A 288358-nucleotide genomic window follows, 5' to 3' on the forward strand; every position below is an offset into this window, starting at 1 on the left:
TTCTGGAGGCATTTTCTCCCTGGCATTCCCAGGCCGAGTGCTCTCGCATGACTGGAGAACACCCTTAGGCCGAGCCACGGGAGGCCTTCGGTGTATACAGGAACGGGCTGCAGGGGAGATTCCCCAGAAATTCTGAATAATGGGCAACCACCTTGAAAAGAAAAGATAACACTGACAGGATTTTTATTTCCAGGTTTGAAATGATTCTCATTGAAAAGTCACAACTATAAAAATGACATCAGATCAGAACAGGACCATCTACTTCAAGCTCCTTGCTGCACAGACAGGCAGTTGTGGCCCAGCAAGGTTACCTGACAGACCTGAAGTTGACAAAATGGAGGAAAGAAATAGGAAGGGGACCCCCCCCTAATCATCAAACTCCCAGGCCAGCACTCTCCCCACGCCAACAGGCTGCTTCCTCGTGTTCCTTTCTTTCTCACTGAGCAAGAGCAGCTTGGATTTAATGGTCCCTTTGCTGGCTAATAAACTCTCAGCTCACCAGAAAATGCAAATGAACAACACAGAAAATCTAAGAAAGGTCAGCGGTCATTCCCTTCCCGACACATACCGTTTCCGCCTGCAAAGCAGCCAGATGGAGACCCCAGGAGCTCAGCAGAAAAGAGAGGCCACTCTTCAGTCACACAAGGCTGCATGTCGAGCCACACCCGGGCCCCAAATGTGTGCAGAGGAGGCTTTTGTGAACTGTAGGACCTTGCCAGAAAGGCACCAAATTCTTCTAGGGCCCCAAAAATGTTCCCCATCCTACCGAGTAGCAGGCTTTCCCTAGGGAGTCTGTCCCACCAGGAACAATAAAACCAGACACTTTTATAGATTTCCCAATTTATGTTGCTCATTTATTCCCACACAATGACCATGCGAGGTCAATGTTACCAACTCCATTCTGTGGATGTGAAAACTGAGCACCCTAGCTCAGTGAATGCCATCTAGGACCATACCTTCAGGTAAATTAGTACTTCATCTTATAATTGCAATGCTCACTCAGTGAGGCAAGTTCCCTCTAAGGCAGCCTGCAAGGGCTGATGGGAAAATGAGGCTCTGTCGTTTTCATCTCTAAGGGGCTCCAAGGACTGCTGGCACCAACAGTGCAGTTAAAGCTCCTGCATCTCTCACTAGGGCCCATGAGGTTTCTAGAACTTTCTGAGAGCAATATCCCGGCAGTTAGTCATGTAGAACCACTGCCGGTTATGAGCTATAGCAGAGCAAAGAGAAAGCCACCAATGCTCACTTGCAGACTGAGGAAAAGGAAGATGACAGATGGTTACTCTACTGTCCCCTCAGGAGCATCTGAAGTTGGCTGGGGAGGAAGACATCGAATTCCAGGACTAGTGACCACGGAGGTTTTGGAGTTTGTTCACTCCCAGATCTAGGAATGGTGAGCAAGTCTCCCACTGGGGCCCAACCAGCATCCTTGGTCTTCAGATGTTCCCTTTAGACAGAAGTCAATAGAACATTTATGTAACTGCCACTTCATCCATCCATTCAGTCATAGTTCCTCCAACAAATATTAAATGCCTACTTTGTGCCAGGCATCATTCTAGGAACTAAGGACACAGCAGTGAACCAAACAAATGAAATCTCTGCTCTAATGGAGGTTTACATTCCGACAGGGAAAGAATAGGCAATAATCAAGATCAATAAGAATGATGCATAATATAATCTCTTCGGTAGTAAGTGCTAGGGAGGAAAATAAAACAGGGGGAGCTAGGGAAAGAGAGTTCAGTTCTTAACAGGGCAGTGGGAGAAGGTGTCACTGATCAGGAGATGGGAAGGACGAGATGGAGGCAGCCCTGCATATGACTAGGGGAAAAGCATTCCAGGCAGAGGGAACAGCAAGTGCAAAGTGCCTGAGCCTGAGTATGTCCAGAGAATGGGAGGGACGGTAAGGAGGAGAGTTGACTGGGGTGGAGTGAGTGAGGGAGAAGTGGCAGGGGATGAGGTCAGAGATGTGACGGGGACCATTCTGTAGATAGATGTAGGCAAGTAGGACTTGAGGCCACCTTGAACATGGTGCAAAGCCACTGGAGGGTTCGGAGCACGGAGTGCCATGATCTAACTTAAGTTTCAACAAGATCACCTAGCTGTTGTGTTGAGAGTAGAATGAAGAAGTACTGAAAGGAGAAGCAGGGAGATCAGTGCAGGGCCACTGCCATAACCCAGGTGAGAGAATAGAGATTGCACTAGGGTGGCAGCAGTGGGGGCCAGGGCGGGGAAGGTACGGAGATCCTAGGCTTATCCTAAAAGCTCGATCTATGAATTTGTTGAAGGATTGGACGTGGGTGTGAGAGATAGGACTCCAGGATGACACTAGGCCTTTGGACTGCACCGCGCAAGGACGGCTGGGGCTGGACAGGGCTGCAGGAAGAACAAGTATGGAGGGTTGGTAAGTTTCTGATGTCTACTAGACATCTACATGGAGAGGCGAAGGGGACAGTTGGGTAAATAAGTCAGGGGTTTCAGGGGAGAGGCCCAAGCTGGTGTTATACATTTAGGAGTCTTCAGCTTATGGGGGCATTTACAGCCATGAGACTGAGATGAGATGAGAAAACAGAATGAGAAAAAAAAGGAGGGGAGAGAAGGTGAGGGAAGAAGAGAGAAGCGGAGAGACCCAAGAGTCTGAGAAAGGCCTGCTGCAAGCCACACTGTAGCAGGTGACCACAGGCTTCAAGAAAGTCCCATTTTGAGACCTCTCAGCCTCACTCAAGAAACCACAGACCCCAAGAGTAGACAGACTTCATGGTCTAGGAGGCCAAGGCTAAAGGAAAAGACCACAGGTCAGAGAGTGCCTCTGCTCACGGGGAAGTGCAGTCTTTGGCACTTCTGGGAAACAAGCCGCAGACTTAGCTCTTAGCAGACAAGACACCTTATACTGGGATGAGGGGAACAAGGGGACAAAGAATCTGGTGGTGTGCATAGAACAGGACGCTGAGGGATGGGCTGAGCCCCTGGCACAAAGGACCCCTTCTGGTTTCGCAATTGGCTGGCTTAAGGCGAGGCATGAGCACTAAGACAGGCTGTTCAAGGCTGATCCGGAGTGGTAATTGCTAGTTACATAGGTCTCTGATTGACTAAAAAAAACAATAAAATGGATGAATTTATGGCTTAGCAATTTAGAGACAGACTCAGGAGGTGACACCCGAGCTGCCTCTTGACAGTAGAACAGGGGTGATCCAGGAGGGCTAGAGAGAATTATTCTAGACAGAGAGAAAACAAAGTCCTGAGGGCTGCGGCGTGATGCATGCTGGGCACACAGTAGCTTGGGGCTGTGGAGATGCAGAGGGCGAGGAGAACTGAAGCTGGAGCAGTGGATGTGAGAGGAGGGATAAACTACCGAAAGAAACTTGGCCTTCATCTCCAGGAGCTGGAAGCTCTGCAAAAGGTTTTCAGGAGGGAATAACAGAGTCCAATGTGCATTTTAAAGAGATCATTCAGGCAGTTCTATGGAGAGCATAGTTGAAAAGGATGGGGCAGACAATACAGAGGCCTGGAAGGGGGGGTGACTTGACTCCAACTGGATCAGTGACTTCCCCTCTTCACCCCCTCTTGTGGAATCCAATGGGTCGGAAATCTCTGGCCTTCTCCCACATAGCCACTGTCAACCTGGGAGCCCCAGGAGAGACGTCATAAAACGGGACCTAGGGGAGAAGGGGTGGGGACCAACTGTGGAGAAGCCTTATCCGTCAGCCTTCCCAGCAGCTGCTGACAGTGGGCCCCTTGGGAATGTTGGTGACAAGGGGTCCCAAGGCCATCAGCCCTCCCAGAAGCTGCTGACAGTGGGCCCCTTGGGAATACTGGTGACAAGGGGTCCCAAGGCCGAGCAGGAGGCTGAAAGTTGAGGCAGGAAGTTTCCCTGGTTCTCAATTCTGCCTCTGACTAGCCCAACAATCATGGAAGCCATTGGGAAGGGAGGTTAGTTAGTGACAGGAGTGGTTCACTGCGGAGGGAGAGAGTACCCTGATTCCAGACTAAAACCTTGGTCCCCAAAGGGAAGAAGGACTATCCAGAGCCCGCTGGGTATGCACTCCTTTCCCCCCCCCCCACCTCCTGGTTCTGTGTGCTGGGAAGATGAACAATACATTCCCACATCAATATATTGGCACCTTACTGAGTGAGAGAAGGCAGACCAGGGAAACCAAGGCCTGAGTTCACCTCAGCAGAACTCAATGCTGAGAATTTTCATCTAGACCCTGGCCCAGAGCAGAACCACCTCCTCCCACCAAGCACACCCCCTTCTCAGGGCCCCCTTCACTCCTTTCTCACTATTATTCTTTGTTCCCCTCTAGGACTCCTCATCTTGGTTCTGCCAAGGTCCCCATGCCAGTGTTAGCTCTGGTCTCCACTGTGAGCCTGGGAGATTAAAGACCTTTCCCCAAATCCCCCAGCAAATCAGAGCAGTGCTGGGGTAGCTGTGATTCCCAAGCAGGGAGCAGAGAGCAAATCCCATCCAGGCACCAGGGAGCCCTGTCTCTGGTCTCACAAGACCTCCAAAAGCCACACCGGCTAGCCTGAGACTTCATTAAAACTGTTCGGCGGCCTGTATTTGCTGCAAACCCATTAAACAGTCGACATAATCCATTCATACATAAAAATAAGGGAAGGGGAAGGAGCGAGGTCCCACAGGATGTGTGTCTGGGAGAAACAGTTTCCATAAAAATCTAAACAGAAACGAAGTTCACAGGGAGGTTTTGGCTGCAATCACTTTTTGGCTTCTGGAAATTCTAGCCAGGGAAAGAATTCCCTTTGTGGCCCGTTTGGAAGTGCTCTGACTTGGATTCACAGAAACAAGGGAGGGGAGAAGAACTCCCCACTCTTTTTGCTGACCACCCTGCTGCTGAGTAATTGTCCTAGAAACCTGGGGTACTTGTTCAAGGTGGCCAGCTGGGGTTCTGATGGCAGCTCAAAGGGCTGGACTGAGGAGAGAGAGTAAATGACAGGTTAACACAGGCCTACCTCAGCCACCCCAAAGCCAGGTCACTGGGCTGAGTGTCCACAACAGCTGTGGCCATGGAGACACTCCCAGAGCTTTGGAAAAGGGAGGATGACTCCAAGATTTAAATAACTCAGGCAGCAGGATCCCTGTTCCTTCCCATGGGAAACTGGTCCACAGGCCAAGAAACCCCACCAAAGGGACCTCTGTCTACAGGCCTGGCTGGGGCTAGTAGACCCCCACTGTATGCATACACGCATAGACCCACGTCGTCTTGCAGAAGAGAAAGTTAGGAGTCGTTGCATTATTGTTTTAATAAGCTGGTAAACCAGTATTTTTATTCTCTGTCATCTTTAAAAGGAAAAAAAAAACACGGAAGAATGCAGCTAGTTTCTTAAATTAGAGATCTGTTGTGTAATTAGTCCATTTTATCTTCTGCAAGTTGTTGCTGTTTTCCCTCTGTGGTTTCCAGAAATGTCATTGGCTAGGCTTAAAAGTAGGGGCTTTTTTCCTTCCAGAGAAAAATTCTATAAATATTTTCTCCCTTTTAGCATGTTTTAAATTTGAACGACATATTGTAAAGATAGCAAGAGTTATGAAAGTCTCTCTTGGCCGCCAAAGCAATGCAGTGGGAAAACTGATTAGAAAGGGAACTTCTGTCCACATAGAATACCACTGGGCCACTCCCCTCAGGAGTTCGGGAGCCAGGGCACCACAGCTGCCTCTGCTCCCTGGCACTCGGGCTTCGGAGCTGGAAAGAGGGGAGGGCCACTCTCAAGATGAGCAGGTCGACTCTGTTCGGGGAAATGGTGTCCCTTGCCGAATTCTACCCTTAGTGATTCATTTCTTTGAATGACATTTTAGGCATGGATTTTACATAGTTAAGTATGCCTTAATGGTATTCCACGTTGAAATGCATACCCTTTTCTCCAGCAAAGGTATACAGATATACCACATGTGAGAAAAACCTATGCAAAAGGATATTCATAGCTAGTTTATTTGTAGCTGTAAAGGACCAGAAGCAACCTGAATGAATATCCATTGATAAGAGAGTGGTTAAATAAAGTCTGGCACATCCTCATAATAGAATGTTATGCTGCCATTAAAAAGAACGCAATAGAGCTATAGGTATTGATGCAGAATGCTCTGTGAGACACACTGTTAAGTGAAAAAAAACAAGATGTATGGAACTTTATTGTCTGTTAATAGGATGTCATCATTTGTCTTTTTAAAAAGGATAAATATGTGCAACCTTGTGTCAGAAGCTGGCCTTCAGGAGCAGGAACAGAATCAGGAGGGTGACTTGCTTTTATATATAGATAGAGGGATAGCCTGTGATGCTGTTTGCTTATACTGTGCCATCATTCGCAGTTTTTGAAAGGAATATATTTATCTACAGTCATATACATCTATCCTCCTCTATGCCTTGACTTTCTCTGGAAGGATATGGAAGAAGTTGGGGGCAGCACCGGGGAGCCTCTCTTGATTCCAACATTAGCCCTGGAAGTCATTTGACATTTTAAAGAGGCTGTTCTCTCTGGCTGGAGTGGGTTGATCCCAGGCAGGTGGGCTGGGCCCTCAGGAGGTGGAAGAATCAACTTCATGCTGTTTTGTGTAGCTTCGAATCCACACAGGACAGCATTAACATGGGTTAATGCGCCCAACCCATGCTCCCAAATGTCCCCAGGGGTCCTTACTCTGTGCCCCACGAGACCTTGTGCCTACAGCCATTGCTACATGCTGGTGATTTGATGTCTTTACCGGTCTCCAACCCTGCACAGGCTCTCCTTGCAGTTGAGTATGCGTTTTATTGCTCTTTACAGCCCCAGAGCCTAGCACAGTCCCTGCGCCTAAGAAGTAGATGCTAGAGCCAGTTAAGCTTGGACACAGCTGTGGGACCTTGGGCAAGTGACTTAACCCTTCAGAACCTGTTTCCTCATTTATAAAATGGGAATGGTACTAATCGCTTCTTCATAATGCTGGTACAAAGATGGAGTTAGATAACACATGTGCCTGGTCAGTGTAGTACAGGCTAGCTAGTATCTCAATAAATACTTATTGAATGAATTCATGCTGTGAGACTGAGATGGGTTAAAATGCAAAAATGTCCTAAAGCTAACACTTTCAGGCTATATCGCCAGGTAGGAATGGGTTTATGAGATAACTTCTTGTCGGGGCCCCTTTAGCTGCCTGAGAATACCTAGCACCTGAAGAAAGAGGTTGGGCACCCGAGGAAGGAGGGAGACATGGACTAAAGAATAATAATGGCACCTACATCACTGAGCACCTGCTGTGCGACAAGAATTGCACCCAGCTCTTACAAGTCTTACCTGATTGAACGCTCTCAATAACCCCGGAAGGAATCTATTATCGTCCCCAATTTACAGACTAGGAAACTAGGGCTCAGGGAAAGAAAATAACTCACTCCAGTGCCCATCATGGAGCCAGCATTTGAACTCACTTCTATCTGACTCCAAGACTCATGCTGTTGACCAGCCTGCTGGCTCACCTGCTGGGGGGCCCTCCAGGTGGTTCTGTGTAGCCCCTGCCTGGTGTATGCCAGATCTCTATGTCTGTCACACCCCAGAGCACCGATTCAGCAAACGCCAGGGAAATCTTCATCTCAAAGGGGCCTAAAGCCTCTTGGTCACAGATAGAAAATAAATCTGTCTGGACCAGTGCACTTGGTGGTGACCAGGCCCTGGGGAGCTCTCCTCCTCTGAGCCATCACCTGAAGGTAGGTGGCCTCTTCCACAGCTCTCTCGCTCATTCTCCCAGCAGCCTGGATGCCGCTGGCCATTTGGAAATCACTGAGCTCTAATAGGAAATCAATCTTGGTGCATGGGGAGTGTGCGGGGGTGGGAGGAAGAGAATCCAGGCTGTGTTTCCTCTCCCCCTGTAGCCCTGCTCAAGAACATTCCAGAAGTCCTGGAAGAAAACTCATAACTCCCCAGGGAGGAATGGACTAAACTTCAGGGTGTCCAGCAACTTGTCCTCAGCCAGGCCCTCCCAAAAAGGACCTGTAGCTGTGCCACCCCACCCCCAACCCCCGCCATCCTGCCAAGGTTTCGCTCCATGTGGACCTGGGATACGGAGAGCAGCAGGTGAATGGGGAAAAGGAGACACCAAATCAGCAGTCCCTGCCTGCACCATACACACACACACACACACACACACACACACACAGAGGACCTGGCTGGGCCCACGGGAAAGTGTGCTGATCCTCTGTTGAGGGGCCCACATGGCTGGGGAATTGCCTTCTCAGGTGGCCAGGGAGCCTGACAGCGGTGCCAGGTCTCCTCCAGTCTGCCAGGAGCTGGTGGCCCAGCACTGGCAGGAGACTCTCTTGGACTGCCCCAGGAAGCCCATGGGGGAAAGCTCAAGCTGTTAAAACAGCACTAGCAGAAGGGAAGTAAAGGACATTGGAATTCTAGACAACATTTCGATTTTGGCTGGTTTTTTGTTTGCCTCAAGCTAAAGTTGCGCAGTTTCCAGCACCTGAGTTCTTACGGGAAAGAGAAATGTCTCTGTTCAGTGCCTGCCTTCAGAGGAAGGGATAGGACACACAGGAGTCAACTGGGGGTGGGTGGCAGGATGGCCACCCAGGGACAGAAGAACCATCTGCCTGTTCACTCTTAGCCCAACAAATGGTCAAACAAAGATGAGCTTCTAAGCGACCCCAACAGCTGAGAGCAGCCAGGGCCAAAATCCATGGTGGGAAGCCAGTACATTGACACCCACTAGCTTACAGGTCAATGTTGTTCTCTCTCTCAATTTCTGCAGTCAGCAATAGCACTGGACGCCTTGAAGCCAGATGCAGTTAGTCCAGAAATCAAACTTTCAGAAAGAAAAACTTCTCATTCCTCAAGGTGTGTATACAGATTGCCTAATAGCAAAAGATTCAGAGGCCCTAGTGGACCTCAGACTTCACAGACTTTAGAAACAGTTTGCTGCTAGAAAGTGGTCTCGGTTCACTCTGGAGGGCTTCTGGGGGCCTGGCTCCCGTGCCCTCTTTGGGGTACCCTGGGCTTGCCCCTCAGCAAACTCACCCCTTAAGCACCCCTTTAAGCATGGAAGTAGGCTAGAGTTCCTTGGTTCTGAAGATGGGCTACTAGCTGTGGTCTTTGAGTAAGTTATTTGAGCTCTCTGAGCTTCACTTTCCTCTTCTGCAAAATGAAGCTAATACCGTGTTTCCCTGAAAATAAGACCGGGTCTTATATTAAGGTTTGCTCCAAAAGACACATGAGGGCTTATGTTCAGGGGATGTCATCCTGAAAAGTCATGCTAGGGCTTATTTTCCGGTTAGGTCCTATTTTCGGGGAAACATGGTAATAATATTGATGTCAGGGTGGCATCGTGAAGTTTAAAGAACATAAATGAAACATTGGCAATTTAGCCCAGTGCCTGGCACACAGTAGGCCCTCAAGAAATGTTAGTACCTCCAGTTCCCCAGAATCCTGGCCTAGAACAGTCAGGGCAGGCTAGCTAAAGCTCAAAGCAGCAAGACAGCTGCCAAAGCGAATTCTATTTACTGGCTGATTTTCCAAAAGGCCCTCTGAGTCTATGCATCCCAGGCTCTGTCCCAAAGGGGAAGCCCAAGCCCTGCTCATCAACTCGTCCCCTCCCCTCCTCCCCTGCACCTTCCTTATTGCAGCACATTCCAGGTCTTGCTGGCACACCTCCCTGCTGCCCTTAAGACTAGGAAATGGGGGTTGGGAGTTGTCCCTGGGCCCCCAGCGAGGAAGGGCACCCATCACCAGGGTGTAGAGGAGCTGGGCTCCTGAGCTCAGACAGGCTGTGGCCGTCGCCACAGCACACACAGGTGATGCTCCAAGGGGGCTGCACTCAGACACATCTTGAGGGGAAACTGCAAGACTGAACCATTGTGCTTATTGGCGCCATAAATCACCAACTGTTCGCATCCTGCTACACCTCCCTGCCCCCACGCCCTTCCAGCCAAGCTGTCCCCAGCCCCACCCCACCCCCATTGCCATCGGTCCTGGTCCTGCGAGACTCCCCTCTTCAGGGGCCAGAGCCAACCACTCACTTACAAGAAAGATGAGTTCGGCTGAGTTTATTTTTTCTCCTTTTTCACAAATCTGAACTGCCTTTGTTCCTGAACAATGAGGAGTGTGCAGCTGTGGAAGGTGGGAGAGGCCGAGGGCCAGGGCTGGGGTGGGGTGGGGTGGGGTGAGGGCTTGGTTGCTCTGCGTGCCTTGGACCAACGCTCTGCTGAACCTGACTCCTGGCCAGCCCTCCTCAAAGCTGGCTTCTGTATCCAGAACATTTTCTCTATTACACTGTCCACAGCCCTTTCTAAAAATCGGTTACAGGGTTCAACTCAGCCCAAGCAGACGCAGGCCCTGTTTCTGCAGGCATTTGGGAAGCTAGGGTTGAGTCTGTGGCCACATCACTCACTGAGCTCCACAGCCTGCCAACCTGCCTTCTCCCCACGTACAGAGCAAGTGCCACCCCTGTGGGTCTCTTTCCAAGGCCGCTGCCACCAGAGGTCTTTCTGATTTCCTCTGCTTTGGCACGCAAAACCAGGCATGCAGAGGCCTTCTCTTTTACTCAAGAGTCTTTGGTTTCATGACCTGGGCAGAGGAGAGTCTCCAGATGTGGCCTGGAAAGTCCCCCAAAAGTAGAGGAAAAGTCCCAAATCAGAGCCAAAGCAAGGAAGAGGAGAAAGGATGAAGAAGGAAATTGTCAGAACACAAGTTTCCATCACATATCTGGAATTTGAAGGCTCTCCCGTGTGCATACACACAAACACACACACCCACACCCACCCACCCACCCACACACACACACATACACACACACACAAACACACACATAACAAAATTAGGGAATATCTAAGATCTTCACAGTGGTCAAATATAGGTAAAATGGGGTTATAGGGAACTTCAATTTGCCTCTGTATCCCAGCTTCCCTGGACAAACTGTGTGATTTAGGGGAAGTTATCTAGTCTCTCAATGCTCCCTTTACTCATCTTTAAAATGGGGTCACAGTAGTACATATCTCAGTGTGTTGTTGTGAAGAGTCAATGAGATTACCCATATCAAGATCTTAGAGAAGGGCCAAGCATATATAGTCACAGAATCAATATAGTAATTATTTTCCCTGTTTCCTTAGCTTTTCACAAGGGGTGTATGCCTTGTTTTTTAAAATTTGCAAAAAAAAAAATGTTTTGTTCAAATTCAAAAAGTAATTACGTGCTTATGAAAATTCAACCAATTTTTAGGAAAAAAGGTGCAACCCTCCTTCCTGATACTGCTCTCCTCCGTTCCGTCGAAGAACCCGTCACCTCCAGCCTGGCTACACAGCTGAAAACCCTCTTCAATATCCTTCTTTCGTTGCTGCCACCATGACAGGTGAAAACACCATCTCCTTGCTGCTCTGATTTGCATTTCTTTGATTATAAGTGAGCATATAAGCATCTTCTCATGTGTTGTTGGCTATTTTATTGGGGTGGGGGCCTTCCTACCCCACCATTATTAAATAGTCCACTATGAGATTTCACTTCGAGTTTTTATCGTTTTTTTGGAATGTTTACATTTTTAATCTGCCTGGTATTTATTTTTGTGTATGGTGTGAGATTGGGTCCTAATTTTTTGCTAGCATTGCTTACAAATAATTTTTTAAGTAGCTATTTTTAAAACAAAAAGGCCATGCACATAGACACATACCAGTTATGTATGTGAAGCAGAAAACCAGCTTAGTCATTATCTGGAGAGCAAAGTGCAGCGGGTCCCAGGGTGGTATGTCCAGGCCAAGAAACCTGTGGCCCCCAAGTCAGAGCTCAGCCCATGCGGCTTCTGCAAGTTGGGGCAGCCCCAGCAAGCAGGTGTCAGCTAGAAAAGGAGCCAAAGCCTTCTTTCGGACCCAGGCTTCCACCTTCTGCCCTGCAGGGCAGGATGGGTTTTCTGACCCGAGGGATTGATTCAGGAAATCTGAGCTGTAGTTCTGGCTCCTCACCTACCCGCCAGCGTGCTGCCAGGGGACCCCATAGCTAGGCCCGGGCTTGGCTGGAGGACCTTTCCATACACCAGCATTTCAGGGCACCGACAGAGAGGGAAGGTAAACCCAGACACCAGGAATGCAGTCCGCCCCTGCGAAATAATGCTGCTAGCAGCCCAGATCTCCATCATAAAAGCTTAATGTAATTACGCAGGAACGAGGAACTTCCGGTGGGAGTCAGGATGAAGAAGGCATTCTAATAAGGCCAGGCCCCCTGCCGAGGCAAGGCAGCCCTACTAGAGGAACAACTTGCCTTCCAGACCCCCACCCCCACCCTTACCAGCCCACCCACAGCCTGCAGGAGCTCAGGGCTAGAATTTCCAAAACAAAGGTCCCATCCGTCCCAGAGCATGAGACCTACCGGGTAGTGTGGCCCATCACCCATTATTTATGGATCCCCATGAGTCCAGGCCTTGTCTTCATGAAGCCCTCAGGCTGCTGTGGGTGTGGAGGAAGATGGTCAAAGACCCGGTAGTGAGAAGTACAAAAACATAGGGCTTAGGAGCCCAGAAACTGGAATGAGACTGCCTGAGTTCAAATCTTGGCTCAGTCACTTCTTAGCTGTGTGACCTTGCACAAGTTACTTAACCTCTCTGTGTCTCCATTTTCTCATTTATAAAATGAGATTAATAATAGTAATTACTTCATAGGTTTCTATGAAAAGTAAACATACTTGGAACAGTGGTTGACATATGGTAAATGATGTATAACTGTTTGCTGCTATTACCATTATTATAATACTAATCCTAAAGAGAGGTGGCATGCCCTACTCCTTTTCTTTCCACCTTCTTACTGACTGGAATGCAGTCATGATGGCTGGAGCTGGAGCTGGTGGCATATTGGTCCATGAAGTGGCTTTGGGAACTAAGGCTATACACAGTGGGCCGGGCTACCAGGAGCTTGGCTGAGGAGGTGGAATAGAAAGTCGTGTCTCCTAAAATCTATAGGCTAAGAGGAGCAGAGAGAGAACTAGGTCACACTAGCTGACACAACCCCAGCTCAGAGTCCCAGCTGTTCATAAAGGGAGGCAGCATCTGCCTGAGAGTAGTGGCATCGTAGGAAAGGGAAGTCAAATGGCTCATTCTGTGGAGCTTCTTAAATGGCAGGAGAGGAATGCTGACTTGAGCAGGCAGTGGGGAGCCACAGAAGGTTTGTGAGCAGAGGAGTAGCAGGAGAAGAGCAGACCCTGGAAGCTCAGCTGCCCGAAGTAAGCTGATGAATGGGAGGAGGGGAGGCTTTGCCTGGGGCAGCTGGTCAGAGGCCACCACAGGAATCCAAGGAGAGGAAAGGGCTGCCCTGTGCTGGAAGTCACCAGACCTCAGTGACGTTTCTCTTGTGCCGCCAAATGCATGTTTGCAAATCGCAACTTATTATTTCTGAGCCCCACCCCACATCTGGGGCTGCTCCAGGTTCCTCCTGCATCCCAAAGAGTCAGTGAGGTTTCCAACCTGAGGTTCCTGGCCCTGCAGCCTGGAATAAATGGCGAACCTGATGCCTGAGGCTGCATTGGCCCTTTGGCAGAATCAGCAGGCCACGGTTGGGAGCGAAGATGCCCACAGGGAATGCCACCTCCCAGACTGCGGATGGGGGCAAAACTGGATCTGCAAGCTGCTGCCTTTACACTTCTGCAGAGTAAGGAATCAAATAAAACAAAACATCAACAAAAAAACAGAGGGGGACCGCTGCTACACACAGCACAGCTAACACTCATAGACATGATGTTGGGTAAAAGAAGCCAGACACAGAAGAGGACAATGCTGGACGATTCTATTTTACAGTTGAAAAGCAGTCAATCAATCTTTGGTGATAAAGGCCAGGAGAGTGGTTGCCTCTGTGGGTAGGTAGGTACTAACTTGGAGGAGTACTACAGAACCTTCTGGAGTGATGGGGAAGTTCTGTATCTTCATCTGGATGCTGGTGGCAGGGTACAGACATATGTAAAAATCTATCTAGCTTCACAATTAGTGCACCAGACGCTCTTTATCTATTTTATACATCAAGGAAAAAGTAAAACTACAAAAAGAAGAAGGATCTGCTATGAGGGGAGAAAGGCATTGGTATCCAAAATGAACCTTTTTATTTCTTTTTATCAAAGTCCTATGCAGAAGCAGCAGCCCCTTTGCCAAGCCCTGCCAAGCCTCTCTCCTGTAGTCCCTCTATTAGTGTGCCTTTCCTCGGCTGAAATGCAATTAGGGGAAAACAATGTCTGTGGCCCAGATGCCACTTCGGAAGTGACCAGGAAGAACAGCGGGAGAACTGGCAGGCCCGCTGGGAGGGAGAAGAGAAAGCAGACACAAGTAGAGCTGCACCAGCCAAATATTTCGACATCCACAGATGTATCTTTTTCCTGGAGACTGGGAAAACTGTCATGGAGCTGAGGAGCCAGAGGCCTCGCAAGGGAAGACAAGGTGGAATCCAGGCGGTTGTCGACTCTCCAGCCACTCAGCTGAGGTGGCGACATAGGACGTGTTTAAACATAAATAAACGGGAGCAGCTAAAGGAAAGAGAGAACAAAGGCAGAGGGGAAGGCAAACAAGACCAAAGGCTGGAAACAGAGCCCTCCTTTCTGTGATCTGAAGTGCTCCTGTCTGTCCAAAGACACTTCTGGGCTCTGGGCTCCAGGGAGAATACAGGGACACAGCAAAGGGACAAATTGAGGCCACCCTGAATTGCCCAAATGCTCTAATCCCATTTGTCCCATCAACTTCCATTGCAAAATGGCTGCTGCAATTTCTTGGCATCTCGGAATTCTGTCATTCCTGTCCTGCTGTCTTCGCCCCGCTGGCCCAGTCCTCATGCAGTTCTCACATATTCAACGTGGGGAATATTTAATTCACAAAATTGCTAAGGCTGGGAACCTTGTAGTTTCAGTCTTTACAATTATGCTTAGTATCTCCAGATCTGTCAACTTTCAGAAAATCAAAATCCCATACATTGTCCTAGTTTCAGATATTTAGTTCCCCCAAAGTAGACCCTGAAACAAGGATTTGGGTACAGGTAGTTTCTCTGGGAGCTGAGCCCAGGAATGACGAGTGAGAAAGTGGGGAAGGAGGCAGGGCAGGGAGGAAAGCCAGGGAAGGCTGCTTTACTGAGCAGGTTCCCACTGTGGACGATTGGGGTTCAGTCCTGTTGGGGCCCCGCAGAGAAACTGTGTGGAAGACACCTCTAGATTGTCCTCTCTAAGGGCAAGGGAGCCAGCGTATGTCTCTATCCACCTCTATACCTCTTTGGAAGACGGTCACTCCTGAGCCATTAATTCTTTGGCATTTTAGAATTGTTTCCCCCTTCCCATCCATGCACACGCATGTGTGCATGCACACACACAAACACACACAGGTCAAGCATGGTCCTCAAGCCACCTCAGGCAGGAGATGCAGGAAGCCACTGGCCTGTAAGGAAACAGTCTGCCATGACCTCCAGCATGAGCCAGCAGGGCACCATCACCACCTGCTACATTTAGTCGCCATACAGAGGAGCTACACTCTACTGCTCCAAGATGCTAGAACAACTCCCAAGTTCACTCACTGCACTGCAAGCAACGCAGACCCAAGTCAAATGATAATAGCTGAGACCAAAAATGGGAATTGACTGACTTTTTGTAAGTGGGGAGCCCAGGGAGAGGAATCGCTTCAGGCATAGCTGAATCCAGGAGCTGAAGTAGATCCAGAGCTCTGCCCGCCTTCGTGTCATGACTCGACCTGACTCTGTAGATAGGCAGGCCTGCCAATCCCGCTGGCAGAGCACTAGATCCACAGCTTTCTGGCTTAGCAACCCTAGCAGAAAGAAAGAGCTGCCCTCCCCAGTGGCTCTGGCAGAGATGCCCTGAGGAAGACTTTGATTGGCCTGGCTAGAATCACGTGCCCATTTTTTTACTAATCACTGTGGTAAAGGGAATAGGACACTCTGATTGGCTAGGCCAGGACACATGCTCCATTCCTATTACCACAGGAGAGTGGGCCACCATGATTGACAGTCCCTCGTGCTACAAGGAATGGGACATGGGCCATTTTGCAAAGAAAAAAGGCCCCCACAGAGGAGTGACTTGCCAAAGGTGATGTAATTAGTCAGAAGCAAGGCCAGGACCTTGACCTAGCTGCTTTATTTCCAAGCAGAGGCAGCCTGTTATTGATGAAGAAACACAGATTTGGTACCCCAACAACCAAGCTTCTTGTGTAATCTTGAGCAAAGGTCTTAGCCTCTCTGAGCCTCAGTGTTCTCGTTTATAAAATGGGACTAATAATACTTTCCCATAGGATGGTTGAGATGATTCCATGACATAGCCAATGGAAAACACTCAGCACATATGCCCACAGTAGTATTGCCCTACTCCAAAACCACACATCTTTTCCCATCTTCCAACATCCTCACAAGCCAGGGAACAAAGAAAGGTACCCATGAAGTCGTGATATTTTTCAAATGATGTTTTGAAGGACAAAGAGACGTGTCTGGGTAAAGTTATCTATTGCCACATAACCAATTACCTCAAAACTTATTGGCTTCAAACAACACACATTTATTCTCTCCGAGTTTTGTGGGTCAGGAATTTGGGAGCAGCTAGACTCAATGGTTCTGACCCAGGGTCTCTTGTGAGATTGCAGTCAAGGTGTCGGCTGGGACTGCCGTCATCCAAAGACTCAACCCAGGCTGGAGGATCCGCTTCCAAAATGGCTGTTGGCAGGAGGCCTCAGTCCTCACCACACTGGGCTCTCCGTAAGTCAGCTGAGTGTCCTCACCACATGGCAGCTGGCCTCCCTCCTGAGAGGAAGAGTGTCAAAGAATGTGTGGACATATCTTTCAAAGCACCAGTGTCCAGTGCAGGATGGAGTTTCTACCAACTGTTTCCTCTCAGCCCTTCACGCCTATCCAGCTGGGTTCCTGACCTCTCTCTCACTGTGCGTGGGTCACATGACCCATGAAAACACGTTTCAGAAGCAGACATGGCTTGTCTCAGGAGTGGCCAGATAGGTCACGCAGCAGAACTGGGAAGAGCAGAGTGCTGCAGACTGTGGGTGGTGGCCCAGGGTTACCTGAGGCGTTGGTACTGCTGGGCCTCAGATGTCTAATAACCCAGGGCATGCTGTGACTGCCTTTTTGCACTGCATATCTGGGTGTCCTCCATGCTTTCAGCACCCACGATTGTACTCTCACAGGAGAAAGGCTGTTAAACTGTCTGGTGGCTACAGTGGGCCCTGCCAGCGACTGGGCTCAGACTGAATGGGTTCTATGCCAGGGGCAGCCCCCACGGGGATGTCAGTTCGGAGTTGGGGCACGTGAATCTCAGGGGTTCCCAAGAATAGGTAAGCCTGGTCCTATAAGGAAGGGGCTGGTATCAGTCTCATTTTACAGAAGAAACTAAAGCTCAGAGAGGTTCAAGAACTCGTCCAAAATCACACAACCAGTAAGTAGCAGAGCCAGGCCTTGAAGCCCAGCCATGACTCTTGCACTAAACCATTTCTACATTGCATTTAGCATATTACTCAGGGCAGGGCTTCTTAAACTTTGACACCGAAGGGCCCTAACAGCCTCCTGAGGGTCTCAAGTTAAAGCTCAAAGTGGCACCTCAGCAAGCTGGTCATTTGTCTGGTGTTCCATGTGTAGCTTTGACATTGATACCCATCTGCATTCTATTCCATCAGACAGCCCTGTGCTTGTTTTAATATAAAAGCAACATTGACAGTCACTCAAAATCAAATACAATTGATCCTCCAGGAAGCACCACCACCTTGACCTTGCAGTGTCAAGTGCCCCCACACCCCTGCAGAGACTGGAGTGCAGGGACAGCAGACTAAAATCACAAAGGAAAGCCCCCAATGGGTGGCTACTCCTCCTGCCCCCACGGCCTGAGTCCTGTCCAATGCTTTCACAGCTTCCTTCTCTTTTTGTCACCCCCATCCCTGGGGGATTCCCAGCAGCTCTAAACTGAGGCAGGAAGGGGGAGGCAAAGATTGGGGTGGAGGCTTCTCCCACCTTGCTGCTTCATTCACGCACACCCCTTCTCTCTCTCCCAGCCCCACACGAGCCCAGAACAGAACTTTGCACATTCTGGAACTGAGCTGTTGCAGTTACCACGCAAGCATGAGAGGAAGGGGTTAAAAACATCTTTCATCTCTCAGCAGCGCCTTTATATAGTCTACGTGTGACTCTGAATGGTTATGGCTTTATATAGAGCGTGCTCTGTGCAGAGGGAGAAACCGCCGTAGTTAAGGGAACAAAGACGGTTCTAGTCTAACGACCTGCTTTTATTTGTAGGGACCTCGTCTCCAAAGGGCGGCCTTCAGGTGACATCTGCCATGTTGACTGTGTGCCTGAAGAATTACACCAATAAACACTGGAGATGCAAATACAAGGGGGGTAAGAACGCCCACAAATAAACTAAAGCCACTCCTGTTTATTGTTTCTGGAAAAAAGGAAAAATCACACGTTTCTCTTTGGATGTTTTCACACATAGCCCAACCTTCAAATGTCAACTTCTGCAGGGTGTTTGACCTAAAAATAGTATAATTTCTGTGTCATTTGAAAAACTGTTTAAAAGGACAGACTTAAGCCTGGTTTTTCAAACATACATCTAGGATAAGAAACTGAAGTTTCATTATTTGGGGCACAGTCTCTGAAAGAAGCAACTAGGCCTTCATTTTACTAAAATGGGCCTGTTCCTGTGGTTTCTCTTAGTTTAAATCTGCTTGAATTTGGGTTTGTTTTGTTTTGTTTTGTTTTGTTTTTGTGCCTCCGGGTCTCTTTGTCCCTTAGTGATGAAGAGAAACTGGGGAAAAAGAAAGGAGCAGCTTGGGGGAGGTGGAGGGAGCTGGGGCCCCACCCACCTTTGCATCTTAGATTAGAGCCAGTCTCTGCTCACTCTGGGGTACGAAAGATTGCAGACCTGAAGTCATGCTGCCAAGCTCTCAAAATGAGCAAAGCCAGGAGTTCCAACCGGGCCCACCTCACCAGAGGACGTCACACGCACCCTGGCAAACAAGCCGCTAGAAGCTCGGGGTTTATTTAGACAGTGCAGGTCATTTCTGTCCACACCCCAAGCTGACGCGGCTTTATAAACACACAGCATGGAATGCAGTCTGTGAAGTAACCAGGTCAGAGATCCACGCTGCAGACGGGGTGGGGCGCTGGGGACAGGTTCAAGTGTGAGGGGTCTGACCAGTTCTGCTCAGAGAGAGACACTTCTCCACCAGTTGGAAGGACCCTCCACTTGATGCAAAGTGTGCCAGGCAAAGCTGTCCCTCCCAGTGCCAGGAGAGGTAGGCACCATCCTTGAGAACTACTCCACATATGACCCTTAGTCCTGATGTCCACAAGACTGGAACATCTCTGAAGACAGGGGTGGACTGGGTGCCTCTCAGCAGCCCCCACAAGCCCTGGGAGCACCAGACTGGGAAGCAGGAGGCCAAGGTTCAAATCTTACACTGCTGGTTAACTGGCTGTGTGACTTTGAGCAAATCACTTAACCTTTCTGAACCTTCATTTTCCAAGTATGGGGCTTAAACTAGCTCCAAAATCTGATCATTCTGTTGGATCCTTGATTCATATTCATGAAATGTATGAATGAACAAATGCATTAATGAATAAGCAGCCTACAAGAGAAGCCCCAAGCCCAAGCCACCTCTGCATTGCACCTAGCTTCACACCCACATCAATTCTCTCTGTCTGCAACTCCCAGAGGGCCTCTCATCCCGGAAAAGGTAAGCACTTGAAAAATGCTTCCTACAAACATGAATTCACCGACACATTTTCAATGCTCCAGCACCCAAGCCTCCCCCCATCCCACCTGGATTTACCCAAGTCAGTGTTCCCACGGCTGTCTCACACTCAGCAGTCTGCCCTCGGGTTCCTGTGCTGGAGCCCCAGGGAGCCCCGGAGAGCCCCTAGGAGCCCCATCCCATGAGCTGCTGCACTGAACCCCAGTGAAGAAACAAACCCGCTGCCCTCCCCCTCCTTGCACTTCACCAGTGGGTTCGTTTCAAAGCCTGTGGGTGTATTTCAATAAGAACAACATGAAAACATGGGCGGATTCTTTTCTCTCTAAGAGAAAAAACCTGGAACAATAGCTGAAGTAATAAGGCAAAATGTGGCCATCTGCTCCCCGCCCTGAACGACTCTCCAGCTCACTTCTCCCTGGCCTTGTCACATCCCCTCCCCCAAGGCATGCATTGCCAAAAAGTCCAAATTAATTCACCTGCATTGACTAAGCATTGCTACCTGCTGGTGTGTTGCTTGCTACTTATTTGTTCACTCATTAAACTAAAATACAGTGTGCCCTTCCTAGGTGCAGGGCGCTGCATGGTAGGGGCTGTGTAGGCTTCATTTTGAACAAGGCTTTAAGGAAGCCTGCAGTCTAATGGGGGAGCTGAGACAAGCCCATTAATAACTATGATACACGGAGAAACGAGGCGAGGCATAAATGCAGGAAGTGCTGCAGAAGAAAAAAAGAACATTTATTTGTGTGTGTTTGGGGCTGGAAGTGATGGACAGGGAGGCTTCATGGAGGAGGTGGCATTTCAACTGAGTGTTAAAGTCTAGGTGAGGCTACACAAGCATTGCTGGAAGGGAAAGCCTTCTAGGCAGAGGACACGGAGTGAGGAAGAGTACAGAGATGGCAGATGCTAGCAGCAGGGGTCCAAACATCATCCACATTCAGGGTGAGTATGCAGGGGCAATAGCAGATAAGGCTAGCAAAGGGAACAGAAGAGGACCCAAAGCATATAGGAAAACCAAGGAATTTGGAGTTTTTTCAGTGGGAAGAGGGGAACTACAGAAGGCTTCTTTGCCAGACTGTGTATAGTCATTTGTCTGTCTCCTCTCAGATCCATTCCTTGCCCCTGTCTTATTCTGCTCGGTACAGCCAGGAACTACATTTCCCAGGCTGCTTTGCAACTGGCCTCTATCTAGATTCACCCAATGAAAGATACCAGTAGGAGATTGGAAGGCAGGAAGAAGGAGAAACCAGGGTATTTCTTTCCACTCTCTTTGCCTTGGGCAGCATCTCCTGCATCAGTTGCTTCTCCTGTATCTTCTCTGTGGTTCCAGCTCCTGTTGGCTGACTCTGGCTTACAGGTTCTCATAACACTCCCTCTCCTTTTGTCCCTCCAGCACTAGGGACACTAGCAACTTCCTGCTGTTACTAATCTCTGAGTCACTAACCTCTGCGTTATCTCACTGTGCCGTTTGGCTTTTTGGCTCCTCCAGCTTCTGTGAAGCCAGTTCCCTGGGTTAAATTCCCTGTGTTTAAGTACCTAGAGTAGTTTCTGTTTTCTTGGCTAAACCCTCACTAATACAGGGTAATTGGATCCAGTATGGCTTCAGAACACTCACGTTGGCTGCAGAGGGCCCCCGTAACAGTTTTTGCAATCTCCGAGGAGAAGGGTGAGGAAGGATAAGGAAGGCCTGAAGCAAGGCAGTGGCATGAGAATTGGCAAGGGAAGATGTTCAAAGAGCCCCCAAAGAGATGATGCAGCAGGACCCCACAGAGATATGGGATACATGCACCGAAGATGGAGCTGATCTTCAACTGGAGCTCCCAGGGGAATGGCTGGGCCACCAACGGAGATAGGAAGAGCAGAAGAGAAGTTGATACGGAAAGGAGATGATAAGCTCTATTTTTCTTTTCTTTTTTTTTTTTTCCGCTTTTTTTTTCCTTTAATTAATCCATGCACTTGGCTGTTGGGCTTTTCGTCATTGATTTTGGATTGAGGAGATTGATGGAGGAGACTTCTAAAGGGAGAGAGCACCCAGAGAAAAGAGTAGGCGACAGAGGACACCTTCGGGCCAGTAGGAGGTCTGAGCCATAGGAGGCGGCATGAAGGGAAGTGAAGAGGGGCCACACAGGAGTGTGGACAAGAACCACGAGAGACGGAGGGCCTGAGAACTGAGCAGGAGCCAAGAGGACGTGGTGGGGAGAACAGCGGTACTGGGCACAGGGGCTGTCAGAGCCTGCAGGCGGCAACGTCAGGAGCACATTGGCGGTCACAATATGGCATCAGGGAGCAGAGAGAAATGAGGACAGCAGGGGAAGGCTTTCTCAGGGACAAAGTAGATTTGAACCTATGGGAAGGGGCACAATGAAGAGCAAGGGCCCAAATGTACCAGAATGAGTCTATTCATTAATTCATTCATTCATTCACTCAACAAGTATTTACCAGGTGCCTGTATGTGCCAAGCACTGTTTTGAGCTCTGGGATTGGAACAGTAAATAAAAGAGGTAAAATGTCCCTACCTGCTTAGACCTTCTGTTTGAATGAGGGAAGATAGGCAAGAAATAAAAATATATTGACTACGTTGCACTGCAGATGATGGTAATAGCTGTGGAGGCGAAAGTGCAGGAAACAGGAATGCGGGGAGGGGGTGTTGTGACTTCAGTAGGGTGGTTGGGGAAGGCCTTGCTGGCAAGGAGACAGGCGGAGCTGAGGAAGCAAGCCCTGAGGACATCTGGAGGAAGAGCCTGCCAGGTAAAGGGAATACTCAGTACAAAGGTTCTAAGGTAGAAGCGTGCCTGGGATGTTCCAGGATGACACTCAGGCCATTGTGGCTGGAATGGGGTCAGGGAGGGGCATGGATAGGACGTGAGGTCAGGGAAACAGGGAGGGCCTTGTCAGTCAGACTAAGGACTTGAGCTTTTATCTAAAGGAAATGGGGAGCCACAGGAGGGCTTTGAGCTGTAAGGTGATGTGATCCTACTAAGAATAGTGACTGAGGAAGGGAGGTGAGTAATCTGAAGATTGGAAAGCTGCAGTACCGTGTTCCCCCGAAAATGAGACTAGGTCTTATATTAAGGTTTGCTCCAAAAGACGCATTAGAGCTTATGTTTAGGGGATGTCATCCTGAAAAATCATGCTAGGGCTTATTTTCCGGTTAGGCCTTATTTTCGGGGAAACACGGTAGTGAGCTGCCTTCCTGTGGGAACCACTGTTGCTGAGGCCCAACTGGGGTATACATACTGGGAGAGGGATGGCTTCCCTGACAGCAATTGGGCCAGGGACAGGGCCAAGGAGTACCTTGGGTCTTTTCCATGACAGCGGCCAGGGTACGCAAGTGCAGTGGGATTTGCCAGCACACAGTAGGAGCCTCCCAGTCCATAAACGACCCTTGAGTCCCACACTCACAATTCCATGGTACAAAGTATGAGCCTCCTGAAGACCTTTCCTTTCCCAGAAGACTTGAACAGGGGTCTTTACTCTGGGAAGGCCCAGGCTGTGGCTTCCACAAACCTCCAACCAGCTATGGAACCCACAGAGCCAGGGCATTCAACCTTGTCACCTTGGCTGGCTGCATTTCATTCTCGAGCTTCAGCCTAACCTCTTCCCCACAGTCTCTGGGCCTCCACACAATATCTGTGTCCCTGTACACATACCTACTGGACCACTCTTTTAGAAGACTGGCTCCTCACAGCCTGGGACAACAATTTCCCCTCAGAACTCTGAGTACAACACAATTCCTGGTAAGTGCTCAGCACTAATTGGCAGCCATGTTGGAACTGGCAGCCATCTTGGACCTGGCAGCCCTTTTAGAACTAGTGGCCCTGTTGGAAAGGGTACATTCAAAAACAGGCATTGAAGTCTTATCACTGTAGACCTGGAGCTCTTTGTAGAAAAGCTGCTGCCACTCTCTGTCCTCACAATTCCAAACTCTCGGTCTCAGGGAGCCCATGTGTACTTAGCTGAGTATGAAATGTGCTGCCTTCGACTTTAGAGTCTGTTCCTAAATCCTCGGAAATAATGAAGTTCAGTCTCCCTGCTTGCTTTATGAAAGTCAACACTTTTGTACTCTACATAAAGTTGAACATTAAAAATAATAGCTTCTGTGTTGGGGTATACACTTTCAATATTCATTTTCCATACTTCAGGATAAAAAATATGACCATTAAGTCACTACAATAAGTTGAAAAACAAGATTACTGCTTTCACATCCTGTGCAAGTTGCTAATAACTTTGCTGTTACCCTAACAATATGGTCAAAAGATATTGCTTTTAAAGTTATTGGGACGAAATGTGCCCAACAAGATGGTTTTTTGAAAGGGAAGATGGAGGAGAGGAGATTAAGATTTTATTGGGGTGGGTGTGATGTCTCTTTAAACTTTTTATTATGGAGAATTTCAAACATATGCAAAATCTTGAGAAGTATCTTAGGAACTGCTGGGGCCCACACCTCCTTCAACAACCCACAACCCAGAACCAGTCCTGCCCCACTCTCACCCCAATCCCAGGATGCTTTGAAGCAAGTCCCAGACACCACAGACTTCACTGCACGATACTGGATTTTGTTAATAATGTAGAGGATTATTGTCAACGGGTAAGACCTCTGTCCGTAGCCTTCCCTCTCCACTTCGATGAAACCAAGAGATGAACTTCAGCCCAGCCAATCCCCAGGAGGCCTGAGACGTGGGTTTCTAGACCTGGGCAGCCTGGACCTTTGCTGCAAGAACAGAAGGCGTATCTGCAACTTAATGAGGGCCCGAGAGGGGAGCAGGGATGGAAGGCTGCATGCAAGGCCTTGCTGCAAGTGCCCCCCTGGATCCCTGCTGCCGGTGGGAAAAACACTCCATCTGTAAGAAATGACCTTTCGAAAAAAGCTCATCTGATCTTGTCATTTAATATCAGCTTAAAATTATTCCTGGGGCTTTTCACGGCCCTCAGGAGCGAGCCCAGACTTGTCTTGTGTGCTCCAGCTCTGTCGGTCTACCCTCCACCTTCATCTCTCCCCAGCGCCTCCACACACACACTGAACAGGTCCCTCCAGGCACCAACAGAGGAGCCCTGGCTGGGTCCCATGTGCCAGGTCTGGTCCCTTTCACACCCACTGACCTCTCCGTCTGGAATACACAAATCCCTTCCCACCAACTATACACCTGGTCCTTCGAAGCTCAACTTTTGTCACCTCCTCCAAGAAGCTTTTACTGGACTCCCCCAAAAGAGCCATCCCCTGTGCTCACAGAGCATCCTATACTGCTTGTCACCGAATCATTTTTTTCAACAAAGATTTACTGAGCTCCTGTTATCTTTCAGGTACTGTTCTAGCCACCAGTGATATAAAAGTGTAAAGCAAAAAAATAGAAATAACTATGTGCCCCCTCAGAACTTCTATTCCGGTGGGGGAAGACAGAAAATAAGCTTGTCATAAATTATTAGGTTGGTGCAAAAGTAATTGTGGTTTAAAAGGTTAAAAATCGTTGCAAAAACCGCAATTACTTTTGCACCAACCTAATAAATAAGGTAACTTCAGGTTCTGATAAGTGCGACAAAGAAGATAAAATGGAGTAATGTGGTAAAGATGGAACAGGAACCACTCATTTAGGTCGTGTGGCCAGGGAAGGACATTTAATTTGTGTAGTCTTTGTTTTAATGGCCGCAGAATTCTATAACATTCTTCCCTTGAATTGAGAAGTAGGGTCCATGTCTCCTCCCCTTTAATCTGGCGTGCTTGTAACTACTTCAGCCAAGAGAATATGGCATAAGTCACAACAAGAGAATTCCAAAGCAAGGTGACAAAAGGCCATGGGGCTTCTTCTTGGTTCTTAAGAACACTCACACTGGAGCCCTGAGCTGCCATGTGAGAAGTGTGACTAGCATAAGGCTGCCATGCTGTGAGGAAGCCCAAGCAACAAGACAGGCCATAAGTAGGTGCTCTGTTCAGCTGTCCCAGATGAACTGAGGGTTTGAGTATTCCCAGCACAGGTGCCAGGAGCCTCCAGAAAAGTCCAGTGCCCAGCTGCAGGCCACCCCCAGCCTTTGTCTTCTCAGCCTCAGCTCCAAGCACGCCATCTGCTATACCCTGTCTAAACTCCTGACTCCCAGGCCCATGAGCATAATAAAACTCTTGTTTTATGCCCCTAAGTTTTGGAGTGGCTTGTTGTGCAGCAACAGTAACCAAAACACACTGAGTCTTGAATGATGAGAAAAGGCAGACATGCAAAGAGTTGGGCATGAAGAGCAGAGAGAGTGCAAATGTCCTGAGGCAGGACCAAGCTTGGCCTCTTGAGATATAGCTAGGGCCTTACAGGCCATGTAAAGAGTTAGGTATTTTATTCTAAGTGTTACAGGAAACCAGTGCAGGGTTTTGAGCAAGGCAGAGACATGACCTGATTTACGCTTTAAAAAGATCCTTCAGGGGCGGCCGGATGGCTCAGTTGGTTAGAGGGCGAGTTCTTAACAACAAGGTTGCCGGTTCAATTCCCGCATGGGATGGTGGGCTGCGCCCCCTGCAACTACAAATTAAAAATGGTGGCTGGACTTGGAGTTGAGCTGCGCCCTCCACAACTAGATTGAAGACAACTTGGAGCTGATGGGCCCTGGAGAAACACACTGTTCCCCAATAAAATTGAAACAAAAACAAACAAACAAAAAGATCCTTCAACAATAGCAAGTACTGACAGGATAGGAGCAAGTAGAACTTTCACCCACTGTTGATAAGGGGCATAAATTCCCTAAGAAATGCCATTCCGGGTCAGTTAAATAGCCCAGTGTCGTCTCTCTCACAAGGTTCCCAAAGGACATGAGGGGCAGGCCACCATCCATGGCTTCTCCCTCAGCTCTTTCCTAGTGCTCATGAGGCTTCTTCCACTCCCCTCGGAACCTCTGAACACCCCCGCCAACTCATCAGTGGGGCTAAGCAGTCTGCTTTTAACTCACCTTCCTGCGTCCCCTCACTCCCTCTGCCCTTCTTTTCTCACCTGTAGCCCGGATGAGCAGCTACTGCCTTCACCTTACTGTTTTGTTGCTTACCTGGACTATGGCATCAGCCTCCTCACGAGGCTGCCGGCCTCTACCCTTACCCCACACCCATTCTCCATACAGCTGCCTGAGGGATTTTTGTAAATAAACTTGCACTTGAAGCAAAATGTACAAGAACAGTGCACATGTCATAAGTGTACAACTTGGTGACATTTTACAAAGTAGACTTACACCCATGTCACCCGTGTCCAGATCAAGAAGCCAAGGAGCATGACTAACACTCCAGAAGCCCCCTGGGGCACCTTCCCATGACTACCTTGCGTCCTCAAGGTTAACCATTGTCCTAGCTTCCAACAGCATAAATTAGTTCTTCCTGGCTTTGAACTTTTTATCAATGAAATCTGCAACTTATGTTCTTTTGTCTCTGGCTTCTTTTGCTCAGCACTATGTTTCTGAAAGTTTCTGTGTTGTTTTGGAGCAGAGTATGCTCATTTTCCTTGTTGGCTACTATTATATTATGTGAATATGCAACGATTTATTGATCCATTCTACTGCTGATAACCACTGGTACAGTTTTCAAGTTATTTTGTTTGTTTCTTTGTTTTAAAAGTAGTGCTGTAGTCATATATTGACCCTGAGGGAAGCTTTCTTGAGAAGCAAGTTAACATATAGAGCAGAAAAGAGCCAAGAGATTGGCAGATAAATGGAGTTGGAGCCCTGATCGCACCACACCTGAAGCTCACCCAATGGGTGGATTTTTTTCAATTTACTTAAGCCATTATATCCCTTTATTGTTTAAGCCAGGTTGAGCTGGATTTTGTCACATGCAGTTGAAATCATTCTAACTGGTACAGAAGGCTGGGAGGAAAAGAGCCTTGAGGAGCTAGGAGGAATGCCACAAAAGCATATATAGGATGAGAAGAAGTGAGAAGGCGTAGGTTAAGTCAAATAGGAAAGAGAATATGTGAGTTCATTCCAAGGCCAAAGCACCTTTAAAGAAGGGGGATAATTTGAGCTATAGTGTAGTAAATGTTCACCCCTTCTTCTTCTGTCTATGGGTCAGAGTATCCTGCTGCCTACCCACCCCCACCCCCACCACACTGTTGTGCTGGACCATGGGACCTAGTTTGACCAACAAGATGTTAGCAGACTCTAGTTCGAGCAAAGGCTTAAAATGTTCTGGTGTGGCTGAGCTTGGCCCCATGTCCTTCTGCCATCACCGTAAAAAGAAAGTGCCTCAGGTGACCTGATGGTCCGGTGAGGATGAAAAGCACATGGAGCAGGCCTGAATCCAAGCCGCAGCCTAGAGCCAAACCCCGCTGACCAGCAGATGCATGAGTATAAGTAAATACTTGTGGTTATATGTCACGGATGCTGGTAGTGGCTTCTTACACATCATGATGGAAACAAGAGCTGACTGATACACAAGGCAAGAGGGAGGATCAATAAGAACAGAAGTTCACTTAGGAGGGCAGATTAGTTTCCTCAGGCCGCCATAACAAGGTACCACAGATTGCGTGCCTTAAATAACAGAAATGTATTGTCTCACAGTCTATAGGCTGCAAGGAAGTCCAAGATCAACATGTCAGCAGGGTTGGTTCTTTCTGAGGGCAGTGAGGGACGATCTGTCCAGGCCTCTCCTTGGCTCGTAGATGACCTTCTTCTCCCTGTGTCTCTTCACTTTGTCTGCCTTCTGTGAGTGTCTGGGTCCAAATTTCCCATTTTATAAGGACATCAGTCATATTGGATTAGGGCCCACCCTAATGACCTCACTTTAACTTGATTATCTCTGTAAAGACCTCATCTCCAAATAAGATCACATTCGGAGGTCTTGGGGGCTAGGACTTTAAAATATGCATTTGGGGAGGCACAATTCAACCAGTAACTGAGAGTATGTTTGTGATCATGGCAAAAACACCAATCACAATAATAGAGAAAATTCTCACTGCTATTCATGAGCCTCATACCAAACATCTGTGTCCCATTTCATACCCTTGGTGGGTTTCCACCACTGGGCTGATGTGATGAGTTCTCTATGCATGGAAACAGGCAGTATAGAAAAAATATGAAAAGGTTTTGAAGTCACACAGTCCTGCATTCAAACCTTAACTCAGCAACTAACTAGGTATCTGACCTTGATTATTTGAACCCTCTGAGCCTCAGTTTCCTTATATGTAAAATAGGCATCAATTCTATCCCATTGAGCTGTTCTGAGGATAAAATCATGTGTGTCATTTAGATTAACGTTTGGTAAGTTACAGAAAACCCAACAAGCCATGACTTAAATGAGCAAGGGATTTGTTTGCTTCAGACAAAAAAGGAATGAAGCGTATGGCTATCTAGGACTAGTATGGCAGCCCAACAATATCTCTGAAGACCAGGTTTCTTCTGTCTTCTTCTCCAGCATCCTCAGCATGCGGTTTTTGTTCTCATGATCACAATATAGCTGCTGTACCTCTAGGCATAAAGTCTGCATTCCAGATAGGAAAATGGGGCGGGGGGAAGCAGGGAGAGGACAAAGGACCAAACAGGCATGCCAGCTGAGATGGCACTTTATCAAATGCTTCCCCTTATGTCCAATTGGCTAGATCTGGGTTACATGGGCACCACCAGCAGAGCCTGGGAGACCACATGTTTGTGCCTTCCAGCCTCTATAATAAAGGAAAGCAAGGGAGAAGGCAGTGTGTATACATAGTCCATAAGGGCTGCTGTGTCAGATAGGCCAAAAACTTCGAGCACAGTACCAACAGGTATTTGATGTTTGTCCAAGTTTATTTTGTGGAAGAAAATATTTCAGACAATCATGGGATCCCATGTGTATCCCCACCCACCTGAGTCACTGTCATTGCTCTAAGCCCTATACCAGAATTTCCCCACCACTGGTTAGATTGGAGAGTGGGAGAAATAAGTATGAGCATCCTTGAATCTGATTCCAGCCGCTCCTCTCCTTCATGCCTGGGGTCACCAGCAGAGATTCTGGATCCTACAGGGGCATTGTGAAACCCATGCCAACACCCTGGGACAGCATCCAAAATCCGCAAATGCCAATCAAGAGCTGGGGACATATGAAGGTGCTGGGCTGTAGCAGAAGTGGCCCCAGCCCCAGAGAACCAGCTGGCATCTCTGAACACCCTCCCAGACCACAGCTGTTGGCTAACCTGACACACATGCCCACAGAAATGTCATGGTCCCCAACCCAAAGGGATCAGCTCTCAGAATACTGCTTCCCAACCTGCGCACACACGATGCCTCCTTCTTATAAGGTCCAAAAAGTTCTCCTTGCAGCACGTTTAGTATCAGTTAAAAACAACACATAATGGCATAAAGCAACTAGGAATTCAGTAAGGCTCAGTAATACCATATTTTACTTCTCACAGTGGCACTGTAGATATTTGAAAAATGGTATTACTACGTGCAAGACAGAATATTTATTCAGCCTACAACGTGCAGACTTCCTGGCCCAGATATGGATCAGAGGACCACTTGCTCTACCCAGACAGCCTAGACATTGAGGAACAGAAGTCAGATGGCACAGAATCCCGGGAGCTGAGGGAGGGAGAAGGCTCAGAGGGCAATAGCTGAGAAAGATAGATTGGCTCTCAGAGAGAAGCCAACGTTGTATCAGGAGGAGGCTGCAAGTGAGGCGTCATGTTGGAGAAAATGTCCTCCAAAAGCCCTCTCAGGAGAGGTGTGAGACTGCACTTAATATGTCAAAAAAGGTCAGAAACCAAATAATGAGGCTGTGGCATGCAGCATTTTGTATCCACTTGATTAATAAACATCCCCTTCTCAAAAATGTTCTGTTCTTTCCCCACCCTCCTTCCCCATGCCTTTAACTTTCCCAGATCAGTGGGATTGCTGGGGCAAGTCAGCCCTTCCAAACTGTGCAATTTGAGGCATCGACTCTGGGCAGGACAGCCACCTTGTCTCTTTGTGCTTCGCAAGCCAGGCTGTCTTGGTTTCCCTCCTCTCTAGATTTGGTCATTCTCAAGGCCTACGGCTTAGACAAGCTTCCATGCTACAGAGGGCTTCTTCCTCTTCTGCTCAGATCAGCTGATGCTGAGTTGCGCCTAGCCATTGAGTCAGCAAGAGAGAACCAGGCAACCACTCAAGCTACAAGAAACCCCAGGCACACCCCCACCAGCCACCCAGAAACCCCTTTGCATATTGAAATGCACCTGGGTCTCTAGACTCCAGAGCTTCCCTCTGCCTCCCCTCCCCACCCTGGTCCGGGCCTCCTAACAGACCTGTCTGCTTTCTGTCTTCTTTTCCCCAACTGTTTTCCTGCAATTCCTTTTAAATGTACAATTGATCACCTCACCTCCTCGCTTAAAAACTTTTTGGTGGCATCTCACTGATAAAGCCCTAAACTGAGAAGGGCCCTGAGACCCCCTCAGGATAGGCTGCACCTCCTCCAGTGTTTTTCTCTAGGCCTTTGCATCCTGCCTCAGGGCATTTGCACCACCCCTCCAGCCTGGAAAACCCTTCACGTAGTGCTCATCTAGTTAAGCCCATCTTATCCATCTTACTCTTCTGATTTCAACTCAAATGTGGCTTCTGCAGACTTCTCAGAGGCCTCAGACCAAGTCAGGGCCCTTATACCCTCTCAGATGATCCCAGTGTTACAATCTCATGACAGACAGCAAATATACAGACAGCAAGTTTATATACTCGTAGGTCACCTGGTAACTGTGTCTCCCTTAGGCTGTCAGTTCCAAGAGCCCAAGCACTTGTTTTATCTGTGTAGCCCCAGTGCCAATCACTGTCTCTTACCTGATAGGTATCCAATACATATTTATTGAGGGATTAAAGGTAGAAATAAATCCATTTTCAATTCCTTTTTTTCCTAATTAAAAAAATAATAATATTCTTTTAGAAAATATAAAAAAAAGAAAGAAAGTTAAATCAACCATGTTTCTAGGGAGAAGTACTGATAACAATTTGATCTCTTTCCTTTCCATCTTTTATACTTTTTGTTTTACTAAACTGAGAGTCTATTGAATATACAGTACAAAGCATTACAGAACAATTATCTCTCAAAAAACGTAAGTACCATTCCCTCTATTTTCTCTGTCACATTTTTTCGGATTAAACAATACCATGTAGCCACTGTAGAAAATTTGGAAATTACCAAAAGAGGATTAAAAAGAAATGTAAATTACCTATAATTGCAAACTAAGGATTTCCCCCCTGGTAACACAGCCGTGTGTTTCCTTTCAGTATTTTTTATGCATAAATTTCACTGCATTAATTTCTGATAAAATCACAACAATAACACATTTCCAGGTGCTCTCCACCCAGAGGCAAAAGGGATGTTTCCGGTGGGATTTTACCTGGATCCCTGCCCTACCAAGCTGCTTCAAGTACAGGGTTCCTGGGGTGGGTGGGCCCGTTAGGGTCTCACTAGAGGTGGCTTGCTCGGCCTCAGCCCCACCTTCACCCCCACCCGCCCCAGGCCCCAGGGTCTTTTGTGTGCCCCGGGCCTCCAGTGAAGCCCTGGGGGCCTGGTGTGCTTTTGTAACCTGATCGCCTTCGTTCCCCCATCCCTGCAGTTTTCCATAACAAGGCCAAATTTATGTGCCCTAAAGGGAGCCGGAGCTGCTAGCCTCCCCAGCCTGGAGCCCACCCACTACCCTCCCCAAAGCCACAGGACGTTTACAAGGGGGTCGGATGAGCTTTAATGAAACTGAAGCAGTCCCTGGTGTCAGGTCGGAAACTCCACCTCTGAGTTCTGGGGACACAAGACAGGGAGTCATAAACAGGAAGCATTTCCACCGCGCCTAGTGGAAGGCTGGCTGGGGCTGCTGGATGGATTAGAGTCTGAAAAATAAAGAGGCACTGGGTGAGTGCTCAGGGCCACCTCAGTCATGGCACTCTCACCCTGAGGGAGTTCCGGTTGTCATTGCTACTGTCCTTGGCAGTCTGATGAAGTCAGGTGGATTATGATGCTCACATCAGCTGGTGGGCAGAGTGGGAGCAGGCAGACAGCTCCCCCAACTCAGGAGATAGGTGGACAGCACAGGCATCCATATATGTTGGGAACAAGAGTAACCTCAACCCCCAAAGCCCTGTCTTCAATGACAGGAAACTGGCCCCCAGCCTAGAGCCAAAGGAAAGGCCAGAGGCACCACAGCCATGCCAAGGAAGGCTGTCCCACACTCCAGCCTCCGGAAAATGCCTTCCTGGAGTAACAGAACACAGGAAAAATGAATTTCCGGGCCAGGTCATACAGTTCCTAGAACTACACCTCTCTGGGAAGTTTTGCTTCCGGGAGAGTTCTGCCCACCCCCAACCATGGCTGGACAAAAGACTGGTGATGAGAGGATGCGGGGGTGAAGAAGAGGGCCATCATGGGAACAGCTGGTAGGGAATCCTTCTCAATGGGACTTCCCCAATGGACTGTGGTACGCAACTATCTGCCTCCAGTTACGCCTACTGCGGCCTCTAGTCAAATCCCATCCCATCTGCTTAATCCAGATTTGCTATCAACTCCTTCCTGAAGCCAGAGTACCAGAACTTCAAAAGACATTAAGCATTGCTAGTATTTCCCAAACTATATGTTGTGAGAGCCAGTCAGGTATACAAAGGAGTTCCTAGCCAGGTGACTTTGGGAAATACTGTGGTCAAGTACCTTGATGACCCCAATTCTTGATGACCCTCCAGGAATCCACACCCTTTGTCATGGAGCTTTACAGTGCCCTCTCATCACAGGCAGGGTGACCTGTCTGGCCGTTGGCCAGTTGGCCAATAAGATGCTAGCAGACCTGAGGGAAGCAGAGGCTTGCAGTGGCTGGGACTTTGGGGATTTCATTCTTGAGCCACAGCCATCACCATGGAAACATACCCAGGTAGCCTGCTGAAGGATGAGATTCAGGTGGAACAGAGCAGACCTGCTGTAGTCAGCCCAACTAAGACCAGCTTAGATGGACCTCCAGTCAACCACGGTCAGATATATAAGCAAGAGCATGCCCAGCCAACCCTCACGTGATTCTAGATACAGGAGTGATAAATTTGTAATGTTGTAGGCCCTTGAAGTTTTGCGGCATTGTTGAAGCAAAAGACAACTGATAAAACACTGCATATTAGAACTCTCCAGAGGAGAATCACAATGCACATTAGCATATTAAAGGCCCTGGGAAGTTCTGTAGTAGAGTACTTATTTAACTTTGCTGAACCCAACTTTTCCCAAACTCATTTGCTCATAGATCACTGGTCTCTCACGTAACATCTTAAGGAAGTAATCTTCAGAGGAATGCACAGCAGTAAACACTAATGAAGTCCCACCCCTCATTTTATAATGAGGAAACCAGACCCAGAAAGGTTCTATTTCTGGTCTATTTCTCATTTGACTATTTACCATAAGTTGTTTTCTAATCCAACAAGAACGTGTGTGGAGTACCTACTATGTGCAAGGAACTATGCTAGGTACCAAGAAGACACAGTCTTTACCTTCAAGCAGCTCACGGTTTAGTGGAGGAGGAAGGCAAAGAAAAAGATGGTGACTAATATGAGACCCATACAATGTAAGAAGTGCTGTAAAGGGGAGAACTGGGTGCTATGAAGCACAAAGGACAGGGAGGTGACATAGGAGATCTGACAATTAAGTTCGCGAACTTGTTGCAATGATGTTGCTAACCTTTTTTGATCTCAGAGGGATTAGTCATTATGAATTTGTACCAACTGAACAAACAGTTAACCAGGTTTACTATTTGTAAGTACTGAAAAGGCTGCATGAAAAAGTTAGATGACCTGAACTTTTCACCAACAATTCACGGCTCTTGTATCACGACAATGCACCAGCTCACACGGCACTGTCCGTGAGGGAGATTTTAGCCAGTAATGGAGCACTCTCCCTTCCCTACTCACCTGATCTGGCCCACAATTACTTCTTTTTTTTCTTTTTTTAAATTTTTATTGGGTAACAGTGTGTTTTTTCCAGGACCCATCAGTTCCAAATCAAGTTGTTCTCCTTCAATCTAGTTGTGGAGGGTACAGCTCAGCTCCAAGTCCAGTTGCCATTTTCAATCTAGTTGCGGGGGTGTGGGGGGTGGGGGAGAATTCAACCCACCATCCCATGCAGGAATCGAACCGGCAACCTTGTTGTTAAGAGCATGTGCTCTAACCAACTGAGCTAACCGGCTGCCCCATGACTTCTTTCTTTTCCTGAAGATAAAGGAAATACCGAAAGGAAGACATTTTGATGACATTTAGGACATCAAGGGTAATATGATGACAGCTCTGATGGCCATTCCAGAAAAAGAGTTCCAAAAGTGCTTTGAAGGGTGGACTAGGAGCTGGCATTGGTACATAGCTTCCCAAGGGGAGTACTTCGAGGGTGACTGTAGTGATATTCAGCAATGAGGTAAGTAGCACTTTTTCTAGAATGAGTTCGCGAACTTAATTGTCTGACCTCGTACATATCAGGGTAACCTTCATAGAGGAGATGACATCTGAACTGAGTCTTGAAGAATGAGTAGGAGTTACCTATATAAGAAAGATAAGATGGGGCCGGCCCAGTAGATCAGGTGGTTGGAGCACCGTGCTTCTAATGCCAAAGGCTGCCGGTTCGATTCCCACATGGGCCAGTGAGCTGCGCCCTCTACAGCTAAGATTGTGAACAATAGCTCTTCCTGGAGCTGGGCTGCCATGAACAACCGGAGATCTACGTGAGCTGCCGTGGGCTGCCAGCGTGAGTGGCTGGCAGCCAGAGTGAGCGCAGCTGGCGAGAGCTGCCATGAGGTGCCATGAGCTGCCATGAGCTGCTGTGAGCGGCCTACCAACAACTGATGACCAACTGCCTCAGTCGGGGGAGAGCGCAAGGCTCATAATACCAGCATGGGCCAGGGAGCTGTGTCCTACACAACTAGGCTGAGAAACAACGGCTTGGACCGGAGTGGGGTGGTGAGGAGGTGGAAGAAAGGGAAAAAAATGAGATCAGATGGGATGGGGTAGGGTAGAGGCATGGGGGAGAAACTGGAGGCAGCAGGAGTGGAAATGAGTGGACAGAGCTATATTGGTCAGGGGTCAGTTACAGAGAATAGAATTCACTCCAGCTAGTTTAAACAGAAAAGGATTCCTTATAGGGAGGGTATTAAGAGGCTAATAAAATTATTTGGATGGTTGAAGAGACCCACTCAATGCTGAGCTTCCAGGAAAATCCCGGAAGGCCACACCACAGAACTGAGCTGTCATGATCAGAAAACCATTACATAATCGAAAGCCACCACCACCAGCTTGAGAACCATACTGCCTCAGCCATGATCCACATCAGCAAAATGCATGCCTCTTTCCCTCTTTAACTAGATCCAAAGTCAAGTTTCACACAAGAACATCTGATTGGTTGAATCTCATCATACCTGGAAACTTAGCTGCAAGAGAGTCTGAGAAATGTACTATTTAGCTGACTAGCAGAGGTTAAAATGGGTGCTGAATGTCAATCCACCATATCTTTCTCAAAAATGCACTCAAGGAAAGTAAGTTCAGCATGTATTTAGGGCTTACCTTCCCAGAAATAGTCTCAGCTCTTACAGCTTCTTTTTTATATCTCCCTCACGGCAACTCCCCCCACTTACAGGCATACTATAGGTGCTCATCAAAGACCTCCAAAAAAGCTTGAGCTTATTAATTGGCCTCCTTATTGCTTGATAGGGTGGGCAGGCACCAAGATGAATAAAGGCAACCTTTTTTTCTTCTTTGGTGTTGGACTAAATTGCTACTTTCTTGATCACACAGAAGGATGTATTATTATGGTGTTCTGTATTATTACTGAGAACAATTATTCAGAAGCCGGAAGCCTAGAGCTGACGAGGCTATATTCTCTGAGGAGAAATTCCAGAAACCATTACTCATTACCTTTTTTGCTTGTGAAAATAACGTTTTCCTTCTCCTGCCTGGCTTTCTACCCAAGGAAGGACTCAACCCTCCATGTTCTCTCTGTATTGGTGAGTAGATGACCAAGAAGACATTAGTCTCCATTCTGATGCCAAAGCCAGAGGGTGGTTACTAGATGGGGCCTAGTTGTAGCACTTCACAGAGAAGGAATCTGGGAATGGAGCTTCGGCTTGGGAATACTGAACAAGTGTGTTTCCATAGAAATCCCACGAGCTCACCTAACGAGTGAATCCCCATCTCCCCAGCCTTCCCTGGCAGTGACAGGTCAGGTGGGATGGTGCTTTCCTCCCTGTCCAACCAAACCCCTCATGCTCTGCTCTGATATAGGGAAGATAGGGCCTCTGGAATCAGACATCTATCCAAACCCCACAGGAGGTGCAGGAGGCCTAATTAACTAATGTCTGTGAAGCATTTATATAGCCTCAAATGAGAGGTGTGAGGTGACCACAAACCCAATTACCACCATTGATGGAGCCTTCTGGCCCCCACCCCATCTTTCATTTCAGCAGCCTTGGCCTATCGGAGGGCAAAGTCAGGTAAATGCTGACGGGGCTACTGAGAGGCAAGAAGCAAGCAGGAGATCCTGAAAGGGCCTCGGCTCCCCATGGCTGAGAGCCTTGAGCTCTCAGTCACTGGAGGTTTTCTGGAAATGACCTTTTTCCTCAGAGAAAATGGCTGTATTCCTCAGAGTGTCTGAGTTTATTCCTCAGATTATATGACTTTTCCCTCAGAGCAAGGTACTAATGCCAAGCAGAGACACTTACCTAAAACTCTGGACTCTGCTTCAAAGTGGACTAGATCCCTCGAGAATGTCTGCAAGGGCCAACTACTCCAAGGGCCATATTTAAACTCACCACAATTACATGCAGATTCTGACATCTATCTAGTTTTGTGCTCCTATCTTCTATTTTTCTCCTCCACTCTCCACCATCACTCTTTGGGGAGAGGGAGGGAGGAAAAGGAGAAATTGTACATACAGAAGGACATGGTTTTATCAAAGCGAAGTGAAAGCACGATCATCCATAAATGGAGTGTGGAAAATGGGGGACTGTTTCACATTTGAGTCCTTGTACATTTTATCACATAAGACATGACTGGGTGTTTAATTTTCCAGCTCCAAGCACAGGCTTCGGCCAGCCCAGCTGTCTGGACATAAGTTCAAGGCTGCCTTAGCGTTCCTTTGTCCACAGGTCACCAGAGCTAAGCAGGCCTGGCGGCTGGCACGGCTGAGACGCTGGAGCATGCAGGGAAGCTGGCCTGTGTGGCCAGGTTTTACATGGCCGAGGTCTGCATGATCAGGGCCTGCATGGCCTGGGTCTGCGTAACATTGATACTCCCTCAAGCCACCCCCTCAACCAGTCCGAGGCCTCCTGACCCTGAAGAGGGAGATGCTGCTCAGTTTATAACAAAGCTGTAAGGCGGCAGGAGTGGGGGCCACGCTGGGGAAGTGTTGGGTTGTATCTGAGCACTCCCAGGGGATATGTCCACCTGGGAGGACTCCCAGCCCCCCTTCTCTTTAGGCCAGAAGCCTCCCCCACCTACCCCGCCACTTCTGTCCAGAGGCAGTTTCTCTTCTCCAGCCCCTGCGGTCCATTCCACTTCCGGCATCCACCTCCTGCTTTCCCTTTCACCGCCACCAGTGCTTTCCTGTCTCAAGGGAGGACATGAGCCCCGAAGCTGTGCACAGCGGGCCAGGCAGCCAATCCTGCCTCTGGGTGACGACAGAGGGTTGTTTTTCTTACCTCCCCTGACCTCAGAGAGCAGGGGGCTCTGGCCATATTGCTCAGGCAGGGGAAGGGCCCAAGCCTGCTGGCCTTGCAGGCTGAGGAGAGAGAGAGATGCTCAAAAACACGGCGAAAGGAACTGTCAGCCTTCATTATTAATACCCAGTGTTAATATTTAATGTCAGAAAACTGTAGCTCCCTTCTCTGCACCGTCACCAGACCTGCATGGGTCATGCCAACCAGAACCCTTCCATCTCAGCACTGCTGTAGCCACATGCCAAGACCGGCAGAGCAGTTTAGGTTTACCAAAAATACTAGGTGCAAAATGAATTCGAAAAAAAAAAGAAAATTCAAATTAAATAAGATTAAGAAATGATTCCATTATTTTTTAAATCAACCCTGCTCTTTAAACGTCTCTAATACTCTGTGATCGAATGCCAGAAAGTTTAGAAATGAGGCAAGGCATAAGTGTCACCTTTAAGATAGGGCAGATTTTTGCTCTGCAGAGTGTTTGCTGTGTTGTTGATATTCCAGATGTATTTCTTAATTAGCACCAGCACTGTGGCATGAATGCAACCAACAAAATCTGAAGGATCTGATGAACACCCCAAGATGAATTCGATATATTGAAAGAACAGGAATATCTACCACTTAAGCAATCAACTAATTCTTACCTATCAAAACCAACTTGTTTCTCAACCTGGGGCACACTGGTAGCATTTGGGGAGGGGCAGTCCTTCATTGCACAGGGCTGTCCCACACACTGTCCCTGCCCACTCACCTCAGGTGGCCCCCTGACACGACCATCAACAACACGCTGACTCATTTCCAAACACCCCTGGGTGGTGGACAATGCACCAATCCAGGTGCACTGGGTCACTGGCATGGGTTTTTGGTAGGCGTAGAGGAATAAAGGCCAACTCAGAAACGACCAAGGCGCCAGGCCAGGCCAGAAAAGCCCGACCATCCTCCCGCTGAGAGCGGAGACCTTCGGGAAGGCAGGCGGCAGGGTCTGGGGCTTGCCTCCACAGACTAGAACGAGGATTCTGTCCTCACACCCACCCCACCCATACCTCGCCCCTGCCCCAGGGCAGCACCTCCACCCTCCTAGCTGAAAATGGGCTGTCATCTCCAACTGTGGCAGGGAGTGGCCACAGCTTGCAAGCTTTCATCTTTGCGACTTCAAAGAATAACCTGGCAAAAAAGCCCAAGGCACAATTTTCCAGGATCCGGGAACCTGGGTGACTCACCTGTGCTGGCAGCAGCCTAGGGTCCCAGCTTACCTACCTCAACTTGAAGCATACCTCCCAGACCCGAACCTCACCTGCCACCAACAACTCACAAGCATTCTTAAAGGGCCTGTTACCAGAGCTGGGTCTCTGACTTGGTTGGGAAAGCCATTTGGAGGGATATAAATAGCAGATGATTTAATTTCAAGGGAATCTTCTCCTTATAAAGGTTTTATAGGATTTTATTGAGAAATAATTTCCGTCCAGTAACATGCAAAAATCTTAAGTGTACAAGTTGACGGATAAAAAAAATTTTTAATTAAAACACCCACATACTAGCTGGAATAGCTAAAATGCAAAAGAATGACAACACCCAATGTTGGCCAGTGGTAGAGTGACAGGAACTCCCATACATCTCTCAGGGGTGTAGAAAATGGTACACCACTTTAGAAAATGGTTTGGCAGTTTCTTATAAAGTTAAACAGATACCTACCATGCAACCTAGCCATTCCACTCCTGGGTATTTACCCAACAGAAACAAAAGTATATGTACACGAACATTCACAGTAGCTTTATTTGCAAGGGCCCTAAGCTGGAAACAACCCAAACATCCACCAACAGATGAATGGATAAACAATTTGTGGTATATCGTACAATGGAATACTAAGCAATAAAGGGAAGAAACCCCCTGATACATGCACCATGGATGTATCTTGAAATAATCATGCTGTGTGAAAGAAGCCAGGGAGTACATACTGCATGATTCCATTTATAGGAAACTCTAGAAAACACCGACTATTCTACAATGACAGAAAGCAGATCAGTTGTTGACTGGGGATGGGGGTAGGGAGACACAGGTGAGAAGGATTATAAGGGTACCCGAGGAAACCTTGGGGGGCAATGGATATATTCACAATCTTGATTACGGTGATGATTCCACAGGAGTATGCATATGTCAAAACAGATCAAATTGTATAATGTAAATATGCGCAGTTTATTGTATGTCAATTATAAGTCAATAAAGCTGTTTTTTTTAAAAAAAAAAATACATGTTTCACTATATGAAAATTGAATTACACTTTTTTTTTTAAATGCTGGAATTCTCCACCACTCTCCCCTCCAAACAAACAAACACATACAACAAATCAGGGATCTGGAATTCCACATATCCTCCCATCTTTGGATTCAAGCAAGAGAAATCCTACTTTAAGCCCAAGCTAGTGTGACATGAGGGTGGCCACCACAGTACAGAAGTGGCAGGAAGGCAAGTCAAAGTGACCGAGCTTGGACCTGCCTTCCCGCAACGTAGGGCCAGCTCTTGCTTGCATGGTAAAACCAAGCCATTATTCCCCGAGTGAACCACGTGTAATGCATACATTTCTACCTTTTCTGCTCTCCGTTTCTTCCTGTTCCTTTTCTTTCTCGGGTGACTATTCATGGCTGAAGCATGGCAGGAACTCCATACCAACCACCAAAACACTGCACCGTGACAACTTCATCTCTTAATTACAGTAAACATTTACATAATGCTCGGGCCCAGCCAGTGCAGAAAGATTCGTTAATGCAGAAACATGCCCTTTAACCATCCCATTTTATTACACAAACCCCCCAGGGACCTGAGCAGCCCGAGATTTGCAAAAGATGATGGAGAAATTGGCTGAGATATTAAGCTTCTTTCCAGGTACAATTAAAAGCAGGATGGAGAAGCTCCTGATCTCACAGATATATATATATTTTTTTCATTCTGAATTCACAATACATGAATTCCAGGTACCTAGCTGCCATCAGAATTCTGATATTTGCTGGAAATGGGGTTTTGTTTTAACTCTCGTATTCCCCTCTCTGCTTCTGAATTGACAAACGTGCAGGTTTTGCTAGGAGGTCTAATACTTCCACGGCCACCCAAGCACAAGGCCAGTTAGAAATAAACCCAGCAGGAAAGACCCCCCCCCCCCCGAACACTATGTACATTCTTGCTTCAAGCCTTTGATTCTTTAAAACAGACCTTCTCTGGAGAGACCAACTTTAATCACATTTCCTCGAGCAAAACCCAGATGGCATAGCGAGGGACAGCCCAGGCCAGGCTTACAGTGTGGGTGAGGAGAGTCTGGAATGCCATGGCAGGCTCCCACTTTCCAGAGGATTCAGACCGGTGGACAAGAAAAGTCACTGTCCACTTAAGGGAGGGGGAGGAAAATCAGTGGGCTTTGGGAAAAGTCAAACCTGAGTGTCCTCCCAGCCTTTCCAGCTTCTTCTCTAGTCCCAGCCTCTTCCTGGCTGTGTGATCTTGGAAAAGTGACTCTGTGCTTCAGTTCTGCCATCTTTAAAGCCGGGGTAATGATCCCACCTTTGCCAGGATTTTGTGCAGTTTTGGTGAGGGAGCTGTGTACAGAGCCTCCAGCCAGGGCTACCAGGTCGGCGTCACACATGCCGTACTTGGTGGCTACCCATGGGTACCATTATCATTTTCTTCCTAGCACTAGTATTACCACCATATTTCTCAAACCTTAAGCAGCCAGAAGAATCCCTCATGCCACCTTCTTAGCAATAAAATGGGACTCAAGTGCTCTTGTAGGCCCTTTTCTCCCCTTATGGCTCAAAACATGAGGCCTACACCAAAGCAGCTTGTGCAAGCCATCTCCGGGGTTCCCACCCAGGTTGGCAAGAAGGGCACCTGGGTTGAGGCTGGGGGTGGAAGGGGCAGCTTTGGCCAGTGAGCAGCCAGATTGGAGAGGGCCGGGTAGGCAGGCTGAGGATAAGACCAGCCAGGAACCTAAAGGCAAGCTCAAGATCCAGGAACAGGAGACCCAAGGCCAACCCTGGGGAGAGGCAAGAGCCCCGGCGTGGGCTCTGCTTCATGTGCAGACACATGCAATAGCAAATGCCCTACCCAATGACAACTTTCAATTACGTCATCTATTTCACAGACATTTATAAAGTACTTTGTCTGTACTGGGCACTTTACAAATATTACTTCATTTAATCTCCTAACTACCCTCTGCGACAGATACTGATATGTTCCCTATTTTACAGATGAAGCAACGGAGGCTCAGAGAGATTGATTAGCTTGTCCAAGGTCACAGCTAGTAGGTAGCAGAATCAGAATTCGAATCCACACACCACACTCAACCACTGCAGATAATACGTGCTGTGGGGTTCACAAAAGGTAGGGACCTAGTCAGGCTTGAGCTAGGACTTGAAGGATCAGATAGGGCGGGTGGGGAGAGGGGAGAGAGGCAAAGGGCTTTGCAGGTGGAGGCAGGAATGTGAAAGATGACTTAAGGCAGAAACAAAGGTTACATGGTTGATTGGGAAGGACAGGAAGAAAAGATTTTGTGTCATCGAGTAGGAGATGGAAAGAGAAGGTGCTATAGATATTTTTGACTACAAGTTACAGAAAGAAAAACCTCAATTTGAACTGGCCTCAACCAGTAGCTTTAGAACTCTTTGACCACGATCCACAGTAAGAAATGCTCTTTCCGCTTTGGCTCTGTAAATGCATATCCATGTCACTAGACCAGCGTTTCACAAAGCACCACTGCATGTAATGTACCCTGATATTTTTTATTCTGTTCTTCCTTATTCAAACTCATTCTTTCATTGTTGGTTATGACCCACTCAATTGATTTCATGGCCCTCTAATGGGTTCTGATCCACAGTTGGAAAAATCCTGGCTTAAACACAAAGGGAATGCATGACGTCAGTCACAAAGAATGCAGAGGTGGGGCTGGCTCTGGGTAGGGGAGACTAAGCAGCTCAGTGATATCCACAGGACGTGGGTGCCCTCATCTACTTACTCAGGTGGGTTCACGTCAGCCACCTGCTAAGCCACATGCTAAGACTAGTTTCTCCAGAGCCTGTGAAGGGCTCCAGCCATCCCAGATGACACATCTAGGCAGACACAAGTCCATTGGAAGAAAAAAGACTAGACTCTGAGCACCTTTTTAAAGAGCAAGTCAGTATTCCCCAGAAGCCCCCAGTAGACCTCCCCTCATGCCTCATGGGCCAGGACTGAGCCACAGGTCCATTCCTGACCCAATCCTTAGCCAGAGAAATAGCTCGACCCCCAAGTGAAGTGAGAGCTGTCAGGGAGCACGCCACCATAACCTCCATAAACCTACAAGGGCAGGCCATCATCATGGATGTCAGCCAAGAAATGCAAATTTGATCCCGTGGGGGTTTCAGCAGAGGTGACAGGGTTAGATGTGGCAAAAAAGAGGGATCCAGAATGGCCAGCCAGTGAGAATGCAGTGCTGTGGGGATGAGGCATGCTGAGAAGGGCTGTAAACCAGGAAGGGGCAGGATGGTGGCCCCCTGGAAGGCTAAGGATGGTACACATCGGGGGAGGGAGGCAGGAGCCCTGGGTCCCACTGCTACCTCTGGAAAAGACCTGCAGGGGACACCCAGGGGAGGCGATGGAGCCAGGTGTCAGTATGTCAGCCCTTGAGGGAAGGAGCACTGTCCAGAAGAGCCAGGCCTGGAAAAGCAGGTAATAAGAACCAGACTGAGTTTGAAGTGGGCCTCACTCTGCAAGAAGGAACCTAGTAGATAGTTTGAGTGGTTCCCCCAGAGGTAGACTTTAAGACAAAGATTCCAGGGCCAGTAGTTCATGTGTATTTCAGCTATCTATTGCTAGTCAATGAACCACTCCCATACTTGGCAGCTTAAAATAACAATCATTGATTTGCTCACAATTTTACAATTTCAACATTGGCTGGGGGCAGCTCCACTGAGGCTGGAAGACCCATTTCCTAAAGAGCCAGCAAGTTGATGCAGGCTATTGTCTGCCAGCTTGGAAATTCATTCTCTCACAGGTCTGGAGGCCAGAAGTCCAAAATCAACGTGTAGGCAGGGTTGGTTACTTCTTGGGGGCTGAGAGGGAGAATCTATTCCAGGCCTCTCTCCTAGCTTCTGGGGGTTGCCAGCAATCCTTGGCATTCATTGACTTCTGCTGCAGCACCCTGATCTCTGCCTCTGCTGTGACATAGCATATCTGTGTGTCTGTTTCTGTGTCTTCATCTCTTTTTCTTAAAAGGACTCCTGTCATTGGATTTGGAGCCCACCTAATCCACTATGACCTCATCTTAACGTGATTATATCTGTAATCACCCTATTTCTAAACAAGGCCACATTCATAGGTACTGGGAGTTGGGACTTCAACATATCTTTGGGGAGAGGGGGACACAATTCAATCCATAACAACACTGTACCTCTGGGTAGGGGAAATGACAAAGAATTTGCAGCCATCTTTAATCCACCACATTCTCGGTGATGATAACAGGAAGGGAAATGAGGAAGTGAGCAGGGAAGGGAAAGAAGTCATACAGTTTATGCTATCAAAGCATTTGTTACTGTGGACAACTGCGTAGGGCTCAGTCCCACTGGGGACCTCTGGGGGAAGTGCAGAACATGCCTCAGTTTCCCCAACCGAGGGATGAGGTGTTGGGGTATTTATCCGCTGATCCCCCCCTTGTTGGTGCAGCACTTCCAGCCAGCCCTGTGCCCTGCCACAGGAAGAGTGTGCAGCCAGAAAAACTCCCTCAGGCAGAGAGTCATAAGTGTCTGCAGTAAGCAGTCTTCTGAGTGTATAGGTGAGGGTTACAGGCAGGTGGGTGGGGCACCCTAAGTGTGTGCTACAAAAGGCAGGTCAAAGCAAGCCAGCAGGAGGAGCAGAGCTGTTCCATGACAAAATTCCAACCCCACACTAAAATTTTAGCCACTAAAGAACTGAGGGGTACACGGAACTATATAGATGAACCCCAGGGTTCGCCCCTAACCACTTGAATCAGACCCAGGGAGCCAGCAAGGGCATGGCCTCCTCACTGTGTGCCACTGGAAGCGAGGTTAGGGAAAGATCTAACCCTGGCACTGGGCAGAAGAGGGGCCCAGGCTGTGGCGTCGGCCAGGAGCTGGGACAGGCCCAAGGCGCCAGGCTGAGCCTCAGGGGAGCAGCTTCCAAGCCTGGGGAGCGGGCCCACCACAACCACGCCAGCTGCTGAGATGCCTGAAGTGCAGTACACTTCAGATCTAAGCGTGTCTGGTCCTCAGTGGTCACCCAAGCAGCTTTCCCTGCCCAGAACAGCAGCTCTTTGACCTAGGACTCAGGAAAAACTGGGAGGAGAGAGGAGACTGGAACGTGGGCAGAATGGTTTTCCCTCTCTGCTTCTTACCTCCCCTACCAGGTGCTTGTGGCCTGCAAAGCTACCTGCAGAAAACACAGTCATGAGTTTCTCATGAATGATTTTAAATGATTCTTATTCTGTCCACGCGGGGAAATCACGTATTGAAAATCCAGCAAAAGCATAGCCAACTGAGGGCTGCTCCGGATGGCTGCTAAAAAGCAGACAGCGTGGCCACTGGCGTTCAAACCACAAGGGGTCCTGGGAAAGAAACAGGCTCCCCAGGCCAAGGCAGACATGAGCCTGAGGTGATACCCTCTAAAAATCAGGCCACTCCGTGCCTCACACACATGGTCCCATTTAATCCTTCCATCCTTTGCTGCTCGCTCATTCATTCATTATGCAACGAATAATCACTAAGTACTTGCTATATGTCACTCGCTGTTCTAGGCCCTAGGAAACTGTTGTGAACAAAACAGATTTTTTTAAATCCCTGTAGTCATGGAGCTTACATTCTTGTGGGAGAGAAAGGTAGAAAACAAATAAGCAAAACATGCAGTGTGTTTTATGGTGAGAAGAGGGAAGGATTAAAATAGGGCAGGGAAAGGAATAGGGAATATAGGTACCAGGGGTAGGGGGAAGTTTGCAGGTTTCAAGAGTGATCAGGGATGTACTTGCTGAGCAGTTGACACTTCACCAAAGACCCTGAGGAAATAAGGGAGAGAGCCCTGTGGATGACGGAGAAAGAGCAGGCCAGGGGAACAGCCAGTGCAAAAGCCCTGAGGTACGAATGGCCCACTATATTCCAGGAACTGCAAAGTGGCCAGGGTGGCTAAAGTGGAGGAAGGGGAGGTAACAGGCCATGAGCTCAAAGAAGTGAGGGAAGTGGGCACCAGATCAGGCAGGGCCTTCTTGACATGCTCAGCTTTCACTCAGACAACATAGGAAGGCTCTGGAAGATTCTGTGCCAAAAAGGACAGGAACTGACTTGTGTCTTAGGGGACCCCTCGGCTGTTTCTACAGCAGACAGTAGAGGGGTGAGAGCAGAAGGGAGGACACCAGGGAAGAGACTACACATGCAATGATTCTCCATATTCAGATACTGAGAACCACAAAGGTAACAAATATAACTTTAGTAGGAATTGTTTTTAACTTCGTCACCAGCATTCTGCAAAACCCACCTTTTTCATTATTCCTATTTCAAAGATGACAAAAACACAGAAGTTAAGTAACTTACTCAAATTATCCAGTTTGTAAGCACTTTGACCAGGAAAATTCGGGGCTAGATTTCCCATGAGGCCTAACCGTATTAAAACCCAAATTTACCTAACTCCCTCTTTCTGCTGTTTCCTCCTTCTTTTGAGTAAAACAAAAGTGGACAAAAAGCCTTGTTTTGTCCCCTGGTCTTTGGGTTGATGCCTGATTCCTTCTGGGACTTCTCACGCTTCTGGTCTTTTCCTTGGGAGGTAAAGTGGCATGAGCCGGGGCTGAGGAGTGGGATGGGCTGGGCTGAGCGTGGGTTCTGACAACCCACCCATGGGCAGGGCAATTTCCAGAAGTACAAACCTAGTCTTTATCTCTTCTTGCCATAGGCTCCTTTCCTCTCCATTGTCCAGACACTAGTAGCCATGCCTTGGCGTCCCCAGCTTTTGGATTTTTGTGGGCAGGGCCACGGCTGAAGTTGCCAGGCACCCAGGAGCAAACCCCCTCCCAGGCTTTTGTTTTCAACTGAAGGCAAAGTAGTGAAAGGATTATATGGGATCAGCCGTTCCCAGAGCCTGTTTTGTATACCACTGGAGGTATACAGACTCGTATTTTTTAATAACTATGGTTATGTATTTTGATGTACTAGGAAAACAAAGAACCAAAACAGCCAACCCATGACTTCACGAATATTATTGCTCAGGAGGAGGCTAAAGTACTTAGGGTTTCTTTTTCTTTTTTTTTTCCAGAAAAAAAATGATTTAAATAAAAAATATTATGTTAATAATAACATAAGTGGTACAAAATACAGCAAATATCATGGAGGAGGTATAGAATAATGCTATGGTGGGTTGTCTCGGAGGGGAGAAAATGAAGGGGAGGGCTTTCTCCCCAGTAATCTAAAAGGTTTTAAAATATATCCTTTTAATATAATGGAAGAACAGGCATACTGTAGAACATTAGAAAATACAGATCACCAAAAATGTTAAAATACAAATTTTGCACTGTCACCTGCCAGATATGACCACCATTAACACCTAAGTGCACATCTGTCTTGGTTTTCTACTGCTGTATAGCAAATTACCACAAATTTTTTAGCAGCTTAAAACACCACCCATTTATTTCCTGCCACTTCTGCAGGTCAGAGGTCCAGGTTCTGCACTTGGTTCTGCACTCTGGGTCTCACAAGGCCAAAGTCATAGTTTCAGCCAGGCTGGGTTTTTATCTGGAGGGTCGGAGGGAACATCCACTTCCAAGCTCGCTCAGGTCATTGCCGGAATTCAGGTCCTTATGGCCGTAGGATGGAGGTCCCCATTCCCTTATTGGCCGTTCTCTGGGTCGTGCACATCTTCATGCCAGGAACAACACACCTAACTTTCTCATGCTTCAAATCTCTCTGAGTTCACCTTCTGCTTTCCTCTTTTGCCACCAACCAGAGAAAACGCTCTGCTTGTAAAGGGTTCGTGTGATTAGATTAGGTCCACCATAATAATCCCTACTTTATGGTTCACAAGACCATATCACATGATAGTTATAGGAGTAAAATGTCATCACATTCACAAGTTCCAGCATGAGGGTGTGGAATCTTGAGGGGCCATGTGTTTAGAATTCTGCCTACCACAATATCTTTCTGGATCTTTCTCTGTACACACACACACACACACACGTACATATTTATATTGTAGATATAATAAGCAACCTACTTTTTCCAATCAAGGATCTCCACCTTTCCATTTCAGTAAATATTCATTTCATTGAATACCCGGAACATATTCAGATTTCCTCAGTGGACCCAGAAATGTCTTTACAAACCAGTATCCAGTCCAGGCCCGACATTGCACCTGATTATGTCACCTAAGTCCTTTTCTGGCTAGTCAAGTCCTTTTTAAAAAAAAAAATGATCCTGATGTATTGAAAAGAGCAGAATGGTTGTTCTGCAAAAATGTCCCATCTTCTGGATTTATCAGGTGGCTTCCTCGTGATGTCATTTAGCTTGTTTCTCCAGCCCCTGTATTTCCTCTAAATTGGAAGTTATACACTGGTGTGGTGGCACATGTTTAACACCTGGCTCTCCAGGGGGAAAGCCTTGATTTGGGGAATTGGCCGATTTCTGTGGTGTAAATACTTCCACCCTGGCCGATTTCAGCTACCAGTGTGATATCCCTGAATTCAGAGTTGGAAAGAGATGAACACCATCCACCAATTCAAACCAGGACAAACCAGTTCCAGCACACATTACCTGAAGGAGGAGGCTATAAGGAGAAAGACATGAAGAGCCTCTCCACTCTCGCCCCAAAAAGACTGTAGAGGAGACAGTATGATATGTGCTCCAGAAGTGGAAGCGACTGGCACCCTTTTGCCTCCAAGAAGAGTGTCCAAGGTGAAGTGAGCTATGCAAGCTGTGGTCTCAGGCGCCACGGCAATGATCCCCATCATGGAGCCCAGCCAGGAAGCAAGCATGGCAGCTAGATCCCACAGCGCTCTGGCTCCTTGGGTGAGTCACCTCCACTGACTCCCAACGCCCCCAGCAGGACTGAGCTTCAGCGGCCCACAGTAATAACTTGCTTGATAACCATGTCTTTATTGGTTTCCTTTCCTTCCTTCCTCTGGCCCATCTGTGTACTCCTCTACTGGGGCTTCCTGGGGCCACCTCCCCAATAAAGGACTGGACCTCAGATCCTTGTGTCAGGCCTGCTTCCGGGAACCAAGCCGAGACAGAAAGCCACAGGGGACTGGCATCAGCGTGAGGTTGTTTCAAGGTTTTACATTTTTTAACAAAGGGATGTATTCATTTATTATTAATGCAATTGAAAACCAATTTTAAATAGTAAATTTTTAAGAGGTAAAACGATGGCTAGGAGACCCAGAAGACTTACTGAAAGAGACCACAGCCTACCTCCCTATCTCCTTGCCCTGAGCACCCACTGTCCCCCTGCCCCCATACCTCTCTCCACATACCCCAAGACACGACAACAACGGCAGGTGATAATTTTAAGAGGAGCTGACATTTGTTGAACAGATACTGTGCAGAATTCTTTGTGTAGATTATCTATTTTACATACTCAGAGCACACGTACTTATCTCCCCTTCCTCCCAAGTTCCCTTTAATATGATCCTGAAGGAACAAAAAAGGTATAAACCCACAATAAGGAAGGGGGGGGCGGGTGTCAGCAGATGAGGGATTTCAACACATTTCTGGAAGACAGAGAGCAGAAGGAAGGGTGGTGACAGGTGACGCAGAGCAGAGTGAGCCACAGCTGGAATCTTCCCCGTAGGGGAGGTGTGAGGAAGAGGCTCCCCCACTCCATGAGGCTGGGGGGAGGGAAGGTCCCTGAAGGCAGGAGTGGGAAATGCGGCTGGAAGTGGGGTTGACTGAGGATCTGCAGCCAGACTTGCTGGCCCCCCTCCATCATCCCCACTGCCGGGGATAGGAGGGCTAGGAGCAAACTTCTTGGTTTCTTAGAGTTGACGCTGGAGTTCCTGCCTACTTCCCACAACTATGTCAACAAAAGTGGGCAAGACCCTTTTCTGAAGAAATGAAACACGTTTTCTGAGGAGAACTGGAGCAGCTTGTGTGTATATTAGAGACTTGGAAGAAAGACCCCATGATCCATCATTTGGGAGACCCCAGCTCCCCACCTGCTCCCCTAAAATGGAGTGCACCTACCACCAATCCCCACCCGTGCACACAACACTTATGGTCCATGTTCCCCAGAAATGCAGAAAGAGAAGCCCTCCACGGTTGCTCATCTAAAGAAAGCATGCAACATCCAAGAGAAAGAAAAAGAACAGGAAAATTGATCCTGGAGGAAACAGAGATAATTTAGCAAACAGAGGAAAATTTAAAGGAAGAGGAAGAGGTGGAAGCTTTACATGGCACCCTCAGAACAATGCAAGAAGCTATTACATCCATAAAGTAAGAAGGGGGCACTGACAATTAGAGAAAGTAAGAGCACTTGGAAATTTAAAATATGGGAACAGAGTGAAAGAAATTAACTAAAGATCTGAAAGAAAAAATCAAGAGACTCTTCCAGAACATAGAGCATAACGAAAGACACAGAAAACACAAGAGAAAAGATAAGCGACATGTAGAATCAGTCCGGGAGGTCCAACAGGTGAGGAATAACAGGATTCTCAGAAAGAAAGACTAGAAAGGGCAGAGGGAAAGAGCCTGCAAACCATTCCAACCCCTTTGGCTTAGGACTGTGCTGGAAGAGGTAGGTTCTGTGTGACCCTACACTCTGTAAGCAGGTTGCTTTATGTTTTGTGTATTCTGTGTCCTCCCTTAGTGTTTAGAGGTCTCAGCAGAGCCAAGAGGAGTCAAGTGGGAGAAGAGTGTGTCTATGCAGGAGACTCACGGGTAAAATGGAGCGGGGGCAACACTGGGGACTAGTGTGGTGGTATCAGTGGACCTCAAATGACAGTCTCCCAAGAGAAGGGGGTTCTGGGGGGCACAAGGTCAGAGCTACTCACTTCTCAGCCTACTAAGGGATTGTCTCTCCAGAGCTAGATCCTATAGGCCCTAGGTTTTGTTTGAAAAAAGGCATAAGGTTTTCTCTTACAGTTTATCTTATATATGGGGAAGTCAACTTGTCAGAGATGTATTCTATCCAGAGGGCAGTACTAAGGTCAGTAGATGGGCCTGATGGGAACTGATTGGGGCGGAAGCTATAAGACTTCTCAATAGATGTTTTTGATACTGAAATGAGATGCTTGACAAAGGAGTGAACCCTCTGTCACTGGAGGTATTTAAGCGGAATCCAGACAAACATGTGTCAGGAAAACTGTAAAAGGAAGTGGAACCAGAGAACAGGTAAATTCATGGAGATATGGTGACGGAAGGAGAACTGACTCTGGGTGGTGAACACACAATGTGATATATAAATGATGTAATACAGAATTGTACACCTGAAACCTTTGTAATTTTACTAACCTTTGTCAACCCAATAAATTTAATTTAAAAAATAAAAATAGGGGTGTCCGGTTAGCTCAGTTAGTTAGAGTATGGTGCTAATAACACCAAGGTTGCTGGTTCGATCCCCACATGGGCCACTGTGAGCTGTGCCCTCCTTAATAAATACATACATACATACATACATACATACATACATACATAAATAAATAAATAAATAAATACACAAAAATTCATAGAGATAGAAAGTAAAATAAAGGTCACCAGGGACTAGGCTAGAGAAGAATGAGGAGTTAGTGTTTAAAGGGTACAGTTTCTGTTTGAGAAGATGAAAAATATCTGGAAATAGTGGTGATGGTTATACGACATTGTCATTGTTCTTAGTACCACGGAATGGTTTAAATGGTAAATTTATGTTATGTATACTTCACCACAACTTATAGAATCAAAAAAACAAAAAGGGAATTAGAACCCACATACACTGCTAGTGGGATATAAAATGGTGTAACCACTGTGGAAAACAATCTGGCAGTTTCTTAATAAAGTTATCATATGACCCAGCAATTCCACTCATAGGTATATACACAAGAGAAATGAAAACATTTGTCCACAAATGTTCGTAGCAGCATAATTCATAGTAGCCAAAAGGTTGAAACAACCCAAATGTCCACCAACAGATGAGTGGATAAACAAAATGTGGTATATCCACACAGTGGAATATCATTCAGCAATAAAAAGGAACGAAGTGCTGACACATGCTACAACATGGATGGACCTTGGAAATATTATGCTGAGTGAAAGGAGGCAGACACAAAAGACTACATATTGCATGATTCCCTTTATATGAAATGCTCCACAATAGGCACATCTATAGAAACAGAAAGCAGATTAGTGGTTGGCATGGGCTGGGGGTGGTTGGAGGGAAATGGCAGGTGACCACTAATGGGTATGGGGTTTCTTTTGGGGATGATATAAAGTGGTGACGGTTGCATTTCTCTGTGAATGTACTAAAAGCCATTGAATTGTATGGTATGTGAATTATATCTCAATAAAGCTGTATATGTATTAAAAAAAAAAAAAAAGGAATAGAAGCTTCCCACCAAGATGGGACCCAGGGCCAGATGACCTCTTTCCATTCCAAGGCTTGGAGACCTTCCAACACCTCCCTCCTCAAGGTTCAGCCGCAGAGGCCTTTCTCAGCAGCCCCCAGACACACTCTCCCATCGTGGTGCCTGCTCCTGGCTGAGTCAGAAGCTTCGGGCAGCGCAGAGAAGGCACCCCCTGCATCACTCTGTCAGTCTGGCCCCCTGGGTTGGTTTGTTTTTCCAGGGCATAAACGTATTTTATGGAGAAATAAAATGCACAATAATAAAAAGGGGGAGGGGAGTGTTTCCACAGGCTCACATTTTATCCAAAGGGGCGGTGATTTGGCATCCTTGGCTCGAATATGAAATTATTACACAAGAATTGACTCTCGGTGTCGCCGATGCTCCCTGGGATGATTGCTTCTATAACTTATGGAGACAGCTGAGCGTTTGTATTCAAGTGATCACATAAATTAATACCCATATGTGGAAATGGTGTGCTGGGAACAGGCCTGGTTTAAGAATGCATTCCTTGTAATGATCCTTGCACCTGAAGAAAAATGCCCATTGTGGGCTCTGAGTGCAGGTCTGGAATGCTCTAGTCATGGTTCATAAGGGTTTGAAGTAAAATACAGCGCACAGAACGTTCTGCCTTTAAAGTGGCGAAAAACTGTGTGCTGTGTTCAGTCATGATATCATCAGAGGGAATGAAGGGAACTGCTTTTTTTTTAATTTGTAAAATAAATAAATCAAGAAGCATGTGCTTTACAATGTAATGTTTTGCTCCTCAGGGATGGGTTTAGCCCAAAGTTCTAGTTATACGTGTGGCAGTAAAGGCCTCCCAGCCTTTGTGCTTGCCAAGAGCTTTTATTTTGCTATGTGACAGGAGACAAAATTATTCCTTTCTCCTTATGAGATTGCCAACATCATGCCAAAGGCTTGACGGGGGTGGTGGCAGCATCAGCAGGAATTAATGGTGGGCTTTGTGTGGGCAGGGGATTGGGAGGCAGGCAACCCAGACCCTGCCCTTGGATTGTGGGGCACGGAACTGAGGCTACAAACCACAACTGGCAAGGCTCCCCTGCTGGGCCCAGGGAGTCACGGGGGCTTGGTGCCCCGCACAACTTAGGTGCTCAAAAAACATTTGCTGAATGAAAATACAGAGGAAAAGAAGCAGAAGCACAAAACACTACTTCTACCTTCACTCACTCACTCACTCACTCACTCACTCACTCACTCACTCAGTAAATGTTTCTTGAGCTCTCATTGTGTGTTGGCAAAGCCCTAAACATCTGAGGCGAGATGTAGAGGAGTCAGCCAGCACAGCCTCTTACATGGCGCACATTTAATTCCATTCAATTCATTCGGGGGCTTTTCAACACTGGGTAGATTTATAACCTTTTCAGGTGATGGATGATAAAAGTGTGCTCAACAGAAAAGGATAGATATGGGCGGCCCCTGCAGATTCGGCCACTTCCTCCCATCCTTCCCATCAGAGGTCTTCCTCTGTCCGAGTGGCAGCCAATCAGCCTCACGCAGGACTTGCTGAATTAAAAAATAAAATGTTTGAAGGCTTCTTTTCTATAGTAAGAGCTGCACACACATGGGATAGTACAACTCCTTCATTCCTACACACACACACACACACACACACACACACACACACGCATTCACACCCCTTGGTTCTCCTATATTCGCCTCCACCCTCCATCTCACACACTCTCATTTTGCCTTTACAAGGATAGTAGACTTCCAAGAAACCTCGAGGGAGACTCTTCTAAGGTTTCAATGGCACGGACTTGTCCCTTAGCAGCAGTGCCGTGCTGGTAACTGTACAACAACTGATTATCCAGGGGGAAAATGCCTGTTCGCAGCATTTGCCGACGTCTGTGGTGTAAGTCCTCCCACCACGGCCAATTTCAAGCTACCAACTTGACATCACTGACTGCAGAGGTGGGAAGAGATGTGTCATCGGTTCTCATTGGCTGGTGAAGAGCGGCTCCAGCAGCCACCTTTAGAAGCAATCCTGAAATGAAAGCATGGGGTTAAAGCAAAGGGGATGGGGGAGTATCTTCATCAGCTGCCAGAGGGACCAGTCTTTTTCTCTTGCACCATACCGACTTTGAGATACGGGAATGCACTGGGCCACCTTGCCCCCCCACCCCCTGAATCTGTTCCCATGAGAAGCAGTGAAGAGAACCTGGAAATATTCCAGCAAAACCTCAGCTATTCCTCCTAACCTAGAGAAGCTTTCTGGCTTCTCTCTCTCGTGGCTTGCCAAGGACTCAAACCGTAGACACCTGAGAGAAAAGATTCCACACTCCAGAGCTTAATTGTGATTTCTTTTAAAAGGTTATGCCTTCCCACAGTCCAATATTTCATAATAAGAAAATGGGAATCAAAATTCTTCCCCACTAAGGATGAACAGTGGAATGAGAGATGGAGAAATCACTGAAGGTGAAAAATTGATTTACAATATCCACGGCAGTCGGGTGTCCTTCCCTGCAACTGGATGAGTCCTCCACTTCTGCCAGAGATTGGATTTTTTCAGAGCACTGTGCAGTTTTACTGTGAAGCCATAAAGGGCACATGGCAGCCTGTGATACCAGTTTCCAGCTCCTCCTCACTGAGGATCCGGTTATAGTCCCTACCCAGTTCTACTTCCTTCTAGATCTTCTTGGGTGGTCCTAAGCAGGTCAGCTGAACCCCTCTGGCTTCCGGCCTTTGTAGCTGGGCCCTCAGTCTTTGCTTATGCACTGTATGCACTGCAGTAAACTGAATTATTGCTCAGCAAATATTCATTCCCTCCTCCTCACTCCAGCCCCTGCAGGCACCCCCTCTGTGGAGGAGTGCACTTCCCGACCCCACTAATGTTGGCTTCAGCCACGTGACTCGCTTTGCTCAATGGAATATAAGTAAACGTGATACAGAGGTTTTAAATGTGCTTGCTTGGTTTGGCCTGGTCTCCTACACTCCTGCCACCACCCTAAGAATATATCTCTAGGCAGCTGCTGCTGCTTCGACTTAGGACCCTGGAATGAGAGATGCCTGGAGCTGACCTAAATCCAACCCCTAGCCTGAAGCAGAGAAGCCACAACCAGCCGTGGGTGAGAAATAAGTGTTTGTGGTAAGCCACTGGGATTTGGGGTCGTTTGTTATGCAGCTGGGTTACAGCGATAGTTATTACATCCACTCCAGGTTATGTTTCAATGGAGAGCCTTTATCAACTTGTTTCTACAGAAGACTTGGCTTCCCACCAATATGGTGTCAAAGACCTTCTTGCAATCAACTTCCAAGTATTCCAGTACCAAAAAGATGCATGTGTACTTCTGGCCACCCGTGATTCGACACACATATGACTTCCTGAACTACCAATCGTGTTTGCTATTCTTTTTCTCCCACAATGAATCATTTGCAAAGTGCCAGCTGTATACCAGACACTGTGTCAGGTACCAGGAACCCGTAATCAAGAAGGCTACAGTTACACTTGGGAAGGCACTTACATAAAAAGGTTAACATTTAAAAGCCCAAGTGAATGGTATAGATAAAGAGTACTGGGAATTCAAGAGGGAAAGAATGATCACTTTGAGGTTTGGAGTGAGGAGCAGTGGGAACCAAGAAAGTTTTCACAGGAAAGGAAGAAACTGGGGTCAATCTTAAAGGAATAGTAGGTCTCAGATGCAGGCTGGGACCCAACCTTCCAGGCAGGCACCAATGAGTTCAAGTGTGCTCATAGAAGGTGTGAGGGACAGTGCCCAGCACAGACCAGTTAGAGGGAACGGCAAATTGAGGCAGCTCACAGAGGCTTTCAAGGTCAAAAGACAGGATTGTCATTCTACCTGATGTGAAGGCTTACTACATAGCAACAGTAATCAGGACAGTGTGATATTACTGATGGAAGGACAGAGGCATACATCAATGGAAAAGAATACAGAACCCAGAGATTCTTTTATCATGCGAAAGTTGTCTTTATTCTTATGTCGAAAAAGAATTTTGTCCTTGTCATTTTCTATTAAGTTCACCTTACCCTCTTGTAGATGTTATAAATATGCTTCTGTTTTCTTCTAGTTTTTGTTGTTGTTGTTTTTGCTTTGTTTCTATATTTAATTCTAACCCATCCAGAATTGGGGGGGGGGGGGTACAGGGTCTGGTGTGAGATACAAATCCAAGCTAGTTCTTCTCTACATCAGTAAATTGCACTAATGACATTTATTAAATAATTATTCCTTTAGCTATTATTTGGTTATTTTGGTTTGTCATGGATTAAGTTCTCATAGTGTTTTAAATCTCCTTCTAAAATCTTTTGTATTTAGTTGATCAGTTCTTTGCTTTAGAGACAATTACATAGGATGTTGGTTACCACAAAAGTATACTCACTTCTTGACATATGTAGAAAATTAAAAAAAAAAAAAAAAAGATTCAGGATTCTATTTAGTGGGTAAAAACTTTAGACTCTTCAAGCATAACAAAGCAGTCTTCCTATATTTTGGGTTAATCGGGGGGTAGTGTGTGTGTGTGTGTGTGTGTGTGTGTGTGTGTGTGTGAAATTTAGAAGGTGGAGCAGACCTGGAAGTCAGGAGACCGATGGCAGACTGAAATAATAAGGTCTAAACATGGGGACAGACAAGAGAAAAAGACACCAAGCTACACTTATAAAATCAGAATGTTAGTTATAAAAATCTTCTAAAGCATGTAGTCACAAATATTCATTCTACAAATGAGGAAACAGAGGCCCTGAGAGGTGAAGTCACTTTCCCACAACCACACAGTGAGTTAAAGCAGAGCTGGGAAGAGAGCCCAGATATATCAGTTAAGACTTCTACAAGTAACAGAAATCCTGACTTGAGTAAGTGGCTTGAGTAAGGGGGTTATTTTTCTCTTGTAACAAGAAGTCCAAAGGAACATACAGAATCTAGGGCTTGTGTATCTGCTCCAGTTATCAAGGACCCAGATCCTTTCGATCTTCCTGCTCTGCTGTCCGTTGCATGTGGTTTTCATCCTCATTGTCCCAAGATGGCTGCTGCACCTCTAGGCACAGTATCCGTGTTCCAGGCAGGAAGAAGACAGAAGGCTTAAAAATCTTCTCTGTTCAAGGTTTTGCCCTATTTGGGAGTCACATGGCCATTGCTAGCTCTAAAGGAGCCTGGCAATTTGAGAAATTCACTATCTAGACTCTATGGTAGAGAATGAGAAAGTGGAAGGGAGTTGGAATGGGTGTGAGTGAGACTAACTAGAGTATTTGCGTGATACCAGGTCTCTTATCTCCTGGTCCAGGGCTCTTGGTATTTTACACTGTAACAGGGCTGGCTGCGTGGGGTAGGGAGGAGAGGAGGCCACACACGTTTATCCAGGCCAGAGCCAGGGAAGATGGCCACTTCTTTTTCAGATATTGTTAAGGCTTGTGAAAAGACTTGGGGCTAGGAACTGCTCCAAAGAAGGGAGACAGTGTATCAATGTCTGGTAGACAAGGGGAAGAAAACAATACACTTCATGCCACAACAAACTAACAATTACCAGGCACTTACTACTGCCTGCTAAGCACTGTTTCCAGACCCAGGCCTGGAAAGTATCTTTAAAGTAGAATATAGAAGATCAGATTAAGGGAATGGATGGGACTCAAGAAAATGTATTTAGGATGAGAGCAAGAAAACAAAGCAGAAAACCAAAAGAAAGGAAGTTAACATTAGGAAGACAGCTTAGGAGAGGGTTTGAGAGCAAAGCGTGAAATCCTGGACAGGCTCCACCAGAAATGAAAGCAAACACTCTCTCCTGGCACCAACCAAGATGAAGATGTCCCAGCACACTAGGTTCACTTCTGGGTGGGTCCTTTGGAAAGATGTACGAGACCAGAAAAAGAAAACTAAAATGATGACAAAGCTCCCTGAGCCACGCACCGGGGTGGAAAGAGAGGTCTGAGTTCCTTCCCATCCTGCTTTTCATACCTACTGGATTTATCTTCTCTCAACCTGAATGGGGGTAGTGACTTCTATGTTGGTAAATCAAGACTCTCTCAACTGCAAGTGACAGAAAACCTAGGTTAAAGTGATTTAAGCAAAGAAAGGGAATTTATTGGCGCACATAACTGAAATATCCTGGGGCAAGGCTGCCTTCAGGTTCAACAGAACCCAGGGGCTGAAACAATGCAGACTATCACCTGCCTCTGCTCTTTGTTGGTTCCATTATCAGGCTGCCAGCCAGCCCAGGTTTATAGCCTATCTTTTTGCTAACCCCAGTAGAAAGTGTGATTCTCTTTTCCATTAGAAACAGCAAGTTCTGAAATTGTCTCTCTGGGACCTATTCTGATCACACACCCACCCCTGAACCAATCACAGTGGCCAAAGTAGGGTGAGGGGGCAGGTTCAAATGTTCCATTCATCCCACTTCTGCAGCCAGGAGATAAATCTGTCCCCTCTCATAAAGCAACCAGACTGAGCATCCGAGAGGAGTGGTTCCCCCAAACATTATGAATCTAGATGGGGGACCAAAAGTCGGATAGGCAAAGCCAAAACTGTCTACCACACTCACTGTTCTGAGGAGCTGCCAAAAAAAAGCCATAAACACCAAAACCTCCCAATCAATCAAAAACTGCCTTTTCCCTGTATCCAGTCTTGAGGATTAGAACTCAGCCTTGTCAAAGAAATTGCCAGAATGTCGAAGTGAAAAGGCTCTTTAAAATCATCTCCCTCCACATCAGGGCACAGAGAGGGAAAGAGACTTGCCTAAGCATGTAGGGCTAGATCAGGTGCAGAAGAGAACTAGAAAAGACCTACAAAAATTCAGCCCCGCATTCTTTCACTTCCTCCTAAAGACTCTCTGGGACTATTGTATAAAGGACTAAATGACCCCTGGAGAATGTCACTAGAAATGGGAACAGGCCTGGCCAGCCTACTCTGATAGCTCAATGAAGAATTTCACTGGGGGCAAAAATCCTCTTGGACTAAAGAAGGCCAAGCTGCATAAAGGACTAGGATGTCCTTGGCCCTGGGGCCTGGATCAGGGACAGTGTGGCTAGAGACAGAGGAGGGGAGGTACTTTTCCATGACAGGCTGATTTAGGCAGTGGAGAGCTGGTCCAGGGCTGAAGGACCCCTTAGGGACATCACGTAATACACACACAAACACACACACACACACACACACACACACACACACACACACACACGAAAGTTGGCTGAAAGAGTTCCAAGAAACCACACACCTTTCTGATTCCGATAGCCAGGTGTCTTATCAGCAGAACCTCAAAGGCCTACTACTGTGACCTGCTCCCCACAGTGAAATATGCTTCCCCTGGCCCCCCAAGGAGGACAGGTGTCCCCTTCATGTTTCCACCAAAAGGGAAAATATGGCCCCCTCACCTGGCTTCCCTTTGATCTTTCCCTTCCCCGTCAACATCCAGGCTTGGCAGTACCATTTCTCAGAAACGTGGGGACACACTTAGTAAGTTTATCTGGGCAATATAGCCAGGTCAGGGAGGAAAGTTTTCAGAGGGATATGTTGCAATGTTCTTTATGACAGGCTGCCTTTTTCTCTCCTTATCTTTTTTTACAGGACTCAAGTGGAAACACCAAATGGCCTCAGACCCTAAGGAATTTGAAAGGATTATCATGATTACTTACGCAAGGGGTTTCTGAAACTCCCAGACAAGCAGGAGAGAGAAACTTCTAAAGTTATACCCTTTCAGGGACTGGTTAGATAAGTGTGGGGCTTTAGCAAACAGACAAACCAGGAACAACATTTCTCCCATTAACTCTTTCAAGGCCTAGAAAACACACTGGAAGCCTTCCAATGTCCCTCGGGACTCTAGTACTCTATAATTTACCAAGACAAGCCCTTGTTCCTTAAATAAAAGTTCATGAACCAATCCTTCATCTGCTTTCACTCCTCCCAGATCCCTCAAAGCACTAGGGTTCCAGGTATACCAGGCCATCTCATTCTTCCAGGTGGAAAGCAGTTCCTTAGAGAGGGACACCCCCATTTCCTAGGGGGTTAACAGAGAGCTCTGTACTGGGTCCCAGGAGCGCCCAGCCTTGCCTCACTCCCTTCTCAGCTGCCACCGGGCTGGGCAGAAACTGTCCAAGAGGCCTCCCACCCACCAGTCACCCAGGTAGCAGAACCAGATGGAAGGCTTGATCTGGTGGCCGTTCTGCACAGCCTCCCAAGATGGCATCATATGCCCCACCTGGGTCTGAGGAGCACCTGAGAGGGAGCCTCAAGCCACATATATCAGGGCTTTTGCTGGAAAAAAGAAAACTGCAAAAGACAAATCTCCCTAGCTCTGCAGACATCAGCAGAGACTAGCAGTACTGAGGCAGCTGCTGGCCTGTGCCCAGGCATGCTAGCACAGAGCAGGGAGCCCCAATGTCAGAGCATAAAGGCAGGGAGTCTCTGCTTTCAATTTCCCTGAGCATTTGAAAAAAGGAAAAGAAAACAAAACCCACAAAAAGTGAGCTTAATCTGTGTAAACTCGAGGGTTCAGGATGCAGAGTCCAGTTCTGCCCTGGTCTAGGTGACCCTGGATGCTCCACTGGACGGATCAATGAAAGCAGGGCCAACACTTGTATCTTGGGCAAGAAGGGAAATGGGCAAAACAAACATTACTTTAAAGAAAAGGTGCCACTGGATTCTGAAAACAACCCTACAATGCAGGAGTACACCAGAACAGGAGGGAGCAGTGAGTTTCCCAGAAATTGGGCCTTACCAATCCTGGACCCTGAAAAGGAGAAAGGGGTTTAATCAGCCCCTCTGCAGACTTCCACTCAGAGTCGGCTCTCAGCAGCCACAGACAGCCTCGGGCGTTAAGTTCCACCGCCCAGAGCCCAGAGCCCCCGGGACCCACCCTGCCCCCCGCGCCTTTTTAGTCCTCCAGGCAAGGGGGGTCAATGTCGTTCAAGTAATTTCTCTGCGAACACAAGATGGCAGCCTTAAATAAATGCAACCCTGCGCAGCTTTTAATCTTACACATCATTAAATTCCTAATTTACACATTATGTTTTCGTGGGCCAACCCATAACTCATTAGTGTTGAACTCACGAGGTATAAAGACCAACGCACGACGGGCGCCGGGGCACCGTCACCTGCCTGGGTTAACAGTTCCTGCCGCTGGGGCAGGGAGGAAAGCGCGAGAGAGGTGCGGGGGCGTCTGCGGGATCCAGCTGGGATGAGGGGGAACCCTGGGAGCCAGGCCCCGCGCCGCATGCCGCGCTCCCAGCACCGCCGCGGAGAAAGTGCCTGGCCGGCTCCATCCCTCCTTTTCCGGGTCGCGCTCACGCACACACAGGCACACACCCCGCACACTCACACATCGGGGTGGCCGCGCGGGGCTTCGAGCCGCTCAGGCCTCCTTGGCAGACATCTTCCTGTGGGAGGATTTCAAACGAGCCGTGAAAGCCAGAAACTATACGGGTTACAAACTCTGGAATCCCTGGCTGTCCCGGGCCCCCTCCCCACCTCGGATCCGGCCACACAGCTCCGCGCAGGGTCAGGTACCCACCAAAGGACAAAGCACACCCGCCGACGGCGTGGGGAGATGGGGGAGGGGTGGCCCAGGGGTGGCCCAGGGACCGCCCAAAGTCCCGTCTCCCTTCTGACCCGGGGACCCTTGCTGAGCTAGGGTGGCCCGGGACAAACAGAAGCGCGCGGGCTTCAGAGCCCGCTAGGGCCCAGTGGAGGGTCTCACAGGTCAACCGCCATCCGAGGCTGACCGCTCTCCAGGGAAGGACTTCACGCGGGTGCAGCTTACTGTCCCAGGCCCCAGCCAGGACGGACCCTAAGGAAAAGGGAGGCTGGTGTCTGGAAGGGCCTGAGGGCCAAAGGAAGTCGTCTGCGCACTAGGGAAAGGCCCCAGGCGGCGAGGGTTTGGACTGCCTCGCCCCGCGCTCGGTGGGTCAGGCCCTGGAGGTGCTCCGCGCCTTCCCAGCCAAAACCAGCTCCGCGGCCGCAGCACAGAGCGAGGGAGGAGGCTGGGCCTGCGCCCCGCCCTCGCCGCCCGCGGTCACAGGGGCAATTACACTCCTCGCTGCAGACGGTTACCAGCTCGCCCGCGCATCCCTCTCTACTTTCCCCTCTCCTCCCTGCCCCTCCTCCGCGGAGCTGCTGTCTCCATCTTAGCGAGCGCGCCGGGGAAGTGCGGCGGCCGAGGCCAACTGCCTCTGGGGACCCCTCCAGGCTTCCTGCACGCTGCGCGACCCCCAGGTTGCCGGGGCGAGCCCTCCGCAACCGGCAACGCGTCCCACGCGCGCCACAGCCCTGGAAGTGGCTGTCGTGGTCCCGAAGGAGCGACTGGACCGTTCTGCAAGCGCTGCAAGACTTGCAGCCGCGCTTTACCCCGCAACCCTGCCCCCAGCCAATGCAGTCACCCTAGCACCTCAAATCCGAGGCGCGACTCGGTTTCCCAGGTCTCTCTCGCGTCCCGCCCGTGTGCTTTCCAATTACTTCTCTGCTCGACGCCTAGACCACTTGCCTGAAACCTCCGAAGTCTTTGAGCTGCCAGGCGTCCTCTGCTGCACGCAAACCACCCCCCTCCTGCCTCCTACGGTTTATGCTATCCCGGAAGGTGTCTTTGAAGCTGTGGATGAAAACTCTGGTTTTGGATTAAGGGCTTCATTTCCAACTAACTGCGCGATTTGAGCCAAGTTTCTTAACCTGTTTCCTTATCTGCAAAATGGGAGAAATGAGGCCCATGTAAATGCGCGTGGCTGCTAGGTTTAAAGAAGACACATGTATATGTAAACTGCTTGGCACCAAGTCCTGGCGGTTAGCATCGCTATTACCATATGGCCAGAACTGTGGCGGCATTGAAAGTAAGGAGGCCTTTTTCCTAGCAGCTCCCGCGGAGCCCAGGGCCACATCTCACAAATCGAGGTGAGCCCAAGCCACAGGCTAGGCCTGAAGGGAGGACAGAGGAGTCGAGGGTTAGCCAAGCAAGCGAATCACTCAGCCTTCCGCCTTTGCAAATGAATAGGGCTCTGTCTCCGGCTTCCGCCATTCCTGGCCAGGTCTGCAACGCCTAAGGCTGAAACCTGGCGCGGAGGTAAATTTAGCCTGAAGGCAGCGCCTCCTAAGGGGCGGGGATGTCTCCTTAGAGGAAGGAAAGCGAACTGGGTAAGAAAATGGAGTTGCCTCTGGGAAGAAGAATCAGGAGAGGAAACACTCAGGGCCGCTGGCGGACCACTGACAAAAAGAAATTGGACGCAAAAAAAAGGCTCCCCAGAAATTGGGCCACCGTGGGAGCTGCGAGACAGACTTCCCATCTGGGAAGGGCTGCCTACGGGTAATTGGGTTTGCTCGAGTTGCCTCTATAATTAATAAGTGATTTGACTTGGAGATTGGAAATGGTCGTTGAAAGGAAGCCACGGGCGTAGGGGTGTGAGGGCCGCGAGCCTTCCTTGGAAATCCAATGACCGCGGAGGAGGACGATTTAAGGAACACGAGGAATGTGATAATATTGGCATCTAACCTTCTAGTGTTTGAGTAATTCGTTGCTTAGCTACTTTGGATAGGCCATTATTTTGCAAACTGGAAACATTTGCAAGTGGTGATATTTTGCTCCTGCCTGACGCAGGGGCTGCAAACCTACCCCAGCTCTGCTGAACTCTTCGAAATATATATGCATAAATTGTTCCTAATGAGACCATCTGTTTTTTATGGCCCCTCTGGAAGCAGGAGGAACCCGAAGACTGCTCTGTCTTGCAGAAATCTGTGGCCAGGCAGGCCGGGGAAATAAATAGGGAAGATTAGAAGGGTGTGCGTGATTTAACATGCAGGCAGAGGGTTCAGTGTTCGAGATGTGTGCTTGGGTTCCCAGGGGTGCCGGTTATTTCGGGTGACTCTGGGCTACTTGAGGCATGAGGGTTCCAGCCAGTGGGCCTCCTAGGAGGCCCAGGGACTGTGCGGGGTTTCACAGCCCACATAAACCGCTCTTTTCCGTGCCTGGAACATAACCAGAACCACCAGTGAAACCTCGAGCCTACCGCTACTCCCGGGACCCAGAACATGTACCCGGCAGTGGGTGGCCCCCGGCGACCCCCCACTAGCCATGGTCTCCCCCGCTGCGGACGTGAAGGGAGCCGGGCCTGGGGCACAGAGCCTGAGAACGTGCCTCACTCCACCCCGCCCCCGAGCCTAAGCGCAGTGCTCACCCGGGGCCTATCCCAGAGGCTGAGTTTTCCGCCTGGCGAGCGTCTGGCAGGCCCAGCGTCGCGGCCTGAGCCCGCACCGAGGGTGGCAGGGCAAACACTTTTCACATTACCCGGCGGCTGTTAATTGGGGCAGTGCAAAAGACGCTGAGCCTACTCCTTTGTGGCGGGGGGGAGGTGCGGGGGGGGGGTCAGGAGTGGGCAGTGGGGGCTGCTTAATAATAGAGGGGCTGCCCTGGGGAGCCTCAGATATCGGTAACCCCCATGATTAATTCATAACTCTCCACTGCGCCTGGCACCGTCTCGGGTCTTTAATCGGTTCTGAATGTCAGCGAGTCTTCCCCGACAGGCTAAGCGCAGCCTTTTGAATGTGTTGAAAGTCGCTACGCGCACACCAGGAGACAAAGTTGCCATCTGCTCCGGGGACCACGGCAACTGGGCGCTGGGAGGGGCCTTCCTCCCGCGGCTCCCGCTGCCCCGGGAGGCCTCCTCTTCCCGGCCGGCCCCAATCTTGCCCCAAAGCCAACACTGTCCCCCCGCGACCTTCCCGCCCCTCGCCCAGGGCGCACGCCTGCTGGAACCTCCGGCTCGCTGCGAAGCCTAGCGCGGCGCCGGGGCGCGCGGGGAACCTGGCGGTCACCCAGACCCAGGCCTATGCTAATGAGATTATCAACCGGGGTTGTTTGTGTGCGCGGACGTGGAAGGAGGGCAGATAAACTGTGGAGATGGGGATGACTTAGAGGGGGGAGGGGGAAGCCCTGGGAGAACAAAGCTCCAGGCCGTCGGCCTCCAGAGTCGCAGAAGTGACCGCCACCGGCTCGTGCACAGGCGGAAGCGGGGGGGAGGGGGAGAAGCCGGGCCTAAAGCGCCCTCGCTGGTTTAGAGAACGTAGAGAAGGCACAGGGGGTGGGGAAAAGCTGAACCCGTAGCTCAATGTTTGGTGCTTAGATTATTTTTTAAGGAAATGGTTCTCAGAAGGGGGGCGGGGCGGCATCTCGCCCCGGAGAGGTAGGTGGGAGAAGCCCTGTACCCCTTCTCCCCCGCCCCTCCAGCCAACAGAGGGTGTGTGGTGACCAATCTCCCCGCTGCGGACCGGGAGGAGGACAGAGCCACAGGGGACTGACGGCTGGCCCGAGCCAGCCCGGTGTCTGGCGGCTGCGGGCCTGTGCTTCCGCGCTCCACGGCTCTGCGCGTTGCCTCTAGCCGCAGCGCCTCGCCTCCCAACTGTAATTCCACCCTCCCGCGGGCGCTGGGGCTGCAGAACCGTTTGAGGGAGTTGGAACGGCATCAGATGAGCACACCGGGAGGTGAGATTGGGTAGGAAATAGCCGAAACTTTGAGCGGTGCACCGCCGCCCCCCACATACCCCCACACACATATAATTTCCCCTCCCTCTTTCCAGCCGCCACCTCCCCCACCCTCTCGATTCTTCCAGGTTTGCAGCCCAGTCCTGTCATATGGTTTTGTTTCTGTGCTGCTGCTTTTTTTCAGACATGAAAATTGGACACATGGAGAATTAGCCCGGCTGGAGAAGCGCTGGGTGCAGACTGAAACAATGGTTTCCAGCATCAAAGTTCAGGCAGCACCTTCTCCACCTCACCCCCAAATGGCAGCAGCACACCCCATAACTGCCAACCCCTCCCCCTGAGCTTGGGAAGCAACTAGCGTAGGCTGCACTTTTCTGCAACCCCTTCCTGAGACACACATCCCTACGTAGGCCTGGAGTGCTGGCTCTGAGATCACTGTGCCTGAGGTCTCTGGGGACCTAAAGTAATGGTTTTGCTATTTTTCCCTGAGAAGGTGCTGTCTCAAAGAGCCACCCCAAGTATTAATGCTTAAAACCAGACCTAGGCTCCATCCTTTGGCAATTCTGCCCTTACTCCCTTCCTAAGCTGTACTTTCCTATGCTGTGTGGAGCCCCCCACCTCCACTGCTGAGCCAGTCTCCACGTGGCTGGGCCTCTTAAAAGCAGTGTCCTTTAGCGATTGTCTTCTCCAGAGGCCCCATCCTCCGTGGCAGCCCCAACCTTGGCCCCCAGCCTCTGTGAGCCCCCCCCCCACTGCACTACACTGGCAGCAGCCGCAGCCCCCACAGGCTGTTCCTCTCTTGCCGAGCTGCTTGTGCATCTCGTTCTGGGCACACACACACACACACACACACACACACACACACCCCGCACAGAAGCTCTCTGCTTCCCAGAGCTGGTTTCCTCTTACAGGCTCCCGTCAGAGCTGCTGGGGCTGTGGCAATGCCTGCGGCTCCCTGTGCAGCCCTGGGTCTCCCTGCAGCGCGCGAGCTGTGAATTGGCCTTCTCTTCCCTTTCTGCAAAGGTCAAGCCAGCTCCCTGTCTCACAGGGCCACAGTTCTGTTCTGGCCTGCTGAGATCGTACCCTGCAGCATGGATATGGGGATGGGGTGGACATCCAAGCAGGGGAGAGGTCACCCCTAGACCAGGGGGTAGGGACCAAAGGATGTGGGATTCAGGAAACACTGCAGACAAACCCCAGAAAGCAGTTCAGAATTTGCAGCCAGAGACTCAAGGGAGGGAGAGAAAACCAGGCAAAGGGTGTTAGGCCTTGACTCCTGCAGAGGAAGCTTTTCTCCCTCAAGGGCTGCCTAGGGGAAGGCCAAGCGAAGGGGCCCTGGTGTCTGCACTGTGTCCTATGCAGTTTCTAGCCAGGAGCACTTCCGGTGAGACTGCTCTTCACTCCAAAGAGGAGTCAGAAGCAAGCAAAAGGGCTAAGATTTAGAATTCAGTGGCCACGGGAGATCAAGTCAGCTACCATCCCTGAAAAAGGGATCCCAAGAGGCTTTTCTGCACCCCCAACCCCAGAGGGGCTACTGAGCTATGCAAGCAGCGGTGGGGACAACTGCAACTTCTCGAGGTGGAGAAAAATGAGAGGAAACACCATTAAACTTGCTTCCTCTACAGAGTCAGTGCTACCTTGAGTTTTCTCTGAACTGTACCTAAAAAGTCAGGAGAGAGAACTCGTTAACTTTTGTTTGGTTTAACATTGCCAGCTTCAAGTCAACCGTAGGCCCCCCGAAGGTTTTGTAAAATATTTAATCTAGCTCAGACAATTTCCTGCAGTCCCTAACTGGACCACCCCCCTTACTGAGCTGCTGCCAAAAAGCATGCTTGACTGCAGGCTGGCCACCAGAGGCCTTCTAGCCGCCTGGCCCGCCTGTACCCTCCACTCTGGAGTCAGGACAAGGCCCTTCACAGCATCCAGAGAGACGAGGACTTGGGTAACCCTGGGAACTACAAACCCAAACCTGTAAGGAAGAAGCCCAGGAAAAGGAGTTAAAGATGCTTTTCTCACTAAGCTGGTGTCTGTATGATGCTGCCCTCACCCTCCCTGAAGTCTGTAAAATGGGCATACAGAAGTCCGGCCTTTTTCCATATACTTGGAAGAGCACACACTGTGGGAGGGGATGATCCTTGTATGTGCCCTCCACGTCCACTCGTTCAGTTTTCTTCCTCACGAGGGAACATAGCAAAGCGGGAGTGGGATCCTTCGACTGCGCTGAGCCTCAGTCCCTTCCCAACATGAGGCTCACAGGGAGAACTGCTCTGCCCAGTTTCCATTCCCGCCTCCAGAATAACGAGCCGAAAACATGTGTACTGTAAATAAAGCCTGTCTAAATAAAGCACTCTGGTAAGGGCTGCCGAGAAAACACTCGCCAGCACTCTGTTCTCAGAGCGTGAATCAGCTTCCCAGCTCCCGGGGAACAATGGGGACCTTGCCAAGGGTCCCCTTCTGTCGATCCCTGAAGGCCCCCAGGCCCATTTAAGTGGTGAAGGTGCTAGCCCATTGGTACCTTCGGCCTCCGTGTTCGAAGGAGGAAGGGCGCTCCCGGCAGCCCGAGGTTGGGGTCCAGCCCCAGGATTAGCGCGGCCAGGAATCCCTCTACCCGCGGCTGCGGCAGAGGGGGTTGAGGGTTAAACAAACACACGGCAGAGGAGAGAGCCTGGGGCGCGGAGGCGGAGGGAAGGGGACGCTGGGGGCGCTGGTTACGGAACCTCCCGGAGGGAAGACGCCTCCCCATTCCCAAGCCAGGCTCTCGCCCACTCGGCTGGCCGTATCTCCTGCGCGTCCTCCTGAATTTCAGCGGAAACGAACGTGGCTGCTGCTAGTCACCCCACTCCTTTTACAGTCTCCATAGACCCCTACTGCCCCCCCCCCCCACACACACACACGTATGCTGTAGATTTGAGGAGGCCAGGCCCCAGGTCTCGTAGTGTGCGCACTAAGGCCAAGTAAAACGGCGCCCCTTTGATGGAGGGCAGTGTTGGAACTTGTGGTGGCCTCCAAACTATGTCTTGTATCGTGTCCTCTCGGCTTTCTTGCGGAGCTGCGCACCCCTCGTCCCCAGTAGGGTTCCGACTTGAGCGGTGGCCTCTGCTCTGGCGTGGGCCGGTGGTTTCCCCGCACCCGGTGACCTTGAAGGTCAGTGATCCACCAGGCAGGCCCGCGATTTCCGGAGTCGCGCGGTCAGCCCTTCCTCCCCGCCTCTCAGGCCAAGGCCGCCCCCGGCCGCCTAGTCTCGTAGCGCTCGGAGCGGGGGCACCGAGGTGAAAAGCATCGAGGGCTTCGCCCACGCCCTGCGGACACGCGCCCCACCTGGGCCGGTGTTGGCACTCCAGCAGCCTGATTGCCAAATCGTCGCTGGGCAGGGTTGGGGGCGAGGCCTTGGGAACCCGGTTTGAAATGAAGAAGGCGAGGAAAACAAGTGAAATGGGAGGGGCTGGGTGGGGTGACGGCTCATAAATCACCCAGCCCCACCCTCGGGCCTCACCGCTGTGGCGCCCCAGCCCCGCGGGGGATGGAGGGTCACTCGTCCACTCCTGGCCGACCTCTGAGCTCTCCCGGAGCCAACGCCCCACCCTGGGCTCAGGACGCGCTTAGGACCAGCTCCGGGCCCTGATCGTAAACCACCCTCCCGATTCGGCGGGAAGCCGCTCTTGGACGCAGCGCGCATCCGCCCAAGGGGAAGTTTATTTATAGCTTGTAAACGTAAAGGAAACCAGACCGCGCTGGCTCGCAGCGCTCCGGCTCCTACGCTCCCCACCTGCCCACCAGGGAGGGCGCGGCAGGAGGCGAGGGGCCGCCTTGGTTCTCTACCTCCCCTTAACTCCTATTCCGCTCCCAGGGGAGAACAGGGTAGGGTCCTAAGAGGCTGGCAAGCCTTAAATTCCTATCCGGTGCCGTGAAAGCCGGAGATGGCGGAGGGCTGGGCCCGGGCACCGCCGTGGTGAGGGTGGGGCGGCCGAGCTGTCCCACTTGGCACGCACCGGCGGGCAGGCCAGCAGTGCGGCTGGGGATTCCGCAGCTCCTTCTCAGGGCCTGGGGAAGTCCTGAAGAGCACGGGACAGGGGCGCTCCGAGAGCCTCTCCTTGGAAGGCGGAATGCTTCTCCTGTTCCTCCTGAGCACGTGTCCTCAGCAGTGCAGGCAAACGCTGCGCGCCTCGGGCTGCGATATGCGGGTGACAGCGGCTGGGAGTGCTCCCGCCCCACCCCCCATCCCCGCCGTCGCCGCCTCTGCCAGGGAGCTCCACGCTCCGGGGTGCGCTCGGAGCTGGCTCGGGGAGTCGGAGAAAAAGAGCCGAGAAGGAGATTTGGGAGAAAAAACATGAAAAAGCCCAGCCCTGAATTGACAAGCACCCGGCGTGAAAAAGACGCCTGCGAGTATCCCTTACCACCCCCTCACCACCATCACCACCACCACCACCACCACCACCACACCAGCAGCCTCTCCCAGTCCCGGCGGAGCGCACCCACCCCGGGCCTCTGCCGGGGAGAATTCGTGTGTGTGTGTGTGCGCGCGCGCGCTCGCGCGCGCGCCGGGCGGACAGGCAGTTGCGAAACGGGCTCTTGGCTGCAGCGCGGCATAATGGAGGTGGCTGGAACAATGCGCGCTTTGTGCGCGCGGGGAGTTGTTTTCCACCCGACTCGCCCCCCTAGCTCGGGCCGTATGGCACTTTAATCCCCGCCACGGCTCGGCACAAATGCACTTGTGTCCTGCCGGTCACTGGGGGCCGGGCGGCTGGAGCCGACCCCCTGCATCCGCGGACCCCACCACCGGCCGCCCAATCTTCCTTTCTGTGAACCTGCCCCCCCCCACACACACACACACCTCGACTCCGGGCCTAGGCCAGAGAGCGGGTTTGGAAGCTTCCGGGCCCGCGAGCCACTTTTTTATTTTCCGTGGAGACGACTCACCCCGCCTCCTTGGCAAGCTCACACACACACCCGGGCCGACCGCAGGCCCCACACTCGCCGCCCTCCTTCTCGCCCCGGCCCGCCTGCCCGCCCCCGCCCCGTGCCCCGGACTCCTGCGAACAATAGTAAATGTCAACAGATTCCGCGAGGCGAGTGTCTGACTCCGCCGAGATAAGGGTGCGCGGTTGGCCCCGCGCTCCGCGCCGCCGCGGGGGGAGCCCGCCCTGACCCCGGTAGGACAGAACCGGCTGTGACGAAAGTGTGCAGGAGCAGGGTGAATTGGTGGGGAGGCCACCCGTCCCAATCTGGTGGGGGAACCTCGCCCGGAGACCAGGCCATGCCCCGCCCCCACCCTGCTTAACCCGGTGCTGCGGGGGGCTGCTGGGGGGCCGCTGGGCATCATGAAAGCGGCAGAGTCGTCGTAGCGCTAAGGCCTGCTTTCAGCTGACGATTCCAGTGCCCTTCGGACGCCGGAAAAACGTTGATCCGGGGCAGGACGCAGGCAGTTTTTAGAGTGCTTGTGTCCAGAAACTCATTAAAATATTTTTTTAAGAGTGCACACACTCTCCCAGGTCTTCCTCCTCGGTCGTCCCCAACCCACCACCCAACCGAGTTAAAATTCGCAAATTGATTTTCACGCATTAGTATTAATGGGTTGTTCCTCTTAAATTGTTGCCAACTTTGCTAATGGATTATTATTTAAATGATTTCTTTTTTATAAAGTACGTGTTGTTTTATAGATGCGTATTTACTTAAAGAAATCAACTGCATCTATTAACATATTAAAGAGAGAATAGAGCATCGGGGCCGGTGTAATGTACTGTTCAGCCTTACTTTGGGTGCTTACGAAGATAGGAAAATCTTATTTGTTTAATAATAAGTCACTCATGAATATGCAAATTAACTCAGTGCAGTACCTCACTTCTGTCACTATTAATGAGTTGCAAATTAATGTGACAACAAAAGGAAAATCTATTTAGTGAAGGAACTCCAGTTCCTACTTGGGGAGATCCCAAGCCGGCCTGGAACTTGGGTCTCCAGGAAAGAGAGGGATGGGGATGGACACTTCCTCACCCAGTCTTCCCTGAACCTCCACTATTATTTGTTTTCAGGGACCAGCTTTGTCAGGAGCCCCTTAAAATTCTTGCTCCAGGCCAAAGGAAGAAAGGCTGCTCCAGGGTAATTAGGGCCAAGTGTGATAAATGGAAATCAGCCCACAGTTTGAAGTAAAGCAGTTGGTAAAGCAGATTTTTTTGTGTGGGAGGGGGGATCTCCCCTTCCCAGCTTAAAGATTCCCCAAAGCCCTTTTGGCCTTAGTTGCTTTGGACAGTTAGGACTGTAAGTACCAAATCAGGCCTCAGAGGCCTGACCACAGGTATTAAGACAGCACCCTATGCGCTTGCATTTTATGAGGTGATTCTGCTGATAGGAGGTTTAAGAGAATATCAGCTCATTTTCCTGCCGACCTGCTTCCCAGAGGTTACAGACTGAAACCTGGTTGTCTTCCTTTTGAGGCTTTGCTTATTTCTGGCCCACACATCAGAACCTGTTTTTATTTCATCGATGGAAACTGGAGAGAATGTTTCTAATCCAGTTAAGTTTGGAAACATCTCTAAGAAAAAATAAATGCTGAGCTGCCCAGAGCTGTGGGCTAATAATTCAGGTATCTGGGTAGTATCTCAAGAAGCTGTTCAACTAAGGAAACTTCTGGGGAGATGCAAATATTCTATATCTAACCTGATTGATGGCTACATGGTAATAATATACAAAATGTAAAAATTCATCAGGCTGTACACTTTAAGATTTGTACTCGTTACTATGTAAGTTATATCTGATTATCTGTTACTGTGTAAAGTCACCTCAAAGCTTAGTGGTATAAACAACAATAATCATTTATTTTTCTCAAGAATCTGCAATCTGGGCAAGGCTTGGTTGGCAGAGACATCTCACCTCCGTTCCACACTATGTCAGCTGGGGCAGCTCAACTGGGACGTCGGGATCCATTTTCACGATGGCTCGTACATGTGGTAGGCAAGTTGGTGCTGGCTCTGGTTCTTCTCCATGAGGGCCTCTCCACAGGATGGCTTGGGCTTCCTCACAGCATGGTGGCTAGGTGCCAAGAGCAAGCACCCAAAAGAGAGGAAAGGGAAGCCGCCATTTACTTAAGGCCTGACCATGGAAACTAGCAGTGTCAGTTCCACCACATTCTATGGGTCAAGCAGTCACAGAGCCCCAATTTAAGGAGGACAGGACATCGACCCTTATATGTCAATGGGAGGTATGTCAAAGAATCTTGGAGCTATGTTTTAAAACTGCCACATATCCATTTTAAAAGAAAACAGAATATGTAGCTTAATTTTTTGTTTTCTGTCCCATTCACCTTTATCTGTTTCCACATCTTTCCTACCAGCCATCAGTGGGAAGTATTTGGTATCCCAGTAAATTTATGTGAATGTATATAGAAAAGACCATTGACATTTGGGTTTTAAATTATTATTAATTTGTTAAATCCCAGATTTTGAAATCTAGACTTTCACAAGTCTCTAACTTCCGCTTATTAACCTTTTTATTTTTATATAAAATTTGAGCAATCATTTTTGGAGAGGGCTCAGTCAAGACAAGTTGAACAGACTAAATGCTCTTAAACTGTCCCACCCATTTATAAATTTAGCTAAATTTTCCTAAACATTTTAGACTGTAATATGTACATTGAATTTGTTTTATTTTTTTTTTAAGCATTCAAATTACTGAAAGGACAAACTTATGACCCTAACAAGAAAACTTTCCCAAGGTCTTAAAACATTTGTAAATCAAATAAATTAAATTTGTGAATATCCCATTGACTTAAATATTGCAGCTCTGCTTTCCAAGTCAAATTTTAATTCCTTTTACCTAAAATTACAAGTCTAAAGTCTATTATACAATTTTAAGTTGGAATTATAAGGCTAACCTGTCTGATTCTTCACTACCCTCAAGTTTTCATAAACACTACAAATTAAATTATATAATAGATTATTCTTGAACTTAACACCAAAATATCACCACAGCATATTTGATTGATTTCATCTTCTCCATATTCAATTCTCAACCTTCCCAAGGTTAAAAGGACACCCTCTGAGGAATGTGTTTTGCCATCTCAAGGGAGTTGAGGTTACTTGATGTAAGGAAAAATTTAAGGCTTTGTAACAAGCAAAAGAGATTACTAGCTGTTATTTCAATGGACTAGTGGAGCCTGAGGGTTGGGTGGGATTGTCAGAACCTACAGTAATACCACCCATTATCTGTGCCTAGGCTATTTTACAACTCTATAAGGTGCGGATATCTAATAGCAATGTGAATGCTTCTTGCCTTTAGGCAAGGAACTAATTTCCCTCTGGGGAAGGGACCACCCCCACCCCCACCCCAAAAGCCATTTTTGCAGTCATTTGCAAATTTATTTCAATATTTCTGATCTAGAAATGTTTCTGTTCTTGGAATTCTCCTTCCTTTAAACCAGTTGTAATATCTTACCCATTCCTTCACTTAATCAATGAATTAAATAAAACCTTTGTCATGTGTTCAATGTAAATTTGTACAAGAGTCATGATTTTGCCTTCTTTTGAGAATTACCCTTTAACATTGGTCAACGAGCCACCACACTATATAGATCATATTTGTGGCCAGCTAGAAATTGGAGACCAGGATGCAGGATATGGGCCCTAGAAATCTCCAGGGAGAATTTGCTTACACCCGAGACATACCCACAGTGCCCTTTTAAATCCCCATTTATAGTTGCTATGATAACTGAAGATCCAAGGCCATACCCTTCTGGTGGAATTTTTTTCTGAACCTCAGGTTCCAAGTTCAAGGTAAATCTTACCCTGATTCTTTTCTAACCTCTTACCTCTCTCCACTTTGTCATCTGATTGGAGGGGAGGGAAATTTGTAGCTACCACCCACATTGCCCCAACACTTGATTGGATTCAATTAACCTATTTACCACCTGTGGTGGTTTTTAAATACTGTGTTTCCCCGAAAATAAGACCTACCCAGACCATCAGCTCTAATGCATATTTTGAAGCAAAAATTAATATAAGACCAGGTCTTATTTTAATATAAGACCGGGTATAATATAATATAATACCGGGTTTTATTTTAATATAAGACCGGGTATAACATAATATGATATAATACTGGGTCTTATATTAATTTTTGCTACAAAAGACGCATAAGAGCTGATGGTCCGGCTAGGTCTTATTTTGGGGGAAACACGGTATATATGTCCACAAATTCTTTAAATGTCCTCCCTTTAAAAGGTGGAGCCTGATTTTCCTTCCCTTCATTGTGGGTGGTGCTTAGTGACTCACTTCTAATGAATAGAATGTGACAGAAGTGACTGTTCTTAACATCCATGATTAGGATATAAAAGGCACTGTGGCTTCCTCATTGCTATGGGGGGGAGTCAGCTGCCATGTCCTGGGGACATTCAAGCAGCCCTATGGGATGAGCCATGTGTTGAAGAACTGAGGTCTCCTGCCAGCAGCCATGTGAGTGAGCCATCTTGGAAGATGATCCTGTGGCCCCAGTGAAACCTTCACATGACTGCAGCCCCAGCCAACAACTTGACTGCAACCTCATGAGAGTCACAGAGCCACAACCATTCAGCTCAACGGCTCCTGAATTCCTGACCCACAGAAACTCTGAGATAATAAATGTTTGTTGTTTTAAGCTACTAAATTGTGGGGTGATTGGTTATGCAGCCATAAATAACAAATACATGAGTCAATCTTGCATTTGGACATACCTCTAAACCATTCTAATAACACTAAACACCTTTCTATTTTGTCTAGATAGGTGTCTGTGCCTCTTTCAACCCCCAAAGGAAGATGCCCACTAATTTTTCTCACCCTTGAAAACCATTTTCTAAAAGCCATGAGGAATAATTTAAATCACATTGCTGGGAGTAAGAGAAAAGAGTAAACTAAATATGTATGGCAAAATAATGTTCCCGGCAATAACAGTGATGATAAACTAGCAGGAGAAGTAAAATAGTTTCAAATAGTTCTTTTGATCGCTTTGCAGTTGAAAGTCAGATCTTTATAAGAATTCATTACAGAGAGGAACTATTCTGGGAGATAGAGTCAAAACGAAACAAAACAGACATTCATACCTTACAAGAAGCCACCAAAAGTGTGAAAAGCAAAACTGGAATGATTAAGTTCTGGAGAAGCGAATCTCCTATAGGCATGCCCCGAAGTGCCACTTAAAGGTAAAATAACTTCCTTTCTATGTGCATGGTGTCTTTCAACAACTGAAATGAGGAAACATTTGCAGTGTGATCTAAATGACTCAGGTAGTTTCCTGTCCCAGGAACAGGGAGTTGGTAGTGTAGCTAAGACTCTCCTCCTGGAAAAGAGTAGGTAGAGAGACCATCACATATTCAAATTACTTAGTCCCAAGTCCCACTCCTTTCTGTGAGCTTAGATGGAAAAAGGGAAGCTGCGTGTGTGTGTATGTGTGTGTGTGTGTGTGTGTGTGTGTGTGTGTGTATCTCACATTCTTCCACAAAGGATTTGAGTAAATTTGTAATAAAAATGTAACAAACTGCTAGAAAAATATAAATAGTAAATAACCAGAATCTAGGAGAAACTAACAATAGAAGGATGAGACAATATGAAGGCCATAGGAGGCATACTTTTTTTCTAGCCATTTGTCAGTATTCATTCATTTAAGCAATATATATTGAACAGCTACTATAAGCTAGATGGTGATGCTAAAAAATACGTAAAACATAGCCCATTGTTAAAGACGCTCCCAGTCTAGGAGAAGGAAACAGGGACACAAATTATAGTGATATGCAATAAAATGTTGTAGTTGCTTCAAGACGTCTTGTAAGTTACTAGCTATACATGCAACCAGAATTATACACCCATGTTCACCAAAAAGCAGTGCTTTTTTGGTAATGGGCCCAAACTGGAAACTACCCAAATGCTCATCAACAGCAGAATGGGAAAAGAAACTGTGGTGTCTTCACACAGTGAATACTATACAGCAGTGAGAATAAGCATTCTGTAATCACACATAACAATACGAAGGGATCTCACAAACATAATCTTGAGCAAGGAAAGCCAGACATCAAAAGGCTCGTACTGTATAATTCCATGTATCTGAAGTTTAAAACCAGGCCAAACTAGTCTTTGCAGTTAGAGGTGAGGACAATAGTTACCCTTTGGGGGAAGGAGTGTAGTGATTGGGCAGAGGCATGGGGGACCACTGGGAGACCGGGAAGGTTCTGTTCCTTATTCTGGGTGCTGCTTATGTGCAAGTAGAACAAATCCCTTCAGTTTACGAAAATCCATTGAACAATACACTTATATGTACTGTTCTGTATGTGTGCTTTCCTTCAATAAAATGTGTAAGGGAAAAAACCCACCCTTCCACAGAGTGGGTGGGCCAATGAGGAAGGAGTAGTTAGTTAATCTTAGGGTGGGGAGCTTAGGTAAAACTTCCTGGAGGAGGTGATGCCGGCCTTGTCTTCACCAGTAAGTCTGCCTTAACCTTGGGGATGAATGTGGGAAGGTGTTCAGAGAGGGCAGAATTGCAAAAGCAAACATAGAGAGGGTGGAAGCAGCCTGAGCACTGGGGAACTATAAGGGAAATGTCGCAAAATCATAGTGGCCAGGAGAGAGGGGCCTGCTTCTGAAATGTCTTTATCATAGAAGCTTTTCTCTCTTTTGCTCACCAATGTGGCCTTGGGAGCTGGAGATGGTGAGGACTAGATGACATTTGTATTCTAGGAAGCTCCTCTGGCAGCACGGCAGTTGGTGGGTGGCAACAGGCATGACTGAAGGTTGAGAGAACCTTCTGTGTTGTCCAGGCCAGGGACATAGGGGCCCAACCCTCTGGATTCTGGGGACGGAGAGGAGCAGAGAACACTAAGAGATAGGCAAGAGCTGCAGTAGAAGAAAAATGAGAAAGAACATCAGAGAGTAAGGAGAAGAATGAAAGGAGAGGTATTTTTAAAGCTTTCAGTAAAACACATTTAAAAATACAGTCTGTTCAGCTGTCTATAGAAGTGGCTTCACTGAATTCTTAAGGGCAGAATCAGTCATCAAAGGGATGCCCCGATTTCTCTCTAAAATAGGGCTTCTTAACTTGCGATAGAATTCACGGGACTTGTGAACTGGGATGGAAAATCTTTTTTTTTTCTTTTTTTTCTTTTAATTTACCATCTTAACTCTTCCCCCCCCCACACTTCTTGGCGCCTCCCCGCCCCCACTCTGGTTCAAGCCATTGTTTCTCAGTTGGTAGGACACAGCTCCCTGGCCCATGCTGGTATTATGAGCCTTGCACCCCCCAGGCTGAGGCAGTCAGACTCCGGTCCTCGGTCGGCTGCTCACAGCACCTCACGGCAGCTCTCGCCAGCTGCCGGTCGCTCATGCTGGCTGCCGGCCACTCATGCCGATCTCCGGCTGCTCATGGCAGCCCAGCTCCTGGGAGAGCCATTGCTCACAATCTTAGCTTCACAATCTTAGCTGTAGAGGGCGCAGCTCACTGGACCATGTGGGAATCCAACCGGTGACCTTGGCGTTAGGAGCACGGTGCTCCAACCACCGGGCCAACCCTTTTTTTTTTTTTTTTAATTGGGGAATATTGGGGAATAGTGTGTTTCTCCAGGGCCCATCAGCTCCAAGTCGTTGTCCTTCAATGTCCTTCAATCTAGTTGTGGAGGGCGCAGCTCAGCCCCAAGTCCAGCTGCCGTTTTCAATCTTTAGTTGCAGGGGGCGCAGCCCATCATCCCATGTGGGAATTGAACTGGCAACCTTGTTGCTGAGAGCTCGTGCTCTAACCAACTGAGCCATCCTACCGCCCCTTATTTTTCTTTTCACTAACCTTCAACTGAAATTTAGCATGTCCTTCGGTCATGCATGTAGGCAAATAACTGCAATTGTATTAGCAGCACCAATGACTTGGTTACCAATCAAAATCACAGATAATTTCATATCATATTACAGATAATGCCAATCTTTCAATATATTGATCACATTCATCACTAATTCGAAATTATCGTATTTGTTAAGTCTGCTGCTAGATCTTATTATTTAATCTGTAATTAAAACGGCACATCCATTAGTGTTCTAGTTATCTATACTATGTAACAAATTATCTCAAAATTTAGTGACTGAAAATAATAATTTCTTTTGTTCTTGAGCCTGAAATTTGGGCAGGGCTTGGCGGGCTGTCTCCTCTGGTCTCCTGGCAATGTCAGAGGCCTCGGGTGGGATGACCCAAATGACTGGCGAATCCTTAGGTATCTCCATCTCTCTGTTCCTCTAGGCAGTCTCCTAGCCTGTCCATGTCATCTGTTCAAAGTGAACTCTCCGTTATGGCGACCCCTGAGTAGTGGGACTTTGTACATTGTGGCTTGTAGCGCCAAAGTACTCAGAGAAGCTACCAGGACTTTTCTGACCTAGCTAGCCTTAGAAGTTCCAGAATGTCACTTCTGCCACATTCTACTGGTCAAGCAAATCTCTTCTTTAGGTCAGTCTGTATACAAATGGAGGGGACATAGACCCCACCTCTCAATGGGGGAAGTGTCAAAGAATTTGTGGACACATGACTATATCAGAGATTTGTGGAGTTTTGGTATTTTGATAATGTATTTCAATATAATTGGTTTCCTTTGTAATCCTATTGTTTTATTATATGCCTTATAAAACACTATTCTGAGAAGGGGTTCATAAACTTTATCAGACTGCCACAGGGGTCCGTGATGGAGGACCTTTGCTCCAAAATGTCCCTCTGATTATAAGCATCTTCCTCCATGCACTCCCCACAGCCTCAGCCTTGACCCAGGCTCCCATCCTTTCTTGCTGGACCACTACAATGGCACCCTCATTGGCTTCTGCCGTTGGGCTCTTCTATCTCAAATTCTTCTTCCAAAGTCTATTCTTTCTTAAGCTGAGATCCATCTACCCATCCATCCATCCGTCCAGTCAACAAATGAAATGTCTTATATGACCAAATGTAAAATGATCCCATGTTTTTCTAATGAGAAGGCTCCCAAATACCTTTTGTGTCTACCTTGAAATTTTAGGCCAAGAATATTAGATGCAGACCAGGGCTGCAAGGCTGAAGGGGCTGGAGAATCACGCAGTTGTTGGCAAGCCTCAGTTCCTCACTGGAGGTGACTGGAGGCCTCCCTCACTCAGTCACCACATGGGCTTCTCCATAGGGCAGCTACCAACATGGCAGTTGGCTTTCCCCAGACAGAGCAATCTAAGAGAAAGCAAGAGAAGGAATAACCAGATGCCCACAGTGCCTTATGACCTAGCCTTCAGAGTCACATCCCATCATGTCCCCTTTACTCTATTCATTAGAAGCCAGCCACCAGGTCCAGCCCACCGACAAGGGAAAGAGAATTTGGCTCCACCTCTTGAAGGGAAAAGTGTTAAAGAATGTGTGGACATATTTTTTAAACCATCACAGTTACCTATATGTATTTAAAAGTACATATTACTAGGGTCAGCTCGGTGGCTCTGGCAGTTGGAGCTCCGTGCTCCTAACACCGCAGGCTGCCGGTTTGATTCCCACCTGAGCCAGTGGGCGCTCGACCACAAGGTTGCAGGTTCGACTCCTCAACTCCCTCAAGGCATGGTAGACTCCGCCCCCTGCAACTAAGATTGAACACGGCACCTTGAGCTGAACTGCCACTAAGCTCCCGGATGGCTCAGTTGGTTGGAGTGCGTCCTCTCAACCACAAGGTTGCCGGTTCAACTCCCACAAGGGATGGTGGGCTGCGCCCCCTGCAACTAACAACGGCAACTGGACCTAGAGCTGAACGGAAGGAGCTTAGTTGTGGCACCCTCCACAACTAAGATTGAAAGAACAGCAACTTGACTTGGAAAAAGTCCTGGAAGTACACACTGTTCCGCAATAAAATCCTGTTCCCCTTCCCCAATTATTATTAAAACAACATATTAGTTGAGATTATATTGTGTTTTCCACTGTCACAGACCAAAGTTATTTTATTAAACTTCCCACAAATCTTTGACATTAGTGATTTCATCAGCATTATATCGCATCTGTCACTGGACATAGCTTTCCAGAGCATGTTGCCTGCCCTGCTCACTGAGGAGTTTGAAACCTTATACTTTCTGTGTGGAAATTTTATCCAATGCTGTAAGTACTCATTTCCCTGCCATTAGGCTGTCTCTTTCATGCCTTCTCTCTGTGAGCATTTGTGATCTCCACAATAGAACCGCTGACTTGCTTTTGAAAGCAAACATTAAAGGGCTTATTCACAACACAATTCAATATTTGTGTCTGTAACCAGGAATGACTGAATCTTAGCTCTCTTCCTTTGTCTCTGCAATGGACTGAATGTTTTTGCCTCCCCCCAATTCATATGTTGAAATCCCAATTCCCAAAATGATGATATTAGGAGGTGGGTCCTTTGGGAGGTGATGAGGTGATGAGGGTGGGGTGATCATGAATGAGATTAGTGCCATTATAAGAGACACCAAAGAGTAATCTGGTCCCTGCTACTATGTGAAGACATACCAAAAAGACGGCCATCTAAGAACCAGAAAGTGGGTTCTCACCAGACACCAAATCTGCCGGTGCCTTGATCTTGGATTTCCCAACTTCCAGGATTATGAGAAATAAATGTCTGTTTATAAGCCACTTAGTCTATGGTATTCTGCGATAGCAGCCTGGACAGAGAAAGACAGCCTCGTTTCTTTTCTTTCCTTCCTTTTTCTTTCTTTTCCTTTTTGTAAACCAATTCTATTAGGTGACCTCTCTAAACATTGCAAACTAGCATTGATTGAGGCCATTTTCAGTTCATAGGTCTTCCCCAAATACCACTTTGTTGTTCAATATCAAGTCATTGAGAGTGTCCTCCAAAGCAAGTGATTTTGTTGGGACTCAAATGGGTCAATATGTAGTGGGCTGTTCACAGAATGGAATAGTACGTAGCAATGAGAGTGAACCAACCACAACCACGCATGACCACATGGGTGAATCTCATAAATTAAATGTTGAGCAAAAGGAGCCAAGCACAAAAGGATATGCCCAGTAGGATTCCATTCCATTCATACAAATTATAAAACCTGGTCAAACTAATCTATCATGTTAGAAGACAAGTTAGGTGCTACCTTTGGTGGGGAGGTGACTAGAAAGGGACACAAGGGGTCTTCTTGGTGCTGGTCGTGTTCTGGTTCATCTAGGTACTAGTGGCATGGTGTGCTCAGTTGGTGAAAATTCATATATTCATCAAGATGTATATTTATGATCTGTGTACTTTTTTGTATGTTACATTTCAATAAAACAGTTTGTATGAAAAAACTTTAAGGTAACTTCCTTTTTTCTGAGTGAAAATATGGCTTTGTGGTACTTAGGTGAAAGAGATACAGTGTAAAGGAGATGAGGTGATCACTGTCTTCCCAGGGCTTTCTGTCACACAGGGTGGGCAGATAATAAACATACAACTACACGTGTTTCTATGAAATCGTGTCCATGATAATTGACTTATTTAAAAAGAAATATATGCAGGGTCAAGAGAGTTTATAAAGAGAAATAGTGGAGTCGGGCACAGCTTCCCTGGAAAAGGAAACTTAAGCTGAGACTTGAAGTTCTGTGAGAAAACTGGGGTGATGGGAGTGGGAGGGCGTGTTTCTAGGCTGAAGGAACTACATGTATGAAGGTCTCCAGGGACAGAAAGGGGGCCAGGATGAGTGAAGAGAAGTGGACAAGAGCAGAACCGTGCAGGTCTTAGGGCCCACTTCTCTGTAAAAACCATAGAAAGCTCTAGAGAGTTGAGAGCAAGAGTGAATGGATGGAATCTGCCTTTGAAAAGACCTCTCAGGAAGCAGGGTAGATGGAGAATGGATGAAGCTGAGGGAGTTGCACAGGTGTCCAGAAGAGACAGGAGTGATTGTGTTTAAGAAGGAGAGTTGGTAAGGTCTGGTAGGGACCGATTATCTATGGGAGACTATGACCCCCTGTTTTCTGGTATGGACAACCGGGAAGCTGGTGCGGGCCGTGTATCAGACAGGGAGCCCTGGAGGAGGAGCCCTTGAGGAAATATCATGAGGACAATGTTGAACAGTTTGAGTGTGAGATACCTGTGAAAATAATAGCAATCATAACTGCAACTATCATGTATTTAGAACTGAATACTTTGTCATGCATTTAACAGTGCTAAGCATCATCCTAAGGAATTTACTTGTATGATCTCATTTAATCCTCATAGCAACTCTAGTTATTATTCTAGTTTACAGAGATGGCAACTGATTTGAACTCAGATCCAAGTTGAGAGGTAGATCTGACCATATTCTCTTTACTTCTTTTTTCTACTACTCGCTCTTAAGTAAGGTAGATTGCTATATCAGTTAGTATTAAGGTTTGTTACGTGGTGCAAAGAGGCTATAATAATAGTTGCTTGACAAGAGAGCTGCTTATTTTTCTTTCATTGAAAGATACTCATACATAGGGCTGGTATGGCGCTCGATGTCCGAGATCCGGTCTCCTTCTATCTTGTTTCTTCAGTATCTAAGGCAAGATACAGCTGCTCAAACTCTACCCATCATACTTGCATTCCCACCAGCAGGAAGGAAGGAAAAGAAGGTCTTACTGTGCCACTTCTGTCTCTTTCCACTTGCTCTCAAACCCAGCGTCTTCTGGGATCTGCTTTCCCACTAGACTGTAAGCACCAAGAAGTTGGGAATTGTCTGTTTGCCATTGGTATGCTCCTGACATGGTGCCTGATCCATAGTAAGTGCTCAATAACTAATTATTGAATAAAGTGAATATCAGACTCCAAGAAGTTCTGTGATTTGTATTGTGTTCCTGCCTCTGTCTCTTGCCTCCTGCCTCTGCTCCCAGGCTGTGCCTTTGAAATGTCATTGTCCTTCAGGACCCAGGTATTTCGTCACCTCTTTTAGAATGCATCTGTTATGAATTGAATTGTGCTCCACCCCCAAATGTATCTGTTCAAGTTCCAGCCCCTAGTACCTCAGAATGTTTCAGAATTAGGTCCTTGTAGATATAATTAGTTAAGATAAGGTCAAACTGGAGTAGGGTGGGCCCTAATGTAGTATGACTGATGTCCTTCTATAAAGGGGAAATTGGAGACAGACAGATGCACACAAGGAGAATACTGTGTGAACATGAGGGCAGAGATGGAGGTGATGCTTCTAGAAGCCAAGGAACACCAAAGATTGCCAGCAAATCACCAGAAGCTAAGGGAAAGGCCCGGAACAGATTCTCCCTCACAGCCTCAGATGGAACCAACCCTGCCGACACCTTGATCTCAGACTTCTGTCCTCCAGACCTGTGAGACAATAACAAAGTACAGCAGATATGGCCCTTTGTTATGTTATGGCAGCCCTAGGAAAGTAATATAGCATCTCATACCAAGCAGTTGAGACTCTGGTCTCCGGGTTCCCAGAGATCTTTTCTTCACACTCTCTGGAGCAGGTTGTGAAATGCGCTTGGGCAGGGCCTGTCTGTCCTAGTTCTGTATGTGAGTTCTTGAGAAAGAAGTACTATGGGTCCTACAGTGTGTAGTGACCCTTGCCTGGTACTGGGTAATTCAGAGATATTTGTGAATTTGGCCAGGCCACAAAAGTGCCCCAAACCCCAGGAGTTGGGCTATGTTTGAGGTAGTAGTGTTTGAGGTAATATTTTTCCTTTTTGTAATTAAAAACTATAATTAACACCCTCCAATGCAAAAGAAGTAGTACTTTTTTAGCTGTTTTAAAATCAAGCAATAAAATCCAAGAAAACCTGGGGGTGGGAGTTGTTGTTGTTTTGTTTGTTTGTTTATTTTGGTGCTACTGTACCTTTGGAGAAAAGACCTGTCTGCTTTGCAGGTTGCCCATTCAAAAGATAGGAAACAGGGAACAGGACAAAATAGGGGGAGCATGCAAATGGGCAGGAAGGAAATGGAGAACGTAGCAGGAGGCTTCCTTCAAAAGTCTGACGGCCATGAGGGTGGACCTCTTGTGGACTCTAGATAGTTTAATTAACTAGCAAACAAAGAAACAGACAAATAAATAAAAGTACAGGCCTCCCTGCTTTAGGCTTCCCTGAGGGAGGTATAATTCTATGTATTCAGTTAAGGCCAGCTTTAACTTGGGCCTGGTGCTAAGGCTGAGGGAATACAAAGAAAACACTCTCCAGCCTCAAAGGTTTTGCAATTTAGTGACAATGCAAATTCTTACAGGTAGAGCTCCTGAATCCAAAGTGGCTGCTATCTTCAGAGTGAGCCTCATGGAGGGGCCATTGTGTGCTGACGCCTGGGGAGACTCCGTACTCAAGAGGGTGCCAAAAACCTTGGTGGCTGTCTTCAAGGAATTTACACTACCCCAGGGCAGAAATATAGTGTCCCTGTGCCTGACCAGAAAAGAAATGAGCCCCTCCTAACTTTCCGGAAGTTTCATTTTAAGCATGGATTTAGGGTAGTGGTTTACATTTGACCTCGTTTTGTGTTATTTCTTTATAGAAGTGCAACTGTTGGGGAAAGTTTCTGAAAGGGGGGGCAGGTGTGAGGGTGAAGCTACACCTCTGGGAGGAGGGAAGATTTGGAAAGTTTGGTGCAGAAGGGGTGGTGGTGATGGTCTAACAGAGGAATGGGGAATGAGAAGTCCTGGAAGCTTTAAAGGGAGAGAAGGAAGGATGGTGCGAGGGCTCCTGTATTTGAGGCCACCCAGCCTTGCTGCTGGGAACTGAGTGGCCTGGGTTCTGGCCTTGGGCCTGGGGGAATAAGAGGAGAGTGGTCCTGAGGGACATTGCAGCCAAACACAGGTTGTATTAGGGGATGACCTGGAGGTCCTCAGAGAAGGAAGAGCTGTGAACATGAGCTGACAAGTGGGACTGGAGTTAGGTGGACCCTATGGGGGAGAGAGGTATCTGACTGGGGGGTCTCAACAGAGAGGCCAGGTTGAGCTGAGGACTCCAAAGCATCACATGCATCTCAGTCAAGGAGAGGCTAGAGTTGGTAGTGGGAAAGTAGGCTGAGACTGGAACTAGGGTGTGGAAAATGGTGTTCTTCCAGTCTCCAGAGAGTTCCTTAAGGTCAGACTCGGTGCCTCACCTAAGGGCTCCTGGACATCCAGTTTGCTCAGAACAGCTACCACCCCCCTTTAAAGACCCATGAGATGAAAGCAGTGTGTTGAGAGAGGCAGAGCCAAGAGATGGTATGCCAACGTGGCACCTCCAGACTTCCCTGGTGTGAATGAGATTTAAACTTCTATCTGATGTAAGCCACTGTTAGTTCATTCATGTGTGGTTGTTCACTTTTTTGGTTTTGGCCCTCAAATCCAAACCTATTCCTGACTGGTACAGTAAGGCATTGATTAAATAAATCATAGTACAGTAAATTACCATGTTAACCATCAAAAATAATAACAGAGAAGTATACTTATTAATGTAGAACGATATTCACGGTTTATTATATGTAAAAAGCTACCTATAAAACTTTTCATACTTTTTCATACCTGTATGATATGAAAAAAACAAAACAACACAGATATATGCACACAAAAAGAAAGTTGAAAAGATAGTCACCAAAACCTTGCCTTTCCTACTCCCATGGGCTTACAGTTCATTTGTGTAATAAAAAATTAAAATTTTTTAAATTAAAAGAATTTTTTAAGTTCATGCTCTACACTGGCTTAACTTATTTAGTTATCAGGAAATTAACCAGGACCCCAAGCTCAGTGGCCCCACAACACTGTTTCTCTGGGGAGTGTTTTCAGCCAAGCCTCTTGAAATGGTGTATTTGTCCCTACAGAGGGGATGAATCATGGGGACCAAGGGGGAGCACAATTCTGAAAACTTGTATTCCGTATTTCTGTGTGAGTGAAAAACCAGAGCTTGCAAACTGGTGGGCCTGGGCCTAACAGGGATGGTTTTGGTTAGCCTACACAATGCTTTATCAAGGTCATGAATGATTGTAAGAATTCACATAAAAATCCAGATTTCTGGCTTCTCTTCTGAAAAGTCAGGAAAGCCGGCAACCCAGAGCCCCAGTGCAGCAATGGACAGGACACTGCTCAGGTTGCACAGCCCTTGCCATTTTCTGGGGTAACCCCAAGACAGGCATGTGTGAGCATCTGGCCCAAACCTCTCCTTTAGGTGGCCTTGTGGTCTCCGCAGACATTTCAGTGGGGTCCCTCAGTTTACACTCGTGGAATGGTTTCCTGTCTGTAAAGATTTGGAACATGTGTGGGGCAAAGGGAGTGTGATGGCTTTAAAACAGGCCTTCAAATTCTCTGACACTCTTCCTGCAGAAGATGGAGTCTGATCGGTCTCTTCTTGAATACAGGTTGGCCTCAGTTACTAGCTTCTAACACATAGATTGTGGTGAGAGTGACAAAGTGTGACTTTCAGAGGTAGGTCATAAAAGGAAAGACAACTTCTGAATGGTCCCCTCTCTTTTAGGGATGCTTGCCCGTGGAACCTAGCCACCATGTAGGGAAGCGTCCCAGGCTACATGCAGAGAGTGTAGGTGTTCCAGCTGACAGCCCCAGCTGGAGTCCCAGCCAACAGCCAACATCAACTGCCAAACCAGACATGTGAGTGAAGGAGAGTCTCCAGACGATTCAAGCCCCAGCCTTTGAGCCACCCCAGTAATGCCAAGTGGAGCATAGGTGAGCTGTCCCAAAGGAGGCCTACTCAAGTTATGGATTCATGAGCAAAATAAATGTTATTGTTTTGAAACAAAAGTTTCTTTTTTACGTTTTTATTGAAATATAATTCACAGACCATAAAATGCACTCATTTAAAGTGTATAAGTCAATGGTTTTAGTGTATTCAGAGTCGTACAACCATCACTACAATTTTAGAACATTTTCATCACCCCTCCAAAAAGCCTCATACTCCCCTCCCTCCACCGTCCACCCTCCCCCAGGCCCTGGCAACAGCTAACCTAATTTCTTCCTCTGTGGATTTGCCTACAGTAGTACCCCGGTTTTCGAATGTCTCTGTTGATAAACATTTCGGTTTACGAACGCTGTAAACCTGGAAGTAAATGCTTCGATTTTCGAACACGCCTTGGAAGTCGAACATGTCACGCGGCTTCCGCTGAGTGCAAGACCCTGAGGCCTAGCTGTCGGCTGTTCTCGAACGTTTCAGAACTCGAACGGTCTTCCGGAAGGGATTACGTTAGAAAACCGAGGTACCACTGTATTTTGGACATTTCATACATATGGAATCATGTAATATGTAGCCTTTTGTGTCTGGCTTTCACTCAGCATAATGCTTTTAAGATTCATCCATGTTGTAGCATGTGTCAATACTTCATTCCTTTTTATTGCTAAGTAATATTCCATTGTATGGGTAGACCACAATTTTACATTCATTCACCAGTTGATGGGCATTTGGTTTCTATCCACTTTTTGGCTCTTATGAATATGCTGCTATGAATACTTGTGTACAAGTTTTTTTGTGGACATATGTTTTCATATCTCTTAGGTATATATACAGAGGGTGCCAAAAAATGTATACACATTTTATGAAAGGAAAAAATTGTATTAAAATTGTAATAATATATGCCAATAACAAAAGATGAATACAAGTCACGTTTGACTTCTGCAATCACAAGAGGTGCTCAAAGTGGTTACCATCAGCATCCAGACACTTCTGATTACGGTGAGCTACTGCTTGGGCAACGTTGACCAAAGTGTCTACTTGCATCACTGCTAATGCCGTTTCAATTTCTTCCCAAAGTACTGCCTGTGTAGCCAGTTTTCTACGGTACACCACATCCTTTAAGGTCCCCTATAGGTAGAAATCAAGGGGTGTTAAGTCAGGAGAACGTTCTCTAATTTCAAATACCACTTCAAAATGGTCTTTTGCTCCTCAAACGACAACCATGCTCCCACCATTTTCTTTGACTGTCCTGCCTGCCGCATGGTGACTATAGCATTCATTTGATTAATGCTATCTTTTAAGCGAACGTCATGCTACACATTGTTACCATAATTCAATTCAACTTCAAAAAGCAATATATAGATAACATCTCTTAAAATGTGTATGTATTTTTTTGGCATCCCCGGCGTATACCTAGGAGTGGAGTTGCTGGAGCATTTGGAAAATTCTCTACTTAACCTTTTGAAGTACTTCCAAATTGTTTTCTACAGTGGCTGCACCATTTGCATTCCCTCCAGCAGTGCACAGGGTTTCAGTTTCTCCACAGTTTCACCAACACTTGTTATCGTCTGTGTTTTGATTAGAGCCATCCTAACAAGTGTGAAGTCATCTCTCATTTTGGTTTTGATTTCCCTGATGGCGAATGATATTGAACATATTTTCTTGTACTTGTTGGCCATTTATATATCTTATTTGGAGAAATGTCTATTCAAATTTTTTACCCATTTTTTTAAAATGGGTAATTTAATTTGTCTTTTTGTTATTGAGTCATGACAGTTCTTTATATATTCTGGATATAAGTCCCCTATCAAATATACGAGGTTGGACAATTAAGTTCGTGAACTCATCCTAGAAAATGAGTGCTGAATATCACTATGGTCACCTTTGAAGTACTCCCCTTGAGAAGCCATGCACTGATGCCAGCACCTAGTCCACCCTTCAAAGCAATTATGGAACTCTTTCTGGAGTGGCCATCAGAGCTGTCGTCATATTACCCTTGATGTCCTGAATGTCATCAAAACGTCTTCCTTTCAATATTTCCTTTATCTTCAGGTAAAGAAAGAAGTCACTGGGGGCCAGATCAGGTGAGTAGGGAGGGTGTTCCAGTACAGTTATTTGTTTACAGGCTAAAAACTCCCTCACAGGCAGTGCTGTGTGAGCTGGTGCATTGTCATGATGCAAGAGCCATGAATTGTTGGCAAAAAGTTCAGGTCGTCTGACTTTTTCATGCAGTCTTTTCAGCACTTCCAAATAGGAAACTTGGTTCACTGTTTGTCCAGTTGGTGCAAATTCATAATGAATAATCCCTCTGATATCAAAAAAGTTTAGAAACATAGTTGCAACAAGTTTGCAAATTTAATCGTCTGACCTCTATGATTTGTAAATATTTTCTCCCAGGCTGTAGATTGTCTTTTCACACTCTTAATGGTATTATTTGTAGCACAGAAGTTTTTAATTTTGAAAAAGTCCAATTTATTTTTTCTTTGGTTGCTTATGCTTATGGTGTCATATCTAAAAAACCTCACCAAGATTTGCCTCACCAAGATTTGCTCCCATGTTTGCTCCTAAGAGTTTGTTTCAGTTCTTACATTTAGGCCATTGCTCCATTCTGAGTTAATTTGGGGGTATGATATGAGGTAGGGTCCAACTTCATCCTTTGCATGTGGATCCAGTTTTCCCAGCATCATTTGTTAAAGACTGTCCTTTCCCCATTGCATTGTCTTGTCACCCTTGTCAAAAGTCAGTTGACCATCTGTAAGGGTTTATTTCTGGGCTCTCCTATTCTATTCTATTCTATTCTATTCTATTCTATTCTATTCTATTCTATTCTATTCTATTCTATTCTATTCTATTCTATTGTGTTCTATTCTATTCTGTTGGTCTATATGTGTGTCCTTATGCCAGTATAAGCCATGAAGTTTGGGGGTGACTTTTATGCAGCCATCATAAGTGGAACAGGGAGGCAGCAGGGAGAGGAGAGTGGATGGAAGAGATTAAATAAAAGATGGAGAAGGAGAAAGGCTGAAGGAAGGAGAGAACGTCCTTGCTCCTTTATGAGTCTTTTTTTTTTTTTTTTTTTTTTAATTAAATTTATTGGGGTGACAATTGTTATGAGTCTTCTTAATCCTATTCTTGGCTTGAATTTTATACCCTAAAAATGTCCTCCTTGCACATGCATAAGCAGCCATCTTCTCACCTCAGGGAACGGGCCATGAGGACTGCTCATTTCTTGAGCACTGAAATCTAGTGGCATAGCAGAATAACTAGGCCAACTTGGAAAGGTTTTAAACTTGTCCTTCTTGGTCCCACCCTTTTAGCCTGAAGCCTTTGGTTGGGGACACTGTTAGAACTTGTATAGAGCTTGCAAATCTCTAAGAGTTGGGGGTGGGGGTGGCTAAGGCAGAAGTTAAGCCTTGGGCCAATCAGCCAGGCTCACAGTTGCCTCCAAAACGTGTTCAGGATCATGCTCCCACCAGCTAGCTAGCAAGATTAATCTGTAGAGGAAATCCAGGCAGATAGAGAATCTTTGCAAACTCTTGTGATTTCCCTTCCAGGGTTGGACATAGGATGTGCCTGAATACCAGAAACTGTTTACTTCTGTTATTTTAAGCACCACACAGGCTTCAGTCAAAAGATACTTCTGCTTCCAAAGTTCGTATCCTTGGCATTCTCTCTCTCTCTCTCTCTCTCTCTCTCTCTCTCTCTCTCTCTCTCTCTCTCTCTCTCCCCTTCCCTCCCTCTATCCCTTTCTCTCTTTTTCTGTTTCTTTTCTCCCCCACCTTCCATCCCCCTCCCTCCCTTCCTCCCTCCCTCCCTTCCTTCCTTCCTTCCCTTTCCTACCCCTCTTCCTCCTTTTTCTGGTAACCATTTCCCTCTTTCCACTGCCTCCACATCCAGAGGTAACATATCTATGCATCGCTTCTGTTCTTGTTTTCATACCTCTACTATCAGAAACCCATTAAGTGTATAGCATAGTATTTTGCTTATTTGTAAATGTTATATAAATGAGTCACACTATACACACGCTTCTGTAATTTGCCTTCTAGTTTGGTCAGTATTGTTTGTGATGTGCATCTGCCTTGGTCGGTGTAGCTAGGACCTCCATCTCGTTGGTTTGGTTGATGAGCCAATTTATTTATCCACTTGCCTGCTCAAACATCACCTCCCCAGAGTGGCTTTCTCTGACCTGACCACTCATCTAATGCAGCCCTTTTTCTTTCTTCTTCCTCCTCTTCCTCCTTAATATATGCAAACTGAGGAAAAAGACCAGCTTTCAGAAGCAAATCTGGCCCCTACTACTGTGTTTTCCTGAAAGTAAGGCCTAACCGGAAAATAAGCCGTAGCATGATTTTTCAGGGTGACATCTCCTGAACATAAGCCCTAATGCGTCTTTTGGAGTCAACCTTAATACAAGACCCGGTCTTATTTTTGGGGTAACATGGTAACTCTGGCCCTAGTCTTTTACAGCATGTGTGATAGAGGGTAAGTGTGTATATTTGGTTCGGCCAAGAAGTGGATGCCAAGATGGGATTAGACAGGAAAATGAGTCATTGGAGAAGAAAGCAGGAAAAGGTAACGAGAGTCTTCAGACCTTGATCAGGTCTGACACTTGTGGAAGGAGAAGGGAAGGGTGTAGGTAGGAAGACTCTAGGACTGCAGCGTAGTTCCAATATAGGTCCAGGTCATGAGAGGTCTTAAGAAAAAGTCTCCCACTGGAGGAGCCCCACATCTTGCCGGAATCAGCCAGCCTGAGCACTGCTGCTATACTCAGTCACTAGCTGAGAACGGTCCATGAGAAGCGTGGCCTTAGCCTGACCGCGGTAGTGCATCCGCAGCAGGAAGGTAACTGGGGTCTTCCATGAAATATACTCCCCAAGTCACGTCTGAACAAATATGTTCTCATGACCGACACAGCGCCTCTTGCCAGCAGCTTGGTTCTGGCTGCATGCTTGCAGGTGCTTCATGAGGACCTACCTGCTCAGGTTAAGACCTGACTGATCAATCCTTCCGTTTGTCCAAACCAGAGGGCTCCGGGAAGATGTTACGGACTGAATGTTTGTGCCCTCACCCCCTAGTTTCATATATTGAACTCTTAATCCCCGACGTGTTGGTATTTATTAGGAGGTGGGGCCCTTGGAAGGTGATGAGCTCATGAGAGTGGAGCCCTCATGAATGTGATTAGTACCCTTATAAAGAGAGGCCAGAGAGCTAGCTGGCTCCTTTACCACCACGTGAAGATACAAGAAGGCTGCAACCCCGAAGAGGATTCTCACCAGCACTCAGCCATGCTAGCACCCTGATCTTGGACTTCCACGCTCCAGCAACGTGAGAAAGAAATGTCTGTTGTTTATAAGCCACCCAGTCTATGGTACTTTGTTATAGCAGCCCGAGTTGACTAAGACAGGGGGTGACTTCTGTGTGAGGAGGAGAGACAGCCCCTCCCCCATGCCAAACCCAAATCCAAACCCCAAACTCTGAACCTGGGCTTCAGGAAGGGTCTTGGTTGGGGAGGGGCTGTGACCTCTTGGTCCTTCCGTGTTTGCCAGGATCCTATACCTTTTAGAAAAGGGAGAAGTGTGACAAAGTAGTAAATGTTTTAACTTGTCTTTGTTTCATCTTTCTCTGAGGAAGCAGTTATGAGAGTCATTGAAAAGAGTCTCAAATGAAAATTATACTTTTTTACTTTTTTCCCCCATCAACTTATTTTGAAAAATTTCAAACCTACAGAAAAGTCAAAAGAATAATTTAACGTACCTTTTACCTAAATTCACCAATTATTAATATTTTGCCATGCTTTTGTTATCTGGACCAGTTTCTTTGTTTTAAGTATTTTTTCAGACATTCAATATTATATTCGTTTCAGGTATACAACATAGTGATCACACATTTATATAACTTACAAAGTGATCACCCAGATAAATCTAATACCCATCTGACACCATATATAGTTATTACCATATCATTGACTATATTCCTTATGCTATCTATACTTTATATCCCCTTGACTGTTTTGTAACTAACAATTTGTACTTTTTAAAAAACTTTTTATTGGGGAACAGTGTGTTTCTCCAGGGCCCATCAGCTCCAAGTCATTGTCCTTCAATCTAGTTGTGGAGGGCGCAGCTCAGCTCCAAGCCCAGTCACCGTTTTCAATCTTAGTTGCAGGGGGCGCAGCCCACCATCCCATGCGGCAATTGAACTGGCAACCTTGTTTTTGAGAGCTCGCTCTCTAACCAACTGAGCCATCTGGCCACCGAGGTTACACATTTTTGACGAGAATACTGCAGACGGAGGCCGAATGGCTCAGTTGGTTAGAGCGTAAGCTCTCAACAACAAGGTTGCTGGTTCAATTCCCGCATGGGATGGTGGGCTGCACCCCCCTGCAACTAAAGACTGAAAACGGTGACTTGACTTGGAGCTGAGCTGTGCCCTCCACAACTAGATTGAAGGACAATGAACTGGAGCTGATGGCCCTGGAGAAACACACTGTTCCCCAAAAGAATTTATTAAAAAAATACTGCAGAGGTGATTCTTGTTCTTCACATCGGGAGGTATATGGTACCAGTCTGTCCCCCTACTGGCGAGGCTCATCTTGTACATCCCGTTACAGACTCGGGGTTAGCCATTTCTTCAAGTAGCCCCTGGTTCTTGACAATGAATGGTGTTTAGAAACCAAGAATTTGGTGCTAGATGTGCTCATTGCTACTGGGGTTTCAGTGTCTCTTAGGCCCTTTTAGTGGGCAGAGCTTGGAAATCCACATTGTATTTGGTTTGTTTAAATCTTGACAATTCAAACTCAATACCACAAGGATCTTTCTCGCTTCCCCACATTGCATATTCCTATCGTTTCCAACATTATCAATGTACCTATCGTTTGCTCTTACAATGCATATAAAATGCTTTCAGTTACAATGCAAATAGTATTATAAGAGACCTGCTGATTTCAACTATCTTCAGTTATTTTTGTCCTTAGAATATATTCCACTAAGGATGTACATTCTGTGTACTACCTTGTTTCCCCGAAAATAAGACCTAGCCGGACAATCAACTCTAATGTGTCTTTTGGAATAAAAATTAATATAAGACCCAGTATTATATATGATATATATGATATATTATGACCCAGTCTTATATTACAGTAAAAGAAGACTGGGTCTTATATTGAGTTTTGTTCCAAAAGATGCATTAGAGCTGGTTGTTCGGCTAGGTCTTAGTTTCGGGGAAACACGGTATGTTGAAAATTTACTTAGTCTATTTTTTTCTCTGTGTGGTCAATGATACAAAGGTTCACTTGTTCTTGTTTATATTCAAATTCAGCATTTGCCCTATTCATCTATTTTTGTTTTTGGATCTTTAAACCATTAAAAATGATATAATTGGCATACACAGATTAAGTCTTGCCCCATCCCTGACCCCTCTAGCCTTTGCCATTGAGAGCTGGCATTTGCCATAGTGTCTTTCTCTTCCAGTTTTCCCAGTGAATAGGTCATTAGCAGATGGTAGAGATTAAAAAAAACCACAAATCTAGTTTGCAGGAACTTGCAAACTGTGTGTGAAGGGGCAGGCTCATTTCAGGATCCAATTTTTTTTTTTTTAAAGTACACAACTTTTTTTTAAAGGAGGAAGCTACACACACTTAACCTAGTGCCTACTACCTGCTGGGCGTTGTGCTTGGTGCTCTACATACCATAGTCTCATTTAACCTTCAGAACTCTAAAAGCTAGGTATCGATGTTCATTGAAAAAAATGTTTATTGTGGAAATTTTTAAATGTACCCAAAAGTAGAGAAAAGTACAGTGCAAATAAACCCCCATGTGCCCATCATTTGCTTCAACAATTACCAACTGATGATCAAACTTGCTTAGTCTATACCTCCTCCTTCCCCCTCTTCCTGGATGATTGCTGCAAATCCCAGCAACCTTATCATTTCATCCATAAATGTATCCATATTTCAGCATATAAAAGATAAGGACTCTACCAAAAAAAAGTTCAGTTTTCCTATTTACCTGGTTTTCACAAATATTTTTTATTCAAATCAGTCTAAAAGATCCATGTTTTCCATCTCTTGATATTTTTCTTAAGTCTCTTTTAGTCTATAGGTTCTCCCTCCATCTGTTTTCCCCCTTACAATGTATTGGAAGAAAGCAAGTCATGTGCTTTATAGAGCCTCTCTGACTTTTGTTGAATATCTATCCGGTGTCCTAACATGTTCATCTGTCCCCTGTATTTCCTGTAAATTGTAAATAGATCTAAGGTAACATTCTATTATTTCTTTGTATACCGGCTGGAAAACTGTTGTAAAGCATAACATTTCCTTTCATATAGGAAAGGCAAGGAAAATGCTTGATTCTGTCATTTGTCAGTTTCCAAATGATGAGGTTTCCCCCAACATCCCTCCAAAGGCAATCAGTAAGTTTGTTTTGTGTACCTTTACGAGCTCATGGATTTGAACGTATTTTGTGTTTATTTATAGTTATTGCAGTTATTCTCACTGATGCTCAAAGCAGCCCATATTTACCCAATGAGGACATCTCCACGTTGGCTGCCCAGTCTTTTTGACTCAGCCCTACCAGCTTATTGAATATCCGAACTCCCCTCTAACTTTCGCCCTCTTCAATCTGGAATCAACCATTTCTCGAAGGAATCTCATTTTAATGGGAAAAGGTATTTAGAAAACACAGCCTGGACATAGTGGTGCTCATTTCCATTGGTCATTGTTTCTAGGCCTTCTCAGTGGACAGAGCTATGAGATATATATATTTTAAAGTTTATTGGGGTGACAATTGTTAATAAAGTTGAAATATTTTTTAAGATAAAATTCATCATGAGTTCATACCCTGTTGCCCAGAAAATAAGACCTAGCTGGACAATCAGCTCTAATGCGTCTTTTGGAACAAATATTAATATAAGACCCGGTCTTATATATAATATATATATTATATTATTATAAGATCCAGTATTATATTATTATATGTTAAATATCTGGTCTTATGTTAAAATAAGACTGGGTATTATGTTAATTTTTGCTCCAAAAGACACATTAGAGCTGATTGTCTGGATAGGTGTTATTTTCAGGGAAACACGGTAGTAAATACCTTTTTTTTTCACTCACTAGAGCACCAGTTTATTATAAAAGAATATGATTTCGGAACAGCCAGATGGAAGAGATGCAAAGGGCAAGGCATGAGGAAAGGGCCCGGAGCTTCTACATCCGCTCTGAAGGCACCACTTTCCTTGAATCTTCCCATGTTCACCAACCCAGAAGCTCCAATAATGATACTTCTAATTGAAGTTCAGGACCACATAATTTTTATCCAACCATCCCACTCCTACATTTGCATCTCCTTTCTCCCATGCTGAGAATCCCCGTTTCCAGCAATACCAAATATCTTTTGCTTTATCTCGCAACACAAAACAGATAACCTCAGTATAACAATGCTGACACGACCATCAAGAATTACTGAAAACAATTTAGAATGTTTTTGCATTTTTCTCTCCTGAGAGTAGATCCACTAGGGATTATATATAATCAATTTATTGTTTTAAAGTTACTAGAAACAGTTCCTTTCTGTGTGGTCATGCTACCAACTGGATACATAGTTAGGTTTGTTTCATTCTGCCTTTTGATTTGTAGGCATCGCTTTAGGTTTATAATTATGTAAACTCTAAAGTCAAGTCTGTAAGGACATTCAGAGAAGTGTAGCTTTCATCCCTTTCCCTTGCAGCCTGTTCTTTCCCCAGAGGTAACCATTTTTAAAGAGGTGTTTATTCTTTCATTTTTAAAAAGCAGATCTATGTATATGCTTAACTCCCTATCCCCTTCTTAAATAGCAGGAAACCATGCATACTTTTCTTCTCCTTGTTTTTCTTTTAATGATATACTCTGAAGAACACTCTAAAGCAATTTAGAAAGCTGCTTTTCAATTCCTTGTACAGTTGCATAGTACCCCCCGTGTGAGCAGATCATTATTAATTCAACCAGGACCTGGCTAATGGAGATTTGGGTGTTTTCAGTCTTGTGCTATTACAACTGTTTGGTTGATTTGACAAAAGAGGAAGAACAAGGTTAAAAGAGTAACGTGGCCAACTTCACAAAGATTAGGCAAACGTATTAAGATTAGATTTGGCTGGAGTACTAGAAAAATTCAAAGTAACAGTGGCTTCAACATAATTGTTTCTTTTTCTCAAAAATAAAAGGCGGGCAGGGCAGGTGGCTCTGTTGCACTAGGTCCTCAGGGACCCAGGCTCCTCTAAACACGTTGAGTGCTTGACTTCCATACTTCATGGTCCAGGGTGGCTGCTCTGGCAATAGCTGTCACAGCCACATTCCAGCCAGGAGAGAGAGAGAGGGGACAGGACAAAGACAAAGGGCATGTCCTTGATCTTTAGGGACCCCTTTAGAAGCTGAATGAACCACGCTCTGCTCTAGCTATAGTGAGCAGTATGAGTGAATCTATACAGTGACCCCTCCTATAGCCAGTGTGATCTCATTTACATGGTCTCTTCACAATGGAGTGAAGTGATCTACCTGCGCTCCCTTTATTCCCACTGTGGGGGTGGGGGTGCTTGTACACCAGTGGTATCTCGTCTCTACCCATAGGGAGTTCCATGACACACAAACTTCTCTAGGTCATGGTCATCTTATCTATACCCTGAGTCAGTCAGTTCTTTAGTTCTTCTTTATCCATGTTTTCAAACATCCTGATGACGCTTACAATAAACGTTCTTTCTAACTCTAAAAGCTCCTCCAACTGCATGAGCCACAACCTTAAAGGTCTCCTAAACCAAGCTCATTACTCTGCCTGCACCCCTTAAACCTGTGGCGTCCACCTGTTTTCTTGGCTGAATTCAAAGAACCTTCACCCAGGATGAAACCTCAGTTGGCCTTGGGCCCTCCCTTTGCCTCCAGCCCAAATACAAATACAAAGAGCTGAATATCTTGGAGTGAGTCTTTGCTTTAATTTGGGCTCTACTTGTTGTCTACATAGTAATTTAGCCTCACCTGGCCTCTTTTGCTTAAATCATTTTCGCAGATCTGTTTTACCGGTCTTCCTATTTGCTTTGTTTATTCCATCACTCCCACCTGCTACCTGAGGTGACTGCCTAAAAAACAAAAATTCAGCAAACTATAAACCGTGGTTTTCACTCCAGAGTGGAGGTGGGAGGAAAGGTTGGCTTGGGATGGCAACGAGCCTCTATTTCCAAATGCTTGAATTCATTTTTTGTTTTGTGATTTTTACAGTAAAAGTGTACTCTTTTTACAATAGGATAAATCAATAGTTCAAAAACACTTGTTGGCTGCCTTTTGTGTTTTAGAATATATCCCAAACTTCATTTGGTTAACCCCCAAATCTTCCCCCAAAACGGCCTCCCTCTCTCATTCCACATACCAGGTTATCTGACTGCTGGATTTTCCCATTCCCAACTATGCCTGGCTTTTCCACCTGCCAGGCCATAGTTTGCTGACCCCTCCCCTCCACATACTTCAAGACCCCACTCAAGTACACTGTCACCACAGCCTCTTCCCTGACCCCAGAGTCCCCTTCCATCTACTCTGCCTTGGTGTACTCAGGGTACAATGCAGGTGTGGAAAGCACTCAATGCATTCTGAGCACAAATGAATTTGATACAAAAAATTAGACACTGCAACCACTGGGTTCAAGAGCAATCAGCTGAGGTTGTCATTCAGGCATCAGAATGCTGTTGCCATGACCACTACTGCTTCTCATCACCCACAAAGCTAAAGAACCAAAGTTGGAAGTCTGGTCTAGTCACTCCAACTGGCCAGGATGTTTCCCTGACCTGTCTTATCAGCAGCCACTAGAGCAAGAAGATGCCTCTACCTCACTCTGACTTCCAAACTGAACAGACACTCAGATTCCTAGCTGCAAGGGAATCTAGTAGTTTTCAGCTTTCTAGCCTCTGCAATGAAGGAAGGACATAAAAGGATGTGGCACAGAAATTAAGGGCCAACTGACAGTGACATGGATACTGCTGGAAAATAAAAGCAGTGGAGAAGCAAAGTGGTCAAAGGTACAGGCCTTGACTATTGGGTCAGGTAAGTTTGGACTTGACCTAAAAAGTAACACAAAAATAGGGGGTCTGGAAGGAGAGGTGACACAATGAAAACCTCGTTTCTGGAAAAGCACTCCTAAAGATAGGGTTGGCCATAATGGAGCTATTGCAGTCCGTCAAGGCCAAATGCAATGTGACAGCCTATTAGGGCTTCAAAGGAGATGGGGAAGGAAGATCAGGCAGGATCTGAGAGACATCACTATACACGTCCACAAATGGAGCTTTCAAGATGGCACTCCAAATTGTATTTTGAGTACAATTCCCCTGAAATCCTCCATCTGCTTTGGTTCATAGCGACTATGACCATCAACATCACTTTAAAGAAATGAGTGACAATGTTTTAGGAATACATAGGATACAACGTACTTCGATATTCTCCTTTCCTCAACAGGTTTATTGCCTTTTAAGAAAATTTTTGTAAAATATAAATACAAAGGCAGAGAATTTACTTACAAAGTTAAAACACAGATTTCAAACATAAACACACAGTTCAGAAAATTTTAGTTTTATGTACATTTTCAAGCAACCTCAACATATTATGTTAGTTTTCAATATTTTACAGGGTACAGAAAAAAATAGCTCAAAGTCTTCTTTAAATAAGAGCATAAAATGTTTAAACATATAAACAATCCGGGTTGATGCGTGAAAACTAATTTCACAGCTTTAAATTAGGATATAAAAGTTTCATACAATTAGTTGTTGTGTGTGGATATGGTTTGAATTTATATTACACGCTACTGGATTACATCCAATAGCATTTACCTGGCCAGAGCAGGTACTCTGTAAACAAAACATAAAGTTACAACGTCGCCAAGTGCCTTCACCGAATTCACTCCCCGAAACCAACCACACAGTTCCGACCGACCACACTCTAAATAGTTACGGTCTCTGTCATCAGAGCTTTGTATGAAATTAAGTCAAAGTGTGGAGCTCCTTTTCCTCATTTTTTTCCTTAAAAAAAGAAAAGAAACAAATATTCCAAGTAAAAACAAACATATCCCGAAGCGTGTGTGCACTGAAAAGTAAAGAAACATTATAACAACTTCGTAAAAACTGACTTAAAAGTTTAAAAAGAAAAAAAAACAAAAACATGTTTCTAAGTCCTTCCGACTGGAGTCATTTCTCTTATATAAAGAAGAGATATTTTCATATGTAATAGTGTCCTTTCTTTACAGAAATAGCCGTATTATGACACATATGCACAAGGATTAACAGTATAACACACTATACATGGTGGGCCTGGTGAGCTCACCAGTAGTCGTCGGTGACCACGTCACTGGGGTGTAGCCACTCCACGGTCGAGCCCAGCAGAGTCTGAAGCTCACTAGTGAACTCTACCAGATCCAAAAGCTCCTTGCTTTCAGGGTTAAAGGCTTCCAGGTCTTTGGAGCAAGAGAACAAGAGACTTGCTGAAACTTGCCGGTAAAACTCCGCCTCTGCAATGGTGACAATTTCCACATTTGGGAAATTGCAGCGGAATATACGGGAGGACATTTTCAATTTCTTAAGCACATCTGAAAGCAACAGCCAGTTTCGAGGCCTACAAAAGATAAAAGGAAAGTGGTTCAAGTTTCTGGGAAAATTAAAAGTGCTCCTGACTATTAAATTCCACTCCAACAAGCTAAAGCTGTCCCCGGCTGAAACAAGGGCCATTTACTTCTGCTTTGACACGCCTCCCCCCACCATTTCTCACCATACCTAGAGCAATCTGCTTCTAGCGGTGGGAACTGTGGACTCATCTGGACTTATTAAGAAACCATCCACCTAGGGAGGACCAACCACCTTAGCCAGAAGCAGAAGTAACACCTCTGAACGAGACACATTACAGGCTGCCCTCAGTGCTGCCGGTGCTGACGGAAACCGACAGGTAATGACTTGCCCACTCGGCTCGAGCCACCCCTCTCCAAGTGAGTGCCCCACTCTAGTCACTGGGGAAAGCCAGTCTGCAGCCCAGCCAGTCATCACAATCACCTCTTTTATCTCTTTTCTTCTCCGCAGCTCACTAATAGAGGATTATAAACACAGAAGGCTAGCTGGCTCTTTTCCTTTCCCACACCTCCACCCCAAGCCCTCAATGATTTTGACAAGGCATTACATTCCTGACATACACCCTTGCCACACTCGACGGTGTCTATCACTAATAAAATGTCACAGTGACGACACCCACGTTTATAGCCTCAGAGCCCAAGGAGGATGTTACTCATTAAGCGCTGTGGTCAACACAGCACAACCCGGTCTCCTGACATGTATACCTCAAGGCCTTGGTCACAGGGGCGCAGTGGCCCAACCATGGAGCCAGACTGGATCTAACCAAATCTGACAACACAGAAGATTCCAGGTGCCATGTAATGCTTTTCTTAATCTTCTACGAGAAGGGGTTATACTATCAATATAGTCCAACAGACCTCAAGTGCCTTGGAAGGCTCCTGTGGTGGCCTGTGGGGAAGAGGCTCCTAGGAAGGACCCCTTCCCAAAGATGTTAGTGACTGAAGGATCCAAGCTGCGAACTCTTTACACCTTTTCTGGAAAAGATCCACTGCATTCCATGGACACACAGGCATTCATTCACCCGCCCATCCTCATCTACTTCAAGGGATTTCTAACTTCTGCCACCCCAAGAGCAGCTGAGTTAGTTCTCAACCACATGACAGCCAAACTCACCCCTGAGCAACGGACACTTGGATGTTGTAACATGGTAAGAGAGGGGTTTCTGAAAATTCAAATTCAAACACATCGCTGTATGCCTCATCGTCGTCATCCTGGTCCTCTGGCCCTGGGGGGTTTGCTAACACATCATATCCGCTTTCATCATCTGGTTCTAATGGAAGGCAAACAAGGAAGAGAGAAAGGAATCAGTAAGCCACAGCAAGACGTTAGCTGTTGTCAAAAAAGGACCCTTGGGTTGGCCCGGTGGCTCAGGCGTTTGGAGCTCCTCCATGCTCCTAGCTCCGAAGGCTGCCGGTTCGATTCCCACATGGGCCAGTGGGCTCTCCGAGTCCCGCAAGGGATGGTGGGCTTCGCCCCCTGCAACTAAGATTGAACACGGCACCTTGAGCTGAGCTGCCGCTGAGCTCCCAGATGGCTCAGTTGGTTGGAGCACGGGCTCTCAACCACAAGGTTGCCGGTTCGACTCCCGCAAGGGATGGTGGGCTGTGCCCCCTGCAACTAGCAACAGAAACTGGACCTGGAGCTGAGCTGCGCCCTCCACAACTAAGACTGAAAGGACAACAACTTGACTTGGAAAAAAAGTCCTGGAAGTACACACTGTTCCCCAATAAAGTCCTGTTCCCCCGCCCCCAAAAATCTTGAAAAGGACCCTTTAAAGATTCTTGCCCAACTGAGCCCCACTTCCAGAGCCACCACCCGCCATGCCTCACCCACACCAGGGAGATACATTCTATAACATATTCTGTAACTCATTCACTTCCCCTTCAACTAAAAGAGCAATGGTGCTCACCACACACGGAACTGCCGTAGAACTCCCAGAAGCCACCGGAGTCATCGTCACTGCGACCCTGTAGGTCATTTAAGTAATCTAGAAAGACAAAAACAAAATAAAACCTGCTAGTGAGAATCTAATGCTGGCAGAGTTAGGGGGCATCTCACTTCCTGTTCACCCCATGACACTCCCTTTGTGCATTTTCCAACACCATTCTCTGCCATATCTGACCAAAACCTACATAGCTGTTCGCCTGCCCTCTTGATGGAGGAACCACCCTAGCCCACCAAAACAAAATCTAGACTGGCAAACTATGAGTCTTTTCAGTCCTCACAGGCAAAAAAAAGTATGGATCTCTTCTTTGATAGACTAACTTTACGCTGCTTTTCCCAGTCAGTGGAACTTAAGGTAAACAAGAGTGGGCCCAGTGAGTTGTGGCATTCTTTGGCTGGGAAGTGTGCGAAGTCACCATCTAGATGTTTGAATAAGACTGTTTCTTGAACTTTGTCATACCTGTTAAAAACTTTTCCATAAGTTCGCTGTGGGTCATTTTCATGATGGTTCTACCTGAGTATGTAGCCAAAGTAGGGTCAGCACCATAGGAGAGGAGCAAGCGGACAATTTCCAAGTGATCGTTCTCGACAGCATCGTGGAGAGGCCTAGGAGACACACACAGAGGGATTCAACTTGTGCACAAAATGCTTACGTCTAACAATAGGCAGAATTAGGCATGTGCATGCCAAGCCGCCTAGGAGTAATGTTTCACTGAGGAGGCAGGTACGGTCACTGTCATTCCAGATAGGGAAACTGAGGCAGTGAATGGCCCAAGGTCAAGCAACACCTAAGTGTTTACTATTTCAGGCCTAATTCTCAAGTGCATATTTATCTTAATCCAGGGCCTACAGAGGAACACAAGCCAAAATGAAATCGTTTTCAATGAACTGGAGTAGGTAAGATAACTTACAAGGGGAAAACCCCCACCATTATGGAAGCCAATTAAAAAAAAAAAAAAAAAAAGCGCCTACTCCATTTTAAAAAGAAACTAGGTGCGAAGTGGGGCCGCTCCTGAAAGCCAGACCCCAGTGCTTAGAGATCAATGATCAACCCTCTGGACCAGAACCACAGTGTTACTAATGGTATGACTGTCAGGTAAGGCCTAACATCCCGCCTCCTGGTAGCACCCCACCCACACAACCCGGAAGACATCTGGCTAACTCAGACCCAGCCTCTGATCCGCAAACCGAGGTCAAGGACAGGGTGGGGCCAGGCCCAGGGGATGTGGGTGGGCAAGGCAGGCCCTACCAAGTCAGCTGCAGTTGGTCCTGTTGGCTCCCATATATTTTAAATACTGTGACTTAATAGATGCTGGTGAGGAGTCCAGGGTCTTAAAAGGCAACATCCTCAATTATTCAGGCAGGCTCAACATTTTCAGGGACTTCTGTCCCTGGGAGCATTGCAAATGTTTAAAGTTCTGTCTAAATTTGCCAGAAAGGTCTGGTCGATTCCATTTTAGAGGACTCCACCATCAATGTGCTTTCATGTCACTCTGTTCTTCCTTCTGGGGTTTCCCACATACCCAGAGAACCACTACCTGTCAGCAGGGTGAGGCTGACAGCCAAGACCCACCACTGACCTGGTTCCATCTTGGGCACTGCAGTTGACGTCAGCGCCATATTCAAGAAGGTGTCGTACGATGTTCAGCCACCCCCTAGCACAAGCTTCATGCAGAGCACAGTATCCGGCGTTGTCTCGATGGTTCACGTCACAAATCTTATTCTCCAGGCAGTACAAGACCACCTCCTGTGGGCAGGGGATGAGAGGGATGCCATCAGACTACCACACAATGAACCTTTTAATTGTGACCACTCCATAGCGCCTTCCGAAGACCTACATCCTTGGGCCTGAGAGCGCACTATGGCACAGGCAGGTGGTGGATGTCTTGGTGAGAGGGCAAGAGCATGTGTGAGTGGCTTGTTGATGGAGACAGTGTCATCTGGGCTCCACAAGCTGGTGACTATATGTGAAACCTGGCTCTGCTGCCCCAGCAGTCTGGCCCTGGGTCAGTTACCCTTGAACTTCTCCAAGTGTCCATTTTCTTCTTCTGTGAGACTGGAGAATAACAGAAGCTCTATAAGGTGGCTGAGCGGATGCAAATTAGATAGAAAAGCCCTCAGCCCAGAGCCGGGCATGGCCAGCACAGAGGTGTCCGGCTGCTAACATCTTAGATAACACAGACAAGTACAGAGAACATTCTCACTCGATGGGTCCATTCAGCAGGTGGTAGTGGATGACAACGTGAGTTTAGATACAAGTATGGATGACTGATGCATAAGGAGAGATTAAATCAGCTGGAGAACATTCCTGAACTTAGGGAGGGAGGGATACCCAGGTCCTCACACCCTTGTGAAGACCCCAAAATAGAGCCTGGGGCACAAATGCTCCTGTTTGTACAGTAGAGTTTGTTAAGTAGAGTAAAAGAGAGGTTCTCTCTTTGAACCACATACATCAACAAGAAACGACACAAAACGCTTCAAATAACCCCACCCTCTATTTTTTCCTCATCCCCCCCCAATCAGTAACATTTTCATATTTACTTAAGTTAATGACAGGGATCTGATATACCAGATACTTCAACCTACACATTTCAAAAACTAAATAAAAGAAGTCCACTCTTGCCCCTTTTTGGAAGGTGTTCTGTGTCAACAGGTTGCATTACAGTCACTGTATTAATCTTACTTCTTTGGCGTGTAAAAATATTAATATGAAATGCTCTCACTAAGCAGAGCAGTATTTTATTCAATGTTTTATTACGTTGATTAAGAAAATTTTCAAACACATAGAACAGCATTTGCCACCAAAAAACACGCTTTTCTCTTTTCCTACAAGTCATGCCCAGCAGAGCTGTCAGGTTCTGAGAACCGGGGTAGGCAGAGTCTGCAGGTGGCCCAACACAAACTCCACTTGGTCAGGGAAAGCTGCAGAGGGTCAGAGCAGGCAGCCCTGTGACAACTCTTAAATAACTCAACCTGTTACACCTAAAATAGGGGTCATTCTATTTACCCACAGATGTTGAGGTGGGTTCTGAAAAACCTTTTAATGATCTTTCGAGGACACGTCAATCACAGATGACCACTCACTTGAGAGCTAACTAGAATGTTCCATACACTCACCCTGTGAACCTAATGTTGCATGCTAGTCAACTTGGCCATCGGTGCCCTGTTGCTTCAGGTCACTGGGGCAGTTCCCTTCTGAAACAGGAGGAAGGGAGAAGGCATGCCCACAGATGTGTTTCTTCGTTCAGATCCTAACCTGCCAGAAAGCCCACAATCCTCTGGGCTCCCAGGCCACCTGCCCCAAGCCCTGGTATCCAGGATACCGCATGAAGCTGCTGCTCTTTTAGCAGGCCCTCACTAGCCAGACTCGAGTGGATGGCTGCAAGCTAATGAGTTGTGTACCCCAGCCCGGGAGAGGCCCCATCACGTGGCTCTGGGATCAGGTCTGAGCACCACCGATTGCTGTGCACAGATCAATTTACCCGGGTCCCAGCGGCCTGCCTGGTGTCCTGTCAACCCAGGGTTTATTTGCTGACAATTATGGCCTTCACCTGGAAACCTTCATCGCTACTAGGGCTGATTAGAGGGTACCTAGAAATGAAAGGACGGCAAAGCTGATGGGTAAGCCAACTCTTTTCCTGGAGGACGGTGACAGAGGCAGTAGCAACCCACAGCCAGGTCAGACATTTTGCCATGGGCTGTGCTAACTCAGCCACGTTGATACCACTATTTACATAGCACTTCTCATTTTCCCAAATGAGTATGTCTTCTGTTATCCCACAGTAACCTATGAGATATCAGGAAGGGAAGGTGGTACCGTTCTCATTCAACACCTGGGGAAACTGAGGCCCAGAGAGGTTAAGCCCAAGTTCAATTAACGTGAAGCACTAGACCTAGAACTCAAGTCTTTTGGTACCTGGGCAGCTGGAAAGATTCAAAAGGCCCTAGAGGGCCACAGCTAGAGATGCAATCCAGCTGTGACAAGTACCCCACCGGCCCTCTCTGTTGGAGTCAAGTGGGCTAACTAGGCTCTCCTGGCTGTGAGGGCGATGGCCTCTAAACGGATGGCAATCACTGTCACCAACAGTTGGACAGAATGGTTAAGGGGCCAGCCAAGTCTGTCTACCCAATACATTTCTGGGTTTATTTTCTACGCTAGAAATGGGAGTGTTTGAAGGGCAGCCCACCCATTCCCAAACAAAATCAAACTGTTTTTGTTGGACAGTTCTCTGTTAAGCGGCTATAAGCCGAATGCCATTAACCACAAAATGTAACCATAAAGGCCATAAACCCGACATTGTTAATTAATTAAATGCCTCATTAACTTTTTTAAAACATGATTTATTCAATTCATAGAAAATTTAACCATCACCACTAAACGCACAAGCATGTGGTTGCAGACTGGCCTTTTAGCCTAAGAAACAGAAGCCTTTTTACTGGAAGGGAAAGGTTTGCGTGTCTCTGGCCATGCAAGTCATCCATTTAACACAGAGGGTGTTTCTAAACCTCAAGAATCAGATTAACACGACGTAAAGCTCAGACAGCCTTTTTACTGCACATGGTATCGTTAGCTAAGCAGAAAATAACAAGGAAAGACTAACTTTAGGAGAGCCCTCCCAGACGTGTGCATTCAAGCCACACCTTTACCCCTTCACCGGGTTAAGCAAATTGTCCTTCAACTTTAAAAGGTTTAAATTGCCACATCTCCTGACCGGCCATCATCCTGACAGTTTAAATTCTGCCTAAAGAAATCCTAGAAAGTTGGGTTCAAAATTGAAAGCTTTCATTCAGTAGTTAAATGTTCAGCATCAAAACTGGTGACCTGTGCAATTTGTGTATTAAACTTTACATTTGAAGGGGGGGAAAAAAGCAGTTGTCCTGACATAAACATTCCTAAGGCTTCCTGTGCGCCACGAAAGGCCTGGTAGCCTATAAAAAGATGGATCAAGTGCTCCTTGGTCCAGGCCTCAGACCCACTGGCTCTATGCAAACCAAAAGGGAAACTCCCTGAGAGGGCCGACAAGAATCTGTTGAGATCTCTGGTCCCAAAGAGACATGGGTGGAAAAGATGCCACGATCAATGGTGAGGCCAGGAACCCCACAGTCCACCCTCCTGGCCCCCCATCCCCTCATCTCCAGTGTCTCCTGGAAGCACAGTCCATTTTCTCAACCATGACTAGCAAACCACGACTAGCGAACGCTTGGCATGAGGGGTCTAGCTCAGTGCCACATGCAACATCTACTGCTCTTAGGTCATGGGAAGCCAACCGGCTGCCACTTGGATTTCATGAGTTAACTACCAAATCTTCCAGAGTTCTCTTCAGGTAATCCAGAGATCTCCAGAAGGGACACGTTGACACAAAACAGCACCACCAACAAACAAAAATACTCCCAAACTAAGAAAGCACTCGGGCTTCCAACTTCCCACCCACACAGTCATGCCTCAGGGGTGGAGGCAGTCACACCATGAAAGGCTTACTGCATAATGGACAGTGGCACAGTGCTGGCCAGGCTGTGGGAGCCAGCGCTCTGGACAAATCCTATGAGCCCTCAGCCGAGCCCGTGCCAGCATGAGTCCTGCCACCCAGGCACTCATCCACACCTCCACACTCAGCCTGCTCAGCCGCATTTTATTTTCACCATTCAACTCCCAGAGGGCTGATGCCAGCATAAAAAAATGCCTTTGCCCTATGGGCTATTACATCACAATTTCAACTGACAAGCGTGGTGGGGGAGCTGCACGGGGCAGAGGGAGTAATCTATCTCACAGAGGTTTGGAACTGTACAAAGGGCAATTGCAATGTGAGCCAGTCTGGGAGAGGAGTGGGGTGGAGGAGGGGTGGGAAGGTGGGGGGGCTGGGCTTTGGAGCCAGACTGCTGGATTGCTACCTGTACAAGTCATCATTTAACCCCTCTGGTGCTCAGTTTCCTCATCTGAAAGTGGGATAATACTAGTTATTACCACACGAAGATGTGGAAAGGGTGAAATGAGTTACATTAGATCATACAGGCTTAGAAAAATATAAGCGATCTTTCCATCTATATTGCTACAGCAATATAGGCTATTGTTATCGGCAATGCTCGGTGGGGATATGTGGCCAAGGGCAGTGAGTTTGGGGCAAAGCCTGAGTCCCCACCGCCTCCCCCAGTCCTCAGGTTCCCTTGCCCTCGCAGAAAAAGACGGCTCAGGTCCTTCCCCCGACCCCTTCCTACCTGCACAGACATTTCCTGTCCACAACCCAAAATAGAGCTAACAACTTCTCTCCCCCTTGCTAATCAGAATCCAAAGGGCTCATTAAAATTCCCCCAGTCGCCAAGCCCTGGGTTATGTCAGATTTTATATCAGAGATAAGTGAGCGAGATGGGAGGGTGCCAAGCAGCCTACCTGCCTGAACACGAACTGAACATCAGAGAGGCCTTTCTTTTCACACCGCGATTGAACAAGCCACCAAAGAGAAGGCAATGGAGTGGGGCTAACACAAACATCCTGTGGGATACCCAGCCCAGCCCCCTCAAGTGGAGGGGGCTGGGCTCTGAGTCTCGTCTCTGCCCAGTGCCCCCCTCAACCTCAAGGAGCAATGGCCTGTGGTTTCTGAATCCAGGGCACCCCCAAGGACACTCACCTCATAGCCAAGCCGGGCAGCACGCTGCAGGAGGGTCTCGCCGGCATTTTTATTGACAATAAGTCTCCGTGCTTCTGGGGGCATCGGGCGCGACTGGGTGGCCTCTGGAGGGGAGCTTGAGCGTGGCAGCTGTGAGGACTGGGAACTTGGTAGCAGTTGCTGCAAACGGTCAAAGGGTTTCTGCTCCTGCTTCGCTGGTGACAGATCATAGTTGGAACTGGGTTCAAGCCGCTTTCGGAATCTCCGGACGGTCACCTATCACAAAATCAGGCAGTGTACACATTTAAGGCCACCTTTCATAGCCGCCTCTTACCCCAGCTACAAACCCAGTGGAGGGAGGCACGTTTTCCCTTCTTTTGGGGATGAGGGGTTGGGGGTAGAGGTTTCTTCTTACAGGTTTGAAACTTTACCACCACCCAGGAGATGTTCCCCCCTAGGACGGAGGAGTGACATTTGGGGGAGGAGTCCAGGAAAAGGAAAGCTTTGTCCCCAGAAGCAGAGTAGCAGGCAGGCAGGATGTGCCCAGGCCCAGAGGTACCTTGCCATCAGCATTCTCCACGTAGTAGTCCCCTGTCAGCGACAAGCCCCGCCTGGGCTCCTGGGGGATCAAATGCTTGGTTTTGCACAGTCTCTTCCCGGATGGTTTCTCGCTGTTGTCGGTGTATTTCTGCAGCAGGGAGGCAGCCTGGCAATCCTCTTCTTCGTCTGTGCACAGCACATCTGTCTTCTGGCTTTCTTTAATTTTCTGATGTTTGGCAGGCGGCCTCGAGGCTGGTGTGCAGCTTGGCTGAGTCTGCTTTTTGCCGCTTGCATTGGTGGATGAAAGGCTCTTCATGGGCGGAGAGCCCGAGAACACAGGCAAGCCTAAATCCAGAGGGGGTGGTGGGTGAGGGGAGGAAGGGAGGGGGAGAAGCAGGCGTTACACAGTTGTAGCCAGTGTGGAGAGAAAAGCCCATTGTTAGCACTGATCACTGGAGCGGCTTCAGTTTTTAAAGATATACCAATTATGTTTTCAAAGCATTAATATTTTAATTATCCCACATTCAAATGGCAAATAGGTTAACCCACAAAATACCAAGTGGCAAGTTTCTTCAAAGGCCCGGGACAGGAGGGCAGAAGCCAGCCCCTTGTGCTCTCTCATCCCCACCCCACTGGCCCTGGGTACTTAGGACGTTCCCAAGGATGGTCCTGGGCACTCAGGACCTGGTGAACAGACACAGCCTGAAGCAGAAATGAGTGCACTGGCAAGCCCCCAGGGTCACCCAGACGTCCTGCCCAGCCATAGGCTGGGTGACAAACAGCCCAGGAAGTCAAGCTCCTTCTTCTCAGCTGCCCTCCTCACCGTTCATTCCAGAAGTAAGTATGGAGGTTGGAAGGGCATCATGAAAGAACTCGCTGCCTGCCACCTTGTAGTCACTCAACTTCTATGGCACTTCTAAGGTCCCCTCAAGGGCCTTTTCCCATGGGCGGTTGACCCCCACCCTCTAGGAGTAGGGCAGGCAGTCAGAGTGGCCTCTGTGTACCTTGTTCATTGTCACTGGACTTGAGGGACTCTTCTGACCAGCTTCTGTTGCCTTTGGCCTCTGCCCTTTTCCTGCCGGGTTTCTCTTCAGAGATGTTATTGCCTTGGGCAGTGACCTCAGGCTCAATAGCCTGGGTCACTTCCTTCCTGCCCTGCCGGCCAGGTTTGCTCTCTGCTGCTGATACCTGCTGCTCCCACCGTTCTCTAAGGTGCAGCAAGTGGCGTTGTTTTTTAGGATGGAGCCCTGTTAATTCAATGCACACCTTCAGGTTGGTCAGCTCATTATAATGTGGGTCTTCTAAGTGGTTAGAGGAATTGTTTGTCATTTCCCTCTCAGGCCAGTCATCTAATGGAGAAATAACTACAAATTAATCAAAAAGCCCCCGGGGAGGGGGTAACAAACTGTCTTACCCATCACTAATGGGGGGTGGGGTAGGGGTGGGGTGTGGTCATGGTCTTGGTTGGAGAGTCTCACCAAGTCTTGGGAGGCGCCTATTCGTCTTTGGCCATATGGGCCACAAGATCTTTCCTGACTCTGGTTTTGGGGGGAGGGAGGTGTGAGGGCTTCCCCAGGGTTCTAGGGTGGGACTGGAAACATCCACTGCCCCACCCTGTGACATCCCCAGGGAGCCCTGGGGTGAGGGTGGGTGCTCGCCTGTCCACCTTCGGCCGCTAAGCAGACAGCCAAAGTCGACCAAGCTCACCTTTGGAGACCCGTCTCCGCTTGGCTTTCAGCAAAGGATCCTCTGGCAGCTCCTCCACAGTGGTCTCAGTATGGGTGCTGTCACCTGAGACTTTGCGCTTTCTGTCCAGCCGGAGGGTGGGGCTAGGCGGCATGTCCACAGCAGCCTGCTCCATGGGTGGCTCGATGACCGGCTGCCTGTCCACGAAGTACTTCTCCACAGGCAGGTCTTTGTCCTCCGGGGTTTCAAAGGGGTCGTGTTTGTTTCCAGCACTATACTCACCTGGGGGAGGGGAGACAGCAACACAGAAATTAAGGTCCAAAGTTCACCACAAGAAAGGCAGGATTTGGGGAGCAGGTGGGCCCTCCATGCCCAAGGTAATTTGCTACCAACAGGCCGTCCTGTGGAGACTGAGGGTCTCACACACTGGAAGAACAAACACCTCAGAAACAGCATGTCCCACAGGAAGGTCAGATGAAGACAATCAGTAGTAAAAGCAGACAGTGCGGTGTTTATGAGTCACAACTTTCAATACCTTATTAAAGTTGGGGCACGAGACAATTGAAATGAGGCATCGACACTATCTTTTTTTAAAAAAAAATATGATGAAAGAATTCCCCCCACCTGCTACATCCTAGTCGGTCAACTTTGATGGTGCTTGGATCCCCTCCAGGGCCCTTTCCCAGAGGATGGGTGACCCCACAACAAGATCCAACCAAGCCAGGGCTGACCCTCTCTGGCAACATTGGCTGAGGTCATTACTTTGAAATAAAAGGCAGGCTGGTGTAATAGAGACCAAATGTCCCCTAAATGTCATCTATAGAAGGGGTTAACACCAATGTTCACGTGGGCAACAGGGGAGATGATAAAGGAAGAGCGACAGGAGGGTGTTGGGAGGCAGGGAAGCTGGGAGGCCAAGGGCACTTGGAAGAGGAGCTCGGTGCATTCACAGGGTCGGTGGCAATGGCAAAGAACTCAACCTGATCCCTGCACACCCCTCTGTCCTCTTTCTCACGCTCGTGGGGGTGGGGGAAGCATATGACTGCAACCAAGGGGATATTCCTATGTCCTGTTCAGGCAGAAAGCCCTCAAGGCCTTGGTACCCCGGTAACACCACGCACACCCACAAGTACGGAATCACCCCACCTGACACTCCTTCGTATGCAAGCATCTAAGGACATTCCAAAGACAAGAGACCTCCCCCTTCACTGTCAGGTACCGGTATGTCTTTCCACACTAGGCCAGCATTTGCTAAACTGTTCACTCCAACACCACCTGTGCCACTTCTGCTCCTTCCGCTCAACCTGATATCCACTTGGGGCCTTTCCTTAAATCGCCTCAGCCCAACATCTCTCCTTACTTTGCTCTGGCCTAAGAAACAGCTCATCGACTGCTATGCTGCTTGCATTTTTTTCTAATACACAAAGAATTCCATAGCCATCATGGTGATGTACAGGTGTTCCCCCAAGGTAACTCTGCACATCACCAGGGGAAGGAGTTTCGTGTTGCAGTAACACTGAGCTAAGTAAGCTGCCCAAGTCCATTTCCAGATGAAATCATAAACACACTCCTTATACGCTAATTCCATTTCTCCTCCTTTCCCCAGTCCACTTCAAATATCATCCCCCCCTTCTGACCAGCCCTGCTGAACCCCTGGTCAGCCTTCACTTGGGGGCTTTCCCAGCTTTGAGTGGCAGTCAGTTTTGGGGACAAGTGTCATCCTGGCCCTTGGCTAGCGTGTGTTCTTAATGGTGGAAGGAGAGCATTCACCTCCTTTCCAAAGGGACCTTCATATGGGACAAATGGGGCCACGTCTGTTCTTGCAAAAGGATTCGTGGAGTTGCCCCAACTATGCGGGCCTTCCGTCATGGCAGCGTTCCAACACAAAGCAGGTGGGTAGCCAGAAGAAACCTGTAGCTCGCCCAAACCTCTGGCCTGTGCGGGGAGCGGCTGCAACTCTCACTCCGGCTGCTCTGTGACCCTCTTAACAGCTCTGGCAGTAACAGCACCACTTTACAACTCGGCCCCTTCAGTTGTAAAGTGGGAAATATTACTGCAAGCCACCTCCCAGGGTGGGCTTCATAAACACAGGTCCAGCCGGCAAAGGCAAAGTGGGAGAAATCGCTTTAACAAAAGGACGCCAAGACTCTCAGAGCAGCTGGAATTTTAGCCCCCATGTATATGAAATTTTAAGATGTGAGCCCTTCTAGTTATACCATTTGACTTCTCTGGTCCAATCAGCTGTCCCAGAAAGCCCTGTTGGGAGAGGCTGGGGATCAGTGTCCAAATGTAAGGGCTATCTTATGAACCACCACGTGCAATTCTAGAACTAATTGCAAAGTGTAGTCTCCCATCAACACCCCCACATAGGTAGGAAAGATGACAGTGCCTTCCAGGGTCACAAATAGGCAGCAGCTTGGCTGGCATGGGGCCCCACCTAGAATGGGGCTGCTCTGCCCGGCCACCTCTGCCCACACCTGAGATGTCTCCCACTACGATTAAAAATCACTTCCATTTTATGTTTTAGCTCCAGGTCTTGGAGTCACCTGAGCCTGTAACAGTCCCGACCCTGAGAAAGAGGCATCTTTCTCAAGGAGACGGTTTTCCCCCTCACGGCAAACTTCCTTTCTAACAGTGAAATTACTTTATATCTCACCCACCTGACTTTTTGCCACAGGGCCCACAGTGCCCACCACAGAAAACCACCCGGAAGACTTACAGTGACTTATTTCACAGGTGTTGGCAGGCAGTGACTGACTAGGGACCTTGTCTCCCTGCTCCTGGCGGAACAAGAGCACCCCTACAAGATGAGCCCTGTCTCCTCTGGGCCTCCCATCTGGTAAAGCTGCCTGGGTGTGGAGGGCACCCCTTCACCTTCCAGGATGGAGAGCGCGCCACACACACACACACACACACACACACACACACACACACACACACACACACCCCTGCCATTCCAGCTCAGCCAGGGATGGCGCTCTTATGCCTAACCTTCCAGGTGGTCCACTCCTGCCTTGTCACCAGGGGCTCAGCAGCATGATGTCTGTAGTTCCTCATCCCAGACTGAAATCACCCACCCACATAGTTTAGTTGCTGTCTTCCCCATTTCTCCTGAGGATGTTTTCCCAAACTATGTCCATCCAGTCTTTCCCCAGCCCCCAAACCTCTCTCAGGGCAAAGATCCCAATTCCACTCAGTGACGTCCCCAAGACCTGACTCAGACCAGTAGTAATCCTGAAGAACACCCACCCTGACTGCCCAAGATACACAGGGCCACCTGCTATGGGGGAGAGACTCCAGGTCACATTCCTGCACATCACATCAGACGTGGAACTCCTGGATGAGGCTATCCCAACCGCTACCCACAGGAATACCCTTGAGAGCAAGGGAGATGCAGATAGATAAACAGAGTCCTAACCATCATACTCTGCCATTGTTGCTACTTTCAGTCTTTCTAAAAGCGGGAAGCCATGTGCCCTTGGTCACTCAATCTAAGCAGATGTGACTGTGGCCATGCTATTCGTGGTTTAACACTTGCTCCCTGCAGCGTGGTCATATGACTCAGCACATACACCCCATAATTTATCATGGTTATGCCGTGGCATTACTTCACAGAAGCATTGCTATGGCAACGTTTACAAGTCACCGTGGCAACAAAGCACCCTTACCACTGGCCCAGTGAGTTCTAAACAAGGTGGGAGGGTTACTCACGATTGAAAGTCACTCCATCACAGGTAACTAACTGTAGCACCTCCCAGCAAAGGCTAACCTTCTTAAAACCTACACCCTCTACAGAAGAGGCCCAGGCAATGTCTTCCAAACTCAAAGTACACGCAGGTTGCTTGGCCAGAAAAGAAGTTTCCTGAACTAAGAGGTTCTGTGAAGCCCTTTGACCCAGGCTTCCTCCAGTTCCTGCCCAGGCATTGCCATTGAGCAGGTCCTGGGTCTGCCCCAGCCAAGTGGCTGGCAAGGAAGACGGTCAGTCACTCCATGCCTGAGAAAGAAGGGATTGATTCATGCCTCCTTGTCCCTCCCCATCTTCAAAATGCCACTGATGGTTCTTATTAATAACCTTCCAAGTCTGAGGAGCCTCTTGACTCATTTGTTGAACTTGTAAAATAAAAATTTCATTCAGCCACTCCTATCACAAAGAATAAATGAAAATCCTGGACATTGTGTTTTCAAGTCAATTCGCTTTTCTTAAGCCAGTCCCTCCCAACAAGATGCACCCACTATCCTAGGTGCTCCTGGTGCCTCCAGGAGTGGAAGGCTGCCTTGGAAGAGGCACGGCATCTGGAAGGCGTCCTGTACACTCTTTGTGAACCCTGCCTGCCTCAGCTCCCATGTGCTCAAAGCTCGACTCTTGGCCACACTGACACTCATGAGAAGAGAACTTGAGAAGGGGACCAATATGCAGCGGGGTCCAAGCCCATGTGGGCTCAAGACACAAGGGCCAAAAAAACAAGGTCCATTTGATTTGCAGCTGAATGGATCCAGCCCCTGCTGTTCCCTAGATGAGGAGGTGGCAGCAAGGACAAAGGCTCCTCTAGGTTACTCCTCTTAACCAACCACAAGCCACAAGCCCCCAGGAAATGGGGGATGGTGACTCACCTCCTTTGTTGTCCCAGTCTTTAATTAAAACCGAGCCTCTCACCTTCCCCAACCCTTCTCCTGCCCTCAGTGGCCATTTATGGCTTGTTGAAGCTGAGAGAAGGGCTTTCCGACTCATCTAGGGCTCGGGCTCACGCCCCACCTGCCACACTGAGTTCTCGTCTCAGCAGGAAAGATGGGGAAGGACACAGACTTCTCTAGGAGGGAAGTTGCAGTGAGGCCACTGAGACGTGAAGGACATGGGCCACCTTGGGTCTGGCCATATCACTGGAAAACCAGAGAAAAGGCAAGAAGACTTGAGGCTGCCTAGCCTCTTGCTCCCTTCCTCCAGCCTCCCTCACCATCTACCCAGAACAGAGAGGGCATCTACCTCGCAGGCAGTTCCCATTCCTCAGAGAAGCACCTACCCTTTAACTTGGCCTTGCCCACATCTACCAGGTCTTCCCAAGAGACTTCCCCAAGTGCTGGCACTCTGACGCACCCAGAAGGCAAGGGCTACATGCCTGTGGTGGCCATCAGGGAGGAGGAAAGCTTTCTTTGCTGCTTAACTCAAGAGCAGCCTGGATTCTCCATTTTCCCATGTCAATCCCATGGCGTGGAGGAGTAAGGACACCTTTACTTCAGGTACATCAAGAATCCCTCGGGGCTGCCAGTTAGCTCAGTTGGTTAGAGCACAGTGCTCTTAACAACAAGGTTGCCAGTTCCATCCCCACATGGGCCACTGTGAGCTGTGCCCTCCACAACTAGATTGAAACAACCACTTGACTTGGAACTGACGGGTCCTAGAAAAACACACTTAAATAAATAAAAAGTTAAAAAAAAAAGAAAAAAGAAAAGAATCCTTGCCACTCAGGTAAGGCTACCACTGACTAGCAACAGAAGCTCTCTTCTTCGTGACTAATAGAACAAACTGGTCCTGGTGTGGCCAACCCAGAATCCTGGCCACAGGCATTTGTCTGACTTAAGATGAGCTGGGAGTGGGCTGGTGGGGAAGGGGGTTGTGCTCTAAGCAGCAAGAAGCATGCTCTCCCAGACCACAAATTCTCCCAAACTTGATCAGGCACCGATGAACCAAGTGTGCGTGGGAAGGTCAAACCTATGACATCCAATGGCCCAGAGCTTGCAAACACACCCATCATCCTTGACTGTCCCGTCTCAGGAGGATTTCGCACCCACTCTCTCAGTGTTCACCCAGACGCCCTAATTCACCATCACCACCACCATTTCTGAGGGCCAGAGCATGCATTTAAGAAATGACGAGAAAGACCTTCTCCACTTGTTGCCAACACATCTTATCAGGCAGGGAGGGGTCATGAGCAAACCCCAAAGTTCACCACAGTGGGGGAACAGCTGTTGGGCCTGAAAACTGACTTGAGGAAAGCACAAGCTTTCTTATAACATACTGCCTCCAAAACACAATACACTCTGTCTGGTGGGAAGAACCCCTTTCATTTATACAACATCCTTGGATTGTGTTGTCAACTCCCAATGATGACAAACAAATCCGCCACAGAAAATAATTACGCTCATCTTTGCGGTGCCTTTATCATCCTTCATCCACTTAAACAAAACCTCTGCATTTGGAGGGAGACTATAAGTACTCTCCATTCCAGAGTAGACTGTCACTGTGGGGGGGGTGGGGATAACCGCTGGCTGGAAGTGTCATTCCACTGCTACAAAAAAAATGTATCTGTACCCGCTACAAAATAGAACATACATGTGCCACACTTACACTTAGTTTCCACTGCCATTCCTCTGCTATATTGTATTAGACTGTTAATAACCACAGAACCAATTTTAATCTGGGAAAGAAGATGTGTCCCAGGAAATAATTTTTCATAGGAGCCTCCTTACTGGATGCTACAATGTTCCAAAGGACAATCAGCCCTTCCCTCCATGGACGGCAAGAGTGGCCTGTTCCTCTGAGCAGCCACTAACTAGACATTGGGCCATAGTAAGTGAATTGTCACCAACTAGACATCAGGGCATCGTAAATGAATTGCTTCCTCTCACTTCCCTCAGCTCATTTTTCACCAGTCGCCCATTTTCACCAATGTGGTACCACACACAAGCTGCTTGGGTTTACTTACATCTCTCATTGTCATTCTGGTCAGCAATGGCCTCCTCCAGGGCGACCGACTTTGGCTTTTTGTCCTGATTTCCTTTCAGCCTTTCCCAGTCAGCAGGGCTGAATTTGCACACCTCGGAGTCTTTGGTTGTTGGGTGGCCACCTTCTCTCTCTTTCATCTCCAACTCTGAGAAGCGCATCATTGCACGCTAGAAAGAGAACGGAGATGGAAAAAAAAAAAAAAACAACACCTTACCATAAAAGCTAGTTCATTTGTCTTACCTTAAAGGAAAGTATTTTCAAAGAAAAGTTTGCCCAAAACCAACCACAATTTATGATACAACTGAGATATTTTTAAATTTAACAGATAAAAATTTAAAAGTATCTATATATAAGTAGTCACACATTCTTTATTCATAAAGCCATATGTATAGATATATATGCGGTGTGTATGTATATCCATACATACACTATTGCATAGAGACAGACATTCTCTTTTGAAGGTAAATAAAACAAAACAAAAACACAACGCAAAGAAAACAAAACAAAAACACAACAGAAAAGAAAACAAAATGCACAATGAATAAAGACGACCATGGCCCACAAACTTCCCTTTGTATATTTGGAAATGAAATTTAACTCAAAAGGTTTATGTAAGATTCTAGTAATAAAAATTTGAAGAACTGACCTCACAGTAAGCAGCGGGTAGACATAAAATACTGTCCTCTTGTAATCCTTCCATCTATGTAATTAAAATGGGCACTCAATGGATCATTTAGATAACTTCATCCATTTTTATAAGCATAAACTAAATTTTTTTCTTAACATTGCAAAAACAATTTGGCTTTATTTATCTTTTAATTAAAAGTAAAATATCTTAAGGAAATTCCTATACAACATCTATCATTCACTAGCAAGTTAAATACATACTCTATCCCTTTAAGCGAGTTTCTTTCTTTTTTTTTTTTTGGTGAAAAAAAATTGCACGAATCCCACAGACATGCGGCTGCTACACACCTCTACCAAGTATCACGTAAGGCATTCTAAGCAGCACTTCTAGGTATATTTGTTAACGTACAGTAACGGCAGAGAAATCAAAGCAATTGATAGGTACATGTCATGCAGTCTTTAGATAGCCTTCACAATAATTAAAACTTCCGTTCATCAGTATTTGAGTGGAGCTCTCTTAAAATCTACAGAATAACTTAAAATAATCAGACACATGAACCTCCTAAGTGCTACCACTCATATCCCCTTACTGGCCACATTTCATACATTTAAATTACCATAAGCTTCATTAACCATATCTGCTCAGTGTCCTTCCCTACCATACTCCCCCAGTCCTCTTTACACATTAAAAAAACTGACACCTGGTAAAATGACTGACATTTGGGTGGGGGGCTCACCTGCAATGCCCGCTGCTCCCGGCTGAGCTGACTGGAATCTGCATACAGTTCAGTAGTGACACACTTGAATCTGTCACCCACGTAACCAGCGGAGTTGGCGATTCTCTTTGCCAGCTTAGATGGCTTCGGTTTCAGCACTTTGCCATCATTTGATTCTGCCTCGTCAGCTCCATCTTTGGTATAGGTGGGGGTGACGTCCACACTCGGTGGGGCACCGCCAACACAAAATGGTTTGGGATCCTCTTGGGCTTTACCAAAAGTTACAGCAGGGCCATCGCTCGCCAGAGTTGGCTCCAGGAATGGAGTGGAGACTGGCATCCCCAGGTTCTCCTTGTTGGTTCCTGCCGGAATGTTCTCCTTGCTTAGGCTGAAGACTGACTGGCCTGGAGCCTGTTTGAAAGTATAAGCTTCGTGGAAGTCACTGATGCGCCCCAACTCGTCTCTCAGGGCAATGAAATCACGGTGTGGCTGCAGGGCTGGGTCAGCGGGGGGCTTGGTGGGCTCAGCGCTCTGGCCAACACTCTCAGCTGCAAAGCCAGGTTTGGAAACGTTTGCGTCAGTTTTAGCATCTGGCTCTTCCCGGAGGTCTACATAGACAAGCTTGTCACTTTTGACAACCGTTTTCCCTTGATTCCAGCTGGGGCTCGGCTTTAGGTTCTTGTCGGTGGGGATGTCTGAATGTAACTTGGTGCTGTTAGCGTCCAACATCTCGGAAAAGCGGTTACGGAGGGTTGGGTCCTCATAGCGGGCTCTCTCGTGAGAGCGGGACCTCCTGTCTGGTTTCTCCTCTTTCGTGATCTCTATGGGAGTGTGAGGTATCAACATAGGATGCACCATACCCAACCCCAGTGCATCTTGGTAAGTCACAAACTCTGGCCGGCCTGTGGGCAGCCCGTAGGGCAGTCCAGGCTTGGGGGCAAGGTGTCCAGGAAAGAGACTGCCATTGGGCAACAAAACTGGGTGAGGGTAGACAGGTCCCTTGCCATGTAAGGAGAGGGGACTTATAGCAATGCCCTCAGGCGCTGGGTAAGGGAGGTAACTCCTGGGGTAGTGAATTGGTGGGGACCTGAACGCCTCATTTGGAGAGAGAAATATTGAGCTTGGCGGGAGGCCATTCTCGCTTGCTTTGAAGCTCGGTTCTGGGTTGCTGGCTTTGGCGCCCTTGCTGCTGGTGCTACCGCTGTGCTTGGCAGGCGTGGTTGGGGGCTGGCCCACGTGCTGAATGACGGATGGCGTGGTGTCCACAGAGCTCCTGCTGGTCTTGCTGCCATCTGCATTGGCATTTGGGGCTGGTGACGCGGAAGCTGGGCGGCCCGCGCTGGATACTGCCCCCGAAACGCTAGTGACCACGGCATCTGTGCCGCCCATCCGGGGACACGAAGAGCTCCGCTGCTGTGGTATGGCCCAGTCCAAGGCCTTGTTTTTCAGCGGCATGGCTTTGCCATTGTTCTCTTCGTTGGGACTGGGCCCGGGCACCACCCAGGACGAGGGAGCCGTGCTAATGATTTCAGATCTATAGATAGCACAGCTGTTTCCTGGAGGAGATAAGGTTTCTTTTGGAATCTCACTTCCAGAGAGCACTAAGCCACTGGCAGCTCTGCTGTGCACCAGGACTGTGGGAGCCACCTTTTTGACGTGCTCTGCTTTGGAAGCGTCTACGTCCACCACTTTAGAAGACAAGTCCAGTGGTTTATCAGTGACGTCTTTGGTAATCGTCTGCTTCTCCAAGAGAGGAGGTGAGCCACCATCTTTCCTGTCTTGACCCACTGTTTTCCGAGTGTGCCCAGGAACTGGCTGGGCACTTTCAGTCCCTTCCGGAGCCTTAGGATACTTGCTATTAGAAAGCCTCACCACGGGGAAGTCACTGCTGACCGACATGTATGGCTTTGACAGGGTGACAGAGGGCGAGGTGGAGATCCTGGCATAATGCTTGTGGAATTCGGAGTAGGTGTCTGCAGGGGGCTGGGAGGGAAGGTGGACTCGGGGTGAAGGCCGAGGCGAGGGGGGCAACAGGAGAGCTGCATCCCCCGGCAGGCCACTGGTGACTGGCTTGGCAGAGGGCACCCTAGGCTGTTTACTGTTCTGGATGTGGGGATAGGCATGGGAATCAACTGGGTTCCCAGGACTGACGCCCATCTTCCAGGGCAAGCTTTTGTCTGCGCAGTGGACCAGAGGTGGGATGGCTGGAGAAGCCGAAGGCGTCGAGAGCCTCATGGGCGAAGCCAGGGACGACGGGATGTGGGGACTGACATAGTGAGGTGGTGGCAGGTAGAGAAAACGCTCCCCATTGGTGCAGACTGGAGAATACAGCGGCTGGGCCAAGCTGTAGGACTGCTGAGGTAGCAAGGCCTTGTACATGTTCAGTGAATACTTATTTGGCGAGTCAAGGAAAGGGTAGATAGCTGGCGTGGCACCCTCCATGTAAGGATTGACCCAGGGCAGCCGCAGGTAACTAGCACCATTGATGTTGAGAGGGCTCTGTTTGTCGCTGGTAGGCCTGTCCAAGCCCAGTGTTTCTGCTGTGGGCACAGCACTTTTTTGTATTCCAGGTGGTGTTTTGTATATAGCACTGAAGCCATTTGGGGGTTTTCCAGAGACAGCGGAGGCCTCCACCGTCTCAGGTGTATTCGGTTTGAACTGCACCTCTGGGTTTCTTTCAGAAGAAAACCCAAGACCACCTAGAGTGCTTGTGGCAGCCTCCCGACCTTTCTCGGAGCCCAGTCCACACAAGCTAGAATAGACGATGTTGCCTGGGACACGCAGCCCTTCCCGGATCAGGCCAGTGCGGTCCATGCTCAGCGCTGCAAGGCCATCGATCCGATGGGCCGCGGTCGCATCCACCTTTGCAGAAGAACACGGGTGTTACTTAGGACATTCCTTCAAAGCGCCGGGCCCGTCCCGAAAAGAAACCTCAAACTAGCTCAAAATGACATCAACCTTAACATCTGAGCAGAAAGAATTAAAGAGGATTCACAGGGTCTCTGGCCCCTCCCACCTCATCCAAAACCCTTCCTTTGCTGCCCACCTTTCTCCCCTCTGTTCAACTACCCTGAAAGCCTGGAAAATGTTGATCCCTTTAGACTTGAGGCCCACACATTAATTCAGTCATCTATTCACTCTGGAAAATTCACCTTCTCATCAAAAATTCTTTGCTACAACTGAGACACACCAACTCCACTGCTTTCAAGCACCCCCCGTATGGGGATCCAGAATGAACACTAACTCTCCCTCGGCCTGTTGGGTTGGGGGTGGGGGCAGTGTTCACTGGGGTTTTCCTGGATGTATTTAACATAACAAGAAACAATCTTCAGTGGGACCGGAGGAACAGAGGACTTTAGCTGTCTCATTTCTAAATCAATAAAGAGGTCATGGGTCAAACTGTGGTTGCGTCTTTTGACTTCCTCTCCCTGGTGTCTGAAGAAGGTTCTGTGTTTCATATTTTACAGGAAAGGTAAACCCTAAGGATCTACTTGGAGGTTGGAAATTTATCCAGCTGGGAGCACTGATGTGGCATGTAGCTTAGCGAAGAAAAGAAGGCACATATCCCACCAGTTACTAGGGGACGCGGACATAAATGGCAAGGTGTCCAAAGGAGTACGTGGCTAAGAACCTGAGGTAGGAAAAGCTTAGGTGAGGGCCTTGTCCTGCAACAGACAGGGGCTTTCCTCTCAGCCGTGTCCTGAAACACCCCTGCCCTGCCCCTGAAAAGCCCTCTAATGGTATGCAAATTAATACACGATTGATTACAGATCACTGAGATTCAGATAGCACATCAACAGAAGCCATTAATCTCTTACCACGTTGTGGTTCAAGGGATTTTCTTCCCTTAGTTCCAGTCTGGCCTTTGAAGCGTCACCATCATTTACAGGAATTTTCCTATTTAAAAGGACACACCAACTTCATGAAAGCATTCCTCACTTAATCCATCTTTCATAGATCACCCCCACAACAGACTAGTTTCTAACAACTCCATTTTTTTCAACTGCCCTTAAAAAGAAATTCCTCCCCAATGGCCCATATTGAAAGTTGTCCCCAAATGGTGATTCAACTGGACTGGGAGAAACAAAGGAAGGCCAACAGGGACATGAAATCACAAATATGTCCCCTGATTTGGGTAAACCAGAAATTAGGCACCATTCCTCTAGCACAATCTTTTTTTCCAGAATGCCAAGTAGGCCGAACTGGACTCTGCTGTCCTAGATGACGCTTATAACTTCTACCGAAGACAGACATTAAATAATACAATGGCCAAAGACCAAAGCACATATCCCACCAGTCACTAGGGGACACAAAGCTGGAGTCCACTGGCTGGTCACATCAACCACTTCTGTTACCTACAAGGGCAGGTTTTCCAAACTTTTTCCCAAAGTAAGGTACCATGTCCTCTGAAACTGGTTTCCATGGTGATAATGAAGCCATATTTGACTTCCTTTATCAAAACGATGGGGGATACACACTAATATCATACAAATGTCAGTCTCTCCAGGCTCCAGAGGAAGCCACACATCTGTGCCAGGCTGCTGCGGCTGCCCTGGGACTTGTTATCAGAGAGCATCGATAAAGAAAGCGCCTGGTGCCAACTTCCAAATGCCCAGGATAAAATCGCTGACAAGCAGCAGAGGAAAAGTTTCATCATTACCCCGAAGAGCAGCTTCAATCATCTACTGCTTAGCTGCCCCTACCCCACACTGCAAAATTACTGATTAGGAAACCTAACAGAGCTGTCAGGTGACTGAAACCAGGAGCCAATAGCCTTGCCGAATAGGCGGCAGAGGACGCCGAGAAACCCTGGGCTTAAACGAAGTAAAGGGTGGCTATCTCCCCAGTTATTACTGAGCAAACTATTTGTTTTAAAAGCACATCGAATGCCGATCCACCTGGGCCCACACTCTTGACATTTAGAGTTAAAGCAGCATATAGACTGGGATTAATTCTCCTTCATAAATATGAAATAATAAATTAAGGACGAAAGTGCACTGAAAGGCCGCTTTAGGGGCTAATCTTTTAAAGGGCGGCAATGCTTCGCTGAGCTGGGTTGCCTGTTAAAACTGTAAATCAAGGGCCGCCAGCGAGGCAGGAGATCTCTCCCCCACCCCCTTTGTGCCCATTCTGGCTGTGAGAAGGTGAGGGGGAACTTGGCTCTGCTAGGGGGGCGAGGGGGAGAGACCCTTGTGCTCTCTTCCCAGGCCTCTGCCAGACAGGCGCATTCACCTGTCTTCGTTGATCCCACACATGCGGACCCTCTCGCTGTTCATCCAGCTGTGAACGTTCCCATACAGGGGGGTTGCTGAAAGCATGTCGTCTTCTTGGATGGCAGCTTTTCTTCAAGCGTCTAGTCTGTTGAAAAAAACAACAACAACAAAATCCCAGGAGGTTGAATAAAGAAGAGCCAAACAGGAAAGGAGAGAAGCCCTCTTTCTAGGCAATTCACATAGAACAGACTCGGGGAGGCAGGTTGTGCTCAATGTTCTACAGATGGCCACGAATGAAGGCACATACCTGACCTGAAGGTCTGGGGAGGCGAGAGGGTTAAAGCGCCAACCCCCACACCATCCGAGATATAGCCCCCTGCCCACTGGTGGGCCTCCCTTCCCCTTTCCCAGCCTTTGGAGAAACTATACTTGGAAGGAACGGTGCTGGATCCCAGGGAGCCCCACTGATACTTCTTGGGGTTGAAAGGATCAGAGCGGGTAGAAAGCATCACAGTCAGGTGTGGCCCACACCATCATGCATTTCCAGGGCTGTGGTATGTGCAACTTACAGTTCTAGGGTTAAAAAGAGTTGGTGGGCTGGTGAGCAGCCCCACCCCAGCCCTAGATTAGATTAAGCACAGAACCAGGGTGGTTTGGCCTGGGAGCTGCAGAGGGAGGCGGCTGAGTAATTCAATGACGCCTGCTCGCTAGGGACAAGAAATCATTAGCGAGCGCAGAAGTCTTAGCAGCCCAGTCTGCTGGGCTGCCAGCCGCTGGCACACTGGCACTCTGGGAGTGGCCAAAAGCCACCCATATTCCACGTACTAGGAGGCAGGAGGCAGAGGCTGCCAGGCAGAAGAGGGGAGAGTACCTCTCCCCCACCCACACATACTTCCTTACCTTCTCTGCCCACCCCCCCACCCACATCACATTCTAGTTTGCTGCATGAGTGAAGGGTCAGGACAAGCTGCATTTTATTAACAGGATTATCACGGCGCGTGATTTATCCTCGTGCAGGATTTTAATTGCTCTTTGGAGGTTGAGCCGTTTCTTTTGACTGCGCTTCAGCCCATATCCTGCTGTTAAATGCTGGGTTAATAAGTAGGGGAGCCTTTAATGCCTGGGACCGATGGCCCTGGGCAATTCCCTGCTCACAATCACATCGCCAGCTCCCTTGTCTGGACTGGCCACAGCGTCTTTACCAGGGGACCCGAACCTGAGTGTGAAATCATTGGCGTGCAGCTCATCAGGGGAACTTTTCTTTCTCCTCCTCCCTCACACACCCACCCACAGTTTCCGAAAACCCAAATGTTCCCTAAGTCGACACATTTCCTTTGTTAGCAAGAAAAAATATGCAAATGCTCGTTTTTTACACTTTAGCACAAAAGCAGACTGCCAGGCCTTCCTGGGTTGGAGGCATCGGGTCCAGGGAGTCTTTTTCTGAGAATCTTGGAGTAAAGGGTGGGGGGAACACCTGAGAGACCTGAATCCAAAAGCCAGGCCGTCCTTGGGCATTTCTTTGTCCTAACTAGGCCTTTTGTCCACCAGCATCCCCCATCAGACCCTATACGTAGAATACCGCCTGGTAATCAAGAGCCACACGGACAGACACACTGCGCACAATCAGAGCTCACAAATGAAGCTACAGAACGAAAGAAGAGGCAGACATCTGCAGAGTGTGGCAGGCCTGGTGGGATTCTGAAGGAACTATTTCTCTGGGAAGCATCTTTCTTACACAGACTGGGGTGTTTCCAATGCGAGAGCCACAGTGCCCCCAAAAGACAGACTTGGGTGTCGAGGAAGGTTCTGTGGGGACTCGTGGCCTTTTCTTCCATCTTCCAAATATACAGATCAAGTTGAGGGCAAGCCACTACTTGTGCTGGGTCGACCACATGGCACGCTCAAGGGAGTGTCCCCTCCCTAACCTGCCACCCCTTCTAACAAAAGGAAGACATTCTGGGTGTCCTAATGTAGAAGGTAGAGCACCATTCCTTGGTGCAAGTGTCCTGGTCCTTGGCTGCAGCAGTGGGACCATACTGTACCATCCCCGAGCTGTGTATCATGATGAAATATAGAAATTACATGAGGACCAAAAGGGTCATTCAATCCAACCTCTAAGAAAAGGAAGAGGGGAAAAAAAAAAGTGTGTGCCTACAAAACCTCCATCTCCTGGTGTCCCAGTCTTCAAAACTGGCTTCCCCTTAAACAAGCCCTTCCTACATGACTCCTTTAGTAGTCACTTTGTGACAAGGATCTCCAAGCACCTGAGGAAATAGGAAGGGTGCTGCCTCAATCACCCTACTGAGCACCCTTTCTTTAAAAGGGCTTTTCATTAGAAAGGGCAGCCTGGACTGAGCGGAAAGGTGAAATGTAGTTTAGAGACATCTGGAACCACTGGGTGCTTTCAAAGCTTCTCTCCTTCTCCAGGGCTTATCCTGTGGGGTTTTCAATATTAATGCTGCACAGATAAATGACACCAGGCGTCAGAATGAAGTGTTCTCACATGCACAGGGTCAGATGGAGTGTTGAGGCCCAGAGCTCCATTCAGTGTCATCTGCGTGTGTGTTGCGGGGGGGGGGGGGGGGGGGGGGAAGCAGGGGGATAGGCAGGGCTGAACACGAAGCAGCAGAAAGGTGGGGGGTGTACGTTGTTGGATCCTGCTGACTACAAACACGCACACGCACACTTATAATCTTTAGCTGCCCCATGAACTTTTTGTGAACTGTTTAAAAGTGGAGGTCTGTTGAACAAACAGCGGCGCCACTGCCAGCCATAATTTCATTGCAACAAGCTAAAGACTTTTAACTCTTCAGGTTCCTGGCCAAAGATGGAGCTGAGTGGAAAGGGCCAATGAGCAACGGCCCTGCCTGGCACGAGGCCCTTCTCCAGGGCGACAAACAAGAGCAGCCCAAATCCCTGGCAGTGACATCCTCAAGCAAAGGCCACACTATGTACACCCCACCATTACTGAAGATTGGGGATTCCCCTCCCCCATCTCTCCGGGATGTATTACTAAACAGGACAGTGGGGGTACGAAATGAAGAGACGGAGAGGCAGAGAACTGGTGACACTCATCCCACTCCACTTCTAGAAGCGGCTGTTGAAATAATGGGGGGCTTTTTTTTTTTAACCTCTAAGGGGAAGTGCTTCAAAACTGGCTTCTCTGACCCTTGGCCGTGGGACACAGTAGAGAGGGCAATGATGTGATTTGGATGACAAACAGAGCAGGCACTTTGCTGATATATGTAAGAGACTCATTTGCCCTTATTTCTCAACACACATCCCCCCCCCCCCGCCACTTCTTCCACAGGCAGGCTATGCTTCTAGAAGTGCCAAGATGTGTGAAGTCACTCATGAAAAGCACTTTACAAGCACCAACCTGTTTGCAGTGTGAGCTCTGTAGCTATACCTTGGCTCTGGGGTTTAACCCTTTTTTCCAGTAAGAAGGGGGCTAGGATGTGGGATCAGGATAAAGAGGGAAGGTGGCTGAGAGAAGAGGTCAGACAGGGAAACGGACGAGTGTCTGGTTTCTATAGCACAGATAGGAATTGTACTGGCTGCCTGCTAAAACACCAGTTCCGGGGAGAGATCTGGCTAGAAAAATGCGGACACACACCGGGGGTCTCTAACTCTCAGTTTGGCGGTAATTGAAAGCACAGGAGAACTTGGGTCTCCCTGGACAGACATCTGCTCTGGAAGCCAAGAGCTATGATTAGTATCTGAGCTTGGCCTGGACACTGGGGAAAAGGGCCTGATTGGCAGAAAGAGGCCAGAGGGACCAAGATTAGGAGCTGTCACCTCAACCTTAGCATGCCTGAGAAGGGGTACTTCCACCTTTTGTGAAGACATGAGGGGGCACATGGGCCCCAAGCAGCACCCACCACCATCATTTCGCTTATTCCTCATGGCAGGAATATACCATTATGGACTGAGGAAAAGGTGAGAATGTTTTTCTCTTTAAAGGCGAGTTAGCCTGGCAGACAACAAAGAGCAGGTTGAAAAGGAAGGCGCACTGACTCTGAGAGGCTGGGATGAGTGAAGGGAGGGGAGGCAGCACCAGGCCACTGTTGGCACCTCTCCTTTCTCTCCACCCCGGCTCTTCCTGGCACCAAGCCACTTTCTACTGCCTCCACCCTTAGGGTGCCAATCGGTTCAAGTCTGCACATCACACTTGTCAAATGGCACAGACAAAATGGAAAGCATCACCACCAAACCATCCCAACCCCCATGCTGCACACAAGCACTAATGGTGCTCTCCTCCGGTTTCTCTCACTAGGAACCCTTGCCCAGTCACACAATTATCTAGTTAGTGACCAAGAAGACCTGGACAGGTTTATGGAAGCTTCTGGCTCAGAAGGCAGAGCAGGCATCAGGGATCCCAGCCAGTGCACAGGGGGCTGGGGACCTCTTTGAGGAAAGGGGTCTCCCTCACTGCATAGCTGGTTCTCTGGAGAACATGCGAAAATGTGGTCACCACATCCTGACAGCTCTCACTCTCTCGCACGGTGTGTCTCTGGGCAGGTGGCCGAACCTCTTCAACCTTGGTTCTCCCATCTGTAAATATTTGGCACCATGTTTTCCAGAGGATTAAACTGCACTATGGACTTGAGTTTCGCCTGGCAATAGCTGGTACAGGTCACGTTAAACCCCATTAAACAGCATCTGACTCCACTAAACATACTGTGTAATAAACCCCAGAATTGCTGCATAGTTTCTTTGTGGCAGTGAGAAGGCTGAGGCAAGGACATAGAGGGGGCCAGGCCAGGGAGGAGTGACCTTCAGCAGAGTTGTGTGGATTTCATCGAAGCCCAAAGCTAACCACGCGGGAGTCCTTCTTGGGGCTGCTCCAAGTGCAGACTGAGTCACACACAGCGGCACTTCTCTACTGGTGTCAAAGAAGTGTGTGTGTGTGTCTGTGTGTGTGTGTGTGTGTGTCTGTGTGTGTATGTAGAGGGTGGTGGTGAAGAAGTTATTTTAGGAAGGGGGTGGGAGATGAGAAAAGCTCTTCCGGATGTATGTTGGGGCAGGTCCTCCTGAGCTGCTTTTCCTGCGTGCATAGCATTAGGGAGTGGAGGACCCCAAGGCTGCCCCCCTATACCCCAGTCTGGGCAGGGCCACAGGCTTCCAGGAGCATGGCTGAGGGAGGTCTCTCCCCCTGCAATACATGGGCGTTGGGAGGAATGATCCAGCTAGTCCAAGCACTGTCTCTTGGCACACTCCAAGCCATGCCATTGCTTCTGGGGGCATCCCCACCGATGTCCCAAGTTTTGCATTAGTAACAGACTGAGCTGCAGAGCAAGGGGGGTTGAGGGAGAGAGAGGGAGGGACGGAGAGGACGACGGGGAACTCGCAAGGTCCTGACCTTTTTGAGCAACCAGCACCTTCCCTGCCTCCTCCCAGGGAGCCTGGGTCAGAGTAGAGAGCCACTCAGGTCCTTCGGGAGTGAACTTGGCTCTGGGCAGCAGTGGCAGTGAGAGCAGAGGAGGGGCACCCCCTCCCCCGCCTCAGCCCCAGCGCGGATCAGTCAGCAACAAAGGGATTTTCTCTCCCACCACACACACCCGGGTGGCTCCGGGGCCCGCCCCTCCTCGCTGCCGCCGCAGCGCTGGAACTGGCCTTCCAGAAACCCGGCAATCCCCTGACCCAGGTTAACCACTAGTTCCCCAGTCCCACCCCCTCCTCTGTGGGTGCCCTTCCCGAGCCCCCGCCACACCTTCTGTCCCAGCTAGTGTCTCTGACAAAAAGCAACTTTGGGTGGACGCATGGAGAACCAGGTGTACTGCCAGCCAAGCCCACCCAGGGAACGGGTACTGCACACCCCTCCCACAATCATCCTGGGCTCCCTTCCGACCAGACTGGAGTGTTGCTCTCCGTGGATGCTCCCTGCCCCCACAATGCAAGCCAAGTGTAATCAGCTGTAAAGAGGGAGGGGGGGCACCAGCAAGGATTGACCATCGACCAAGCAAGAGACTTCTTGCCCAACCTGGGCTGGCCGCCATGCAACCCCCCCCCACCCCCAGGCAGAGCTAGGGCCTCGGGTCAGCTCAGGGACCAGCGCCTGGACACTTCCCCTTCCCTTCCCCCCAGACACCCGACCAGTCCAGGCCACTGCTCATGCTTTTTGTTCCTTTCACTTTCTTTTATGGTTGTGCCACACACAACTATGTGTGAATGGCAAGAGGGGGGCCCATTTGGAAGCTGGTGTCCCCAACAGGAGGAGGCCCAGGACAGGAAATCTAGGTTGAATACAATTAATCACCCTCACTCCCCTCCTTCTCCCCCCAAAGCCCCACACCCTCTTCTGTCTAGTCTCTACAGAGCTGGGTTCCTACTTGGCATCTACACAACCTGGGGGCAAATCCAGAATAAACGATCCACACAACTCCAGAAGGAGTGTCCACCAAAGCTTTGCAGTTATAAAACACACTTAATGCCCCCCCCAAGGAACAAGCTATACCATAAGGCTATTAACAACAGCTATCATTAGTACACACAGGAAGCACAAAGGAACTTTTTATGAATAAAAGATACATAAAACACAGGCCCCTGTGGTCTGCACCCGCGTTCCTTGCTGATTGTGAGCGGCGTGGGGGTCTTGGGAAGGCTGGGGATAAGGGTCAGAGGAGGAGAGGGGCACCCACTTTCTTTACAAGGAACAATGGGAACCCCATGTCTGCTACTCAATCTTGGAACTCAGAACACCCCAAACAAAGGTGTGGAACAAGTGCGGCATAAATGAGGGCCCGTGAATTTTTTTGGCTGTTCAGAGCTTAATTACTCCTCCTTGATCCATGGGACTAGACACGACACCGCCAAGGTTAAAATGCCCCGAACAGCGCCAAGCAGATGTGAGCGAGCTGGCAGACGCGCAAATGAGGCCTGCCTCGGAGCGCGATAACAAGTGACTAATACATTGCATATCGTTGAAAGAAAATTATTTTTCTCTAATTTGCATTTGCTTGGGGAAAAAAAAGCCAACCAGAGTCCCTCCTCACAAGCACGGAGTCTAATCCTGGAAATACAGCCCGGCTGCTTTAAGAGAGCTGGAAGGAGGGAAAGACTGCCAGTGTTTTGGCGTTGCAGGCTTGTTTATCTTTCCGCCTTTCCTCCAAGGCGAAACTCGTTTTGCAAGCAACATTCCTACAGAAAATGGCACACGTCATAAAAAGAGACCAATTTATAGAACTGGCACCGAAGTTCATGTATCACTCCAGAAGCATCTCCCAGCTCCCCACTAGGGAACCCAACTAGATGTAGAAGTCCATATTAAAACTCGGAGTGGAGACCTGGTGGGGCATGATGGGGGGGGAGGGGGAGATTCAATTTGCAGACATCCTGTAGGCTGTACACCCAAGAACCAAGCAAAGTCACATAGAAAAGGTTAGGATATAGAATTAAGTCAGCTCTAAAAGACCCTTCCCCCCAAACCCTAGGGGCCAGAGCTGCGAAGCCTTCAACTTTGGGATGGGGTGGGGGGTAGAGAACTATTTTTACACCCAGCTTGCCCCAGGACAGCCAAGAGGCAGACCCACCTTCCTGGTCATCCAGGCATTTCCAGGATTGGCCCAGGTGGGTGACTGTTGCCACCAACTGCTCTCCCTCCCACCCTGGCACCTCCCTGGAGTGCCTGGCAGGGGACCAGGAACTCAGAAAAGGCCCATGGCTGTGGACTTCTAGCTGATTAAGTCACAGAGGGGGTGGCGCTGTGGGCAGACCTCAGGACTCCACCTCTGAGTCCTGCAGCTAAAGGCAAATGCCCTCTTGAAACTGGGCAGGCTTGGGAGGGAAGGTTAAGGGGATGTGGGTAATCAGAACCCAACCTGCACCTCTACTACTCAGTACACCCCCTCTGGGTCCCAAACCCACAGACTTAGATTTCCAATCTGGGGAAACGGTCCACATAGCGCCTGCCTGTCTTTCTAATTTGTCAAATAACGGGGCTATTTCAGAGGGGAACAACGGTCTTCAGAGCCTCTGCAATTTCCAGAAAGCCTTCAGTTAATAATACATTCTTCCCAACAAGCTTACTGAAAGTTATTTCCCCAAATCTTAAAAATCCTGTCATAAGCGTCTAAGGACCTAGGTCCACAGATCCTGGCCAAACCCCTCCAGACAGGGACACTCATGACCCCAAGAGCCTTCTCCCTCTTAACAAGTTCCTCTGCCTAACAAATTCCCTAAAGCACAACACACAAACCATCCTGCACCTCCACCCCAATCCTGGGAGCCAGAGGTGTGTGTTGGGGCGGGGGAGGGGAGGTTTGCTGCTGAGCTTTCTCTCATCTGAGGACGCTCTCTGGCCAGAAAGTGGTGGCCACCTCTGCAGCTCTCGGAGGGCCTGCATAGTGTGCGCTTTGTGTAAGTGCCGAGGAGGCGCAGCGCTGCTCGTGCACCAACAGCTGTCACATTATTTGCACTCGCTGTAAACAGCCTTCACATTCCCCCCTTACCACATAGTTAAAGCCAGACTAACAATCCACAGTTCGAGATCAAACCAACAACAGCAGCATTGTGTCTGCCTCGTCGGCCTTCGCACCAAGCCCAGCAGCTGGCAGGTTTCTCCGGAACAAGGGACCCCCCCTCCCCCCACCCCTCCATGCTCAGCCAAGGCTAGCCAAGGCAGTATGCGGTTGTCGCTGACTATTGTCAAAGCAAAAGAGCACAGCCATTTCACCGAGGTTTTGGTGTGGTTTATCAGCCTGCTCCCATAGTTTTCTCTTCCTGGTGGCTTGGGAAAGCGCCCCTCCCCCAATTCCTCAGCTGGGAATAAAGGTTGTTCAGACTCCCAGGGTCGGTTTCCATGCTCAGCAAGCATGGGCTGGCCTGCCCAGGCCATGCTTGGGGTCTAGGCAGGGAGGCCTGCAGCTCTCTTGCCATGTCACAGCGTTCAAGCAGCTTTGCGCTTTCTGTAGCCCCTTGTGTTTCGGAAATTGTCCAACTCCCTGAATACTTACTGGCCGCCCCACTGATCAAAATGTCTCCTTTATGATTTTTGGTTAAGTCGAACATTTCCATAATCGTCATTATTAGCGCAAATTACACGCCTAATCGGTCCTTAAATAGATTTTAATTAAATAATCATACAAGGCTCATTTTATGACTTAAGAAAGGCATTACTTTTCGTTATAAACTTTCCACCAGGATATAGAATAACGATAGCAGACAAATACTTATTCTTTGAAAATCACCAATAACTGATGGGCAGAGTATCATGAAACAGACCTGGTTTCACCTTCTGGAATCTGTGGTTGCCCAGATATACCACATCTGCACAACTTTCCTCCTGAGAAGAGAGAGGGGATGTCTTCCTCCAAAGCATTACTTTTGTCTTCTCTTGGGGGCCAGCAGAAACCACCCCCAAATGCTACTTTTCCTTCCCCCATCTGATAGATTTCTCCAGCTAGAAAACTCCCCTAGAGACCACTCCTCTCCACCCCCAGACGTTTTCTACCCCTTAGTCTGCTAAGAGTCTGGGTGCAAAGCAAGCAGGCTGTGCTTGTTAAATGCTGTGTAAAATGCTGTTAATAAAATAATAAATACAAAGGGTGGAGGCTGTTGGTTCCATGGGTGTTTTGACTGGCAATGCCTTGGCACTTGTCATGTGTTTATGGAAGGGCAGACAATTCGAGGAATTACATAGTTTGGAGATTTCTGTACTTCATTTATTCTTTCCTAAATGACCTAGGCCTAGAGCTATTTCAAGTTTGCATTTGTACAGAACTGTTAAATGCCCAAGAGTTTCTCCAATTAAACCAAGTTTTACACCAAAGCTGGAACATACATACTCTCAGACTTGCCTCATTCCACCTCAGCCTCTGTTGCTTGAAAAAACAAACAGACCCTCAACAACAACCCCCTGTCCTGGCTCTCTCCACCTTCACCCCACTCTGGGGGCACCCAGGGCAAAGGTTAAGGTGTCTTCAGGTGACAGGCAAGGCCCTGGTTACACACTGTGGAAAGCACCACAGTTAGGCACATCCTGGACATGCTATACCTCTAAAATAGTGAGCTAAGATGGGGGTAAAACTGCTGGCCTGGTAAAACCCACTGTTCACGAAACAATGTCAGCAAAGGCTGGAAGGCATTCTTTAGAGAGGGACCAGGGATTCGTGCCTACTGAAGCTCTTTCAGCACAAAGGCTTTTAGGGGAAGAAGGGAAAGGGGGGGGAGGAGGAGAGAAAGGGAGGGCTCCTGTTTCAGAGCAGGCATCCCCTGAGAGTCAAGAACCAAGTGTAGCTTCAATCAAACGCTGACTTCCCCTCTGGGAGTTGAGTAGGAAACCTGATCACAGTAGCTTACTACCGGCCTGGATCCATACAGGTCTGGTTTTCTTCTCATGCTAGTAATTTTTTTAAATACATATCGATATAAAAGAAGCAATCCCTGGCAGACTTTATTGAAAACCACACTGAGCCCTCATAACATCCGGACTTAATCCCTATCAAACAAACCACAGCACCTCTGGCCTTTGCAGCAGGCCACCCCCTTTCACCTCTTCCAACCAGGTCTCTCCCTTCCAGCCACTGCTGTTTCCTCCCCCAAAAGGATGGAAAGACTCGCCAAAGAGCACCCAGATACCGGTTCTGGAATCAATTCCTAACCATCTAATGATCCCACTTAGGGGGAAAAAAATCCAAGTCCTTTCATATGGAACCCTTTAAAATGCAGAATGCAAAGAACTGTAACAAAGGGAGAGAGAACTCATGGAGGTGGAGCTGGAGAAATATCCTTGGGGATACCCTGGGAGGGGAACTTAACCTGCCTCCTCGGTCCCCAGACTGTGGTCTCAGGGGCAGAGGGGACTGGAAGAGCAACCCATAGGAACATTGACCAGTCATTCAAAGCAGTCACTAATCCTCGGGGGCCTACTATGTGCCAAGCATTCTTCTTTGATCCTAAGGTGGATAATTATTCCCAGTCTTACAAATGAAGAAACTTACTGAGGCTCAGAGGCCATAAATAACTTGCCCCCAAGGTCACACAGCTAGTAAAAATGGGCCACGGTCAAACTCAGTCCTGGAGTTGCGGAGAGGAGCCAATTATTGGTCTAATTGTGCCATTTGAAATCCCCTACAAGATCGGAAGGCTTCCTTAGGCCTTGTTACTCAACTCCAGGGTAAAAGGATAACCTTTAACACCTAGGCAACTTGGTCCACAAGGAGCCTGGAACCCAGATGCTCCTACACCTAGTCACCTTTCAGGCCATTTTAAGTCTTATGCAACACTCCCCCCCCCCCCATCTCCCTACATTGGAACCAACAAGGCTCCACTTTCTCCTCCTCCAGGAGCCCAGAATAGGCAGGGTAACTACTCTCAGGTCTCTGCAAAAAGTGCTGGCTCCTTGGCACTAGAACTCACCTTGCCACCCTAGTTTTGCCACATAAAGCAGTTAGTGAAAATATCTAGATAGAGCAAGAGCCCTTTGTAAAGAGTGCCTACACCTTCCTACCTTTCCTAGGATTTTAAAGAAAAACTCCTGGGGCCCAAGTGTGGTGGGGGACCGAATTAAGATGCAAGTGGCTTGCAAGATGCCGGGCCTTACTGGACCCCGGGGGGGCCCCACAAAAAAAGGCCTTTCCTTTCCCCAATTTCTCGTCCCACAAGCAAGGTGTCGGTGCCTATCCCCAATTTCCAGGTCTGCCCCAGGCTTTCAGATGCTCCGGGAACTACCCACACCCGACGGCTGTCTCCAGCTCGGCTCGCTGGGGACGGGGACCCGCAGGGGCATCCGACCGGTTGCTCCTCTAGAGGCTGAGGCTCCGGATGTGCGAAATGGCTCCAGGAGCGACTGAACGGGCAAGGGCCTGGGCGCAGCAGGAGGGACCGAGGCGATGGCGGCGCCGGATTCTCACCCTGCTAGCTCGCCGAACAAGCCCCCGCGGCCCGGATTCCCCCGGCTCCCGGCTTGGGAGTGGCTTGCTTTCGCTCTTTTCCAAAGTTTTCTGCCTCGGAGATCGGGACCGGGTTTCCAGCCCCGCCTCCGGCCCCCACCCCCCAGCTCGGTGCAGGCCCTTCCAACCTTAAGGGAGGCGACACCCTCCACCCCCCACCCCCGGCACCGCGAGATTGTGGCCCGGGCAGACGCCCCCTCCCCCACTTTGGCCACCTGGAGCGGACGGCTTCTCCAAGAGATCGGCGTCCCGCCGAGCCAGGGATGGCTGCGTCCGGGGAGGAACTCTGCAGCCTCTGACGCTCCAAGCCTGCCCGCGACGCGCGTGCAGTACACCCCACACTCACGCGTTCCCCGAAGGACCTCGCGCTCGGGAAGGAAGGGGGAGGAAAGGGAGGGAGCAGGAGGGAGTGAGACGGCAAGGGTTATGGGAGGCTTTTTAAAAAATTTAACTCTTCAGATGGAAGAGTTCTGGGTGTCCCTGGCATGATTGCGAGCGATCGGGTAGAACAATAGAAATGGGGGGGTGCCGGAAATGGTGCAGGAAGACCCCTATAACCCTATAAACCTCTCCTCCCCCTCGCAGTTACTATTAGTATTAAAAGACCTCAGTGCCTTAAATGCAATAGTGCCTGTTTATAACTTTTTCCCGCTGGGTCCCCACACCCTAAACAAGTCCCCTCCTCACATTATGAAACCACAAGGGCAAACATTGCTCCCAAATTTGTGACCTGAAACTCTGGGGCCTCTCACCTGCTCTCCCCCCCACACCTGACTCATCCATCCTCCTCCCCCAATAGTTCCTCTGGTTTGCACCTAGACAATAAATTTAGTTTAATTTAGCTTCCGGTCTTTAATTTTAGCAGGTCTCCTTTTTGCATGCAAATCAATATGGCAATTACCATCTAAAAGCTCGCCCAGCCCCGGGTCAATGTAAATTGATCATTGTCCGCCTTCCACAAAATAACACCGGGAGTCTGTGGTGCATAATGAGATTATACTGGAAACTGTCTTTTAGATCACAAATTATATTTTATGCTGTCAGGATCTTCTCCTAGCGGACTTCCCCGCTAGTCTAATCGCGGGGATACGAGTCCGTGGATGCTGACAGGTGCTGTTGGCTGGAGAGATATATCAAGTGGGAACCCCCATTTCTGAGACCCTCCATTGAGGGCAGGCGGAGATGAGCTTGTGCTGGGAAGGGGGGGGCCGTCTACAGAAATACGGTAAAAAGCATCATTCACTAATTTCCATTCAATACCAAGTCAGATCTCCCCTCCTGAGGAATACACTGGGAACAACTAGCGAAAGCCGTCGGGCCAGGCAGGAAGTCGGTGGACATCCTGGGCCAAGTGCAGGCCACGAAGGTGGCTTGGCCACCCCGGAAGGCGGCCTGAGGAGGCCATCCACTTCTGACCCTGCTGCTTCTCAACTCGGCTGCCGCCACCCAGGCCCCAGCAGCGAAGCCGTCTTTGCACACAGACGGATCCTACGGGCGGTGCACACTGGCAAAGCAGCTGGGGCCGGCCTCTGCCTCCCCGAACTGGGCGAGGCTGAGGCCTGCAAGCAAAAAGGTCCTTTCTCGTCTGGAGCACCGGCCTCCCGCCCCTCTGCGGCCCCCAGGGCACGGGTGTGACCCTGGGGCCTAACAAAGGGCCATCTGATCTCTTTAGGCCTCTGGCTGGCGGGGGAGGGGTGAGGCGCGGCGGCCGAAGTGGACGCGCGCGGTCCCCAACCCCGCCGGGCCTCCCGGCGCCCTCGAGGAAACCATTAAGATGGCTTTGTCAGGGCTGCCGGGCGCTCCAGAGGGCTGTCCTGACAGTCCTGGGGTTCGGTGCTGCCTGCGAGCCTCCCGCCCAGCCGGCCGCCCGGCCCTGCCCCGCCCGACCTTTCGAGGGCTCCACCCGAGTGCAGTCTTCCCAATAAAAGCTGGAATTCCTGGCTGGGCTCAGACAAAGAGGGACCGCGGCAAATCAACACCACGGGCAAACCAAACCCTAGTCTACTTTACACGTGTGCGTCTGGGGTCACAGAGATGCCTGCTAATCCACGCTATGCAGGCTGTCCCTGCAAGGTCTCCTCCAGGGGAAAAAAAAAAAGAAAGCACACCAAAATGAAAGAAACTTCACACTTCTCCAGGTTCTGTCTTTATGGTCTGTCTTTATCAGTCCACTAGGCCCTACACCACCTTAGCAAACAGTTTAGCAGTGCGACTTCCATTCCTCTCTCCTGACCCAAAGTAGAAAGCTCCTCTTCTCTTTCCTCCACCCTCCATCCATTCAAGGTCAAGAACTCAAAATCTCTTAGAAATCCTCCTACCTGCACAACACATTCCCTCTCCCCTCTAGACGGGAAGAAACTATAACCAGAAGTATCTTAATAATCGAGGGCCATTCACCCTTAAGCGAATGCTAGGCTGCTTAGCTAGGCTGCTTTGCCTTCAGGTTCCTTCTAGCCAAAGACACATTATTTCCTTGTGAATGAGGGTGCGAAAGTGGTGGTGTGGCCCACACTTCCATGCCCAAGACGTTCTCACTCCTCAGGAAAGTCCTCCTCAGGAACTGAGTTTTTGTCATTCAGCTGGTGTTTCTAAGCATATATGCAAATAAATACTTTTTCTGTTTCCAAGGGACCCTCTTCACACCTTTAAATGGGCTTTTGTCTCTGGATCAGTTACAGAAATTCTGCCCTAGTTTCCAGCTCAACAAAATCTGGGATTTTCTCTTAGAATATCGCTATGTAGGTCTCTGTACGTGCAAATCCATGTTTACATTTCTTTTGACCAGTTCTTTATCTCTCATGTATCTCCTGTTCCTTGTGGGCACCAGAGCCCAAGTGTCTTGATTTGTCTCAGTACATGTCATCCAGGTACACATCTTAATCTGAGCATTCCTGTCTAACACACACACCTCCTCACGACTTACATTCTTGCGTTGCCTATAGGGTAACTCATTTTCAAGCCAGACCAATAGTGTAAATGTAAGCAGAAGATCCCCTAGACCACAAACCCTGAGAGGAAGGGGAAGGACACAAGAGTGCTACTAATTATTCATACATAGGGTAACCCACCCACTAATTTCAACCCCTGGAAAGAACTAAACCAATGACTGAAGAGCTGTATGAAATTTTTAGGCCAATTCAATATTGATCCCATGTATGTATATACAAATGATAGATCCTGTACACACATCACTGTGCAACTCCTGTTTGGAGGTGGTCTCCCAGCACACATTTGATTCTAGCTCCCCACAAGTTCATGGTCAAAAGTGTGTATTTATAAAGACAACTCAAGGACCTCTTTGCTCCCTCCAATGCATACCTGTACAGTGGCCTGGCATTTCAGGCTAGGTTCTTCTGTCTGCAGCAGTCTTGGTCAGAGGCCCCACCCGACTGACTAGAGCTCTGAGCAGACCTTCCCATACTGGATCTCCCACTTCATTAGGGTCTACATCTGCCATCTCCCAAACTCAGTTCCTTTAAGGGAGGGTGCCCATTGTGTTCACACACACACACCCACTGAGAAGTACCGGGTCAAACTAGATCATCTAGCAGCTGCATTTGGTTTGTCGAAGAATCGAGACCAGTGCACCAGGATGTGAGCGTGCAAGCAGAGGAGAAAGGAAAACCCTAGGCCCAGACTCCTGCACCCCCCCTCACAAGCCGCTACTATGCCTCCAGGAATTTCTTCTGCTAGGTTTTTTGCCCTCACCCAATACACTCTCCCCACCGCCTTTAAAGGGTTAAGAGAAACCCTCGCAGCCTTCCCTCCACCCTGTTCGCTGGGCCCGCAGGCTGGCTCGCTCACTCGCTGCTCACGGGAGTCAGCCACCGCCTCCGCGGCCCGCCCCCCCTTTCCCGTCCTTCAGCCGGGAGGGAGCCTGCATGCCTGTCTAGACCGATCTATCACAGGCACACCAACAACACCCGCGAGAGCGCGGAGACCCTGCCCAGGTCCCCCTGCCCGCACGGTTCCCGGCGGACAGAGCCTGGGAAGCGTGACCGCGCCTGCGGGGTGGAAGGGGCAGCCTACTGGCGCGGGCCGCCCCGAGCGCACCGCAGGTCCTCCCCGGCCCCCCGAGCTGCCGCCAGCCCGGCTGCCGGGGCACAGTCACAGCTCGGCGCGCTGGGCAGTCCTATTTTTATCTTGTCTAATCCCAAACTGGGCGGGGAGCACAGGCGTCGAGCTTAGAGAACAAGAGATAGGCGAGGGAGGCGGGGAGGAGCAGCCAGGCAGCGACGCGAGCCGGAGCGAGTTAAAGACACAGTCGAGGCGACCAAGAGCAGGAAGAAAGAGCGGGCTGCGTGGGCCTCGCGGCACCGCACGCAACACGCCACCGGCGAAGTTACACTCGGCTTCCTTGTCGCCCCTGGCTGCCCGGCCCTCCCCACTTCCCAGTGGCACTCTCCGCAGCCCGGGACGCAGGGCCCCGGCCTGTGTGGGAGGCAGAGGCCCGGCCGGCCCTGCAAAGAGCTGGAGAGAATCGCTAATGAGCTGTGCGGCCCATTGATCCGGAGAACACTTCCTAATTAACTCTCAGTCACCTACTGGTGACAGCGCCTCAAAGGACAGCGCTGGGGCCGTCCGAGCCCCAGCCCGGATCAGCCCGCCGAACGCCTGGCGCCCGAACCCCACACGCTCCTCTAACTACCCCAGGCGATCCTGGTAAGCGGCGGCATATACCCGCACACTGAAGGCGAGCTTCGGTTTAAACCTGGACGGCATATTAATCACCGCCATCTCCCCTCTTCCTCTTTGCGGTGAAATCATGCCCTAAATAAACACAAGAACCAATACTGTAAAGCCCAGACCAGATAACAGGTCGGCAGTGGAGTGGAAAGGGTCGAGAAGCAAAGGTATTCTCCAAGTGTCCACGTATAGGAAGGAGTCTCCGAGGCCGACAATCAAAATGCCTTCCACAAGCAATTCTATTGGCAAAACCGAATCCAACACCTCGTAAGGATTGATTTCGGCCCGTGGTGTCCGTTTCCAGTGCCACAGGAAGTGTCAGACGGCTAGAAATACCCAAGTCTGTCTGCGTTCACCACCCACCACCACCTTCTGGGGTGGGCCATTTCCTCCCCAGGTTTACTCCCAGGACGTTTTAATTTTAAGGATTTTTCTCCAAGAGGCTACCCAGAAAACCTAAAACCAGAACCTCTCCTCTAACCTTCACCCAAGAAAAAAAAAAAAAAAGGGAAGAAAAAACCCCAGCTAAAACCCTGAGCTGTCTAGTCTAGACACAGCGAGGCTGTGCGAATACCTATTTGAAGAGCGCTGGTTTCTTTTTAAGGTTTGTTTTTAAATACACATAACCCTCCCCCTTCCTTCGCTCTGCCATTCCCCAACCCCCCACCCTTCAGACGCCGGCAGCGCGCGCCCTCGCGCGCAGGCACTCTCACAGCCTCTAGCTGGAGATCACGGACTTTCTGGAAAAGATTCATTAACAGCAAATTAAGCGTCGCCCGGCTTCGGCCTACACGCGACCAGACTCTGCCATCTCGGGGACCCGGGGATGTGCCCACACGAGTGTGCGAGCCGCCGGGAAGCCCGCCGGCACCCCGCGTGCCGCGAGCCGCCGGGCTCCTAACACGGCGCCCCAGGGCTTGCTTCGTAAACAGCAGGCGCACGTCGCCGCCGCCCGGAGCCCCCGAGTTGGCGGAGGCTCTGCAGCGCAGCCGCCTGCCTGCTCCCAGCGCGGGCCCCGCGGCGCCTCGCCCTCCCCGCCGCGGCCGAGGATCGCGCTTGGGTGCGCAAGTTCCTCTTCGCCATCCGCCTCAGCGCCGCACGCCCTCGAAGTGGGACCAACTTCCTTCGGTCACAGACTCGCACATGCCCTACAGGGCTTCCCACCATCTCCGCGGCCCAGCGGAGGGCTCAGGTCTCGCCCCCCCCCCCCACACCACCCTGTTCTCCCTCCCCTCCACCGCCCCCGCACATCCTACCCCCAACCCCGAGGGCTCAGAACTTAAAACCTACCCCGAAGCGGAGAGAAGGTGGAAGGGGGTCGCGGATAGAGATTTTACAAAAACATTTACAAAACAAAGCGTCTGACCTGGCGGGCGGGTGGACTGGCCGAGTCGGAACCCCTCGCTCTGGTCGATTTCCTAGTAGTTTTTTCTTTTTTAAAATCCACGTGATTTGCGTTTTTGGGCGAACCAAAAAACACAACAAAAAAAACCCAAAACGCCCGGGACTCCCCTCTCGAGTTGAGCGGCGGTGGCGGCAGGTCGAGTTCGGCTCGGCGGGGGCGCCCGCACACGCCGCGTTCCACTAGGAGGAACGAGCGGCCCCCGGAGAGGCGAGACGAAGCGGCAGCGGCTGGGGATTTTTACAGTTCTTTCCCGAGTCGAAAAAGAAAGCAGACGGGTGCCCGCCGCCCTCCCCTTCCTGCTCGCGAGCTAACGCTGTGCCGAGCTTCCCAGTTTCCAGCCCAGCTCTCCCCCCTCCCTCCCGCGCCTAATTCGCAGCACTCAGCGGCGACCGCGCTCCCGCGCACGCAGACATACAGGCTGCAAACTTCCACTCGCCGAACTCCCTGCTCTCTTCCCGGCCCCCCGGGAGGCGGCAGGCCCCCCGCCGCGCCCCTAGCCTGGTGCCCACGCGGGGCCGCTTAACTTGGCTGCATTTTAAATAACTTAGACCTAAGAAATAAAAACGAAAGCGAGCACAGCAGCTAAAGGGAAATGCAAGACGAAAGCTTCGTGGGGTACGCGAGAGAGTCGGAGGAGCAGCCGGCGGCGGGTGGGGGCCCCGCGGAAGGGGGCCGATTGCAACCCGCGACGTGCCCGCCCTCCCGCCCTCCCCGGGGAAAGGTGTTCCGGGCACTGACCTGAAATCCCTGGCCGGGGAGTAAGCAGAGAGCCCGCGATCCGGCGCTTTGAAGTTTACCCCCCCGAGCAGAGTCGAGGCGGCAAGGAGCCAGGGGCGGCTGGGTAGGTGTGCGAGGTGGGGGCAAAGTGGGGTGGCTACAGTAGCGAGCGGAGATGGAGCCGGGCCGGGGAAGCGGGGCGAGCAGCAAAGTTTGCCGTCCCCGGCTGCTCGCAGCCTGCTCGCGGCGCCTGGCTCGCTCGCCTCCCTCGCCGTCTGCTGCCAGCCGGCTGCCCTCGGGGTCGGCCCCGCGGAGGGGTGGGCTCTGAGCGGGGTGGGAGCGGGGTGGGGGCGGGGCGGGGCGGGCTCAAAGCCTCCGGGCAGGTGGCGACGGCCCCCAGCGATCCTCCGGGCTCCCGCGGCTAAGCCGGGCTCGGTCGGGCTCAGCAGCTCCCGCGCCAGTGCTGCTGCCGCCCGCTCTCGGGCAGGAGCCCCAGCGCCATGTTGATGGATCGCCGCGAGCGCCCGCTCGGGCTGGGTGTGTGTGAGTGTGTGTGAGAGTGTGTGTGTGTGTTGGCCAAGTCGTCCCTGCGCGGCGACAGCGCGGCTTGGGCTCCCCGCCCGGCGGCTCGCGGGCTCCCCCTCCGCCGCCGCCGCCCGCCTCGCTCCCGCTCTCGGTCGCGGTCTGGGTTCCGGCGCGTCTCCTCCGCAGCCGCTGAGCTCGGCCGGCGTTCAACCAGGAGCGTAGCTTTGCCTCACCTTGCCGCTGGGAGCCGGGGCTCCGACTGCCGCCGCACGCCGCGATCCCAACGCGTCCCCCCTCCCCGTTCCCTCCTCTTCCTCCTCCTCCTCCCTCCGCCCGCCCTTTCTCCCTCCCTCCCAGCAGCCGCCTCCCCTCCCCCCTCAGGCGCAGCGCTCGGGCGACAGCCGCCCGCCCGCCGCCTCCTCCAGCTCTCGCAAGTTTGAGCTCCCCCAGCCTCGGCTCACCCTCCGCTGCGGCGCCTAGGCTGTCGGCTTTCGAAGGGGTGATTCCTCAGGAAAGGTTTTCCTGAGTTGCCCCAGACGTCACCGATTCCCGGCCTGGCGCGTTTCGCCTCTCGGGGTCCGAACCCCGGACCACTTGGGTGGTGGCTCCCAAGCCCCTGGCCCTCTCCGCCCCCGCTCGAACCGAGTTGGCTGCGCACACCCGGTCCGGGCGCGCGTCCCGGGCGAGCCCCAAACCGACGCGGGCGGCGGCGGCGGCGAGGCTGGCCCGAAGATCCCGAGCCCAGGAGATGGGGGGCGGCGGGGGTGGCTCTCCCAGCCGCGCGCCGAGACTCCCCTCGCTACCCAGAAGGCCAGTGGAGGACCGCAATTACCATAAAGCGCCTCGCACTCTGCTCAGCCAAAGCTGTCAAACCCCAGTGGCAGCCGCCTCTGCCTCCTCTCGCCACCAGCGCTGCGCTCTCCCGGCCGCGCGTCCCTTCCGAGACCAAGCAGAGTCTGGCGAGAGCCCGCCGGCGCCCACTCCCTGCCTGGGGTGCCCCTTCCTCCCGGAGGAGCCTTTTCCCATTTCGGCGTCAAGAACTACCTGAAAACACCGCCACCGGCACCAGTGGCCGTTCCGTCCGAACTCCGCACCCGAGTTCCCCGGACGTTTCAATTCTATGGGAATTGTTTGGAAAGGCGGGGATGGGGGGTGGAAGAGGCAGCCCTTGGGGCCCGAGGAGGCGGGGGTGGAGGGGTTGGGACGGTAGGGGAGCGGAGATCTGCCCGAGTGTCTGCTGGTTCGCGGGCATTTCACAGTGTGCACCTCAGATGGCTGGAGGGTCTGTCCTGGCCCCTAACCTCCGCCTCGGGAGATTATCTCCCGCGTTTTATTTTCCTTGACCTGGAGCAACTTTTGGCTTACACCATTCGCCCCATAAATTTCCACTTGGTAACGTCGTGCTGATCGTACAGCCCGCGCCCGCAGCAGTTAATTCAATTGACACGTATTGAGCTTCTCCAGCGCACCCGGCGCGGCGCTGGGCGCGGGGGGAGGACAGGGGCAGGCAGACGGGAGGGGGAGCAAAGAGGCGAGGTTCCGGCCTCCCCGGAGCGCAGAGCCTCTGGGGAGAGCCGAGAAGGCCCAGTTCTAGAAGCTGGCGGGAAGGGGTGGGAGTGGGGGAGGGGTGTTCCGGCCTAACCGCACCCAAACGGCGGACCCGGACGTCGCGGCAAAAGGTGACCCCATCAGGCTCCTCGCTAGGGTCTTTTCAGCTGGGGATGGGGAGTCTCTTTCTGCCTAAGAACAAGATGGTGCAGGCTCGATGAGAACATCAATCCGAAATGGAGGTGGCTTGTAAATCCACACGGAAAGTTTTAAAATATCCTGGAGTGTCTCCATGCCAAAAATAATCAAAAGCATCTCAAGTTGATTACTAAGTCAAGGTCAAGGCCAAGACAGCTCTAGCTAGCTGATCCCTTTTAAAAATTAGACTTAATACTGACTGCAGGACTGGTGTTAGGTGCGATTTTATTTATTCTGTTTTAGTTCTCAGCACATAGTTATAAAAACAGCCCCTTTCAAAGCAGAAGTGAAACATCTCTACCGTTTGAAACCTGAAACTTTGAGCAGAATTAAATCTTTATACTCCAGAGCTGCTTATAACAACTGATGCAAAAGACAGACAGGCAGGAAAGTGCGCTTGCGAGCAGTGCCCAGCCCTGCTGGGCCACCACCACTTGCAGGACCTGCGCCTGCATGATGGAATGCACGCCTTTTCCTTCCCGTCCTTCTGGAGGTGGATGTCTCTGAAAGCTAACCCACACATTTTTTTAATCTCCGGTAACAAGCAGAAAGACACCTGGACTATTATGCTGTAAAGCTATTTTTTATAAAGACATTTTAGGGCCAGACATTAAAAGTTATTAGACTGAACGCATGCGAGTTACAGACGCAGCTGGAGAAAAGGCCTTTGGTTATGTGTTGTAGCAGCATTTCTTTTTGAAGCGACTCCTTTTATTCAAAACAAATCTAAAATAACCGGGAAGGCTGAAGTTTGGTATTTGTGGGGAAACTCTCTTGAATGTGGTTCCAGGCAAGAAGGCCCCTTGTGCCACTGTGAGCCGCTCGGGAGAGCTGGCCTGGGCGAGTGGGGAGCCGTGCCAGGCTCTTCCGGCTTGGTTAGGCTGCCACAGAGACCCTGGCCCTGTGCCCGGCCACCTTCTCTCCCCCTCCCATGCCTCCCCAACTCTCCCCCCAGGAACAGGGTTATCCCGGAGTTAAGAATTGCATATAACCGTACAAAACTTTTGGAAAAATCCCCGAACCAAGCGAGAGCTCGGAGCCTGCAGTCTCTTGGAGTCCTGTGGCCTCCCGGGGCTGCTGACAAAGGGGCTAGTTTGTCTAACTTTAAAAGTCCTAAGGTTAAAATGAATAGGAAGGGGGCACACTGTAAATGCGAAGGGGCATAGAGGAAGGCTGACTGTGGGAGAAATTTGATGCTGGAGACAAACAGGCCAGTAAATTTGCCTTTGACGTAATTTGCAGCATTCACACACTTTTTTAAAGGAGTCTCGCCTCCAAGGTATACTCGTACAGGCTGGTGGGATTAAGGGGTTTCTCTTCCATCTCCGAGGGACACATTTTCCAACTCTGTGGGATTTTAAAAATATCTTATTAAGGGAATTCTAAGAGGCATGAGTGTGTGTGTGTTTGTGTGTGTGTGTGTGGGGGGGTGCTCATGACTCACTGGGAATTAAAATGTGAGATTTTTCCCGAGGTGCTCCAAGACAGAGGGGAGAGGGGAAGGGAGGTAGTTTATACCTATTGGTCCAGTTAGTTGGAATTGTTCCAGGGAGAAGCAGAACTCTCATGAAGGGCAGTCCTGTCTTAGGTCCCACTCAGGAAGGGGCTCTGGGAACTTGGGACACTGAGGAGCCTGCAGCGTGTTCTGGCAGCCAGGGCCTTACCCTGCTCCCTCCTTCCCAGATCTCCTATGAGCCCCTCAGGAGCTGACCTGAGGGTCAGGCTGCCATACCAGGCACTCAGCAAGGGGAGGATTTCAATGAAAGCAGAGGAGGCGGAGAGAGTCAGCGAGTACCAGCAAGGGAAGGGGGGCGGCACAGGCAGTAGAGAAATAAAGAAACAGGCTCCGAAAGGAAAGGTGCTTGAATTAAGCCGTGGTGGGCCACCCTTCCCCCACCCACCTCTGGTCCCCTTGGAAGGGTCTACCAGGTTAAAACTTAGGGCTCAACCTCAGGTTCTCAGGCACTCTCCTGCTAGATTCTATCCAGGCTCTGCAACTGGACAAGCAGGTAGGCACTTCAGGGAGCAGGCCTGAAGCCCGGCCGCCGTTTTCAGGCCAGGCTGACTGTGCAAGGCCTGCCAAGGCCTCTTTCCACACTTTGAATCACTGTCCAGGCCTAGGGAAATGGCCATGCATCCCATGGTGAGGACCTTACCTAGTGTTTGGGGACCCTGGAATCCCAACATTATGTGTGTGTGTGGGGGGGTATTGTTTGTAACATGTGTAGGATCTAAATGATAAAAGCTCTGTAGACCCCCAATGGTGCCCTTCAGAGGCTGTTCTTTCATTTATGACACTAGTTATTGGAATAGATGGGAGTTGGGCGATTACAGATAATGTATTTTTACTTTACATACTGTGAGCCAGCCTATTAATGTTAACTATTTTAAGAAACACACAAACACCCACACTAACAATCTTCTCTGGTCACTTTGTAAAAGAACTCAGGGCTTACCCAGTGGTCCTTAAAAGAGCAGCTGGCCCACGCTCCAAACATACGGCATCCTTGTCATAGGAATTTCAGTTATCCGGGACATCTCAGGGTAGCTGCCTTCCATGGCAGGAGACCTCTAGACTTAGGGATGGCCAGCTTGAATATGGCGGCTCTTTCTGCCTAGCTTTTGAAGGGTTATTGGGCTATTTGGGTAGGAGGGTCCAAAAGGCAGGCCCAACGGGGTAGCAGCAACTGCCTCTCGGAATTTCTGGTCTGGGCTCCATTAGTGTCAGGCTCTGAGCTCCCCAAACCCAGAGACCAGTGGGTGAACTGCTGTTTACACTGAGGGGCCCGCTGGGTAGATGGGTTTCAGCGGAATAAGCATAAATGCAGACGGCTTCGGGGAGGTCCGGTCTTGCACTCCACCTGGTACCAGCTTAAGAGCCCTCGAAGCCGCCGCGCTTCTGCAGATAAACCCGGCCGCCGCGTCCCGCCCTGGCTGCTTATTTAGCAAGGCGCCCCCAGCTCCTATTTTTACCCGCCCTGGGACAGTGGGGGGAAACGGCGGCGAGGGGCCGAGAACCATCAAACTACTCGGCCGCGGACCCAGCACGCCGGCCTTCCGTCCCAGTCATCTTGGATCCCGTTTAACTCCTCCACTTCCGCGGGACCCCTGAGGAGGCGCACCACCCGGGAGACCGGAGGCATCTAGAAAGCCCCGCTAACTCCTCGCTCGGGGCAGGAAGGGAGTACGGCCTAGCAAATGGAAACGCTGCGCTGATCTGTCTCTAAATACCTCTGAGGTCCCCACCAAGTCAGGCACAGAGGTGAGTGGCGCGGGGTGGTTGTGTCTCAGGAAGGTCGCAGCCAGGAGCAAAGCTGGGGGCTGGCGCAAGGGTGAGGAATCCAAGCGGCCTAATCCGCGGCACTTTTACCCGCTCCCATTCCCCCTCTGGGACCACTCTGCTCTGCCTTCGTCCCGTCCCCCCCGCCCCCCCGCATGATGCTTCCCCATCCCTGTGTCTCCAGTGCGTTAGCAGCCGCGCAGCCACCGGCCGCAAGTGCGGAGGGTGGGGGCACGCGGGGTGGTTTGTGTTGCGAGGCCTGACAGAACCTTCTGTGTGCGGCGGAGGGAGGAGGCTAATGCATAATGCACAGCGCCTGGAAGCCCGGCCATTAGCGGCCTGTCGGTGACACAGACAAACGACTGAGAGGGAGGAGATCCAGCTCGCTCTGGAGTTTAAATATACCAGCGTGGAGGGGAAACGCCATGATTTAAAAGTGTGTTTGCAGACACTCGCATATATTTTAATGATTTCCAGCAGGCCATGCATCCCAGTCTTGCATCCCTCTCCCCAAAAGGAGGATGTATGGTGAGGGAAGATGAAGGCAGAGTGAGAGGCCTCAATCCGAAACCCACCGCCAGCTTTCGAGAGGAGAAGGGGAGGAAAGGTTGGGAAACGCAGCGCGAGAAAGCGAGGCCTAGGGAAGCCAAAGGACCCAAGGCCACCCCCAGAATCCCCCCCCCCAAATCTGGCCATCGAGCCTTCCACCCCAGACTGGCAACTCTACGATGTACTAGGAAAGGCCTGGGGAAAAGAATAAATCCTGCCATCCTTGCTTCCATCAGGCGCCCACATTTTTGAATCTTCCTTTTCCACAGACGATCCAGAGACCTCTTTCCTCCCGGTTTAACACACCAGTGTTTTTTAGCAATTAAGGCGAGAAGGGGGTGGGGATGAAGATAAGCCAATTTTTTTTCCGCCATGCAAGTGCGAAAGATAAGATAACGTTAAGCTGGGGCAAAGCGGCTGCTTACAACCTCCCCTCAGCGATTTTGATCGGTCACTTCTTATCTCGCCAAAATGCTCCTTTCAAAAACTGCATCAAAAAAAGAAAAAGGCTGAAGGGAAGCATTTTCATTTGGAAGTGACATTTAAAACCCACCTCTACGCCTGCAGCCCTCCTCCCATTGGCGGGGCTCTCCAGGAAAAGTCGCACCTCGACTCCAGGGTTTCAGGCTTTCTCGTGGGGGGCAGGATTACTAGTGTAATTAGGCTGAATAAAACCAGGGATGCGTGATGAGGATTTATCCTGCATCCAGCCCCAAGCTCGCAGCTGGGTTTTCCTACTCTTACGTGTTTGTGTTTCACCATCGCGCTCGTGTGTTGAAACTAAACAGGTAGTTATATTTGGGAGAGTCCTATGTCAACACGAAGTGGTTGTTAATGCGAAATAATAAGAAACTGATTTTTACAGGCCCCTAGAAAGGAAGAAGGCATCACACGTTCCAGAACCTGCTAACTTAGCCGAACTGGACTCTCGGGGAGTTTTATAAAAATTCTTTTTCCGCACAAAAATCTCACGAAGGGGTTTCCGGATGAGTTTGTATTGAAGGAGGTTTCGGTATTGAACTCCAAGCCCGCAGGGCGGCCAGTAAATTACCCCTAGCCCCAGAGGCTGGCCCCGATCGCTAACATCAAGGCGGGCGCCCCAGACCAAGTTGATGAGCCTCTGCGCGAACCTCCGGCTCAGAGCTCCAAAGCTCCCACCTCATCCCCCATCCCAGGTTCGCACCTTGGCGCCGGGCACACACTGAGTTTGCCCTCTCTGGGCCGGGCTGCACAATCTAAAGCTCGAGGCCAGCCTCGGCCGGCCGGATTGTCCCCGGGGAGCAGAAACCGCCGAGCGGGGAAACCCCTCCTCTCGCCCTTCCCCGAAGAGCCAGACCGCGCGGCGTAGGCGCCGAGCTAGCGGGCATCCGCTGACAGCCGGGCCTCACGTAAGGCCCACAAGCGACCCATTAGTCAGCCTGAGTTCCCCTCGGGCGAGTCGTCTGGCGCGGCCCCAAGGTTGGGCGCAGAGGGGTGCGGGGCCGCAGCGAGCTGGGAGTGGGGCGGGGGCGCGGGCTCTGCGGGGCCCGGCCAGGCTCGGTTCCGCGTTCCTGGGCCCGCGGGTAAGCTGAGCCGGCGGGGCAGGCCGCTCCCTGGCTGGCGCCGAGACGCCGAGCTGCGCTTCACGTGCCCGCCATATCAGCGGCGGCGGCGAGGGGAGGGGCAGGGAGGAGCGCCGCAGCTCCCGCGGGGTCTCTGGCCCCGGCCTCCTCCTCCCCGCTGGGGGCTGGGCTGGGACCATCTCGCAGCCCCCAGCCCCGCGCCAGCCCAGACTGGCGCTGCCAGACTCGGAAAGGCTCCTAGGGCGCCGCTCCGAAAGCTGCGAGGCGGCGGCAGCCAGGGGAGGGTGCTCCTCGCGGCCGCCCCGGGAACTTCCCAGCCGCCTCGCCGCCGCCGCAGTCACCGGGACCGGAAGCCCTTGCGCCACCCAGAGCAGCGTCCGTTGGCCCCCAGGGCTGTTCCTGACGTGGGCCAGCCGCACTTCATCCTCGATCCCTCCTGGCCCCAGCGGCCGCACTCGCCCTGGGGCATCCCCATTAAAGCCCTCAGGACCCTTCTCGTGCTCCAGTCAGACCTCCCTCTACACCAACCGCCATAAGCCCCCCCACCCACCCACCCACCAGCCCCGCAGCTGGGACGGGAGGCGCGCGGAGCCGCCACTCCGGCCGGGCAGGAACACCTGCTCCCGGGCCCTGCAGCTGGGCGCGTGGTGCCGGGAGAGGCAGCCTACTGTAGTGTGTAGAGATCGCGGAGAAAATGGGGCTCCGAAGCTCAGGGTCAGGAGTAGCCCCTCAGCCGCCCCCATCTCTCACCCCTTCTGTGCGATCAAGCCTGAATCCTAGGAACTGGGGTCTCCTGAGGGTTGAACGGTCACCTCCCGTGGGATGGGGCTCCTGGCCTTAAGAGGTCGTTCGCAAGACAGATGGGGCAAAACCTGTTTTGGGAGCCTTCCCGGTGTCCTCCCCCGCTCTCTAAACCAGACACACTCATCTCCCCATGGCCCCCACTCTAGCCTCGGGCTGGGGACGAGAGTAGGTCATGGCGGCACCGGCAACTCCCCTCCCCCACGAAAGGTCTGGTACGGGGTTCGGGCTTTACCACCCCACGTGGGGAGGGCATAAGGACTCTACCCATCTCCTCCGTGCTCGGAGGAGATCGGGCGGCCCAAATGACCTGCGCCGCTCGCCCTGCTTCACCACCCCCTCCCCCGTCCGGCCCTCCCCAGCAGTCCTGGCGCAGGGCCCGGCCGGGGAAGGCGTTGTTTTGCCAGCGGGAGCCGAGCGAGTGCGCAGAGAAAAGCCTCCCTGCTCTAATGAGAGTGCACACAGCGCTGCAGCGAGGAGGATGATTACCCGGCGGGCGGGTGCGGGGGGGGGCGCGGGCCCCGGCCGCGGGCGGCGTGTGCGGCGGCCCCGCGGGCCCGGAGTCCCCGCCTGTCTGGCTGGCTGCTAATCGCACGCTTTCTGCTGTTACGGAGGCAGGCGGGAGTCGGCGGCCGAGCCCAGCGCCGGCGACTCGGCGGGTGACACGGAAACATGGCGCAGCGCCCCTCCCCCGTCCGCCCTCCCCGCGCTCCCCGCGCTCCCGCCTCCCGCCTCCCGCCTCGCACTTCCTCCCGCCCGCGCGGCTTTTGCAGTTCTAATGCTCTGCTGTCGGCCCAGCACCATTACGCTAGCAGCCGCTCCTCCGCGGCCCCGCGCGTCTTTCGCCTTTGTTTTCGGGATCTATAGAAAACGTTTGCTTTTGTCCCAAGCTCTCGTTAAACCAAACTTGTGGTGGCAACGGAAGGCGGTGCGGGCGGGGAGGGGCCCGGGGATTTTGGCAGCAACCGACCAGAGCGTGGTGGAAACTTCTCTCACTGGGTTCCCCGCCACCCCGCCTAACACTCTACACACACGCGCGCGCGCCTGCGCGCGCGCGCGCGCGCGTGCCAGGCGGCCTATCGACGCTTCCCCTTTCTCCCCCGAGGCCTAAGCGCTTCAAGAAGGTCTGGGCCAGAGGGACTGTAACCAGGGGTGAAGAGCCTAAGGTGCATGTCTGTGAGCCCCAAGTTTTGGGCACTTGGTGGTGACCTGGCTCCTGGCAGTCCTGACTTACCTCTCCCCTTGGTCATTCCGGGCTTTGTATCAGCCGGTGGAGAAGGAAGGGAAGAGAAGTGGTTCGTGTGTGGTTTTTATATTCAGTTTGTTACAATCTCTCACCCGCAACTGCACAGCCTCCTTTATAGGATCTAGGGCGAGAAAGTGCGACCGTAGGCTCCATGGGGGAAAGGGTCAGAATCCTAGGCCTGGGAGCTGGACCGTACTCTACTGGCCTGTTCAGCAACACTCCTACAGAGTGTAGGACAGGAGGGACAGGTCCCTGAATCCAGGAGACGCCAAATCTCCCTCTCCGGAGCGGGAGCGCAGGTCCCCCCTGGCGCGCTCCCCAGTTCAGCGCGCACGCCGTGGCTCCCGCACCTGAGCTGCTCAGGCGGCAATTTTTTAAGCCTGCAATTAAGCGAGGCGTCGCCGTGTCCTCTGCTAGTGTCGATCCTGTCAGTCGCACATGGCCTTGGTGCTCCGGTCCGAGGCCCCGCGATTAGTCACAGGCTCGCTTCGCTCCTTCCCTAATCCGCCTCTGCAGGCAGCCTGGGGACGCGGCCGACTTGGCGCTGGCAGGGAGCCACCGCGCGCGGGGCGGGCCGCCTGGCCAGTACCAGCCCCCGCTGCGCCCGAGCCGGCGCGGGCCCCAGGGTGCAGGCTTGGGACTCCCTCCCCCCTGGCAGCCCCCAGGCTGGGGCGGCGGCGCCCCTCCTCCTCTCGCCCCACTCCCAGGCCTGCGAGATCTATTTGTGTGGTGTCATTTGCATAAAAATAGGACAAGTGTTTCAGTGCGTTCGAACGCGGGAGGCGAAAATCCTTATTGATGTGTCTGTGTGGAGCCCTCGGCTGTCGGAGCGGTTTGATTTAGGGTGTTTGTGTTGCCTTCTGCGAAAAATGAGGAAATCCTGCGCAACGCCTTCGGCGGCCCGGGCCCCCCAGAGCATCCCCTTCTGCGCAGCGCGGAACAGTCAACCCCGTGGACCCCGGAGCGCCGGGTCCACTGCGAGCAGGTTGAGGGCCAGGCGGGCGGCCCATTATGACTCATAAAACCGGGCGGCCTAATCACCAGCTGCCAACCCGTTTACGTGTGACGCTTCCCAATGCTCCCTTCGCCCAGCCCGGGCCTCCAGCGGGTTCGCCCAGGACACGGCTAGAGCCGCTCAGTGGGGGGCTGATCAAGTGGCCTCTCGTTCCCGCGACCCCCGCTCTCCCGGCCTTTGCGCTGCTCGCCAGCAACTCCTCAGCTTGGACAAATAGCTGGGAGGGCGCCGGCCGTGCGGAGCCAGTAAATCAATCATTAACTCCCCAGCGAGACCAGGCCAGGGGAGGGAGCCGTGGCCAGAGGCGAGACTGCGGGGCGGGCGCCAGGCCCCCTCCCGGGGCTGGGAGCGGTTCACGCACCAGTGGACAGGGTGCGTGAAGGCCGATCCCCCCGGGGCCTCCCGATCCCCTCCAGAAGCCTTCGCCAGCCCGGCCTTTCAAGCCCGCACCTCGCCTCGCCGGGCAGGTCGAGTTACTGCGCGGCCCCGGGGCGGGCTTGAACATTAACGAGACGCCCCGGGCCTCGCGGCCTGCTCTCCCCGGGAGAGCCTGCCGCGCTTGGGCAAGCTCCTCGGATCCGGTCGGGCTCCAACAGACTCCGGCTTGCCAAACCAAACTGATTGCCCCCGTGTCGACCAGTCTTCCAACGCCGCCCTCCCCACGGAGCCGACCGTGGGGCGGCACGCAGGGGGTTAAAAATACTGGTTCGTCCTGGCTCCTCCGCTGCGCAGAGGAAGCGCAGATTAAAGTGCTTACGGGGAAGGAAACACACACGCACACTTGGGCCTGGGTCTAAGAAGGCTGACTCGGAGCCGCCCGCCTCGACCCGCTTCCCACACTCCAGGGTACGCGGCGGCGGCGGCGCTGGCCCGCGCGATTCTCTCGGCGGAGCTACGCGCTGCGGGGCCGAGAAGACAGCGGAGAGGGGGAGGGACGAGGGGCGGAAGGCGAGCCCGGGCTGCGCGCCAAGAAGCCCGGAGCCGCAGATTAGTCACCGCTCTGCTCGGCGCTCACGAGTGCGCCCGGGAACCGGGAGAGCAGGAGTCGGCCCCGCTTAGCCGGGCTCCCCGGGCCTGGGCACCGCGGCGCGGGTGACCCCGCTCCCACCCCCGCGCGCGCCCGGCTGGACTGTTGGGGGCCGGTGCTGCCGAGATCTACTTGTCAGTTCAAGGGCAGGACAGAAACTCTGGAAGCAGAAATAGTCTTGCGAACAGGAAATTTCTCATTGACAAGGTGCTGCCCCTCCCCCACACCCAGCTTCAAAACAAAACAAAAACCCAGCGCCAGCAGCCTACACACCCAGCCAGGGCCCGCCGCTGCCTTCGCCCCTCCTCCTCCTCGGCGACCCCCGCGTCTCGGTCGCGGCCCTGGGAGCGGGGAGCTCGCCGAGCCCCAGGCTCCGAGCGCCGGCGGCGGCAAACAAACAGGCCCCGCGGGCCGGCTTGGCTCGGGCCGGCTGAGGGCGCCCAGCTGCCACCCTCTGGGGTCGGGCGGGGGTGCTGAGCGCGGGAGGCTCCGCGCTCTCTTGGGTGCAGAACCCGGCAGAGCGGCTTTGCAGAGCTGCAGGAGGCCGCCAGGTCAGAGGCTCCCTGTGGGGGGAGGAGGGGCGGAGGCCGCGCGGCGCCGGTAACTTGGCGAATCCCGCTGCGGGGACCCGGGAGGGCTGCGAACTCGGCCTGGCAAAGTTCCCGTGAAAACTCCATGTTTAGAAACTCCAGCCGCGTTGCGGGAGGAGTTGGGGGGGGAGCTCCGGGGACGCACCGGGGCTGCTCGCACCCGCCTGTCACTCCCCGGGAGACAGGTCAGCGTCCCCCGCAGCCTAATGGGAAGTCGGGAGGGCGGGGATGGCCGGTGCCCGGGCCCGATCTTTTGTGTATGCCCCTTGTCTTTCCTCCACACTCTAAAGGAAATTTCTAAACCGTTTTATGTATTAAATTAAGCCAGGGGTGGAAGGCTGCCTTTTAGGGACCCTGATATCCAGGGTAATTTCGTATTTGACACATGTAAATACTCAGTACTCTCAGGTAAGGTCAAATTATTTATCATCTTAATTTATATTTCAATAGGCCTACAATTTAGAGGCGCAAAATGCCTCCTTATGAATCATTATGGTCTATTAGGGGAAGTAATGTATAAACAGCACTATTTGGGAGGGAATCACTTATGTTGACATTTAAATGGCTCTTCAATAGTTTAAAAAAAAAAAAAAAAGACAGTGGAGTACCTTTAACTAAATATACAATTTACAAGACCAGAAGCAAAGCCATGAGGAATATAAATTCTTAGGATTTTTATTTATTTCCGATTTTTTTTAGCCTTCCAGGGCACGCATGTCATTTAATCCCATTGGGAAAAGATACAAATTTCAGGCAAAGTGTCATTCTCTCCCCCAGCGATTGGATGGAGAACCCAAGGAACCAGTGAAAATGTGAGTGAACTCCACCAGCAAGCACCCCAATGGGAAGTTTGTAGATCTTCGTACCTCAGTAACAGAATCAACCACTTTCTAACAGTATTGCCACTGATTTGTGAAACATCATAGCTTCCCTGCTGGAGTGGAACCTTGCTGAAGGCCTGTGTTCATCATCCATGCTGGTATTCCCACAGCACCCAGCACAGGGCCTCAAACCATTTTGTCTTTTTCCTACATCTGCTAAAATATCATGTAGAGGCTTTTCCTGGCTGAATTACTGAATTACCCTGTGTATTCATTCCCTTGAATCTCCCTTCTTTAGAATGCCCTTCCTTGACCGCACATCTCCTCCCCCAGCTCCCTATTTGTCTGCTCCCCTGCACATCTGTACTTCTGGAAAGAGGCGTCTACATCCATGTGGCACCTCCATTTCCTTACCTGTGTGCACTCTAAAAATCAGCTAGTTTTGAAGTTATTCTAAGATATTCGGATAAATGCAGCGTTGCAACAGCATAAAATTAGAAACAACCTAAATGTCTGGCAATGGCGTTGATGGTACATGCACATAATGGAATATTCTGTAGCTATTTGAAAAATAAAGATCTGCTCTGTGATTGACCCCTAAGCTCTATTATTATTAAGGGAAAGACATAAGGTGCAGAATGAACTGGTATGTATAGTCTGTTACAATTTGGGTATGTTACAGTTTATGTAAAAACAAAATAGGGGAGAATGGAGACACATGTTTATTCCTATGTGCATTAAACATCTACACTGCTGGGGAGCACCCCCCCACCACCATCACTTTCTTTGCGTATGCACATCCTCCCTTTTACTTTCAGAAATGGGAACTCACTGCACAAGCTGTTCTGTACCTCACCTCTGAAACATATTGCTACATCTTACAGATCATTTTCTATCAGCACATGGAGATGGGCCTTGTTTGTGCCAAGGCTCCTGGAATTCCACTGTATAGCTACATTATCACACTTCAACCCACACCTCCATCCTCCCCAGCCATTCTGCAGAAAGCGCTCAAGATCACCAATCACTTCTTCTTGCCATAAGTGAGGGGGGGGGTGTTTTTTAGTCTTTTAGTCTTGGAAGCATCAACACCCCCTGGCCACTCCCTCCTTGAGCTGCTCTTGGCTTCCCAGATGCTGCATACACATGGTTTTCATCCTACATCTGAGCCTCTTTCTAGGTTCTTCTCTGTGCTCTACTAGTGGCCTTGGACTTGCATCCTCAGTCTCCTCCCCTCAATCTCATCCAGGCCCGTGGCTTTGAATACCACCTATTTGCTGATGACGCTTAATTTTTTTTCCAGTTCCAGACCCCCACATCAAACTGCAGACCTGACATCTCAACTTGGCAATCTGTGTCCACTTTAATAATAATAGCTAACGTTTGCAGAGTGCTGGCAGCACTCTTCTAAGCACTATAATTAACTATTAATCCTTACAATAACCCTATAAGGAAGGTAGAATTATTATCTACATTTTACAGGTGAGGAAATTGAGACAGAGAGGTTACGGAACATTCCAAAGTCACTCGGAAAATGGTGGAGCTAGGATTCAAACCTAGGCAGTCCTACTGTGTTTCCTCGAAAATAAGACCCGGTGTTATATTAATTTTTGCTCCAAAATATGCATTAGGGCTTATGTTCAGGGGATGTCATCCTGAAAAACACTAGGACTTATTTTCCAGTTAGGTCTTATTTTTGGGGAAACACGGTAGCTCCAAAGCCATATTCTTAGCCACACTGCTTCACTGCCACAGAGCATCCCTAAAATTGAATTCCTAAAAGAATGAGTTCATATACAAATATTTGGGTATTTACTAAATGCCAGGCCCTGGGGAAACAGTCAAAAGCAGGACAAACTGACCCTTAAAAAGGAAAGTCAGGGTGGCCAGTTGACTCAGTTGGTTAGAGCGCGGTGCTAATAACACCAAGGTTGCCGGTTAGATCCCCCCATGAGCCACTGTGAGCTGCGCCCTCCAAAACAAAACAAAACAAAGAAAGAGCTCTTTCTTTGGAACCTGCCCTTTGTCCCAGCTCTCTTCCCTGTCAGAGAAAATGTCTCAGCCACTTAAAGCAGAATCCTGACAGGCGGGGAGTCATTCTTGACCTGTCTCCTTCATCTGGCACCTCACCTTCCTCCAGTCCAATGGCGAGGCTAACTCATTCTACTTCCAAATCTTCTATGCAATAAACCTACTCCTTCCCATTCTCCCACATCCCCCTGAGGCCCAGCCACCATCTTCTCTTGCCTGGATTAGTATACAGGATTATTATCCTTTCTGGTGTCTGTGCTGTTATGCTCACCCCATTCCAACCCATCCCATTCCAACACGGCAGCTAGAAAGGTCTTTTGAAAACATGTCACAGGACACTACCCCACTAGTTCCCACTGCACTTACAACAAAACTCAAACTCCTTAACAAGGTTTACCATCCTTGCCACATCATCGCTCGCCACTGTCTACCTCACCCTCTGAGGGCTAGCATAGAGGCCTGTTGTCAGCTCCTTAATAGGCTCTGAGTGTCCCTCCCTGGCCTGTCATCTCCCCAACAAGACTGTACACTCTGTAAGAACAGGGTACATCATCACTGTGAACTAAGTTTGCATCAATGTCCAGCAATGAACATGAATAAATACAATGTTCTTGGCTGTATCCCATACTGCCTAGCATGGTACCTGACACATACAGCTGCTAAAAAAAAAAAAAAAAAAAAAAAGGAGGGGCAGCCGGGTGGCTCAGTTGGTTAGAGGGAGAACTCTTAATAACGAGGTTGCAAGTTCAATTCCCACATGGGAGGGTGGGCTGCGCTCCCTGCAGCTAAGATTGAAAACAGCCACTGGACTTGGAGCTGAGCTGCGCCCTCCACAACTAGATTGAAGGACAACGACTTGGAGGTGATAGGCCCTGGAGAAACACACTGTTCCCCAATATTCCTCAATAAAAAATTAAAAAAAAAAACTTGATAAACAATAAATGAATGACTGAATGCTTAATACATTTTTGCTAACTGAATCAACATTCTATACCATGGCCAGAGAAGAAATCAAGTTCAAGACAGCAAGACAATTATGGGTGTGTGCTAAAGGAAAAGGGGAGTGCCTGGGCTTGCAGGGATTGGCTCTGTAGTTCTGGTGAGGACTGAAGCAGAAGAAATTAGGAAAGTATGAAGCTGGGTGCCACTATCATCTGAGGAGGTCCAAGGGAGGCCCATTGAAGCGTGGGACGCATGTATACAGGGCTTTGTCAGAGGAGCCAAGGTTCCTGGATGTGTATGTTGGGGGGAGGCATTGGTCATCCTATCCTTGCTAAGTGCCACAGAATATCATCCCCAGGATATGAGAGAGGGACATCCTAGCCAAGAGCAAGACAGAGCTAAAACCAGAACCTAGAGTACCTGCCTTTTGCCAACTATTTGGTCCTTACTTGGTGGCAAAGGAGTGAGACCGTCTTTCTTCTGGAGACCCTTTAAAACCAGAAGAGTGGGTTCTGGCCACAGTTAACCTTGGACAGTTGGAGTTCTCTCAATTCTATGACATTTGACTTGTAACAGCAACTGTGTCACTATGAAACATTTGATAGCAGAGCAAGTCTTTTAACGAATAATTCCTACATGAGAAAAATAGCTACTGTTTATTGAGGGCCTTTGCTCTTTTCAGTTACTTTATTTTGTCCATTTTCAAGTTACCTCACATAAGCCCCCAAATCACCCTATAGGTAAGGTATTATAATTCTAATTTTATAGTTGAGAAAACTGAAGGTCTTACAATTGCCCTCCTAAAATACATATGTAATCTAGCCGAGTTTGGCTATGGAGATTCTGACTCCAAACCTGGGCTCTTTCCAGTCAAGTATATTGTTTGCCTCCCACACACATGCACTGTTCCCCCAAACCTTAAATATTTCTGGGATCAGATCCTACAGAGCTTCTTGAATCATGTCCCTCCAGGATTGTCCTGGCAACTCACCAACTGCAGTAACTATCGAGAAAGGAGTTTGTTTCTTTCTGGTAGCAGGTCTCAACTGATCTGTTGTGTTCACCATGGGAACTTAAGAATTTATCATCTGAATGAAGAGTTGCCTTCCTCCCAGTTAAGCTTTGAAAAAGTGTGGGGCCAAGTTCAAGGGAAGGACTTCCTCCCCAGAACATGTTGATTCTCTATCTCTGTTTGGAAAGTTCTGCACCTCCACCAATACTAAATTATGGCTCAGACTTTGGCAAGAATATAAACCACCTGCCCTTTCATACTTCTGGGCAACGTTTTTCCTTGCTTTTGAGCTTTGATAAAGGTTACTATGCTCTTACCACGGGGAGAGCTAGAGCAGGGAAGAGATGCTATGGGAAGAACCCACCACACAGACTTTCTGAAGCTGGACAGCTCTTGAGATGGGGGGAGTGGAGGGTCACTAGCTTTTTGCAGCTCTTTGAAGAACAATAGCTAGAATTAATAAGGGCTTTATCAGCCAGGCACAGTTCTAAACACTTTATATGTGTTAATAATTTCATTTCATATAGAAAACGACACTATAATAAAGGTACTCTTATTGTCTCCATCTCACAAATGAGGAAACTGAGGCTTGGAGGATAATTAACTTGCCTTCTTGCCTGGACACTCATTGCCCGATTCCTAGAGCCCAAACATTTATCTACAGAAGTCTTTCAGACTTTCCAGACAACTGTGGTCAGCTTCATGAGTCTGCCAATTCACAGGCTCATTGTAATTGGGTGCTTTATTCGGATCCGGAGGAAATGGCCTTCACTGCATCCTGCATACAAGTGATGTCCCCTGAGGACATGACAGCAGTGAATTTGTCCCACAGGTCTCTTCGGTAGCTTTCCAAGATATAGCCCATTCTGGGCAAGTGGAAGCTCTGGTATGATCCCCACGACAGAGTGTGGACATCCCTGCCCTGCTCTCTTTGACAAAGCATGCTGGTCAGTCAGTGGACGCCCTCATCCGTTCAATGCCACTGGCTGTGCAGGGACCTTTCTGACCTGCTTGCTGGCACAGGGAGTGCGGAGGAGGGAAGATCAATCTCCAAGATAATTTAGGTTCTGTCTTTCCTCGAACCAGCCTCTGTCCTCTGCTCTAGGCCTGACGACTATGATTAATGCACAACTGAGTATTTCCTCTCTTCAGCTTCTTCCTTGCTCTGGAGTTTATTTTACAGCCGTTGCCAGAGTTTCTCCTCAGAAGAGAGGAAATACTCAGACTGGAGCACAGCCCTTGGTGTTAGTCAGAAAGCATCGCAGGCGGCAGGTGGCACCAGGCCATTCCTGCAGTAGGTGATGTGACTGTTTAGGGTTCTGTGCTAACCCACCATCTCCATCAATGGAAGCGTGATCTTTTAATTATTCTGCAAATACCAAAAATAAGGATTGCACGGAAGGCAATTAATAGGATCTATTCCATGGTCTATTCCTCGTTTGTAATTATATATTATTATTTTTCTCCCTACTTTGTTCCCATAATGATTTAAGGCTGCTTCCAATGATACACAAAACCCAGCAAAGAGAAATGGAAGAAGTGGGACATGAATTACAATGTCATGCCTACTCACAACATGCCCCAGTCCACATAATAGAACTGAATTCATAACGCCTTTCAAAAATGAGGTAATTCAGCTCTTTTGATGGCAACACTAGGCTCTTTGTAAAGTGAGGGGGTGGTACATAGTAATGGAAAGAACCCTGGAGGGGACAAGCGATCTGGTTTCTAACGCTGGCTCCTGCAGTGTGTGACCTTGGGCAAGTCACTCACCCTCTCTGGACTTTGGATTCTGAAATTCTCAAATGTCTCTCCCAATCTCTGAGGCCCCCTCCTCCCTCTCTTTCACTCTCACCATCACACAGGTGCAAGCCAGCACTGCCCATCTGGCATGAGGCCCCCTAGGAATTACTGTTTAGAGAAATGGGTTCCCAGGAAGCAAATGCTCTCTCCCTCCCTTGCACCCCTCCCCCAGAGAGAGAGAGAGAGAGAGAGAGAGAGAGAGAGAGAGAGAGAGAGAGAGAAAGAGAGAGACAGACAGACAGACAGACAGATAAATCTTCCCAGACACTGGGAGAATGGAACCTGAATTGCCTCTTCCCCCACGGCAAGGACCCCACTCCTTCCAATCTTCCAGGAGAGCAGAGGGGTAGCTATTTGGGAGGCAGGGAGTCATGCCCCTGCAGACCTTCTCTCTCTCCCTCCCTCAGGTGTGAGTTACTTTCTTTCCTCCTCTTGCAGTTCAAAACCCTCTTATAACCTGGCTCAACTCTCTTGATCCAGTCTCATCTTCCCTTCTCCTTATCTCCTAACCACATCTGCCACATTTTCCCCCCCCTTGCAGCTCCCAGCACAATGCTTAGCATATAATCAGCTTCAAATACCCACATTATCCTACCCCCAACTCAAAGACTCCATTGCTCCTCTACTGCCTTCTACTAGGGCTTCTCCAAAATTTTCTTGAAGAATTCCACCAGCCAGAAGGGCTCTGGAGGCTTAGTGCTTAGCACTTACCTCAAATGGAAGGATGCTGGGAAGACAGTTTCTAAATGCAAGCACATGCAAGAACATGGACACATTCCACCAATGAAATTACACAGAGGAAGGCCGCCTCAAAAAACATGCACAAGAGGAGCTTCCGGGTTGGAGATTTGGGGAGAATGGCAGTCCTGGCGAGGGCATGGAAGCTCCTCACCCTTTCTCCATACCTGGCCCTAAGCATCTCTTCCATCTGCCTCTTCCTGAGTCATATCCTTTTATAATAAACCGGTGATCTAGTAAGTGAAAAAAAAATGCACAAGTTGATTCCATTTACATTGAGTTTTAAAATGGGCAAAGCCAATGTGAGGTGTCAGAAGTGAGTAGAGGGGGCGCTGTGGAGGAAGGGGGACAACAGGGTGGGGCATACCCCTTGGAAGGAGGCACACCAGGGACTTCTGGGGGGCTGGGAATATTCTGCATCTTGATCTAGATGCTGGCTGCACGGGTAGGCTCAGTTTGTAAAAATTCATCAAGCTGTACACCATGTTTCCCCAAAAATAAGACCTAGCCAGACCATCAGCTCTAATGCGTCTTTTGGAGCAAAAATTAATATAAGACCCGATCTTACATAATAATATAATGTAATGTAATATAATATAATATAAAATACCAGGTCTTATATTAATTTTTGCTCCAAAAGATGCATTAGAGCTGACGGTCTGGCTAGGTCTTATTTTTGGGGAAACACGGTATGCAGTTATGTATAAAATATCATTCAGAGACCTGGGGGTCACCTTTGACCTCTCTGACCACCTCACCCCTCCAACCTGACCCATTCCCAAATCCTGTTTTCTTTCCTCCATGCAGCTCCAGGAGTCATGCATTCCGTTGTCTCCATTGCCTGCCTAGCATGACCTCTCCCTCTTGCGTAAGCCATGGCCTTGACTTCCAAACTGTTACCCCTCCATCCACTCCTGCCCCTCTGCAGTCCATTTCCCGCACAGCAGCAACTATCCCTGCAAAGATCTACTGCTACTAGGTGCCAGGCACCCTTCCAGGCCCTCGGCGCACCCTGGGGAACAGAACGGTGCGTGCCCCCAAGACCCTTATATTGCAGCAGGAGAGAGACAGATAATAAACAATAAAGGTAATAGGTCATAAAGTTACCTCGGCAGGTAGATAGTGATATGTACCTGTGGGGGCGGAGCCCCAGAAAGAAGTTTCCAGGCTCTCGGCCTCACATAGCAAGGTGTTGGCTCAGGTAGTAAATGGCCAACTGTGATTGCATGGCCATCAGCTGTGGCTAGTTGGCCGTCAGCTGTAACCAGTGAGCCATTGGCCACAATATAACTGCTGTGGCTATGCTAGCAGAGAGAAGAGAGAAAGAAGAATGGGGGCTAGCAAGAGGATGGCGGCTGGGCTGGCAAGCGTGGATGGCGGTTTGCGGACAGTGTGGATCCAGCCTCCAGTGAGAGTATAGTGCCGCCAGAGAGAATATAGTGGTATGACTCCCCTACCTATGGCTCCGTGGGTGTTCCTTTTTGGCCTCACCATATCCTGCGTTCTTGTGTGGGGAGCGGGAGCAGAGACCCCCAAGGTCGCCCTGCACGACAGTACCATGGAAAGAAGAATGGAAGCAGTAAGGGGCATCAGGAGGGCAGGGGGTGGGGAGAAGTTTGCAGGATTCAGGGGTAATAAGGAGAGGTCTCTTTGGGAAGGTGAGATGTAAGCAAAGACTCCGAGGAGGTGAGGGAGTGAGGCATAGCCAGTGCCCAGGCTCTGTAGGGGGAGAGTGCCTACAGTGAGTAAGACACAACCAGGATTCCAGAGTGTAAAAGAGGAGGATGGATCAGAGAAGTCATGGAGGGTAGTTCCTGCAGCCAGAGCAATCGTGCTCCTGCAACTGTCACTCTCAAGATAGCTCAGACGAAAACCCTCAGCCAGCTCACCAGGCCCTGCCCTTGGCACCTTTGCTCTTGGAGTCTGTTTCCAGCCCCTTCCCACATTAGGGCCTTGCCAGGAACCGGCCCTGAATGCACTCCACCCCCTTTGCTTAGTCATTCAGAACTCTATTCAAACAGCACTTCCTCCAAGATACCTTTTCCAAACCAGGTTAGTCCCCCAGCTTCACCCTCTCAAACCACCCTGCCCTTCCCCTACACCACAGGCCTTACCAGTTCACAGCAATCTATCATTAAGTCTATAATTAGTTCATTTGGTTCATCACATTTATGACAGGTGTTTACTCTGTGCCAAACACTGCCCTGGGTGCCAGGGCACCATGGAGAACAGGACCGACAAGGTCCCTATCCTATGGGAGATGGACCATAAACAGAAAGCAAATAAAGAAGATAACATCAGATGATGCTATGCGCTACAAAGAAGATGAAACAGGGCAGTGTGGCTGCGAGGGGCACCTTTAGCCAGGATGGCCAGGGAGGTCTCATTCAGAGGATGAGTTTTTGAGCTGAGAAGAAGCCAGCTGTATGAGTATGAAGGAAAGGGTGCTTCAGGCAGCTGAGGCGCAAGTGAACAGGCCCTGAAGTCGGACTGACAAACTATTTGAGGAAAAGAAGGATGGCCTGTATGGCTGGAGCCGAATGGGCTGTGTGGGGACAGAGTCCCAGAGAGCAGTTTCCAGGCTCTCGGCCTCGGGTGGGGAGGTGCTGGCTCGGGTAGTGAATGACCATCGGCTATGACTGGTTGGCCGTCAGCTGTAACCAGTTAGCCAATTGGCTACTGATGTAACTGCGGGGCTGCGTTGATTGGTTGGTTGGTTGGCAGGCAGAGTGTGAATGGCGGACTGCCCATCGTGTGGCTACTACTGTGTGTGTCTCGCCCGGCCGCCAGAGAGAGTATAGTGGTGTGACTCCCCTACCTATGGCTCCGTGGGTGTTCCTTTTTGGCCTCACCATGTCCTGCATTCTTATGTGGGGAGTGGGACCAGAGGCCCCGCAGGCCGCCCCGCACGACAAGTGGCGCAGCGAGCAGGGTCTCCGGCATGACAGCTGTCTGTCCAGCTAGAATGACAGTCCCACAAGACCCAAGACCCCTTGTGTTTTCTTTGCAGCTGCACCCACTGTGTTGGCTCATGGTTGACACTCATTGCATTTGTTGAGTAAAGGAGTTGATATTTTAGTTCTGCCCTTCCTTCAATCCCACTTTCTCTGTGAACTCTTCCCAAGCCCTCTCTCTCCAGACCTCCAAGAACACTTCCTCCCCTAAACCAAAACCTCAGAGCCTTCACCTGAGATCTGTGGCTGGTCTGCGTGGGCCTGGGCCACCCCTTGAAATGGCGTGAAAATGGTGGCCTCGGTACCTGTGTCCATGTTCCTGGGGGTGCACGCATCAGTGTTCCAGAGGGTCTGAGACCTGACCCTCAAAAAAGTTTATGCAACAGTGATCCAAAGCCCTCACTTTACAGATGCACAAATTGAGGTCTGGAGGAGGGACTGCATATCCCTAGCCGCCCATCAAGCCACCAGCTGCTAGGCCGCAAGATCCACTTGCTCTAGCTGCAAGAAGCTAGTGTGGGCTCTGTCATTAGCATTTGCAGCCTCACAGCCTCAAGGGAGGTGGCGCACCTCTGGCCCCTTCTGTATGACTGTCCTTGCTTTTATCTGTAATGTATAGTAAGTCCCTCATGGCAGGGATGTCCTCCCTCCTCAGTTTATATATTCCTTGAGGGCGGGATGCGCTTGTTGGGTTTTTTTAATGTTACTTTACCTGATTCTTTACTTCCGTGTCAACACACTTCCAATTGAGGGACTCCACGAGCACTGGCAGCCCAGTAAGCTCCTTTCTCCCATGCCCAAGGACCACAGAAGCTGCCATGTGGGGCGTTAACTGGCTTGTGGTCAGGCCTGTGGCTGGATATTCTTAGCAGCCTTTGGCCAACCGTCCTGAGAATTTCAACTCCCCTGTCACCAGGGCTTAGATCCCTCACCACCAGGCCAGAGATGTTCTCACTATCCAAGAAGGCAACTCAAAATACAGAGTGAAGCTGAGCGAAGCTTGTTTGAAAGGACCACAGCCCAGTGTCACACTTAGCCTGTTGCTGCCCAGTGCTGCCCTGGGCCTGACTAGCCAGCCAAACTGCTTGGAAAACATGGTCTGGCTTAGCAGAACTGCTCCATGCCGCAGGACCTTTTGGCCACAGCATGGCAGTTAGCATGTCTGACCTCTTTCCTACGCCCTGGGGCAACTCTGAGGCCTGAGAGTCTGGGACACTTGCTAACCTTCCTTTATAGAGGTTTCAATACATCCCCTGTGGGGCAAACAGTGATTACAAAAAAAGGGGGCCATGGGGATCAGAAATCCACATTTTGGCCCTTTGCTGAAATCAATCCTTGGGAGAATCCCCCTCCTCAATGAACCTACTTCTCCCACTCTCAAGCAATGTCATGTTTGGCCTGCCACCAAGCTATATGCAGTGGCCGGGGTGGGGATGGGGATTGAAAGAGGGTCTTGGGGACCTTCCACCAGCGCATCATGGGCGGGGATGGCTGTGTAGAGTCAGTAAGGGGGTTGCAGTCAGTTAAGTGCATTTTGGGGGGACGGTTTCTGCATATTCATCATCAGTTCATAATGGTGTCCAGAGATAGACCTAGCCTGACTGCGCTGCAGAGCCGAGGCTTTGGCAGTGGGTATTGGCTCTGTCAGCCTGTTGTTGGGCTGCCACCCCCGCTGTGTCCCTGAGCTGCACTGTGCAGCCATCCGAGCTGCCAATAGTGTGGCACTTGACTTCTCCCAACTCCATTCCATTTCTTCTTGTTTTCTACCCCCACTTTCTCATTTCTCCTGGGTTGGCTGTACCTGCAGCTGTGTCTTTCTTTCCTTCACTTCTCTGGCTCTGGAACTGTAGGGCCACAGCTTTGGAAGTGCGAGATGGAGAAGGGGACAGCTCCCTGGTGTGTGTGTGCGTGTGTGTGTGTGTGTGTGTGTGTGTGTAAGGGGGGCTGGGGAGCAGAAACGCTTCCCCTCTCTCAGCACCATGGTTCCACCAATCCATAGCAGATACAAGTTAGGTTCAATGTCAAAACTCCATGTCTTCGAGGGTGCCACGTGGTGAGGAAAGGCAGCTGTGGAATGGACTCATGGGTGGGGTAATAAGCACCAGAGAAGCTGTGCTAGGAGAAACCTGCTGAATCCCCACTGGGCTCTTTGTGACTTTGGGATTTGAGGCCTTGGGGGGAATTGTTGAGCTAGGAGCTTAAGAGGACCACGAAAACTCTGAAATCAATCCTATTCTACCAATGCTTATTAAGCACTCCCTATGTATACGTCAGGTGCTATAGGAACGAGTATGTGTGCTCAGAAGGGAGACTGCCCTGGAAGAGACACTCAGCCTCCTTGTGGGCAATGTCAGGTCAAACAGAAGATAGAGGGGTTTGCATGGGGGTGGAGGCATGGGGGTGGAGGCAAGGGGGTGATAAAGGCAGGTGGGGCCAGCCTGGCTTGTCCTGTTCTGAGAGGGTACCCCACAGTCCACTCAAGGCCAGCTGAGCGAACGGGAAGACAGGTGGCAAAGGCAGGTGAGGTCCCTACAGCCTGCTGTGTGCCCAGTAATGGTGTGGTCCGGGCAGCTGCCCTGGGGAAGGTGTGTGTTTCCTGGAGAGTAAGTCTGGAGGGTTGAAGACCTAGAATTGGAGTTTTTCCTCACTGACCCCACAGTGTAATAAAATAGCAGAAATAGTAACACTTGCAGCTGGCATGTTTGAGTACTTACTATGGTCGGGCACTGTATAATCTTCCATAGTAAACATGGCCACAATTTCCTTGAAGCTCCTTCCACCAAGGGAGTGTGTTATGGCATGAATTGTGTCCCCTTCCCCCCCAAATCCATATGTTGAAGTCAACCCCTAGGTTGAAGTCCTACCTCATAATGTGGCTGTATATGGAGATAGGATCTTCAAAGAGGTAATTAAGTTAAACGGGTGTCATCAGGGTGGCCCCTAATCCTATGTCTGGTGTCCTTATAAGAGGAAATAAGGACACAGAGACACACACAGAAGAAAGACCATGTGAAGACCCAGGAAGAAAGTGGCCATCTACAAGTCAAGGGGAGAGGCCTCAGAAGAAACCAACCCTGAGGACACTTTGATTTCAGACTTCCAGCCTCGAACTATAAGGCAGTACATTTCTGTACTTTCTTATGGCAGCCCGAGCAAGCTAATACAAGGTGGAATCTGTGTCCCCTCCCCTAGAATCTGGGTTGGCCTGGTAACTTGCTCAGAACAACAGAATGTGGCAGAAGTGACACTGTGTAACTTCTGAGGCAAAGCCTTGTATAATAGCTCTCTGCTTCACCCTCTCAAGCAGTGCTGAAACTGCCACGTAAGGGAGCCAGTCTTGAGTGCTAGAGGATGCAAGGTGGCAGGGAGAAGAGCCGTAGTTCACTCCAGCCAAGAGCTGGCAACAACTGCAAAACTGTGCATGAGGCCATCTTGGGCCTGCCCTGCTGTCCTCTAGCTGACTGCAGCTGCAGGAGTGAGCTAGCCAACCCACCTAACAGCAACCAAAAAGAAACTATTGTTGTTCAAGCCATGTTTTAGGATGGTTTGTTACATAGCAATAACAAATTGATACACCTCATTGAAACATCCTGCAGAAAGGTTTCCATCCAAAAGTTTTAGAAGTATGTTTTTGTGAATATTGGGCAAAGCCATCCATTAAATGGGAAAAACGTTTACCTAGAATTATTTCTCCATTCAGGGCTTTCCAGCTACCTTTGGGTTGGCCCCCCACTGTGACTGAGCCTGCTCTTTCTAATTCTGGGGCACAGCATGGGGTACCTCCAAGGAGGGAAAGGAGGCAGGGAGCACTCTCCCTGAATGGTCAAGAGAGAAGATCTTCATGTCTTTATCTGCCCTCTAGAACAAGTGGCCACCTATACCAGTCAAATCCCCACATGTCAATCAAATACCTTCTGGATACACAGTTATAGAATCACTATGGAAAGAGGCACCATTTAGTAAGCACTCACTAAGTACAAAGTATATATTTAATACACTGGTCAAAAACAAGTCACTAGTCAATTATTACCCTCTTTTGTACATGAAGAAACTGAGGCTCAGAGGTTAAGTAGCTCGCTCTCCTAAGATCACAAAGCTCCTGGGTCTAGACTCCCAAACTGATGGTCTTTCCTCTACCCCAAGGTTTGACAATTAAGGGGGGGGGGGTGATATAAGGAGAATGGAGATTTTTGCCCCAGTGAGGAGAAATTTGAGGAGCTGGTCATATAAAGGTAGGACCAAGCCTCAGTGGTGGGGCTGGAGCCAGGCCAGGTCTGTGAGAAGGCAGAACCTTGGGTGGGGCTGCCAGGAAATGCCTCGGGGAGGTGAACCAGTCTGAAGGGAGGGAGGGAGGCCTTGGGAGGCCTTGGGAGGCCTTGGGAGGCCTTGGGGAGGTGTGGGTCGGGGTGAGGGCAGAAGCAGCCAGATGTACAGAACCCACCCCTGGAGCAGGCTGTCCCTCCCTCACCTTCCCTCTGGCCTCCTGGCTTCTCAAGGACTCCACCCTTCCCAGCAACTCCCCAGGCACCCCTAGGCCTTTTCTCCCCTCCTGTTTATGCAAATCCCTGACAAGTGAAGAACACCCTGATTAAGGGCTGACTATGCTGGGCCCCTGCTGAGTGTTTATCAGTACCCCCTCATTTCATCCTCATGGAGACACTTTGAGGTGGGTACCTTGTTACCTCCATTTTTCAGATGGGGAAACTAAGGCACGGAGCTGTGAGAGGATGGGCAGCCTGCAGCATGGCCTTGCCTACTTACTCCGTGTAGGAGTCTTCCCTTAGCCTCCCCAGTCCTCCGAGACCTGCCCTGCCATACATTCCTGAGGTGCTCACATAGTATATCACTCACTTGGGCACGTGGGGTATGCTCCTTGCCTGGCACCATAGAGGTCTACGGACCATTTCTCACCCTCAGCACGGTGTCAGGAGCCCCAGACTGTGAGCTCTGGTAGCTAAACTGTTACATTCCTGTGTGGCTAGGAGCCTCACCCCACCCTACTCTGAATAACACAGTTGCCCAACGTGAGGCTAATGGTGGTGATGGGGAAGGTGAAAGAGCCCCAGAAGGAAAAGCAGGAGGACCAGAGACAGCAGCTTCTTTAGACTGCCAAACACAGGCCTCACTGCCTTTTTCCGGAATAAGTGTGAGAGAGAGGGGCAAATGGGCCCTCTTCTCAGAGAGAGCTCTCAAGCACCCCCTTCCCAAATGACAGCAAATTGTAGCAGACACATAATGGCGCCTCCCTGTTCTGTACTGCCTTCCCAAGGCAGCCTACTGTGCAAATCCCACCCACTCTGGCACCAACTGGAGTGCAGCCTCCCTTTGAATGCTGCCTCATCCTGAGGCAACCTATCCCCCACCTTCCCTTGGGAGCCCAGAAGTTGGTCTGAATGGTCTCCCTTTGATTTTTCCTCAGATCCCCGACTCTCTCCAGACCTGGGGTAAAGAAAACAAGGCCAGAGAAAGGACTCAGTCCTGAAAGTGAGGTGGAAGAGCCATGCCCACAAAAGCAGCGCTCCAACTGCCTTTTCTCCAGCGGCCATTCAGTTTATCATCCCAACACTTTGCCATGAGGGCCCCATACCAGGGTGTCCTGAATGTGTTGACATTGTGTCCTCACCTGGGTGTTCCCATTCGGAGCCCAAAGAGCTTCCAGGCATGTGGCAGGGTTGACATGGGGTGGCAGAAAATCATGGGAGACCTTGTGTACCCAACAACCTCCATTGGGAAATGAGAAGGTGCCCCACTGCTGCCCTGTACAAACTATCCAAAGGGACTAGAAATGACTACAAACTGAGAAAAATTCACTCCATCCCTACAGACATGACCAAATGCAACTAGAAGCCTGGCATCTGGCACTGACTTTGCCCTGTGAGGTCCCAGGCCTCATACTAAAGGGGAAGTTCACATTTGTCTAGCACTTCAAAGAAATCATCTCACTTAATCCTCAACAACCCAATGAGATACTGTGACAGTTTTAAACATGTCTGAGGGTTATAGAACACTCTTCCCACCAAGATGTGGGGTCAATGTCCCCATTCCTAGAAATCTGAGTGGTCTTGTGACCACTTTGAACACAACAGAAATGATCCTGTGAGATTTCTAAGGCTAAGTCAGAAAAAGGCCACGCAGCTTCCCCCTGGCTTTCCTGGGGCACCTATTCTAGGAGAAGTCCGAAACAAGTCAACTGCCATGCTGGGGAGTCACAGGTAGATACCCCAGTTGGCAGTCCAGCCAAGCTCCCAGAAAATGGCCAGCATCAACTGACAGCCAAGTGAGTGCTCCATCTTGGACATCCTTCAGATGGCTGCAGCCCCTGTTGACATTGAACTGAAAACCCAGGACAGAACCACCCGGCTGAGCCCTTCTCAGAATTCCTGACCCACAGAATTGTGAAGAAAATAAAGCAGTTGTTTTAAGTGGAGAAGTAATTTGTTGGTAAATTACCAACAAATCTGGGGTAATTTGTTGCAACGAAACAGATCCATTGTGTTGTTTCCATGTCACAGAAGAGGAAACGAAGGCTCAGAGGGGTTGAGTGACTTGCCCATGGTCACACACCTCAGAAGTGGAAGAGCTGAGATGCAAACACAGCTTCTCTAAATCCAAAACATTATTTCACAGCCCCTTTTCACTGTGCCCCCTGATGTTTTCTCACTTCCTAGAAGAGAACATTCTTTTCAGACTAAACTAGTTTCCAAACCTGGCTGTGCCTCAGAGTCAGCTGTGGCGAGTGTTAAAGATAGAGATTGCCAGGCCCCACCCAGACCTATTGAGTCAGATTTTTCAGGCGTGGGGCCAGGATTCTGCATTCTATACTGACATCCCAGGTGACAATGAGACAGTCAGTGAGTGAACCAGCTAGAGGACCCTGCTGCTCAGCCAGGTTATTGCAGACAATTAGAAGGGACCAGCCAGCTTTTCTTTAAAATATACCCAGTGTCAGGAAATCACTCATGGTATGTGCTCATCTAATTAAATTTGGACTTTCCTGACCCTGACATCTGAGAAGTCTTTTCCAGCCCCACACAACTAAGTGACAGAACCTAATGGTAGCGTATCCGATCAATAGATCAATAAGTACGGCATGGGCAATGCTGTAGGCAAGGTGTGTGTTGACACCTTGCGAGGCTCTGTGGTCCCTGCCCATTAAGAACTTACAACTGAACACAGGAGATAAGGTATCACTCATTTCAGAGCAACTAAATGATAAGTTTTGTGGCTGTGACAATAATTACAAAGAAATAGACTTCAACCAGTAGTTTGGGAGTGGCTCCATGAAGGAGGTGTGCCTGGACCTGGGCGTCAGGGTGAGAGCAAGGATGTCACTCCAGATGGGGACCCAGAAGGGCAGAGCAGGCAGGAGGGCATGGGTGGATACCAGGAAGCCTTGGGCTGCCCAGTGAGTATGCTTGTGGATTGTGAAAACCAGAGTAGGACCAGATGGTGGGGGAGGGGGAAGGGGGGGCGTCTTGAAGCTGGATCCAAATTTTTATTTTTCTCAGTTTCCAAAAGCTACTGTCATTAAAGATCAAGGGCCAAATTTCAGATTTTCCTGAAAATGAAAAGAAAACCACAGGCTTTTATTTCCCAGGGTGTCAGCTAGCATTTTCCCCAGAAGACACGTGGGAGAATTTTTAAGGAAGGAAAATACTTTGTTTCTGCCCTTTAAGAGCTTGAAATCTAACAGGGTCCACCAGAATGCCTAAAAGGAAGAAAAGAAAATTTCAAGTGCTGGCAAGGAGCATTCTCATACTCGGCTGTGGAAATATAAATTGGCACAACCACTTTGGAAAACTTTGGCACTATCTATTAAAGCTGAACACAGGCCCAACCTATGGCCCGCAATTCAACTCATGGTTATACATACACACAGCAGGAATGTATCCATCTCTTTACCAGAAGGCATGTACACAAGTGTTCATAGCAGCAACATTAGTAATCGCCCCAAAGCAAAACTGCCCAAACGCCCATCAACAGTAGAATAAAATGTGGTGTATTCACACAGTGTGATACTACACAGCAGAGAATGAATGGGCTACATAGCACACAATATGCATGGATCTCATAAGCACAATGTGGACCAAAAGAAGCCAGTCACACAAATAGTTCACATTGTAGATTCCGTTTCTATAAAGTACCAAATCGGGCCACGCAAATCAATGCTATTAGAAGTTAGGATAGCAGTTTTCTTTGGGGCCACGGTACTAGGAAGGGGGCATGAGTTGATTTTCGGGGTGCTAGTGAGTATTGTTTCCTGATCTGGGTACTGGCTATATGGGTGTGTTCATCAAGCCCTACACTTACGATGTGTGCGCTTTTCTGTACAGCTATTTTGCTTCGGTAAAAAGTAAATCATCATCATCATCATCATCATCTAATGGGGAATGAAGGCAAAGCACAGAAAGGCCTCTGGGCGAGTTGTGAAGAGATTTACACTGAGAGTGACAAAGAAACAAAGCTGAGGGAAGTTCAAACATGGAGAAGTTCAAGATGGACCCAGTGAATCAAGTCAAGTCACCAGTGAAATCAGAGACGAAGTTGCAGTTTCAGGAATTGCCCAACGCACTCCATAGTGGCGGCAGGTCTAAGGGGTCCCCCTTCCAGTTCTAGGCTAGGATTAGTTCCAGAAGATAAATCACCTTGAACACCTTTGGAGACAGGAGCCAGAATTCTCCCAAATAAGAGATGGTCTAAATCCCCATGGGGCCCCACATTAAACGTTTGGCCCAGCGCTCCATTCTCTCTGCTTACAAGATGCTGCCACGTTTAATTTTTATATGGTAGATTCCTTTGATTGGAATCACTCTGGGCAAAGGTGATTAGAATCCATTAGCCACTGGAATCAATTGAACAGCAAGCTTTCCTTCCCAAAGGAAAGGGCCAGGTTCCAGAACTTGGCTGACTGCATAGCCCTGGAGGAATTCATGGAAGGGAGGCCAGATTTTAAATATCATCACTTTCTGAAGAGGCACTTATGGATCCCACCCACATTACCCAAGGACGGCATGAGAAAGGTAGAGTAGGACTAGGGGGTAAGGAGCTGCAAGAAAGAGCTGGAATCTTCGACCTACACCCTTATACAATGCATGAAAGGTATGTCCTAGACAGCCAATGAAACTAGCCATAGGTCTAGTTGGCAGTAGAGTGAGGGCCAGTGGTGACACCTCCTGGGTCCTATTCTAGATTTGTGTCAGTCCAAGACCTGCTCAGAGGCCAGCAAGGACACTTGCTGGGTCTGGGGTCTCCTCTGGTTTCTCCCACCTGCAACATCCCTGAATGGGAAGTCCATACAGGAAGAAAGGTCTCCATCATGGCCTTCTTCTCTCTCAGCATTGGGATGGCCTGTGGTCCATCTTCCCAGGTTTCCTGAAGTTGGTGGCCATGACCCCAGAAGCCTCTGGTCCCATAATAAACCACCTTAGGGATGCTAATGTGTAATTATTGCATGGATTTATTTAAAATAATCTAAAACAGAAGATTCCAGCGAAGGTGGTTTTATCATTTGATATATGTATTTGTATATATAAATGTCACAGCTAAATACATAGTTTTGGTTTGAACCATCTGTTTCAGATTGCATTACTGTTCCCAATTCTTCACCCTGCCCTATATCTATGCCCTTTGCCATGTGACTTTGCAATTCATCCAGCTAGAGGTGGAGTGTATCTCCCCATCCCATTCCATTGATGTCAGGCCACAGGACGTCTTTTGGCTAACGGAATGTAAGCAGAAGTAACAGCGTGAAAGTTCTAAGCCTAGGACTTAAGAGTCATTATGTTTCCACTCTACTCTCTTGCACTTTGCCATCACCATGAAAAGAACATGTCCCACCATTTGTCCACAGAGGATGAGAAACACATGGAGCAGACTGGACCCAACCCACACTTAGAGTCAAGCCCAGCTGAGCACAGACTACTACATCAACTAACCACAGGTGACCCACAATACATATGTGAGAAATAAATGCTTATTGATATAAGCTACTCAGTTTTGGGGTGGTTTGTTATACAGCCTTATTGTGGCAAGCACTGACTGATAACCACCTAAGCACTTTATTCCATCAACCCAAGACTCATGATGCACTATCTACCATTTAAAAGGATTTTCCATCTCTCTCCAACCCCTTACCCTTCTTAATTCTTCAAAGCATTTATTGCAACCTGAAATAGTGTGTGTGTGTACACACACACACCCCAGGGGTGCCACAAAAATGTATACACATGACTTGTATTCATCTTTTGTTATCGGTATATATTGAGTATTACAATTTTAATAGTTTTTCCTTTCTTAAAGTGTGTATACATTTTTTGGGCACCTTCTGTATATACATTATTACATAATATACATATATATATTATATATATGTGGCACATGTATTTATTCTCTTTCTATTTCCAGTAAAATGAAGTTTTATGATGGCTGAGACACTGTTTTGTCCTCTGCTATAAATGCCCAAAGCCTTGGTAGCTGCACGTAGTGGGTGTTAAATACTAATGTGTGGACTGAATGTATATAGTCCTTTAGATCTTTAGTTAATATGTCTCATCTAATTTATGTTCCTGTGTGTAGCTCGACACGTGGCGAAAGGCAAAGTTGGGGAAGAAGAAAACATTTTGTGGAGAAAAATCTGTAAACAGGAGACCTCCGCATGTTGTCCCTGATGAGGGATGACTTATTCTTCCTCAAGGAGCCACTCACAGTGGTTAGGGCCCTCAGAAACTACAGCAGGTCTCCAGAACTGTGACAAGTCAGCAGGTGACTTAGCCAGTGCCGTCCAGTGTAACTGCAACACAGCAAAATTTCTGTACCCTGTATCAGGGACTGTCCTCAACCTTAGGAGGTTTCTCCATGTGTCAGTTCACTGGGGGGAACTTCAAAGGGACTTATGTGGCTTCCAAGAACTGTCAGAACGTTTGACTCTCTGGCATCACGCCAGCATCACACGTTAATTAAATTATATGGCAGAAACACCACAATGTCAAGGTCAGATATTACAGCAGTCAAAACCTAACATTAGGAGCAGTATTTTATAGCACAGAGCAAAGTATACCTTTAAACAAATTTCTTTATCTTTCCTGTGTCCTCTCTTGCCTCTGGCTCTTAAAACATCCATTCTACCATTCCTGTGTGAAAAGCATTCCAGATTACTTTGTCTGGGGAGTTCATAAGACCCTCTCTAGCTTGTCAGACAGGCAGGCTCCTGGGACCACACCCACTTGCTCGTCTGACCCTCTACTCAAGCCTGAAAATGGCCTTTGTGAGCTTGGATCTCGCTGAGGGAGGACTATTCATTCCTGGCTCTGTCCCTAAAGTAAATGCTAGTTCTTTCTTCAAAGATGGTTCTATCAGCAGGACAGCAACTAACCAGGCTAGAAAATGGGAAGGAACAAAAAACTTTCCCTCCAAATGTCTTTTTAATAAGCACGGCTAGAAACTCTCCATGAGTGTGGAAACTATCCCCAGGAAGCCCCTGCCACTTAGATGCCACTCTGCCTCAGCTCTGAGCGGAGCTGAGGGCAGACAGTTCTCTCAGGCGGGGAAGGATTATGAAGCCACATTCCTGGTTTCCTCAGGCCTCTCTTGCGGTTACCAAAGAAAACTTGGAAGCCATGAACTCAGGGCCAAATGACTCACGTGCAATCACTAAAGCAAGGTTGATACCAAATGTATTTGTCTCCCTAGTACCTATAAAGGACCTTTCATATGCCAGGCACAATTTTAAGTGCTTTATGTCCATCAACTAATTTAATTCTCCCAACATTTTGGAATCTGTGGTATTATTACCCTCCATTTTATAGAGGGGCAAAGTGAGACACCGAGAGTCACTGCCTGAGGCCACATAGCTAGTCAAGTGGCAGAGCGAGGTTCCCAACCTGGGCAGTCTGACTCCACCCTACGAACTACTGTGCAGTCTTTGCTACTGAATGCACAACCTTTATTAAATGCCTACTGTGAACAAGGCACACTGATAAGGTGCTGGGGGCTGAGGGGAGGGAGTATGAACAAGGAACATATCTACGAGGGCAAAGTATTCTTAAGTAACATGTTAAGATAAAGTTAAATTAAATCAGATCTTGGAAGGGGTTTTGAATTCTTTCCAAGGGTAGGCATGTTGAATAAATATAGTACTTTCGAAAGTTAGCCTTCTTAACTGGGTGCTCAATGTACTGTCCTTTCGATTTTTTTGTGGGATTGGGAGTTTTCAAAATAAAAGAAATATGTATTTTTTGAGAAATCGCCTTAATAGACTATCTTGGGGAGGGTAAGCCAGAATCCAGCGACAGTGATTGGCCATAGAGAGGCAAACTGGGTGACTGAAGAAGGAGTTGGAGAGGCTTCCTCCTTGGCACTCCCTCTGATATCCTTAGAACGGTGTGCCACACGCAGGTGTTACTCATAACATCTGCCATTAATGTGATGTCTTCTGGGTGGAACCTCAAGAAAGAAAGCACAGAACTCCCAGTTCCCAAATCCCTATTCAGTAGTGAGCACTCAAGAGTTTGGGGGACTCTTTGGTTATCCAGTTGTAAGTGGAAAGTGGGCAGAAACACACCATCCGCCCTTTGGCTTGAAAAATATATGCCTGAGGAAGAAAGCGAGGGCGGCTGTTTCTCCTGGCTTTAGTTAATGTGAGCACATGGAGGTTCTCAGCCCTGTGGAGCTTATCTCTTTCCGTGAGACTAAATTCTATAAGGAGGGGCCCGGGGCCTGGTAGCCTGGGGTCTCCCCAGGCTGCAAGCACAGTGCCCAACAGACAAGGGGGCTGGATCAGATGCTTGTTCAATGAATGACTGAGCCGTAAAGGGCCATGTGGCCTGATACGCTCCGTAAAGGGCCATGTGGCCTGATACTCTCCGCATTATACGTGTGGTTACCTCTGGGGGCCTATGTCACACTTATCACAAGTTAGCAGTGCTTCTCTGTCTTGACACACAGAGAAGGTGATAATATCTTTATGGCACACACGGTAAACAGTGACCAAGTGTTAACAATTGCCCAACATGGCTGCTCAAGGCCTGAAGCTACCAGTCAGGGGACTTGGGCCACCCCCCCACACACACACACCAGGCCACCCTGAGGGGCTGGCACACTGGCAACCCACTCAGTCTTAGGAAGCGCTGGGTTAAGTGACTGCAGGGGCCATTCTGGCTCTGCAACTAGTAACCTAAACAGGGAGAGGGGGACTTAGGGGCAGCAGGGCTTCCTGGGGCCTTGGCTGAGTACAAGGGTGTGCCTAGGACTGGGGGGCAGCACGGGCCTGAGTGGTGGGCTGGAAGGGCATGCTGCCAGCTAAGGCTGGCCCACAGCCAGGAAGTCTGACTGAACGTGGGCCAGCCCTGTTGGCCCACAGACTCTGTAAGCTGAACTGCTCCAGCGCTCCTTGGCCTCTTTGTTTTCACTTCCCCACAGCTCTCCCTTAGTGTTTAGGAATGTGCTTTGAAGGTTCCAGCATTTCGCCTCTGCTTAGGGAAACCAAGAGCAGAGGCTGGGCTGAGGCCAGATGGCTGCAGGGAGGGTACCTGTGATCACACTGCGAGTGCCCCAAGGGGCAGGTGGAATCTGGGGGGGCACAGAGCAGGGAGCAATGAAGCCAGCCCCCATTCTCTGCTGGGAGACTCCGTTTCCAGTGCTAAACCTTGGAGAGTCTTGGGTTTGTTTTGTTGAGGGAGGCAGTATTCCCTTACCAGCTCCCCCGGAGAGCCTGCATTTGTCCAGGAGCTTTGGGGATAAGCTACACTCTTCTGTTTGTCCAGGGCAAGAGAGAAGACTGCAATGAGTACTCAAGCTAGACAAGTGGCCTCCTCTATTCGCATTCGACTCATTTTCCTGGCTGGCCTTGAGAAACAGTCAAGCCCTCCAAAGAAAGTGGCACAAAGGGCCCTGGCCCACCCAGATGGCCTCTCTCGTACCTCCACCCCTGGGAGAACAGTCTCATGTCCAGGCTGCCCTCCTATAAACCTCACAGTGGGCTTTGTTTAAAAGCAGAACCCTGAAAGTGGTCGGCTTCCTCCTTCCCTTCTCCAGCTCTCTTACCCACTGTCCTTCATGGTCTTTTTTACCAGGCACAGAAGCACCTAGTCACCCCTGCTCAGTCCTTTGAGGGCTCATAGCACTGTGGCTTCATATGTCCGGCATAGTGCTTTGCACACAGCAAGTGCTTAATAAATGCTCAATGACTAAAACACGAGCCTTCTTCAGTGACCAAGAGCACCCTGGATCTTTCTCTAACCAGAAGTCACTTTCCTCCTTTGATTCGTTACTCAAAGTAGAGAGCTCTGGGTTTGGTCTTACTTATGCCACTAACTTGTCACCTTGAGCTAGTGTTCTCACCCTCTGAACCAATTTCCTCAGCTGGGTTAAATGGAGGCTCAATTAAAGCACTGGCAGCCGTTCTCCGAGATCTCTACACACTCCTGTATGCCAGCTGTCATTTTATCCCCAGGTCGGGCCATTTCAATCCTGCCCACACCCCGGTCTTAGTGAGGTCCCTGGCCTTCAGAGGAAGATCCTCTCCCTGCTTTTCCATGGTGTCTGTTTAGCTTCACAACACACCTGGTCCTTGGGCTCCTGACGCATCTGCTCCCTTCTGTCCTCACAGCCATTTATACAGCTCTGGCTCCTGCATGTGACGGGGCTGTGGCACATGAGCAATAACTCCAATGCCACAAGGGCACCTGAGACATTTTTCTGCAGCCACCATTGTCTGTTTGGAGCTCTGGTAGACCTCCCTCCTGCCTGGTGGTGACACAGGCCCTGTTTAGTTAAGTGTGCGCTGTGGGGTTTTTTCCTTCCTAATTTCCATTTCTCCTTGATTTCCGCAAGGGAGTTAATCTGCACTCAGGGGCTCGACTGCGGGTAAACAGAAAGTGCCATCAGAGGAATCCCTTCCTCCTCTCTTAGAAAAGTCACTTTCTCTGCCCAGGTAATGACAGCCTTTTCCTCCCAGCTGCCTCTCAGCCTCCTTATATTTAGTGCACGTTGCCCTGGATAGAGTTTAATTAGGCACCAATGCACCCAGGGGCAAAAAGTAAGGACCCCTCTCAGGTTGAACAAATGGGGCCCAGCCCCAGCGCAGGAGTCTGCAACCAACCTCTCCTGGCTGGTAAGTGATGGGCTGCCAGGAGGTAGAGGTTGTCCATTCTCAGCTAATGATTGCCTTAGGCATCAAATGATGGAAAATCCAGGAGGGCTGGCGAGCTGCAGGGCGCAGCCAGGGACAATTGTATGGACCAGTTTAACACAGCTGGGGGGAGGGCTGGCAGAAGGAATGCTGCGTGTGTGTGTGTGTGTGTGTGTGTGTGTGTGTGCACGCGCGTGAGTTTCCTGGTCTCTTCTCTCCCCTCCCCGCTTTCAGTTTTCTCTTCTGTTTCTAGCCCACGCGAGTTGAAATTAGAAAGGTCTTTGCATTCATTTATTTGTTTTAATAAGGACAGCATTTTTAAGCAGTATATTTGCAGCAATTGAGTGTTAAACTAAACACCAAGCCAACTAAATGTGTTAGGGGAAAATGAAAAGTCAGTTTACAAGAAACATATAATTAACACGTTCTTTGACTTTCCCTAAGCCTTTGTCTAGCTGAGGACAAGACAGGGGAACCATAATCAACTTTAATAAAATGAAATACAGTATCAAGGCAAAAGGGGAACAAAAAAGTTTGGAGTGGGAAACAATCCTCAAGAGGAGATTCTGGAGTTATAAATATATTTTTTAAAATGAATCTTTTGTTGCCTTATTTTTAATCAACAATTTTCTCCTTCCAACTACAAAGGCTCCAGAAGGCTCTAGTTTGTCCTGTACCTGTTAACAACGACTAAAGCTGAGACCTGGAGGGGGTAGGGGAGGGTTGTACAAGGACCCAGCAGGAGATACATGGGAGTTTCCGGAGGCTGATCTACACAGGCTAATGGAAATTACTATTGCACAACACCAGAGTCTTCACGTGGCCTGACTTCCAATAAACTGTTCCCCTCCTAACCCCTTGGAGAAAGTGAAATAAGACATTAGACTTTCAATAATCTCATATGGTGATGATCAATCAAAACCCAGAGGAGAAGGCCAATTTATAGAAATTGTATCTGCTTTACTGGGCGGCTGGAACCAGGGAGCTGAAAAGAACACTGAGCTCGCCTTTGATGTGTGAAGTTGCCTAAAAATGACAAATGCCAAAAAACATTGCCTGTATACATGGGGGCTTTTCAAAGGGAGAGGGTGCTCCTGAGAGGCCTGTGTCAGGCGGAGCACAGTAGGGACCTGCCTGCCAAAAGGAGTGCGCACATGTTTATGCCACATCAAAACTATTTATTTTTATATCTTTCAGCTATTTTAAGTTGGCATTTCCATCTTTCTTGTTTGTTTTATCGCCAATGAAGTTTATTTACTAAATTAACTTTTAATGGATCCTCTACTTTGTCCTTTAAAGTTGGCTTCTAGGACTTGGGCCTTTTTAGCCAGGACCCCTCTAGCCTTTGTGACCAGCTCTCACACACACTCCCATCCCAACCCTGGAGGTGAAGGGCTCAGCCTCGGTTAACTCCTTGCCTGCTGGTGTCTTTTCTCTGTAGCTACTAATCACCTCCTTTTGATCATTGCCAAGTTCTCAGGTTGAAGGAAGGAGAAAAGACCTCTTGACCATTCTGGCTGGCTTTCCACATGAGCCTGAAAATGTCGACAAATTTGAAACATCTGCCGGGCTGCTTTGGTCTGATTGCTAAAATATGCCGACCTCAAGCCCCCTACCCCCCGCCCCTTTTAATCTGTTTCATATTCACAAATTAAGCATTTAGTCTGGGTAATAAATCAGGGAGGTTTACGAGACTCACACGAGACAAACAAGCGAGTAAGGCGCAGCACAAGTCCCTGAAAGCCGAGTGCGCGGAGCTGCCAGGAGTCGGGAGCTCCACGCGCTCAAACGCGGACAGCAGCCTTGGCGCGCCCTGACACGCCGCCAGCACCCACAATTTGGCCAGTCCCCGAGTGGGCGGGCCGAAGGAGTGCAGGGGAACAGCCCCAGCCTGGACCCACACCGCCTCCAACCTTCCGCGCGAACCCGCAGCGCCCGGCCCGCCCCAGCTCTGGGCAACTCGGAGCCCCTGCCCCGCCAGGGAGGGGCCAATGGCAAAGGCGACAGCCTCACCCGCACACACCCTGTGGTGGGCCCATTAAGCCTCTCCCAGCCGTGAAGGCTGGAACCCCCTCCCCCACCTCTTCCATTCTGCTGAGCTCGGCCTTAAAGATCCTAGGCCCACACCGGCCAGAGAACCAAATGATCCCCCTCCACATCCACGTGTGACCTCCACTAAGTCTGGGTGCTAGGCACCCCCCCTCCCCATCTCTCTGTGTTGCCTACTCCCAGGTTTCGGTCACAGCAGCCACAAAGCTACTTTCAGATTCAGAAGGGGAGGGCGGTGGGGAGGGCTCTCCTTCAGAGTGGATCGAGGCATGGGGAGGAGAGCAAAGGCACAAACTGGGCCCAGGTTCCCGCTACGGAAATCCTAGCGCAGGCTTCAGCGACCACCCAAACTCAGGGGGCTTCAACCTGTGCATCTCCCGCCCTCCCCTGTGCGAGAAGTGGACCTGGACCAGGAGTCTCGGGCCAGGCCCAGCCTAGGACCTTGGGAAACCCCGAAGGGGAGAGTGGCTCTAGGTCACCTCGCCCAGGCCCCGGTCGCCCTGCCATGCTTAAGTTCCTTATCGGTTGGCGTTCTCGACGCTACGGTGGGACGCGGTGGCCGAGGCGGAGGGCGGGAAATCGGGAAGGCGGAACGCGCAGCCCACCCGGGACTGGGTGGGGGAAGGCACAGGTACAATTCCCCCACATTGCAACACAGTGAACACACATCGCCCTTCCTCGCTTCTCCTAGCACACATTCCGACTGCGAAAGCCATTACCGCCGGCGCGCGAGAGACTTTTTAAATATTTACAGCCCGCTCTCCGCACGGTAGCCTGATCCATTTTGTGGGCGCGGAGGCGGGGCGCGGGGCTCCTCTCCCGAGGAGGTGAGGAACCGGGGCGGGGGGCGCCAGCCGCCTCCCCCCGCCGCCCCCAGCGCTCCCCACCTTGTCCCCTCCGGGTGGAGAGGAGGCCGGAGACTGCGCGCAGCACGCCAGGGGCCCTGCCGGAGCCTGAGCAGGAGGGGGGTGGGGGTGGGGGGGGCAGCGTCCGGGAGGAGGGAGGGCTGGGAGGCTGATTTAAAGGTTCTCACCGGGAAGCGAGCAAGGCACAGACCTGAGAGCCGCGGCGCGGTGAAATCCAAGGAGCTCTCTTGGCGAGGAGGGGCTGTCAGAGGCCATTTATCTCTCGCCAGAGTGGAGGCTCGGCTCCCACACCGCCCGCGAGTAACAATGGCAGCGATCAGCAGCTCTGCACGCGCTCCAGTGCATGAATGGATTGCGGAAGATGCCTGCGCTCCTTTCGGCTCCGGCGGCTCTCCCAGCGCCCCCTCCCCGCCCGCCGCCCCCGCCCCCCGCCCGCCTACGGCCAGAGCGCGCGCCGTGCGCCTCGGGGTTCGCTAGTCCAGCCCCGCTGCGCGGTCAGTCTCACCCCGACTCCCGCCGCCCTGTGCCCCACCGCCGTTCCCAGGGCCTTGGCACCTTGCCACCGAGTGTCAGGGGCAGAAACTTGACACAAGCCTTCCCGACGCAGACACCCCAGCCAGTCCCCTCCTTCCTGCGCTCCCCCCGCGACAAGTTTACTTTCAAGGAGTTGGACAGGGTTTCCACCTCAAAGGCCGGCCTTATGCCGGCCCAGAGAGAGGGGGCAGTCTCGGAATACCCGGATACCTAGGGTGTACGCAGGCCCCTGGGCTGGCCCCAAACTCGAGCGCCTGAGCCCGGCGCCCCCTACTCCCCCTTTGTAGCGGCTCATCCACTGAGAGTCCCTGCAATCGGCACATGCACTCCGGGCACACACACACACCCCTGACCCACACGTCTGGCCAACTTTTGGGGCAGCGGCAGAACCATGTACTCAAATTCTCGGCGGATTACAGTCTGTACAGTTCAGAGAACGCCACAGGCGGCGCGAGGTTGGCCATAGAAGTGTTGCCCTTCAACTCTGCAAAGTAGGTCTCATAAAAGCAACCCCCCACCTCACCCCAGCTGCTGCCTAGGGCTGGGAGCAAGGGTAAACGCAGCGAGGGATGCTCAGAGCCCTGCTGGGTTTGCTAAACCAGAACCTGAGAGACGTTTCAGCCTCGGAGGTCATCGAGCCCCCCACACCCCATGTGTCAGCCTAGAGCGGGGGTCAGGAGGGGTGGGTACTCGTATTGATCCTAAGACAATGCTAAATCGCCGGCGGGAACAGGCCGAGCGAAGCCCGGGTGGAGGGAAGGCGGCCGCACGTGCGCAAATAGCGTAAAAAGCGTAAAAGCCGCGACGCTCTCGGAGAGGTAGAGCGCGACCCGCCGACCCAGGAGACTGGTGAGGGCAGGCTCTCGAGAAACTGGCAGCGAGACAAAGCAGGAGGAAAGAGACGGGGAGGCTCCGCGGCAGACCCAGAAAGGCAGGCAGCAGCAGACGCCCGGGCCCCGACGCGGAAGCGTGTGCAGATAGGCCCTGCCTGGCATACCCCGGTTCGGGCCCCTAGGGACAACGACGCAGATTCCAGGGGGGGCCTACTGCCAAAGCTGGTCCCTGTTGGGCCTCGGCCGGCTTGACGAGTCAGTTTGGGTCTCCCCCAGCAGATGGCGGGGTCCCTGGGGTGGTCTTAACCAATAGGGATCCCTCTGGTCTCCACCCCTCCCTGAGCCCTGGACAAAGGTAGTGGGTTAGAGGTGCACGGCCCGCGGAGAGCTCGTGTCTCCGATCTGCGGAGCCTCGGGCAACTGTTTATCTGACTTGGAAGAGTTGGAGGGCCGCCACCCTCCACCGAATTAACATTTGAGCTTCCCGACCGCGAGACGCTTACGGCACAGCCCACGCCCTGACTTTCCAACAATCAGGAATCGAGACTGGACTTCCCGCAAGGAGGAACAGTGCAATGTGGGAAGAGACCCCCCCCAGCCTCAGGTTCTCCGCCGCTGCCTCCCACCGCCCGCACACTGGGCCCAGCAGCAGCGCCCCCCTCTCACTGTTTCTCCCCCACCCCCCACCCCCCGGGCTCCGCAGCCCCGGGCAGCCACCGTGGAGCGCGCCTCTCTTCCCTGGAATGAAGCCGAGAGCTTTCCCGCGGCTCTCGGCTTTGCGCACACTCGCTGCACCCATCCCCACCGCGAGCGCGCGCGCGCACACACACACACTCACTCACACTCGTTCTCGCCCTTCCTGTCTCCCTGCTGGGCGTCCTCGAAACCTGACTGCCTAGCTTGAGTGCGGAGTCCCGGCTGAGCGGGGAGCCTGGAAGACCGAGTGGAGGTGGCCAAGGGAGAGGATAGGGCCTGTAATGGAGGCGGGGTGGGGGGGGCTCATCATGCCTGAGAAAGAAAGAGGCCAGCCGGAGACAGCCCGCTGGAGAGGGAAAGTATAAAGAGAAAGCCAACACTAATCCCTCAGCTTGCCTATTTGGGGCCTGACAGTTTACAAAAGCCTTTCCCCTGAACATTATCTCATTTGCACCAGCCTCACCACCGGGCTGTGAGGGAGGTAGGGCAGATAGCATTACCCCCATTGGCAGAGGAGGGAAATGGGCCCAGAGAGGTTGAGAGGTCTGTACCAAAGTGGTAGAGCTAAGAGTGGTGGAGGAGGCCTGAGGCCTGGGGCTTCCTGCCCCCAAGTTCACTTTCCTGTTCAATAGTGTGGTGCGCGTTCCCCCACCCCCCGCAGATCTGTGTGGAGGGGAAGGGGATGGCCAGATAGGAATGAACAGTCCAGTTAGGGAAGTTCAGGAAGGAAGGACACAGCCCCACACCTCTTCCTTTATCCAGGTCTCACACAACAGCCCCTGCACTTTCCATAGCAGCCCGGGAACACTGTGCTGCCAACCCAGGGGTGAGTTGTCAGTGCCTGGCTGTGCCTTCTGCAGTGGCTATTCCAGAGGTCTTGTATCTTTGGGAGGCCGGGCTCTGCTTGTCTGCTCAGCTCTCCTCTCTGCCTGTCATCCCCGCCCCCAGCCTCGGCTGCAGGATGCCTTGCGTCCAACTGTGGTTTCCGGGCAATAAAACAACTATTAAAGTCTCAGGCACGGCTGGTGATTTGCATCACATCCTCTCGTGCATGGATTCAATATTTAATACACAATATTGAATACGGATATTAAAAATCAATAGCTGAGGACCCCTGGGGAGGCAGCACAGTGCGATCCTGCTTCGGGAACACAACCAGCTCCTCTAAAAAGACAGGGGTGGCAAGTTCAGCTAAGCTGAGCCCAGCACCAGGGGAAGTGAGGAGTAGTGGATGCCTCTCAGCTTCCTGATATGCTTAACTGCACCATTTCTAAGCCCAGCTAAAGGGAGGCCAAAGCAAGGATATGCCCCCAGGCTTTACTAGTTGGGGGGTGGGTAGGATTTATTTCCGGAACAAGCTACCAGGTGGATGGAGCTGCCTTTTTTGTTGTTGCAGTTTATACTTTGGTTTGATTCAGGTCTGGGTCCTACAGGCGAGCACCCAACTCTTCCCACCGTGATGGCTCCTTCCCCGGGCCTCAAGACATCCATCACCATAGGCCCCATGGGGAGCTCTTGGCATAAGCTTTCAGGGAGATGGAACAAGAATTCCAATGGCTCATAATATTCTTTGCACAGTAAAATGTGAATGCCTGATACCAGGCTCGGAGATACAGGGTCTTCTGAGGCACCACCAGCATTCAAGACAAACCCTCAGGCCAAGTGACCTGCCCAAGGGCCTGGCGATGGGTGGGTACTGATAGAGGGAAGGGAACCACTACTATATGAAGGAGGCTGGGACATTGAAGCACTCCTGCTCCAGAATGAGAATCCAGATTGTCTGTTTAAAGAGCCAGGAGAAGAGCAAGCTCCCTGTATACAATTATCTTTCAGGCCTGAGGAGGAACACAAATTACTCTCTTCTTTATCAATACACTTTACCCTACACATAAACAAGGTTCTCACAGACTGGTCAGGTAGGGATGAAGGAGAATAAACATCGTTGAGAAGATTCTTTTTTTCCACTACAGAAAGAGAAGAGACACTCTTAGGTTATCTGATTGGATGGGCCTGGAGGCTTTTAGATGCCAAAGAACTAGGTGAACTTGACCTACAGAAGTACCATTCTAGACACCAAGTTACAATATTAATTTTACAGATTCCCTTTTTATCACAGCTTAACTCAATATGGATAGAGTTGGAAATTTTGCTCTGGTTATAAATAAATTGAGAGAACACCTCAGGAAAACCCCAAAGTGGCAATCTGGGCAAAAGAAGAGAATGAAAGAGGTGTTGGAAAATGACAGTTAATAAGCCAGTGGCCTTGCCTTTTGGTTCCCTAACCATCAAAGGGAGGGAAAAGGCACCTTTCTTAGAACCCTCACAGGAAAAGCTGACACTCTGGCTGCTACAGATCCTCTGGGTGGTGGTTCCAAGCCCCAGCCCTCTGGGAGTTTGTCTGTGTGTATTTATGCGTTTCTGGGCTGAGGGTGCAGCCACTTTTATAACATTGGGCCCTAGGCCTGTGAAACCCACTAGCAAAAGTTCTCCTCAGAGGAAAAGATGTTCTCAGGTGGATGTTGGATACAGAGCAACTGCTCCAGCAGCATCAGCAACGTCTCCTTGAGTCCTTCAGCACTACCAAACTGCCTTACTTCTACCTTGGCCATGGGGCCAGGCTCTGGGCCTCTTACAGACCCATGCAGGCCTGACAATTTGCACCTAGCCAGGACATGTGACTAGGGTATGAGATGACTGGCCAAGAGAGAAGAGAGGCTCAGCTGGGGGGACCCAAGGCCCAGAAGGGCCTCCTGGCACAACAAGCTTAGGGCTGACCCAGCCTGGGGGAGGTGAACCTCCAGAAACCACTGAGGCCTACACAACCATCCCCCCCCTAGGCCCACCTGGTACTTCAAACCTACAGGGAAAGTGGCCTGCCTTGTCCCATTTGGGTGGCTAGTCCCAAGGTGTAGTCGAGTGCTGCTATATTAAAGACCTACACATCAAATCCCAAATACCAAGAGGGAATGGGGACAGAGCAGGAGAGAGGAGGTATCCTTTCCCCTCCCACCACCCCACCCTTCAATAAGGTTTTCCTGGAAGGAACTGAAGTTGCTAGTGGAGTTGTTCCTGAAGCTTCTCGGGGACTGTCACTACCTCCTGAAGCAAGGCAGCGAGGACGATGGCTTTCTGTAGAGAGATCCCCTAGATAGTATTCACCACAAGGAGCCTCAGATTCTGGCGCGAAACCTCACAGTTCCGATAAGACGCTACCTTCTGTCCCAAGCACACCCCCCAAGCCTAAAAACAACCCCGAACTGCTGGGATGAACACTGAACCTGAGGCCAGGGTCAGCGGAGGGACGGTCTCCACTACCAACAAGTTGCTGGTCGAGTTAACAGCTGTGGGAGGGGGAGGGGAGCCGCAGGCAGCCACGACTGAACGGTTGCGATCTAGAAAATTCAACAAGAGGCCGCCGCGATGGTAGCGGCGGCGGCTCCAATTAGCTGAGCCAACTGGGAAAGCAGAGAGCAAGGCGGCGGCCCCGCCGATCGTGCCCGGGGCGAGCAGGCGGGAGGGGGCGCGGGGCCTCGGATCTGCCGGGGCGGCCCTCGCCCGGCCCCACCCGCGGGCTCTCGGAGCGCGCCTGGTGTTTACACACTGTCCTTCCGACACCGGATCAAGTTTCAGGCCGCGCTGGAGGCGCCGGGGGCCGGCCACAGGCCCGGGAGAGGGGAAGAGCTGGAGCGGGATCTAAGGCAGCGCTGCGCGGACAAGAAGGCCTGGCGCGCGTGGGCACAGCTAGTGCAGCGGACCCTGGGAGTGGGGCGAGGGGAAGCCCATCCGGCAGAGTAGGCAGGGGCAGGTGGGGCGCGATCTGGTGGGCGAAGCAAATCCGAGTCGCAAGAGTGGAGTGCTTTGCTCACCCCGACCAGAGAATTTACCCCTGGGAGAGGAAGGACTGTTCAGAACCTTAGCGCAACGTCTGCTCTGAGAGCCCCTTGTGAGCTCCGCCCCTCTTCCCCCCAGTGCCTTTGATATACTACCCGATCCAGGCCATTGATGGGGGGGGGGCGGTCTGTGGGCTAGATGAGGAACGTGCGATTGGAGACCTCGAGCTTCCCTGCGCGCCCCGACCCCAGGGCTGCGGAGGCCTCCAGCGGAGTGCTTGCCACTGCACGCCTCCTCCGAGCTGGCAGCGCGCGGGTGCCCCACGCAGTCTGGCGGCGGCGGGTGAGCTCGCAGCAGCACAGGCACACCGTAAACAGCTGCGTGCGCGCCCTCCCCGCTCGGGCTGGGAACCTCACCCAAACACCCTGTCGCCTTCTCTCCTGCTCCCAGCTGAGGCTGGGGGGGGGGAGGAGGGCGCGGAGGGCGAGGCTTTTGTTGCTGAATCTGTGGAAAGAAAGCCCCCACCCCACCCCCAGGCCACCGGGGCCCGGGAGCGAGCGTTCTGAACCAGCAGGGGTGCGGGGTGCTGTGGGGAGGGGAAGGAGTAAGCGCCTGCCCCCTCCCCACTGAATGTCTGCTTTGTTCCGGAAAACAAGGGAAGCATTAGGCTGCTGCCCCCGGGGAAACACAAAACTTCTTTTTGAATCTCGGGAAGGGCGGTTGACTGCGCTACGGGGCTCCCGAGACAGACCGAGGAGGGGAAAAGCTGAGAGGGCGGGTGGAGGCAGGCAGACTCCGGACAGGGGACGACAAACAGTGGGGTAGAAAGCCGCTCAGGGTGACCCGGCGGGAGACCCGGGAACCCGACTCGGCGCGAAGGTGCCGCGCGAGTTCCAGCGAGCAGCCGGCCCAGCCAAGTGGCGCCGGCCCAGCCAGCGGCCGTGCCAGCTTCCTGCCCTGCCCAGGACCGCGGAGCAGTCGGGGACGCCGCCGCAAGCTGGCCGGGAATCGCAGGGCGGGTGGGGTGGGGGCGCGAAGCCACAAGTAAACCCAGACTAGAACTTTCTGCACCCCCACCCCACCCTCAGAGTGGGCCTGAACCCCGGGCCTGTGGGGCGTAGGCTCGGGGCGTTCAACCTTGGAGGAGAAAGGGGGCAAAGGCCCAGGGAGCTCCCCCGCGCGGAAGGTGGGGGGCAGTCTTTAAGTGTCTGGTCTCATTTGATGATCGCTAATCCGTTCAGCTCCCAGGCCGGCTGTGCCTTTCTGAGGGGGCGAGTCAGTTCTACCCAGGCTGGTAGGAGCGGGCAAGGGGGCGAGCGAAGGCAAACCTGGAGCTCGCTCTCTTTCCAGTTCCCTGTCCTCCCCCGGCCGCCACCCCTCATTCGCCCTTTCAGCACCTAAGGAAGGGGCTCTTGCCCCACCCCCGCGGGGCGCTCCCCTCCGCCTCGGAAGCTCAGACCGAGCGAGGGTTTTCCCCCTTCCCCCTGGGCTCGCTGGGTTTCTAACTTCCTCTAAACCTCCCTCCTCGCTCCGAAAAGCCCCGAGGAGAGGAGCCGAGAGGAAGCACGCCGCTAGTGTGCGAAATGAAGACCATGTGTGGGGACGGCGGCATCAGAGTGCAGCCGCCGGGTTGGGGGGGGGGCGAAGGCCCCCGCGCGGCCCGAGGCTCGGGGCGACAGCAGCCAGCGCCTCTGCTTGGCATTGGGGACGCGGGACCGCGGCGAGAAGCGGCGAAGCGCCTGGTCTAGCCTCGTGGCCGGCAGCGGGGCGGGGGTGCGGGAGCTGCCGCGCCGTGGGGGGCGGGGGGCGGGAACGCTGCCCCGGCTTCCTGGGCCTCAGCTGCGGCCGAGGGCGCAAGAGCAGATCGTGTTCGGCGGCGGTGGCAGCCGCGGCGGTGGCGGCTCGGGCACGCCGCGCTCGCAGCTGAGAATCAACAAAGACAGGCGGCGGGTGAGCGGGGGAGGGGCGCAGCCGAGCGTTCGCTGGCTGCCGTGGAATAATAAAAAATAATTAATAATGATAATAAGAGAAAAATCCCCAGGCTTTCATGGCTCTGGGTTTCCGTGTGGCTGCAGTGGGAAGCGCGCTGTCCTTGAGGCGGACTCTCTCGCTTGGTCTGCCCGCCCCTCCCCCTTGCTCGCCCCCTCCCCTCCTCTGGAACCGGGAAGAGAAAGGTCTGCAGCTGACAAATATTATCCATTCTCCCCATCGATCGCGGAGTGTACAGATGTGAGCGCTTGATGTGCCCGCGGAGCGGCGGATCCTCCCTGCTCGCTCGCTCTCGCCCAGGCTCCGCTCGCCGCCCCCCTCCTCCCCCTTTGTTCTCCTCCCCTTTCCCTCTCTTTAAATAGATTTCAGGGCGCTGCCTGTTGGAGAGCAGCTGGCGATCTCTCCCGAGAGAGGGAACGAGCGCAGCCCGAGGTGCCCTGTCACCAGCCTCCCCTCCCCCACTTCGCCTTCTCCTTGTGGGCCCACCCCCCACCTTTCTCCAGTTTCCAAAACAGAAAACAGCCGGAACACCCACATCCATTGCACCGCTAGTCTTCCGGAGCCTTTGGACCCCTCACGTTGTCCGCGTGCTGTTCCCTATGTCGGTGTCCGTGCGGGAAAGGAAGGGGGCCAGGACATGCCGAAAGAGCCGAGGTTCGGGATATTTCCCCGGCAGCAGCAGGGGCGCAGCCCCGGTCACGCAGAGAGGGGACAGTTTACCCATTAGGGAAAGTCGGCCCTTTTATTCCATTTTTACAGATGGCAGATTAAGCCGGCAGCGTCCGGACTCAAAGGGGCCGACCGCTCGGCTAAGGGTTAACCCGTAGGCCGGTAATCGCGGGCACACACGCGCGTGGCGCGCCCTCCCTGCCCGCTGGAGCGCCCGCCACAGCCCGCAGTGCGCCCGAAGCTGAAGGGGGGGTTCGGGGGGAGGGGCGGGGCGGGCTTAACCAGGCCGCTCAACTGAGCCGAGGCCACCTCGCCGTCTGTCACTTAAATGATTGTCCTCCGCTCCGCTCGGTGCGGTCAGTAAGGGCTGTTAACAGGCAGTTGCAATCAGTTTCCGAAAGGTCAGCCAAGGTCCTCCGGCTCTCCCAGACGGAAGGCATTACGAAACTGCTTTTGTATCTGCAGGCACTTTAGAAAAAGACGCGAGGAGGGGCGCGCCGCAGCGCCGCGGTGCTGCGAGCCCTGGGAGAGGGCCTGGGGCCTGGGGCCTGGGGCGAGAGAGCTCGCCCCACCACCACCTCGGCGGCGGGGAAACCACCCGGCAAGTGACCCAGGCACTCCCGGTTTCGATGGGGAAGCAGGAAGGAAGCGGGGGGAGCAGGCGGCAAGGGAAAAAGGAATGGGAGGAAGTGGGAGAGGCGTCCTGGCTCCCCTCCTCGCCCGGCCCACGGCCCACGGCCCACAATGGGACCCGGACGGGGGCGGGCGGCCTTGGGTGCGGCAAGATCCCGCTCGGACTCTCAGGTCCTCCTGACGCCGGGAAGTGGGGCAGGAGGTGGTTGGTGGGGGGAGAAGAGAGACCCTTGCAGAGCAAGCGAGTCCCCGCGTGGTGTCTGAAGACGCTGCTGCTGCCGCCGCTAGAAGTCGTCCATCAGCAACCAGTCCAACCTGCCAGTGATAATGTGCGATCAACACCAAATCACCCCCGCCAGGCGCGATCCATCATCGCTGCGCGCCGCGGGCCCGCGTGAGGCTGACTCGGGGCTGGGGGCCGACGGGGGGGGGCTTGGAGCAGAAGGCGGTCGCCCAGTGTACTGGGAATCTCCGCGCACCTCGCTGCCACCACCCCCCCCCCCGGAGGCCTGCATCCTGACGTTCATAACTCCAAGTTCCCCAGTCGCAGAGCGCAGACCCGGTGGCTCCGAGTTCCCCGCGCAGGTCACTAAGGAGCCCGCGCGTCCTCCGCACCCTACTATGCGGTCACACCCCACAAAGCTGTCCCTTCTTCAGAGCTACCCTGCCTGTATCCCCCCTCCTCCAAGAAAGCCTGGCTGGCGGGAAATTAATATTTAATATCGTGAAATTGATTAAAGGGCTGGAAGCCGATGATGGGGTGGGGGGAAGGGTAGGGCCGTAATTAAAGATCTGAGAGTGGTGGCCGCTTCTCAACTGCCCCAGTCGCACGCGGCCTTTGTGAGGCCGAGGCGGGGTCGCTCGCAGCAGAGCCTGGCCGTCCCAGGACTGTGGCCCGAGGGCGGAGGACAGGGGCGGCACAGCGGGGGCGGGCATCCCGGAGGTGCCGGCGAGTAACCTTAGCGCACCTGGGGCTGCGCGGACGGAGAGCTGCGCCTCCCTTGCCCGCCTGTATTGTGGAGCACATCTCGGTCGCAGGAGCCTGAGGGTCGGTAGCTGAAGCTCCTCGCTGCCAGTTCGGCATAGAAGTGCCTTCCCCGCCCGGGGGACCCTTGAGGACGGTCTCGCCTGCGTCTCCAAGGTCCCCAGTCTAGCCTGACACTGGACCCAGCTCCAAGGCCGCCTCCCCAGACCCTGACCCGGGTTTTCCGGCCCTCCCACACAGCCCTTCGGAGTCAGGTCCACCCAGTTCAGTAACGGGGGGATCCTGAGGCCCAGGCTGCCCAAGCTCCCACCGGTTCTCTCCTGTCCAGGCCTCACCCCGGGTCGCTCACGGTCGGGGCAGCTTAACTTGTTCAGCTGCACTGCAGATGGGGCCTGCCGCTCGAGGCGGCGGTCTCCTAGGAGTCGTCACCGAACCAGCTCAGCCGGCCGCATGTCGTGCAGTTTATGGTTACTACGCCTCCCGGGAAGGGCAAGGGGGCTGAACCGGGCTGGATGGAGGTGGGTACACCTGGGCCACCCGACCTAGCGGTAGTAGAGGAATTCGGTGGACGCAAGGTCAGCAGTAACCCTTTGGCGCTGGCTACGGTTTAGAAATCAGATGGTTGGCTTGGTGGCAGGATGACCCCACACACACACCTTGCGAACGTCTGGCTCCAAAAGGCCGCTTTGAACTTTTTCTTGTATACGATTTATTGTTTGGTGAAGCAGTCTGTCTGAAAAGTACCAAGTGTGCAGAGGGGAGAAACTACATAAACAGAACAAGCAGCATTTTTGGCCCTAATCAGTTGAGGGCCAGGAGGGCCCACCAGGCTCCAGGCTCACTAGAAGGTCAGGACCAGGGGGGATTAGGCCCAGTCTTGGGTTTATTGCTGTACTTGAATAAAGCACCGGGGGCTGCCTAAACTGGGGCAACAGAGAGGTAATTAAAAGAGGGGCTGCAGAAGGAAAGAAAGGCTGGCGTGGCTGCTGCCTAGAAGGGTGGAGGAAGTGTTTTCCCTAAGAATAACAAGCCTGTGCAAACGTTATGCAGAAAGAATTAATTTCACCAAAACAAAACCAAAAAGTTCACATTCAGCCTCATGCTGAGATAAGCAACATGCAAACTTTGAAAGGAATCTTGAACCAAAGGGAAGTGTAAGCTGCAGTTTACAAAGGGCAATGGGAAGCTTTTCTGGGTACTTCTCTCTTCCCACCATTGTGATTCTACCTGCAGCAGCTGCTCCCTAGGGGGCCCCTTCTGACCTCCCAACCTGAGAGCCCCAGGCGAGATCACTCAGAATGCACCGCATTCATCAATGCCATTTCTGGTAAATTGGACCTCAGGTTTTGGAGTGTCCTAGGAGGAAAGCAGCCTACACAATGCGCATACCGATGTCAGAGCAAATGTGATGGGCGGCACACATTCTATAGCCTTTACTAGATAATGTTATGGATTTCACAACCAGATGTACCAGATTTTCCAAGACATTCCTGATTTCAAGAGCTCTGAGCCCTATGTCCTAAGTGGGCATGATCCCCCACCTGCGGTCACTGGTGTTGTGGAACTGTGCACCAAAAGTATCTCAAAGCTTACTTGCCAGGCTGCCAAGTAAGGGAGAAAACGGCTTGGGGTGAGGCCTGCACCCCGTTGGTACCCGCCGGTCCTTTGTCCACCGTGTGTAGTCAGGCAGCCATCCTCCTCGCAGTCTTTATCTCAGCCAAGGCCTGTCCCTACCTCCTTGTACAGGAGTCTGGGAGAGTTGGGTGATAAACATGCCTTTAGGGACCATCCAGGTAGGTCGCTCGTCTGGGGAAAACATAGGATCAGGTCCTCGGGGGTCTCTGTGGGTCAAGGAGGAGCGGCCTGCCCCCATGGTGGAGGGCACAGCTGAGTGCACTGGTCCCCCGGAGCTGCCGCCTCCCTGTCCCCCGGGAGTGGGCGGTCGGCGCGGCTGCACGCCGGCCGCCATCTTGGCGCAGGCGGTGCTGCCCCCGGTGGTGGGACCGCAGAGCCGCAGCCGCGCTCGCTCGCTTGGAAGCCCCCTCGCAAGGCGGCTCACGGCGGACCCCGGCCCCGGGTGGCCACTCCTAGTTGAAGCGCGGCTTGTCGTTGCTGCAACACCAGAGCAGATTTCAACCCCGAGAAATGACCTCTTGTGCCCGGACTCCTGCACAGGTCCACACGTTATCATCTCTCCGTGCACAGCGGCCTGTCCACGTACTCCGGAACTTGGGCAGCTGTCCCCAACTGCCACCTGCGGAGGCAGCATGGGGGTAGGGCGAGGCCTGCAGCTCAGTCCCGCACCGTGCAAACTGTTTCTAAGTCTCTGGGCAAGAGAGGATTTGAAAGTTACCTCTCTTTAAGGGATCTTGATTGGAGAAGACCGTTACTCTATTCGTCCATTTTTGGGCATGCGTTTATTGGAGAGCTTGCTAAGGGCAAGGCACTATGTTAGATCCTAAGAGAATCCAAATGTACAAAAGTGAATTTTTTAAAAAGACACCCCTGACCCTCAAGTCATGTACAGTCTAGCTGGGAAGGCAGACTTGTAAATAACTAAACAAAAACAAAAAGCATCATGAAATGAATGTAAACTATGGGCATGAATCCTGCAGTACATGGCCTGGGGAAGGGCCAATTAATTATTTTAAAAATAACCTTTACTTCTAAAAATGTAGAATCTGTTCTGGGAGGAGAAGGGAGGATAGAAATTTACTAACACTGGATAGTTCCAGGATTCCAAGGAATAACAGTCATCACTTCTGAAAGGTTGATGTTTAGGAAAAATGGTGAAAGTTTATTTAAACTAAGCAAAATACCAAGAATCAGAAACGTGGATTCCTTTCTCAGCTCCTGACATTAGCAGGGTGGTAGAGATGCAATTTTCCATCAACACGTAATACCCCCATTTGAAATCAGTAAAACTCCCACCACACTTCATAAAAAGAAGAGTTTTAGAAAATGAAACTAAAGGTAAGAGTAGAAACTTCTAAAAATGTTTTAGACTTAAAGAAAAATGGGAATTAAAAAAAGAAACACCCAAAACCAAAAAGAGCTTACTTGCAAATGGTCTCCAAGATGTGAACATGCAGAACACTGTCCCAAGATGATTTGTACAGAGGTTGGAGAGTGTGGGGAAATTAGTCACAGGTCAAAGAAAATTAAGCAAATAAAAAAATGAGGCAATTATTAACTCTAGGGGAAAAAAAATCAGTACAAGAAAGGAAATGCAATCACCGAAGCTCATTTGCCTCATCAATAAACAATACATATGTGCTCACAAAGTAAACACTGGCTATGAATTTAATAACAAATTACAATATAGCACTACTGTGAGAATGGGGGAGGGGAAGTATGATGCAGAAAATGAGAATCCTCCTCTACCATACTAGGAAGTCAACAGATGACAGTTACCGTGGATTATTTAAGAGAAGGCCACATCTACATATTACTTAGAATTATGTCTTCCAGAAGAAACGGGCAGGGAACTGCTTTTTTGCACCAAGCCTCCTTCACATATTATTTGGCTTCATAAACTTTGAGCAAATATTCCTTTGTGAAAAATACAAATTAATTTTTTTAATTAAACACACAAAGACTTAGAAAAATAAAACTCTGAGAACTCCCAAACAGTCACAATGATGTAACTGATGTCCTTTGAAACTATCTTCCTTCAACATACACAACTCAAATTACCCACCCAAAGTGTGGAAAGAAACAGGCAGAGAGGTAAATGGATTTGGGGCCCCTGGCCTGTACATTCCTGGTTATCAGGAAGAGCAAATCATTTCAATTTGCCAGTCCCAGGAGACATGCCATTTATGGCTTTACTGTGAAAATACCTTTCCAAGTATTAATGGAATTCCAAATAGCAACACCACCCACTATAGAGTGAACAAGAGTAAGCTTTTCACTGCTTATGTACAAGGCTTCCAGAGGCTTCCACTACCGGCCTGTTGCTGACACCAGGAGAGTCCCTCTTTGGAGTTAATTTTGATTAGGAATTGCTTTTTCCGGATGATCCTCCACTTTTAAATGCAAATTCTCTTCATCCATTACACACTAGTGTGAATTTTAGTTCACAGGTAACTTGTTAAGATGTCAAACTCTATTGCACCACCTGTTAGGGTCTTACACTCAACAGCCTTACATCCATCACATAAAGGCCTACAGTTAACAACATCCCTTAAAAGGCTAAAGGCTTCACATTCAAAACCAAAGAAAACATATCCCTCCCCCCCACCCCCCTCACCCCCCACCCCCGCCCAAATCCCACCTTGCTGGCTAAATAAGACACTTAGGTAGGGTGACACCCCAGTCTTTTTTTTTTTTTTTTTTTTTTAACTCTAAATAAAGCCTAGGAGAGACCCACTAATTTATGAATGCTGGACCCTGCAGATGAAAGGTGACTAAACAAAGTGAGTCAATGGGCCTATTGCTCCAACCTGCTGGGTCAACACTGGCTTGGTCTACAGCCTTAGGCTGGCCCACTCTACTCCCAAGATGCCCTTTTGACCCCCATCCTACCCTGTGTCACCATCTCTTTTCTTTCTGATCAGAGAGAGAATCTGTTTATCCTCTGCCCCAAGAACAAAACTTCCACTAGCCTACTGAGTGACTTTGTGAGAATTGGAGAAAGGTACACATGGGCCTGAATTCCAGCCCTCACTCCCTGTCTTGGCTGGAGACCTTTGTGCAGTGCACAAACTGCACAACCTGATGCGTTGGTCCTGCCCAAGAAGCCAGCTTATTTTCAGAGGCCACCCTGAACATTGCTTATTTGTGACCCACAAGGTTCCTGCTGAATCTGGGTTTCTTTGGTTTCCAGCATAGAAACAGTTAGCCCAGCCCTACAGACTCAAATCACCTGAAGGGAGGCTGGGGTGAACCGGGCACATCCTGGGAAGTCCGGGTGAGGTCAGGAAAGGGGCACGTAGGTCAGAGTTCACCCAGGAGCTTTCCACTAACTCTGGGACTTCTATTTTCATTGAGATCTAAAACATGAGCCTCATGCCCCAAAGCCTGGCTGAAAATGAAATCTTCATGAGCCAAAAGGAAAGCAGGCCAGAGGGTGCACATGCCTTTTGGATTTTCAGAAATGGAAAAATGATTAGATTTCAGATTTCGGGAAGGTGTGTCATGTTGAGGGAGCCAGAGAAAATAATAACTGCTGATTCTCAAGCAAAACAGAATCATGTTTTCCCACCATGTTTCTATCTATGTCTCCTAGTTAAGCCACAATGAAATAGCAGATCAAAGGCAGAGACAAATACAATTATGTTGCCTGCAAAACCCCTAGCATGAAATTAGAAGTCAAACTCTCCATTCAGGGGTTAGAGACAAGGATAATGGGAACCTGGGGCCCCAGAGATGTACCCAGCCCCCTTTGTCACAACAGTATCCATGCTGGATATTTAAAACCACACCTGGGGGTAAAGGACAAACATTAATAATACATTAAGTATTATTATTAGAATAATGTATTATTTTTTCCACACTTTCTTTAGGAAATGCATTGACTACATTTCCAGCTTTGTACCACATAAAGATATCTGTGTGTAGAAATAAAGTGATTTGTAAGCAAATAGTGAAAATAATATTACCTAGAGTAATGAAGGGTTACCACAGATTCTCCCCAAAATGGGCGAAGGATGGTGACAGCCAAATTGCACGTCCTGTCCCCTACCTGCTTTCCCTTTCAATGCTGAAGGGCCTAAAACCATCCGATCTCACCACCCAATTCTTCTTCAGTCCTTCCCACACTTCACAAGCTCACAGAAAGAGCTGTCCTTTGATATCTTTTATTTTTCATAAAATCTATGTTTGCTTTGTGGCTCTATTTCTTTTACCCTGGCCTAATTTTAGCTCTCTACCCACCCCTCCCCCCATATAATTTATGCAGCCTCTAGAGGGTACAAGCTCCTATTATAACATAGACTATTCTGTTTAGAGCCACTGCTAATTAAGCTTAGTTCTCAAGAGTGCCTAGCACGGCCTTCCTTCCGGCCTTCCTTCCTTCCTTCCTTCCTTCCTTCCTTCCTTCCCTCCCTTCCTTTTTCTTTTTTTCCCCAATGGCCACAAGTTCTTTGACACTCTTCCCATTGAGAGGTAGGATCTATGTCCCTTCCCCTTGAATCTGACTGGATTTGTGAGTCATTGTAACCAGTAGAATATAGCACAAAGTTGCTGTGTGACTTCTGAGGGTGGGTCAGAAGAGGTGATACAGCTTGCATCTTGTTTGCTGCCATGCTTTCTTTTTAAAGTCTTGAGCTGCCAGTAACTTCAAGTCCTAGGGCCCTTAAGCCACCATACTGAGGAAGCCCAGGCCAGAGGGAGGGCCCATGTTTGTGCTGTGGGACACAGCTGAGGTCCCAACTAGCAGCTAGCCTTGTGGATGAGGCCGCCTCCAGATGATTCCAGCCCCCAGCTCTTGAGTCTTTCCACCAAAAATTCCGGACCCACAGAATTCACGAGCAGAATGCAATTGTTTTCCAGCTAGCTCCCTTGCTGCTGACATGCTATGACCCTTCTTTTCGTGATAGTAAGGGAGAACAGTTTTATAACATGTTGCTAAATCCATGGAAGAAAGTGAGCTGGATTAAAAACCAAAGTATGGTGGGCAGGACATTTTTGATCACTACTCAAATCTTCCACCTCTGATAACAACACTTTGTTCTTTATGGAATCCCTGTAGGACAGTGACCTGTCTCCTTCTCAAATCTGAGCTCACATTTCCCCTAAAGGATCTGGTTGTAAGGACCCTATTTGTTGTTCCCTCTTGATCTACACTGGCTGCACAAAGGAGCCAGTTCACTGGGCAGAAGGGAGGAACCAAGCATTTCCAGAGGGCTAGCTTAGCTCTCCCATTTATTCTCTTCTCTCCCTGCATTTTCCTTGCTGCTTCTTGAAGGTTCTCATGTCAGGGATGGGGAGGGATGGAATATGGAAGGACTGTCAGCTTACTTCATTTTCTTCCCAATTCCCCCGCAAACTCCACATCTTTGCATTCCCTGACCCCAACTATCCCACTTGTGTCACACTCCAGACATACGCATTTTCATTCACAATACTCAGTCACACTTGCTAGGCCATACCCACAGAATCACCCAGCAGAGCTGTTGGCCTTTCCTTTCCCCCTTTCCTCCATCCTCCCTTCCCTGAAGGAAGCATGCACAGGCCCTTGCTGCCCAGGCAACCCCAGACCTGAACTCATAGCCTGTCCTGGGGCGGGGGGGAGGAGGTGCTGAACTCTGGGGTGACCTGGGGAGGGGCTGCAAGACATTTGGAATGTGGAGTACTGAGGAGAGGGATGTGGGGAGCCCAGGTCCTAGCCCCCATCCAAAAAAGCAAGGCAGCCAGGGAGCAGGAGAAAAATAGGCCAAACTGTGTGTGTGGTGGGGGTGGGGTGAGGAAAAGGGGGGAGCTACTGAACAGGCCAGAATGGGACCAGCAGCAAAGAGAAATAGGCAACACTCCCTCCCTGTACCACCAAATGCCAAGGGATGAACTTGCCAAAGATATAGCCATGAAACAGGAACAGAGGTCAAGCCAAAGGGAGTTCTCCCCCTTACCACAGAAAGCCAGCACCAACTGGGATAAGGGCCTGGGACCTGCCCCTTCCCCAGAGTCTGAGTCCAAAGGCTGGCACAGTTCCCCAAGCTCACCACCTAGGTATGCTTGTATCCCCTAGGGCTGCTTGTATCCGCTAGACAGTGGGGTCCTGTGGCTCCAATTTCCAGGACAACAGGAACACACATCTTAGAAGCTATTCTCTCTTCTGACCCAAATCCCAGGCCAGTAAGACCTGTCTCCATCTGGGGCCTTGTACGAACCTTCCTTCCTATACTTCAGGCCAAACCTTCCCTTGTTCCTTCAAGGACAAGGGTATAACATTTATTAAAATATGATTATGACCTTCCTGGTGCTGTACATGCAATGACTTCATCTACTCTTTCCCGTTCTCATGCCCATTTTACAGACAAGGAAATTGAGGCTCAGAAAGTTTACACAACCACTGGAGGCAGAGTTCCCATCTTAAGCCCAAATGTGTCTTGCTCCAGAGCTTTCTACCCTACCTGTGATCTTCCAAACATTTGATCATGTATTTTGTGGCAGGTCCTGTGCCAGGCTTATAAACGGTTTCTGCCCTTGGGGAGTTCATAGGCTAGTGTTGGAGACAAACACTGCAATACAGTGGGAAAGGGGCTCTGAGTACCGTTCAGAATATCTTGATCATCATTGCCCTCCCACCCGACCTCTACTCACTTAGCCCCACTAGCCGTTCCTTAGGCACTAGAAGCTGACTTCCCTCCCATGCCTCTCTTTTTTCCTGTCAGTGGGGTTTGTACCCACACACCTGGCAGAGATCCTGGCACCCTACTTGCCTGGAAAGGCTGCCTTGGTCTGGTAGATGTCCTTGGCTTCTGGAGCCCCAGGGGAGAGAGAGCCTGACTGCAGCCCCAGGCTTCCTCAGCTGGGAAATGGGCACAGAGGCAGAACACTGAGCAAGCTGGTAGGCCCTAGCAAGGCTTTTATTGAAGCCTGTTAAAGGGCTTTGGGCTTCCTCTGATGAAAGGCGCTTAAGTGCATCTGGTTTTGATTACAGGGGAGGAGAAAGCCAGGCGGTCTCTTGGGGGTTGGACCAGTCATTTGGCTTTGCCTTCCTAGGGTCAGAGCTGGCTGCTGGCGAGGCCAGGAGGCCAGGTGTGGGGGGCAGGCAGGAAGCAGAGCCAATACAAAATCCTCCAACTCTCTAAGGCTCCTGACCTCAGCCTCTAGCTCTGCCACGTGGGACACCCAGAAACAGCATGGTGGCTCAGAGATGCCAGACTCCTTTGAGAAAGTCAAGTTCAGAGTGTCTACTGCCCACCCCTGACCCACAGCTCTTCACTAATCTCCACCCCCTCATCTCCAAAATATCCTCCCAAGAACCCTGACCCACCAACAACCTTCCTGACTGCTCTTCTTCCTCAGACCAAATTAAAATAGGCTTTTTCTGCCTCAAGGGTTTTCGCAAGTGATGAAAAGTAAGGAAATGCAGACTTTTAAAATTTAAAAACCCTCAACATTTTCTTTTTCAACCACGGGGTATCGTTTCCCATAAAACAGACCTCCTCAAGGATTCCACGTCACTGTAGCTGACAACCATGCTGAATTATTTTTTTTTAAACTTTTTAAAGAAATTTTTATTTTTTATTTTAAGTGTGTTTTTCCAGGACCCATCAGCTCCAAGTCAAGTAGTTGTTTCAATCTAGTTGTGGAGGGCGCAGCTCACAGTGGCCCATGTGGGGATCGAACAGGCAACCTTGTTAAGAGCACCGCGCTCTAACCAACTGAGCTAACCGGCGGCCTCCACCATGCTGAATTAAAGGAAGAAATTAATATTAAAATAAAGTGGCTATCCCAGAATGTCATCAGGGAGTCCGGAGCCGCTCAGCCCCCACCCCCGGCACCTGTTCCTGCGTGTGAGTCCACATGGGCACCAAAAGCTCTTGGGGATCGGATGGGTTAAACACAGTCTACGGTTCTACAAACGAAAATGCATTTGCTTATTCCCTCCCTGATTTGATCCTGCTGCGTGTTATTATTGTCAAGTCTCTTAGCACCACCGTTTCTAAAAAGAAAACCCGTGGGTCTGCGCGGCCCTTCACCGCCTGCTCGGCTTTTATTGTGTACGCAGCCTTGTCTGTCTGCGTGGACCCAGCACGTCGCGACCGCCTCGCAGGCGCGCATGGACACCCTCGGATTGGCATTTCGATAAAAGCTGGGCGCATTGTCTCAGCGGCCACACACACACACACACACACACACACACTCTAAAAGGCTACACACCCCTGGCCAACACTCCTCCTAACCCATAATTAGAGACGACCTTTGCGAAAGGCAATTAAAATATAGTAATAATCGATGCGCTCGGCCTTTTCCAAAAAAGAAAATACACAGGTGTTGGCTTCAGGTGGCTCCACCTGGACCGGCCAGGAGGCCTCCTCCAGCTCATGAATGAACTCTTTCTCCAGGGAACCTTCGATTCCCCGCTACCTATGCAAGCGCTGGCTCCCCTCCTCCTCTTCCCCATCCCCCTCCCTTTCCAGTGCTCCAGCAGCCTGGAGCTTGCTGGCGGCGGCGGGGCTTTGTCATCCCAACGCACACACAGACACGCACACGCGCGCACCCGGCCACCACGGGACCGCGGCGACTACCGCGCCGTGTCCTTCCTCGCCGCACTGCTCTCTCCGCCCCTTCTTTTTAAGAGCTCCTCCAAACCCATTTTTCCGTCCTTTATATGTACGATCCTTTTAATCGAGGAGCTCGGAAAGCATTTTGGGGGGACCTCCCGCGGGGCGCGGGGCAGCAGAACTCAGGATGCGTGGGCAACTGGGCTTTGTTCGGCCCCTTGACGGAGTCCCGAGGGCGGAAAAGCCTCGATCGCGCAGGAGCCCACCGGCGAGTTGGCGGCAGCTGACACCAGCATCCCCCCCACCCGCACCAAACTGAAACGTGAAATCCTCTCTGGAGTTCACTTAGGACTTGGTCCCAGGGCGGGGGGAGTATTGCCTCAGGGAGGGTCTCCTGGCCCACAAGTGGCTCTCCCCAAACAGACAAATATGCAGTGTCATTATGGTGGCTCCTGTTGCTCGAGGCCCCGGGGGTGCTCCGGCACTGCGGGCGCACCCCACCCTTATATGGCGCGGAAAGCGAAAGAGGGGCCTAGGGGCTGGGGCTCCCCTGGGGGCTGCCTAGAGGAGACGCCGCGTCCCGCCCTCCCGCACCTCCCGGCAGCCTTCCGGGACCGCGAGCACGGAGCCAGGGCGGCCTCTCGCCTTTCATTACCGGGCCTACGAAAGCAGCAGCCCAGGCAAATATGTAGCTATTAAAATTAATCGCCCTGCGTTGTCAGCTGAACATAATGCAAATTATTTATGGGCTGTCTGCGCAATATTTATCATCGTGCAGGCTCCAGGCGCTTCGTGCCTCCCGGCCTCCCCCGCCCGCCCGGGCCCGCGCAGGGCGACGCTGTGCGCAGGCTGTCGCGGCCTGGGGGCTCTGAGCACAGGAATGGGGTTTCCGAGGGCGAGGTCGCTCACGAGGCTGCCTTCCAGGCGGAGCGCCTCACTTTAGTTTCTGCCATTCAGTCTACATTTGTTGGAGGCCTACTACGTGCAAAATTAGGAGGTTTGAGAAACTGGGGGTGGGGTAAAAACCAATTTGGAAAAAATAGGAACCATACAAGCTCGGGCCCCCGGGGGGGGGGCGGGCGGGCGGGGGCGATGCTTGCGGGGACTGCTCGGCTGCCCAAGTGAATTTTCTGTGGCTCAAGCCTGTCCTCCAACTCGAGAAACCCTTGTTTGCGGAAGCTGGATTCGCATTTGGAGAAACTAGGAGCTTCGGAGGTATCCCACAGATCCGACCACACCGCTATCGACTAGAACCGGAATCCATTGTCCTTCGAGCCTCAAAACTTGTTTGCAGATCGCAGATAACAGATTAACTGCTAATTGTCTAAAAAGGCCAACCATTTAAGTTTATCATTGCTGGGGACCCCGAGGTATTCGCTGCACTTTTATATGTAAAAACAGCCTTGCTACCTCCGAAACGGCTTTTGTTTCTCTTTCAAATACTGTGTTCTAAAAAAACAGCAGCAACGCGCCACCCCACCCCCTCTCCAACCGAGCCATTGCGTTTAAAAAAAAAAAAAAGCCCAGGAGGAGAAATAATCTATAGGACAATCCCCCCCTACTGGTCGGCGCCGGCGTTTGGGCTTTTTACGCAGATCGAGTCGCCCTGGGCTGCAGAGGTAAACAGGCTTTCTGCACCGCTGCTAGGTACTTGAATCAGGAAGGGAGGAACGGGCACTGCGGGGCGGGGAAGGCCTCGGGATCCGGGCTGGGTGCCAGGGAGGGGAGGGCACAGCACGAGGAGCAGTGTGGTGGAGGCGAGTAGACCCTGCCCGGAGGCTTTGGGGCCAGGAAGGTCGGTGGGCGGTCCAGCTAGAGGTCCCCGCTCGCAATCTGCGAGGCAGGGTGAAGGCGCTGCCTGGGCCTCTATCCCCAGCGCGCCTGGCCGCCACCTGGGGCCGGTCACGCTGCGGTGAGTCCATCTGCGGGGAAGGAGGTCACGGGGCGCTCCCTCCCACACAGTTTTAGCAGCTCTGGGCCTTTAGGACGCAGAAGCAGGCCTACGTCTTTCTTCTGATGTGCATTTTAAGCAAATTATTGCCCTTCCTCACTGTCTCCACCCTGAGCGCCTCACCTCGCACTTAGCTGACCAAGCCTGAGTCAGGGCCTACTTCCGGGGTCCTGGGGTCGGGTGGAGTGGCTATCTAGGGCATCTGCTCTTCAGACTAACAGAAGGGTACATAGCCAGAAAGCTACTTCGAATTTATATATTTTTAATCTGATTTCCTTCTCCTTAAAATGTCGTTTGGCCCAATTGAGAGGTCCTTTTTCTTTTCCTTTAACCCCCAATTTTTGACAGGGAGGTTTTTTTGTTTAAGAACATTCCAAAGATTCTCCCATTACTTCAGAAACTTAATTTGAAGTGATATAAAAGAAAAGGAGATTCAAAATATTAAGTTGCTTTTGTATTCCCTTTATCTGGTTCACTCTGCATGGATTTTGAGGAAGGGCTGGTTTTCACTTTTTTTTTTTAATCAGCAAATCGCTGTGTTTTCTAGGGTGAGACTGAACATTAATCACAGTAAAGTGGAAAGGTCATGCCCCGCTTACAAAGTGTTTTAACAGTTTAGTTTTCAGAATCCCACCTGAGGGGGGCAGGTAAGTGTTATTGTTCCCATTGTAGAGATGAGGGGAGGGACTGAGCACCTCCTCGGCTCCAAATTTCACGAATCTAGTCCTCATTGAACTGGGGCCAGAGCCCGGTGAAACCCGCTTGCTTCTTCCCGCATCTGCCCTCCAGTTTAAAGTCCTTTGTAAATGCTGCATCCTTTTCTGAGATGTACCTAGTGGGGCCCGAGCCACCCTGAGTTGAGGCAGCCCCCACCGCCCACATTTTAGGCAGCTCCTTCCACAGCCTGCAAACCGCACGGAGGCCCCAAGCGTCTCTTACAACCGTCTGTTTACTCACTTCCCTCCAGCGGGTCAATTCCGACTCCAGGCCCGGGAGGACAATTTTAAAGTGTTTCTGCAGACAGACCCTCTGGCCGCGCCGGAAGTGTTTTATGGACCTGTGAGCCGAGTTAATCCCAGGAGGGGCGGCAGGATTAGTCCCTGGTGCGGGTGGGGGATTCCCGTGTTAAGGTTTAATCCCTTTAAGAGATGGGGGTCGGGTGGCTTCGGCAATATGTGCCCCCTCTCTATTAAGCTCCCAGATTTAAGCCGAAGTAGATGGAAACTGAGGCATGTGGCCCTGGACCCCCAAAGCCTCGATCCTCCGCGTGTAGGGGGACGGAGGACGACGCGCCCCGCGTGGACGCACCCGGGGAGATCAGTATGGACATGGAGTTCGAGTGGAGAGCGCAGTTGTGTGTTTTTTCCCCAGGTTTTATTCTTCCAGCCCTGTAGAAAGGAGGAGCGCCGCAACCCGGGGAGGGAGCCGGAAAGAAACACTTAATCACCGGCGTCTCGCTGCTCGTCACGCGAAGATGGCAGCGGCTCCCCTGGGTTTCAAGGTTCCGGGAAAGGCGTGTGTTCTGCCTGGAGGCGCGCGGGCTGCTGCGCTCGCTCCCTCCCTCCTTCCCTCGGCTGGGCGGCCCGCCCGGCTCACCGAGCCCCTCTCAACGCCCACAACTGCAGTTAGGCCCGCCGGCTGCCCCTCTGCGGGCCCCGGCGGTGGCAAGGGCAGCGGATTCCTTGGATCTTCGAGAGCTAAAAGTAAAGGCTCGGCGAAATGGGGAGCTGATCGTCCAGCGCCATCTCGGATCACGAACCCCCACTCCCCCATACACCCACACTCGATCCGGGCACACAGGGTGACAAGCTGCGGCCAATACAAAACCTGCCGGCTTAACTCCAGCTAGACGTGGCCAGAAGGCTGAGCCAGCCTTCGCGGGAGAAGGGGTTTATCGCCACCCCATCCACTCGCAGGCCCCACTGCCTGGACCTCCCCTTTGACCCCAAGGTCATCAGGGCCATCAGGAAACAGAGCCCAGGTCCCCGCCAGCCGCGGCCACTTCCCAGAGTGGGGGTGGGATCCTCAGGCCTCGCTGCACGCCTCAAGGATGCCGGCTTGCGCAGGAATGCTGGGGAGCAGGGCAGCCCGGCCCATCCACCCCGACTCTACCCTCGAGCGGCGCACAACCGCCACGGGTTTCCGAAGTGCCAGAGCGGGGAGGAGGAAGGGAAGGCGGAGGCCCAGAGGCCGGCTGAGCGCTGGGAACAAGGGTGGGGGGAGGGAAAGAGGATGTGTGTGTGTGCGCGCGCGTGCCCCCGGAAAGGGAGACAAGTATTTAGGGGAGGCAGGGTAATTGGGAGCAACCCGTGAGCAGCCGCCCCAACCGGAGCTGACTGGCCTCTCCTGGGCCCTGAGGCTCCGTGCTCAGGGCTTGCGGCTCCAGCGGAGGGAAGCCCGCAGCTGCGGAAGGCGCTACCAGGCGTCTGGCCAGATCCGCGGGAGGAGCCCGGGGGGTGCGTCCGGCGCCGGGGGACCGGTGTGAACCAGCCGCCCCTGCAGGCGGCCGTTTAGATCCGCCTCCCGGGACCACTGACACTCGGCGATAAGGAGTTCCTCGGCAATCGCTGTCCCCAGTCTCCAGTCACCTCCGGCGGACATGACCGCCGGATGCTATGCGGCGAGGTGGGGCAAGGGGCCTCTGCACTGCCTTCCCTGACCCCTTCTCCGCCGCGGAGCCACAACAACGTGCTTCTGTACGACGCTCCGGAAATTTCCTTTGCAAAATAAGAGCCAAATGTTGGGCCTTTTCGTCTTTTCCTATGTTTAACTTTGGAAGGTGGGGGTCCAGACAGTCCTCTCCCAACACCCCCAAACAGCTAGCCTTCACTACACAACACTGGAGCGGCAACACAACCCTACTTCTCTCCTTGGTGCAATCCCTGCCCTATCCCAAGCTATGCAACTTTGGGCTAGCTGCTTAACAGCTCTGGGCCTCAATGTCTTCATCAGTAAAACGAGGCCCATAATAGCGTCTAATTCAGGGTTGTTTTGAAGATAATGAGTTAATACATAAAGTGCCTAGAACTTTGCCTTGCATACAGTGCTACAATGTGTTTGTTGTTAGGATCTGGTACTCTCACCTTTGCGTGCACAGAGGATAAAAAAAAACATCTGTCTAGGTTTATGCTCTTAGGCCAGTAGAGTCAGGGGTTTAAGCAGGGGGGAAGGGCACTATCACCCACAAGAAATGTTAAAGCAAAATGGGCTCACACTCTCTGCTAGCCTTTCCCTAAAAGGCCTGCGCAGGTGGTGGTGTAGAAGGGAATGTATGCTTTAATGGCGCTCATTTAGACTGGATTAATGGGAAGCTCCTGCCAGGGCTCAGGCACCATTACCCATCCTCTCCCTGAGGCCTTGGGTGAACAGCACTGGTGTAGAGGACCTCTACTTGACTCTCCCAGGCCAAGCTTTTTGATGGCTCGAGGCCATCTATAAATCAGTTCTTGGAGGCACTGAGCAAAAGCCACATCCTCTGGGGGGTACACTATAGCCAGAGTTTAACACTGGTCTGGGGCCGGCATGTGGCAGGCCTAGTGTCTGGGCTGTTGGTGGGCCTCATTTTAGGGACACAAAAATGCACCATTACTTATGTAAATAGAATACATCAGATTTCTAATGTCAAAAAGCTTCCCATTTCCTTTGAAATGGGCTCCCCTGTGCAATGGGGAGGAGTCTGAGCAAAGAAGGGCCTAAGGAAGCCTGGGCGCCACTCACTCCGGGCCTGGCCTTCCCACCTCACTCATAATTCATTAGGTGGGATAGCCTTTTCCTTTTCAAAGACAACGCAAATGGCCTTTTCCTAACGTCCCTGTCGGAGTTCGCCCAATCATTGAAATGTGCTGGCGGAGCGCTCTCGCTCCCTTGATCCTTATCGGAACTGTGCGTGCCAGGCTGCCAGCCTCGCGAAAAGGTTTGCTCCTGAAGCCTCAGGGTCACCTCCGGGGCTTCCCCTTCACAGCCTCTGGCCCCTAAGCTGCTGCCGGTCAGCCTCCGGAACAAACCCGCTGCTCTAAGAACTCCAGTTCTCGAGCGCCACCCGGAGAATTTACATTTCCTTTATTTAAGGGCCGCGTGGTGCGCGCCAGCGAGAGTCGGAGGGCGGCCGCAGCACACGTGGGGGGTGGGGAGGAAGGCTTTCTGCACCCAGCAGCACGTATGCAGGAAAAGAAAAAGCCAAGAGAAAAACGCGGGCTACAAAAACTGATACCCAGCACCATCTACTACTAAGTACAAACAACCCCAGGATGAGTTTGCAAGAAGTAAGCAACCCCCGAAATATAACTAAAATAAATCCTCTTTTTAAATTATGTTAAAAGACCTCGAAGGTGGAGTGCAAAGAGGACCGCGTCTTCTTAAGACACGTGGGCGGTGCCAAGATGCATCGCGCTCAGACCGGCATCTCAGGCACACACGTTGAATATCAGGCAGAGGGCAAGGTCCTCATCTACCTATTCACCAGTTCTCGCAGTATTCGTAATTGACTCAACGTGTACTTGACTTAAAAAAAAAAAAAAAAAAAAAGATTGATCTTGCTTGAAAGATAGACAACCCGTATTTAGATGGGCAGCTGTCTGACCACATTTGTCTGGTCTCTCTAAGAATCCAGGTTTTCTAGCCTGGGAAGGGGCAGGCGGCCCTTGTGGCTCCTCCTTCGGTTTCCTGGCGAGGCGCCCATCCTCCCCAAGCACCGGGAACGAAGGAGGCTGCATTTAATAGTCGCGGGGAGCCTGCCCTGACCTATACTGTCATTTTTTCCATCGGTCAGAATCGGGCTGCGGGGGGGCGGGGGTTCTCCTCCGAGGGACTCTGCACGGATCATTGGGTTTTCCCCGGCGAACTTAACACGGAGGCACAAGGGGCAGATGGAAACCAGGCCTCGGCTGGCCCGGCCCGCGTAAGCGCCGCGTTCGGCAGCTCGACGTAAAGCCAGGGCTGGATTTTCGCAGCCCGGGCCCGGCGCCCTGTCCGCGCCGGCGCGATCGTCTCTGCACCGGCAGAGCAAACGTGCTCGCCTAATTCCGCCCTGGAGACAGCAGCTGTATGGCTGGGTGGGGGGTGGAACACCACAACTTTTCCAACTGAAAGTGTACGAGCACAGGAGAGGTGAAGGCCCACCCGGATTCTGTGCACGTACCGACACAGCATCTAATCAGTGTCACTGCCAGGAATACGCTTCCGCGGCGGGCGACACCCCCGCCCCCGCCAACCTGCAGGAGGGAGGGGGGATGTAAATGGAGTCTGGCGTCGTCGCAGAGTCTGCACAGCTCCCAGTGCCGCGACTCCGAGACAACGTCGCAGCGGGCCAAGCGCTACCACTCGGGTCGCGAACACTCTGGAAGCCCGTGCTCCTCTCCTGCGCCAGGGTCGCGCGCGTGAAAAGGAACTAGCACCACTCCCCGTTCCGACGCCATTCCCCTGCCCCCACCTCCGGAAGAGCTGCCCTTCTCCGACGGGGGGGGCGGGGCCGAAGGAAACTGCAAGACAACTGTTCTGCGCCTTCCCCGCGTGGCACGGAAGAGGAACGTTGGTGGATTTGCCGTCCGAAGCCTGGCCACACCCCCCCCCCACTCTTCCAGGCCTCGGAACTGAATCTCGTGGGCTATGGAAGGGGGGGACACCAAAGTCACGCCTCCTCAAGGGCTCAGGCGTGGTGGCTAAGTTTGTGTCCTTTCCCTCCCACGATGGAGTAGAAGTGCTCCACTTTAGGGAAGCGTTAGATCCTCACCCCCGGCCACAAGGCCACTCCTGTCTTCTACGTGGGAGCAACGGTTTCTGTACAGTATCCTCTCCCACTCTGCAGCCCCCGCACGGCCCCACAACCCCGGGGAGACCCCAGAGGTGGCCCGCGCCTTCCCTCGATTCCGGGGGAGGCGTGCGTGTCGTGTGCATGCACCACGGCTCCCGCCCGCAGCCTCCACGGAGTCACTTTGGCAGCCCTCCCTGGCCTCGGCCGATCCCCACCCGAAGTCGCCATACGGGATGCAGCCTCCCCCAAGCGTAAAGGGGCTCCCGTGGGACGTTGGCAGAGGGATGGCGGTTCCGGTCGTTCCGGGATTTGCGTTTAAGACGAAAACAAGGCCGGCGACTACAAGAGCGGCGCCTTCATTCTTGGGGTTCAGACGCCCGCGCAGTCTGCGGGTCGGCCCCGCTATCGCCACTCTGGCCTGGGAGGCCCACTTCCGTATCCCCACGCCACCCACCAGCAATTCCTCGTCCCGCCAGTGTCGCACCACGCGGAGCGCCGAGCTTTCTGGCTTCTACCCCAGCCCCTCCATAAGCGCGCCTCCCTCGTCCCAGGTTCGGGGCGCCGCTCGCTTTCAGCACCCCCAGTACGCCGGTTCCACCCTCGGCTGCGAAAGCCACCGCCTCGCGCCACCCCCGCCCGGTCCAGCCCTTGTCCCAGCCCCGCTCCCCCGCCAGCTGTGCCGCCGCCACCGCCGCACGTGACCCGCCCCCGTCGCGGCTTCCGCTGAGCTGCCTGTTCCGGAGCACAAACAATTTCTGCTCTGGCGCGGGGTCTCTCGGGCCCTGGCGTCCTCTCCTCCCTGCCCCCCCTTCCGGGTACGAGAACTCAAAACAACTCCCTGACCTTCGGGCCGACCAGCTCCGGCTTCCACCGACTCCGGCATTCCGTTCAAACCCGGCAGCGGCAGCTTCTAAGATTTCACTCCACGCTGGGCTGGGGGGAGGGGTGCTTTCTCCGGGGGGGGGTGTTTCAGATCGAAAGAGTCGCTTCACAGTCCTTCCTCTCCTTCGAAGTGAGTTTTTAGACTACCCGGAGGTCATGGGGAAACTCTGGCAGCAGCGCGCAAAGACCCCCCCTACACCCTCAACGCGCGCGCGCGCGCGCGCGCCGCCTTGACTAGTGTTTGACCGATTTCCAGGGTCACAGCGCCAGGGGGCCTGGCCAGTTTCGTAAATACCACCAAGCGGTGGACTGTGGCACCGGAACAGAGCTGTGCTGGGGTAGAGGGATGGCACTACACAACAGTGACTCTTACTTCCGCGCTCTTTGTTGAGTACTTTGCAAGTACTCTGCAGATCAAGAAACTGAGGCATCGAGAAAGGTCAGTTAAGTAACTCAGAGTCACCCAGCTAGTGAAATGACTTAGTGGGAATTTGAACCCAGGTCTCCCAGGGTCCAGGGTGGTTAAACATTATGCCCAAAGTGCTCACCTTGGATCAAAGTACAGACCCATCTACAAAACTTAGTATTCACTTGAGAGCTATATATTTTCCATGTTGCATTGTGGCTAGCACATAGTAGGCACTCAACAAATATTGGTGGAATGAGTAGGTGTATGAATAAATAATTGAGAGAATCATTGATGGCAAGTGGTTTTATAGAAAACAGCCCCAACCATTGTTCTTCTAAGAGGATTGTTTTAAGTTAATACAATCTCTAGCTGTTTTTTGAAGGTTTGCAGGTAACAGGAAACTTAGTCAAAATACGTATTAACCTCCCATCTCTACGCCCCAGCCAATCAGCATGGCAGCACTTGAACTTGCTGAGGCAGGTACCCAAAGCAGCTTTTACTTGGTCTCAGCCATTTCCCCCCAGCCCTGTTCGTTCTCTATAGGGCTTCTGTTCAGGGTCAGGCAGACTGGAACTGCATTTGAAGTGATTCTGAACATACAGCAGGAAGAGAGTAGTGTACCCACACCAAACATGGCTCATTGGCTTCTGGGTGGGGTGGGGAGAGCATCGCTTGCAACTCAGTGGTTAGTTTTTAAGGGACTACATAAGGAACATCACCATCCCTGCAGCTTGCTTCGGAGTTACAGCCCTGACCAGCTGTGAGGTCACATCTCTCAGAAAGCAGTCATCTACCTTTAACCAACAGCTCTGAGATGCTGGTCAGTGGGACCACAGCTACAATTTGGAGAGCCGCCGTTGTGCTGTGTACTGTCCCAACCCTGCTGGTGGCTCAAGGGAGGGTGCAATTTTAAAAAATTGTGCATTTAGATAATCTAATAGAATGTACATCTACCGTGTTTCCCTGAAAATAAGACCTAGCCAAACAATCAGCTCTAATGCATTTTTTGGAGCAAAAATTATAATAAGACCCTGTCTTATTTTACTATAAGACCGGATCTTATAGTATGGATCTTATGGGTCTGTAATATAATGTAATAATATAATATAATGTAATACTGAGTCTTATATTAATATTTGCTCCAAAAGACGCATTAGAGCTGATTGTCCGGCTAGGTCTTATTTTGGGGGAAACACGGTATACTGTATTGTTATCTTTTCCCCCTTCATTTTCCAAACCTAATCAGTTGTTCCTTCTGTCACTAATTGAACAATCTGAAATGAAGACAAATTTCACTTCAGGTTACCTGAAAGTAAACTTTTTCCTTTCCAATTTGATTCCTCCAACATCTGTTGAATGAATGCCTCTGTGATATAAGTCATGACATTAGGCAGAATATAGAGGAGGAAAAATGTCTGGTCTCTGTTTCTGATTATTAATATAATCTGTCCTCCTTCCTTTCCCCCCTCTTCTTTTCTCTCTCTCTCTCTCTCTCTCTCTCTCTCTCTCTCTCTCTCTCTCTCTGACAGTTGTCTATTTTGCTCATGTTCCTACCATTATTAATCAAGAAATGAAGATGTTTATTTCCTCTCTAAGTAACAATCCAATCCTGATTATAAGGCTGGGGTTTTGGCCGCCTCTATTACAGTCTGGTCTGGAATGACCAGCAGGACCCTGTGGCCTCAGCGTGTGGCTAGCCAAGGTTAGAAGCATCAAATGATTTCCAAGGAGGCCACAGGCCTCAATCCGACTTGGCTTGATAGTAGCTGAGAACAGCCTTGCCGAAACTCATGTACCTCTTGTTCAGGGCGGCCTGGAGACCAGTGATGCTGCACTGGAGGTTCAGGATGCTAATTTGATTTATTATCTGTGTATAGCCTGGGGAGGAGAAAAGGCTCATAAAAGTGTTCTAGGCTGGTCATTCTGAATGTGAGCATTTATTTATCTGCAAAGCTGCTGAATGTCCCTGCAGGAAGTCACGGGTGCAGCAATCCCTGACTGCACAGACAAAAGTCTCCCCTTTACACAGGCTGCTTTTATTGTTTCCAACAGCTTTGTGCTCTCCCTGGGGGAAGAGGAGCGTCACATAGCGAGATTTCTTCCTCTTTTCTCACGCTGCGGAGGAAGTGATGTTGTGGCATTAACTCGGCCTGTGAACCACATCAGAGACAGAGCTGGGAAAAGAAAAGCTTGGTGCAGAGTGGCATTCCTATGGTCCTCTTCCTCCAGGCTCCAAGGAACCCCACCCTGGGTCTGAATGTGGGGATGGCACGCGCACGCACATGGTTGGCAAAAATCAAGAGAAGCCATACCTGGGAATCATCCCCTGGGTACAAGGGTCTCCCGGGGGGGATGGATACTTCTAACCCTTGAGCCTGCTTCTCATTAGGAGTAAGGGCCCCAAGGGACTTGTGGAGCACTTCTCATTCATTCTTCATTCATTCATCGGACAACATTTAGAGATTACCCACTTTGTGCCAGGCACTGTGCTAGGCCTGGGTATATGCAATGGTAAGCCAAAGACATGGTCCTTGCCCTCATGGAGCTTGCATTCTACTTTGCTTGGCACACAGAAGATTCAAGATATGGTCCCAACCATCAAATTCTGTAGGTCCTACCTTCTTAACATCTCTCCTGTGCTCTTCTTCATCCAATTGCCTTAATTGACATCCTCGAGGATTCTTCAAGGAACAATTGAACCCACCCTCCCCAAACTCCCCTCCTCCATCTGCTCATGCCACCCACTGCTGTAAATCCTCCAAGCAGCAAGAAGGGGAGGGACAAGAGGCAAAAGGGGCACCCCCTTCCAGCTGAGTCAGCTTCCTTTATAAAGATTTCTCAGAAGTCTCACCAATGATTTCCACTTATGTCTTACTGGCCACTTCTTGCTTCCAGAGAGGCTGAGAAATGTTACCTTTAAGCTTGGGTACATGGCTGCTTCAAATTACTAAGGAGGGGGAGGGGTGGCTATTAGGGAGGGTAGGCAACCAGCCACTTCTGCTCATATTCTCACAGAGAGTATGTAATGGACAATATGAAAATACTTTGTAGGTCTACGAGACGAGTCAGTAGAAACCTTTTGGGGTCTATTCTGGCCTCACATCCCTGTTCCCTGAGAACTGCCTTCATCTCCTCCCTGGAGTCGGGATTCCAGAAGCCTCTATGTTGCTGTAGCTGCAGGTGGAGCCTGCCCCTAGCTGAGCCACTTCTGTTCTTTTTCCTGGGAACGGAGGAAGGATGGGGAGAGAGAAAGCCAGTCAATTAGAGCTGTGCTGGCTCCATGGCATCTGACTAGTGTAGTCACACAGCTCAGTGCTCCGAAAGGCCCCATGCTTGGGGTTTAATGCTCTGCAGTCGCCATCTTGACATTCTGAATCATACCTTCAAATTTGTGTTTGGTAGGTGAAGGCTGATGGAACAATGGGGCATGTACCAGGGCCTTGGAGCCTCAGCTCCTGCATGGTCCCACCTCCTGCTGCCTCCTTGCTTACCTCCCTGAGATGGGTTCTCAAGTGCCTACTTCCCACCTCTTGGTGTCCCGGGCCCTGCCTGGCCTTCCACACACCACCCTGGTCTTGGGATTGTTGCTGCCTTCCACCCCTGGCAGGGGCCTGGTTGCTAACTTTGGGAAGGTCAGAGTTGGGGTCAGGTGTGTCTCATGCCATCTTGGGATGGGGCAATGTGGCAGCCTTCCCTGCTGGTGTGGCAGGACCCCAGCACATGTAGCTGGCCACTTAGCAGAGGCCTCTCATGCACCATGGATCCAGGCACTGAATGTGTCCCAGCATGGAGGCTGTGATTCCTTGGAGGCTACCTACTGCCATGGGTTGAGGCAGTAGGCGTGTGGGAAAGAGAAACTGACTTCCCTAATCCTGGCTAGGGCCCTGCGTTTTAATTTTGTTCTGGGCCCTGCAAATTATGTAGTTGGCCCTGCCTGACCGTGGGGCCATTGTGTTTGAGCCTGTGTATACCAGGCCAGGGAAAATCAGACTGTAAGAAGGCAGAGAGTAAAGTGCAGCAAGTAGCAGAGCGCCTTCGGAAATGTGGGGCCCCAGAGAGGGCAGAGATGGGTTCCTGAAGGGGGTTCAGTGCCCAGGTCCTGCCCCCTGGAGAAGCCTGGCTGCACTTTTGTTCCTGTGTTCTTCTAATCAAGTCCCTTCTGTTCCTTGTGCTACGATGAATGGATTTTTCTGATTGCCAACTCAGAGTTCCCAACCAAGACCAAAAAAAAGAGCTCAGTTTGCAGTTCATAGTATTGGGCTTCTGTCCCAACTTTGCCATTGAACTAGCTGTGTGATATTAAGCAAGTTATTTATTCTGTCTGAGCCTTCGTTTCCTCAACCTTAAGAAATGACTAGTACCAACATTGGAGGTGGCTATGAGGATTATCTGTTTGTGCCCCTTCTCACTAATAGAAGGACTTAAGGCACAAAGCCATGCAGGAAATTTAGAGTGAAACGACTTCCTTCTCTCATTGTTTTCTCAGTACTTAAGTACTGCTTATTTGAATCTGGTTAACTCAAATGGTTAGAATAGGGTCAAACAAGATGAATGTCATAGGTTTGAGCACTGAGGAGGTTTGATTAGCACATTTCCATGACTGAAGACAAAACCCATAAGGTAGATATTCCAGTTATCTATTGCTGCACAGTGAACAGCCCCAAAACTTAGTGATTTAAAATAACAACCATGTTACTACTATATCTCATGATCTTGTGTTTCAGGAATTGGGTCAGGTCTAGGATGGGTGATTCTTCTGTTCCATGTGGGATCGACTAGGATCCCTCGGTGGTACTCTGGTGGTGGATGTACTGGTCTGGAGGGTCCAAGTTGGCTTCATGCACATGTGTGGCATTTTGGTGGGGATGGCTGGAAGGCTGGCCTCAGCTGGGACTGTAGAGTGTGGCTCTTGTGTGTGGCCTCTCCAGTATAGTGGTCTTTAGGTAGTAGTACTTCTTACATGGTGGCCCAGGTCTTGCAGAAAGAGTGTTCCAAAAGACCAAGACAAATCTAGAAAGCCTCTTCTGACCTAGCCTTGGACATCATGCAATATCACTTCTACTGATTCATTTAGTTACAAGAGAGTCACAAGCTCACCCAGATTCAAAAGCAGGGGACTACACAAGGGTGTAAATACCAGGAGGCATGGGCCATGGGGGGCATCTTTGGAGATTATCTATCACAGTGGACCAACCACTCTCATGTTTGTGCCCTTAGTCCTGAGGGGGCAAAGTATGAGTACATGGATGGAAGAGTTCAGATTCATCCCCATGTATCATCAGAAAGGTTACAGGACATTTTGAGCAAGGAGTAGGAGATGGAAATGTTCTTGGGGACATCAGCCCCTACAGAGTATCTGAAAGCTACTTTGGACGTTAAACCCCAGTCCTGCTTTAAAACCAGCCTCTTGGGCTCTTGAGCTTACCAAAAAAATTCTCAGATTCCTATGAGGGAGTTACTATAATTATCTCCATTTTCCATATGAGGAAACTTAATTAAATTGCTCAGAATCACAGCTAGAAAATGTTATGGCTGGAATTTGAACCCAGATATATCTAATGCCAAGGTAGTAGGTCATTTTACAGTTTACAGTTTAAGTAACTTTCCTAGGGTCACCCAGAGAAACCAGAAATATAATTCAATACCCATTCATGGTAAGCGTAAAAGTGCTTAGCAAACTTAGAAGAGAGTTTCTTCATCTGATAAAGAATATGTACAAACAAAACTTACAACAAACATTATGTTCAATAGTAAAATAGTGAAAGCTTTCCCCCGAGATCAGGACTACAGAAAGATGCCTACTATTACTCTTTCATTGATTCTTATAGTGGAGGTCATAGTCAGTGCAATAAAGCAAGAAAAAGAAATAAAAAGCATCCAGATTGGAAAGGAAGAAATGAAACTGTCATTATTCGTAGATGACATGGCTGTGCACACAGAAAACCCAAAGGAACCTACAATCCAACTATTAGAATTAATAAGGGAATTCAGCAAGGTCACTGAATTTAATGTAGGGCTCTTGTGAGGATTCAATGAGAATCTTATGTCAAATACTAAATCCTTACCTATTTAAGTCTCATGACAACCTCTCTTTGGCCTGTGGCACTGGTGACATTTCCTTTTTGACATTTCCTTTACCATGGCTTCCTTGACACTATCCCCCTTTGTGTCCTGTCCCCTTCTCTCTCTGGATTTCTCTCCCAGCCTCCTCTTTTGGTATCTGCTCCTATAATATCAGCTGTGCTTAGGGTTCTGTCCACAAGTAGTTCTGTGGTGAGCATACCTCCATCACGTTCTATGTGGATGGCACTTCCCATGGTTGTCTGACAACGCCATCATTTCTTCCCTGGACTTTCTCACTGACCTAGTCTCTGGCTTTCCTGCCTTCAATCTTCCCCCCCCACCCCCTAGTTTTTATTGTGGTAAAATACACATAACATAAAACTTACTATTCTAACCATTCTAAGTATAAAGTTCAGTGGTATTAAGTACATTCATATTGTTGTGCAATCATCAACACCATCCTCCTGCCTCTGCTTTTGCTCCCTTTGCATCATCTGTTACACAGCCCCTGGGGTGACCTTTCTACGATGCAAACTCGATCTTGCCATCTTTTTCCTATTTAAATTCTTTCAAGACCTTGAAACACCTTGGTTAAGTTCAGCATCCTCTGCATGGTGCAATAGCCCTCCATGATCTGCACCATGCATGCTCTCTCTGGCTTCCATGCCTGTCTAAATTTGGGTACCTCCAAAAGCTGACCCCAAGCCAAAGATTTTTGGGCATAAGAGAGGTGATTCCAAGAAGCATACTGAGGGAGTGGGAATCAAGACAGGGAAGGGAGGAAGGCCAATTAAGTGTACAATAGTGAGCAGGTTGCCAATATAGGCAACTGGGGCTCAATCCTTCTGGTGCCTCTCTGGGACCCTGTGTAGCACACTCCTCAGAACTGCTCCAGTGCGGGGTTCGGAAGCTTGAGTATTTATGTAGCAACTCCCATCCAGTAATGTGCTGGTAAACCAGCTTTCTGGGAGAACCAAGGATGTCCCAATTTGTAGTGTTTGACAATTGCCACGATATAAATATTCCCACCATGGCTGATTCTAAGCTACCAATGATTTCACAATTGGTTTGTGAATTTTCTGAATATGTAGCAGTCAGAATCTCCAGAGCTAGTACCACTGCTCCAGCACACCCCTGCTCATTCCTCATTAGTTGAGGGTTATTTCTGGAAAGCTAGGCACTTAAGATCTGCCTGCACACCTGGTGGCCAGCTGAGCAGGCTTCAGAGGACAGAGAACACCCTCTGATGGAGTTTCAGGAAGTTCTCATTGTATTTCGGAAGTCTTTCCAGGTGCCTTCTGGGGTAGGTGGAGAGAAATGGTTGGGGCACCAATGGAACTTCATACAAGGTCCTTGCAGGGCTCTTCCCTCCTGCTGGGAAGGCTTGTTCCTTCTTAGCCCCTCTGCTGAACTTCTGCTCATCCTTCAATGCTCAGCTATGGTGTCACCACCTCTGTAAAGCCCTCCCTGCCTTCCCACAAACAGTCCCTGCTCTCATTACATTCCCAAAGTATGCCCTCGGCTTGTTCCCGCTCTGGACTGCAAGCTGCCAAGGCCAGGGATGTTGTCTATTACTTTCTGTAACCAGTGTTTAGCCCAGTACCAAGCACCAGCTTAGCTACTTAATAAATAGGTAACTCACCCTACCCCACCTGGCATGTAGTAATGGTCGACTCAAATTAGCACTCTCCGGGGCCGGCCTGGTGGCTCAGGCGGTTAGAGCTCCATGCTCCTAACTCCAAAGGCTGCCGGTTCGACTCCCACATGGGCCAGTAGGCTCTCAACCACAAAGTTGTCAGTTCAATTCCTCGAGTCCCACAAGGGATGGTGGGCGGTGCCCCCTGCAACTAAGATTGAACACGGCACCTTGAGCTGAGCTGCTACTGAGCTCCCAGATGGCTCAGTTGGTTGGGGCGGGCCCTCTCAACCACAAGGTTGTCGGTTCGACTCCCCTAAGGGATGGTGAGCTGCGCCCCCTGCAACTAGCAATGGCAACTGGACCTGGAGCTGAGCTGCACCCTCCACAACTAAGACTGAAAGGACAACAACTTGAAGCTGAACGGCACCCTCCACAACTAAGATTGAAAGGACAACAACTTGACTTGGGAAAAAGTCCTGGAAGTACACACTATTCCCCAATAAAGTCCTGTTCCCCTTCCCCCCAAAAAAAAATTAGCACTCTCCCCCTCCCGTTTATATATCCACTGCTCAATCAATTGATGTCTCTATAACTTTATTTGTTTCCCCATTTATTTCCAAAGAGGACTTTAGGCAACAAGCAGGTGCTTCCTTTCCCGTGAAGGTGTGAGCGACCATATTTTTTGAAGCAATGATCAGGACATGTGATCTGACACATGTTCTCACACATGGTCTGACAATAGGATGGAATATTTTAAATCACCACCATCTCCAAAAATCCGGGCTGCATGGCTCTGTAGAACAGAGCCAGGATCCATGGCCTCGTAATGCATACCCAGAGCAGGCAGGAGTTCTGTTTTAAAGAGCTCTGTGATTTTAAGAGCGGCATGTGAAGATAGCTGAAGAGAGAAGTTGATTTTGGTGGCACTCTAGCTGGAGTGATCATAGTGAGCAGGGAAAAATTTGTGGCAGAAACAAGCTCTCATTAAGACCATATGCTGTATTTCTAATCGATGGCTCTTAGAAGTAATTCCCCGACATTTCATTCATTTTTACTGCCTCCCCTTCAGGGGCAGGAAGAATGGTGTTGTTAGCCTGCGTTTATAGATGAGGGTATTTAGAAACAGAGAGGTTAAATGGCTCAGCCCCAGTCACAGAGTGAATCAGAGACACCGCCAGCCTCAAATCCAGAATTCCGACTTGCACTTCTGTGCCAAGATCCCTCGGGGCACATTTCCTCTCTAATTTGCATAAATCATCAACATTTTTTTTCCAAGCTTGTGCTGAGAAAGCCCCTTTTTAAACAGCGGAAACTCCCTTTGCCTTCTGTTGCCTTAGTTTTATTTTATGAACCAAATTCTTTTACTTCAACACGTAGACTTGCCATTTTCCCTTCCATTGAGCCCTTTTCAAAAAAGGTCATGACCTTTGCTTCTAGATGCAATGGAAATGGGTGAGTCCAAATGAAATAAAACAGATGAGCTGGGATCATATAAAGTGTAATTTCAACTAATGTTCAAAGTCTAATGCAGTTGATGATAAATCTTGATTCATGGCAGGTTATCAGAAAAATGAGAGTGGATAAATGGCGCTACTAGTGTTTGAACCCTGTTGGGTGTGAGACATGCCGCCAACTTTGGGAGAAGATTCATAGGATTCGAAATAAGAAACCGGACATACCAGAGTCGCAAGTTTTGAGAAATTTCAATTTGGAAATATGTAGGGTCATACCTGAGATTGATGGTAGGTGAACTTGGGCTTCTAATTACCAGCATAATTACAGAATTACTCACAATCCTTTCACATATTTAAGAAATTCTTAGCTTATGACCTCATCTATCTGATGGTCCTTAGATGACTTCAGTATTGAAGTTTCTGGGCATGAACTGTACTGTCTGGAAGCCCGGGCCAGCACTTAGCACATTGCTGACGCTCACAAAATAGTAATACTCCTCTGTAAAGTAAAAGCACATGCAATGTGTTTGGGCAAAACTTCCATTCTCTGTCAAGTACATTGTTAGATAATCAAAATAATTTATGGCTCTTCTGTGTAACCATTAGAAAAAAGGAGTTATCTCTATTCAAAATCTTTGGTAAAATAAAATTCAGCATAGAGAAAAAGCTTTTTGTCTACATAGTAATTTACTTTATTATGTATCACATTAGTCAGCTATTGCTGCAGTAATGCTGTGTAACAAAAGTTTTAAACACACCAAAACTCAGTGACTTAAAATGTTTATTTCCTGCTCACAGGAGGGTGGGCTGGCGGAGGTTCTGTTGATCTCAGCTGAATTTGGCTGCACTTTCTGACTTGCATCCAGGCCTGCTCCACGTATCTCCTCATTCTCCTTGGCCCAGCAGCTTCCTGGGACATTCTTGTCTTATTGCAGCTCACCAGAGAAGAAAAGGCAGGCCAAATGGTGCAAGTACATTTAAAGCCTTTGCTGGCATCATATTGCTCATATTCCATTGGCTAAAGCAAGTTACAGTGTCAAGTCCAAAGTCATTGGGCAAGGGAGCACATCGTCCTAAGAGGGAGGGGGAGGTGAGTGAACATTTGCTGAATAAGACTCCAATCTCCCACAGTTACCATCCCTAATAGCCTGTGTTATGGGCTAAATTCATATGTTGAAGCCTTGACCCCCAAAACCTCAGAATGTGACTGCATTTGGAAATAAAGCCTTTGAAGAGGTGATTAAGTTAAAATGAGGCTGTTGAGGTGGGCCCTAATCCAGTTCGACTGGTGTCGTCATGTGAGGGATAACTTTGGACACAGAGAGACACCAGGATCATGTGGGACACAGAGGAGAGGCCATGTGAGAGAGGACACAGTGAGAAGGCGGCCATCTGCAAACCAAGGAGAGAGGCCTCGGAAGAAACCAACCCTGCTGACGCCTTTATCTTGGGCTTCCAACCTCCAGAACTGTGAGAAATAAATTTCTGTTGTTTAAGCCACCCAGTCTGTGGTATTTTGTTATGGCACCTGGAATGGACTAATAAAGCCTGTAAACCCCTGTGGGTGACTCAAAGCTGTGTCTTACTCATTGTGTTGTTCAGCCACAGTACTTCCCACATTACTTTGTGTACATATTTATGTCTATTTGGTGAATGAATGAAATCTTCTCTCAGTTTCAAAATCAATAATTATTTATTTTATCAACCAGAACTCATGGTTGCAAGTGTTAGAAACCCACTTACAGTTGTTTAAGCAAAAAGGAAATCTTTTTGGTCAAATGACGGGAGTAGCTTCTAACGTCTAAAAAGTGATTCCAAGAACCAGGGCCTCAGGTTTTGGCACAGGGGACCACACACCTGCCAGATCCTCTCTACATACTCTGTCACTGAGGCACTTGACTTTATTCTTGCAGATCACATTTTCAAAAAATGGCAGCAATGATATCTCCCATCCCAGGTGCTCATCTTATAAGGTGACACTCATCTTACAATGTTACTTTGACATTCCTCTCATCGAGAGATGGGATCTATGTTTTCTCCCCTTGAATTTGGATGGGCCCGTGACTACAGTGGAAGTGACACTATGTGCCTTCCAAAATTAGGTCATAAAGGACAATACAGCTTCTGCCTTTTTCGCTGGAACATTGCCTTTGGAGTCCTGAGTTGCCATGTCAGAAGTCTGAGGCTGCCATGCTGTCAGGAAGCTCAAGCTACATGGAAAGGCCACACAAAAGTGTTTTGGCTAAGAGCCCCAGCTGAGGTCCCAGCTAACAGCCAGCATCACCACCACATGTGAGTGAAAATGCCTCCAATGAGTCTGGCCCCCAGTCATCAAATTACTCCTGGCCTTTGAATCCTCCCTGTTGAGGCCCCAGATACTGGGGAGCAGAGACAAGTCCTCCCACTGTGCACTGTCAGGATTCTTGACCCACAGAATCTGTCAGCACGATAAAATGGTTGTTTTATGCTGTTGTGCATTGACATAATTTGCTACACAGCAATGCTAAATAGAATAAGGAGCCCAGAATTACATCCTGACACTTCAACTTTAGAAAATTCTGGGAAAGGTCTCGGGTTGGCCAGGCTTGGGTCACATGCCTACTCCTAGAGCCAATGGCTCTGTTTGGGAGAAAGTAGAGTAGGTCTAGCCTAGCTTATGTGTTAATTCTTGGGGAGTAGGTGGGGATGTCATTACTGCCAGCTATGCCAGAGGCCCATGGCTGGAGTTATTGACCAAAGGCCGGGGCGCTAGTATCAGAAAAAGGGGGATGAGACTGTGTTCTGGGCACACTGAGGTAATAGCTACATTCTATCACCTTTCCTTTATTCTGTAACTTTTTTTTTTTTTTAAGGTTCAAGATAGTTTCCTTTAAAAGAAGACTGGAGAACAGGCTCTGTTACCCACAAGCTGTGTGACTCTGGGCAAGTTACTTTGCTACCATGAGCCTACGAAGGATATTGTTTATACTTCTCCGGCAAGTTGCTAAGAGCTTGTCAGAAACACTTTCCATTCTAGTCAAAATTCACGTTAGGTCAGTCATCACTTGGAAGCCACGTCTTGGGGAAGTGTCCATGTTGTTGTATGCATTAATTTCCACATGACAACCATCTTCCCTTTTTCACTCCAAAATATACACGCATATGTAGCAGTCACATATGACGTGCACACACACATTAAATATATATTTTTCATGTATTCCAAAAATAACCAAACTGTTCTTCTTTTCTGAAAGCCAGCAATATTTTTGCAGCCTAAAAATATTCCTAGTGCTTGCTTTGGCAGCACATACACTAAAATTTGAACTATTTCTAGGGTCAATATTCTCTACCAGAGATAGGCAAACTTTTTTGTACAGGACCAAAGAAGAAATACTTTAGGCTTTGAGAGCCATAAGGTTTCTGTTGGAAGTCTTCACCTACCATTGCAGCAAAAACAACCACAGACAATCTATAAGCAAATGGGTGTGGCTGGATTCCAATAAAACTTTATTTACAAAAGCAGGTGGATGGCCAGACTTGGCATCCAGGCTTAGTTTGCTATAGAATCTATAGCAGCACTATCCAATCAAAATACAAAGCAAGCCACATTTGTAGCTGCAGGAGGAGGAGATTTTTTCCCCCCAGCATCAATTCCTGGTACGCAGTAGCACCAGCTCGACTGTTGCAGGAGAGGGTATCCAGGCAGAGAATCTGAGATATGTGGATGCTGGAGGAAGAAAGTTGTCACAGTCTGGTGAATTGTCTCCCAAAGCTGAGAGGATAATGAACGGGGCACTGATAGTGTCTGCCCCAGGGAGCAAACTTGAGGAGGAAGCCTGCACGTCAAAAGGGAGAACAGTGAAATGGGGAGGTACTAGGGCATTGGAGATATTACGGTATTGCTGGATCAAGGCTTGCCTGAAGCTAGCGCTACCTCTGGACTTTAAGGTTGTGTGAACCAATACATTCCCCAATCAGTACTTAAGCCAGTTTCAGCAGAGGGTTCTGTCTTGTAACAGAAAACCGTTTTTATTGCTCTAGGAATTAAACTGATTAATTATCCCAGAATTCTTTGGATGCTGAATATTCTTACTATGAGAACTGATTTTGGCAATTGCACATGGCAGTCTGGTCACTGAAAGGCCCAGCCTATCAGCTGAAGCAAAGTGTAAACAGAAACCACACAATCATTAAAGAACAGGTGGTGTGTGTGTGTGAGTGTGTGTGTGTGTGTGTGTGTGTGTGTTTACACACAATGGCATATTATTCAGCTATAAAAAAGAAGGAAATCCTGCCATTTGTGGCAACATGGATGGACCTTGAGGGCATTATATTAAGTGTAGTAAGTGAGAAAAGAAAGACAAATACTCAATGATCTCACTTATAAGTGGAATCTAAAAAAAACAACAACAAACCAAACAAAAAACAGAGCTCATAAATACAGAGATTGCAGTGGTTGCCCATAGGCAGGGAATGGGCAAAATGGGCGAAGGGAGTCAAAAGGTACAAACTTCCAGTTATAAAATAAGTCACGGGGACGTAATGTATAGCATGGTGACTATAATTAATAATACTGTATTGCATATTTGAAAGTTGCTAGGAGAGTAAATCTTAAAGGTTTTCATCACAAGAAAAAAATGTAACTATTATGATGACAGATGTTAACTAGACTTATTGTGGTGATCATTTTGCAATATATACAAATATCAAATCATTATGTTGTACACCTGAAACTAATAATGTGATATGTCAATTACATCTCCATATAAAACACACCTTCCATCTAAAAGAGACCAGGACAGGTATGGTAGGTTGGCTCCCTAAACACTGATTTCAACTGCCTTTTCTCTGACAGTCTAGAGCCAAGAACCCACTTTTCCAGATATCTGTGCAGTACGGGTGGCCATGTGGTTCCGTTCTAACTAGTGGGACACAATCAATCAGAAGTCATCTGGCATTGCTTCTTTGGCTGCTTTCTCCTTTTGCTGGAGCTAAGTAAGGCCTGGAGTTGGAGATGCAGTGCCATTGCCAAGGCCGACGGAGGGGGAAACAGATAGGCCCTGACTCCTTCTTGGCCGTCATGGGCCACCCTTCCAGACCTGGACTGTAGTACACTGACTTCTTCCTGCCTGAGACAAATCAGTTCCTTTTCCGTTAAGCCACCACATTTGTCGAGTTTCTATGAGGGGCAGCTGAATGCAGTCCTGTGTGACACAGAATTCTGTAAGCCTCCTTACTTTTACCAGGATGTTCCTTTATCACCTTCCAAAGGATTGTGGGCAGGTGGGGGAGATCAGAAGGCCTAAACTGTGGCCAGGGCTACAGCTCCAAATCAGGACAAAGTGAGCATAGGAATGCTAAATGACTGTGGGGGGACCTATGAGAGCTTATTTTTAAAATCTTCAGGGACTCCAGGGGAGATCATACAGGGTTGGCTGGTGAATCAGGAGCCAGTTCTTTCCGCTCATTGATGTAAACGATTGGTGACTAAAAGTGTCCAGGTTCCAATTCCAAATAGTGGGGGATGGGGAGTTTCTCCACACCAACAAGTAATGCTCCAGACACCAGCAGGGCCTCGTAAAATTCAACTCAATTCTCACTATCTACCTGGAGATAGCATCAAATCCCACAGGTTCAGGGCTCAGTCCCACAAGACTCCCCCTCCCCCAACTTCAGGCACAAGTCTAGGTCGTCACCTGTGTTTTTTTATCTAATGGCTATAAATCAGAGGTTCACACAACACCCCCCCCTTTCCTTGGGTTAGATTACTTTTCTAGAGCGGCTCACAGAACTCAGAGAAGCATTTTACTTACTAGATCAGTGGCTTATTATAAAAGGATATGACTCAGGAACAGCCAGATGGAAGAGATACATAGCGCAAGGTATGGGGAAGGGGCATACCCCTCTCCCCAAATCGTCACACATTCACCAACCTGGAAGCTCTCCAAACCTTGTCCTTTCAGGTTGTTATGGAGGTTTCATTAAGTAAGCATGATTGATTAACTCATTGGCCATTGGTGATTGACTCAGCCTCCAGCCCCTCTCCCCTCCCCGGAGATTGGGGGTGGGACGGAAAGTTCCAGCCCTCTAATCTCTAGGTTGTTTCCTCAGGTGACCAGCCCCTATTCTTATTCTAAAATTCAGCTCATTAACATAACAAAATACCTTTATCACTGTCATTACTTAAAACTTTGCCAGAAAGGAAGCGGAGTGCAAATGTATATTTCTTATTATAAATGACAATATTACAGTGAGTCAGTCTCCCTGGATTCTACCAGGGGTGAGTGAGCCATCAGAGGCTAAATAATAATCCCAAGCATCATGATCACGAGCATCTCACATTTCTCTAGGACCTGAGTGGTCACCAAGCCCTTGTCCCTCAGGAGAAAGGCCTTGTTTTAGCCTCTTGCACTTTCAGGAATCCCCATCCTTCTCTCCATTTCTCTTTGCGGGTAGTTTATGGCATTAAAAAACAGCGATCACAACAAATTTCCTTCTCTTCTTGCCTTTCCAGAAAGAAACCTAAGTGCTGGTATTATTTTCCACTTTTAATCACGGCTTGACAAAGATGGAAAGTTAAGTCATGTAATTGCTTTTGTGTTTTGTAGTTCTTTTCACTATTTTGGAAAAAAGAAATAGTTCAATGGATAAAATGTGGGTTTACACCAAACCCCAAACATCACGAGCGTTAATGGCAACCATGTGTTATTCCTGAGAATATGCACCTAATTTGTTTGAGGAGGGAAAAAAAATACAGCGCTGCTCAACTTGTACATGGAGTTAGCCAAAGAGTTCCAAAGGCATGTTTGGGGACAGACAGCTGTTTCAGGTCTCTCAAAACACAAAAATATATCTTGTAAAAACTTCAGACGTAGATTATAATAGGAATACTTGAAGCAGGACTGCCTTCTCGAAACTCTTGAGTTATAAAACATCTGTCTCTGAAGGGAAGGCTGGGGATGGCTGGAGGCGCCTTGTGCCTGGATTGTCCACAAAGGGGTTAGGCCAGTATGTGACCCTCTGAGCAGAGGCCAAAAAGAGGGAATGTAAACAGGTGGGGCTGCAGTTCACCATGAGTGCCCCCTGAGAATGGAGCCGGTTGGGGCTCTCTACCCGCACTAATTCTTACCTTCTCTCCCATTGCTGGAAGCCTCAGATGGGCTGGGGTAGTAGAGGAATGAACTTGGAGACACACTTGTTTCCAGGGCCCATGACTTTACACCAATAAATCATGATTTCCTGCTGGAAAGGCCCGTGCAGCCTTAGTGTTTGTGCGTGCGAATTTAGTGGCTGCGCAGGAGGTAGGAACAGCTAGAATCAGAGCTGTGGTTGGAAGCACCCCAGCCCCAAATTGTAAAGTGGGTAGGAATTTTTTGCTTGGTCACAAAGTCTGGTGTGCACAGACTAATGCTCTTTATTTTCCTGAAACTAAAATTACCTTGGCTCTAGAGATCTAATTTCCACTGCTGGTGGAAAACATCAGCGTGCCAATTAAAACCAGCTCAGGCACTTCCAGTTTAAAGGTGGTCCCTTTTAGGGTAAATGAGGTTCTCCCTCATCCCCACCTCCTTCTGCCCTTCACCCCAGGGGTAATCAAGGGCTGACTCCTGGTCCTGGCATGAAGAGCCCACGTGCTATCACTGGTACTCACTGACTTCTGCCCTTTGGGCTATCTATCTCCAGCTATATAGCAAACCACACCAAAACTCAAAACAAGCACATTGATTTTTCCCATAAAATCTGTGATTCGAGCAGGGCTTGGCAGAAACACCTATTTCTGCTCCACTTAGTGTCAGCTGGGGTGGCTTGAAGGCTAGGGGTTGGGAATCACCCGAAGGCCCCCTCAGACAACTGGGTGTCATCTGGGACCTCATCTGAGGCTGTCAGGGGAAACACCTACACATGGCCTCACTTGTGGCCTGGGCTTCCTCACAGTGTGGCAGCTGGGTTCTCAGCAGCTGGGTTATCATCAGAGTGAGGAGAGAGAGAGGAAGAGACAGAGAGAGAGAGAGAGAGAGAGAGAGAGAGAGAGAGAGAGAGAGAGAGAGAGGCCAATTTGCCTTTCATGAGTCCTTAGAAATCGTGTGGCATCACTTTCATCACATTCCATTTATCAAGGTGGTCACAAAGTCCTACCCAACTTCAAGAGAAGAGAGAAATAGGTTCCATCTCTTCATAAGGGAATGGCAAGCTTCTGGAACAGTACGTGAGATCATAAATATTGGTGAGGCCACTTTCAAAATGCAATTCACTCCACTCTCTCTTCTTGATGCATTCACTCCTGACCTTTTTAGAACTGCCATGGTCTCTGGTTCATTAAGTCCACTCTGATTCCCTCACTGCTACCCAGAGGCCTCTTGGTGTTCTAGTATTACAGCCATGTCTGAGCCCATCCTGGGGATGGAGGACATTTTTAGAGTTCTATTTACCCATGCTTAAGAATGCTGTTGGCCTTCATGCCTCTGGGGCCATAGCTGCCCTGTGGCTCTTGCACCATGTTGGACGTGAGGCTTCTCTGTGTAGCTTGCAACCATCCCTGATCCCCTCAGCTTGAGTTCTAGCCTTCTGGTAACCATTCCAGCTGGCAGGGAAGCAACACTGCTGAAAGCAGGCTCCTCATTAAGGACACTTATTGCGAATTGTGTACACTTCTCCATTTTATACCTTATTGGCTAGAACTTTGTCACATGACTACATCTAACTGGGTAGTATAGACTGGCAAACCACGTATTCAGTGAAAAATAGTAAGTTATTTATCAAAGGAAAAAAAGAATAGATTTTTAGGGAAAACTCTTTTCTTGACAACAAGAAGTAACATTTAACCTGAGAGCTTCAGGGTGAGTCAGAGCCAGTAATTCTAGAACCAGGGGAAGAGTGTTTTAGGCAGAGAGAACAACAAAAACAAAGGCTCAGAGGCAGGAAAGAGAGTAGCCTGTTCAAGTAATAGGAGTGCAGTTAGTGAAGGATGTGACTTGTGCAAGTGAGGGCAGATAGACAGAAGGAGCGAGATGAGATGAAAGGAAAGGTGGGCAAGTACTAGATCATGAAGGGCCATGTTGGCTAGGATAAGGAGGTTGGATTTTTATTCTAGAACATGTTTCCTAACAGACTTTTCAATGTCTAAAATTCTCACAAGTTGTATTTTTTTCTTTTTTGGTGAAAAATCTATTCAACACAAATATTTATTGAGTGCCTACTCAAGACAGAAAAACAGAAGGCATTGTGGGAAGGTGGGATTAGCTTGCTATTTGGAGATGAGCCTTTAGAAGGTACCCAGTTCAGTCAATTTATTACCTGAGTATCCCTGGGCAAGTTGCTTAACTTCTCTGAGCCTCAGCTTCCTCGATATGCAATGTTAGGAATTTTAAACAAAATAATGCATGTAAAGGTTCATGGTGAACTCTAAGGAGCCTATACATGTTATTACTACTGATGTATCACTACGATTTTGCTATACATTAGTTTATCACATTCTTTCTGGGCTACCAAAAGGCCTTTCTGAAGGTAGGTGGGGTAGAGTAGACTATGGATATAGAGAAAGGCCCGGCAGGGAGAGAGCTGAAGGGAGGGGTGCTGGCAGGGTCACTGAGCACTGGGCCTTGAGGGGTGGAGTCGAGGAGGGACAGCAGGGGACTGCCACTGAGTCATTCTGACAATGTGTCAGTGGCCATAACAGGCACCATTAATGCCCATCTCTGTCCCCTCAGCCAGCCTCTACATTTACCTGTAGCTTCGGTGAGCTGTTTCTGGAATGCCTATAGTGCTTGCCTCTCTTTTCTTCTCGGCCTATGGGCTTTCTTTGGCACCAGGGGCCTTGCTGTAAGAAGGCAACATGGAAATGTCACGAAGTTAGCATTCTGGGGAAACCCTTGACCAATAGGGAATGGGAATCTGTGGTACAAGTCCTGGTTGCCTCAAGATGGGTGTTTGGGCTGGGGATGTGTTCTGAGGCATGTCCCACACAGTCTCACAGGGGGCCACCAGTGGGATCAAGCCTCAGTTATGCCTAATGGCAACTTGCTCATCAAAACCCCTCAATTGGCTTCTCTGTCAGTGTTACTTCCCTGCTCCCTCGCTGAGTTTTCTAGGGTCACCTTCCAAATAAGCTACCCACACCTAAGTCCTCATCTCAGGGCTCTGCTTTTGGGGGAACCTCAACTAACTCCCATTCCCAACCCCCTTTCCTGCTATCTTAGGTGGAAGGGCTGAATGTTCACTTTCCCTGCTCCCTTTGCAGTCAGATGGCCATGTGACCCATTGCCAGCTATTGGCTCATAAGCTGAAGTCTTATGAAAGATTTCTTGGAAAGCTTTCACGTCTTCACAAAAGGAACAGATATTTTTGGTGCTGCCCCAGTTCCCCCCCATCCCCCACCTTCCTGCCTCAGTTTCTTCCTCTGTAAAATGGAGAGAGTAATTGTACCTAATCCTTGGGGTCATTGGTGCAGATAAAATAAATTAGCTGCGATGATGATGAAAATTATGTGTTCGTTCTTCATCTCCACAATACCCACAGCAATGATCTGCACATCCTAAGCCGCAGGAAGGTTTCCTTCCTCCAACACCTATTTATGAGTACTCAGCGCACACCAGGCACTGTGCTTAGCGCTAGAGGTACAGTGGCAAAGCAGACAGATAAGGGACCTGCCCTTCTGGTCTAGCAGGGACACGATGTGAAAGTCATTACATCTGTGACAACTAAGTGTTCGAGGCAGAGGGCCCAACAGAGGTCCAGGCCTTGTGATGGGGGCTGCTGGAGCCCAGAGCAGGTAGATGTAACCAGAGGCTGGAGTGGGTCTAGTTCTCGAGGCCTGGACTGTTGGCTGTAGGCAAACGCTCAATGTCAAATATCTGTGGTTTGGACCAAACTGGTGGGGAATTCTGTCCTGTAGACCCAGGGAAGGGTGTGTGAGAATCACATGCCGGGCCTCGTTTTGACCTCTGCCTGGCATCCTGCCCATAGCCATGGAAGGGCCTGGGGCCCCCACCGGAGCCAGGCGACGAGCTCCTGCAGGCAACAGTTCTGATCCAGCCTCGTAGGAAGATTAGCAATGGAAGATTAATTTCTCCTTGTCATTTCCCCAGGGGCCTTAAGCAATCTCGGGAGCAATTTTCCTCGCCTAGAACACCGCCCTCAGGAAGCTGCCGGTGATCTGCTGCGGTGTGGCGCCGGGTGAAGGACAGCCCTCGAGTCCCGGCTCACGAGCTGGGTGGCGGGCCAGAGAGAAATGTGCCTGCTAAACAGTCATCGCCATCCTGTAATGGACGCTGAACAAAAGAAAGGAAGACATAGGCATCACTTTGCTGTGTGGGCTTTCCATTTGGCTAGGGAGTGTGAAGGACATTTGAAACAGAGCTCCCAGGCTGTCGGTGCAGACAGCTACGCGGTGCCGGGCAGCCTTTGTCTCGAATGAGATTTCTTTTCTTATTCCTGGCTCTGCCTGGAGGGTGGGGTGCTAAATCCAAGGGCACCGTTTCTTCCTCCTGCTAAAGAGAAGGAAGAGGGCAGGGCTGTTTTGTGCTGAGGTAAGGAACAAAACTGTTTTCCCACATGGGAGTCTAAAGTCAGACTTTAGGAAGGACTTCCTGGCCAGAAGTCTAGTCTTCAATCTGGATTTTGATTAGAGGCTTTTCAATGAAATACAGAAAATGGTTGTTTGGGATGAATTTGAAGACACTTAGGCTGGAGGGTCAAGGAATGGTCTGAAGACTGGGACAGGATACATCCCCCAGAAGGGCTGATGCCCTTCAGCCACTCAGCTGCACCTCCTGCTAGAACATTTATTCACGCATCGCAACTTTATTGGGCACTGATTGTGTTTAAAACAGGGCCCCACCAGTGTGACATTGGATGTTAATCTCTAAGACTCCTTTGACTCATCTCTAAAATGGGCTTAATAATGTCTTCCTCGTAGGCAGATGGAAGATGGATGAGCTAATGTATATAAAGCAGTCAGTAGATATGGCCATTGCATCAGATGGGGGTGCCTTTAGCTGCAAGGAACAACATACCTAGCTAAAAGTGGCTTAACAAAAGAGGGCTGGATCTCACAAGAGAAGAACACATGAGGCAGGCTTGTTCCCGGCTGGGTCTAGCAACTGCAAGGCTTTCCATCTCTCTGCTCTACTATCCTTGGCTTGTTGGGGATGATTCTCCTCATGGTCTAAAGAGGACTAAAACAATTCCATCATCACATGTTCAGCTTAAAGAGACTGACATCTCCTTCTCTGTGAGTATTTTATTAGTAAATTTTACTTCTAGTCCCATTGTCTAGGACTGGGTCACATGGCCACGCTCAACCAAACTTTGGTAAGGGAAATGACGCCACCATGGTTGGCTTAGACCAAGCATGATGCACACCCCTAGCACTGGGGAGGGGGACACTTTCCCTCACCACATTCAAGGATAAATACCAAAACAAAATTTGGGCTTGGCCATCGTGGGCACAGATGGGAAGAACTTTGCCTTGGAGAGGTAACCCATAGCTTTGGCCACAGTTACTGACCGACCTACCTACCTACCCACCTACCTACCTACCTACCTACCTTTTTATTCTTCACTGTATGTCACATTTCCATTAATTGAGAGAATATAAACCCTTGCTGGCAGGAACTCTGTTGATTTTTCTATTCCCCAGCCCCAGGCAGATAGTAGGCACTTTCTAAACATTTGTTATTGATGCCGATAACATGTAAATTACAAACATCATGGAACAGCAGAGTTTGTACATATTTCTTTTTTTAAGAGTTGTAAGAGACTTTAGGAAGCATAATATTATAATTTTTGAAGTGGTTCTTAAAGTGTTACTCTGAAATTCATTATGAGAGAAAGATCAAGGACGAGACACTACAGAGAAATAAAAGTATGTCCTTGTCTTGTGAAAGGAAGTCAGGAGAAAAAATAACCAACACACATCTAAAGGAATATATATACACTCACACTCTTTTTTGGTCGAAATTTCACTTCCTACTTTACCAAAGTAATCTACATTGAGAAGCTTTCCCCTATAGTAAAGCTTTTTTATAGTTTGGTTAACCAAACAAATCAATAGTGGCACCCAGTGGCTAGAAGGGTTAATCAGAGAGCAGCAATTTTTTTTGCATCTCTGTTCTACCAACCATAGCCAGATTTAAAAATTAAACTACTGACTCAAGCCTTTGAAGAAAATATTTGTTTGGGCTTAGACTCTGGCAGCATTTTGTTTCCCACGCCTCCTTTTCTCTTAGCAGCGGAGACCTTGAAGGCCCATCCTTCACGTTGGAGCCCAGAATTGGGGGTTGGAGGTGTGTGTGAGAAAACCTCAGTCATCTGGCATGGGTACGGGGATTGTTAAAAGCTTATTCATTCTATCTCCTCTCTAGAACTGAACGAGTGTAATTATGTGCATTGCTGAAGTTCCAGGTCTTTCCTTCACAGGACATGCCCCCCTTCCAAAATTGGTGACGTCTGGTCCTTACTGGATTTCAGGAGGCAAGTGATTTAGAGGAAACAGAAACCTCTGCCAGTTAACAGGATAACCAATTAACTAAACCAGTGAGAAGGAACATGAAAATGCCTGTGTCTAGCTTTAGAGTTTCATCTTCATCCTTCCAGCAGTTAGCTGGGAGAATAAGTGACTTACGCCATGCTGGTAATTAGTTACTAGGCTTTGCAAGGTTCTAAGCCCTATTTATTAAGCTGCATGGACTGCACCTCTAACTCAGAAGGGAATCTAGGCCCAGGTTGTACACTGACATAGGGAATGAATTCTTTTCTTTGCCAAAAAAGCTGTAAGGTCCCCATGGCAGAGACCATTATTTGTTCCTAAATAGCTCTTTCCCCCACTATTTTTAAGTAATAGTATTTTAGCTGGACACATAGCCTCCTGGAGAGGAAAAAAAAGTTTTTTTCCCAGTCTCTTTGCAGCTAGGTGTGGCTATGTGACTAAGTTCCTGTCAATGAAATGTAAGTAGAAGTCTTGCATGCAACTTCTGGGAAGTAGGAAGTGAACTTAAAAGAAGTGGTCGTGCCCACTTTTCCCTGTTCCTTCTAACGTTTGCTTGGAATCTAGTCCTGATGGCTGGAGCTCAGGCAGCCATCTTGGACAGTGAGGTGGCATAGAATGGTCAAGCACCAAGACAGAAGAAACATAGGTCTCTCAGTGCCATATCAGTTCTGGGCAGATTATGGGCAGACTTTTCCCCTTAGCCCTTTTTTTACTCAAAATGTGGTCTCAGACAAGCAGTCAGGATCATCTAGGAACTTGTTAGAAATGCAAATTCTCAGGCCCTATCCCAAACTTACTGGGCCAGAAACTCTAGGAGTGGGGTCCAGCCTTCTGTGTTTTAACAAGCCTATGGGTGATTCTGATGTACTTTATGGTTTACGAACCACTGGCCTATACTATTAAAGTGTTTACCCATTTTTTTCTATTAAGGTAATTTTCATGTGAGGACAGGACTCCTTAAAGCATAAAATTTAGGCCAAGCAAGAGCAAAACTGGTACTACAAGCTAAAAATGTCCAAGGATAAACACAGTGAGTTCATGTAGGACAGTGTGATGGTTAATTGTAGGTGTCAACTTGACTGAGTCACAGATGCCCAGATGTTTGGCCAAATTTATTCTGGGTGTGTCTGTGAAGGTATTTCTTGATGAGATTAACATTTGAATGGTAAACTGAGTAAAGAAGTTGCCCTCCCCAATGTGGGTGGGCCTCATCCAATCAGTTGGAGGCCTCAATAAAACAAAAAGGCTCATTATCCTGGGAGTAAGGGGGAACTCCTCCTGCTTGACTACCTTTGAACTTGGTCTGAAATATTGACTGTCCCTGGGTCTGGAACCCAAAGGCATTCAGACTGGAACTACACTACCTACTGGGTCTCCAGCCTGCTGACTGGAGATTTTGGGATGTCTAAGCCTCCATAATCGTGTCAGCCAATTCCTTATACTCTCTCTCTCTCTCTCTCTCTCTCTCTCTCTCTCTCTCTCTCTCAATCTCTCTCTCTCTCTCCCCACACACCCTATTGATTCTGTTTCTCTGGGGAACTCTGACTAATACAGTAGGGAGGCGTGTGACGGAGGACAAAGACCCAGAGCACCTCATATTCAAATTCTGGTTCCATTATTATCTAGCTATGAAGTTGCTTCACCTTTCAGTCCTACCTTCTTCATCAGTAAATGGGGCTAATCATACCTTCTTTTCCAAGATTTTGACAAGATTGAAAGAGGCAATGTTTGGAGAACACTTAGCACAATGGCTGGCATGCAGTTTGATGCTCAGTAATTGAAAACAATGACAAAAATGATGGTTGTTATCATGGTAACATGATGTGGCCAGGTCGCTGGTAAATGAATATGAAAAGGGAAGACACATCCTGAGTCTTTTAAGATGATATTTCTTGGCTAGCATCTTTCTCAAAAGCCATGAGTAGAAGAGCCCGTGATCATCTGATCTACTGTTCTTGTTATTATTATGTATTATTATCCACGTGTAGAGACGATGAGGGGTGTGGCACCCGGTCTCCCAGATGGCCCCAACGATCCCTGCCTTCTAGTGTTCCTGTCGCTGTGCAATCCCCTCTGACACTGAATCAGGGTGAATCTATTCGGAATTTACTGTGACTGACAGACTCTTGCAGACGTGCTGGAGTGTGACTTCTGAGGTCAGTTATAAAAAGCATTGCAGCTATTACCTTACCCACTTGGATTGCTCACTCTGGGGGAAGCCAGCCGCCATGTTGTAAGGACATTCAAGCAGCCTTGTGGAGAGATCGACATGGAGAGGAACCCTCTTGCCAGCACCACCTTCCCAGCCATGTTGAGTGAGCTACCATGGACGTGTATCTTCCAGGTGTCTGACTTCAAGTCTTCGAGCCGGAGCTCCAGACATTATGGAGCAGAGGCAAGCTATCTCCACTGAGCCTTATTTGAATTCCTGACCCACAGAAATCAAGAGATGTAATAAGTTGTTACTGTTTTAAGCCACTACATTTTGGGGCTACTTGCTATGCAGCATTAGATAACTAATATGGGGGTGTGTTCCCTCAGAGCTCAGTCAGAGCTGACTGTGCTCACAGAGGTTAATGCCATATCTGGAGGGGACATGTCTCACAGCCTCCAGTCAGACAGGGGGAGGTCACAAAGGTCCATTTATTCCCCCTGAATAAATTCCCATTATCATGGTATTTAGGCCTACTTTTAAAAGATTTTAAGTTTACTTTTTTAAAAATTCAACTTTTACACGAGGTTTTAAGATATTGTCTAAATAAGAAAACCCGAAGGTACTTGAGAATGAATTCATAATTAAGTCTCAGGAGAACAAGGCCCTGGATTTGAGTTTGTATCTGTTAGGATTAGGTTTGGATATAAGAGACTGGAAAGTTTAAACAATGGTGGTGTACTAGTGTTTATTTCTTTCACACATAAAAGAAGTCCACAGTAGGAAGTCCAGAGCTCATAGGGTAACTTCATAAAGTTGTCAGAGATTCAACCTCCTTCAGTCTTGTGGCTCTGACATTCTCAGCATGGATTGTATTTCATGGCCCAAGATGGCTGCAGGAGCTCCAGTCATTATGTTTGCATTCCAGCCAGCAGGAAAAAGGAAGGAATGAAAAAGGACACCTGATCTCTATTTAAGGATACTTTCTGGAAATTGTACCTGAACGCAGAAATCACATTTCTGCTTATATCCCATTGGCCAGAATTTAGTCTCATGGTCATATCTAGCTGCAAGAGATGTGTAGATGTGTAGACTTTGCTTCAATAGCTGTATTTCCAGATTGGATATTAGGGGACTCAAAGTTCATATTCCCACATTGTTTCAGTAAGGGTTCATTTCAACTGAGTGTGATTGAAAACCTTAAATAACAGTGGCTTAAAAAAAGAAAGAAGTCTAGTCATGTAAAAGTCTGGAGGAAGGCAATCTAAGACCAGTATGGTAGCTCTTCTCTATGAAATGCTCCTGGATCCAGACTCCTCTGACACCTTTATCTTATCTGCGGTGTGTGTCCTCCATTTCTAAAGTCATCTTGTGGTTCAACATGGCTAATCAAGCTCCAGCCAGGATTTACTACATAATTTATGGAGCCTGGTGCAAAATGAAAATGCAGGGTCCCTTGTTCAAAAGATTATTCAGAATTTCCAGACACCCACAGCACAGCATTAAACCCAATGCATTAAACCAGGGCCTGTCTGAGTGTGGGACCCTGTGTAGCTGCCCATGGAGCCAGCTCTCCTTTCCAGCCAGAAAGGAGGAAGGAACAAGGACAATTGTGGCAACAGCATGTGGCCATAGGTCACATCTTTCAGAGTACCTTCTGTGGAAACAAACGAAAAATATGCTTAGTACTATTGCTTTTGCCAGTCCAACATCCATTCCCCCTCCCTTTGATAACATTATTCCTTTCACTGATCTATCTCTGAGAAACAAACTACCCTAAAACTTAGTGGCATAAAATAGCCAAATAACAGTTCATGGATTCTATCATGAATTTGGCACGGGATTGGGGGGGTGGCGCCGCTTGTCTCTGCTCTATGATGTCTGAGACCTCAGCTGGGAAGAGTCTAAGAGCTGGGGCTGAAGGATCCACTTCCCAGATGGCTTCTTTCCTTGCATATCTGGCACCTGGGAGTGAATGGCTGAAGGTCAGACTCAGTTATGACTATTGATGGACCACCAAGATGGCAGTCTCAGGTGAAAAAAGTATGTTAGTTTCCCAGGGCTGTCATAAGAAAGCGCCGTACACTGGGTGGTTTAAACTACAGAAATTAATCGTCTCATAGTTCTGGAGGCCAAAAGTCTGAAATCAAGGTGTTGGAAGGGCCATGCTCCCTCTGAAGGCTCTAAGCGAGGATCCTTCTTTGCCTCTTTCTGCTTCTGGTAACTTCAGGTATTCCTTGGCTTGTAGATGGGTCACTTCAATCTCTGATTGTACCTTTGCATAGCATTCTCCGTGTCTCTGCATGTGTTCTCCTTTCTTTCTGTGTGTCCGTGTCCAAATTTCCCTCTTCTTATAAGGACACCAGTCATATTCCATCAGGGTCCACCCTACACCGGTATAACCTCATCTTAACTTAGCTAATCACAGTTGCAATGATCCTATTTCCGAATAAGGTCACATTCTGAGCTCCTGGGGGTTAAGAGTCCAACACATCTTTTTTTTTGGGGGGGACACAATTTAACCCATAACAAAATACTTCTTAGATGATGATTCAGACTCTAAGAGGAAATGTCCCCCTTCCCCCCAAAAGCCAGTACCTATGTGGATTTTTCTTATCCAGCTTTGGAAGTCACATTGTTACTTCTGCTGTTGGTCGAAATAGAGCCCATCCATCAAAGGCAGTTGTCCTAGTCAGCTCAGGATGCCATAACACAATAACACAGACTGGGTGGCTTAAACAACAAACATTGTTTTCTCACAATTCTAGAGAATGGAAGTCCAAGATCAAGGTGCTGGCAAATTTGATTCCTGGTGAGGCCTCTCTTTCTGGTTTACAAATGGCTGCTTTCTCACTATGTCCTTACACAATCTTTCCTCTGTGCATGCAGAGAGAGAGCTCTGATATCTTTTGATCTTCTTATAAGGACACCAGTCTTATTGGATTAGGGCCCCACCCTTATGACCTCCTTTAACTTGAATTATCTCCCTAAAGGCCTTATCTCCAAATACAGTCACATTGGTGGTTAAGGCTTCAACCTATGAATTTGGGGGGACACAATTCAGTCCATACTTCAGTACTTCAGTACAGACAGTGTGACATATATGTGTATCTTTGTTGTTTTTAATCTATGCTATAGAAGAGGTAGTTCTACATTTGAAGTATACTAACGAGGAATACACAACTCAGGGATTGTTAGTTAGCCTTTGAAAAACCTTAATCAGATTAAGACAGCTACCCTGAGCATATTGGCTATCTGTATCTATAGGAGAGGGTTCACCAATTAGCATTAAAAATGTTAGAAGTAAATTTAATTGATAAAACAAGTGGTGTTTAAGACATGGGGACTGGCTGTAAATATGGTACCAGCACCTCTGCCATTGCCCAAATGGGTTCTATGAATCTGATGAGCAGTGGGGCTGAACACCTTTGGGTGTGTGGGGGGGCAGAGCCCCAGAAAGTAGTTTCCAGGCTCTCGGCCTCACATAGAAAGGTGTTGGCTCAGGTAGTAAATGGTTGTGGGGGCAGAGCCCCAGAAAGTAGTTTCCAGGCTCTCGGCCTCACATAGACAGGTGCCTGGCTCAGGTAGTAAATGGCCATCAATGTGATTGGATGGCCATCAGCTGTGGCTAGTTGGCCGTCAGCTGTAACCAATGAGCCATTGGCCACTAATATAACTGCTGTGGCTACGCTAGCAGAGGGAAGAGAGAGAAAGAATGGGGGCTAGCAAGAAGATGGTGGCTGGGCTGGCAAGTGTGGATGGCGGTTTGCGGACAGTGTGGATCCAGCCTCCAGTGAGAGTATAGTGCCGCCAGAGAGAATATAGTGGTATGACTCCCCTACCTATGGCTCCGTGGGTGTTCTTTTTTGGTCTCACCATATCCTGCATTCTTGTATGGGGAGCGGGACCAGAGACCCCGCCAGACGCCCTGCATGACAAATGGCGCAGCGAGCAGGGTCCCCCGCACGACAGTGTGGCATCCCAGGCTGTGAACTGTGTTTACCCCTGTGGCCTGTCGCCTAACAGAGTACATTGTTTTTGTTCTAACTGGAGGGGTACTTGAATCCTGCCACTTAAATATCGTCACTTCTATACTCAGTGTACCTTTCAGCCAAGGTACTTGTTGGCGTGCCTAAGGGCAGAGAGTTGGCACTTCAATGAGTTACAAGAGCAGATTGCATAACTGGTTTTTGTGTCTGCTTGTAATAAATGTTTTTATCTGTGAATTCTGATTCAGTTGGAGGCTATTATTTTTTTTTAAATGATTCTTAACAGAACACCTGATAGTGAGGTTGTGAGAGACAGGACCTCAGTAAACTTTGCTTTAGACCAGGGCTCTTAACCTTAAGTTCAAGGATAGAATTCACAGGATCCATGAATTTGATGGTGGTGGTGGTAGTCGGGGGGGGGGGGGGGGAGAAGACATCTCTATTTTTCACTAGCCTCTGACTAAAATTTACCATTTCCTTCAAATTACAAATGTAGGCAAGAAACCTCAGTAGTGTTAGCAGTAGCTGCAACTTTGTCACCAACTGAGATCACATTCCCATTGTTGCAGCTATCTTGAAATATCACATGTGCTCATTAATACTATGAAATGATGGGCATTTTAGATCTGCCACTGGATCTTGTTACTTAATGATTTAAGAAGCACAGAAATATCTATATCACAAATTTGTTTTAGTAATTTGATGATGATTTCAGTGTCGTTAGTTTCCCTGGTAAGTCTATGTGTTTATTTATGGTTTAGTACTTCTGTTCTGGAAGCTTCTGCTGTTCACCAAATAGTCCCGATATACGATGTACACTCAAGGCCAGGCTTTTCATTAAAATGGCAGTGACTAGAAACTCCTGTTTCAAATTGTCTCTTGATATTTTCAATTTGGAGGCCGACTTCATCTCAGATCTGATTAGATTATGGTTGTTTTTGCCTCATGATGTGGCTGACAAAGAGCTCATACTAGAAGAAACATCTGCTCTACCTCCATCTTGTTCAGGCGTGCTTGTATTATTAGTATTATTTTTAACACATGGTTTCTTTGCAGGAATCTTTTTAAGCCCTATGGCTCATTTGGGAGTTAAGTTAAAACTAGGTCATATGATCAGTAAATCCACATCACTAGGCACCTGTAAGCTGCAATGCGTCACCATATGCTGACAGTGGAGGAGGGAGTGAGCCTCCTGCTCTTCTCCTGAAGTCACGCGGGTGCTACCCGTGACCACGACTCACAGTTGTACTGGCCAGGTAAGGGCATTCTGCATGGTAAACCAAGAGACTAGTCACATTGATTTTAATCTGCAAATAGAAAGGAAATTAATTTCCATTAATATTTACATTACGACTTTATGTATATTTTTTATCCTAAAAAAGTAAGAGAGAAATGGAAGTTGTAAAGTTGTCAACACACTCCAGTGGAGTGTCAAAGACCGTGACTCTACAGCATGAGCCTTTGGTATTAGCATTTTTTGGCAGTCAAATGACATAAAAAGTTCAGGTGGTATTTACTAAAGCCCTTAAGTCATATTCATCCATGCATTCATTTTGTTCCTTCATTCATTTATTCATTCATTCAATAAGTATTTATTAAGCACTGGTCCATGTCAGATTCTGCTAAGTGCTCAGATTCAAATATGAATAATCTACATTCTCTACCCTCCCTGGCCACAGTCCAAGGGGAGATGGGCAGTGAACAGTCCTGGGACAAAGGTGCTCATGTCGTTGGGTAGAGGGTGGGGGCACAGGGACCAGAAGGACTGCCACCTGTGCATGGGCTGTCCGGAAGTGACCCCTGGTCTGGATAGAAGAGATATGTTGGGGTGGAGTAGGGAAGTTGGAAAGGGTCTGCCAGACTCCCAGCAGGAGCTCACAGTAAGTGTTGGCTGGTGGGCATATGGATGAGTGACAGGCAGGAGGGTGGCGACAAAGCCTGGGCCACAGGGCTTTGTCCGCCTTTGGAGGACTCTTGATTATATCGTAGAGTAATGGGATGGACTTTTTTGGGTGCAGTGTTTTCTTGGGTTTTTTTTGGCAGGACTTGTTATTTCAATCTGTTGAGATTTTTCCCATTCTGATTAGTCCTACATTTTATGCAGGACTGTAGAATGAGACTCTGATACCTAAGGCAAATCTCTAAAGGCAGCCAATTGCACTGAAGGGAAATGTATAAGGTGACAGACACCTGCACTGCAGTTCTGGAGTGGGGGTAGGGAGGGAACAGTTGAACCGCTTGCTCTCCATTTTGGTGTCATTTGGACTTTAAATAACCCACTGAAAGAGATACTGTATGAGTGAGCATCCCTGGCCATAAAACATATCATGCCATACTCCAAGGTAACGGCAAAATACTTCCCTATAAAAAATGAAAAAAGAATCTGTGTCATCTAATTATACCCTAACAAGTTCTTGTTCAATAAAACAATGAACATTGCCAATCACCAGTTTCCCTTCCACACATGACAGCGCCTGGACCCTGACATTTGGAATTTCACACTGGAGAGGCTCTGAGATCATTTGATGATGGAGACTTTGAACTTTGATGATTCTTTTCCCTTTTTAGTATGACAAAATTGGCCTAGATATTTTTGCCTTCCCAAATATGCATGGGGATGTGGCTGCTGGTGGAGGAAGGCAGAAGCAGGAGCCAGGCTTTTCATCTTTGCATGGCAAATAGAAATTGAGGCCAGGCTGTAGTCACTGAGCTTTATTAGCACCTTCTGGACGCCTCCGGGTTAAGAAGGTTGCTGCAGCCCAAAGTCTTTGTCGGTTTACTAGATGTCTCACAGTGTTCAAACAGCTCAAGTCTCTCTTCTTGGTCATGGCTCATCAGAAGGTTTCTGAGCAGCTCCTGTCTAGGCTGCTTGCTCCTTGTACTTGGGGCTCAGCTGTCATCCTGGGGTTACTCTCCGTCATCATGGACATTCCCTCTGACTCTCTCTTGGATAGCATCCCCAGTTTCCTGGATTCCATGCTTTCCTCTTTCTTGATTTTTTCCCAACATTTTGGTGGATCATCTCCTCTCTTAGCTTCCTGAGAAAGGATACATGGGCAGTGATATTTTGTGACCTTGCATGTCAGAGAATTCTTTTTCTACGCTCACACTTAACTAATAGTTTGGCTGGATATAGAATTCTAAGTTGGATCGTTTTCTCTTTGAATTTTGAAAGGGAGTTTTTTCATTTTCTTCCAAATTCCAGTGTTGTTATTGAGAAGTCCAAAGATAGTCTGATTCTCAATTTTTTGTACATAGTATGTATTTTCTTTTTAGAAGAATTTAGGGTCTTTGTCTCCAGTGTCCTGAAAGTTCATAATGATATATATTTGTGTGGGTCTATTTTCATCCATTGTATTAGGCACTCCAATGGTCCTTTCAATCTATAAACTCATGTCTTTTACCGTGTTTCCCCGAAAATAAGACATAGTGGACAATCAGCTCTAATGCATCTTTTTTTTTTTTTTTTTTTTTGAATTTTTATTGGGGAACAGTGTGTACTTCTAGGACTTTTTTTCCAAGTCAAGTTGTTGTCCTTTCAATCTTAGTTGTGGAGGGTGCAGTTCAGCCTCAAGTTGTCCTTTCAGTCTTAGTTGTGGAGGACGCAGCTCAGCTCCAGGTCCAGTTGCCATTGCTAGTTGCAGGGGGCGCAGCTCACCATCCCTTGCGGGAGTCGAACCGGCAACCTGGTGGTTGAGAGGACGTGCTCCAACCAACTGAGCCATCTGGGAGCTCAGCGGCAGCTCAGCTCAAGGTGCCATGTTCAATCTTAGTTGCAGGGGGCAGAGCCCACCATCCCTTGCGGGATTCGAGGAATTGAACGGGCAACCTTGTGGTTGAGAGCCCACTGGCCCATGTGGGAATCAAACCGGCAATCTTCGGAGTTAGGAGCATGGAGCCACTGGGCCAACCCCTCTAATGCATCTTTTGGAGCAAAAATTAACATAAGACCCGGTCTTATTTTACTATAAGACCGGGTCTTATATAATAAAATATAAGACCCGGTATAATATAATATAATATAATACCCGGTCTTATATTAATTTTTGCTCCAAAAGATGCATTAGAGCTGATTATCTGCCTAAGTCTTATTTTCGGGGAAACAGGGTAGGTATGAGAAATTTCTTTGAATTATTTCTTTGATGTTTTCTTCTCCTCTGTCTTTCTAAAACTCCTTTTATTTAGACTTTTGAACCAATCATTAACATTTTTTTTCTATTTCCCATCTCCTCGTCTTTTCTCTATCTTCTGGAAAACGTTCCTAACTTTATATTCCAATCCTTCTACTTAATTTTTCATTTCTGCTGTCATATTTTAAATTTCCAATACCTCAATTTTTATTCTCTGAAAGTTTTTTTTTTTTTAATTCCCTGAATGCTTCTTTTTAAAGCTATTAACATAATGTCTCTTCTGGGACATTATTGATAGGTAAGCATGCATGTGTGTGTGTGGTTTAATTTCTCAGCATAGTCTGTTTCCTTTAATTTACTTCATCTATTTATTTATTTATTTATTTATTTATTTATTTATTTATTTATTTATTTATTTATTTATTTATTTATTTATTTTTGGTCTTGGTTGTTCTGTTAGAGGTTTTCCTTAGATGTCTGTGATCACCTGTTATGTGTCCACATTGACAGCAGGGCACTAATAAGCTGCTGGGACCCTCCATGTGTATGAATGTTGTTTGCTAATTGAAGATTTCACTCTAGAACAGGGGTGTCCAAACTTTTTTCAACGTTTTTCATCAAGGGCCATATATGGTAAAATACACAAACAGCCGGGCCACTCACTCGAGGTGAAGTACGTATTGCCTCACCTGGTTTATTTAAGTAAACTAAATATATTTTTGGAATTTGCTGCGGGCCAATAAAAAATGGATCGCGGGCCGCAGTTGGCCCGCGGGCCACAGTTTGGACACCCCTGCTCTAGAACATAGTTTTCAAAGTCTACTTCCTGGACCAGCAGCAGCAGCCTCACCTGGGAACCTCTAAGACATGCACATTCTTAGTCCCCCTCCAGTTTTCCTGAATTTGAAACCCTGGCAGTTTATGTTTTAACAAACCCTCCAGGGGATTCTGATGCAAGCTAGTTTGATAACCAGCATTATATGGTGATCTGACTAGACCTTTTCAAATTGGGAAATCTCTGTTGTCAGTATTCAGTCTCCTTCCTAGAGGGTCTAAGTCTGAGTGTCAAGGTTATAGGAGTTGAATGGGCAGGAGAGCTTGGCTGGGGGGTACAATATTCATGAGAAAACTTACACCCAATCTCTCTGTTTTCAACTGGGCATCCTACTTTCAACTACGCCTGGTAGCTCTATCCAGAGATCCCGTTCCCCCTTTTTTAACCCTCTCCAGATAATAAAAGTCCAGTCTTCAGTCTGAAGTTGAGGGATAGGGAGGTGAGGGACAGTCTCTTAGGTGTACAGGATAGGGGATGGCATTCAGATATCCCCTGACTGCTTCTTAAATGGACTTTTAATTAAAACCCCTGTTCTTAGTCTCAGTTTCATCTCCCCTTCCAGAAGCACCTAGCGTTGCCATTTCTGAGTTGTTGGAGGAGGGAGAGGTTCTGCAGTGCTATTCAGGTAGTTTCTCAGTTTTCCACTGCCAGTTCAAGATTCAGCTTTCTCAGCTCTGCTAGAAGTTAGCCACCAGACAACCTTCTGCTTTCCAGCTTCTAAAACTCTTGGCCATTTTCTCCTTTCCTGTTCTTTTTATACTTTCAGGTGAATGCCGTTTGAAAATCCCTTTACTACCATTTTCATGAAGTTTTGGAATGAAGCAGAGGAATAAATGCATGTGTTCAATCTTCCATCTTTAACTAGGCATACCATTATTCTCTAAAAGTATTCCCTTTGGGGATGAGGAACTGTAAACCATCAATGAGAGCACAGGGTTTCCAAAATTGCTCCCTGCTGCCGCCACTGTAATCCATGTCAGGGCTGTGAGTCTGGCTGTGTTTTGGTGTCTCTGGGCCCCCTGGGTAAAAAGAAAAGGGGATCCAGGGCCTACTGTTATTCTGGCAGAGAACACTCTGAAAATATGGCGTCCATCCCTCTCAGGAGCCAACTACGGCTTCCCACTCCTTACTGCCTGCAGTGTTTATCCCTCAAGGGAGGTGACTAAGGCTTGCCTTGACTGTGCTTCATTCCGCTCGCCTGGCACACCTCTCTACTTTCCCCTCCCTTCCACTGAGCACAGACACTGGCATTCCTACCCTGGCCCGTCCCCTCACACCTTGAAGAGCCCTTCTATCTCCTTTGCCTGTGCAAATCCCGCCATCCTTCAGAGTCTAGCTGAGGTGCCCCCTCTCCCTTTACGTAGCCTGTCTGCGTGTTTCATCTTCTCTTCCTTGTCTGACCTCACCCCCTTGTCATCAGCATCACACAAGGTAGACCGACGGTATCAATTTCACGAGGATACTCTGACCCATCTTCTGGGCCTCCCACGGGGCCAGCATCATGCCTGGGACACAGGGGATGTTAAGTGTATATTTTTTATTAATTGGTGAGGACATAATATGCTCACCTCTTATAGTTTTCATTATTAATTTATATTCTTTGTTAATAATATACTAATACATATGACACACAATATATATTAATATATATCAAAAAGTGACAAGCAATATCTTACCTCAGTCCTCAAATTCTCTTTCCTGTGGTTTTTCTCTTTGTATAATCTTGCCCCACAAGTCTTAAGAAAAGGTAAGAAGTTTGGCTGCAATTGATAAACAGTCTGTTTTGTACAACAGAATTTCTACCTGACAGGTTTCTCTAAAATACATTTAAAAATACATTGGATAGGGCGGACGGGTGGCTCAGTTGGTTAGAGCGTGAGCTCTGGGCAACGGGGCTGCCGGTTTGATTCCCACATGGGCCAGCGAGCTGCGCCCTCCACAACTAGAATGAAGTCAATGAGCTGCTGCTCAGCTCCTGGGTGGCCAGACGGCTCAGTTGGTTGGAGCGCGGGCTCTCAACCACAAGGTTGCCGGTTCGACTCCTCGACTCTCACAAGGGATGGTGCATGGCTGCGCCCGCTGCAAATAACAATGGCAACTGGACCTGGAGCTGAGCTGTGCCCTCCACAACTAAGACTGAAAGGACAACAACTTGACTTGGAAAAGTCCCGGGAGTACATACTGTTCCCCAACAATAAAGTCCTGTTCCCCTACCCCAATAAAATCTTTAAAAAAATACACTGGATAAACAATTTTTTCGGCAATCAAAATGAATCCACTAATAGTCTTATCATCCTAATGCATTAAACAGTTTATTATTTTCATGTTTCCTTTCAATGTCCTCCTAATCCACTTTTTAAAAAATTGAGGTAAAATTCCCATAACATAAAATTAACCATTTTAAAGCAAACAATTTGGTGGCATTTAGTACACTCGCAATGTTGTACAACCATCACCTCTATCCAGTTCCAAAACATTTTCATCATCTCTGAATAAAACCCATTAAGCACTTACTTCCTATTCCCTCCTCTTCTCAGCCCCTGGTAATCACCAATCTACCTATTTCAACTTTTGAAAAAGTTAATTTTTTCACTGTGAAATATACATAACAAAATTTACCATTTAAACCATTTTTAAGTGTACAGTTCAGTGGCATTAAATACATTCACATTGTTGTGCAACCATCACCACCATCCATCTCCAGAACCTTTTCATCTTCCCAAACTGAAACTCTAGACCCATGAAACACTAACTCCTCACTCCCCTCTCCCCTCAGCCCCTGGCGACCACCATTCTGCTTTCTGTCTCTCTGACACTGACTACTCTAGGGACCTCATATAAGTGGAATCATCCAGTATTTGTCCTTTTGTGTCTGGCATAATGTCTTCAAGGTTCATGTTGTAGCATGTGTCAGAATTTCATTCCTTTGTAAGGTCAAGTAATAGTCCATCGTGTGTATATATACCACATTTTGCTTATCCATTCATTCATCCATGGACACTTGGCTTGTTTCCACCTTTTGGCAATTGTGAATAGTGCTGCTACTATGAATGTGGGTGTACCTATCTGTTTGAACCACTGCTCCTAATCCACTTTTAACATAGTTACAATGGTACCAGAGGCACAGTTTGACTTTCTGATATTTCCTTTAACATTATATTACACCTGCCTTTTTTCTATGTTGCCACATGGTCTTTATAATCATCTCCTCAATAGCTACATAATAGTCTGTCTAAGTAACTCGATTTTCACAAAGAAATGCAACGCCAGTTTAGACAAGTCCTTGCAAGCCTTCCCATCACGGATCTTTTGAAGGTTTGGAGCAAGACACATTTGGAAAACTCTCCCTGGGAGAAGCAGTTGGAGCCTATAGCACGCATACCTCTCGCCTCTCTTCCTTTCACCACCCCCATCAAAGCCTCAGGAAACAAAAGGAGACAACCATGTCCTGAAAACAGACAACAACAAGCTGAAAGACAGAGAGGAGCTTCTCTGAAGTTCTATGCAGGAAATAGGAGCAGAAAAAGGAGGAGAGAAGAAGCTGAAAGCAGAGCAGAAGTGCACTCTGATGAGCTTGCATTCAGCCTGCGTGTGCAGCTGAGCTCAGCCAACACCAGCCAGGTGCTAGGTCCTTGCTTGCTACTTCTGCCTTCACCTGCATTCTGCATCCTTCGTACGCATCCTTTGGTAATCCCCGTAACACACCAGAACGCTGACCTCTCATACTTGCCTTGGCTCGTGTCAAATCATCTAAGGAGCCCTCATGCTCCTCCAGAGCATAAGGAAGGAGTAACAGAGGCAGAAAAAGGCTTTCAAGGACCCAGGGACCCGCTGCTGACAGCCCTGGGTACCTGGTAGGGAAAGAAAGTACTTTGACTGTTTTGTTCATAGAGCCTCCTCTCCCAGCCCTGGTCACCTTTACAGCATCACTTGAAGCAACAAAGCAGCTTAATTATGCTGCCTTTGAAAACTTTGAACTAGGGAGGCTTGGTTCCTTGTGTTAAAATCCTTTCCTGCCTTTAAGAGCTAACAGGAGCTTCCCTGCTCAGCCTGGTTTTAAACCCCTCACACCAAGCATGGAAAATGCTATAAATACCAATGCAAACCTGGAGTTTAACCTTTAATTATTCTAGCTTCCAGCTCCACCTCCTGATTCCACCATTTTCTTTCTGCACATATGCCCTCTTTAAACTCTGTCCGGAGCTTGATCACCATTAATAAGAAAAATCACCTTGGAAAGACTTTCAGAGCCGCCTGAAAATGAATAGGAATCATAAAAGCGGGTGTAATCTTAGGAAACGCTCACCTGGATTGATGCCCAAGGTTTGCATAGTTTGATTGTCTGAAATCTCTACAATACCCCCCAAGGTGGGTAAAGCCTATATATTGACCTGGCTCCATTTTCTCCCAGGTGGTCTTCCGGAAGCATTTGTTCTGAAGACCTCTGTTCTTGTCATTTATTGCTACATAATAAACCACCCCAAAATGAGTGGTGCAAAACAACAACAGTCATTTATTTTGCTCACAAATCTGCAGTCTGGGCAAGGCCAGTGGGGACAGCTTGTCTCTGCTCCATACAATGTCCTCTGGGTTGGCTTAAAGGATGGGGGTGACTGATTGGCTGAAGGTTCTCTCCCAGGTCTAGTGTCAATGCTGGCTGGCTGCTGGGACTTCAGCTGCGGTTGTTAATTGTGGCCCCCTCCGTCTGGCTTCTTGGCTGCCCCATAGCATGGTGGCTGTGTTCTAAGGGTGTGTGTCCTGAGGGAGTAAGGCAGAAGTACATGGCGTTTTTATGACCTAGCCTCGGAAGTCACACACCTTCACTTTTGCTGTCTTCTAATGGTTGAGGCAGTCACGAAGGCCTGAACAGGTTCAAGGGAAGAGGCTGCAGACCCCACCACTGAAACTGTCATTGTCATTATCACATTGAAGAAGAGGCTGTCGCTTGGGAGATATTGTGGTGGCTATATTTGTCTGCTCAGACTGCCGTTTAACAAAATACCATAGACTGGGTGGCTTGAACAACAGAGATTTATTTTCTCATAGTTCTGGAGACTGGAAGTCCAAGACCAAGGTGTCGGCAGGGTTAGATTCTCCAGAGGCCTCTCTCCTTGGCTTGTAAATGGCTGCCTTTTCGTTGTGTCCTCACATGGCCTTTTCCGATGTGCACGCACATACCTGGCATCTATTCCTCTTCTTATCAGGACACTAGTCCTATTGGATTAGGGCTCACCCTTATGATCTTATTTAACCTTAATTGTCTCTTTAAAGGCCCTACTTCCAAATATAGTCACACTGCGGGTTAGGGCTTTAACATATGAATTTGGGGAGGAACACAGTTCAGTTCATAGCAGTTCATCTTTGGAACATACACTCTGCCTCAGGCCCTTAGCTGTTTTCCTTTCTCTCTCTGAATTTCTCAAGGTGAAGTCATTTTTCTCGAGGGATAAGAGGGCCAAAAGGACAGTATTGAGTCTGATGTGCAGGTGAGGTTTGGAAGATGCTGCCCTGTAAAGGTCTTTCCCTTCGTGAGCCAAGTCCACCTGCTAAGTCTGGAGCACAGAAATGTTTTGAGGACTACCAACATAATAGCAGGTGGCTAGCCACAAGCCAAGGACAGAGGCCTCAGCAGAAACCAAACCTACCGACCCCTGGGTCTTGGACTTCTCTGGTCTCCAGAGCTGTGAGATAACAATAAGGCAGCCCAACTAGCTGTGAAGAGCAACAGCAACCCTGTGCCAATTAGTTGAAATCTTGACCTCTGTGGTGGTTTCATATAGTGTCACCTTGGCTAAGCTGGGGTGACATTCCCAGAATCCGCTTCCTTTTATGGTTCCAGATAATAACTGGTCAGAAGAGAAATTTGCACAAAATTTGGAAGGTGGAGGAGAAGCAGCTGCCACTCCTCTCTTGTCATCATGGTTAGATGCAGTGAAAGACAGAAGGTGCTGGAAAGTGCCAGCTTATTCTTGTTCTCTCCTGCTGTGCATGCAGCTTTGCTTCCTGACTGCTGGCCCTGCTCAGCTACAGCCATACCATGCCAGGCCCACCACCAGACATACAGACACGTCTTCCGTGAGCTTCACCCCAGGTTCTCCTTCATGGCCCCAGTCTGGCAGCTGGGCGTGCCTGGGGCAGGAAGTCTGGTTAGTGACTCTTCTCTGACCCTCTAACTTTCCCTTCGGGTTATTTCTTTCCCAGACTCTCTCCCAGTTGGGTCAGGTCTTGCTCCATTATGAAGCCTTTACGTCATAATGCTCATCATGTTTGAGTCCTGCTCCAGCCCTGACTGGTCCAACGCTCCTTATCTTCTCTGTCCCATTCTCTTCATAGTTATGCCCTCGCATGGGCAGCATCCCATGAATTTGGTGAGAATTATTCATAATGGAGACCTCAGGGCCAACAGAGATCCTCACCTCCTTGAGGCCTGGCCCACGTCCTTGAGCTAGGACATGCACACACATAACTCTAAGTAACAGTACTTAAAGACAAAATGGGGTTAGCATTGTAGGGGAGATAGAACCAACGGAGCTCAGGGACTCAATGGAGGAAAGTCTTTTATGCAGTGGAGGCCATGGTCAGGATCTGACACTATCATTTAATCACAGTTGGGCATAAAGTCTGGCTGCTCAGTGGCTGTGCCCAGAACAAGGTTTGCAACAATGGAGAGAGAGGAAAGCAATGGGTTCAAGAACACAGCTTCTGGTTGAGAGTGGGGCACGTCTTGCTGTCTTCACATCCCAAATGGTGGTGTTGGAGTTGGGGCAGGCCGCAGAGGACTGTGTGAAGCTGGGAGGAGCCTTTGCTCCCTCTGTGAGGGCCCCAGGCACCCTCTCTGCCACAGAGCGCTTCAACTCCTGGCTCTGGATGGTTCTCATTAGGCCCAGCACTTAGGTGTGTCCTCACTTTTTCCGTGACATCATTCTCTCCCCCAGGCTTTTGAAACAGTGTGAACACAACAAAACACTGCAAAGCCCATGGTTCTGCACACTGCACTTCGAGGGGACAGGTCTCTCCTCTGTTCAATGACAGCACCATAATAATTCCTTAACATTAAAAAAAATTAACTCACCCAACAAGTTAATAAATCAGTTTGATATGGTGAGCTCACTTTCAGGTGACTTTCAAGAGGTCTCAACCCCAACAGTGAAACATTTTTAACACACCCTCCACTATGTGTATGTTTATTTACTTATAAATTACACTCATGAGCTAATGTTTTTTTTTGCCAAGATCACAAGGCTGTATGTATGTGTGTGAGGTCCATTATTAACAATAGAAGTTGAAAATCCACATTTCAAATTATCTTCCTATTAAGCTTGAAGTTTTAAAGACATACTCCTTGTCAAATATGATAAGATTGCTGTTGTTTTTTCCTAATGTGGCTGGCAGGGCTCTCCAACTAGGAGAACTGTGAGCTTTGACAGTTTCTTCCTAGCTTAAGCTTGCATTTACAGTACTATCTTCAAGCCACAATTTCTTTCAAGGAGCCATATGAAGCCCTTTGCCCATTTTGTGATGATTAGTTTAGCTAGAGCTAGGTAATATCAATCTGTAAATCCACTCAACATGGTACTTGTACCAGGCTATTTACTGAAGGTGAAACATCAAGCAAGGGATGCTGTTGAAGTGATGGGACTGCCCCTCTTCCCTCGGCATTCCTTGCCTGCCACATTGGATGCTGACATCCAGCCCAAATGAGGCGCGAGGGTCAATCTGCTTGGTGCATATTGATCATTGTAATAGTCAGTTCTTCCTTCAATAATGCTGCAGAACAAACATTCCAAAAACTCAGTGGCTTTAATTATACACATTTATTTTTATTTCGCATGGTCCTGCAGAGCTGTGGAGGGTGGGCTGATCTTGGCTGAGGTGGGCTATTTCAGGCTGCAGGTTGGCTGGTGTTTGTTCCAGTTGCAGGTTTTGTGCAGGTCTGGAACTCAGGCTGATATTACTGCAGCCAGCTAGGACCTGTTCTGCTGGTGACAGCAGAAGCTCCAGAGGGCAAGCCAGACCACGCAACACATTTAAAGTGCCTATTCACAAGCCACGTCTGGTCAAAGCAAGGCAAGTGTTCACACCCAACTTTACTAGGGTGGGGAAAGTATAATCCACCCACAGTGGGAGACACTGCAAAGTTACATGAAAAAGCTATTCATTCTATTGCACATGAGTATTGAAATTGGATCAGTAAGCCAAACTACCACAGTGATATAAATGGAAGTTCTAAAGTTCTGACATCTTCTTCCTATTTGTATTAGTTCGTTAGAGCTGCCATAACAAAGTACCACAAACTTGGAGGCTTACACAACAGAAATGTATTGTCTCCTAGTTTTGGAGGTTCAAGATCAACGTGTCGGCAGGATCGGTTCCTTCTGACAGCTGTGAGGGAAGGATCTGTTCCTGGCCTCTCTCCTTGGCTCACCTTTTCCCTGTGTCTCTTTACATTGTCTTCTCTCTATGCATATCTATGTCCAAATTTCCCCTTTTATAAGGACATCAGTCATATTTTTTAGAGCCCACCCTAATGACCTCACTTCAACTTGATTATGTCTTTAAAAATCCTATCTCCAAATAAGATCGCATTCTGAGGTACTGGAGGTTAGGACTTCAATATGTGACTTTTGGGGGGACACAATTCATCCCATTAACACTACCTCTGAAAGGATTGTCTTGTGTACCACTCAGGGTGTATGTTCCCCCAATTTGGAGACTTTATGCCATAGAGACAAGTGGAGAAGTTTCTCTTGCACCTGGCTGTGACTGACACCTTTTGGCCCAGTGTTGAGCAGAGGACAGAGGCTCTAGAATTTAAAACCCCACCCTTGGCTCCAGGACAATCAGGAGAAGCCCTGACCTCTTTGGCCATACCATACCCAAGCCTTAGGTGAAGTTCACCAACACATCTCACACTCAGTTTGCTGGGGTGAGGGGAATTTATCCTATTGGCTATAAGGTGTCAAGGAGGCAAAACTGGTGTGTTAGTCATGAAATGACTATACTTGAAATGACTACATCGCCTCCCTTTAGTGGGGTGTTGTGATGCTTAATGTTTGCCAGAAGAGCCCAGAGGAAAGGGCAGAATAAATCCCTCTGACGATTCTGTAAAATAACCCTGCTTTTCTTATTCATGTCCAGGAAGGGATCTGGGACAAATGATGGAACTCACACAAGTTTGCATTCCAATGAACAGGGCAGAATGGACCAACATGTACGCACACAGTAAATATCTTTAACACTTTCTAGGAGTGCGCAAGGAGGCAATTCCCTTAGCCGGCTGCCCGGTAACGCTGGTCTGATTCATTCCTGAGTGACGTGGCCCATCTGTGCTCCCTGCGACAGCAGAAACAAGTGTCTTTTCTGCCCTGTCAGCGTTTTCTGTCCTGGTGTAAATTAGGTACACTGTAGCCATTTCATTAAGAAATTAAGTCTCTGATGTGATGTGTCAGGTTTCCAGAGATGGACAGAAAAGCTTGCCTGTGGCTAGGGACAGCCATTTTCTCTGAATACAATGACTGCTCCTGAGACATCTGGCCAGTGGGGAGAGGAGAAAGAGTAGGAGGTACAAGCAGCCACACTAGACACACCACCACAGAGGACAACGGCGAGACTGTAAGAGAATGATCGGCAGCTTCCTTTCTTCCTCCCCACCCACACGCCTGGTGTTGGAATATTCCGGACATCTGGAATTATGACTGGTTAGATGCAGTCAAACACAGATTTCTTTTTGTGGAAATATTCTGATCTAAGACCCAGGAGGGCAGGGATATTGGGTAATTGCCATCCTTGCAATAAACATATTATGGATGTTTATAAACTTGGCCTATCTCTTGGCTGCTTTAGGCTTCTGGTGTGCCTGGGAGGGCTTTGCTCTGGAAATCTCTGAGACGATAGGCAGACTTTCCTCTCCTTGCATTTGCAGTGCAATCTGATAAACACATCTGTGGCAAGTCCTGTTTGGGGTAGTTTGGGGCAAACCAAAGGATAGAGTACTTTTTACAAAATAAATACATACATAAAAAGCATGTATGTGACCCAACTGGAGTTGGGAAGAATGGGAAATATCACAAGATATTCTGTGCACACGATAGCTAATCTGTCTTTAAGACAGAAGGAATTCAAATGAGCCTCTGCCATTAAAACTTTGATTATCAGAAACTTTATTTTAATCAGAGCTTGCCATAAACTCAGTGTGCTCAGCTGACTTGTGTATTTAACATTCTTGATGTTATATGCTGTTCCAATTATCCAAATTTTTCTTAAACTCAATTTTCCAGGGCCTCGTGGTGTTCAGCTAATCAAGCTTTAACTTTAAAAAAAAGTGTTTATCTCTTGCTCGCTGTATACACACCATGTAAATATACACACAGGCACCAGATCTTGAAAGGTGTTGGGGTGCTTTATAGGCAGCCAAATGCACACCCACAGTGTGGAACCTTGCTGATGAAGGGGCAACTCTGGTGCTGTCAGGAATCTAACTGCCTCCAGCTTTACTCCTGATCACTTCAGTGCCCTAATGCGAACCTCTCGGTGCCACCACACCCTCCCCAGGGGCCCTAGTTCTGACCACTGAAGGCAGAGGACGTGCTCTGTGGGTAGATCTGTACTTGGCCGGCTGCTGGTTTTCCTCTGCCCCCTTCTTAGTCACTCGGAAAGATTAGCCTTCAGGAATGTGGTTAGCACACGCTGCACTCATAACTCAAGCCAGTCTATCACAGCACACAATCACAGGAAATACCGCATGTCATTACAACGTGCATGCTCACGCGTCAGTCCTCACACATGCCACATGTCGCAGCGCGCACGTACCCACATTGCACCCAGACACATGTTACCACGCACCCTCCATTCTGCACCCACAATTCACTGCACATGCCCTGCATACACTTGGGCCCCAGAGGTTAGAAGAGAGGATTGATTTTTTTTTTTTCTTAATCCCTATGGCTGCTTTGCTTCCCATTCTAGCCTTAGTCCACAAGGGTCAAGAATTGTTTAAGAAAGCTGATCCTGGCCCCACTCCAAGCTCCGGAAGGGTTGGGGCCAGAGATTGTGTTATTTCAGTGGAGGGACAGGAGGCCCTCTATTGCCTGCCTGGGATCTGGCATGACTGTATCCTGCAGACCAGCCACACCAAGCCAAATGTCCACTCAACGTCTTCTGTGCATGTCTACCAAGTCCCTTTGCCCTTTGAACCAAGCTCTTTTCTGCCACTGGAATGTTCTTTCCCCTTTTCTCGGCCTATTGAAATCTCCCCCTTTCCCCGGTGCCTCATGTAAGTCCCACCTCCCCTGAAGAGGCCAGCTGGAAATGATCTCTCTGTCATTTCAACTCCTTAAAGGCTTTATTTTCTATAGCACTCATTGGACCCAAAGTAAACACTGCCATTGGATGTTTGGGGGATTTTTTGTGCATGTCAGAGCAGGGACTTTGTTTTGTACTTCTCTGCCTCCCGATGGAGTCTAAATATGCTGACATACACATAATAGGCACTCCAGAAATGTTTGTGGATATGATAATAATACTAAGAGCTACCATTAATTGAGCACCTACTGTGTGATAGGCATCTTATCTAGATGATTCTATTTAACCTTTTTGGTTTTGATTGAATACATTTTACATATGCAATACTTTAACATGTTCTATTTATAAAAGTGAATATTTTATACATAGAGTAAAAAAACCTCTCCCATTCCACTTCCACCCCCTCCATCCGACCCCCTTAATTCCCTGCCTAGAGAAAACCACCATTAATAGTTTGGTCTACCTGAACTTTGTCTAATATACGTATAATATATATATATTATATATATATATACATATAATATACATATATATTTTATCCCAGTGGCTAATATACATATATAAAATATACATACAAATAGTTTAAAATATATATATATAAATAGAATTATACCATATGTACAATAACACAGTTTAAGTTTCACAAAATCTTAAGAAGTATTATTATTTTTATTTTAGATTTGAGAAAAATCGAGGCTAAGAGAGTGAATTAACTTTTCCAAGGTCACACAGGTGGGAAATAAAAGAGGCAGGATTATGAACCTGGCCTCTGCTCTTTCATCTGAATCATTGTGGGGTTTACAGAGTTGTCTCCAGACCACCTGTGCCAGAACACCTGGGAAGGCTGCTAAATGAATAGGCTTCCACCTGCCCCTCAGCCCTGGGTTCTGATTCAGTAGGTTCAGGATGAGGCTTCGGGTTCTGTAGGGTCACAATCACCCATGAGTGATTCTGATGTATGCCGAGGTTTATAAACACGCTCCTCTGAAGGCATCCGGGGTGGTCTCCTGTTTTCCAGCACCTGTCTGTGCCAGCTAGAGCGATAGCTGGGGGCAGTGGAGATAGTTGGGGGCAGTGGAGTGGTGGTATAACTCTCCTGAGCCAGGTTACATAGGTTCAAAACCTGGCTCTGCTTCCAACTGTTAACTTGGGTCTCTCTGGATCTCAGTCTCTTCATTTATAAAATGGGGATGGTAGATAATAATGCCTCACTCATAGGGTTGTTGTGAGGATTAAATGACGTTAATAGACATAAAGTGTAACAGACATACAGAGTAACACCTGTAAAAGTTGCCGCTGTTGTTAGAATCAAAGTATTCTGGAAGCTTTCTGGGGAGCTCCTTAGGCCTCTCGGCCAGCGTTTGACAGCAGGGTCACACGTTGTGGTTCTCAGTGACATTCTCAGACTGGGTTTTTTCTGAGGGCACCTGCTCAAACATTCTGCTTGGGTCTGCCTAGGAAGATCCGCTTGGGATGAGGCCACTTCCTGTCGATCCACTCTAGTGACAGGCAGCTAGAAGGAGCTCCAAAGCGTCTAGCCACCTCAAGAGGCTTTCTCTTGTGTCTAATCTACTTGTCTCCTGCCGTTGTTTTAGAAGCGGCCCTTCATGGGTGCTGTTGGGGTCCAGCCAGATTCCTTGCATTGACTCTAGTGCTTGTCTCTAGCCAAGTGGCTCACAGCTTTGGCCTTATCTGGAGAATTGCTCTCTGTCTACAGAAAGTTGCTCAGAGCTGATGGCTTGGGGCTTACGAGGTAGGACAATTAAGTTCACGAACTCATCCTAGAAAAAGAGCTACATCCCTCATTGCTGAATACCACTATGGTCACCTTCGAAATACTACGCTTGGGAAGCTATACACTGACACCAGCGACTACTCCACCCTTCAAAGCGATTTTGGAACTATTTTTCTGGAATGGCCATCAAAGCTGTCGTTGTATTACCCTTGGTGTCCTGAATGCCATCAGAATGTCTTCCTATAAATATTTCCTTTATCTTCGGGTAAAGAAAGAAGTCATTGGGGGCCAGATCAGGTGAGGAGGGAGGGTGTTCCAATACAATGATTTGTTTACTGGCTAAAAACTCCCTCACAGACAGTGTCGTGTGAGCTGGTGCATTGTTGTGATGCAAGAACCATGAATTGTTGGTGAAAAGTTCAGGTCATCTAACTTTTTCCTGCAGCCTTTTCAACACTTTCAAATAGTAAACTTGGTGAACTGTTTGTCCAGTTGGTACAAATTCATAACGAATGACCCTTCTGGTATCAAAAAAGGTTAGCAACATCATTGCAACAAGTTTGCGAACTTAATTGTCAGACCTCGTATGTGCCTTCCTGCCCCCAAAGAGGTGGCCTGCAGTCAATGACAGACTGATATGGGGGATGTAAAGGCCTGGCCCCTTGTGCCAAGTATGGCTGTGATTGATTCTATGATGCTACACCCCCTGCCCCAGAACAGGCTGAGGCTAGACTTTGGCCAAACCTCCATCTTTGCTTGGCTTCTTCCCCTGCCCTACTCTGCTTCCCTCCTGTTCTTACCTTTTTCTCCTGAGAGCCCTCCCTCAATAATTCACCTGCACAAGAATCTGTGTCTGGGGCTTGCTTTCAGGGAATCTGACTTAAGACACTGCTGGCCACCATAGTCTACGGTAATAATGCTCACAGTGCACAGGGACTTACCAAGCCATCCTTTGGCCTCTCTGTCCCCCACTTAAGTAATTAGTTCCCTCCCAGGACCTGTTTCTTAACCTCTAATCAGAAGCTGGCATGGGGGGAAGTATGATAAATGAAAGAGGGAGCCGTGGTGCAGTGTGAAGCTGAGAAACGCAGTCACCTGGGAGCCACGAACTGTGGGAAGGTCCCACTCAAAATGGAGTGTTAAATCCACTGGCTGGAGGCATGAATTTGCCTCTCCTTTTCTGCACTTTTGCGTCCTGTGATCAGGAGCCCAAACGCCAACAAAACATTAGTGCCACTTGCTGCAGATACATATTAAACCTAACACAGTGAAGACTGGATACATTGGAAAGACAGAAGAGAGTGTTAAACCTGTTTATGTCATTGCATTGGAGATTTGGAGGGGAAGGAAGGTGCTGGAAGTTCATACAGGCCACTGACATGGACCTGCCCTGGTCTATTATAGAAACAAAATGGCTACCAGGAATGGTTGTTCTGCCCACTGCCTTTTGGTTGAGCAATTTCTTGACAAATATCTGTTGACATTAGCTGGCCTTTGTGTTTGTCTGTGCAGTGCAATTCCCTGAATACTGTCTTTCCAGAAACTATCTGATAGGCAGGTGATACTGCTGTAATGTTGTGCATTTAGTTTTTAACTCCCTTTCTTCTCCAAACAAAGCTGTTTGATATGTGGCCTGTTTCTTTCCTTCAGAGACGAGGGCTGGAGAAAGCCTGGAAAGGGGCCTTAAATACAATCAAGGACACTTTGATTCTCTATAAAAATTACTTGTTATTTTAATACAAAATATGATGCACTAGGGGAAAATGTAAAGAAACACAAACACCTAGGGACAAGTCTAGCAACTTTCTGTGTAAATTTTAACTCACAAATAAATGCTTAGTCATCTTCTAATTTTTCCTCTTTGGCTTCAAGGTGAACCTTTAATTTACTTCCAACCATGTTTCACTGCAGTTTGAAAAATGTCAGGCCTGGATAAATTTCCCCAGCTCCCTCCTAACTGGGTGTGTCCATGTGGATGGTACAATATTCACTCAATTAACCAATTTGTGTGTGTGTGTGTGTGTGTGTGTGTGTGTGTGTGTGTGCGCAGAGGGTGCCACGAAAATGTATACACATTTTAAGGTAACATCTCTTAAAATGTGTATACATTTTTTTGCGCATATATATATATATATATATACACATATACATATATGAAATAGATTTTATTTTTAGAGCATTTAGGTTTACAGGAAAACTGGGCAGATGGTGTAGAGTTCCCAGATTACCTCCCAGTTTCCCCTATTATTAATATCTTGCAGTAGAATATTGGTTCAGTGTTGATGAATTAATGTTAGTCAATGATTGTTAACCAACCTCCATAGTCTACATTGGGGTTCACTCTCGGTGTTGTACATTGTATGGTTTTGTCAAATGCATAATGTCATGTATCCGCCATTACAGTGTCATCCAGAATAGTTCCATCACCCTGAACATCTCCTGTGCTCCACCTATTCATACCTCCTTCCCTCTCTCTCCTGAACCCTGGGCAATCACTGATCTTGTTACTTCTCCATAGTCTTGCCTTTTCCGGAATGTCATGCAGTTGGCTCATAGCATACAGCCTTTTCAGACTGGCTTCTTTCACTTCATAATGTGCATTTCAGTTTCCTCCGTGTCTTTTCATGGCTTGATAGCTCATTTCGTTTTAGCACTGAATGGTATTCTATTGTGTGGATCTACATACACCTTATTATATACTAGACAATGATGTGAGAGCTAAAGAGATCCAAAGGGAGTGAAGAATGAGTCTTTACCTTCGAGAAACTTCTAGTCTAGACGGGGAGGGAAGACACACACCATGCAAAGTCAGCTAATACTATGAAACACTCTGAAAGACACATACGGAATGAATAACTGTTGCAATAGTTATGAGACAGGACGAGTTCGTGGAGGGTTTGACAGAGAAAGTGTGATGGGATGGGGGTAGGTGACACAGAGAGGGTAGAAAGGGGATTTGAGGAAGGGTTTGCGTGTCTCAGCTTTTCACCCTGTGTCCTCTCACCAGGCTGTAGACAGAGAAGAGAGAAAAGGTGTATGATGTGCTCACAGTATATCCTCTTCTCTGGCTTGAGACTGTCCCCACATGGGGAGTTCCTCTGGCCATGAGCTCATAGGTGGGTGAGCTCAATCCTGCTCTCAACAGGTGAACAACTGCAGCAAGGGAACTGGTGTCTTTATTAAATTCCATCTCCAGGCAGCAAAACCTCTCAAATCTTTAGCCAAACTTTTTGAGTGTGTGTGGAATATAAAGTTTACTTTAGAAGAGATCATTTTTTATACTATTTTTGTGTGGGTGTGGTGAAATAGGTGGTAGGATACTAGGACATTTTTATTTTAGCCTTCATATTTTTTTCTGCATTAAAAAAGAAATATGGAATACTTCACGAATTTGTGAAGTCATTCTTGCTCAGGGGCCATGCTAATCTTCTCTGTATTGTTCCAATTTTAGTATATGTGCTGCTGAAGCAAGCACTATACTATTTTTTTATTGTAGTGGAATATACATAACATAAAATTCACCATCTTAACCATTTTTAAGTCTACAGTTGAGTGGCATTAAGTGTGTGCACGTTGTTATGCAACCATCACCACCATCCATCTCTGGAACTTTTTCATCTTCCCAAACTGAAACTCTGTAGCCCTTAAACAATAACTTCTCCTGTCCCCCTCCCCCCAGCCCCTGACAGCCACCATTCTTTCTGTCTCTATGAATTCGACTACTCTAGGGACCTCATATAAGTAAAATTATACAACATTTGACCTTTCGTGTCTGGCTTACTGTTTTCTACAGCAGCTGCACCATTTTACATTTTCGCCAGCCGTGCACAAGGGTTCAGATTTCTCCATGTAATCACCAACACTTGTTATTTTCTGTGTGTTTTTTTTTAAATAATAGCCATCCTAATGGGTGTGAGGTATTCTCTAATTGTCATTTTGATTTCTTTAGCTACGCTTTTATTTGTTGGGGAAGGAGTTGAGAGTAATGATTCCTGTACAGGACATTAACTGTGAGTGGACTCAACTTTGCCCGTTAGTGGCCAGCCTTCCCACCTCTGGCAACTTACCCATTTCCTCTGGGGCCTGTTGCATAAAATATGTACAAAATGTTAACATCACTTACCCACACCTCATCCTCCTTTCCTAAGGAGGATCAGTGCTATCAGTTCATATGTAAAAAGTTCTTCTAAATATTTAAGTGCACGCAGATGTGCATGTCTAGTTGTGTTTAATCTTTTGTTAATTCATTGTTTTGACTAGATTGGTTTTTTAAAAATTTTTTATTGGGGAATATTGGGGAACAGTGTTTCTCCAGGGCCCATCAGGTCCAGGTCGTTGTCTTTCAGTCTAGTTGTGGAGGGTGCAGCTCAGCTCCAAGTCCAGTCGCCGTTTTCAATCTTTAGTTGCAGGGGGCACAGCCCACCATCCCATGTGGGAATTGAACTGGCAACCCTGTTGTTCAGAGCTCACGCTCTAACCAACTGTGCCACGCGGCCGCCCCAGTGTTAATTCATTTTTTAAATGGCAAGCAAGTTCATATGCAGGGGACCCAAGGGCTGGGGTGAGGAAACCTGGGTAATCCCAGCATAAGAGCATTGGGTGCTGGATGAGGGGGAGGAAGGAATGCAGAATTGAGGACCATATGTCATGTTTCCCTTTCTCCTGGAACCTCTGTTAGCAAGATTTTTGGTTTTGTTTTTGCAACACATTCCAGTGTCTGTTGTTAAGCACACACAAGACTTTCCAGGAAAGCCAAGGCCAAGGCCCGGCTGGTTTGGCTGGTAAAGATGCAGTGAGCCACTTTTAGATTTGGACAGTTTATTGCTTACATAAACAGTGAAAAGAAGATTAGCTAAAGGTACTAGCTCCCTGGGTCCTTGTTCCACACCAAGACGGATGACACTGAAACGAATGAGGCCGGATGAGCTAATTTTCTACTGGCAGTATAAAACTAGGCAGTTCCTGTCTGCAGCTCTATCCTGAGTGGGGTGCGTATGAAAGTCTCATACCTCATCAGAACCCAGGAGGTGATGAGAACCGATCTCCTGAAAGCCTCCCAGGAAGATAGGGGGGTGTTACGGGCTGAATTATGTCACCCCCCCCAACATTCATAATGTTGAGGTCCTGACCCCCAGTACCTCAGAATGTGATTGTACAGATGGCCTCTGACTTAATGATCATTCGACTTACAATATTTCAACTTTACGATAGTGTGAAAGCAATACACATTCAGTAGAAACCATACTTTGAATTTTGAATCTTGATTTTTTTCCCCTGCTAGTGATATGTGCTATGATTCTCTCATGATGCTGGGCAGTGGCAATGAGATGATTTTGCCCAGCTAAAGGTGTTCTGAGCACGTTTAAGGTAGGCTAGGCTAAGCTATGATGTTCAGTAGTTTAGGTGTATTAAATGCATTTTTGACTTACGATATTTTCAATTTATGATGGATTTATTGGGATATAATTTCATCGTGAGTTGAGGGGCATCTGCATTTGGAGACAGGGCCTGTAAAGAGGTAATAAAATTAAAATAAGATCACATGGGTGGGCCCTAATCCAATCTGACTGGTGTCTTTATGAGAAGAGGAGATTAGGACGCAGACATGCAGAGGAAAGATGACATAAAGACAGAAAAGCTGGCTATCTGCAAGCCAAAGAGAGAGGCCTGAAACAGATCCTTCCCTCTCTATCTTCAGAAGGAACCAAACTTGCTGACACCTTGATCTTGGACTTCCGGCCTTCAGAACTGTGACAAATTAAATTTCTGTTGTTTAAGCCATTCAGTCTGTGATGCTTTGTTATGGCAGCCCAAGCAGACTAATACAAGAGGAGAGTGGAAGATGGACTCAGAGCAATTCCTCACAGGCCTCCCCATCGTCTCATGCTCTGCCCGGAATCAGATTCAGCTGTGGTTCAAACCTTGTCTTTGTGGCCCAGGTGGACATGTGTCAGGTCACCAGGGCACCCTGGTGGAGCTGTTCCTAGGGGGACACCTGCTCTGTGGATAATGAGATATTGTGTTACCTGTGACTTCCAAATACTTGAATGCATATATATATATATATATATATATATATATATATATATATATTTACTTGTAAAGTACTGTGTTAACGTCAAGATTTTTATTTTAAAAATGGGATTATACTCTGCCTACTTTTTTGCAAGATACTTTTTTTCACTTGACGGGCAGTATCACAGGCCGTCTTACAGTGGCCGCCTGCCTGACCCCTGGATTGCCACTACGATAATGTACTCTTGAGACCAGCATTTCTGAGCACCCACCTTCCTGATGGTGGCAGAGATGACTTGAGAGGTGGACCAGTAAGGAAACCATTGTGTTTTCAACAACAGAGGTCATGGTGACTTAGGTAGGATGGCAATGAGGATGGAGAAAAGTAGATGAATTGGAGATATAGAGAATGTACGTAAAATCTCAACCCTTTTCCTCTCCCACTGCATTCTTCTTCCCTGGTTCATAAATGAAAAATCCTTCCGGATATTTAATGCACACAAATCTCATGTTTTATCACATATAAGGTGATAACTTTTATCTTTTGTTTGTTAAGAAAGTGAAATCATACTATTCAATTTTCAATTAGCATGTCATACTGTTAGGTACTGCTAGCATATATAGTATATATATACATATACAGATAATAATATATCATACTATTTTTTTTCTGATTCTTTTCATTAGTACAGAACACACCACCTATAATGTGTGTGCAAAGAGGAAATGAGGGGTGGAGGGAGAGACAGCCCAATTGGGAAAGGCTGGATGGTCATTTCACTTCTTCTTTTTCTTCTCGTCCTTCTCATTCACAATCATGGTCTTTATGAGTTTCCAGAAGAGAGTAATGAAATCTAAGAAGAGGTGAACGCAGTGCCAGATATAATTCTTATCTCCATTTTCAGCCTTTTTCAATAATGAGTTGAGTATCAAAAAAGACAAAGCCACACATGGGCACCAGCCCCACATACAGGTTTGCCGGGAAAAGCCAAATGGATTCAAAGAAAAGATTCCCCAGGGAATACAAGAGCATCAAGCTCATGGCTGATATCAAGATGCCTCCCAGAGAAAGGTAGCTATGGTGCCTGGCATAGAATGCTCTCAGGGTGAAGCAGGTGTGCCCATAAAGGCAGTGAGAAGGATGCTGGGGTTTATGACAATGCACAACTCCAGAGCAGGGTCCAAGCCAGCTCCTGTAAGGAAAGCAAATCCAGCAAGAAGTCCCAGTCTTTTTTGCTCAGTTTCATGGTTATGAGGTGTTGCCATCAGCCAAAACATCAACTCCAGGGAGCCCAGGCCCCTGCAGCCGCCGCAAACACACAGAGGGCAAAACTGGCACAGACCTTCTTCAGTTGCTGCTGTGTCAAGGGGGCTATATGGGGAAATTTTAAGAGCATATCAAAGTTGATCTTCTGATCACATATGTTCATGATGCCAGAGTCTGTGGGACACAGCCTCCGCTCTTCTTACCCGCCTCTCAGGAGCCCACACAGCTCTTCTAACACTGGATATGCTTCGTATATTGCACAATTTTTTTTTTATTTTTTTTTTGCAGGATGCTTCTTTTCACTTGATGACGTGTGGGCAGCCTACATATCAGGACACACACATGTAGCTCGTTCTCTTTTTATCAGCTGCATTCTATTCCAAGTCAGGATGAAACATTATATTATTTTTTAAATCATATCATCATTAGTAAACACAGAGGTTGACACCACTAATTTTTAATGTTACAGTAAACATCCTTGAACATGCAGTCTTGTTCTCTCCGGAGTCTCTGTAAGATTGATTCCTAGAGTGAAAGTGTTGTCAAGAGGTATAAATCTAATAGGTATGCGTTTCTATGAGCACCAGAAACACATACAAGAATGTTCATAACTGCACTATTTGCAATAGCCCCAAACTGGAAACAGCCTAATTGTTCTTCATCACACAACAGAATAATCAAGTTTGGTCTAGTCATGCACTGGAACTCTATACAGCAACAAAAATGAGTGTGCTTGCTTCATAGAACAGCACAGATGAAGGCTAAAAATATTTGGTGAAAGACACCAAACACAAAAGAATATACACTATATATAGTAATTCCATTCATGGAATGTTCAAAAACAGGCAAATCTTGTTAGAAGTCAGGATAGTGGTTACCTTTGGGGAGGTTTACTGATGGAGAGAGGACACGGGGACTCCTGGGTACTGATAATTTCTCTTTCTTTGATCTATGCAATGGTTACACAGGTGTATTCAGTGTCCGGGCCACACACGATTTGTGTACTTTTATATAGGCATGCTCTGCTTCAATAAACATTTACCTACATTACTTTAAAGGTACATGTATTTAAAATAGTGACTGGAACTGCCAAATTGCCCTCCCAAATGGTTGCACCAATTTGCACACTCACCAATAACACACATGAGTTCTTCTTTCCCCACATCCTTGCCAACAGTGATGCTAGAAGGCTTTTTGATTTTTTGCCAATTTGATGGCTTTTGAAAAAAAACCAAAAACCTTTGCATTTGCATGTTCCTAATCACCAGTAAGTTGAGTATCTTTCATGCTTATTGGCCCTTTGAATGTCTTTTTCTATGAATTACCTGTTAGGCTTTCCCCATTTTTCTATGGAACTCTTTGGTTCTTATTTATATAAAACAGACATTAACTTTTTGTTGGATGTGTTGCAAACATGTTCTCCTAGAGCACCTTTTGTCTTTTCACTTGTGTATGGCACATCTCAGGGGCCTCATGGGGCTGGGAGGGCTGTGGCAGGCCTGGAGCATGCATCCCTCTGCTGGGCTCTGGCCATGTGTTGCCGGTGGGAAGGTGGGAACCAGTGTGCTAGATCTTCTGATTCTACAGGAGATGCTGGAAATATGCATTTTTGTGGGAAAACTTCCAATTTTAACATGCTAGCAACTTGCTCAAAAAATTTTAAGTGCTATGAGACAACACATGTTTGGGCTGGGTGGGATCTGTAGGACACTAGTTTGCAACCTCTGGTTGATGCTGTATTTCTCTGCAAAGGAGGTTTTGCAAAGGAGGTTTTGTTTGTCCATCTGTCCATCTTTTCTTTTATGATTTCTGTGTCATATTTTTTTCTTTTAATCAGTTTAACACATTTTTAAACTTTTTTTTAAAATTTTTTATTGGGGAACAGTGTGTTTCTCCAGGGCCCATCAGTCGTTGTCCTTCAATCTAGTTGTGGAGGGCGCAGCTCAGCTCCAAGTCCAGTCCCTGTTTTCAATCTTTAGTTGCAGGGGGCTAAGCCCACCATCCCATGTGGGAATTGAACCGGCAACCTTGTTGAGAGCTCCGCTCTAACCAACTGAGACATCCGGTCATCCCTCTGGCAGCTCAGCGGCAGCTCGTTGTCTTCCATCTAGTTGTGGAGGGGGCAGCTCACTGGCCCACGTGGGAATCGAACGGGCAACCCTGTTGTTAAGAGCTCATGCTCTAACCAACTGAGCCATCCGGCCGCCCCGTGTTTTTTTTTTAACTCTTTAAATCCTTCTCTTTTAAGGGTACAGAGAGAAGATTTTCATGCTTTTATTCAAGTCTCCTTAATGAGAAATAAAGGTGAATACTATGTTACTGGACTCAGAGATTAGAGGAGGTCCTGACCTTGGGGATGTGGGGGGCTGGGGGGGGCTAAAATGCCAAAATTAGAACTCTTTCCCATTTTCTTATTTAAGCACAAGGACCCCCACCCCCACCCCACCACACACACACACCATGGGACTTCAAGGGGAGAGAATAAAGTGTTTTATTCCACAATGAAACCAGAGGTCCCTGGGAATACTGAAATTCATACTAAAATGTGAATGACTTACTTCAAGCTCCTTTCTGGGAGCAAGTGTGCAAGTCAGAGCAGGAAGCGAGCAGCTGGGCACTGCAAGCCTGAAAGTGCAGGAGGATAGAGGAGCTCATCTTGAGCCCCACTCCCCTGCCTGAGGGAACGTCACCATTCCCAATTGTGTTTGCCTTTCCCAGACACTCCCTGCACCACTTAACTCCCACTCTGGCTGGGGGTACTGGGATTGCTCCAAGCAGTTAACAGGAAGTAAAGCAAATACCCCCAATGATCTAGGATACCTTAATGACCTTTGGTGGTATCATCTGGGCTTTCTCACTCATGTTAATTAGCAGCTTACTTTGGTCAAGGCTGCATATCTGGAAACTGCTCTGGGGGTAGAAAAAATGTCTGGCTGCATAGACAGCAGGACCCAACAAGGGATAAAATGGGACCACCAGCTGAGGGTGGGGCATGGCTCATTCTTTTTCTAGCACTGGATGATTGAGATGCTGGGCTTACCCGGGAGAGTCGGTACTGATGGGCATACATTTATTACTAATAATCGTAAGTGCACTTATTGAGTGTCTAGTGTGTGCTAGAATCTGTGCTGAGCTCTGTATATGTGCCGCCTCACCTCCTTTAATCCACACTCAGCCTGTGAGGTGGGGTCATTACTCTAAGTGATGGAGTCCAGTGTGAATCAGGTGGCATGCATGATCCAGGCTTCAGAATTCTACTTCCAGCCCAGGACCTCCTGCCCTTCCAACCCCAGGCCAGGCAAGGGCAGCCCTCCGTTCTAGCAATCTCTCCAGCCTAGCCATGCAATGCTGTGGGTCCTGGGTCTCCAGCCCACAGGTGTTTGGAAGTGGTCCTAGGTACTGACCACGCAGGCTCCAGGCTCACTGACCCCACCCCCTTCTGCTTTGCCTCAGTGCCCACCCCCTTCCTTTTGCCTTGCACTTTGGTGCTGCTCCCTTCCCATCTCTCCCCTGGTTGAAGACTAAGGTGTCCTGAGACGTTAGCTAATAACGCAGGTATGAGGGCAGCCAGATGGCTCAGTTGGTTAGAGCGTGAGCTCTGAACAACAGGGTTGCCGGCTCGATTCCCACATAGGAGAATGAGCTGCGCCCTCCATGACTAGATTGAAGACAATGAGCTGCCACTGAGTTGCTAGAGGGGCAGCCAGATGGCTCAGCTGGTTAGAGCGCAAGCTCTAAACAACAAGGTTGCCAGTTCAATTCCTGCCTGGGATGGTGGGCTGCGCCCCCTGCAACTAAAGATTGAAAACGGCAACTGGACTTGGAGCTGAGCTGCGCCCTCCACAACTAGGTTGAAGGACAACGACTTGGAGCTGATGGGCCCTGGAGAAACACACTGTTCCCCAATATTCCCCAATAAAAAAAATAAAAATAACGCAGGTATGAACTAATAATGAAGGTGCTCTCGATGGGTAGAGGTTGTTGTTTTTTTTAATTTATTGGGGTGACAATTGTGGTGATGGAAGGAGAACTGACTCTGGGTGGTGAACACACAATGGGATTTATAGATGATGTAATACAGAATTGTACACCTGAAAAGGGAAGAGTTTTAAGGTGCGACTTTTCCAGGCTGCACACATTCACAAAAAGCAGCATAGACAATATAGTTTATTTTCTGATTCTGAAAGCAATCATGCCCTCTGTGGAGAAGCTGAATATACGGAAAGGTATAAAGAAAACCTCATTTTACCACCTGGAGATAATCATCGTCAACATTTTCAGATGGCTCCTGCCACTTGTTTTCATATATTTTTCATGTATACCTATATATAAATTTCAAATATATATAATTTTTAAGCGAAGTTGAGATTATTCTAGCAATATACTTTTAGATCAGCTCTTTCCACACATATGTGGACACTTCTGAAAAGGGGACCATGAAGGCAAAGGTTTTCTGGGTATTATGGGTGGAATCAAGGAAAGGGGAGGTGTGGGTCTTTTTCAGATGGGGGGGTTCCCTACCCCACCCAGGACACAGTTGCTCCTGGGCCTCTGGGGTGGAGAGTGATGCCATCAGCTTAGGATGAGGGCAAGGAAAGATCCTTCTGCCACCTTCTTCAATGTCACTCACCAGTAGGAAATGACATTGAGAAGATAGGGAGCTTCCTAGCAGCATCTGCCTGGGCTAGCAGGGGCCACTGGTCATGCCCCACCCACTCCATTGTAAGCCAGGTCCCCACAGCTACCCCCTCCACCATGGTTCAGTGTGTGTGTGTGTGTGTGTGTGTCTGTCTGTCTGTCTGCCTGTCTTGAGGGGGGCTGTCTCATGGAGGAACAAATGGGCTGGCTTCTGGTTTCTTGAGGCACTCCAGTGGTGGGGGCAGGGGGCTCATAGTCAAGGCACTTCCTGCCTCTTGAGAAATAAGCCACCTTTTGACTGTGACTGTGATGCTGCTGACCCCATTTACTGTTTTCCTAGAAGTGAAAATGGATTTGCTCTGAGTTATATCATCCCTTGTGACCTAGGGCTCATGGAAGCAGCACCAAGAGCATAAGACTGGCCACCCTCAAGGGGACATGGGCTGGATGCCAGCCCTGTGAGTATGCCCCTGCCTCCCTCCTCCAACCACCTGATAAAAACAAAGTTCTAGAAATATAGGAAGGTTTGGTACCTCCCTGGAAGGCCAGCCATTCATTGGTGCCAGTGGAGGAGGCCCTGCTAGGCCATAGTAGTTAGAACAAGGGGGATCTGGGTTAGAGTCCCAGCTCTGATCCTAGCCATGCCACCTTGGGCAAGTTACTCAGCCCCTCTGAGTTCAGTCTCCTGGCTGGTAAAATGGGCCTAACAGTACTTACTTCACAGAGATGCTCTGCAGATCAGAGGCTTTAAAGTCCATACATAAGGCATCTACTATAGTGCCCAACACACAGCAGGTGCTCAAAAAATCACCATTGTTATTGTGTGTTAAATTTACTCCTCATAACTTTTGGCAAAAAAAATATTATCAACCCATTGTATGGAAGGAGCAGCTGAAGCTCAGAAATGTGAAACAGTGTTTCAGTTATTTATTACTGTGTACAAACCATCCCCAAACTAGTGGCTTAAAATAACAGTGTGATAACGAATGAATGATAATTTCTTATGATTTTGTGGATTAATTGGGTGGTTCTTGGGCTCTAGGTGGTGTCAGCTGGTGTCTCTTATGTTGATACAATCAGTTAGCAGCTAGATTGTGCTGGAAGGTCAAAGAAGGCCTCTCACGTGCTTGGGGTCCTGGTGCTGGCTGTTGGCTGGGCTGCCTCAATTCTCTTTCTTATGACCTTTTTCACCAGGCTAGCTTGGGCTTCCCCAAGCATGGCAGTTGGTTTCCAGGAGGAAGATTTCCCAAGAGGACAAGCCTTAGTGTGAAAGCACTTACCAAGTCCCTGTTTAACATCAAGACAAAGGGAGATGTCTTGTTAATGTCATGTTGGCCAAAAAAAATCACATGGCCAAACCCAGAGTCAATGTGGGAGGCGACAACATGAACGCACATATACTGGGTAGCATGACTCATCAGGGGCTACCCACATAACAGTGTACCAAAAACGGCTTGCTAGGATCACATGGCTATTGAATGGCATAGCTGGGATTTGAACCCAGTTCTATCTGACTCCAAAATCCATGCTCTTCCCTTAAGGCATAGCTGAGGGTGGCTCTATGGCAGGCTGGCATTTGTGGCCCCACCACCACAGTCTGATGGTGAGGTGATTTTCCATCTTGCCTCCAGTCTACCTCCATCCCAGTACTCCATGATGTCCTTAAACCTCTCCTGCTTATGTGACAGAGGGGAGAAAGTTCCCCTTTTCCGGCTGGGCACCCCTCCTCCCTTCTCTCTCCCATATCAACTATAGAAAGCTGTTCCTGCTTCCTCCAGAGTTCCAGCTAGGACAACAGCGGCCCTATCACTTCTAGCCTCTCCCGCTACAGCAGCATTCTGGCTCTGGCTGCCCTCAAGCCTCAAGGCACACACACCTCTCTGGACCTCAGCTCTATTTTCAGGTGTACTCTTATTAGGAAAGCAAGGATCACGGGAACAAAAACAATCTCATGGAGAGAAGCCCAAGTTAATAGCATACTGTCGTCATCCCAGTGGACTTCCAGTCCATGCCCTGAGATAGGCCCCCCTACCTTGACTCCTGTCTACACTCAGCCAGAGGCTAATTTGAGCTGGCTCTACAGTGATGACTGTGAGAACCCAGCCCCTTCTGACTCCTGCCTTCCTCTAACTGAGTCAGATCCCGGTCAATTCCCCCCACCAGTCTGACCCCAAGGCCTGCACTTAGGTAAAGAATGCCCTTTTCCTGTTTCCAGTTCGTGTTGGCTGTGAGCATTGCACATTTTCCTATGGCTGGACTCTCACTCTTCCTTCTTCTTAAGGCCCCAAGAGGGTAAGCCGTTTGTTCAACATCTTATCATGAGAAGATGGCAGAGCTGGGGTCTTGAACCTGCGGCACCATCTCGAGCCATTATTCTTACAGGAACCCCAGTGTCCCCAGTCTGCATTTTTGGGGGTCTGAGCAGGGCCCACAGATGTTCTGCCTCAGCATGGAGTGAAGGCTAACAAAAATCAAAGCCTTTGGAGAAAGAGGAAATGTTTTCTGCATGCTGCATTGATGACCTTGTGAGGTATGTGTGTGTGGGAGGCCTTATACTTGTGCCCAAAGAAAAGTCATGGTCAGTGAGAAAAACTTTGATGGGAAAGAGTCTGAGATGGAGACCAGGAATATCATCATGCAGCTGTTAGAGATGGATACAGGACCCTCTGTCAGACCAGGCCAGTTCTCCTGATGTAAGATCAACAGGTCGAGGCCCTGGGATGTAGAGCTCCCAGGAAGTGGACTGGGATGCATGAGGTATCTGGGAGTTGGTGGTGTCCTGTGTGGTCTCACTGAGGAAAGCCAGGCAAAATCTGGCAACTGAGCTGTAATGGCCAGGGCTCTTGGCTCCGAGCAACAGGAAGCAATTCTGGTCTATTGAAGCTGAAAATGACTTTATCAAAAAGATCTTGGGGAGTTCACAAAATAACCAGGAGGGCTGGAGAACCAGGTTTGGAAAGCAGGCCAAACAAAGGAGGCTGTGCAGCAGTCAGAACCACAGCGAAAGTCAGGCCAATCCAGTGACAACCCCACTGCCAAGTCTAGGATGCCCAGACTTATGCTGCCACCTCTGGACATGGATATGGTGCCTGCTATCCCCAGAATGGAGTGTCATTGCCATGGTGACTGACATCTTCCACCAGAAGGGACCTCTGTGCTTCCTGCATCTCTTTATCCCCACCTTCTGACGCTGAGTCTTTGATGGAGGCATCTGATTGGTTGAGCCTAAGTTAGGAGCTCATGCTTACTTCAATGGCAGCTGGGAAAGTGAACATCTGGCATGTTTAGCTTCTCTGGTGGGAGGCAACCAGGAACATGGAGAATTTGTCAAACGTGGTAGTGGAGGTTGGAATCAGGTCAGCCATACACCTACCTCACCTGGAAAAATGTGGAGCAGCTGTCCCCAGTGAGTGCTAGGTAATTGTATGCCTCCAGGGACAGCCTGAGCTCATCTTCCCTTCCTCCAGATGGTGATGGAAGTGAGTGTGTGTTTAAGGACAGGAACACATTACATGACGTGACGTCAGGAACCCTGGGTTTGATCCTGAGTCCCCTCTGCCTTTTGACTTTAGACAAGCTAGCTGTTCTCAGTCTTGGGGCCGCAGTTCTATTTCACCACCTGCTGCCTAGTCCTTGAGCATGTAGAAGTTGGGTGGTAGCTTCTGCTGTCATCTGGGCCATTGGGCCAAAAGATGCCCAAAGACTGCTGTGGGGACAGTGTCCCAGAGAGCAGCTTCCAGGCTCTCAGCCTCACATGCAAAGGTGCTGGCTCGGGTAGTAGATGGCCATCAGCTGTGATTAGTTGGCCATCAGCTGTTACCGGTGAGCCATTAGCCACTGATATAACTGCTGTGGCTAAGCTAGCAAGTGTGGATTGCAGCTAGCAAGGTTGGTTGGTTGGTTGGCAGAGAAACAGATGGCGGATGGCAGTTTGTGTGGCTCCTGCTTCCTGTGTCTCCAACCCAGCTGCCAGTGAGACTATAGTGGTATGACTCCTCTACCTATGGCTCCGTGGGTGTTCCTTTTTGGCCTCACCATGTCCTGCGTTCTTATGTGGGGAGTGGGAGCAGAGACCCTGCGTTACAACTGCCAAAGCCCCAAATGGAATGGGGCTGTCAGTTCCTTGTAACAAATGAGAGTGCAGGTTTTGGAGTCAGAGAGATCAGAGTTTATCAGCCATGTGACCTTGCATATGTTCTTTAACTTCTCTGAACCTTAGCTTCCTTACCTGCCAAATGGAGATGAGCTGACAGGAACTCGGCCTCCATTCGAACCTGGTCCTATTGTGCCTCTACATTCTGCAGAGGTTGGAAGGCTAAAAACTACAGTTCCCAGACACCTTTGCAGCTGGGGCTAGGGATGACAATTAGATTCTCACAATTAGATGCACTTGTGTGAGGTTAGGAAGGCATGGTGAGGCAGAGACTACTTGCTTGCTACTCTGGCTGTTGCTGCTGGAGACACTGTGTGTGTGTGTACATTCTAGTGTTTGATCAGTCACCAGCTTTGTGGGTATTGAGAGGTATTGTGGTGGTAGTGGCTTCCTGACCCCTGGATGGCAGCTACAACTAGTGTACAGTAGGTCCTCACTTAACGTCATCATAGATTCTGCGACTTTAAGCCAAATATTGTGTAATGAAACCAACTTTACCATAGGCTAATTGATATAAACAAGCATTAAGTTCCTTTGGCACCTCATCAACATTATAACAAAACAACATTGAACGAAACCAAGTTATTCGAAGACCTGCTTGCTGTACTCTTGAAATTAACATCTCTGTGGGTGGCCCCCTCTCTCCCCACCTTCCTGATGGTGGCAGAGATGGCAGCAATCTTGGTGGCCCAACTCAGTGGTGTTATGGGAGTCTAGAGCTTGCTCCTCTGGCCCTTCCAAGCACCTAATTTCCTGTATTAAATCTCTTCCTTTTTTTATTTTCTAATTCTATTTTTTCAAACTTTATTTTTATCTTTTAATTTAATTTAATTCATTGGGGTGACATTGGTTAGTAAAATTATATAGTTTCAAGGGTACAGTTCTATAATACATCTTCTATATATTGCATTGTGTGTTCACCACCCAAAGTCAGTTCTCCTTCCATCACCAAACATTTTATCCCTTTACCCTCTTGTACCACCCTCTCCCCGCTTACCCTCTGGTAACCACTAAACTGTTGTCTGTGTCTATGAGTTTTTGTTTGTTTGTTGCTTTCAGTTTTATATCCTACACATCAGTGGAATCATATGGTTCTCGACTTTTTCTGACTTATTTCGCTTAGCATGATAATCTCAAGATTCATCCATGTTGTCTAAAATGGCAGTATTTCATCTTTTTTTATGGCCAAGTAATATTCTATTGTGTCTATGTACCACATCTTCTTTATCCAATCATCTATCAAAGGACATTTTGGTTGTTTCCATGTCTTGGCCACTGTGAATGATGCTGCAGTGAACATAGGGGTACATATTAGATTGGTGCACAAGTAAGTGCGGTTTTGGACCACAAATTTTAAATCGTTATAACTAGGTTCAAACACATTTTTATTAATCAAAATAGGAACCACTACAATCAACACATTTTTGCCAACGAGAAATACGTTTGTTTATTCCTGTAGTGTAAAAATCCATGCTTTGGGATTCGATGAAGTCTTGGAAAGCATTTTCTGCATCCTGCTAGTTGTGGAAGCATATTCCCTGCAAAAAGTTCTCAAGATGCTTGAAGTGGCAATTGGTTGGCGAGAGGTCAGGTGAATATGGTGGATGAGGCAAAACTTCGTAGCCCAATTCGTTCAACTTTTGAAACATTGCTTGTGTGACCTGCAGTCGGGCGTTGTCGTAGAGAAGAATTGGGCCCTTTCTGTTGAACAATGCTGGCTGCAGACATTGCAGTTTTGAGTGCATCTCATCGATTTGCAGAGCATATTTCTCAGATGTAATAGTTTCACGGGGATTCAGAAAGCTATAGTGGATCAGACTGGCAGCACACCACCAAACAGTGACCATAACCCTTTTTTGGTGTAAGTTTGGCTTTGGGAAGAGCTGTGGAGCTTCTTCTGGGTCCAACCACTGAGCTGGTCCTCGCCGGTTGTCGTATAAAATCCACTTTTTGTCGCATGTCACAATCCGGTACAGAAATGGTTCATTGTTGTTGCAAAGAATAAAAGAAGATAACATTTCAAAATGACGATTTTTTTTTGTTTTGTTTTCAGTCAGCTCATGAGGCACCCACTTACTGAGCTTTTTCACCTTTCCAATTTGCTTCAAATGCCGAATGACCGTAGACTGGTCGATGTTGAGTTCTTCGGCACCTTCTCATGTAGTTGTAAGAGGATAGCTTTGAAGATTGCTCTCAGTTGGTTGTTGTCAACTTCCAATGGCTGGCCACTATGCTCTTCATCTTCAAGGCTCTCGTCTACTTTGCAAAACTTTTTGAACCACCACTACACTGTATGTTCCTGGGCCAAATGCGTTGTTGATGTTGCGAGTTGTCTCCGCTGCTTTACGACCCATTTTGAACTCGAATAAGAAAATTGCTCGAATTTGCTTTTTGTCTAACATCATTTCCATAGTCTAAAAATAAATATAAATTAAACAGCAAGTAATAAGTCATTAGCAAAAAACATAAAGCGAGAAATGCGCATTAAAATGATGTATAACATAACCATATTTATTTAAGAATGTATTCCAATATCAAATGGCAAATTTCAACAATGCAAAAACCACATTTACATTTGCACCAACATAATATATCTTTACCGAAAATCTACATTAAATCTCTTCTTGCTTAAAATAGCTGGAAAGGTTTTTTGTTTCCTACAACTGAACCCTAACTATGATAAGGGTAACATCCATTGCTCACACAGTTGTTGGAATGAGGTGAGATGGTAGCTTTGCAAACTAAAGCCCTTTAGGAATGTTAGTCTCCATGTCAGGGGAGACTAAATGTAATACAAATCTGTGTGATGAACCACTCCAAGTTTAAACGCCCACACTTAGTTCTGTTCATAGAGCTGCCAGGGCAGAAGACAACCTGAAAGAATTCAGGTAATTTGGGTGAGTCACCTGCTTTCAGAGACTGAAAGGGTTTTCCTGCGTATTCAGAGAGAATTCCACCTCCCTGTCTGCTGTTAGAGCAATGGCTGTCCCCACAGGTGTGCCTGGACATCTGGGAAAGGTGACAGGCTTCCTGGTGTGAGCCCACCAGGTCAGCTACCACAGAATTCTCCCCTGCTAGTGCCTGGGGTCTGCCATTAACACCACTTTAATTCCTTACCTCCTCTCAGTTAAATCTCTGTATTTATAAAACCTCCCCCTCCTCTCCCATCAGGTTTGAAGGATCTCCCTTACTGTGAATAACATTCTCATGGCCATGGCATTGGCCCATTTGGGTAAGATTTTCCAGAGACAAGAATGAAAAGAATGTAAATTCTTTGGGGTTGCTTGGGAAGACGTTCAAAACACAGGGAGGCTGAAAGCTGGGGTTGGGGAGACTGGGCAACTCCAGCACAAGGGCGCTGGGTGCTGAGGTAGGAGAGGAACAGAGGATTGGAAAAAAGGGCACGTAAGTGATGGGGGACCTTGAGGAGACCCCCACTCTGTTCAGCGAACAGGTTGTTTTCTCTGCTCATAGATACAAACCCCTCACCCTCCAGTGCCCTTCATCCTATGCCTTGTCACAAAATGTGGACACTCTGTGATGTGAGGGGCCAGGCAGGTGGTCCTGGGGGCCATGAAGTTGGGTGGAAGCTGGGCTCGTGTTGGCTGCCAGAACAATCCAGGCTCCGCTCCAGCACATGAGGGGGTTTGAGGCTGAGTGGGCAAGATAAACCGTTTCAGTGGTTTTCAGGCGCCCTAATCAACTGCAAGGCAGGACGAAGCCTCCAGGGACAGATAAAGCCAGCTCTGCGCTCCAAGCCCAGTTGGAGCCAACGTTTGTGTGGTTTGAACTTTTGTGTGGTTTGGACAAGTTCGCTGGGCTGTGCTGGGGCGGTTTACTCTGTTTCCAAACTGCAGCAAAGAGAGGCAAATCGCCCTGGACTCCACAAGCCACCCCAGAAATTAGATAGGTGGCCTAACGCACCCTCCTACAGGTTCCAGTAAGAGAGGCTGGGAGTGTCCAGGCCATAACCCTGGTTCTTGCCAATGGCGAGGTGTAGACGGTTGCAGAAACGCTCTCACCCCAGGCAGGCGAGGCCTTCGCGTCAGGGAGTTGAGCTGCGGCAGCAGGTTTGATTCTCTGTTCCTGCTTCCAAACTAGAAAGCCGAATGCCCACTTTCGGATTCCATCTTCAGCCACGGCTGCCTCCGGGACGCGCAGTCGCCCCGCGCGGAGGAAGCCCAGGACGCTGGGGACACCGCCTGGAGCCTCCGCGCATAGCACCGGGGCGGTTTTTTTTTCCCTCCCAGCTTGAGGCTCCTCGATTAACCTCTAAGATGCCAGAAGATCGCAACGCTCGCCGGCAGGCCTTTAGCGAGGCTGGGCACCCCAGATCCGAGAGCTGCCGGCGGGCACTGCATGTGCCAGTGCCTGTTGCGCTTGTGTGCAGGAGAGCAAGGTGCCCGGCTAAGTGGACCGACGCTGGGCCGGCAGGGACCCATGTGACAATGCCCTATCCCCCGGGAAGCCTGTGCCAGCCTGTGGGGCCACAGCAAAATAGAACCAGGAATATGTGCTGCTTGGGAGGGAAACTCTGGCGCCTGGCATTATCTCAGTGACGCTCTCACCCTCCAGGGATCGTCCTGTCTCCACGGAAAGTAGGGACCAGGAGAAGAGAACATGGACAGAGAAAGAAAGGGAAGTGGGAAGAAATTGGTCACGGAGGCTGCTATTTTTATTTTTTGCTACAGCTGCGTGTGTTTCTCTGACCAACTAGGCAGGGAAAATTAGACTGGCTCCCACTGAAAACAGGTCCTAAACTTGTGGGTGGGGCAGGGCGGTTACAGGAGTGGGAGGTGTGCAGGAAAGGGGCGAAGAAGGGGAAATCTTTGAGGATCCAGCAGACTGCATTTTCCAGAAGCTCTCACTACGCAGAACAACCCCTTTGCTGTCCAGTCCCAGATGCCTCCTCCTTAACCTTGGCTCTCAGAGGTGGAACATCCTTTCCCTTCTGTGTGACATCTTGAGCATGACCCAGTCAAGACTGGGGATTTATTCATCAGTATTTTCTGCTGTTTGGCTTCAGAGGAGGCCTTATCCTTACTGGCAAAGGACAAGACGTGCTGAGTGATATCAGTTACCATGGTCATCCCAGCACCTGGAGAAACGGAGCAAATGTTCCAAACAGGAAACCAAGATTGGGGGTGAGGGCCCTAGAAGGTAGTCTTTGGAGGCCATGATTGTCTATTTCAACAGTTCCCAAAGTGTGATCCAGAGGACCCCTAGGGGTTCCTGAAACCTTTTCAAACTGTCTTTTCTAACTGTAAACCTCCACGAGTCTGGATTTTCTTCATATACTTCAATCAAAACAACATATCAAAACAGATTGGATGCTGAAGCAGCTATGAGAAAACAGCTGTCTTCTATTCAACCAGATAGTAAAGAGGTTTGCAAGAATGTAAAACAGTGCCACTTTTCACACTACTTGCTTCAGAAAATATGGTTATTTTTTCATCACATTGTGCTATTGATGATAATATGTATGTCAGTTATCTATTGCTGTGTAACAAATTACCCAAAAACTTAGTGGCTGAAAACAACAAATATTTATTATCTCTCCGTTTTTGTGGGTCAGGATTCCGGGAGCAGCTAGTGTAGCTGGGTGAGTGTGGCTCAGGGTTTCTCATGAGGTGTGGTCCAGGGCTGCAGGCATCATAAAGCTCAACTGTGGAAAGAAAGGATCCACTTCCAATCTCACTCACATGGCTGTTGGCAGGCTTCAAGTCCTTGCCACGGGGTCCTCTCCACAGGGCTGCCTCATGACATGGCAGCTAGCTTCCCCCAAAGAGAGTGAAAGAGAGCACCCAAGACAGAAGCCACAGTCATTTTATAATCTAACTTTGGAAGAGATATCTCATCACTTTTGTCTATTAGAGGTGAGTCAATAAGTCTAGCCCACATTTAAGGGGATAACTCAAGGGTGGGGCATGGAAGACAGAAGGTGGGGGATTATGGGCACTATCTTAGAGGCTGTCTGCTATGCATGTACTAAGCTCGCTATTGTTATTTTTATATCAATAAATATTTAAAACTTCTCAGTTTTCATTTTTAATATGGGAAATACTGATAGATATAGTTGATATAAACAAACACTTTTTGGAGTCCTCAATAAAGAAAAAAGTAAAGGGGTCCCAAAACCCAAAGGTTTGAAAACTGCTGGTTTAGGGTTATGGTATCTATAGGAGAAGTGCCTTGGTAACATGTGGAGGTCAGTCCACCCACCTACTCATCCACCTACCCACCTATTCACACACCCACCCACCCATCCATCCATCCATCCATCCATCCATCCATCCATCCATCCTTCTGTCTACCCTTCTATCCATCCATCCCGTTTTCTATCCTTCTTTCCTTCTCCCTCTTTCCTTCCTTCCTTCCACCCATTCTTCCATCCATCCATCCTTGCATTCATCTACCCACTCACCTTCCACCCATACATCCAATCAAGATGTTTCAACCACTAGGCTAAGTAAGGCTGGTGCTTTAATGGTGAACAAAACTTCCAGTGACTGCTCTATGGCGCTTACAACATTTTAACAGCTGACACAATTAACAAGTAAATAAGATGAATTAAAAAATAATAACTTCAGGGTGTGATAATTTAAACCCCCAAAGCCTGGAGCCCAGGGAAGCAGGTACTCTCAAATTGGCACCATTTTGTGGGGGTGATATCACAGACTGGGGTGGGATGGGTGCAGGCTGCAGGGTCCAGGGAGCAGGGCATGTGTCCCAGCTGTGGTCAGATGGGCGTGAGGCCCTGGTGAGCCAGAATGATCTGGTGTATCTCAGGTTCTTTATGCCTAGTTAACTGGTGATTGTGGGACTCAGGGTGAGCGATTCGCAAGTGGAACATGCAACCCATGTGAGCAAAGTTCCAATTTCTTGGTTCAATTTCCCTTTTCTCAACGGAAGGTCTCCTTCTGGAGCTGACCTGACATGTTCTGGCATTTATTTTGATCTTGGAGTAGTCACTCCATGGCTTGCAATATCCCCTGTGAACCCCTGTGCTAGAGATCCCACCATTTGAGAGTCCCCAGGGAAAACATTAAGATTAATGGGAAGTGCCTCAACCTACCTTCCCCAAATATGTGAAAATTGGGTTCTTTTATCATCTATCTGGTCACTGGCACCTTGGAAGTTTGAGTTGGCAACTGCCATGCAGGGTCTCCGGCCTACGCCGGTCGGGGACCCCGCATGACTCACTGCGCAGCGAGTAGGGTGCTGCGCCGGCCAGAATCCCCAAGAGAGTAATGGAGCAGTTTATATGTGTGAAAGCTCAGCTTCAGGAGGCCCATGAGGAGCGGCGCCAGGAATGGGAGGTGCATTCTGCCTGGGAGACTTGAGCCTCCGGATGGCACACCACCCTCTAGGCCATAGAAGGGGTTGCCTTCCTTTTGGTGATCTGCTGCGGCCTTAGGTTCTGAGGGTTGCGGACATCTTACACGGAGGACTCCACCCACTCAGACACCTGGCTCGGCGAGCAGGATTCCAGCCAGGTAGGAATGGAGTCTGACTCTGGGCAGGAGGACAGGTGGCCCCCACACAGTGTGTGGTGCCCGGTGGCCACTGTTCTCAGGAGTTGGACCCCCAAGGAGGGTGGGAGGACATGGATGGCTCTCCGGCCAGCGTGGAGAGGGTCCTGCAGGCTCTGGCTGAGCGGTTGCCGGAGGATGCAAAGGGTACAGCTGGCCGTGTGGGCTGGATGTGCCTCACGGCGATGCGACTCGTGACACAGAAGAAGCACTTAATGAAATAGCCCAGGTGCGGGACCAGCATCCCCGTGGGAGGCGCTGGAAGTTCGGGTCCATCTGTTAGGCGAGGGGCCCCATAGTGGAGACTCCGAGGCAGAGGTGGACACCGCGAGTGGAAGCGATGTAGCTCCCAACCCCCATGCCCGGCCCATTGTGCAGCAAAAGGTGAAGCATGAGCAACCTTTGGGCCGTGGGGACATTGCTGCCGGCAACCCAGCTGTGACTGAGTTCACAACCAACCCCCTCGCCCATGTAGCCACTGCAGTTATATTAGTGGCTAATGGCTAACTAGCCACAGCTGATGGCCATCTACTACCCGAGCCAGCACCTTTCCACGTGAGGTCGAGAGCCTGGAAACTGCACTCCTGCCTCTGTCCCCACAGCAACTTTCTGGTAGGAGGAGGTAGGGGAAGTCTGGGGCAGAGAGAGGCAGCAAACCCAGGCTGGAAACATAGGAGGCTGGGCTCTGAGACAGAAAAAGCAGGGTTCCTTCCTAGATGGAAGGAACACATCAATGATGAGTAGTGATCTTCCCTACTTCAAAGCCTGGCCTTGCCAGACGTGCTCTGAGGGTCAGCTAAGGTAAGAACCCCTCAGCTCCTCTTCCAGCCCCTGAAAGCCACTGAGCATTTTAAAGAGGAAATGTAGTCCTCCACTCAGTGGTTTCATGGTGCGAACTGTGTTCCAGGAGGCCTGGGGGCCCACCCCCTCAGGGAGCATGGCAGTTTGAATCAGTTATAGCAGACTTTGGGGACTATGCCCCTTGAGTTCCAGAGATATCAGCCCAGGCCTCTTTGGGATGACATATGTCAAGGATGCTTTCTGGAGGGAGGTGGGGTGTTGCTTAAAATGTGGCCTCTCTGTGGCCCTTTACAATTCTACTCCCAGAGCAGTCCTCTCCATGATGGTCCATTGGTGGCTTCAGGCCTCAGGTTTGAATGTGGGCTGTATCTTAACAAAAATGCTGAAACGATGCGAATATTCGTGTGCAAATTCAACCCCTATGGGTGTTGCCTTTGGTTTCAGGTCTCCTTGTGGATGAAATTTGCAAAATAAATACTAACCAGCTCAGTTGCCCCCCACCCCCACCCCCACCCCGTTATCAGTGGATCTCAAAGTGAGGCCAGACCAGCAGTTTCAGCATCACCTGAGAACTGGTTAGAAATGAGAATTTTCGGGCTCACCCCAAACCTGCTGAGTTAGAATCTTTGGGGGTGGGGTGGTACCTGGGGATCTGTTTTAACAAGCCCTCCAAGTTATTCTGATGCCCTTTCAAGTTCAAGGTTGAGAGCCACTGCTTTGTGAAGTTTATTATCCTCATTTAACAAATGAAGTGCAGAAGGGATAAATAACTCTCCCAGGATGTGGCCAATAAGTGGGTTGCCAGGACTCAAACCCAGGTCTTGCATTAAGCTATTTTTTTCTTTCGTCTCTTCCACTCCCTCTGTCTTCGTCCTCACCCCTCTACCTCCTTTCAGTCTTGATCTTTAGTCCTGGAGGTTCTTTACTTGGCTGCATAGTGACATCACCTGGGGTGCTTTAAAAAATAATGTTGCTGTCAGGGCTCCACCCTAGGAAACTGAATCTCTGGGGTGTGACTCCAGCACTTTTTATTTCTTAGCCACAGGCAGTCTTACCCGGATTCCTCTGCTATTCAAAATGTTTCTGATGAATGCATTTGCACTAAGGTGTTAGTAGCTGAATGTGTTACCTTTCTCAGGGTATCTGCATTTGAAAAAAGAACCAAGGACATAAAATAATGAATTGCATAAGCATCTTAGCAAGTGGGAGAGACCAGCTTTTGATCTCGTTTCTCCCACTTGCAGTAGATTTATTGCTGTCACACATCCTGCTAGGAATCTACCCAGCAGTTCCAGCTGAGATTTCCAAATATACTGTGTCTTTTGGAGGGGATTTTGGGGCTAGAAGAACTTGAATGAATCATTTTGAATGCCCTTAAGACATGAACCTTGCCCACAGAAGGCTGAGTTTTCCAAACCAGCAAAACCGAAATTATTAAAAAATAAAATAAAATTATTTTTAAAGCATTGAAGAATGAATGCTAAGGATCTTCTTCCCCTCGGGTCTTTCCCAATGCCCACCCAAGATACTCAGCCACAGAAATCAAAGTGGTGCCTAAGCCATAAGTTAGACAAGAGTCATTTCCTAGACCCCAATTTAATCAAATCATGTGAGATGCATAGCATGGCTATTTCTAGGACATGACAAGATTTAGATGTTGACCTAGGTTGCAGGCCTTTTTTTCAATTGTTGTAAACCTTTGATTTTTAAAAGTAAAGAAAAATAAAAGCCCACCCTACAATGATTTTTTTTAACTGGCAGCTATGTCTCTACTCTGCTTCCTGCACCTGGTGGGGGATACAGCGCAGTCTCCGCCCTTCAGGAAACAGCCCACTTGTCAGCAGCTGGGCTCCCAGGAACAAAGGCCTAGGTTCATTACCACAGTATCGACCCTGACACATTCCACCCAGGCCACCCCTCCTCCCCGGAGTTCCTCAATTCACACCCCAAATGAAATGTAATTGGACCTGGACACCTTTGAAGTCCCCAAGCAAGCAGATTGCCAGCATTTTGAAATGTCCTTGATTTGCATGGTGAGGACCTGGTTGGAGGTGACTTTTTCCTTCCCTTCATACCAGTTTTAAAGACAGAATTATTTTAAATGTCATTCCCCAACCAGGAAGAGTTACCATGGAAGAAAAAAATTCTCAAAGCCAAAAAAAGAAAAGGCAAAATAAGCCTGAGGATTTGCTTAATCTCTATATTTGCCCTTTTGCCTTGTTTTTATTCTGCAAGGGCCACATATGAGGCCATTGTTTCCTCTCAAACTTCTCCTCAGGTCCCCGACCTAGGGGATGATAAGGACCCAGGAGACCTGGTTAGGAGGTTCTGACGGTCCGCAGAGCGCTGTCAGGCCTGAAGCAAGAAAACAAGCCCCACTGCAGGCTGGTGAGTTGGTGAGGGAGGCTGGGTGTTGATGGGAGATCATCTGTCTTCCTTCCTGGCTGAGCCTGGCTGCTCTGCAGAAATCACACATGGTTCCAGAGATCAGCAAACCTGTGTGCACTGTGGGTCGAAAGCTTGATGACTTGCTGCAGCCCACAGAGGAGCCTGCCTGGTGGGGTCGTGCCTGCGGCCTACGTGGGCATTTATCGAGCCCACGAGGAGCCAGTGTGGCTGTCTGCTTTGCTCTGGGCAATGACCTGCCTCTAGTTTGCTGCCACATCCCAACTCATCTGCTTCTGTGAGCTTCCTCAGGGGTAGCTATCTCTGAAGCAAATGACCCACTTTCCCCTAGAGCAGCCCTGTCCAGTGGAACTTTCTTCGAGGATGGAAATGTTCTGTTTGTGCTGTCCAGTAGGGCAGCCACTAGACACATGTGGCTACTGAGGACTTGAGATGTGGCTGGTGTGACTGAGGAAGTGAAGTTTAAATTTTATTATATTTAAGTTTATTTAATTTAAATAGCCACATGTGGCTAGCAACTACCCTATTGGACAGCATAAGAATAGATGATCAAATAAAACCCAAGAGCGGATGCCCAGTTTGGGGGGGTATATTGT

At 48.9% G+C, this 288358-nt stretch overlaps 1 protein-coding gene, 1 non-coding gene and 1 pseudogene across 11 annotated transcripts; all 3 read right to left on the reverse strand.

Annotated features, from left to right (window-relative positions):
- Positions 1–100244: 100244 nt before the first annotated feature.
- BCOR (BCL6 corepressor) lies at positions 100245–213875 on the reverse strand. 10 transcript variants are annotated; one of them, XM_019747884.3, is made up of 15 exons: positions 213740–213875; positions 125488–125613; positions 124074–124152; positions 120277–123117; positions 119559–119612; positions 118893–119079; positions 112213–112473; positions 111510–111854; positions 110525–110850; positions 109987–110241; positions 104944–105110; positions 103824–103969; positions 103329–103406; positions 102533–102689; positions 100245–101411 (listed from the first exon to the last, which is right to left on the reverse strand). In XM_019747884.3, the coding sequence occupies exons 2-15, from the start codon at positions 125571–125573 to the stop codon at positions 101120–101122; spliced, it is 5274 nt and encodes a 1757-aa protein (XP_019603443.1). In that variant the 5' UTR covers positions 125574–125613; positions 213740–213875; the 3' UTR covers positions 100245–101119. The 10 variants fall into 10 exon arrangements, with proteins under 10 accessions (XP_019603443.1, XP_074179307.1, XP_088651386.1 ...); XM_074323206.2 differs by lacking the exon at positions 213740–213875 and adding an exon at positions 185042–185200; XM_088795260.1 differs by lacking the exon at positions 213740–213875 and adding an exon at positions 185019–185040.
- A 50442-nt stretch (positions 213876–264317) lies between these two features.
- On the reverse strand, positions 264318–264425 carry LOC141569832 (U6 spliceosomal RNA). Its single transcript, XR_012493611.1, has one exon. It is a non-coding gene; the product is annotated as a U6 spliceosomal RNA (small nuclear RNA).
- A 3317-nt stretch (positions 264426–267742) lies between these two features.
- Positions 267743–270922, reverse strand: LOC109455916 (bax inhibitor 1 pseudogene; annotated as a pseudogene).
- Between the last annotated feature and the right edge of the window lie 17436 nt (positions 270923–288358).

This window comes from Rhinolophus sinicus, chromosome 18 (genome assembly GCF_057876585.1).
Source record: "Rhinolophus sinicus isolate RSI-liver-muscle chromosome 18, RSI-T2T, whole genome shotgun sequence".
In the NCBI taxonomy this organism is placed as follows: Eukaryota; Metazoa; Chordata; class Mammalia; order Chiroptera; family Rhinolophidae; genus Rhinolophus; species Rhinolophus sinicus.

Coding starts and splice junctions, on each gene's coding strand:
- BCOR (XM_019747884.3), bottom strand. CDS start 125,573: ATGCTTTCAGCAACCCCCCTGTATGGGAACGTTCACAGCTGGATGAAC. Junction 105,111..109,986: donor CTGCCCGGCTTGGCTATGAG/GTGAGTGTCCTT, acceptor CCCTGCCCACAG/GAGGTGGTCTTGTACTGCCT. Junction 103,407..103,823: donor TATGGAAAAGTTTTTAACAG/GTATGACAAAGT, acceptor TTGTCTTTCTAG/ATTACTTAAATGACCTACAG.